The sequence below is a fragment of the Mesoplodon bidens genome (assembly GCF_964165515.1).
Source record: "Mesoplodon bidens genome assembly, chromosome: 17".
NCBI classification, from domain to species: domain Eukaryota; kingdom Metazoa; phylum Chordata; class Mammalia; order Artiodactyla; family Ziphiidae; genus Mesoplodon; species Mesoplodon bidens.
This window is the reverse complement of record NC_138174.1, coordinates 23,546,849-23,835,206: the sequence shown is the minus strand read 5'-3', so window position 1 is coordinate 23,835,206 and position 288,358 is coordinate 23,546,849. Positions and strand designations below refer to the sequence as shown.

Genomic DNA, 288,358 nt, shown 5'->3' with positions numbered 1-288,358 from the left:
GTTTTCACCAAAAAAATTATGTAGGCTCATTGTAACCAGTCAAGCAATATAGAAAAATAGAAGGAAGAAAGTTAAAAATTATTCCCCTCCAAAATCACTGTCTACATTTGGTGAACATTATCTATGATATTTACACATATAGTAAGATGATTAGGCATAATTTTCTACAATAAGATCATAATACATAGTAAAAGAAAATATTTCTTCATCATTAGAGCTATTAGTTTATAAAATATTCCTCTGAGTTTATGGAAAGATAATGAAAGACAACTGATATTAGAATAATGGCTAGAGTATGCTTTTAGTTATATGTTTAATTTTAGGCCTTATCAGTTGATTTTCAACTCTAAATATGAGAAAATTAGTCCTCTTATCTTATCCCACCTCTCTTTATCTCAAATTCTCAATGTTCACATATACATTCTGTTCCCTCCTCATAATTCCCTCAGTTCTACAAAATTTGATAAATGAATTTTTTGTTGAATGCAAGTCCTTCACGATAGTTTCTTCATTTCTAATTTTTTCTTTTTAATATTGATTTCTTTTTAGTTGGATAGACACTATTAAGTATTTTTTTCAAGTGAGGCTCATGGTGTATGGTTTTTCTCATGTTTGAGAGTGTCTGATGCTTTTATACTTGACTCAGAGGATAACTCGGCTCGGTATAAGATTCTTGGGTCTCACTTCAAAGATTTGTAATGAAGTTTTATGTGCATCTTTGGGCACTAAATATAATTATGGAGAAGTTTAAAGGCAATATGATTTTTAAAAATAATTTTAGTTTTCCATGGTGATTCCCCTGGGATTTTTTCTTTATCCTTGAAATTCACTAACTTTTCAAAGGTTTAAGACATTCTTTATTTTAAGAATATTTTGGAATAATATATGGAATCTATGTGTCATCTGTGCTATTATCATTTTTAGAAACATCAATTAGGCAATGTTTGAACTCCTTTGTCATCAATATCTATAATAATTTCTAATCACTTTTTCTTAGTTTTTGCATTATTTTGTGTGATTTTCTTTGGTTTTCCAACCATATTGCTAACTGTTTACAGATTTTTTTTTTTTTTTCTTTTTGCGGCATGCGGGCCTCTCACTGTTGTGGCCTCTCCCGTTGTGGAGCACAGGCTCTGGACGTGCAGGCTCAGCGGCCATGGCTCACGGGCCCAGCTGCTCCACGGCATGTGGGATCCTCCCGGACTGGGGCACGAACCCACGTCCCCTGCATCGGCAGGCAGACTCCCAACCACTGCGCCACCAGGGAAGCCCTATCTCTCTTTTTCACCTCTGAGAACAATGTTGGTTGTGGGTTTGTCATATATGGCCTTTATTATGTTGAGGTAAGTCCCGTCTATGCCTACTTTCTGGAGGGTTTTTATCATAAATGGGTGTTGAATTTTGTTGAAAGCTTTTTCTACATCTACTGAGATTATCAATTGGTTTTTACCCTTCAGTTTGTTAATATAATGTATCACATTGGTTGATTTGTATATATTAAAGAATCCTTGCATTCCTGAGATAAACCCCAATTGATCATGGCGTATGATCCTTTTAATGTGCTGTTGGATTCTGTTTACTAGTATTTTGTTGAAGATTTTTGCATCTATGTTCATTAGTGATATTGGTCTGTAGGGTTTTTTTGTGACATTTTTGTCCAGTTCTGGCATCAGGGTGATGGTGGCCTTATAGAATGAGTTTGGGAATGTTCCTCCCTCTGTTATATTTTGGAAGAGTTTGAGAATGGTGTATAACTTTGTACTCACGTTATTTCTTGATAATGATTTAAATACTTATTTAAATAATCTATTAAATTCTGCTCTTTGTTAAACCTATAATCCTTGTTTCTATCTGGGGTGCATGCAACAGTATAACTTACCTTCCACTTATTCTCCTTTAGGATTTAGCAAATAGTCTAAAAACTGTATAACTGGATTAAGTACAGGGATGTTTTAACAAAATCTGTCCAAAACTGAACTCCAAATATTGTCTCTAAAGTTCATTTTTTCAGTTGCTCCAATCTAAAATTTTGGTGTATTTTTTTTTAACTTGTCTTCCTATGACTACACTCATAGATCCGTTAGCAATTCCTGGTAGCTCTGTCTTCATGGGTATTTTATCTTCCTAGAGCTGCCATAAGAAAGAATCACAAATCAGGTGGTGTAAAACAACAGAAGTTTATTCTCTCACAATATTGGAGGCCAGAAGTCTGAAATCAAGATGCTGGCAGGGCCATGCTCTTTGAAGGCTCTAGGAAAGAAACCTTCCTTGCCTCATCCTAGCTTCTGATGGTCGCCAGCAATATTTAGTGTTTCTTGGCTTGTAGATGCATCACTCCAATTTCTGCCTTTGTCTTCACATGGCTTCTCCCTGTGCATCTCTCTGTCTTCGCATGCTTTTATAAAGGCAACAGTCATTGGTTTTATTACCCACCCTAATCCAGTATGGCCTTATTTAACTTAACTAATTACATCTGCAAAGACCCTATTTCCAAATAATGTCTTATTCTGAGGCCGCAGGTAGAAATTTTAGGGGACACTGTTCAACCCAGAACAATGCTGTATTCAGGATTTAAACACTTTTCACCATCCCAACTGCCACTACCCTATAAGAGCTTCGTGATAATTAAAGGATCCTTCAGATCATGTTACATATTTGCTCACAACTCTCATGCTTTTCCAATTCTTTCATAGCAAAAGCCACAATTTTTAATATGCCTTGCTTGCACAAGGCTGTAACACGATTTGGCATCCAGTTACCTCTCTGACTTCATTCCTTACTATTTGCCCCTTCATTCAGTCCATTCCAGTCACACTAACTTTCTTGCTTCTACTTGAAATGCCAGGTGTGCTCCTGCTTCATGACTTTTGCATTTTCTGTTTGCTCTGCTTCAAATGCTCATCCCTAGATATCTCCAAGTTATCCAGGTCTCTAACTGAAGTGGAATCTTCTCAATGAGACTATTCCAGCCACTATCCAGGATTATGATTCTCTGCCCAGATACTTCTAATCATTCTTTTCTACTTTATTTTTCTTCAGAATACTAGTTACTAAGTCATACACTATATACAGATATAAGCAATATACATATATATAAGTTAGATAGCTATATAAGTTGTATATAGTATATACAACTTATTTTATATACAAATTGCATATATAATGTATAACTTATATGTTACACAGATATAACTTATTTATTTCTTTATATATTTAAATATATATAGTACTTATTATCTTCTTTATTTCCTGTCTACACCACTGGAATGTAAACTCCTTTAGGCGAGGAATTATTGTCTATTTGTTCACTGCTGTACCGCTAATGTCTAGAAGAGTGCCTGGTAAATAGTAGGTGCTGAATGGATACATTCTAATCCAGAATGAATTAGTGACTATGTCACGTATATAAATGTTATCAAGCATATGTGTGACAATAGAAGAGTGACTGAAAACCGCTCCTCCATCACATTTCATGAGGAGAGGGACGGATAATGGTTTATTTTCAAGACCCCTTTGAAACTGCCACTCCTCTGCCGTGCTTGCTCATGGTTACCCGTCACTCCTCCCTTGAGATGAAGCTTCCCTATGGGGGCTCTGTGGGGAACATGAAAGTGGATTAAGGGGTAAGTCACTTTTTGCCCATAATAGTAAAAGGCCTTTTATTAAAAAAAAAAAAAAAAGAGAAGTGAATGTAACAGAGGAATTCTTTTTTTCCTCCATGATAGCCAAATACATTTTAAGAAGGGATTCTCATCCACAAGGCAGCTTGGAGCTGTCCTCCCAATATAAATATGGTCACCCCCATAATACAGTTCAGCATCTTCGGGTATCAAGAGAACCTGTGATAGCAGTAGATACAGTTTGACAATACCTGGTAAGTAAAGAGAAAGAAGTTTCTAGTGGTTACATGTCATTTACTTCTGATATCTTAAGGGCAGGGTGAAGGAGGAGAAAACAAGATCAATTGGATAAGTAGAGCGTGAATTAGCCATTTAATCAAGTACCTAAGCCATGAAGCACACAAGTTCTTCTAAAAGGCACCATTATCTTTAATGGAGTTCTTTAGAGCATCTTCAATTTTTCTAATGAAGACAGAAAGTCCCATCTTTAGTAAAGTGCTTCTCCTTGCTTGCTTGGCCACAGGATTATTGATTCCATTCAATCCCCTGGGGAGCTGATGCTCTCCCCCTTTGTCCCTCACAGAATTACATTGAGAGGGAATCTGTCCAAATTATTTAATCAAATTATTCTTCTCTGGACAATACAAGTGCTTAAATATCCATGCTTAATACTTCTCTTAATGATATTCACTTATCTAAAATTACCCCTTAATTGATAAGATATATGAGCAAAAACATTATCAGGCAAAATGTTAAATGAACTCAAACCGTTTAGAATGTTTTCATGTCAACCCCTGAATTTACTTAATCTCCAGTGAGCAGTCTAAAAATATAGGATTTAAATCTTCACTACAACTGGCCTGAAACAGCAAAAGGAAAAAGGCTGAAGAAAAGGTGGCAAACAAAGAAATGAAAACATTTTTGATCTTTGAAGTCTTCACTACACAAAATCCTGTGAATTTTATTTGGTTCCTGCATTTCTCAGTTTTGATGAAGAGAAACATCTCAATACATTTGGAAATAGTGGTAGTATGCATTTCATACAAGTTGGCTATAACGGTGCTGAAGACATTGACTAATTAGAATCACAATTTATTTAAAGCCAGGTTTATGAGGAGTCATTTATATACTGTAAATATTACTCTTTATTGTGTACATTTTTACAAATTTTGACATATTTAAACACCATGTAATCACCACCACAGTAAAGATATAGAACATTTTCCATCACTCTCCAAAATTCCCTCTTGTGTCTTTGGAGTCAATCTCCTTCCAATGCTCCCAGGTCCTGGTAACTAACCACTGATCTCTTTCTTCTCCCTATAACTACACCTTTTTCAGAATGTCCTATAAATATCACCATATATTAGGTAGCTTTATGAAGTCTGACTTCTTTCACTTACCATAACACATTTAAAATTCATCCATGTTATTGCATGTATCTATTTCATTCTATGTGTATACCAAAGTTTGTTTGATCATGGGCATTTGGTTGTTCATGGCATTTACCAGATGATGGGCATTTAGTTTGTTTGCATTTTTTGGAGATTATGGGTAAAGCCACTATAAATGACTGTGTACAGGTTTTTTGTATGCATATGTTTTATTTTTCTTACCTAGAAGTGGGATCGCTAGGTTGTATGGTAAGTGTTTAACTTTGTAAGAAACAAACTGTTTTCCAAAATGACTGTACCATCTTACATTCCCATCAGCAATGTACAAGAGTTCCAATTGCTTTGCATCCCCACTAGCACTTGGAATTGTCATTTAAAATCTTTTTAGGCATTTAATAGATGTGTAGTGATATCTTATATGGTTTATTTACATTTTCCTATTGACTTATGATACTGAGCATCTTCTCATGTGTGTGCAGTATCTGTATCTTATTTTCTGAAGTGATTGTTTAACTCCTTTGTCCACTTTTTATTGGCTTTAACAAGCCAATGGGTAAGAGTTCTTTGTATCTTCCAGATACCAGTTACATATTCCTGATACTTTTTTGCAGAGTGAGACAGACCTTCCACCCCAAATTCGCTTCAAGATGTCAAGACTAATGATACCACACATGCACCAAGAAGGTAGGAAAAGGTTTATCACTCACATACTCAGGCTTTCTAGGGACAGCAGCACAGGCTTAAAAGCAGGTCCGAAAATTGCCTGAGAGAGCATGGAAATAAGACTGGCTTGGGGCTTACGGTGTTAGAGAATGGGCTGTGATGCGGGTTCCCATGCCCATAGACTGGGGCCTGTGTGGTTTGACATTCCACCTGTGCCAAAGGAGGGAGTATCTGGGCTTCCTTATCAGCTTACACAGAGTGCAGAAGGCAGGGGAGAGTGGTGGGGCTTGAAAGCTGTCAGCAGTCAGACACCAGAAATAGAGTCAGACTCTATTACACATGATCTTTAACAGATATGAAAATCACATTTTTAATATCAAAAGAAACAACTCGATAACATTTAATGTAGAAAATATATCAAGTGTGTCAATTATGCCTGGCTCTTAAATGTATTTCAAAATCTTACAAAAAGGTTAGCATCTGGAAATATATTACTTGGGCCTTTTCTGAGGGAAATGTCTGTTCTAAATGGACCAGATTCAAGTGCTATGAAAGAAGGGCTGTGAATACAGGCAACAAAACATGGATAACTATGAGAATCATGAAATCTCTTCCGCTTATTGTGAGAGAGAACAGAATTCTATCCAACTGACCATTCACTCAGATCACAAGATCACCCAGTTTTCTGTTAATGTGTACTGCATGGGTGGCTCTAGCCCAGGTTCTGTATCTTACTGAAGATTTGAGGTCTGATTGGCTGAATGACTGACTGTAAAGCAGTGGGTCACATGGGCAGAATCCCTGCCGTATGATTATAATTCAATTACAAAAGTATTATGCAAATTTGCATCATTTGTCAGAAACAAAGTGAACACCTATTGTGTGCCTGGCACTTGCTAGGATCTGCAGATTAAAAGTTAAGTAAAATAAAGTTGTGGCTGTCAAGCAATTCAATGTTTATTGAAAATGAAATGCTTGAGCCAAACCACTGTAATGGCTTGAGGTAGATTTTAAAAAGAATATAAATAAAAGAGTAGACTGGCCAATCATCTCTACAACTTTACTCTAAAATGAACAGTTTTTATTGGGAAATGTAATGGAATATTTTTGGACCTTCTCAGAAATACGAAAGCTGGCATGGCATTTGGGAATCTTATTTTCAATAGTGATCACTAACCAGTATAATGAAGCATTTTCTACAGACTAATGAAATTCAATCTTTGAAACAGATAAAATGTGTTTTTATATCTCACAACACTGTTACATTAGAAAAGTAATATTTTGTCAAATATGTTCTTATATTTGTGCCTGAATCCCTTTCTCTTCCTGCGTGATAGGAAAGAAGCCATTTTATGACCAACACCACAGGGAAAATACAGGTGAGAGGGTGAAGACAAGGAAGCAGTGGCTTTGTTATTTATTAGTTTGTAGTCATGGCTGGATCAAGGCATGCAAGTGCTCTGTGCAAGTTAATCATTAGGGACACCAAACATGCTAATAACATGATATACTTCAAACTGACTGTCTTTAATTTTTTCCCAATATTTATTTTTAGATGGGAGAAGGAGTAGGAAAGTAGGACTACGGTGCCAGTGATTAGTGTCTTGTCTCTGGTTTAGGGCAATGGTTTTCAAAGTGTGGTCCCCAAGATCAGCGGCATCAGTCTCACCTGAGAACTTGTTAGAAATTCAGATTCTTGGACCTCACTCCAGACCCACTGAGCCAAAAATTCTGAGTGAGGCCCAGCAATATGTTTTAATGCGTCTTTGGAGAATTCTGATATATGCTAAAGTTTGAGAACCACTAGTCTTAGGCAATTCAGCTCTGATCACAAACTCCCATTTTTTATTCAGAAAAACCAAAGTCTTACAATTAAGCTACCTACAAATCTCCGAAGATGACCGAGCAACCCTCAAGTGTTATTCAAGCATGTGCTTTGGGGGCCCATCCCTTAACCCCTACCCATGTTACTACCACCACCATTCTATCTGAACACATACTGCGAACGCTTCCTTGAGAGGAGTTTTGCTAAGTACAAAAGCTTTTTATTTTGTTACATTTCCAGTGACATTTTAATGCTCCCATTGCATTGGTATCCTGACCCTTCTGGCCTTTTGGGTTTGATGTGACAAAGTGGTAGCTCTACTGGGTTATTCAGAAATCTCCTGGGGTGGTGGTGGGGAGGATAGGGAGAACAGTTTTCTACTAATACAACTGTTGATCTGTTTTTCTATCATTTCTCCTCTAAAAATACTTATAATTGTGAATTCTGTAGTGGAGTTACTGCTGTTGGCTTTAAGGACAAAACTGGAGACTTTGATCACAGAGGTAATAAGATTAAGGGTTGAAGTTTCTTGCAGATAATAATTTTTCATTTTAGTTTGTGCCAAAACAAAGATACTGTGTTGATAGATTACATAATTTATACATCTGGAAGAAGAAAAAGAAGGAGGAAGAGGAGCAAGAAGGAAGAAAAAAATGTTATGTATATAATGTTAATTTCAGACAGAGCAGACTTTAAATCAAGGTAAGTTATCAGGGATAAAGAGGACATTACATAATGTTAAAAGAGGTCAATTCTTCAAAAACACATAACAATCCTTAACATGTATATACCTAGCAACAGAGCATCAAAGTATGTGAGGTAAAAGCTAATAGAATTGAAAAGAGAAATAGAAGAACCTACTACCATACTTGCAGACTTCAACATCCCTCTATCAGAAATGGACAGATCCAGGAGGCAGAAAATCAGTAAGGACATAGTTGAATTCAATAGCAACATGAATCAACTGGATATAATTGACATCTATAGACTGCTTCATCCAACAATGGCAGAATATATTCTTCTCAAGTGCACGTGAAACATTCACCAAGACAGACAACATTCTGAGCCATAAAACACACCTTTACAATTTTAAAGAACAGAAAACATATAATGTCTACCCTCAGAAAACAATGGGATTAAACTAGAAATCAATAATAAAAGATAACTGGAAAATCCCAAAATACGTGGAGATTAAGCAACACACATCTAATTAACACAGGGGAATTCTGAAGAGAAATTAAGTAATATTTTGAACTAAATGAAAATGAAAGCATAATACATTAAAATTGTACAGTGGTTGAGAGTCCGCCTGCCGATGCAGGGGATACGGGTTCGTGCCCCGGTCTGGGAGGATCCCATATGCCGCGGAGCGGCTGGGCCCGTGAGCCATGGCCGCTGGGCCTGCACATCCGGAGCCTGTGCTCCGCAACGGGAGAGGCCACAACAGTGAGAGGCCCGCGTACCGCAAAAAGAAAAAAGAAAAAATAAAAAATAAAAAAAAAATAAAATTGTGTCTTCTTCCATTTATTTCACCAGTGTCTTGTAATAGTTTTCAGTGTACAGGTCTTTCACCACCTTAGTTAAATTTATTCTGTGTTTATGGTTTGGAAGAATTAATACTGTTAAAATGCCTATACTATCCAAAGCAATCTTTAGAGTCAATGCAATACCTATCAAAATTCCAATGGCACATTTTACAGAACTAGAACAGATAATTCTAAAAATTGTATGGAATGACCAAAAAAATCCCAAATGGACAAAAAAAACTTGAGAAAGCAAAACAAAGCTGGAGGTATCGTGTTCCCTGATTCCAAACTATGCTGCAAATGTATAGTTGTCAAAGCAGATTGATATTGGCACAAAAACAGACACACAGATGAATAGAACAGAATTGAGAGCCCAGAAATAAGCCCACACATAAGTGGATAATTAATTTATGACAAAGGAGCAAAGAACATACACTGGGGAGGGACAGTCTCTTCAATAAATGGTGTTGGGAAAACTGGACAGCCAAATGCAAAGGAATGAAACTAGACCACTATCTGACATCATACACAAATATTAATTCAAAATGGAATAAATATTTGAATACATGAGACTTGAAACCATAAAATTCCTAGAAGAAAACATAAGACATAGAAGAAATCATTATCACTGGAACAGGATAGAAAGCCCAGAGATAAACCCATGCACCTATGGTCAACTAATCTATGACAAAGGAGGCAAGAATATACAATGGAGAAAAGACAGCCTCTTCAACAAGTGGTGCTGGGAAAACTGGACAGCTACATGCAAAAGAATGAAATTAGAACACTTCCTAACACCATACACAAAAATAAACTCAAAATGGATTAGAGACCTAAATGTGAGGCCAGACACTATAAAAGTCTTAGAGGAAAACAGGCAGAGTACTCTTTGACATAAATCGCAGCAAGATATTTTTTGATCCACCTCCTAGAGTAATGAAAACAAAAACAAAAATAAACTAATGGGACCTAATTAAACTTAAAAGCTTTTGCACAGTAAAGAATATCATAAACAAAACGAAAAGACAACCCTCAGAATGGGAGAAAATATTTGCAAATGAAGCAACTGACAAAGGATTAATCTTCAAAATATATTGTACAAACAGCTCATGCAGCTGAATATCAAAAAAACCCCAACCCAATCGAAAAATGAGCAGAAAACCTACACAGACATTTCTCAAAGAAGACATACACGGCCAAGAGGCACGTGAAAAGATGCTCAACATCACTAATTATGGCAATGCTGGGTTCATGGAACCTAAGTGAGCAGATATTTACGACACTGATGTCCAGGCATGCATCTGCAATCAAAGAATCCCTGCTTAGTCCCTGTAAATATCTGGAAGTCCTTATTCTACCTATATTGTTACTCGTCATCAGCAAGTTGCTGGGCAAAGTAATAATGTAGAACTACAAATTAGTAATTATTAACATATTAGTCCTAATCTAGTTAACAGATCACTAATTTAAAGCAATTTGGTAGTAAGAAGCCTGAATTATGCAATATTTTAAATTCAATTCTAGCCTATAGTGCAGTGACAAAATCTGTGCTGAATGAAGGTTTAAGTGAGACTCACTGAAGCTGCTTTGGTGGAAAAGAGAACAGGAAATCTCTTTGCTTTTGTAAATAGACACTACTAAAAGACGTAAGGAATCGTTAGATGTAGATTAACTAGCCTCTTTGCAATCTTGTTTACAGTTTTTCTATACTTAGGAAATCCTTTTCCAAGGATAGTTCAAAGACTTTAGCCTCATTTGAAAAACTATATTTTTTATTGTTTATTATTTATCCCAAATTGATGAGATTTTATTACCTGTGAAATTTTCTACTTCATTGTGTCTGTTTATTTTTTCCTCCTCCTTCCTTTTTTGACCCCCCTTTCATCTCCTAATTCCTTCTTGCCACCTTCTCAGATTTTGACAGACCATCTCTTCAATTCTGATGGCAACATTTCCCATTAAATAACTACACACTCAAGCATTGCCCCTCACATGTCTGGGTGATTGGCAGATACTTGTTTAGAGAATTGGAAACAGCTGAAAGTGACATTCAAGATTCAAAAGCAACTTGGCAGGGAAATAAATCTTTGGCTGGGGAAAAATGACTCTCTCTGTGCCAGGCAATAGCCTTATAATTTATTCATTTATTGGAAAAGAAGAATGTATTTTGAGAATATCATCAGACTAAAACTGATTACAGATAATAGGCAATGTCTCTATGAGCCATAACTCATGCTGTATGTACAAGCTGAGTGCCTCTGGAAGGCAGGAGCTGATAAGCATGCTGTGTTGCCTTGTTGTAATTGTTAGTATCACAAACGATGGTATATGACAGGGTTAGAGCAGATTAGAGAGAATGAAGTGTTTTGTGTAGTCTCCTCTTGAAAGAAGAAACAAGACATTATTTCACAGTGATGTTAACTACTGATCTGGGTTTTTGTTTGCTTATGGTTCCTAATGGTTATGATAGCTCTAGAGAAATATTTATGGCTTATTCATTTCAAAAGCCACCATAAGTGATAGCTTAAGCTGTTCTAACTACATGTTGTTGCATCTGAAATAAAAATAAGGTGTTTTTTTTCAGTATTATTAAAAGAGAAGTGATTCAAGAGAGCTGAACCAAGTACTAGGTAACCAGGACCCCAAAGACCTTAGGCACTGGATAAAAAATATCATAAGAACCAAGGGGGACAGGGTAACTCTCAGCAGTGAACTCACAGAGCACTTATCCATATTCCCATTTGACATTTGTCACTTTCTATCTATGTCATATTTACTTCAAATAACATTTTCGTTACTATATGGGGCAATAAATATCTCAAAACAGGGACTGTAGCTTATAAATCTTTGCTATCTCCTTAGAACCTAGCTCAGTAACTTGTTAGACACTAAAGAAAAACATTAATTTCCTGATATATGAATGACATGAATCACTCTATTTATTACAACTCGTCTCCATTTCCTCAATTATTTAAAAAAACGTAAAATCTAGATTAGGCAATACTGCGTAACAGAAAACTACAATGGTTTTTAGAATGGGTACAGGTCATTGTTTATATTTCTTTCCACCAGTCTTTAATTTTTAGTTAAAACAATACTGGTACTTAGTAATCTGTATACATTATGTGGGAAGAGTTTTACTTTTGATGAAAAAGGTATATCCTCTGGAGAAAACATTTTAATGTCATGTCTTTTAGGTTCCCACAACTTGCTGTTCAGAATATGAGGTAGTAATTAGCACTACACAATCTCCTCTAGGCAGCTTATGAAATGTAGATATTTACTAAGAACAAAAAAGAGTCTGTGAGTATAAACCCTGCAAATGCAAATCAGAAAAGTCATACTAGTGCATTCTGTTAGCAAACCTTTCTGCAAGCAGCAGGGCTAACCCTCAAAAGACACTGTGGAATAGAACAGAGAACATTTTGAGCATCCTCTATCGTCTTGTTTCTGGACACATCCCTTCACCCCACAGAGCATACTTATATCAGAAAAGAAAAAAAAACAGAAAATAAATGAGCTAAGTGTTCATATCCAGAAGTTACATTAAAAAAGAATAAAACCAAAGAAAATAGGATGAAACGTATTTTTTAAATAGGAGCAGGGATTGATTTAAAAATATAGAAAATCAACAAAGCAAAATATTTCTCTGGAAAGATTAAAATAATAGACAATTTACAGTAAGACTGATAAAGAAAAAAATCAGAAACATCACAAATAAAAAGTATGACTATTAGGAATGGGAAAGGTAATATATACTATACTGATGAAAGTTAAAGGAATGAATCTACAACAATGGAATCTGAAGAATTAATGATAGACCACTTGGACCCTATGGGTAAGATTTCTTTCTCACTGGAATTTCTGGTCTTGTCTCACTTCAGAGTCAATGAATGGGTACTTACAAACTAAATGTCATTACATTACAATGACTAAAGCTGAGGAGTAGGTAGGGTTAACTCTCCAAAAAAAGTTATAAAGTGAGCTGGATGTTGATAAATAATTAGCAAACATGAAACAACTAAATATGAAACACCAGGCCATAAAAAGATTTTGCTCCTATGGTCTTTCAAAATCCTAGCTATGGTTCAAAGTCCTTTTCAAAGGCCACCTACTTCATCCCACTTCCTATGATACTCTTCTATTAGATATGACCTTTTCTCCTGTGAACACTCAAGTATTTTGTTTGTTATATGAGTCATAAGCAACATTTTCACTTTCCTGCTTACGGTAGCATAAGATTCTTGAGAGGATGGACTGGATCTTATTCACCTAGGTAATTCTAGTGGTAGCAAACACTGTCAACAGTCAACAGTGGTCAAAACTTTAAGTTTAGTGGAATTATATCACTAAAACTAAACATCACAAGTTCTTTTCCAGGAATTCTAGGATCTGGGAAGTGACAATATCTTAAGGCAGGAAGAGTCCCTAGAGCATACTTTGCTCCACCATCTAAACAATGCAGAGAATTACATCAATACTATCTCTGGTGTCAGGACCCTCTTAGGACACTTCCAATGATGGGTACATACCACCTCATAGAGTTTACTTAAAAGTTGATCAGCATATCCCATCTGTAGGATGTTCCTACTGTAACTGGAAGTGGAGTCTGCTCGCTGCTCAAAAGCCAATAAAGAGGCAAGTTTGGTGGAAAGGAAAGTTTGCTTTATTTTGGATGCTGGCAGCTGGGGTGGGGTGGGGTGGGGAGGGCGGACTCCTTTCCAAAGGCCAATCCCCCCTGACCCCGTGAAAATCAGTAGGCAGGAGCTTTTATAGGTGGAGGGAGGGAGCTACAGGTATAAAAAGCACAGTCAGCTCTGACAGTCATCTTGAAATTGGTCATTCAGTGATCTGATCAGCAACATCTTGATTATTTTAAGTACAGTTAGTTAATCTTCAGTTCCAGGGTTGGTTTGTTCCCATTTCCTTGAGGCCAGTTCTTGGAACTGTGGCAGCTTATGTCATGACTACAGTCTGGTCATCATGTAGTTAACTTCTTCCACCTGGTAGGAGTTTCAATATCTACAAGCTAGCTCACAGGATATGGCTCAGAACATTATCTAGAGCCTGTGAGAAGGAACTAAAGGTCCTTAAATATGCTTAATGACTAAACTATTATTATTTAGTCTTGTTGGACTGTTTTCCTTTGTTTCTGCATTTTCTCTCTTTTCTGATTAACCTTATTCTTTGGCTAAGGTTGTTCCACAGACAAAAGTCAGGCTGAGGATGTTGGGGGCAAGGACCATAGGGTGCTGCTTTGTTTCACTACCGGTGTGGGAATATCATTATCTATCCTTCGGTCATAATCCTGCTTTCAGAAAGCACACCACCATGAAGAATAAAATGCAAAACTTTTCAGCATAGTAGACCTCCAAATTCATTCATTCCATTAATCAAAGAACCTTTACTGAGTGGTCACTTTGTCCCAGGGATAGTCCTGAGTGTTGGAAATATAAAGCTAGTGATATAGAATGTAGCCCCATCCTCAGGAGGTGTAGTCTAGTGATAGAGGCAGACAAGTCAATCATAATGCAATTACAATGTGATATGGTAAGCAATTAGAAATTCTTATATAAGCAAATGGCAGGACACTGAAGCCAGGTTTGTGTATAGAAGTCTTTTCAGAAGAAGTGGCACTTGAGTAGAGTTTTGAAGGAAAGGTAGGGGATAGTCAAAGAAGTTAGGGAGGGATAGTCTGAGGACAGGGTGCAAGATGTGCGGAGACCGTGGAACGTTTAGTTTTGAAGTAGTCGTCCTGTTTCCTTTAAGCTTTCCATTTCCAAGCTCTGAATGTCCTGCTTCTTCAACTAGGTGACTTAAAACAACAGAAATGTGTTCTTTTTTTAAAATTATTTATTTAAAAGCCATTTTAGGTGTGTTCTTTCACAGTTCTGGAGGCTAGAAGTCAGAAGTCAAGGCAGCCACAGAGCCGCCCGTGCTCTGGATGCTCTAGAGGAGAATCCTTTTTTGCCTCTTCCAGCCTCTGGCGACTGCATTTCTGGGCTTGTGGCTGCATCACTCCAATCTACACCTGTGTCTTCACTGTTCTCTCTGTATCTCTAATCTGTGCGACTCTTACAAGGACACTTGTCATTGGACATAGGGCCCACTCCAATGATCTAGGATGATCTGCTCTTCTCTAGATCCTTAATCACATCTGCAAAGATATTTTTTTTCCAAAAAAAAGGTCACATTTACAGGTTCAGGGGATTAGAATCTTTGCAGAGGCCACCATTCAACCTACTACAGTTGGCAACTGTAGGTTTGATTTCCAAGTAGCATCCATTTCTGTCAGCCTGGCAATGAAGAAGTGCTCAGTAGTGCTGAGGTTCATGATTTAAACAGCATTTGTCTAAATTTCATCTTCCTAGTATCTTCCAGTGCTCTTTAAAATTTTATTTTTGGTCATGAACTTAAAAATATAATTTGGTTTTAAATTCCTGGGGAAAGTAATAACAAATGTTTGGGGATATAAGTAATATTTATGTCTTAAAACAACTTTTTTAGAGTTCTGACGTTCAGTATAATATTTCTAATAGCATTGACACAAAAACCTACAAATACAGAGTGAGGTGATTTCCTTTTGAAAAGTCAGTATATTATGTTCTGAGCACTTTGAGAAATCACCCTATTTTGATGAAATAATTCAATTCTGAATGCTGTCACCAGAAATGAAGAATTTTCTTCATCTTTTTTATAAGGAAATCAGTGCCTTGGACATGATGTTTTACTTCCCAGGAGGGAACAATACCTCTTGTTAGGCAGAAATGTGTTTTGTTTTGTTTTGTTTCAGCAAAGAAACTGCTACTACAAATTTTTAAAAACCAGGTTAATATTTTATTTCAACTTCAATGTTAAAGGCCTGTGAAGGAAAAACTTTTAGTGTCATGGGTAATCTATGGATCAATGACTATGATAGATTAAATGTGGATTCTGTAAGATGTGACCTTTATTTTAAAAAATAAATACATTTTCCTCATTTAGAAGCAAAAGATGAGTTTGCAGGAGAATTTTTGAAATGATGAAAAGCTGCACAACTCAATGTAACATATGAGATTAGACTATACCGATTAGTAAATGTCCCATATCATATGTGTGCACTTTTGGTAAACCAATTTTTATTAATAAACCCATTTTTATTGAAACTGTCTGGTGTCCTTAGTATGTGTGAGTGTAGGTACAAACAAATGCTCAGAAGCATGTGTCTGAGATGAATTCACGCCTTGGCGTTAGTGGTGCATTTTTGAGAGTTTATGGACCTACTCTGTGCCTGTATCATGCCATCTTAATGGGTACTGCAGCTTGCTGACAATCTGATTAATTGCCAGTTGAATTGAGTACATGAATACTGAGGTCATCCCACTGCACATGGAAACAAGTAACAAAAACTCCATTTGCGTTTTTTCCTGGAGTGCCCACTTCTTTACTGCAGGGAGCCAATGTCCATGAGCTCTTTCCTTCTTCAGTGTCTAGTTCATGTTTTGGTAAAATGTCCAATCCAAGTATCTGAAGTATCATGTCAAATTGGCTTAGCCTCATCTCTGTCTTCATCAAAATTTTGAAGTCATAGGTTTTGGGATTGAAGAATTTTTTTTTTTTTTTTTTTTGCAGTACGCGGCCTCTCACTGTTGTGGCCTCTCCCATTGCGGAGCACAGGCTCCGGACACGCAGGCTCAGCAGCCATGGCTCACGGGCCCAGCCACTCTGCGGCATGTGGGATCCTCCTGGACCGGGGCATGAACCCATGTCCCCTGCATCGGCAGGTGGACTCTCAACCACTGCGCCACCAGGGAAGCCCCTGGGATTGAAGAATTTTTAAGAAGACATTCTATACCTACAGATCTCACTGACCTCTTCTGAGATATCCAAGTGCTGAACCCACTCCATTCTCTCTTCTGAATGTTTCCCTTCATATAGGTCACCATTTTGGTATTGTATGTTGTTGTTACTCTGGCCACAGTAGACTGGACCAAGGATAGGTCTCGGTCATCTGTGAGCTGGCCGGGAGTCCTCAAGGTACCTAGCACAAGAGTGTTCCACAAAAAGGACCTGCTATAAGGACAAGGACTAGCAGCCTTGGATAGATTCTCTTTTGGGGAGTTTGAATGAGAGATCTACCAAGTCAGTAGAGTACAGAGTGCTCCAGGCATGCAGAGACAGACCATGAAGGCAGTGAGCAGGAGCTGTGAAGCACCAAAGCCAACAGCAAGCGGAAGACGTGAATAAGTAGAGCACATGAAGAGCAGGAGAGGGAAGAAATAAGTTGATATCAAATAGCAAAAAGAAGCAGTTGAAGGGAAAAGCAGATGCAGGGACTAAAACAGAAACTTGGCCCAGAAATAAGATTTCCATTCTTGCCCTCAAGCTACTGTCAGACAATTAGAGCTGGTGTTGTACGCTGCAGGCATTGAATGGCTTCCCATGTCTCTGTGACCTCTGGCTGTGTTTTTGAGACAACACCCAGTTTTTCATACTTCTCCATGTATCTCATTAAAGAAGATAACCTGAGTCTATTTCTGTTCTTTGCATTTGCAAGAACCTAAACAAACACAAGTTCCTCAAAATGAGGCAAAGGACAGAGTTAGATCGGCAAAATTAAAATGTGAATTCATAATTTTGACAGTAAATTATCATCATTTAACAATATTTTCATTTAAGCACTGTATGCCGGGAAATGTACTTTGATGCTTCATATATGGGCAAAGGACATACTCTGAAAAAGGCAATTCTGAAAGTCAGAAAGCTGTTGATTCTGGGTTTGAGACAGAAGTAACTACTCCTGAGACTGGACTCCCCAGAAGGTAATTAGATTGTTTGTCCAGGGACCTTTCAGATAAATAGAATTTTCATCTTTAGAAGTGAAAACAATGGGAGAGGGTTGCCCCAGCAACCTTACTCTGTATCCTAATAGAGGTCTTTCCATCCTGCATCGTAAAATTTCATCACTTCGCCCCTGCTGAGCAGTCAAGAGCAATTTGTGAATGATTGTCAGTCTGATGTCTGATGGTAAGCATTTCTTATAAACTCAAATGTGATGGAGAAAATAGTTGTGTTGGTTTCCTAATATGCTAAGGTTTCCTCTCTTCTGAATCCAACATATGACATTTCTATTATCTGAACAATGTAAGTGCACATTTTTTGTTCCACTTTATATCTTTGTTGTCTTTGAATCAGGCTTATTTCTTCACAGACCAAAAAAAGCCTTGCTTCACTGTGTTTCTTATATGAGTCCCCTTTAAGAGCTGAAGGACGTCTATTTGCATTTATTAATTAAATTTGGAACAAATTTCATTCTTCTGTGCAGAAGGTGTTCTTTATCAGGATTCATTCCATTTTTGTGAGCCTCATTAAGTTTGGGGTTCCAACAACTATATTGTTTTCAAAGGAGAGCACAGGGTTAGAAAGTATTGATCCCTGGAAATTATCATAAAAACCAAAGCTAGAGAATGCTGTTAACAATCATAAATACTTATTTGTAATTTAACTATTTCAATGACACTTTCTAGTAATAGAGACTGTAGTTTTTTTTTTTAAAAAAAAAGGAGCATAGGGTGTGGACTAAGAATGGGCCAGAACTTCTGGCTCCACTATTTCTCAGAAGTGTGGCCTCTACAGTCCCTGAACAGCTCGGTTTCTGCCTTGACAGGGAATTAGCAGTACCTGCCTTATCTCCCAGGCAGGGCAGTGGTGAAGCTCAAAGGAGAGTCTCTTGTGGAAAGCGCTAGGCCAACAAAAATCTCTCTTCAAAAGCAAGGTAATAGGATGGTGAATGCTGTGACACAAAGGCAGGCTTCAAGTCTTTGTGGCTTTTAATGATTATTATGTAGGGGGTGGGCTGGGGGTGTGCAGACAAAATGAGAAGTGTTCAGAATAAAACATTCCAGACGCCCAAGAAGCACAATGACAGGTATCAGCTCCTTCGGAACTCTACATTTACATAAATATTTTTCTTTATGAAATTTCCAGGTTGAATTGGAAAGTGACAATAAAGCTTTTTTCCATTCCATACACATCTCTACAGTATTGACAGAAATGAGCTGAACTTAATGAAATGAAATAATAGCTATTTAGCCTAAGAACTGAAGACAAAGACAAGATGGCAAATAAGATTCATTTCTTTCCCTGCTTCCTTTCTGGTTTTTCTCTCATTAATGTGAATAATTCATATACGTTACATTTTGAAAGGAATAATTACAGTAATCAGAATCTGACTTTTATGAGCTATAAATTTGAAGAAGCTGTTTATTCCTACTGGCATCAATGTAATAACTAATAAGTATCTTTAATCTACCAATTCGATAGCATGTAGCTAATGACACAGAGCAACACTACCCTGTGTTGTTAATGTTGTCAATGTTATCAATGTTAAATGTGTAGGAATTGATAATATAGACTCTACCCCTGGTCTAAATGAGTTAGTTATATATTAAAAGCCCTAGAAAAGGATGACTTTTTAAAGTATACACTTTGAAATTAACAAAACAAAACAGAAATGAAAATGGGATATTTTGTTTGGGGGGGGGATGCTTTGTTCTTTCCAAGCATGTAACAGTTTGGGGGGATTAGTGGCTCTGTTTAGGGTACAGAGGATGTTAGCTAGTCTGCCGACCCAGCAAAGATATTCCAATGAGTGAGGACCAGAGTGGAGAGTGGGGACCCCATCATCCTCTAGTTCTATGAGGTACAGAGGTTTTCAACTCTTCTGGTCAAAGAAGTAGCTTGACATTTGGATCCTATTTCCCACCTATGAAGCTATTGTCCTGTATTATCCTATATCATTTATTTGAAATAACATTTACTTTATTTTTTAAAATTAATGAGTTAATTATTATTATTATTATTATTTGGCTGCGTTGGGTCTTTCTTTGTTGCTGTGCGCGGGCTTTCTCTAGTTGAGGCGAGCGGGGGCTACTCTTCGTTGCGGTGCGCGGGCTTCTTATTGCGGCGGCTTCTCTTGTTGTGGAGCAAGGGCTCTAGGTACGTGGGCTCAGTAGTTGTGGCTCACGGGCTCTAGAGCGCAGGCTCAGTAGTTGTGGCGCACGGGCTTAGTTGCTCCACGGCATGCGGGATCTTCCCGGACCAGGGCTTGAACCCGTGTCCCCTGCATTGGCAGGCGGATTCTTAATCACTGCACCACCAGGGAAGCCCAGAAATAACATTTACTTTAAATCACATTTTAAATGCCCCATCCCTCCAGTAGAAAACTATTTTAGAACATGTATTAATGATAAAAAAAGAAATATTACCCTGATATACAATTTTTTCTGTGTATTTTAATTCTGATTATTCCCAAATACAAAGGGAAATATCTCAGGGGTAGCACAGGGTGTGATGGAGGGAGAAGGGAATGTAGAAAGGAGATTCTTTACACCAAGGAAGAGAGGTATTTCCAGAGACAGACTCCACAGGAGCAAAGTGGTTTAACATTTCTTACACTCTTATTTTCTTTAAAATGAAAGTCTTGGGTCATACGCAAAGTCCCTTCTAGTTCTTAATTTCCAGGATTCTAATGTTCCTGAATTTTGGCCTTGGCTTTATTTAGCCCTTGCTTGTGTGAATTTGAATGATCCACTTGATTTCTCTCCAGCTACCCTACCTTTTCTCTTCCTTTGAAACAGAAATATAACCAGTTGACTTTAGCTGACTGTCAGAAAAAAAATGGTCAAATTCTTAAAAGTGGGCAAAAAAGATGGCTGGGTGTTCACCCTGGGTGTGTGGGACATCGTCTGGCTGACCTCCAGGGATTACTGGATTCTACAGAAGTTTCACCTTTGGATTGTTTCTATTGACTGGGCTATTTTGCAACTCTGTAGTAGTAGAATGAAGATGTAGAAAATTGAGAGTAATGCACACGATTCTTATCCATAGCAATGTAAATAAATTTTATTTGCTAGGTATACAAATGATTTTGGACCTACAGAAAAGGTTACCCCAAAGATTACATTTTATTGCCTCAACCCTCTTTGCATCTATTAGCAAATTCATTTCCACATCCCTGATTGCCTGATCTTCGAATTCTCCAGTAACATCTTATTGATTCCCCCTTTAAGTATAGAGACAAAGAAAATATTTGATTTCTGTTCAATTTATGTAAGAGTTATGATTTTATCATTTTGAAGATTATACTTGAGCAGCAATTTAGCTAGTGAAATGTGTGTGTGTGTGTGTGTGTGTGTGTGTGAAAGAGAGAGAATTACTAAAACCCTCCTTGCTCATTCTGTTAACATTTATAACCATAAGTAATCAGCTGCCCCCACTGGGCTTTAGCTGTATCCACATTAAATCAGTATATTGAGTCTAATTTAGAAAGTTCATCATCACCTAGGTGAATTGCTTTGCAGTTTTACAGAGTTCAAGAAAGATCACAGAAGCTGGCATTTAATGTAATTATAGAATAATTATTACCATTTGTAAAAAAAAATTCCAAGCATAAAGCAGCTAGAACAAAACACTCTTCAGACTAGAGGGAGGTTGTGAAATGGCTTGTTGGTTCAATTGTCATTTCCTCCCACTCAAGGTGTTCGGTCCTTGAATCTTTCCCTTGCTTAGATGAGGAGCTGATTTCACAGGAGTCCTCTCAGTGGAAGAAGAAATGGTGAGAGATACTGATATTAAATAGTTCATGTAATGTGAATTTGAGAACGCTGAAAAAATTGTCATCCCATGTGGAAATCTTGTGCTCATAAGAAAGCGCTGTAGTAAACAATGTAATTCCAATTCAATCCTAGTCTTTTGTAAAAAGGCATTAACCTCTGTTTTTGCTGCAGGCTTTCAAATAAATAGGTATGAGATAATTACCACTCATATTTTGGAATCAAAGACATTGCTGCTTCAGCTAATCTAACAGGAATCTAGTGAGAGAGTTTCTACTCAATCTCGACTGAAGACAGGCATACCTGAACCCTTTTTAATTCAATCCAATCTACATTTCTCCTTAAAATGTATTAATATTGCATGTACCCTGTATAATCTTTATTCATACATTCCTGAATTATCTGGGGATAGGCACAGATTACAAATTAACCTCCCACCACTATTCTCTTTCTGCTAATAGGTTTTTCATTCACATATTAGATATTAAAAGTCAATTCTCACTGAAATCAAAACCTCATAAAACTATTTTCCCATGTGGAAAGTGTGATAAAGTAAGAAGGTAGGCAAGAGATAAGCCTATTTTTCTTTGCTGTAATTACAGTAGGATATATAAATTGTTGTTTGCAAAATCCATAATAAATGGAATTTGTGGAATCAAATTTTTTTATTAAGTAGAGATACTTTTTCTTTTACATCTTATTTTAAAAATCTTAGAATATGATATTTATTTGTGTTTGTCCATTTTCTACCTGAATAAAATAGAAAATAGAGCTTACTCTTTTTGATTACTGAGATCTTGCAACGTTATCCTGAATATGCTTGATCATTGAACAGTGATCACTAGGAAGGCAAAAGGATAGGAGACTGAGCAGAATCCAGGGCCATCATAAAACCACGGGTCCTTTAGAGCTGTGTAGTACATAACTTATGCAACTGTATCTTCCAGTCCTGGATACTGCTGGTCCTAACAGTGAGGACTGGACTTCAGGCAAAATGAAAGTGTGAGCCTGCTTGGGATGATCAGATGTCAGAAATTCCTGGATTGGTCTGCAATACAATCTTCAATACAATCTTTAATACAATCTCCATCCCTCACTCAGCAATGTGCAAAACTGGCTCATACTAGCTCCTAGCCTGAAGAGAAAGGGATGGAAATATCCCTAGGGCAAAATGTATTCCTACCCTGATACAGTTGAATAATAATTTGCTGTTGATACAACTGAATAATAATTGGCTCTGGACAGCATTGCTACTTTCCTCTCTCACAGCTGTCAAGAAATGCCACAGAGGAATAAAGACACTCCCACCTCCAACCCCATCAACTTGGGAAGGCCCACCATACAGTCTGGAAGGGCCTGAGCAAATCATCAGCCCTATGTGGTGATGTCCTTGGTTGTGTGGCCTGGTATAGGAAATACAGGGGATGGGGGGTGTGGTGGGGAAGTGGGTAAGGAAGCTGCATGTACCACGAGTTCACTGCAGGATCTCCTGCTCTGTGCAGCAAGTTTCTTACAGCTAAATTCTTGCTTGTATCATTTAAGGAAAGGAATTTATATTGCTTGCCTGTGTCTGTGGACAACATAATGTCAGTCACTATCCCCCTGAGACAACCACCCACCAGCACGTCCTTGGAATACAAATCAACATCAACAACATCACCTACATCCCTGATAGGAAGTTTTGTTGTCATTTGTTCCTTTGTTTTAAAATACAGAGTAGAAAATGAGGGCGGGGAAAGCAGAGGAAAGGAGCCTTGTTATTTGACTGCTACAATTAGTTAGATTCCTCTTAATGGAGGTTTTACATATTCTTTTTTCTTTCTTTCTTTCTTCTTCTGCAAGATTGACTCTGGCTGTCACAGCTCATAATTATGGGCCTGTCCTCGGTGACATAAGATATTGATTTGCCTCCTTTAAGCAGTAAATTCTTAATGACAGAAATTATATCTCATCGATTTCTTTTGTATGATGCCCAGCATATGGCTGAGACACAAAGAAGAATTTTGTGTATGTTTTGATTATGTGAGGTGATTTAGAACAAGTCATTTAACTTTTCAGTTTTGCTATATACGATAAAGAAATTAAAAATAATTGTGGGGCTTCCCTGGTGGTGCAGTGGCTAAGAATCCGCCTGCCAATGCAGGGAACATGGGTTTGAGCCCTGGTCTGGGAAGATCCCACATGCCGTGGAGCAACTAAGTCCGTGCACCACAACTACTGAGCCTGTGCTCTGGAGCCCGCAAGCCACAACTAATGAGCCTGCATGCTACAACTAATGAAGTGTGCCTGGAACCTGTGCTCTGCAACAAGAGAGGCCACCACAATGAGAAGGCCGCACACTGCAACGAAGAGTAGCCCCTGCTCGCCGCAACTAGAGAAAGCTCGTGCGCAGCAACAAAAGACCCAATGCATCCAAAAATAAATAAAAATTAAAAAGAAAATTGTGAATAAAATGTTTTAAGAACTGTACCCATAATTATAGGTTATTGGTTGTGTTAATTTATGCAGCTGCTAGCAAAAGGCCTGGTAGAGAGCAGATGACCAAGAAAGGGTCATTGTAATTATTAATATTATTATTAATATAAATTAGAAATGCAAAGATTAGCCTTGAGAGCTTATAACTAGGTCTGATGCCATGTACCAATCTAAGGATGAGGAGACCCTCATAGGGGGAAGGTCTTACTCACCTCCAGATCTGGACCTACCCTAGAGGAGAAAAGAGCAGCTTAGAGTTGGAATAATAATCAAAACTAATGGCTTCAACTTCTTAGGTATCTAATATATGTCCTTTATCTTCATCCCATTTAATGTTTTTAATAATACTGCAAAGTAGTTATTTCCCCCATTCTTCAGACAATTATTTTTAGACCAGTTTTAGACTTACAACAAAACTGAGAGGTAGGTACACAGATTTCCCATATACCCTCTGCCCCGACACGTGCATAGCCTCCCGCAATATTTCCCATGTTTTAGTAAGTAGGCTGAAGACCAACAACTTGTCCACATTCCATAGCTAATAGGCAGTGAAGTTGGTCAAAGAAATCTAGACTTGTTCACTCTGGGCCCTAGATTTTTTCTTTTCAACTTGAATGAAAAGAGGCCATCCAAAATGTCTATATGCAGGACCCCAAAGTAAAATACAAAATGACAACAGGCCTCCCTACTTATTCATATCTATTTGTAATCTCCAACTTGAATTCCTACTCTCAAACAGTATTGTTTGCGCTCACCGATGGAAGACTAGAACCTCAGCCATGCTTAACCCAGAGGAAAAGAGGCATCTAACCATGCAAAGAGGAAAAAAATCTGCAATAGAAAGTCCTCTAGGTAAGCCAATTCCCACCCAGCATCCATAACCAGCCTTCCCCACTGGAATAGGATTTCTCCTATGATTCCAGTCTTCACAGTTTCCCTTTTGCCAAAATTCTACTGCACCAAGACCTCATACTCCAGCAGTCTTAAAACTATATGGTCTTTTATTACTTGTTAATTAGAATTAAAAGATAGAGGTGGCCATAGATCACATACATAAATTGATTTACAGATAGAGAAATAGTGCTTCTTGTGTGCTGGACTCATCTTCCTAAACAGATTATAGGTTCATTAAGGGCAGGGACTATGTCTTACTCAACTTTATGGCCCATCCCCTCTGCACCGCCACCCACTGGCTCTAACATAGTACTTAGTACATGGTGGGTACACAAAATATACTACTAGGTGACTAGATCACCTAGCATATTTCACCTGGCTTCCCTTACCAGATTGTAGCTCCAGAGAGCAGGAATCTTGCCTGCCTTAGTCACTGTTGGCACATAGTACACACTAAATAAAGATTCGTAAAATGGTTGTTTTATTGAGCCCTTACTAGATGTCAGACATTGGCCTAAGTGCTTTAATCCTTAAAATAGCCATGTGAAATACAGAAAGACTTTTCCTCTAAATCCACTTCTTCTCTCAGCTAGAGATGTGTAACTGCATCATGGAAGCCAAGAAGGCTTAGCTGCCATCAATTCTCCAGTAATCATTGGACCACTCAATAGGAAAAGTCATGACTGGCTTAACCTGTTGCCCCTTAATGTTCACTAGACATTACCTGGGATTACTTTCAACAGTCCTTCAGAGTCCAGAGATCTAAAGATGGAAACCAACAACCAAAACAGAGCAATGTAATGTCAATATGAAACATGAAATATTTATATTTTTATACATGTGAATTTTCTCATGTAGAAATGTACATGCAATCTACACAATACTTTATAAATAATAACTATATTTTGAATACATAAATATATATATAATTTAATTTATAGTTTTAATTTTCAATAAATTATATTTGGCCAATAAACAGTCCTTGTTTGTGTTTCTGTGTAACCTACAACCAATCAGAGATTTAGAAGATACTAAAGTAGTTACCAAGTTCCTTAGGATTTAAGTCCAAGCTTCAGTTCACTGAAATTCACAGATATGACATGGTCATTAAAGAGGCAGGAACCCAGAATACAAAAGTCAGTTCTATCTGGAGGAACAAAGCAGTTCAAAGGTAAAAAGAGTGGGAAGGGCTTTATGGTTAGCATTAAGAAATCTGGTCAGTTCTTTCCTATGTGCTTCATGCAGTCAAGACATAAAGGGCAAACCAAAGAAACCATGGTGATTAAGGACTGTTTTTCCTCAGTTACTACTAGAAGGCTGACATGTAAATGATACATAATCCAGTGTAATTGACTTTAATTTACTTAATATTAAAAGGAGACATAACATAGCTATGACATCTTAGTGTAATCAATTTCTGGTTTCTGAAGATACAACAAACAAAAAATGACTTTTTGTTTGGTCTGTAACACCCAAAGAAGAGCCCATGGAGATGCAGACACTTCTGTTCCCAGGAGCCTCTTGAATCAATTTTTTGTCTTTGTTGGTTCTCCTTCCTTCATTCTTCCTCAAACAATGAATGCATTTGAACTCCAGGTCTTTCCTGTGCTTGTGTGTGTGTGGTGGTAGGGATGCGTGACAAAAGGAAAAGTCAGTCCTTTCTGGATTTCATCTAAATGAAAAAAAAAATCTGCTGCTTATTTAGGTACTTGGCTGAAGGGAGAGGCAGGAAGAAAGTACAATTCCAGCTCACATTTAATGAATATCTGTGTTGTGCCAAGCACCTTCCTCAATTTGCATATAATGAAGTAAAGCTCAGAGAGGGTGTGAACTTGCCCTTGCTCCCACAGTCTGTGTAAGTGTATGTGCAAGAATCTGAACCCCAGGTCCCTGAATTCCAAGTCCATGCTCTTGTAGCACGTGGACTTGCCAACTTTCTTCTCTTCAGAAGTATTGGTATTCTGTTCCCTTTGAGTAAATGTGTTGACTGTTAAAGAATCATTCCACTTTCTCATTTCTCCAAGGGAAAAAATAATAGACAAATCACCCTCTCTGCAACCTTCCTGTATTAGCTTCCTATTGCTGCTGTAACAAATTGCCACAAAATCTTAGTGACTTAATACAACACAAATGTATTCTCTTGAAGTTCTGGAGACCAGAAGTCCAAGGTAAGTCTGATGGAGCTAAATAAAATCAAGGTGATGTCAAGGTTGGTTCCTTCTGAAGGCTCCAGGGGAGAATCCGTTCCTAGGCTCTTCCAGCTTCTAGTGTCTGCCGGCATTCCTTGGCATGTACCACATCGCTCCAATCTCTACTTCTGTGGTCACATTGCTTTCTCCTCTTCTGTGGTCAAATCATCACGGGCTTGTTCTCATAAGGACATTTGTGACGGCATTTAGGGCCCATCCTAATAATCCAAGATAATCTCCCTGCCTCAATATCTTTAATCACATCTGCAAAGTCCCTTTTTCCGTATAAGGTAACATTCACAGTTTTGGGGGATAGGGACATGGATATCTTTGGAGGCCATCATTCACTCCCCCATACCATTCTTTTATTCTGACCACTCCAAGAATATAAATTCAGTGGTATGAAATGGCAACTGTCTATCTCTACAGAAAGTATAAGTTTTGAACCTCCACGTCCACTGAGGGTGGAAAACCAAATCTTGCTTTGTTGCTCTCTAGGTAGTTTGGGTCTTTCTCAGCTGCATTTTGCATTTGGTACCCTCACCATGAGTTTATTACTTAATGCATTAAAGAAGAACACCAACTTGACTGAGCCTGGTAGTGAATCAGATAAATAATCATAAAAACAGTTTAAAAAAAAAACTCCTTTTAAAATTGCTCATTTTATGTAAATCCTTGCATAAGTCTGATTGCATGTTTCATCATTTAAATGTAGCAGCAGTCAGCCTATTCCCTTCTTAAAATATCTTCGATCTCTCACCATTACCTGCAGGACAGAGTGTGAATTTTCAGATCAACAATCAGGGCCTTGGATAGTTTGTCCTGTCCTCCTGGTAAGCTGGCTCTTCTCTAGCCTTACACCACTGTGGAAGGTTGCAGGAGGATCTCAGCACGTCACATGCATGGGGTGAGACCTCAGCCTTTCTGTCCCTGTTGGTCTCCACCCACACTATAAATGGCCTAAGACGCCAGACAGGGGAATGTGACACTTAGAGCTGCTCATCTGCCTCCCCTGAGAGAGCATCAGCACCAGCCTCATCATGCTGCATGTCCTATCCGTGTTCATTGCAGTCACTCCCCTGAAACCTGAAACCCGCACACCATGATCACCCAGACTCCCATCCATGCGGGACCCTGCTTGTCACCTAATCTGACTCAAGCTCTCACTGCTTTTCAACAACTCAAGCCTTCAGTATGCCCATGAAAGGCACTGTCTGCAATCAGCAAACTATTCCATAGCCTCAACCCTCAACCTTGCCTTTGAAAAGAAGGGCGTTGCTGGATCTAGAGTACCTTCATTTTTATCTTTACTAGATATGGTAAACTGTTCTCCAAAAAAAAAAAAAAAAAGGTACCAATCTCTTTTGAACCCACTTCAATCAAACATTTGTCTTCACTCCATTCAAATGACTCTTGACTTGTCACTGTCCATCTTCACATTGATTGCCAGATCCAGAATTCAGTTCTAGTGCTCTTTTCTGATCATTAGAGTGCCCCCCAAGTTTCAGCCTTTCTCTCCCTTCACTGTATACTCATTCTCCAGATGATTTCATTCAACCTTATAGCTTGAAATACCATTTACATACGACTCCAAAATTTTTATCTACAGCACCAACCTGTCTCTGAAATCTATACTTAGATAACCAGTCTTCTCCTGATTATCACTAATCGGTTGATTCTCTCTCAGTGTTCCCATCTCAAAATTACCAATTATCCAGTTGGCACAGTCAAAATGTTTGGAATTACCCTTGATCTTTCTCTTACCCCCTATATCTAACCCATCAGCAAATCCTATCGGCTTTACCTTCAAAATATATCCAAAATTCAACCTTTCCTCATACCTCCACTGACACACCTAGTACAAGCCTAGATGAAAACTGGAGAGGCAATTTAGGGAAGTGGGTGGAGCATGAACTCAAATCCCAGCTTTGCCATGTATGTTCCACCTCTACATGCTTCAATTTCCTCATCCATAAGGTGGGGATTATAATAGTAAATTCCTCATAGAGTTTTGTTGGGGTTAAATAAGTTAATACATGTGAAGCACTTAAAACAGTAAGTAGTACTCCACCTGTTATCATCATCATCGCTATCATCATCATCACAATGGCCTAATAATTATTATCCCTGCTTCTGTTTAAGACTTCCTTACTCTCTAATAGAATTATCTATCCTTTTCGTAGAGATTATCAATAAAATCAAAAGTTGGCTCTTAGAAAAGATCAACAAAGTTTACAAACTTTTAACTAGAATTATTAAGAAAAAAAAAAGATAGAAGACTTAACTAAAATCAGAAATGGAAGTAGGAACATTAAGACTGACCTTAGGTGAATAAGAAAGATTGTAAGAGAATACTGTGAACACCTGCATGCCAAAAATAGGATAACCTAGACGAAATGGACAAACTCCTAGAAACATACAAATTACCAAAAGTGGCTTAATAAGAAATAGAAAATCTCAGCAGACCATCAACAAGTAAAAAGATTGCATCAGTAATTTTAAAAAATTCCCAATAAAGTCCAGAACAAGATGGTTTCAATACTGAATTCTATGAAACTTTAAAGAAGAATTAATACCAATTCTTCTCAAACTCTTCCAACAAACAGAAGAGGAGGAAACACTTCCTCACTCATTCCATAGAGCCAGTATTATCTTGATGCCAAATCCAGACAAAGACATCACAGGAAAGAAAACTATAGACCAGTATATAAATACAGATATAAAAATTCTCAACAAAATACTAGCAAACTGAATTCACAGCATCTGTAATAAGGACTATACACCACGACCAAGTGGGGGACGACTTTTTTTCACTCAGAATTCTTTGGAGATTCATCCAAATTGTCACATCAATAACTCTTTCCTTTTTATCGCTGAGTAACATTCTGTACCATCGATGTTCCACAGTTTGTTTAACCAGTTATCCACTGAATGACAGTTGAGTTGTTTCTAGTTTTTTTTTGTCATTATGAACAAAGTTGTTATGAATACTCATGTTCAGTTTCTGTATAAATATGTTTTCAAGTCTCTTGGATAAGTGCCCAAGATTGCAAAAAAAAGAAAAAAAAAAGACTTCCTTACTCTCTGTACTTCATATATCAGTCAAAGGGATCCTTTTAAAGCATAATCATGTCATGAACACCCCAAGCCCCCAAATGGCCTCCAAGCACAGTTGGAATAAAATCTAAAGTCTTTATCCAGTAGAGCTATGCCCTGCCTACCTCTCTGATACCATATTCTAGTACTCTCCCTTTGCACATTATGCATTGTTCATTTCAAATTCAGCAATCATGCTGATACTTCAGAGCTTCAGCACATAATGTTTCCTCCACTTCAGTGACTTTCCCCAAATATCTGTGTGGCTCTTTCTATCACTTCATCCAGGTCTGTGCTTAAATGGCGCATCATTAATGAAGACTTCCTCGATCTCATTCCCCAAAATAGTAGTTCTTATTAGGGCAGCCCAGAAATTTCTCTCTTTCCCCTTTTCTTACTTTATTTTTCTTCATGGCACTCACCACTTCCTGGTATTACTATTACTATTCATTGTTGCTGTTTTTTATTAACTATCTTGCTCACTAGAAAATAAGTTCCTTTTAATCATGACTCATCTTGTCTATTATTATACTCTCCATGCCCAGAACAGTGCCTGGCACGTAATAAGAATTCAGTAAGTATTTGTTGAATAAATGGATGAATCTTCCCTCTTGCAGTTCCTCAGTGCAAGTCTTCTGCTAATAGGTAGATGGGTTACTTGCTGTCTCCTGCATCTACTTTGTCCATACTGCCTCTGTTCTTGTCCTTCTGGTCTACCACTGTTGGAAAACCCTTCCCAACCACTTCCAAATATTACCTATCCTTCCAAATATTACCTATCTTTAAAGGCTCATTCAAGCCTCACCTCTTTCATGAAACTTTTCTCAGTGAAAGACAACAAAATCCACACCTTCTGAAAGCCTGTTTTATTCATTATATATGTCCTTTACATATATTCTTAACTTTTTCATTTACTAGTTATGTGTAGGGTTAACTACACATTAGTTAACTATTCTAGTTACCTTCAGGGTTAACTATTTCATGTGTCTTTGACTTTACACGCTTCCAGAGAGAGTTCTGAGTCCTTCCTCTCCCCAAAATTTCCCAAACATCCCACATATACGTTTATGATAAATACTTTTGAATCAATGAATGAAAAAATAAAATTAAAAGGTACCCTAGTAATGTGAGTGATAAACTTTCAACAAACTAGTTCCCAGTTTTAGATATATTTCAAACTTTAAAGGGGAAACTACTAAAATTAAGGTATTTTCTCTACCTGATAATTTCTTTCATTTTTCATGACCCAAGTCATGCGTCACATCCTCAATCCACTCATTTATATAGTAATGTTATTTGAGAACTTCTGTACTCTCCTCACAATGTTCCATTTCATAGATGAAGAAACTGGGTCTCAGAGGGGTAGTTCATATTCTAAAGGGGTAATAGAAATATAAACAGATAATTACAAAACAATGTGATGTATAGAGAAATTTATGGGCTGCCCTAAGGACAGTGAGGATAATGCACTCAACTCTGCCTATCATACAGGAGGGTGGTATGGTCAGAGAGGATTCACAGATAAAGGTGATCTCAACTGCAGTCTGATTAATAAATGGAAATTACCTAGACAGGTGAAGAAGCCAAGGAAATAACACATGCAGAAGTTCAGTGGCATGGTAATAGAGAGAAAAATTTCAGTGTAGTGATGGGAGCTAATCCTTCTCACCGCTGCCACTACTCTTTGCAAATGCTTCTATCACAAACATCATACAGTATTCTAACTGTGAGTTCAGCAGTCGGTTTCCATTACTAGATACTGTTCTTTTCCCTTGTATAACTCCCTTTGTGCCCAGCCCTGTGCCTGACACTGAGTTCACATTCCTTAATTTCGAGCTGCTTACGTGGCTAATGAGACTGCTGGCTGGATAGTTACATGGAGATGCCATTTCCAGCTTGGCCCCTTTTATGGAATTTCCCTGTAAACAGACATCTCTCAGTGGCAGTCACAGGGTGATCTGGACAGGAAGGAAGACATTACCAGACATGTGGTAGAACTGAGCAAGTTCTGAGCCCTTGGAAAGAGCACAGCCATTTACCAGGTCCTGGAGGATGTTCTGCCCTTGAAGTGCTTCATCTACAGTAGACCCTTATCCAAGCCTCTGTGTATTGCAACATAATAATAATAAAAATAATAATAATATTAGATTGAGAAATAACAAGATGTGATTAGAAAATCACTTTGAAATACCTGAACTGGAAGATGTCATGCAGGATAAAATATACCTATTCTATGAAAAAAAGAATCCAAAATGCCCTGCTTCATGAATTAAAGTATCTATTTTCTAATTCCTTTCCTTTTAACTGCAGGGGTGACTGCTGGCAGGCTCTGCCCTCCACTGCCAGCTTCCGAACAAAGCCAAGAAATCAACATCATAATCACGCATTGTTTCCATAGCAAGCAATCCTGTAGCTCCGAGCAAAACAACACTTTCTAGATCCTGCCAGAGTGTATGTGGCAAAGAAAGATTAATTAGCCTCTCACTAATTGACAGTATTTCCCTTCACATCTGCTTGGGCTTGATGTGAGTTTAAATGTCTCTATTTATGTGCCTGAGGCTGACTGAACACGTACAAAATTTAAAGCCCCTTCCCAAGTATCAGAGATGCCTAGGACCTGGGTTCCCTTTCTTTAAACGGTAGAGATTCAGAAGAAGGCTTAAGGTGGTGGTGAGTCCTTGGGGGCAGGCAGAAGTAGCCTAAGAGACCTGAGGTAGAGTTCTAGTTCTTTAAGAACCAGTCACATGGCTGGCAAACTATGCCTCACTTCTTTGGACTTCTCTTCTTGCTCAGGTGTTAGCTTAGATCGGTGGATTTCTATCTTGTTTCCCAGAGTCCTAGAAGTTCCAGAGTTCCTTTAGGGATCTCCTAGATTCTCAAGCAGTGTTATTCAATAGAGGTTTCTGCTATAATTGAAGTGTTCTATATCCACGCTGTCCAGTAAGTTTGCCACTAGAGGCTGTTGGGTGCTTGACATGTGGCTAGTGAGACTGAGAAACTGAATTTTACATTTTATTTCATTTAAATTAATTTAAATTTAAATAGCCCCATGTGGCGCACAGCTTCCATACTGGATCATGTAACTCTGGAGGGTTTGAGTTGGGGTCTAAATGGACAGGGTCCAGGATTTGCCCCACTCCTGCCAACCAGAACACATCTGCCTTTCTCTGTTTCCAGTAATATGCTTCCATGACGGCTTCCCTGAATAAAGCGTTCATAGCTAAAGAGCATTTGAAAACCGCTAAAGGCCCTTAAATCTTGAAAGTTTCTAATTCCATGGTTCTAATCTCCCTTTGTATGCAACAAGGACCACACTCTCTCTAGCATGGAGTGGAGATAAGACAGCCTACCCTATTGTCACACCTCATTTTGCCCGGCTTGGGGGAAGATGCTAATGCAGCTTGATGTGGTCTCTGAACTGAAGAGCATCCTGGCTCTTTTGACGGATGTTCCCAGCTGCTCCATCCAAATTGCTCCCCAGGGGCTGCTCATGCATGGCTCTTTGTGGCTTTTGCTGGTCCTAGAGACTCAGACCACAGAGAAAAAAAGGATCCAGAGGCCAGAAAAAAAATCCAAATGAAGTTAATTTTCTCAGCCTGTTAAGTCTCTATTCTCACACAGCTGGGAAGGAGAGGTCGAGGGTTTCCCAAGTGAAAGATGCCCAGAGCTCTGTCAAAGCCATCCCAGGATGCCCACCTCCAGAAACAAGGCCTAAGGTGACTGTTGCTCCCAGGGTTGGAGCTGGGTGGTGGCGAGTGCTGTGTGCACCTGCTGGGGGGGGGGTGGTCAAAGCTGAGATCGTGAGTTGCACGTGGTGAGGTCTGGGGTGACCCTGTCAAGCTGTGAGCCCTGAGATGGGAGCCCAAGGAGGTCACCGTGCATGAATCTCACCTCAGTATTTTTGTAAGATGACCAAGAAATGAGGTTTACAGCATTTCACATCCCAGAACTGCCTACAACATCTGTAAACCACACAAAATAAAGCTTGTCTCATAAAAGGTGCCAATATCTCTGGCTGTGACTCTTGAAGGGAAGCGAGGGAAGGATTACACAGTTCCTGGAGTGGTCGCGTGGTGAGGAGTTGTAAGAAAGGAATGTGGAGGCTTTCCTCACGGAGGCGAAAGCTCACACAGCTCCTTCAATTTCACATCCCCAGACTCCCTTCGAAGCTTCCCCCCAGACAAAGGTAAGTGACTACCAGTAACCCTCCAGAAGCCTTTTGTAAGAGGAAATGGCTGTCATTTTCCATCTTTCTCAACCACACGAAAACAAACGGTGGTGCCTGATAAAGTTCAAGTCAATATTTTAACCGAAGAATACAATTGAGAGAACTACATCATCGAACATTTTTCCAACCCACATTCTCACTTAGAGCAGAAATGGTTGACAGCAGTCTTGTCTTCTGCCGGGTGTTTGGGTGAGGACTTTGTGGAAATACAGAGTGTGGCATTTTGAGGAGGACTTGCTGCTAGAGTTCACTTCTTGGCTTTATCACATTTCTAGTTGTCTCTTCTTATCAGTACGTTAAATCGCTCTCACCAATAAAATAGGCATATTTTGTCTATGGTGGCCCATCCCTGCATTCAGCAGCCCCATGCTTATTCTTTTTTTTTGTTTGTTTGTTTTTGCGATATGCGGCCCTCTCACCGTTGTGGCCTCTCCCGTTGCGGAGCACAGGCTCTGGACGCGCAGGCTCAGCGGCCATGGCTCACAGGCCCAGCCGCTCCGCGGCATGTGGGATCTTCCCGGACTGGGGCACGAACCCGTGTCCCCTGCATCGGCAGGCGGACTCTCAACCACTGCACCACAGGGAAGCCTCCCCGCCACCCCATGCTTATTCTTGAAGGGCTGGATAATGCTGTTTTCTGTCAGTAAGGAGGTGACTGGGAAGACCAGAGTCTCTCCACAGTGAGAACACACTTAGGATCCTTTGCTCAGTAGCTGTGCTGGCTGCTTTGGGGGTGTTCCTGCTGGTGGCTCAGTTTCTAGGGGCCTGGTTTCTGAAGGAGATATGAAAAGTTAGGCTGTTGATGTCTATCAGCTACTAGCTATGCTGCCCTGTGGAAGCTGGACTTCTGCACGTCCAGCTCAGCCCTGTTTGAAATCCCACATGCCAAATGAAGGACAGTGCATTCTGCCTTGCTTCTGAGTTCACTATTCCTAAAAGATGCAGGACAATTGCACAGCCTACCAAGAAAAGATTCTAGACTTGATTACAAGTCAAAATCTCTAACAGAACTTTGAAACACCTTGTGTTATACGTACATGTCAAGTCTGGGGTTACCTTCTAGAGACTTTCTTTTGTAGTGTGAGTATCTCTTTATTATGGGTTGTAGCCAAAGGGTCACAATTAGGGAAAGGCAATTTAGAACTAAAGGGTCCACATGGCTCATTACCTTCCTCTGAGCCATAGACCTCTGGTTTAATAAATCCAACCCACAGGGTAGGAATTATTTCTGAGAAAAGTCTGTGCCAGTGTTGGACTGGGAACACCTCTTTATGTCCCTTACACACTGAAGCACTTACTCTCTTACAACTGCACAAATAAGCTCCTTGGAATCATTTCCCAGGATTTACTGAAATGATAAAAGTGGAAGCTACGGAGATTTTACAATAAAAGGAGAAATCTCAGGTTTGAAAAATGGAAAACTTTTTTTTTTCCAGTTCCATTAAATTACCTATATCCTCACAGAACACCACAGAGGATCTTGCTTGATACCTGCCTGGAGTCACATGAAATTTATTCTCCCGATTGTTCCCAAGGACGTGATTAATGATGAGTCAGAAAGTCTCTGTGCAGGAAATCTATTCTTTATGACTTTGACCTACTTTTCTGAAAATGGACTCAGAGAAGGGAGTGTCATTCAAAATGCCTGGAAAAGAGAGCAACTTAACCTGATTATTACAACCCCAAGGACTTGGGAGAGGGAGACTTCATGACCAAAAGCAGAAGTAGGAGTTTGGATTAATGTGAAGAAAAAGTAGTTAAGCAGTGGAATATACAATTAAGAACACAAAACAAAACAAAACTCAACAAGCAAGTGGAAGGAGAGCCAGTTAGCGAGACACTATGGCGGTGTCTGGGTAATGATGTAAATACAGGCTGAACAGCCTCCTTACTACAAGCCTGTGAGACAGTCAGGATAGAGGCTCACTCAAGAAAGCAAAAGAGCCAGAGCAACTTGTAATTACGAAAAACCAAGCTGCTTGGGAGGCAGCACTGGGCTATGGTTTGTTATCTTAACACTCACCACTGTTATAGCATTTGTTTCTCTATTTTGTAGAATGCCATCCTGTCAGTAAGATGTACACTTTATTTTCAAAGGGGTCTATGTTTGCCTTTTCCATGGATGCAGTACTTCCTCTCACGATTATTTAGCTGCTCGGGACATGTGCAAATGTGAACAAAACTACCACAGCACTGCCAAGGGCTTGGCTGCCTCACTGGGCACCCCACTTGGTCCAGGATGTTCCTTCAACCATCCTTCTCATGTAGATTTTTCCCTCAGTGAACTCCTGCTCCTTTTTTCCCACTCTTCCATGCCATGGTGGGGTTATAAGCAACTATAAAGAGTGCCTGATGCGGACCAACCTCAGCCCAGTGTGGGGAGGCACAGAGATGGCAGCCATCACTCTCCTGCTGCACAAGGACAACTGGGGAGACAAGGAGAATCTTCATGGAGCCCAAACAAGTTAGCACAGAACATAATAAAATCTGGAGTTCAGTGTCACAAGCCAGAAGGAACTATATAGCAATGTGGAGGAAGAGGGTGTCAGTGAGAGTGAAAATGACCAAGCATGCTTCCTGGATAAGTAGCGGCAGCAGGACACAGAGAGATGAAGTGTGTGGCTTTGGAGCCAGCCAGATGGCACTGAAGGAGCCACTCAGAGTCTCCAAGCTTTACTGCCCTTACCTTTAAAAAAAAATAAATAAATAAGGAAAGTGATACCCGCCCCGCCATGCACTAAGGATGAAATTAAATAATGTATGTAATATGCTCAGCACAATGTTTGGTTCTTGGTAATTACACAATAAAGAAGACAATTATTATGGAACTTTAGCTGGACCTAGAAATTTAAGTAAGATTAAGATAGATGGATAGGGAAAAGGATCATGTTCCAAGCACAGAGCATACAGGAAATATAGGACACAGTTCTCACACATATGTATGTTCAGTGTTTACCCCTGTATATGCTCAAGAAAGACCTTTTTAAAATTTGTAATAATTTTATACTTATTAGAAAGTTGCAAAGATATTACATGCTCTTTAGCTAAAGGTATGATGGCAATCATGTTGCAATATATAAAAGTATCAAATCAATATACTGTACACTGTAAACTTACACAGTGTTATATGTCAAATATATTTCAAGATGGAAGGAAGGAAGGAAGGAAGGGAGAAAGAAAGAAAGAAAGAAAGAAAGAAAGAAAGAAAGAAAGAGAAAGGAAGGAAGGAAGAAAGAGAAAGAAGGAAAGAAAGAAACGAAGGAAGGAAGAAAGGGAGGGAGGGAGGGAGGAAGGAAGGAAGAAAACATCAGGTAAATAGAACTTGAGGGGCATTCTATAGACTGCCTGACCAGTGCTTCTGAAAACAAAGTAATGATAATGAAACTTGTTTTTAATGATCAAATGACTGAAGGCAGAAAGCAGAGTTTGTTCCTGTAATGCTGGAAGGATCCCTGCATAAATTTGTGGTGAGGGCTGATGAGTAGGCCAAGGGTAGGAGGTGTTAGGGAAGAATAAGCTAATTAAACACATTTCTTGTATTACCCTACACTATGTCCACCCTATATCAGCATGATAACCTACGAAGTTGACATAAAAGGATAAAGACTCTGAGTACCTTCTCCCTATTCATGGAACCCCATGGCTTCATTGATCCCGTTGCCCAAAGTTCCCCAATGTTACAGAACCAGGAACATTCACACACAGAGGGGATGTGTCTGTTTCTGAGGAAAAATCTTAGGGTTTCTTGAGAAAGCTAGATGGTCTTATTAAATCATTTTAATAAGTAAGTTACTGATTATCTACTATATAGAATGTGTGCTAGAAATATAATAGTGAGTAAGAAAACCATAGTCTCTTCCTTCACATATTTTAGAGTCTAATGGACTACAGATGTAAATTAAGTAAGTATGCAAATACAAATTTATGAATTTTGAAAAAGCCTATGAAGGACAAATTACATGGAGAAGTAAGAACATGTATGGGATCTGATCTGGTCAGGGAAGTGGGGAAGGACATCTATGAGGAAGTAACTCTTTGGGGGAGATCTGAAGGATTCAGGGGAATTCAGTGGGGAATGGGAAAGGTGGTCCAGATTGAAGGAAACACAAATGCAGCGGCCCCAATGCAGAAGGGAACAGAGATGGTCTGAGAAACTGAAAGATGACATGGCCAGGTGGCAGATGGCCAGGTGGCAGACACCCAGAGAATAAGGGTGAAAGATGCAGCTAAAGATGGCCATGTTAAAGATTGTGACTTTCCTAAAAGCAACATGGGAAGCCATTGAAGTATTTCAAGGTCTCCCAGGCTTGGTGGGGAGAACATATTGAAGTGGAACAAGACTGAAAATGCGGAGACCAAAAGTCTCAAGAGTCCTGGAGAGCAAGGATGCTAGCTTGACAGAAGGTGGCAGTGCTGGTGATGATCAGAGGCGAGCAGACTTGAGAGAGATTTGGGAGGTAGACTCAGAAAGATGTGGGGATAAATTACCTATTGGAGGTGAACAAGGAAGCAAGACAAATGTGACAAGCAAGGCCAATGACCTGAGAGGCTGGATAGTCAGGGGAAACCTTGGGTAAACAAGGGACCCAAGATTTTCCTGGGGGACAATGGAGAAAAGCAAGGTAGGGGGAATCTACAATCTAAAGGGAATCCTCTGGCCTCCTCTGCTAAGAAAGTGCTGGAGTGTCCTGGGAGACTGAGAAAGAAGGCTGGCAGTGAGAATATCGGGGCCTGCCCACCAGTGGGGCAGAGAGGACAGGCTTGGAAGAGGTCTTAGAGGTGGTGGGGCACACGGTGGGGCAGTTCTTTGAGGGTCTGACAAGTGGCCACTAGAAGCGCTCAGTGTGGCCAACACATGTCAGAGGAAGGTCACAGGCTGGTTTGTGGCTCTCAGAGCAGGAAAGTCTGTTTTCCACCAGGGACTGTACCTGCCCTAGCTTTATACTTGTTGTCCTTCAAGATGGGGTGAGCTACTAGAAGATCCTTGGTACTTGCTAACAATTACATTAAAAAAAAATTAATGTTGCACTTACAAGATTTCCAAAGCACTGAGCTGGAAACATTCGCAAGTGAGTGGGGATTTCCCCAGGTCACTAAGAGCATCTTCAGGACAAGACCATACCTTGTGTACCTCTGCATCCATAGTGTCAAGCACGACTGAGTCAATAAATGAGTCCTGGTTTTAGGTTGGGGTAACAAGTACACTGCAGAAGACCTCAGGCGAGAAATAAATCAGTAGATGAACTTGGCAAAATTGAAAATAACTTCCAGTACTGTTTGTGTGTGGGTGTGTATGACAACCTAGAAGCCTGGTGAAATAGGACCATGAAGGCTGAATTCATGTTGCTTACTTTTTTTCCTCCAAGCTGGAATAAAGCCATGAAGAAGAGCCAAGGACTAACTCCCAGATGAAGCTAATGCTCCTTAATGCACAGAGGTTGGTTTGCCCTTTCTCACTGGCAGCTTTCAGAGGAACTGCATCATCAACTGATGACAGTCTTGTCCTGCTCCTCCTCCAACCCATGACTATGACATCGGGAAGCAGAGGGCACCAGACGCAGAGGCATGATCCTCCCATCACGCAAGGAACAGGGTTCAGTGGTGTTTGGAGGTGTGTTGCACACCAGCCTGTGAAGAGCAGTTTCATCTTTCTTCTCCGTCCTCCACATGAGACTTCGTTTCCAAGCATTGGATTTGGGTTGCCTCAATCCCCAGACAACCCAATGTAAAGTGCTGCCTACATATCTGAGATCAGGTCTCTGGAGGCACAGTTAATATGCTTATGACGTGTTATTCCTCCAAGTCCTGTCTGTCCCCATTACCTACATACTTTATAACTTTTGCCATCCTTTATTAGGAGGATTTCTGTTCACTCCTCCATTTTCTCTTTCCTCAGACAGTGGTATCACGTGACTCGCATAGGTAAACATTTATTTAAAAATCTACATGATCAGAAATGCAAATTAAAACAACACATATATTTTCTTGCCAATCAAGTCTGCAAAGTTCTTTTTATGTTAATACCTAATGATGCCAAGTTTCCAAGGAAATGGGTACTGTTGGCAAGGATATAAATAGCTCAACCTTTCTGGAAGGTAATAGACTAATTTTATCCTATGCCTTGAAAGTATGCATATCATCTGACCCGGCAGTTACACATTGAGGGTCTATGCTAAGTCTCTCAATTTAATCTCAGAATCATTTTGTGAGGTAGTTATTACTACTGTTATCCTCATTTACCAAGGAGAAAACTGAAACTCAAAAAAGGGTGAGTTACTTATTCAAGGTTACACAGTAAATATGTGGCCGGAAAGGGACAAAATACAGATCTCAAATGTGATCCTTAAATCTCAAATGATGTGAAAGGCTGTGATCTTACAGTTAACACAAGAATTTTCATCTAAGCTTTACTTATATAATAGGAAAAACTGACAGCAACCTGGATATGCAACAATAGAGAATCGATTTTTTAAATTATAGTGTAACCATACAGTGAAAAACGCATATATTCTTTAAAACATTGTAGAAGAATATTTAATGATGTAGAAATGTTCATAATACACAATTTAGTCTACAAAGTAATGCACAATATAATCTCAACTTTTTAAAAATAACTGTATACACATGCATAGAAAAAAGATCCAAAGAATAGATATCAAAATGTTAATAGTGTTAATCCTTTATTGCTAGAATTTCAAGGCTATCTTCTTTCTTACTGCCTTTTTTTGTAATGTCATGCATTTTTTCATCATGCATTTTTTTTAGCAAGAAAACAATTACTAAAAAGGATTAAAAAGCCCATGTTTCCCTTCCTTTAGCCTGGATGAACTCTAGATCTATAATAATAAGTAACAGCCTCCATTTATTAAAGCATCTGCTACCTGTCTGGCAAGTCGGCTTTTTAAGGGACAGTTCACTTGTCACTATTAACCCTAATACACCCATGTTACGCATAAGAAAACTGAGGTACAGAGAGTTAACTTGCCAAAGATCACACAGCCAAGAGGTAGAGCTGGGACTCTAAACTTTCATGTCATTGCAGAGTGTGTGGTGCCCTGGTTGGCGGTGAGAATGAGGATCTGAAACCAGTGGGTTTGGATTCAGATTCCTGAGCTACTGTAAGTAGCTTCTGGCAGGAAAGAGGTCTCTGCAGAAGGCACCCCTGTGCCTTGACACTAACCTTAAACCAGGCACCCCAATGCTCTACTCGTCTCCAGCCCAAGCACACCTTTCAAATCTTCTGATCACACAATACTTTGCCTGACTTGTTGGTTCTTTCCATAGATCAAAGAAATAGAAATGAAGAATACGTAATTAACTGATGACCAGATCTCTTTCCTAGCTTCCCCTTCAGTAATCTCCTGAACAAACTTGAACAAGATAGCCTCTAAAGAAAAATCACAAGTCGACAAGCCTGCACACAGAGGGGGACGGCGATGACTCTGACCCCCTATCTCAATGATCAACTGAGGTTACTCCCGTTTCCCTTTAAAAGCTTTCATGACTGAGCAAAACCTTCAGAGGTGGCTTTTGGGGACACTTGAGTCCACCATCTCCCCAGACTGCCGGCATTAAGCACCTTCCCTTTCTGCCAGCGTTTGTCTCTCTCTCTGAGCATTGATTTTCAAGTGGCAAGCAGCCGGACCTGATTCAGTAACACTACTTGCTAGCTGTGTACGAGGAGTGATTTGCCCTGTATCTCAATTGCCTCTTATGTAAATTTGTATAATAATGGTATCTACTACGTAATGATGAGGATTAAATGAGTGAATTATGAAGGTGCTTGGAACAATACATGACAGGTAGCACCCTAAGTGCCAGCCTTAGGAAATGGGCCCTACTGGTTGGTGCTGGCAGGTATATCATGGAGCCAAATACATCTCCAAATGCAATCAATTTTGGCCACTTAACTGGGTGACCTTGAGCGAGTCACTTATCTCTCTGTTCCTCTATTTCATTATCTCTTGTGTCAAGTGCCCTGAACGTGGTACCTGCTAATGATGACAATTGTCCCAACCATGCTACAAGCCCTCCCTGTGTTTCTCCCTGACACTGTGACACAGTCACTGGTTAGGAACCCACCCCTTTGCTCAGGCTGAGTTGCACCCTGAACTCTGCCAAAGGGCAATTTCCAAGCTCCATGTGAAGAAGCTTGAAAACAATGAAACCTGTACTCTGTTTCTGATCTTTTCCAGGAGACAGATTCCGTTCAGATTCTGAAGCAGGAGAGGAAGCTCATCTATTTAACTCCTTTCTGCTTTACTTCAATAACGACAACAACAACAACAATAAAATCCTCAGCTTTGCCAGAAACAAGAAGCCTGGAAATGTTTTGCTTCTTTTGATAGTACTAAAGAAAAGCCCCATCTGCTTGCCATTTACCTCCGAAGCCTGGAAGCACTGCAATTCTCAGAGCAGGGGCAGAGATGGAGGAAGCTGTTTAATGGCTGCAAGGGTTTGTGCCTGTGTATAGCATGGGAAAATAAACACCAGCCACCACTAAGGTGTCTGTGCCTTCCGCTCCCCAGGGAGGGGAAGGGAAGGGAAGAGAGGAACGGTGTGGGCGTTCCAGAGAGAAGCAGGGCTCTGTGTCATTTTTTTTTTTCTTTCAAAATTAGAAGACTCTAATACTTGCTATCTTCTCAGCCCACAGTTCCCTGGGCTCTCTCTCTCCCAACTCTGCCAAAAACATATATTTCTCCTTCTCTGGACCAACCTGAAGGTGTGAGATTTGGGAATGGCACTAAACAAACAACCCTGATTCCGGCCCCCTGGGAAGTACCCAGTCCCAGAAAAGGCTCCAGAGGGGAGTGGCTGAAAGGATGTGGCCTGGCCCAAGAGCATCCCTGCTTAGGAGGACTCTGGAGAGGCCATCTCTACTCCACACTTCTGGCTTATTTGGGGCTTGTGGTGGGGCGGGGGCGGGGTGGGATGGGTGTGCTCACTGCAGACTAGACGGTCAGTCGTGGAGTGGAGGGCTTGAATCCACTCCCATCAAGGCTGACCTGAGGCTGGGTCCGTTCTCCTGATGGTGAAGGAAGGCCCTGGCTGAAAGACCACATACAGACCTCTTCTTAGTGAAACCTCATGCCCCAAATCATTTCCTCAAGACATGGCCTCAGGGAAGGTCAATGCCCTGGAGAGCGTGGGAGACCATGCAGGGTCTGCAGAAAGAAAAGACTGCTGAATTGAAGATGGATGCTTTAACAAATGTGTCCTAAGTAAGAGCAAACCAGAGATGGCCTAAGGCAGGAGTTTACAAACTAAAGCTTGTGGACCATACTCAGCCCACTGCCTGCTTTTGTGCAGCCCTCAAGCTAAGAATAATTTTTATGTTCTTAAATGGGTGAAAAAAAATCAAAGGATAACAGTATTTTGTAATGCACGAAATTATATGAAATTCAAATATTAGTACCCATCAGTAACGTTTTATTAAAACTCAGCTGCACTCATTCATTCACATATTGACTGTGGCTGCTTTCATACTACAATAGTGGAGTTGAGTAGTTACAACAGAGGCCATCTGGCTCCCAAAGCCTAAAATATTTCTTACCTGGCCCTCGATGGAAATAGTTTGCCAACCTGTATTCCATGGTGGTGGTTTTCAAACTTTAGTGTACATTAGAAATCACCTGGAGGGCTTGTTAAGACAGATCGCAAGCCCCATCTCCAGAGTTTCTGCTCCAGTAGGGCTGAAGTGGAGGCAGAAATCTGCATTTCTAATATATTCACAGGTGATGCTGTTGCTGCTGGCCCAGGGTCCACACTTTGAGAACCAGTGTACTCCCAGGGACACAGACGGTACAAAGAAAATGAGAGGAGACGCTGAGGAGAGTAGGTTCCATGGGAGTATTAAAGCTGGAGAGACAGGGAAAGGAATTTTCTAGGGAATGAATGTGGGTTTGAGTATACTTCTCAGCAAGCACACACAGGAAAAGTGCAGACGGAGAGAAAATTTAAAGATCTACAACTCTGATGGAAAGGGACACTGCTTTGATTAAAATGTGTGGACTGAAGGCAACAAATTTCCTTCAAGCTCATTGCTTCACTTGGCTTTTAACAGTCTCAGTGTCTCTACCTGTGATAAGAAAGGGTTGATTATAAAAGGGCTAATTGGACATATGAAGACGTTAGGTCTTAACCTTTTGAGGTAAGGTTATTTAAATTCCTTTGGGATTTCTTACACCTCTCTCTCAGGAGAAAGAACCAGTTACCACTTTTGGTTCTCTATTGCTGCATAGCAAGCCATCCCCAAATGTTGTGGTTTAAAACACAGTAACCCGGTTTTGCCCAGGATTCGGTAACTGGGCTGGGTTCAGCGGGGTAGCCAGATTTCTCACACAGTGGTTTAGGGCTCCCGAGATCACAAAAGCAGACGCTGCCAGGCCATCTTAAGGACTAGGCACAGAATGGGCACAGCATCACTTCCATGGCAGCCACGTTGTACTGGTGATGGAGAAGGACAGGCCAGTCCAGGTTCCAGGGGGCGACACCAATATCGCGGGTTAGGGCAGCATTTGGGAAAGATTTCCATAAAACCAAAGGAAAATAGGTAAATAGGAAAGCTCCCCTGCTAATAGACGGCTCTACAGGGACAAAACTAAGATTTATGGTAATTTTGGGGGGTGGAATCCTAGGACTGAAAGCACTGGAAATTCTTCAAGAGCATTCACAGATGTTTTCCTTTTTTATTTTTTAATTGTGCCCACACAAATTCTAGAACAGCCTACTTCCACTTTGACTAAATTCACATAGTTACTGACAATTATCTTAATTACACATTCATGGAGAACTCACAAAGAGGTGGAATAAGATTACCTTTAAGTTGTGCTATTGGTGAGGCTTTTTTTGACTGTTTTTTTTTTAAATACAAGCACACCGGTATATCCCCTTTTGAATGTTCTAAAGGCATCTACCTACTGGAGCTTGTATAGGGGGAGAAGGAAAGACTTGAAACAATTATTTTCTTCCCAGTATTCCTTAATTCTTTGTTTTCATATTTATCAATGTATTTGCTTTAATTACAAAAAAGTGTTTACTCAATACACATTGTACTGTACCTTGTATTTTCATTTAATGCTTCTGTCCATGTGAGCATATATAACTGTATCATTCTTTTTGATGGTTATGTAGTATTTTGTTATATTATCTAGCTAATCCCCAATTGTTAGACCCAAGAGAATTAAAAACATGTTCACACAAAAACTCATACATGAATACTCATAGCAGCATTGTTCATAATAGCCAAAAAGTGGAAACAACACTAATGACCGTCAACTGACAAATGGATAAACAAAATGTGTAATATCCATAGAAGAGAAAATTATTCTGCCATGAAATTAAAAAAGAACAAAGCACCAATAACACCCTACAACACAGATGAACCTTGAAAACGTTATGCTAAGTGAAAGAAGCCAGACACAAAAGACCACATATTTTAATGATTCCATTTACACAAAAGGCAAATCCAGTGACAGAAAAAAGATTAGCATGCCTTCATTCTTGGAATGCTCTCCTTTCTTGGCTTTCACAATACCGTTCTCTTCTGGAGTCCCTTGCTACCTCTCTGACTGATTTGGTTTCAAGTAGGTCACCCATCACCCCTCCTTACACACTGTGGTCCTTGGTGACCCTCGTATTCTCTCACCCATATGCTCTTTCTTGCACACAGCTCAGAACTGCTGTGACAAGTGTGCTGACTCTATGACTTCCAGATTTATCCCTCCAGCCTTTTCCTCCTCATGAACTCTAGACCCTCTTGCCGTTCTTGAGTATTTCTTCTTAGACATCCCTCGGGTTCAAAACAGAATTCATCATTTCCTAAACCATGTCTTTATGCTTTTGTATATGTTGCCTCCTCTACCAGAATGCCCTTCCCACTTCTCTGCCCTGAGAACTCCTACTCATTTTTCAAGATTTAGCTTAAATTTTACTTCCTCCCTAAAGCCTTCATGGGCTACTTGGTTTCGATAATTAGCTGCCTTCTGTGTTGCCAAGCACTTTACATATGTCTTTTGAACATTCGCCACATTGTGTTTAATTATTTTGTCTGACTGATGGCCTCAAAGGCTGCCATTTTGTCTTACTTTTTTTGTATCCAGCAGTTAGCACAGTTGCATGGGAGATAACAACAGTGATTACAGCTAACACTTCTATCGTGCTTACTGGATACCAGGCACCATTTTGAGTAATTTTCTAGCCTTTTTTTTTTTTTTTTTTTTTTTTTGCGGTACGCGGGCCTCTCACTGCTGTGGGCTCTCCCGTTGCGGAGCACAGGCTCCGGACACGCAGGCTCAGCGGCCATGGCTCACGGGCCCGGCCGCTCCGCGGCATGTGGGATCCTCCCGGACCGGGGCACGAGCCCGTGTCCCCTGCATCGGCAGGCGGACTCTCAACCACTGCGCCACCAGGGAAGCCCTTGAGTAATTTTACTCATATTAATTCACTTAACCTCGCCATTCACCCTTTGAGGCAGGCACATTTTTATGCCAATTTCTCATATGGATAAACTGAGATTAAGAAAGTTTAAGGAATTTTCCCAAGGTCACACAGATGCCAAACGGCAGAGCTGGGATTAGACCCCAGACATTCTTGCAACAAAGTCTATGTTTGTTTGTTTTTTTCTAGCTGCGTTGGGTCTTCATAGCTGCATGCAGGCTTTGTCTAGTTGTGGCAAGCAGGGGCTACTCTTTGTTGTGATGCGCAGACTTCTCATTGCTTTCCTTAAAGTCTACTGATTGTAAATGTTAATCACTTCTGAAAAATACTCTCATACCAACATCTAGACTAGTGTTTGATCAAACCATGGGTCACCGGAGCTCAGCCAAGTTAAAAATTAACCATCACACTGTCCATAGCCATAGCTAACCATGGTTGAGAAGGGAAAGTCTCAGAGGCAGTGAATATATAAACTACCTCCAGTTGAGGAAAACTTTCATTACCTTAGGGGCTATTTTGTATGCCATGGTCTAAATTTATGAAGAACATGCTTAAAGCTGCCTTATATTCTTTTTCCTTGTCTTAGACATCCCACACCACCTCTCTCCATTGTCCCCAAGTACTCCTTCCTCCCATCAGACAGTTGTTTCTGCCACTGAACTTCCCAGGACACCCTTCCTATTCATTGTCACAAACAACATGTCTTCCAGATGTAAAGCAGTCATTGAGAACACTTGTCCTACACCATGTTTTTGCAACTCTTCCCATTTAAGTTTCAGCCTTCTCAGATGCTCCACAACTCATAGAATTATGGAACTTTAGAACTTGAGGGGCAACTTAGTCAAATTTTCTCATTTTACTGATGAGGAAACTGGATGCGGTGACATCTCTGAATTTGAGGTGGAAGCAGGAATAGAATTCAGGTCTGTTCTGCCAGCCTCGGTGTTCTTTATGCTTGATAGACAAGAAAGAACCAATGCATACTGGAAGGGAAATTAGCCTGGGAGGAGATAGGAGAGGATGCTCTTGATATAACAAGCAGATTTTTTTCAAGCTTTTTAATCTACCTGAGCCTCAATTTCTTTATTTGTTAAGTGGCTTAAATTGGTGCTTCTCAAACTTTAATACACATACGAATCTCCCAGGGATCTTTTTAAAACACAGACTCTGATTCAGTAGGTCTGGAGTACAGCCTGAGAGTCTGCATTTCTAACCAGCTTCCAGATGCTGCTGATGCTGCTGGTCTTTTAACTAGAAGGGCATAGATGATCTGTAAGCCCAATCTGAGCCTTAAATTTCTATGATTTGGTGATTCCATGGTTAAGGACAGCAGCATCTAAGGTATGTAAAATAGGCAGTCTGGGGAAAATATTAAATTTTACCTGTACTTCTCTGTACACTTTTTTTCACAATACTTTTCTTCCATAGAGGGTCACCATATATTCTGATTTACCTGAGAATGTATTGGTTTGTGCCTGTTTTCCCAGTGTGATGATTCAGAGAAACCTTTTCACTCTTAAGAGTTTCCCAGTTGGGACAACAAATTATACAGTCACCCATTTTCTAAAGTTTCTTTTGCTCATTATCTATGTTCATAGAATATAGAATGCATTTGATTTCCACAGTTTGTATATTTCGAACCACAGAAAAAAAGTTGTGTCCCAGAAGGTTTCCTGCACTGTACGTCAGAATTTCATGGTTTGTGAATTCCTGTTTTCTTTCCTTATGAAAAGCACACTCACTGAAGGCACTTGGCAAGGGCCTTTTGCATTAGCCCTCCTAAAATGTGGGACCCTGGGAAAAACTGCTCACTGTTTGTTTTGTGGTGACTGGCAGCAAAGCTCACTTGGATGATTAAAAGCTAAATGGAAAAATACCTCATGGGTGATTTTCCCACTTCCTACTCACACAGAATCAGTGTCTGAATGTAGAGTTCCCAAGTTCAGGGGCAGCTACTGGAGTGAACTTCTGTGCCTACCTAACCAAAGGTGTTTCTGAAGGCAGAGCATAGGAAGGGCACCAGCCGCAAACTATAGATCCTCCACCTGCTGTTCCTCCAGGCTGCTTGCAATCCCACTCAAGAGACTATATTCCTGGAGGCTTCAAAATCAGTTATTAATTACCACCTTCTATTATGAGTTAGTGGCCTTTGTTACTGATTCCTTTAATAAATATTTGTTAAGTGCCTACTATGTGGCAAGACAGGATTACTTGACAGCTGAAATTAAGAACTGGACACAGTTTTAGTCTGTAGATCTTAGTCCCTGATTCTCTAAAAGAAAAAGGGGAGGTGTTAATGGAAATTGGAGGGGTAAAATGTGACACTCTTTTTTCTATAATTGATTCAGAACATAAGAACCTATGTCTAAAAAAGGAGAGAAGAGACATGGAATTAATATGAACCACAAAAGGTTAGCACACTACTCACCTGTTTCAAGTCTTTGCTCAAAGGATATTGGTTCACTGAGTTTTCCTGGCCACTCTATTTAAAACTGCAACTCACACCCTAACCCAGAACTCTAAATCTCTGCTCTCCTTTATTTTTTCCACTACACTTATCTTATATGATATAACTCACCTGGTTATGCTATTTATTGTCTTTCTTCCTCAGCAACTTTTGAATATGCAATACAGTATTACTAACTATAGTTAACCATGCTGTACATTACATCGCATGGCTTATTTATTTTATAACTAGAAGTTTGTACCTTTTGACCCCCTTCGCCCATCTTCTTTTCTAAGATGCTCATGAGCTGATTGTTTGCCATGAAAGTCTAGATTTTTGCTAAGAATATCACATGCATAAGAATGTCAGATGGTGCAAACATTTGGAAGTACCAAATATAAAAGATAATATAATCCATAATCAAAATGATTTTGACAGGGTTGAAAGCAAGTGTAAAATTAATAAGAAAATTCAGCAGGGTTAAAAGTAGCAAAATATCTATTTTACCATTACAGAAAGAAGGTGATCATCCTTGGGAATTATCTTTGATGGTTTAGTTGACTGTGAATTTAGTATGATTCAACATGGTTAATCCATACGTGGCTTCCAAGGGAGCCAACACTCTCTAGGAAGGTATAAAAAGGAGTATAACATCTGAGTCACTGGAAGTAACTGGGCTTGTCAGAATCTGCTCTGGTCATTCACGTGGAATCTTGTACAGGAGGAAATGTTTTGAAGGCTCCTGATAAACCAAGGTAGTCCAGAAGAGCACAATGAGAGTTTGGAGGAATTTAGAAACCAAATGGAGCCTTCCTTTAATTAGCCATAACCTAGAAAGGTGTCAGTCTATGCTTTGTCAGGTGCTAAAGCTAAATTAGAGGCATGGAGTGACAAAGGAAGCTCCTAGTGAGGAGCAGGGCAGAGGGAAGAGGTTTGAAATTTATCTTCTGCACAGGAAAGGAGAAAGGGGAGCACACGGTGGTGGTAAAAGAAAGCAGGAAGAATGACTTCATGTACAAACAGGAACCTCAGTCTTTTTTCAGGTTCCGGTCTCCCAGTGTTATGCAGGTATGGGCAGTAACACCCATAGTCAGAGCTACCCATGAAGAGTCAGCATAGCATAGCAGCCAACGGGGCAAACTCTGGAGTCAGCCAGGCTGGGTTTAAATCCTGGGACTACTACTTAATAACTACATAACTCTGAGCCATTAAATCTTTGTGCCTCAGATTTCTAATCTGTTCAATGGGACTAACAGCACTTAGCTCATGAAGTTGATGTAAGGATTAAACAGGATGATATATGTAAAGTTCTTAGGCTCATGCGTGACAGGTAAGCACTATGCAAGTTGATCATGGATTGGACACTTGCTGTATCTCAAGCTTCTTTATCTCATTTAATGCTCAGAACAACCCTAGTATATAGAATCTATTGAAATAACCTTTTAACAAATAAGGGAGCTAAAACTTTGAAAGGTTAGGGAACCTGCCCAAAGTTACACAGATAGAATATTGTGGAACCATTCTGCAAACACACGTTTTTCTGATTCAAGATTCAGAGATTTTAATCTCTGGACTTGACTGTTTTTAACCTGATCTCAAAGTAACTAGAGAGCCCAAATCACAACTGTGGACAAACCAGCAAAACAGAGAAGGTAATATCACCTGTGGGTTTTGGAAGGGCTGAGGATTACGCCCAGTAGGTGTAACCTCCAGCATTAGATGGAGTGAGAGGCCACAGTTTTGATGATTGTGCTGATAGTTAAGGATCAGAGTGCTGGGAAAAAGACAGAGGGACAACTATAGAAGGCAACATCATAAACAGTTGCTAAGTCAGCTTCACCAAGCTGAGCTGTTCAGAGGGAACTGGATCACTAGATCCACATGCAGCAATATGAGGGAGGTAAACAAGGAGGGAAATCTCTTTATCATTACCTTCAAAAAATAATACTAATAATGCTGTATTTCATTAAGTTACTCTACTTTGGGTTACATATTGCATAACTGATAAAGGGTTAAAAGATCAAAACAAAGGATAGAAAAGCAGAAGACCCTGTTAGAGTGAGAAAGAAGGAAAATAAGCAACAGACCTGAGTGGACATTTAACCATAAAATAGGTTTCAGTCTATTACATCTGCGATTTGGGCTGCAAGGGACTTTCCTTAGGTCTTTGTTAGCAATTCCAGGAAACATATTTTAATGGAAGTTCTCTGAACCAATTTTATTTTTGTGGAATCTCCTGGTTAACTAATGATGCTCTCAGGTCTACTGCATAATTCCGAAACCCGTTGATGGTACTGCATGTGTTAATTGCAATTGTATGCTTTTATTAAATATTACATAGACTGATTACGAGAGTAGTTTCTACAAAAACTAAGTTGAATGCTTAGAAAGCAATAAAAAAAAGAGTAATGAAAAGAATGTGCTGCCCAGTTAGATATGAGTAAGACAGTTGCAAAAGGTAAGAGGAAAAAAATAATTAAAAGCTAGGAGGGGGACTTCCCTGATGGCGCAGTGGTTAAGAATCCGCCTGCCAATGCAGGAGACACGGGTTCGAGCCCTGGTCTGGGAAGATTCCACATGCTGCAGAGCCCGTGTGCCACAACTACTGAGCCTGTGCTCTAGAGCCCACAAGCCACAACTACTGAGCCTGTGTGCCACAACTATTGAAGCCCACGTGCCTAGAGCCCGCACTCCGCAGCAAGAGAAGCCACTGCAATGAGAAGCCTACATACCACAACGAAGAGTCGCCCCCACTCACCGCAACTAGAAAAAGCCTGCGCGCAGCAACGAAGACCCAATGCAACCAAAAATAATATAAAATAATAAATAAATTAAAAAGAAAAAGCTAGGAGGATTCTGTATCCCATTTGCTTCACAAGTGTCTTCCAAGAGGTCCCTCAATTTTAAATAAACAAGATTGGAAATCATAGATAATTTACTAGGAGCTTGTTTTATTTGAGTTAACATGAAATTCCATCAGCTAAATGACCCAAATCTTCTCAATAAGAGTCTTACTGACATCTTAGGTGAGCTTTTTTCTTTTGCAGGACTGAGCAGCATTGAGACATTCAGTATCTCTGGTCCACACCCACTAAATGCTATGGTGGCCCCCAGTCATTGTGACAATTGAAGAGTCTTCTTTGCACAGTTCCAAGTACTCCTTAAAATAAACATAAGAGTTTTAGTGCCCCCGCCAAGAATTTCTGCTTGTATTAAAATAAAAGGCTTTGCCCTACCACAAAAAGTTAGAAAATGGACTTATATATTTTAAATTTAAGAATATATATGTTTAAGACATGTAAGTATCATTTTTAGATGATTTTTTCATTTCGATTGTCTTTATGTGATTAGTCAGCCAGCCATGAGTCATGATTGTTTTGGTTAAGAGTTTTTCTTCTACATCTGACTGCCTAGGGACCTTGTGAAAAATGGGACCATTACAGGGCTTACACATATAATAAGAGGAATTATTGAAGGAACTATTTTTTAACCTGGAGAGGCAATGACTTAGAGACAGAATTATTGATTTCACACATATAAAGAATTATCTTGTTTGAGGATAATTCAGTTTCCTCTATGAGAATCCACATAGAATATTCTAGAAATAGCTCTAAACAAATTGAACAAAATGTAGAAAAGAAAACATGGTATAATAGAAAGGTTTTATAGCCCTAGTGCCAGACAAACCTGGGCATAAATCCTGGCTCTACCTTGGATGATATATATAAACTGTCAAGTTCTCAGAGCCTCATTTTTTTCTTCCATAAACTAGTTTAATAATATTTATCTCAAAGCATTATGAAGAATAAATAAAATAGTCTATCTTAAATTCCTAGCACTGTTTTTGGCATATATAAGACACAAACTAAATGAGTTTCCTTCCTTATCTTCTTTCCTGTCCCTGAAGGTGTGAAGCAGAAAAAGTCAGTTATCTGTTTAAACACACTACCTCTGAATATTTTGATAGTTTAAGGTGTGGATAGAACTATAAAAATTCCCTCGGGATCAAACCCTTGCTTTGTGGCAGACACAGTTGACACTGTTCCTAACCTATCTAAAAGCCATTTACATTTTTTTTCTTTCTGGATAGCAGCCCTCCGTGTTTATTTAAGATTGGATAAATATCCTTTGGCTTCCAGGGAGGTCAACCCAGCCCCTGGTCTAGGAGCTGGCCTAAATCCAGATTTTTTGTGGCAGATTACATTACCTTTCAGCAAATATTCACTCCTTCCCCATGACCTCCTTGAGAAAGTATCCTTTCCTGACGCATTGATTTTGGACTTAGAATATGGCAGAAGGAAGAATGTGCCAATTCCAGGCCAAGGCTTGCCCATCAGGAGCTTCTACCATAAGGAGATATGCCCTGGGTAGTCCAGGTCTCGTAAGAAGGAGAGACCCATAGAACAGCTGCCCTGGCTGATGAGAGAGAAGTAAAAGTGTGTTATTGTGTGTCCCTGAGATGATGCTGTGGTTGTTTGTTCAGCAGTAATCAAAACAACTGACTGATAACACCTGCCTTAGTGGTATTAGGCAAGATTAGCAGAGAAGCTTCTGAGAAATGGCTTTTGTCTCTGATAAGAGAAAGTTGTGGGAAGATAAACTTTCTCCACAGTGCCACATCTGGACTTCGATTGATTGCCACATATTGACATAGCCAGGTTATGACCACGAAGAGAAGACCAAGAGAATTGGAGACACCAGCCCAGAATTCCTGAACCAATACCACCAACCATCTTGCTTCACTTCTTGCACAGTGACAAGAATAAATCCCTGCTTGTTTATACCAAGATTTGCTGGGCATCTCTGTTATCTACAGCTGAAATGTATCCTAAGTGATACTTAACACTAAGATTTCTAGTTTTCATAACATAAGCTAACATATTTGACAATTCACAGAATTATTTCTGGTTTGTGAATAGATGCCATGTATTACATTGCTGTTTGCGAGTTCAGTGGCTCATACAGTCAGCATTACCAGCTAATTCATCGGATACCCGAGCATTTAGGATGTCCCCTAGGGAACTATATTCCCTGTAACCACACAGATGGATACAAAGCTTCATTTCTCTCAGAGAATCTTCCTTCACTTTCAGTGTGCACCTACTGTCCACAGTGAAATATTCCATGTGTAGTAGAAGTTAATTTTTGATTTGGCCATCTTCCAGAGTCTCTCATGTTCCTCTCTGTCTCCTTAACAGCCACTATGGAAAACAGTATGGGGGATCCTCAAAAATTAAAAATAGAGCTACCATATAATACAGCAATTCCACTCCTAGGTATTTATCCAAAGAAAAAGAAAACACTAACTTGAAAAGCTATCTGCACCCCACGTTCACTGCAGCATTATGTACAACAGTCAAGACACGAAAACAACCTAAGTGTCCACTGACAGATGAATGGATAAAGAAGTTGTGGTACGTATATGTATGCAAAGGAATATTATTCAGCCATAAAAAAACAAACAAGGAAATCTTGCCATTTGAGACAACATGAATGGACCTCGAGGATACTATGTTTAATGAAATAAGTCAGACAGAGAAAGACAAATACTGTACGACCTCACTTATCTGTGGACTCTGACAACAAACCAAAACAAAAACACAGTTACCAAAAAATCCCAACCAAACGCATAGAAAAAGAGATCAGATTTGTGGTTACAGAGGCTGGGGGCAGGGATAGGGGGATTAGAGAAAGGTGGTTCAAATGTACAAACTTCCCGTTACAAGATAAAGAAGTATTAGGGATGTAATGTACAGCATGATGACTACTGTTAACACTGCTATTTGCCATATATGAAAGTTGCTAAGAGAGTGAATCCTGAAAGATCTCATCACAAGAAAAAACATTTTCTTGCTTTCTTTTTTTATTGTATTTATGTGAGATGATGGATGCTAACTAAACTTACTGCAGAACCATTTCACAATACATGTAAGTCAAACCATTATGCTGTAAACCTTACTTTTTTTTTTTTTTTTTTGTGGTATGCGGGCCTCTCACCGCTGTGGCCTCTTCCGTTGCGGAGCACAGGCTCCGGAGGCGCAGGTTCAGTGGCCACGGCTCACGGGCCTAGCCGCTCCGTGGCATGTTGGATCCTCCCGGACCGGGGCACGAACCCATGTCCCCTGCATCGGCAGGCGGACTCTCAACCACTGCGCCACCAGGGAAGCCCTTACATTTTTACAGTGATGTATGTCAACTGTATCTCAATAAAACCAGAAAATATTTTAACACCTTTATTGGAGTATAATTGCTTTACAATGGTGTGTTAGTTGCTGCTGTATAACAAAGTGAATCAGCTATATATATATATACATATATCCCTATATCTCCTCCCTCTTACGTCTCCCTCCCACCCTCCCTATCCTACCCCTTTAGGTGGACACAATGCACCGAGCTGATCTCCCTGTGCTATACGGCTGCTTCCTACTAGCTATTTATTTTCCATTTGGTAGTGTATGTATGTCCACGCCACTATCTCACATCGTCCCAGCTTACCCTTCGCCCTCTCTGTGTCCTCAAGTCCATTCTGTACGTCTGCATCTTTATTCCTGCCCTGCCCCTATGTTCTTTAGGACCATTTTTTTTTTTAGATTACATATATATATGTTAGCATACGGTATTTGTTTTTCTCTTTCTGACTTACTTCACTCTGTATGACAGACTCCAGGTCCATCCACCTCACTACAAATAACTCAATTTCATTTCATTTTATGGCTGAGTAATATTCCATTGTATATATGGGCCACATCTTCTTTATCCATTCATCTGCTAATGGACACTTAGGTTGCTTCCATATCCTGGCTATTGTAAATAGTGCCGCAATGAACATTGTGGTACATGACTCTTTTTGAATTATGGTTTTTGCAGGGTACATGCCAAGCAGTGGGACTGCTGGGTCATATGGTAGTGATATTTTGAGTTTTTTAAGGAACCTCGCATTCTGTTTGCTAGTATTTTGTTGAGTATTTTTACATCTATGTTCATCAGTGATACTGGCCTGTAGTTTTCTTTCTTTGTGACATCTTTTTCTGCTTTTGGTATCAGAGTGATGGTGTCTCGTAGAATGAGCTCAGGAGTGTTCCTCCCTCTGCATATTTTGCAAGAGTTTGAGAAAGATAGATGTTAGCTCTTCTCTAAATGTTTCATAGAATTCACCTGTGAAGACACCTGGTCCTGGGCTTTTGTTTCTTGGAAGATTTTTAATCACAGTTTCAATTTCAGTGCTTGTGACTGCTCTGTTTATATTTTCTATTTCTTCCTGGTTCAGTCTCAGAAGGTTGTGCTTTTCTAAGAATTTGTAGATTTCTTCCAGGTTGTCCATTTTATTGGCATAGAGTTGTTTGTAGTAATCTCTCATGATCCTTTGTATTTCTGCAGTGTCAGTTGTTACTTCTCCTTTTCATTTCTAATTCTATTGATTTGAGTCTTCTCCCTTTTTTTCTTGATGAGTCTGGCTAATGGTTTATCAATTTTGTTTATCTTCTCAAAGAACCAGCTTTTAGTTTTATTGATCTTTGCTATTGTTTCCTTCATTTCTGATCTGATCTTTATGATTTCTTTCCTTCTACTAATTTTGGGGTTTTCTTTTGTTTTTCTTTCTCTAATTGCTTTAGGTGTAAGGTTAGGTTGTTTATCTGAGATGTTTCTTATTTCTTGAGGTAGGACTGTATTGCTAAAAACTTCCCTCTTAGAACTGCTTTTGCTGCATCCCATAGGTTTTGGGTCATCATGTTTTCATTGTCATTTGTTTCTACTTATTTTTTGATTTCCTCTTTGATTTATTCAGTGACCTCTTGGTTATTTAGTAATGTATTGCTTAGCCTCCATGTGTTTGTATTTTTTACAGACTTTTTCCTGTAATTGATATCTAGTTTCATAGTGTTGTGGTCCAAAAAGATACTTGATATGATTTCAATCTTCTTAAATTTACCAAGGCTTGATCTGTGACCTAAGATATGATCTATCTTGGAGAATGTTCCATGAGCACCTGAGAAGAAAGTGTATTCTGTTGTTTTGGTATGGAATGTCCTATAAATATCAATTAAGTCCATCTTGTTTAATGTATCATTTAAAGCTTGTGTTTTCTTATTTATTTTCATTTTGGATGATCTGTCCATTGGTGAAAGTGGGGTGTTAAAATCCCCTACTATGATTGTGTTACTGTCAATTTCCCCTTCTATGGCTGTTAGCATTTGCCTTATGTATTGACGTGCTCCTATGTTGGGTGCATAAATATTTACAATTGTTATATCTTCTTCTTGGATTGATCCCTTGATCATTATATAGAGTCCTTCTTTGTCTCTTGTAATAGTCTTTATTTTAAAGTCTATTTTCTCTGATATGAGAATTGCTACTCCAGCTTTCTTTTGATTTCCATTTGCATGGAATATCTTTTTCCATCCCCTCACTTTCAGTCTCTATGTGTCCCTAGGTCTGAAATGGGTCTCTTGTAGACAGCATATATACAGGTCTTGTTTTTGTATCCATTCAGTGTATGTCTTTTGGTTGGAGCATTTAATCCATTTACATTTAAGGCAGTTATCGATATGTATATTCCTATTACCATTTTCTTAATTGTTTTGGGTTTGTTATTGTACGTCTTTTCCTTCTCTTGTGCTTCCTGCCTAGAGAAGTTCCTTTAGCATTTGTTGTAAAACTGGTTTGGTGGTACTGAATTCCCTTAGCTTTTGCTTGTCTGTAAAGGTTTTGATTTCTCCGTCGAATCTGAATGAGATCCTTGCTGGGTAGAGTAATCTTGGTTGCAGGTTTTTCCCTCTCATCACTTTAAATACGTCCTGCCACTCCTTTCTGGCTTGCAGAGTTTCTGCTGAAAGATCAGCTGTTAACCCTATGGAGATTCCCTCATACGTTATTTGCTGTTTTTCCCTTGCTGCTTTTAATATTCTTTCTTTGTATTTAATTTTTGATAGTTTGATTAATATGTGTCTTGGCATGATTCTCCTTAGATTTATCCTGTATGGGACTCTCTGTGCTTCCGGGAGTTGATTATTTCCTTTCCCATATTAGGGAAATTTTCAACTATAATCTCTGAAAATATTTTCTCAGTCCCTTTCTTTTTCTCTTCTTTTTCTGGGACCCCTATAATTCGAATGTTGGTGCGTTTAATGTTGTCCCAGAGGTCTCTGAGACTGTCCCCAATTCTTTTCATTCTTCTTTCTTTATTCTGCTCTGCGGTAGTTATTTCCACTATTTTATCTTCCAGGTCACTTATACGTTCTTCTGCCTCAGTTATTCTGCTCTTGATTCCTTCTAGACAAGTTTTAATTTCATTTATTGTGTTGTTCATCATTGTTTGTTTGCTCTTTAGTTCTTCTAGGTCCTTGTTAAACGTTTCTTGTATTTTCTCCATTCTATTTCCAAGATTTTGGATCATCTTTACTATCATAACTCTGAATTCTTTTTCAGGTAGACTGCCTATTTCCTCTTCATTTGTTTGGTCTGGTGGGTTTTTACCTTGCTCCTTCATCTGCTGTGTGTTTCTCTGTCTTCTCATTTTGCTTAACTTACTGTGTTTGGGGTCTCCTTTTCGCAGGCTGCAGCATCATAGTTTCCTTTGTTTTTGGTGTCTGCCCCCAGTGGCTATGGTTGGTTCAGTGGGTTGTGTAGGCTTCCTGGTGGAAAGAACTGGTGCCTGTGTTTTGGTGGATAAGGCTGGATCTTGTCTTTCTGGTGGGCAGGACCATGTCCGGTGGTGTGTTTTGGGGTTTCTGTGACCTTATTATTTTAGGAAGCCTCTCTGCTAATGGGTGGGGTTGTGTTCCTGTCTTGCTAGTTGTTTGGCTTAGGTTGTCCAGCACTGTAGCTTGCTGGTCATTGAGTGGAGCTGGGTTTTAGCGTTGAGATGGAGATCTCTGTGAGAGCTTTCACCATTTTATATTACGTGGGGCTGGAAAGTCTCTGGTGGACCAACGTCCTGAACTCGGCTCTCCCACCTCAGAGGCTCAGGCCTGACACTTGGACGGAATACCAAGACCTTGTCAGCCACACGGCTCAGAAGAAAAGGGAGGAAAATAAGAAAGAAAAAAAAATACAGTTATTAAAATAAAAAATTTAAAAATTATTAAATATTAAAAAGTAATTAAAAAAAGAAAGAAAGAAGAGAGCAACCAAACCAAAAAACAAATCCACCAATGAGAACAAGCGCTAAAAAGTATACTAAAAACAGACAGACAGAACCCTAGGACAAATAGTAAAAGCAAAGCTATACAGACAAAATCACACAAAGAAGCATATGCTTACACACTCACAGAAAGAGAAGGAAAACTATATACATATATATTTTTTAAAAAAGCAAAAGAGCAACCAAATCAATAAACAAATCTACTAATGATGATAAGCTCTAAATACTAAACTAAGATAAACAGAAAACCAAAAACAAATTAGATGCAGAAAGCAAACCCCAAATTGCTCTCAAAGTCCACCACCTCAATTTTGGGATGATTCATTTTCTGTTCAGGTATTCCAGAGATGCAGGGTACATCAAGTCGATTGTAGAGATTTAACCCGCTGCTCCTGAGAGAGATTTCCCTTTCTCTTCTTTGTTTGCACAGCTCCTGGGGTTCAGCTTTGGGTTTGGCCCCGCCTCTGCATGTAGGTCGCCTGAGGTCATCTATTCCCCACCCGGACAGAACAGGGTTAAAGTAGCAGCTGATTAGGGGGTTCTGGCTCACTCACACCAAGGGGAGGGAGGGGTACAGAATGCAGGGCAAGCCTGCGGCGGCAGAGGCCAAAGTGACATTGCAACAGCCTGAGGCACGCTGTGTGTTCTCCCCGGGAAGTTGTCCCTGGATCACGGGACCCTGGCAGTGGCAGGCTGCAAAGGCTCCCAGGAGGGGAGGTGTGGACAGTGACCTGTGCTTGCACACAGGCTTCTTGGTGGCTGCAGCAGTAGCCTTAGCGTCTCATGCCCGTCTCTGGTGTCTGCGCTGATAGCCACAGCTGGCACCCTTCTCTGGAGCTCGTTTAGGCAGTGCTGTGAATCCCCTCTCCTCGCGCACCCTGAAACAATGGTCTCTTGCCTCCTAGGCAGGTCCAGACTTTTTCCCAGACTCCCTCCCGGCTAGCTGTGGCGCACTGGCCCCCCCGCCCCGGGCTGTGTTGATGCCGCCAACCCCAGTCCTCTCCCTGGGATCCAACCTCCGAAGCCCGAGCCTCAGCTCCCAGCCCCCACCCGTCCTGGCGGGTGAGCAGACAAGCCTCTCGGGCCGGTGAGTGCTGGTCGGCACCAATCCTCTGTGCGGGAATCTCTCTGCTTTGCCCTCTGCACCCCTCTTGCTGTGTTCTCCTCCATGGCTCTGAAGCTTCCCTCCTGCCCACCCCGTCACAGCCAGTGAAGGGGCTTCCTAGTGTGTGGAAACCTTTCCTCCTTCACAGCTCCCTCCCAGAGGTGGAGGTCCTGTCCCTATTCTTTTGTCTCTGTTTTTTCTTTTTTCTTTTGCCCTACCCAAGTACGTGGGGAGTTTCTTGACTTTTGGGAAGTCTGAGGTCTTCTGCCAGAGTTCAGTAGGTGTTCTGCAGGAATTGTTCCTCACGTAGATGTATTTTTGATGTGTTTGTGGGGAGGACGGTGATCTCTATGTCTTACTCTTCCACCATCTTGAAGGTCCCTCCCTTCTCTTTAACTTTTAATCTGCTAGTGTTGGAGGGTCTCCTGCAAAGGCGGGGGATGGCTGTCCAGAAATTGTTTTTAACACATGAGCCCTTCAAATATTTTGTGAGGCTTTATTGCCCACCCCACCCCCTTCTGCCATATATCTTTTCCAGATTCGATAGCTCTTATGCATGTGCCAGCTCATCCTATGACACAGCACCTCTGTTTTAGCCACACACTCCACCTTGCCTATATCCCTTGTTGAACATGACACTGCAGCACAAAGCGCACCAGGGCAATCCCAACTTCTCCCTTATTTTAGAAACTATACTTCTGTTGATGTAGCCTACACACTCATGAATCCCTCTAGCAGCCTCATTCTGCATTTACTTCCCTATGCCTAAACTGCTACTAAACTCCAAATTCTATTTCTGTGTTTTTCCAACTAGAAATCAAACTCTGATGCAGAATATAATTTTTGTTGTTATTGTTATTACATTTTATCCTGTTAGATTCAATCCATCACTTTAACTTGTCAAGATCTTTCTGTGTCCTGATTCTGCCATCCACTATGTTTTCTATCCCACCTGTTGAATAGATTTCTGTCATTTGGAAACTAGATCTTTGTCATCTGAAAACTTAATAAGGTTGCCTAGTATGTCTTCATTCAAGACCTTGGTAAAACTGTGGAATAGATCAGGGCATGTCACCAAAACCCTATCTAGGTTGTCACTGACCCTTTAATTGGCCCCTCTAGTATTACTTTTTAACAAGTTTCAAATTGTACTTATCTGTCCATGACGATTTCACAAGGCACCTTGTTAATTGCAGAAATACCAAGTCTACAACATCTAAAAGTCTCAGAATCCTATCCTTAGGAAATGACTGTTCAAAACATAGCTGTCAGTATTCATCTTCTAAATGTTTATAAAGATGGATATTAACTAGACTTATTGTAGTGATTGTTTTGCAATACATACAAATATAGAATCATTATGTTGTACACTGAAACTAATATTATATGTTAATTATATCTCAATGAAAGTTGCTCTACTAATTCACTGTCAAGTGATAGATGGTATTTTTATTCAGTCCACTTTTTAAAAAATCAGAATACATGCAGAGAGTGTTTTCCTGGGTAAGGACATAAGCTTTACACCCACATCTTCTGTGAACTGGGAAATGACTGGGCAGCTTTGAGGGCTGATGGGACTGGCCAGCTAGACACCTATTTCCATGAAGCCTTTCCAGGAGCCTTATTAGAAGGTCAATGATGCGGTATAATAAGACTAATATCCTGCTCCAGAATTATGACCATAAGTCTTTGTGAAACTAAAGCCTTCCCTTGTTCAACCAAGTAGTATTCAAGATGGAAATGAAATATACCCCAAGGACAGAAAGAATCAAGATGCATTAATTTTGCTGTGGGTAATGGCTGGATAAGAGGAATAATTTTCTATTACAGCAACATATATGTTGCTTGAATTCCCTTTTAGTTCCGGAGTCCAAGGGGAGAAATCATAAACTTCAGGTAACCATGGGTTTGAGTCCTGGCTCTACTATTTAATAGCTATGCCATAGGATCTGTTTTCAGAGGACCAGCCCTAATCCCCAGTGAAAAAGACATTTTTGTAAATTCTTAGAATTTTTAAAAATAACATGCCCTTGAGTCTAGAATTGTCTACAAGTACCCAGGGCACCTACTCTAGTTCCTTTTGACCTCTTATCTTTTTATTCCATAGAGTTATTTGGGATTATAGAGTCAAAGTTAAATCTCTGGGTATTTCCTTGAGTTCTATCCCATTTTAGATTATTTTCTGAACTTTATGAATCTGTTTTCCCAAAGTCCTTGGCACATATATGACCATACCCAGCTTTTCCTTTGCTGCTAATCACTGCTTTTAAGTGTCCAAAGTAGTTTTCACTCACTGAAAGTGGCTCTTACAGCTCAAACCGGGATTCTTAGTTTTCTTGCTTTTGAGACCAGTGACCCTAAAGTGGTCAGTATGTGTAAGAGCTTTGGTTTGGGGATCTTGGAGAAACAGGAGCTTTCTGTGAAGAGATGGCAAGAAAAAAACAAAAGATAACAGAGAAATAATCAGCCTCCATGAAAAACCCCACCAAACAGGATTGTGCCCAATGGACTACACAGCTCTTTGTGAAAGAAAGTCCAACAAAGACTGTGAAAGCTCTAAATGGAAACACTCCGGAGTCCAAGTGATAAACAGCAGCACCGAGTGGGGGGAAGGATACTTCTTTCACTTAATTATGGTTCACTGATGCCCTCTGAGGGCTTGGGGTAGCCAAGGGAGGACATCTGTGCCTGGCAGACTTACCCCCTGGCAGAATTAGCCCTGCAGCTAAAAGGATCCTGAAGAAGCAGCAGGAGCAGGATATGAGCATGGGTTCATTGCTTTCCTGGGAAGTACTTATCTCTGTAATATACAGTGATACTCTGCCTCTTGTTCTAGCAGACTGGATTCTTTGAATTAGGGTTTAATCTCATCTTGGATTCCAATCATGGGTCCCTTTTTCTCACTTGGTAATGCCCATGAGGTCATATCTACCCTACTATTCTATAAAAACACTTTATGACCCATGTTCTAAGCACTGGAATGTAGACAACATACCAATGTCTTAAGCATTGTGTCCCATTGCTGTACCAATGTTTCATCTATGAAATAGTATGCACCTTCATCATTAGTCAAAATTATATTTTCTATAGTAATCATATGATGGGTGTTTCTACTTTTTTTTTGTAGTCAGTTTTAATTCTCTTTAAAAAGTCTAGCTAGTCATTGGGAAGACAATTTCTTTGTCCAAAATTTATGATATACATTTTTCCTCATTCCTAAGTCTTAAGTTATTGTCCCAAAATTTATACCTCATTCTTTGATACCATCTATAGAACTAGTTAATTATCTTTTATTTTGTCTTTTCTTATAAAATTCCAAACTTTAGTGGTATTAGGCAAACACTGACTGTATGTGGTGTCCATTATCACTCAGCTTCATGCTTACCCTTCTATATCCTTCTCTTTACCACAGTAGTGGGAAGACTGCAAAATGCATTTTGCAGAATTCCTCACGAGGTGGCATCCAATGGGATGCAGGATATGGAAGGCTGGGGGAAAGGAGAAGGAGAATGGTTTCTGCTTGCATCTGTAACAGTGGCGGCATCAGCAATAGTAGCAGCCAGGCAGTAACAGTGGTGATAGCAACAGTAATATTTAAAGTTTTGGAAAGAACACAGAAGCAAGAATAGCAGGTGTGTACCAGGTCCTGGGGTGCTACTCAGACAGCAGTGTCCCAAAAGAAGCAGCCTTGATGGCACAGTGTTCATGGACTCTGGGTGAAATCATTTTCGCTTTTGTCCCCCAGCTCTTGGTGTGGTAGTAGTTTAGTGCAATTGCCAATCTTTGGATAAGCTAACCTTTCTTGTTTTGCTCCTGTACAGCCCATTCCACAACTTTTATATTCCTTATGTTCAATTCCCTCTCTGTCAAACAGCTAGATCTGTTTCTATTTTCCTGACTGAGCAGGAAGTAATGCATGCTATTGTGAATCAGCATGTGTGTGTAACAATCAGCAGATGTGGTTTGCTCTAGAAGGCATTTCATCATATCCTGGAAAAACATTCAAGGGAGACTCAACTGACAATGCCAACTCTGCAGACAACTGTTCTTTATCTCACAGGAGAGAATCACCAACCTCTGAGATCCAGATCTGAGAGGTTTTGTGGTATTCACTGGCATTTACAGACACTTACTTGTGCCACTTTTATTCCCCAGAAGGTCTGCATTTAAATTATTGGAAAAAAATGCAAACTTTTTTGTGTGTTGAGTCCTTTCTTTTTTAAGCTATACAGTTCATTGCTTTTATCTCCCTATATTTTTCTTTCCTTAGTCTACTAAGAATTTTGAATTTGTGGTTTTCTTTTGGTATTTCTTCTCCATTTTCCCTAGGAACTCTTCATTTTTGCAGATAATGTAGCATTCAGAGAGAGGATTCTCAAGAAAGAAAGAAGTCTGTAATAATAACTCTAGCCCAGAGGAAGGGATAAGATTGCTCTCATGAGTCAGGTTAAAATGAGGCTTATGCTGATGACATCAGTGTGGTGAGCAAGAATCTTGTGCCATAAGTTCATTATCATGTGGCCTCTATTCAAGATCAAATATGGAGAATATCATACTCCTCCAAAAATTAAGAAAGGAACAATATCTTAATATATGGGACAACTCCATAGATTACCACAGTCAAATGTATGCCTGTACCTCTATATTTAGGAATTATTCCTTCATCATTCTGAGCAATGGGGATGGCGGTTACTGACTCCAAATCTGAGAAGAACACATGTAATGGCCTGTTGCCCTGATGGATTTCTTGACCTTTAATATTCATCCTCTCTGTCTCCATGCACTTTTCTCCCCCATGTCTGCATATAATGCAGATATGGTAGATTTAAAAGTTGACACTTGATTAGATACGAAGTTTGGAAGAAAAACGATTAAACTGTGCAGTTGCATGCTGTCCAGAAGCAGGGAAAGGCACGCAGCCAAACTTCCCCAGCTCTTTGCTTCATCACATGACATTGTTTGGATATCAGCTTATCAACAAACTGAATTTTACCACCACCACTGCATGAAGAAAGGGACCTTGCAAGAAAACTACATTGAATATGAATACCAGCTTTTAAAAAAGGGGAGATTACAATACAGGCTAAGTTTCTTTTAAGAAAATCTGTCTTCTTGCTTCAGGTATAAGTTTTTTTTGTAGATTTTTCCTCCCTGAATTCTGCAAGCATTTTAATCAAACTTTATCAAGTACAGACCACTTGAATAGGTAAGATGGATTTCCTCAGCAACAGTCCAAGAAAATCACACATGAATTGTTGCCCCAGGAAAGATCATTTCCTTATGCTATTTGAGGAGAGAAGAAATCTTCCCAGCTTTGAAGAATATTTATGTTCTGCTCTACAGATCTGGAAAATGGTAAGAGGGATACTGAGATGATTTGATTACAGGATAGAGTGTAGGCTTCTATCATTGACAATATTAAAAGAGTATATCTTGGTTGGTATGGTTTCTGGAGTGCACGTTGAAGGAAAGCAGTATTTATAGTTTAATTTATAAGTTTATATCGTGGAAACAAGACACACAAAGATGTTGACTGTTGTTTTCCTAATAAATTTCTCTTCTGGAAGATCTGAGCAATTAGCTCTGTGAACTCAGAACCAGAGTTTTCTCATGCATTAAAATCCTTCTTAAGTGCATTCAATAGGGTAGCGGAGAGAAGAGGAACTGGCCTAATGAGAGCATTCTGTATTCAAATCTCAGTTAATAATATTATATAGAGAATGGATAAACAACAAGGTCCTACTGTATAGCACAGGGAACTATATTTAATACCTTGGGATAAACCATAATGGAAAAGAATAGGAAAAAGAATGTATATATGTGTATAACTGAATCACTTTGCTGCACTGCAAAAATTAACAGAACACTGTAAATCAACTATACTTCAATAAAATAAATTTTTAAAAACCTCTCAGGTAATCAACCCGATGAAGTAGGCGTTGTTGACAAGGGCAAAGGAGTGAGCAGAGAAAATGTTAGGGGTTTCCACTCTGCCTTAGCAACCCTATTCCAATATGTCCATTCTTCCTTGATTGTTAATTTTTTAATTATGCTCTACACCTTAGATTCTAAACTCTAAATTACATGGAAAGGAAACAAGACTTACTCATAGCAGATGTGGCTCCTTCATTCTGTATCTTTGTCAGGTTAGAAGCATGGCTAGATTTAATAGCTTCTTTTATAGTACAAGGCTCGAAAATTGCAAATCTGAATGTGCAAGAAATGGAGAGTCATGTAAAGATATACTATACTATCAAGATAAATCATATTTTCAAAGGATATTTAATGTTCTGGGAAGGTGCGTAACACATAGAGAATGATCTCCCTGTTCTAAAATCACAATGTACACGGGGAAAAATTATAAAATAGAATCAATCAAATGCCAACAATAGCTATGCACTGTTAAATTATGGATGATCTTATTTCCTCTTCAATTTTTAAATTTTTCCAAATTTTCAAAAATGACATATATTACTTTTAGAATCGGATGAAGCAATTATTCTTTAAAATTATCAAGAAATAACTGTTATGATCTGGTGTGGTTCTACAACCCACCTGTTCCAAAGGCAGAGTGAAGCAGAAAGACAAAGGGCTCTGAATTATTCCTTTGATAAGTAAAGGGTGAGAAATGGGAAAAGTGGAGAACTAAGAAGTCTGGTGAGGTCTAATTCCATGCAAACATTTGAGAAAATGTCTTATCCCTTGAAATAAATAATATTTATCCATTTGTTTATTTATTTACTTATTTGCCTGCTTATTTACTTAGGTACATCCCCAAAATTGGTTGAACAAAATGAAATTTTATGTTATGCTTTGTTGTTCCTTGGAGGTACAGGATGAAGATGGGAGGAAAACAGAAAAGACAACAAATCTATGGAATGTTCCACAGATTCCTTGCATTCGAGTCCCTCACTCTGTCTCTGATATTTCACTGTTGAAGGTACAAGCATATTATTCACAGATGGAGGGACCTTCTCTGTCTCTTCTTCAAGGGCTGAGGACTTCTTGGCTCTCTGTTTATCCCACATTAGGGAAAACATTGGGCCCAAAAGAGGCCCTCGGTGCATGTCGACCATGTGTGTGAGAGAATGAATGAGCGCTTGGATGATCTAATTCTGCACCTATCCCACTTCAGGAGCTCTTCCTTCTCCTCAAGGAAGGCTAAGCAACAGAGTAAGAATATTAAAAATGTTATGTGTTACTACTCATTTAGGAAGTTGAGTTCTGCTAAAGAAGAGAACTAGGCATTTTTTTTCCCTTGTAAAAAAGAAACCATAAATTTTAAAGCTTTATTTTATATAATGGAAACTCCCATTGCACTTTGGAGCTTTGCCCTTGAAATGGCTTGCAATTTTCCTGTTATATTGTTCTCAATTATTTGAAAAGTCTTACTTAGGGATCTATTCTCTTCTTCAAATATATTATCTTTTAAAACATCTAATTCAGAAACTGTAAAGCTGAAATGATGTCTCAAAGTGTGAAGTACTTGGCTCAGCTACTTTCCCTCTGAACATATTTTTAATATCAAGTTTAAGGTGTCTAGACGCCAAAAAAATCTGACTCACAGATGTCAACTTCACACAAAATTTCTAGCAGATAAAATTCACTTAGCTTATATATATTTATCTTCAGTTTAGTTTGTATTACATGGTTATCAACTAGTTTTGAAATTCTGTCATTGTTTTGAATTTTTTAGCCTAAGGGGAACTTATTTTATCTTGATTTTTCTAAAATGTTGATGCCACTATCTCTGTTTCCCCATCTCAATATAGTGAGCACTTATGGTATATCGGGTATATAAAAGTAATTGTAGTCCAGCCCTTCTTGTTCCTCCCTAGCACTAGATGGTAGCTTCCTAAATGGTCTCCCTACCAGTGGTTTGTCTTCCCTTGAGGCCATTGTCCACAGCAGGGCCAGAGCAATCTTTGTAAAATGCAGATATGGTCAGCTTAAAGAATGGCATTTGTATATATGTCCATGCCACTCTCTCACTTTGTCACAGCTTACCCTTCCCCCTCCCCATATCCTCAAGTCCATTCTCTAGTAGGTCTGTGTCTTTATTCCTGTCTTACCCCTAGGTTCTTCATGACTTTTTTTTTTCTTAGATTCCATATATATGTGTTAGCATACGGTATTTGTCTTTCTCTTTCTGACTTACTTCACTCTGTATGACAGACTCTAGGTCCATCCACTACCAAACGTAAAATAGATAGCTAGTGGGAAGCAGCCGCACAGCACAGGGAGATCAGCTCGGTGCTTTGTGACCACCTAGAGGGGTGGGATAGGGAGGGTGGGAGGGAGGGAGACACAAGAGGGAAGAGATATGGGAACATATGTATAGGTATAACTGATTCACTTTGTTATAAAGTAGAAACTAACACACCATTGTAAAGCAATTATACTCCAATTAAAAAAAAAAAAAGAATGGCATTTGGGGCTAAGTAATTCTGGGTTGCAGGGGACTGGGAGGCTGTCTCATGCTCCGTAGTCTATTCAGCAGCCTCCCTGGCCCCTCCCCAACTGAATGCCAGTGGCATCCATCCTCCCTCCCACCATTTGTGACAACCAAAAATTTCTCCAGACATTGCCAAACATCCTTTCAGGGTCAAAATCACTCGTGTTGATAACCACTGCTTTAAATAAGGACCAATGTTCCTCATATAAAAGGTAATCTTTAAACCCTTAGTATAGCAGAAAAGGCTTCCATGATCTTCCCCTGCCTTACTTACTCTAGAGGCTTTTCCAGCTCAGACTTTATATGATGATTAAAGTAAAAAAATGCCGAAAGTCTAGTTCCCAATATATTCAGATATTTTGTGTCCCATAAGAAAATCTGTACCACTTTCTCCCTCTAATCAGCATTTCTTTTCCTTCTGGTCCAGTGGTTCCCAAATTTTACTGTGCGTGTATCAAAAGCACCTGGAGGGCACCAGAGGGCTGGGCCTCATCCCCAAGAGTTTCTGATTCTGTAGGTCTGGGGTGAGACCTGAGAATCTGCATTTCTAACAGATTCCTAGGTGATGCTGATGCCCTTTGAGAACCAGTATTCGAGTCCCTTTAGGGAATCCCTCCTCACCTGGAAGACTCAGATGTGTTGGTCATCTCTTTCAGGAAGCTTCCTTGACTGCTAACACAGAGCTTGTTTTCCTTCTGTTTTCATAGCACCTTTTCACTAATGACCTTGCACCCTTATCACATTACCCATCTACTTATCTACCTAGCTCTCTCCCCCACCACTGCTCACTGAGAACTCTCAGTGCAAAGTTCCCTTTTACCCTCCAGAGCCTGGCACACTTCAGGCCCTGTATATATTCTCATAGCCTACCTTCCTCAACAAGGATTATAATAGATCAGTACAGTTATCAGATATTGAAAATCCTTGGATCTCCCTCAGCCCAATACTTTGACTTACTTACCTAGAATCTTTTTTTAATTCATTTTCACCACTACACATGTCAGTGGAAGACTGTTTAAGTAAACTAAGGGAGGTGAGAGAGACAGAGAGAGAGAAGCATCTTATTTCTGTGGAAGTCAGCTTTGAATCCATCACACTCTAATCCTATCGAATTCCACCGACTCATCAAAATCACCTGCTCTGCTCTGACAGGACCTAACCCAAGGGCAGCAGCGCTACTTTTACAGCATCATGAGGATTTACGAAGCCAGGGCCCAGTGGGTGGCCCTGCAGACCTGCTATGTTCATGGGCTTCAGCAACAGCAGCTGCTTGGTGAGTTTAACTACCTGACCTGAACCAGGCATCTAAGGAAGGGACTTGTATGTTGCAGCTGGAAGTCAAGTTTCCAGATAAATAATTCAAGTAGAATGGCCTCTGTCAGCCTGATATTTTATCAGCATGGTTGGCAAGTCAATTTAAAAATGATTATCTCTGACAGTAAAAAGCAAGGTTTTATGGGGAAATTAAGAGGACTTAAAGAAATTGGAGTATGGTTTGTTATAAAATGTCAACAACTCTCTGAGATTTGCAAGAACTTGATCTAGTAGAACTGGCAATGGGCTTAGGCAGATGGTCCAGGCTCAAACCACAGCTCAGCCCATTGCTGGTTGTGCAGATTCAAAGGCTTGCTTGACTCACAGCAATAATATTTATATTTATTGAGTATTTACCATGTTTCCAACATTGTGCTATGAGCTCTAAATAGAATATTTCATTTTCTCCTCCACTTTACTGTTGTGGGAAACTGCAGCTCAGACAGGTTATGTAACTTGAGGAAGATCATACAGATAGTAAATGTCAGTTAGGACCATCACCCCCAAAGACCATGCACCTTCACCCCATTCCCTGCCATCTCTCTTCTTCCACCAACCTCATGGGATTTTATGAACCACAAATGAAAGAATGGTTGTGAAAAACTTTCACAGACCATAAGCAACAACCTACAGAAAGGTGTAGTTATTATTAAATCTCTTTTCTTCCAGGAGATGTGTTCAGTCTCCGGTTCCCCCTTATTACACTCTTCTAACTCCAACAGGTCCTTTCTTCTGTAAACACACACTTGGCATTAGCACATCTACCTTATTAGTATTGTTGCTGTATTTGCACAAAAGGAAAACATGGTTTTTGCAAACGATTTAATATCAAGAACAATAACAACAATAGCTACCTTTTATTAGGGCTTCCTACGTGCCAGGAATACCTCAAAGTTCTCTACATGTATTGTCTTATTTAAAACTCAAATACCTCTACATGGTGCCTTTATAACCCACATTTTACAGAAATGGAGATTGAGACATAAGTAAGTTAAATAACTTGACCAGGGTCATGCAACTAGTAAATGGCAGAGCCAGGGTTTAGCCTGGTCCCCATGCTTGTCCTGAAGGGTTACAGAGGCACCATCTGCTAGCTTTGTTTGTAGAGTAAAATTGCATAGAGGCCAATGAAACCAGAAACAGAGATATGCAACATTTAGAGCACGTAAAACCCACCTGTCTATGTTATTAAAATAAAGACTTCCAGGCCTCACTCTCTGTTTCTGACTCAGAAGTTCTTTGGAACAGAGTCAGAAATCTGCATTTTTAAAAAGCATTATTAATGTGGCCTCAGCCAAATGATTCTGTAGTGCGTGGTCTGCAGACTACACTTTAAAAACAGAGAGAGACTGAATATATCTGTTTCTATTTGAAGAAAGTTTTGATATTGAAGATAAGCAATTCATGTGAAGATTCCACATGGCTCAAGTCTCTCTCCAAATAATCTGTTGTGTTAATCAATGACTATTTATTAACTTATTAAATGAGAAATGCAGTAGAAGAAAAATATACTTCATATCCTGAAAAAGTATACAATCTGAGTGTGCTGAACATAATTGTTTCTACCCTACAAAGTAGAAGGAATTTGGGGCAGATGTGGATATTTGCAGAATTGTTTGTTTTGTAAAACTGTTGACTTTGAGGTTTATCTCATTTCTTCCCTCCAGGCTATATTACTCAACAGGAGGCCTTGCCTTGTGCTGCCTTACTTAGAGATTCAACCAAAAGAGCCTCAGCCAAGGCAGGTTGTCATAGAACCATCTCCCAGAGAGCCTCAGTCAGGACAAGAACACGGCCCTCAGCACTACCTGTGTTTCTGGTTCCACTCAGGGCCCAAAGCACAGGGCTCTGATCCCTCAGGACCAAGGCTTTGCACAAGCTCTGAACAGGTGGTTCACCCATATACCCCTGGCATCTAGTGAGTATTTAGTGCATATTTGTTGAATAGGAATGAATAAAAGAATAACATCTAATACAAACACCATACCTAGAAATAATCTCTCCAATTCACATACATTTTACTAGCAAGAACAAGTTCAGTGGCTTAAGAGCAATGGGAGCTAAGAGTCAGCAAGCCTCTCATTCTATATATAATCTGTAGAGTAAAATGACTTTTGAAGCTTTCAAAGTAAAAGCTTCCTTTGAATTAGAACATCCCAGAGAAATCCCAAGAACAGTGGAAGGGGACAAGTGACCAGAGGATTCAGGTCCTCTGTCACTGGGTGAACATATTTTGCAAGCCCCCTACTGTGCATATTGAAAATACACAAACCAACACAGACGGGACACTGGGCACACAGGGCTTCTGGACCATAACATCTCAGCAGCTACTGGACTGTACCTTTCCATGGCCTCCTTGCTCTCAACTTCCCCATCAAACAACAGCATTAAACTTGGCCCCAAATCTTCTGGTTCTTGCCTAACTCAGTCACTTTGTGTCCTCTTCAAACTTGGACTTACCAACCTGCTACAGCTGGGTTCATTCTACACAGCTGTAATTGACCTTGACACGGGTAAGAGGATTCATGCACACATCTTCCCCCTGGCAGGTGAAGATACATTCTCAGCAGAAGAAGAAATAGCCCCAAAGAATGGATCTCAAGTCCAACCTTTCTATGGCCTTAATGGTTTTAAGACTACACAAAAATGCAGAAAATGAGATTAATAGTGAGTCAGATCATCATACAAATTACGTTAGTTACATTTAATAGTTACATCACTAGTGATTTTTTTGTGTTAAAAATAAGTCACCAGAGCTCACAGAAAGTCAAAATTTAAAAATACCTTTATCTAATTTCTAAATGTTAACCTCTTCTCTCATTCAAATCATACAATGACTTTGTCAACACTTTAAAAAGGAGTTGGTTGAGATGGAGTATTAACTTGCTTGACAAGGAATATGCTAACACTGATCTGAAAGGAAGATGCTGCAATATTACGAGAAGAAAAAAAACCTCATTGATGATTATTATCATCTTCTCTCTGCAACTATTAACATAGAAGATGTAAAAGTTCTTATGAGATTCTGAAAACTCCCAGTACTGGCTGTGATATCTGATCTACTTTTCTTTGGGAGGGACAAGGGTGCATGGTTGGCAGGAAGACTTGGGTAAGCCAATGCTGATGTTGCTGGGTTCATTCACTTAATCATAAAGAAGCTTCTTGACCTCTGTAAATCCAGGCCCCAATTCATGTGCTCTAAGCAGCCCTATGGTTCTAAGTTAAGAATGGTTAGGTAGGCTTAAAAGAAGAAAAAAATCAAATGAAACTAGGGTGGGCGATAGCATAGCCCTCTTAAGGCACAGAGGTTTGTGGTCGACCTAACTTGGCCTGTATTAACCTTCCCATTGTTTCCAATGGAGCTTTTATCCTTTTGAACTTCTTGCATCGCTTTTATGTTAGACCTTTTTCTTGATGGGCACAGATATTTGCTGTGTAAACCTTAGCTACTGATGCAGAATATCAAGGAGGCCACTTATAATTCTGAGCTGCATCCCTACATCAAAAATTTCAGAAGTACCTTGTTTCCAATAGAGGATTTTGAAAGCTAACTGTCAGGTGAATGTTACAAGGCACAAAAGAACAAATAAATCTAAGTTGGTTCAGAAGGTCCCACTTGTTGGATCTCCCTTCTGAGAAGATAATGTCCTACCTTTTGAGCCCCACACCCAAAGCTTATGAGGAATATGGTTGGTTGTGGTGCTGGAAGAAAGGTGCTCACCTGGGAGGATGCTAAGAAAGATGATCAAAGGGAAACAAAGGACAAACTGTAACTCTTAGGAAACTCTACTACTTTGACCTGTTGGAGACTCTACTGCTTGCCTTCACAATGTCAGTGGACATTAGTATTTAAAGTCCTTGAGATCACTATTTTCAGTGTAATTACTAGTACCTAGAACAGCACCTGGTCTGTGGTAGGTAATCAATAATACTTGTTGAATAATTATAAAATGTTGAAAGATTTTGCAAATCAGACTGGCCTGTGAATTTGTGCTATTATTCTAGGGTCCCAAGCTGCCACAACTACTAGTGAGGAGTACAAGCAGTTTATTAAGTGCACAGGAGCAGCTCATCCAGGTGCCAGCAATAGGGGTGAATTGTCTTGAAAGGATTTTAAAACAATAATAAAGCTCATTAAAAATTGGTCTGCTTTCTATTATCACCACAAGCCAGCAATTCTAAACAATATGAGTGATGAAATATTCCTCTACCAAAAATCTTTTGTTGGCCTAGGGTCTAAATAATTGCTGAAGTTACCGTTGAATTTTAATAATATATATGTAAGCTTCAAAGTAACACATTCTTATTGCTTTTCCTTCAATAATCATTTTATTCTGCATGGAAAGTAATTCAGAGAACTTCAAAACCATATCAGCTCACATATCTCCAACCACTGTGGTACTACGTATTCTTGAATGAACAATGATTACACCATCACCGTAAAGACAAGAAAAAGAACTTGAATTACTTCATTCTTTACTCTGTGTGGCCACTTAGCATTTTTCTTCTTTTAAACAATTTTATTGAGGAACAAATTATATGCAGTAAATGCAGTCAATTAAAGTTCAGTGAGTCTTGACAAATGCATACAGTCATGAAACCACCACCACAATCATGATATAGTACATTTCCATTACCCTAAAAGTTTCCTTGTGTCCTTTTGTAGACAGTCTCCTCCCTCAAACTCTGGCCCATGGTAATCACTGATCTGCTTTCTATCACTGTAGTTGCCTTTTCTAGAATTTTCATAATTGGAATCAGAGTAGACAGTCTTTTGTATACAACTTCTCTCACTTAGCATTATGCTCTTGAGGTTCATTGTGTTGCATATGTAGCATTCCGTTGTATAGACACATCACACTTTGCTTATCCATTCACTAGTTTATGAACATTTGGATTGTTTCTAGCTTTGGACTATTACAAATAAAGCTGCTATAAACAGTTTAATGTAAGCTTTTATGTGAACATAAGTTTTTATTTCTCTTGAGTAGATACTTAAAAAATATGATTTCTGGGTCTTATGGTAGATTTAGGTTTCACTCTATAAGATGGTGCCATGGTGTTTTCCAAAGTGGTGGCACAATTTTGCATTCCCACTAGCAACGTATGAGTTCTAATTGCTCTATACCCTTGCAATGTCAGACATTTTAATTTTTGTATTTTAGTGACTGTAGCTGCTGGGCAGAAGAGAACTTGGATAAGTGGGACATAACATCACTATCAGTTATAGTCACAATCTTACTGGGAATCATGGCAAATTTCAGGGAAAGAAGTCATGATAGACATGAGGGTGGTGATGGCAATAATCATGAAGATTTAATAGCAGAAATTTCAAAGTTTAAGAATCAATCTCTCAGGCTTCCCTAGTGGCGCAGTGGTTGAGAGTCCACCTGCCGATGCAGGGGACACAGGTTCGTGCCCCAGTCTGGGAAGATGCCACATGTGGAGCGGCTAGGCCCATGAGCCATGGCCGCTGAGCCTGCACGTCTGGAGCCTGTGCTCCACAACGGGAGAGGCCACAACAGTGAGAGGCCCACGTACCGCGCAAAAAAAAAAAAAAAAAAAAAAGAATCAATCTCTCCAGCTTATTTTAAGGGAGGAAGGGTTTGGAGGAGATGAGGAAGAAGAAAAAGAAGCAACCCCTGCAGAAAGGACCACCCCCGGTCAAAACCATGATATGGTTCAGTGTGTCCTTAGTACCTTTTCATTTTCCTTGTTTGCACTGTTCTTCAGGTTCAGCAACCAGCACCCCACCCCCACCACCAAAATCTTTAAGCACTGTATTAGTTACCTATTCCTGCAGAAAACATTACTCCAAAACTTAGTGAATTAAAACAATAATATTTACTATCTCACAGTTTCTGTAGTCAGGAATCTGGGAATGGCTTAGCTGGGGCTTCTGACTCAGGGTCTCTAATAGATTGCAATCAAGGTGTCAGTTGAGGCTCTGGTTTCATCTGAAGGTTCAACCAGGGAAGGATCTACTTCCAAGCTCACGCTTGTGTGTGTTGGCAGAACTTAAGTTTCTTGGGTGCTGTTGGACTCAGTGCTTCAATTACTTACTGGGGGTTGTCTGGAGGCCACCCTCAGTTTCCTGCCATAAAGGTCCCTCAATAGGGTAGAAATATCAATACATCTCAATAAGTCACAAACAGCAACTTGTTCCATCTGAGTTAAAAAACAAAAGAGAGCAAGAGTGAGTGGTGTGTAGGGTGGAAGTCACAGTCATCTATAACCTGATCTTGGAAGTGCCATGCCAACACCTTTGCTATGTTCTACTACTTAGAAACAGGTCACTAGGTCCAGCCCACACACAAGGATAGGGGATTACACAATGGCAGGCATACTACAATTGGGGTGGGGGGGGAATCACTGGGAACCATTTAAGAAGCTATACACCAAAGCAAAGACTAGGGTAAGTTGAGTGAGGTGCCTGGGGTGCAAAACTGAAAGAAACACTTGTTCTTGCATGATCCTGAGTGTGAATCCCATGTAGTCCCTACCTAGACACCTCATTGCTGTACTTTAGTCTTGGCTCTGCTGTCTGCCACACGCATCCAATACCTTTATGTTGACTTCTGAACACCCAGTCAGGGCTCCTTGCCTAGACATCTTGTCTGAGCCTATCTTCTCAGACAACTGTCCTGTGCTGTAGAAAATCCTTAGCCTCCTGTATGCTACCCACAAGCATGTAGACTCCAGACTAGTCAGAACCAGAAGATTGATGATGCTGACTCCCAGTTACCGTATCACCAACCAACCAGAAGAATGTCTACCCCACAACCCCCCTCCCTCACCCTGTCTTTCCCTGAAAGCCATCAGGGAGTTCAGGTCTTCTGAGCACTCCTTGCTTGGCACCCTGCAATAAATGCTGCACTTTCCATCACCACAACCCGGTGGCAGTAGATGGACTTTAGTGCACATGGGTGAGTGGACCTAAGTTTGGTTTGGTAACAAAACTTGGCTGTTTTGTGTCCAAATCCTCCAACATGCTGTTGAGGAAAAAATAATTTCAGATAAGCCTAAGAGATTTAATAATTAATATGTAATTCAGATATAATCTATACATTTGGAGCAGTATTAATCAAAATACAATCCATGTACCAGACTCACTGAGGATGCTTAAGGAAAATGCAAATTCTTGGGTCCCATCCTAGACCCAGTGAATCAGAATCTGAACAATAGCATCCCAGGTGATATTTATAATTACTAAAGTGTAATAACCCTTTGCACTTATGGAGTGACCTCAGTAGACATAATGCTTTAACCTTAATAAACCGAATTTTTGTTTGGCAAATTCAGTAAAAATTTAGGGGCAAGACTCCATGATGAGAGAGATTTTTGGAGTTAGGGAAGTATTCCCTTAGTAACCTTTAGTAACTCATGTAAATAAACTGCTTATTATTTTTACTCAAAGCTAGGTCAAACCAACGGTATAACAGTACTTGAATCAACAAAAATGATTTAGTTTTCCTATACTTGGTATTACTATATATGCCTTACAATTCCACCAAAATGAATCCTGACTTGATTTTCTCTCCCATTTCCTATTTTGTGACGAAGGCTATAGGAACCTGTCTGAGAGTTTTTGCACCTTCTCAATTAAAATGAGTTGTTAATTGCATCAGTGCTTGTAGAAGAAACCATTATATCAGCATTCAGACCCTTACAGTCCATTGTCTGAAATGTAATCAATCCCTATGTTAGAAATCAATCCCTTGTCTGCCTCCAGAGAATTGTCCTTCATTTTTCTCCATATTAGGGCTTTCATACTGTGCCAGTTACACAATGGATTCCATCAGGTCAGAAGGAGAGGAAATCCCTGTTGCTTTGAAAATCAAAGCTTAGGTGCAGTGTCAGAGGCAATTACCCAACTGTAACCAAGCCAAACAATGAGATGCTACATGGTATGAATTCCCAAGCACCCCTCTGGCTCATGGAACAGCACAGACCTGAGGGGAAATGAGGACCTGTTTATAAACAGAAGATTCTAGAGAAAGAAATTTCCTACTTAAAAAAAAACCTAATGACTCCAGAAGAATGATCAAAATGACTTGATAAGGTATCATAGAAAGTCAGTGATGTTTCAGAAGCCCAGCTCTGTATAAGGAAAAATATCACACCATTGTAAAGATATTCCTTATTTAAACTCAATAAGCTATTACAGTATGTGTTGCATTGTGTATTTATGTAAATAAGGAAAGATCAGAGGGTAAAGTCCCATAAGTCAGGGGGTCTGTTTGAAGCACATCTAAGATTGGGTTAGGGGGAGGTAGGGAGGAGGGGGAGGCTGCTGATGGGCCAGATTGTGTGTAAAAGTCAGGGACTAGATGTAAAATGTGGCTCCATTTCCTAACTGAAGGGTGTGAGAGCTGAAAAAGCTGAGAAGTGTATGATCTATGTAAGTGAAATGACATTTCATTTTGGGAGAGAAAGTCAGGTGTTAATGTTCAAGCTCTCAGGCACTTTTCCAAAAGAAGGAGAGGGTATTTTCATTCAGCTCCCAGTTCCAATGTGTGGGATTTTCCCCCAAACCAAGCAATTCTCAGACACCAGCTGGAATTTGTCCCACAAATTCAACTCAATTCTGACACTATCTATCTGGAGTTATCATCAGATTCCACAGGTAGAGGACTCAGTCCTACAAGACTGTCCCCACTTCAGATGCCAATCCCAAGGCATCCAGATTGTTACTTTTTTTTTTTTTTTTTGCGTTACGCAGGCCACTCACTGTTGTGGCCTCTCCCGTTGCGGAGCACAGGCTCGGGATGTGCAGGCTCAGCGGCCATGACTCACAGGCCCAGCCGCTCCGTGGGATGTGGGATCTTCCCAGACCGGGGCACAAACCCGTGTCCCCTGCATCGGCAGGCGGACTCTCAACCACTGCGCCACCAGGGAAGCCCTGTTACCTGCCCTTTTGACTGACTGGTTATAAATCAGAGGTTCCCATGAACCCCTCCCTAGGTTCAATTAATTTGCTACAGCAGCTCATAGAACTCAGGAAAATATTTACTTACTAGATCACTGGTTTATTTTAAAAGGATATAATCCAGGAACAGCCAGATGGAAGAGATGCATAGAGCCAGGTATACAGGAAGGGGCTCAGAGCTCCCATGTCCTCTCCAGGTACTTCTGTCCCTGCATCTCCACATGTTCACCAACGTGGAAGCTCTCTGAACCCTGTCCTTTGGGGTTTTTATAGAGGTTTCATTAAGTAGGCATGATTGATTAAATCATTGGCCATTGGTGATTGAACTCAATCCCCAGCCACTGTCTCCCTTCCTGGAGGACGGGCAGGTGGAATTGAAAGCTCCAACCCTCTAATCACAAGATTGACTCCAAAGCCTCCTTGGGTACTTTCCAAAAATCACCTCATTAACATAACCAAAGATATCTTTATTGCTCTCACCCCAGGAAATTCCAAGGGCTTTAGGAGCTCTGTGCCAGAAACAGGATGAAGACCAAATGTACATTTCTTATTATAAATCACAATATCACAGGCATACACAAAAAGAGAAAGTCATTTTAGAATTGACCATAATTCTTAAGATAACCTACATAACTAGAACAAGTAAAGATTTTTTTAAAAAAAACTTTACATATTATTTCAAAATTATAATTTTATGATTAATATCTCATGGTGAGATGGGCTATATTAGGCAGTTCTTATGCTATTTAGTCATTTATATGTTGACATATTTGCAGTACCTGAGAGCTAGTGGGAATAGTATTTATTAATGATTATGTTTACCAGCAATTAATGATTATGTTTACAAGCAGAACGCTCTGGCTGAAGTGCAGAGCATATATAAACACAAGTAGTGGGAAATAAGTCTAGGAAGAAATTATAGCCCAGTTGTAGATAAATTTTAATAAACTTTAATTAGCATACAACAGGGAATCACTGGAGTTGTTTTTAGTAGGAGCTTGGCCTGAGTACATGTTAGGAGGACTGATTTCCAATACTGAGCAGGTTGGATCAGAGAAGAAGAGGAAGGAATCAGAGAAACAATTCAGGAATCTGTCCCAATATTCCAGGAGCAGAAATGAGGAGGACTAAACTAAGGAGTGAAATACAGGGAACAAAAGCAAAAGATGTGGTGACTGAAGAATCAATGACTTGGTCTGGCGTAACAGAAGAGAATGAGGGCATCACAGGGGAAACCCAAATTTCTTCTGAGGGCAAATGGCCCTCAGAAGAAGAGCTGATTTGAGGGACAGTGAAATATTGTCTGGCTTTGGGCAAGTTGAGTTTGAGGTCTCTGCATTTCAAGGGCATTGCCATGGAGTGAGAAGTCAATCCTGGGGGCGGAGAAGAGGTGAAAACAGGGGAGATGCCCAGGGATGGAGGGCAGATGTGCAAGAACAGAGCCAGGGACAGACCCTGGCAATGGAGCAGGAGTGTGCAGTGTGTTACCCTAGAGGACAAAAGCATGCTTGAAAGGGATCCTTCAGAAAGTAGCCAAGAGAAGAGGGAAACAGGAAAAAGAAGAGCTAATGCCTGCATGAGGAAGATAAAGATTGAGATATGACCATTGGGGTGTCCACTTAAGAGCCTGCTGGTGACCTTAGCAAGGCAGTGTCATTCAGGCACGAGGCGGGCAGCTGGACTGGTGTTAGGAGAGTACAGGGAGTTATGGAATGAATTCAGATTTTTAAGCAATGTCAAAAAATGCTTGGTCAGCATCCATTCAAGTCTCTGTAGTTTTCCATTCTACTCAGCCTTCCTAGAAATTCCTATTTGAATCCCATTTTCTCCATTCATTTACATAGAGTATCTCTCTTCCACCGAAATGGAAGGCATTTTCAAAAGCTGATACCAGCTGAATGTGTTAATGGAGTCTCATGATGAAATTCTATCAGGCAGAGCACATTGTTATTGCAATATATTTTATTACTCTATTAGTACATGTTATAAAATATGTACTTATGAACAATTACCACCACAATGTGATATACTCAATCCATTGAGGTAGGAATTTGGAGCAACAGTGTCATTTTTAGTAAAGAAACTGACATGAGTAAAGGTGAAATTCAATATTCTATAGATGTGTGAAATGCAATGATCCGTTTTAAAGACTGGATATAACTATGCTACCATAGATATACTTCCATTTAGGACAAACCATTCCATTTATAACTGTTAAGAATACACTAAAGCTAGAGAATTGAAGTCAGACAAAAATCTCTTAACAAAATGTCAACTGTTTCATCCACAAAGAACAGCAGAAAGCTTTAAAAAAAAAAGCTCCTTCTTTTTTTGACTAATGGTTTAAAACCCATGCTAATTTCAGTAAATGTAAGGGATGATTATAGTCAGCACTTTGAAAATGAGAAAATGACTGATTTAGGATGCAGACTGTATAAAATATCTAGTCCCTAGAGCCAACACAGATATGGGCAGGGGAGGGGGTGAAAAGGACAATAAAAGTTGGTGCAGAACAGAGATACAGGGGAAATTTTATATGGAGAAAAAATAAATCAATTAAAGCAGGAACCGTGCTGTTCATTGTGATAAATCATATTAATAGAATTCTTCTGAAAAGATATTCAATGGAAGGAAATTATATTTATTTATATAAATAAATCAGGGTTTTAACTGACTGCCTTCACTTTTGGATGCAAAAAGACAATGCCACACTTTCATGGCTGTGTCTGTACCACCACAAACAAATGCGCTGGCAGAGAACCCCGTGTGCAGCCCTGTTTATGAGCATGCCCACAGCAGGTTCCAAAGAATAAAATGTTTCCGAAGAGGAGGGAAGCATGGAAATCAGAGCTTTGCTCAGAATGACGTTCTGATTATTCTCATTAACAGCAAAAGAATCCAGTTTCATAAAAACCAGTGAAAGCAGCTTCATATTTTTTATTCTAGCTTATCCACCACCAAACATTTCTTGAGTGTCGGTGAGGAAGCAGGTCCTAGGGAAGGCACTGAAAATTGTGTATGGAATGAAATACTTCTGCTTAGCTTGTCTTTGCTGTTTACCTTGCAGCTTTGTGGCCCCCACTCTCAGACCATGGGCTGTGACCAAGCCCAAGGTGACCTTCTCCACAGGTGCTGGGGAGTGGCAGCTGTAGACTGCAAATTCCACTCATGTGAGGGCTCAGTGAGGTCATCTTCTGTAGCCACTCTACCTGTGAAGGACTAAGTCCAGCGGGAGAACAAAGGGAAGAATCCAAACAAGCTGCAGAGGCGCCTACCTACAAATCCTTCTGCCCTGACACAGGTTATTGTGGCTGTATAGACAGGGCTGTTTTTGATCACAACTAAGTATCATATGATCTTGCAAACATAAACTGGTCAGAAGTATGTTTTACTTTTCTCCCCACGTTTGTTTTTAGTTAAGGTACTTAATACAATAGTGAAGAGCACAACTATGGAGTCTGATCATCTGGGTTGAATTCTAGTTACATCAGTTACCAGCTGTGTGACTGCAGGTGAAGGATTCCACCTCTGTGCCTCAGTCTTCTCCTCTGTAAAATGGTGGAAGTAACAGTCCCTACTTTGTAGAGTTTTGGGCCGATTAACACAAAATCCTCGACATTATATGTGTTCATTCATGTTAGCTAACTAATTACCTTGGTTTAAAAAGTATAATTGTGGCAGCAGAACAACTAATACTCAATATTTTTAATGTTTCACCATTTACTTGGCACATTTATATGTATCACACTTACTTAAAAGGTAAGTTTGGGTAAATGAGTTTATTGAATATATTGTAATTTTCCAGAAAAAGTTTGTAATGTCTCTCTGTAGGTAAATTCTCATCATCTCCTCTTTCAAATACTATTATATTTTGGAAAATACATTACAAAGGAAAAGCAATAGAAGTGACTTGAGAAATTGTGTGTGGGGAAGATCCAAACTGGAAACAACCCAGCTGTCCATCAATTACAGAATAGATAAGTAATGGGGGTTTATTCAGACAGTAGAATATTACACAGCAATGAAAATGAATGAATTACAGCACACAAAACCATGATGAATTGTAAAAACATAACATTGGGTCAAAGAAATCAGACACAAAAAATGATATGACATATATATGGCATATAGATATGATATGACATATATATGATATATATATGATATGATATCACATATATATGATATGATATGACATATTAGGTTGGCCAAAGAGTTCGTTTGGGTTTTTCCATAATGTCCCACAAGGGACCAGCCCTTGTGGTTCTTATTATAATTGTAAAACCTCAGCCAAAAAACGATCAGGGAACTTTGAAGAACAAGATTTATTACTCATAGCTCCTAAAGGGTATACAGCATGCCCAAGGGCCACAGTGAGATTGTGGATTGAGAGAGAAGGAGGGAGTGAGGACCCGGAGCTCTGCCGTATTAGGATCCAAGTGTGGGATACTTATGGTTTCACTGGTTCACTCTTCATTGGCAAATTTAAAGCATAGGAGGGGCAGTTAGGGCACAGGATAGGAAAGGTGAAGTCACTCAAGTGGTCAGTTATCTACGTTACCCTGGGCTTTCTAAAAGGGGACTCCATGAGTAAGGCAGCCTGGCTCTACATCTAGTTGTGTAGCTGGCAGTATGTTTATTTGAGATGGATGTCTTTGAAAAGGATGCCTTGGTAATCAAAAGCTTAATGCCAGGCACTTATACTCCATGACTACCGCAGGATGAAGGAGCTGGTGATGGGAAGGGGCATGTGCGTGTGTAGAGGTTGTTTCTGGAATTCTGTCAATACCTTATTTCTTGGTCCGTGGGCTGGTTACTACTTAACTATTTGCTCATAACAATTTGTAATACTATGTATTTATGTTTTGATCATTTTTCTTTCTATGCACCATAGTTTACAAAAAATACTTTAAAATCCCAGATGTAAGTTTGGAATTTTTTAATAAATGGAAATAAAAATGTTATGAGGAAAGACATTAGGAACCTAAGCTGGATGTGAGCAAAGTAAGTCTCTTTGTTATATGCATATACTCCACCCTGAGCATCATTTTCTGCACTAACTTCTCCAAATCTTTTGTCTCCTTCACCAATTCAATTCCCAGCACCTACAACCATAAAAGATTGAAGGATAATTATAAATAAATCCAGCTTACTGAAATGCCTAAGGATATTCTCACAGCATGCATAAGGGATCTGATTCTTAGATGTAATGAAAGAAAATACATATTTTATGGCAAGATGAGAAAAATTTAAACATAAAATTGTCTGCCCGTTTGGGCCTCCTCCCTCCCCCTTTGTATGTATTGTACATCTCCTTCTTAATCTCATCAAGGGTCACAACTCCTTAAGAGATAACCTTCCTTCTTAATCTCGTAAGGGGCGGTGATAACCCATGACCCACTACTCCCTTTGTTCATGTAGATCTGGATTGTGTAAACTGCCAATAATACATCATTTAATGCACAGCCCTCTGTCACAAAAACTTATAAACCTATAAGGGAAAAGAGTCTGGAAAAGAACAGATAGGTAGATAGATAGACTTATAACTGAATCACTTTGCTGTACACCTGAAACTAATGCAATATTGTAAATCAACTATACTTCAATAAGAACAAACAACATATAACTGTGCTTTGACCTCTAACGGGCAGAACAATTTTTGGAGCTGTCTGATAAGCTATTCCCAGGTTATAATCCTCAATTTGGCTCTAATAGAATTTAGATCAACTAATTAATTTTTTAATTTCCTTCTTAGATCAACTAATTAATTTTTTCATTGACAGATATAAAGAATAAAATCTGGATCATCAAGATGATGAAACATACTCTTGAGAGATGCTCTTTTTGAGAAGAAAACTGACAAATGTATGTTCTAATTTGGATAATCTGCTCCGCTTCTATTTCAGACTTTAAGTGTACTTAGCTCACCTTTTTACAGAGACAGGAAAAAGTCCTGGATAATAAAGGTTCAGGACAAGTTCATTCCCATATTCCAGATAATGGCTAAGAGCAACAGTATTCTGCTGATCTATTTGTAACATTTTGAACAAGAAAGGCTTTTTCTGGCCTAAACCTAGTGACATTGAAAATACCTGCACTATAATGTTGACCTAACTCAGAAATCTCTTAAACGTATACATCTAAAAGAATGAAGTTAACAAAGTCCATAAAATAAGAGAGGAAAATTGTCTTTTTAAGACGTCAGTAAGGCCATTGTTTACTTGATGTTGCCCACTCTAGGAACCAGAAGGACATATAGGTTCTACCTAGTTCAGAATTTCTCTGTCGCAGCCAGAGAAGGGTTACTGACCTAGGGACTTTATGAAGATGACAGATGAGTTGAGAATGACTGACCCATATAAAACTGCTCTGGTAGGGTTTCCCTGGTGGCACAGTGGTTGAGAGTCCGCCTGCCAATGCAGGGGACACGGGTTCGTGCCCCGGTCTGGGAAGATCCCACATGCCGCGGAGAGGCTGGGCCCGTGAGCCACAACTACTGAGCCTGCGTGTCTGGAGCCTGTGCTCTGCAACAAGAGAGGCCACGACAGTGAGAGGCCCGTGTACCGCAAAAAAAAAAAAAACTGCTCTGGTACAGCTTTGCTTTAGTACGACCCTTTCGAGCGCCAAAGAAGAAACAGCTCAATGAAAGTCATTTTATTTGTTATGGGGATATCGTTGGAGAAATTGCTCACCACATAACATGGGAAACTCAAATTTCAGTACCAAGACCAACTGGCTTCCCGTAAATAATTGATTGTGTATTCTATAGACTCAAGCTACTGCCTCATTCTTTGTACTGGTCGTAAGGAATTTCAGTGCAACATTTGAAGTCTACTGTTAGTATAGGCAGTTTTGGGTTTGATTTTATATCTCAGATCCATATTTTGAATTTCCCCTGATTTCTGTATTTGCCTGTTTTGGTCTTGTAACCTGGCTTTTCAGGATGTAACAGAGTGTAAGTATCTCCCCCAAACTGAAGCATCTTATCGAATAGGTCTGTAGTTCTAGTCCAGATTCTCTCCCAAGCAACAGACGTAAACATCCATCTGCACTGTGGACTTCACCTAGATTTCCTGTAGGTGTATCAAACTCCCCAAACCTAGTCCTTCTGTATTCCATACTCTGCCTTGATAAGTGCCCCTACGTGCTTGGAAACCCAAGTCAGAATCCTGGGTACCATACTGGATTCTTCTTTCTCCCCACACAATTTGCTTCCAATTAACCTCTAATTCTTGTCATACTGACTCCCCAAAGTCTCCTGAGCCTATTCCTTTCTTTGCCTTCCCAATGCTGGTAACTAATTTCAGGCCCTCCTTCTCCCTTGCCTAAACATATAATAATCCTTACCAGCTTCCCTGTTCTTGTCTCACTCCCCTCCAGTCAATGGCACACGCTCCTGCAGGAGGGATCTCTCTAACACTCAAATCTGGAAATGTCACTGCCTGGTTCCTTTTTTTTTTAAAGATGTTTTTGGATGTGGACCATTTTTAAAGTCTTTATTGAATTTGTTACAATATTGCTTCTATTTTATGTTTTGGTTTTTTGGCTGTGAGGCAGGGATCGAACCCGCACCCCCTGCATTGGAAGGTGAAGTCTTAACCACTGGACCACCAGGGAAGTCCCCCTGGCTCCATTTTTCCTCAATGGCTCCCCCGTTGAGATAAAACAAAATTCTTTAGAATGACTTGTAAATGGCGTTTTACAATTTGACCTTCTAAGCCTTTACCTCTCTGTTCCTTAAACACTTGTGTGCTCCAAACATGCCAAATTCTCTTATTTCCCATTTTTATGCACACAGTGTCCTTAAATTCCCTTGGATTGCCTTCTCTTTAATACCCTTCCCTCTTTGGTGAGCCAGGGATTCTTCTGTTAATCCTCAGGCCCCAGCATAAGCCTTGCCTTTGAGAAACCTTCTCTTTCGTACTCTTTCCCTTGTGCTCCTATAGAATCTGACCAATATACCTATTATAGAAATTATCATGGTATTTTGAAATTACTTCCTTATATATCTCCTTGGACGATAACTTCCCTATATGTTCAGTCACTATGGCTGACTTTCCTTTGTATCCCAGAACCTAGCATAGAACACACTCTGTTAAATAAATTTATTAGTGAAGGGTAGATAGAATTGTTATGATTAATGGGGTCAGATGCTAACTTCAGAAGACTGTACTTTTAAAACAACAGACTAGAGCAGGCATCAGCAAACTATAGCCAAGGTCAAATCTGGCCCACAGCCTGTTTTTACAAATAATGTTTCATTGGGAAACACCTGTTTGCTTACATATTGTTTAGGCTGCTTTCATGCTCCAACATCAGAGTTGAGTAGATCTGGCAGAGATCATGTCGCCCACAAAGGCTAAAGTATTTACTATCTGTCCCTTTCCAGAAAATGTTTGCAGATCCCTGAGCTACAGACATACTTATGGGCCAGATTCAGGGACCTTAGAATGTGTCCTGCTGTCCTACAATGTCCATCATACTCAATATACAGATTAACCCTCCAAGCTTTCCTTTTCTATTCCAACATACCCCACTTCTATACTCTGAATTCAGATTAGCCCTCAAATTCTGCATAACCTATTCAAGCTCACTTATTTAAGATCTTCTGCCTATCTAACTATGGTATCTAACTAAGAGTGCAGAGACCGACTATTCCTCAGTTTACAGGCTTCTCTTCTTCCTTTTAGTAACATACTCCCCTGAGTTTGGGCTGGGCACAGGACTGCCTACTTAGAGACAATATTGCCCAACCTCTCTTGCAGCCAGTGTGGCCAACTGATGATGTTCTGACAAATGGAATGTAAGCAGAGTGATATGTGCAATTCAGAGTTCCTGTTCTTGGAATAAAACTCAGTGCTCCCACTTCATCCATCCTCCCTCCACTGGGCTGGAATATGGATGTAGAAGGGAGGGGCCAACTTTGATCCCACAGACAAGGACAATGTATGTGGGAGCAAATATACAGAAGGAACCTGGGCCACCTTTCAACCTCACAGAGTACCCTTCTCCTCCCGGACTGCTTTCAACTCAGACTTTTTGTGAGAGAAATAAAACCTTGCATCTTTTGTACACTACTATTACTTGGGTCACTGTTAAAGCAGTCAGTCCAACAGCACAACAACTTCATTCAGCTTCTCTCCATGTCTTGTTTTTCCTGAATACTCAGCTTACATTTCCTCTCCCAGAATCTGCCCTCAGCCCATCTCTATTCACTTTCAACTACCTTCCCTAAACTCTAAGTCTTACTCTGAAACCTCACCCTTTCTTAAGACCCTCATCTTTCCACTCCCTTCCCCTTTCTTTCCATCTCTGTTTTTTCTTCTTTTCCCACAAAAGAAAAACACTTTTCCAGCCTTTCTGATACATTCCTTGTTCTCCATTTTCTACTTTTCTTTCCTTGTTGCCCCAACAAGGAAACTAAGCTGTTGAGGACACAGTATTTCTTAGGGGACAGAAGAAGGGGGAAGCAGAGTTTAAAAAGACTTATTTCTCTTTAGTGGTAAACTGGATAAGGTCATAAACACAGCTATTAATTTCTAGCAGTTTCCCAATGGCAGAAGTGAAGAATCTGGAATATGATGAATCTAATAATATAAAAGTGCTATTAGTTCACTCTGAGGGCCACTGAGCATCGAGTAAGTAGTGAGTTAGGATGCAGGGAATCGATTGAATTGCATGGTTTTGACTCAAGGGCAAGAGACTACTTAGGAGGTGAGAAATCCCCAGTCTAGGGTGATGCAGTGAAAACAGAAAGTAAGGGAGCATATCCACCAGTTGTTTTTTTTTTTAATACATATTTTTTAATTTTTAAATTTAAAAAAATTTTAAAGGTTACTTTCCATTTACCGTTATTACAAAATATTGGCTAGACTCCCCATGTTGTACAATACATCCTTAAGCCTCTACTAGATGTTTAAAGGAAGAAAAGTTTTGATGACAGGTTGGATATAGAAGCTCCATAGTCGTCTCCCTAACAAGAATGTTTTCCTCAGTATTTGGTCTGCTACATTACCAAAGTACTGTAGAGGGTATATGGAATTTAAAGGAGGGAACAGAAATAAGTAAATATATTTCCAGAGTGCAGCACAGTAAAATACATGCAAATGAAATCACAAGTATGCAAATAAGTGAACCTGGATGAAATGTCACGTCTTACATCAAATGGAGGTTAAGTTTAGCCTGCTTTTAGCTTCTCTCTACAATCCCCTCTAAGTTCTTCTCCATGATATCAGGCCCTCAATGATTATTAAACCAATCTAATGAAATAAAAGCCTTTCCTCATCTAACTAATATTGTGTGAATCATCCCTAACCTTTTGTCTCTCTGGAAGCTTTGTTCGTGATTCAGTGTGGCTGAAATTAGAATCCTCACAATTTAAAAAGAAAATAAATTTTTTTTACTCTGCTTCTACAAACTGAGAGTCTTACTTACAAACAAAAGCAATGGGGATTGGTGGATAGGATGCTGGCTCCACATCAGAAGACCTGGGCTTAAGTCTGGTGCCGCCATCTGCCAGCCATATATAATCCAAATATTACCATGTCCCATGTGCTCAGGGCTGCAGAAAAGCCAAAACACTGCGAACAATTCCAGTTTTCACTTAATGTCTTAAGAAAATGTTAAAAGTCTTAGTGTATCCTTAATGTAAATTTAAACATTACCATCCTTTTCAGACATCTCTCTTGTGGCTGTGTGGGAAGTAGCAAAAAGCCTCTGTTCCGTCTCATTCACTTCCTCCCTCCCATGAATTCTCCCCTACATGGAGCTCACCCCTTCCACGACTAGCCCATCATCACTATTCTAGAGAATCAGCCCACGACCACCACTCTGCACACCAGCTGGGGTGAGGAGGGAGTCTCTTAATCTTTCCACAGTGACAATCGTTGAATTTATTTCTAATCTCTCCTGAGTCCTCATTTCAATATCTATAAATTGGGGATTCTACCTGTCTGATCTACTCCACAGGATTGTTCTGAAGCCTCCATGTCACACTGGATGCAAAACACTGTTTTTGAATGTGTTCCACTACTGTACAAGTGGAAAGTCATCATTATTTTTAGGCCTAGTATTTTCTTTCACTTTCCATGGACTTCCTTTGTCAAGGGAAAAATGTTCCCACATTGCAGGATGTTTGTGGGGTGAGAAGAATACTCTTCCTGACTTCTGTGTCTCCCTTAAGCAACATCCCTCCCTTTCCTTCCCTACAGAGCAAAGCTTTGGGGAAGCATTGTCCACATTCATTACCTCTCCTTCTACACCATCATTTAATGCTCCCCCTTCCCCACCTACTCCACTAAACCTACTGCTTCTGATAAGGACATCAATGGCGGACAAATCAACCAAACACTGGTGGGCCCAACCCCTTCCTCCCTTTGATTCCATTTCTCCTGACTCTGTTTTTACCTCTCCATCATACTCGCCTCCCAGCCTCCTCTACACTAAGGTCTTTTCAATGTCTGCATGACCCTGGGGTATTCCTAATGATTGCAACACTTACCAGTTCATACTGAGCACCTACTATGCATCACACACCTGACATTTCCCATCTCATCTTCCCATCAGTCCTAAGAGGCAGCCTTTGCTATCCCCATTTTACAGATGAGGAAACAGAGACTCCAGAAGGATAAGTGTGGCCAAGCTCACATAGCCCTCGAAGCTGGAATTCAAACTCTGGCCCTTGCTCTCCAAAGCCAAGTTGCCTCCCTCTTCTCTTCAGACTTTCTGATTTTAAATCTTGGCTTTGCCATTTACTTGCTGATCTCAAATCACCCCTATTTTAAGCTCTCTAACATCCATTTCCTCATCAGTGAAATGAGGATAACAGCATAGAACTTTCAGAGCTGTTGTGAGGATGTGATTATATAATGCTTGTAAACAACTCAGCAGAGTGGCTAGCACTTAGTAAGCCTCAATAAATGTTACTATTGCTTTTGATTATTATGTTCAGTACCACTGTCTGTCTCGTCTGTCTATATACCTGCTCCCTGGGCAGGCTCATCTATACATTCTGCTTCCAGTAGCATCTACATGTGAAAAAGCCCCTCTCTCTACAGCCAGTCTAGACTTCTCTGCCAAATGCTAGACCATACTTCCAGTCATTGGTTGGATTTCCTCCATTTGATAACCCATGAACTCCTCACATGTGACAAACTCACAGCACAACTCATCATCCTCCTCCCCCATACCTACTTCTTCTCTGAATCCCCTAGGTTGGAGACTGACAATGCTACATGGGTCATAAACTTGGGCTTTGTCCTTGACTCCCCTACTGCCTCTGTCGGCTCATTACACCAGTCACCTAATCCTTCCTCCTATCATCTCTCTGTTTCATCCAGCCTCTCCTGGATGTTTTTAATGTTACGGCTAATTCTGTCTTTATTCAAAAGTTTGATATCTTGTTCATCATGGATTTTTGGCACTAAGTTTGATTTTTTAAAATACTCCGTTAAAATATTATTTATCTTGCTTATTGAAGGTTTTGGTGCCCCTTAAATTTTGGATCCAAGGTTAAGTGCCTAACTTGCCTTACTCTGCTACCAAGTCTTCTCCCAACGCAACTTCCTAAATGGCCTTGCCAGAATGATATTGCTAAAACATAGGTCTACTCATGGCACACACTTGCTTAAATGCCTTCAGTGGCTCCCCAAGCCTTCCAGTTCCACACTACCTCCATCCTTCCCCCATGAACCTTATGATTTAGCAACAGGAATCCATTTCCTTTCCCTACTTTCACATTTCTGTGCCTTTGGAAGTGTGGCAAGTGACCTTTTGGGCAATGCTTTAGTTAACCTAGGATAGTTAGGAACTTGTTATACTTGCAAATAGCTGGATGTTTATGCATTCACTGATAAAACTTAAATTTCAACTATATTTTATTAAAATCCTTCTAAAATTTATTATATGTCTCTGCAGTCTTCCATATAATATATTCATAATTTAAAATATTCTCAGTGGCTCAGCCTCATCATTCTAAGCACCAGTTATGGTACTGTGCTATAATCCAGTGATGCCAGCCTCAGGAGTCATTGAAATTTATGTCATCTTGCCCCTAAACTCAATGCTCATATATAATCCATTCTTTTCCTTATTTTGTTGCAATTTTCAGCTTGGAGTGGCTTCTTGCTCCTCCTGTACTCTGCTCTGTGCTGGTACTGGTTCTGCTTCTTATGATTCATTCCTAATTACTTGGCCTCATTCCATTTCCCTTGTCCACGTCACTCTCACCTGAACCTTGCTCTCTGCCATTGTCTTCCACTAATTCTGCTTTCCCAGTACTTCTTGGAATTGGCACTCACGGAGCTTGATAATTATAACCTTGGCCAGCCTATGACTGTACTCTTCTCTTCTGCTCTGCTAACTGACTCATCCATTTTATTATTCAATCTTTTTATCTTTATCTCTTCTTATGTCTTTTTACTCCTGAGTTTGCCATTGTTCTGGTTGGTTGAGAGGTGCTGAATATTTATATAATTGTGGCTATGTAATCCATGGGTTAACTCTCAAGCTATTTCTACTGTGGCATTTCCCCACAGAAGGGATCGTGGGCAGAGGTTAAGAAAGAATTCTAACCTCAAGCTTCTGAAGGACTTGACAACCTCTGTCCCTCTATTCTGTGCTCTTCAGAGAACTCCAATCCTACAGTTTTTAGGTGGGGCAGGATAAAGAGACATGGAAAACTAACATGTGCAACCAAAGTGTGTGATTACTGAAGGGAATATTGAGTCAATGGATCTTACCCACGTTTGAATAAATTCACTCTAAGTTCTTTTGTTTCCTTGTTAAAATAGGAGAAGGCAGGGGATTACTCAGAATGCCAATTGCCCCCTATTTTGGGGTGCATTAAAGGGCTCCAGTAGATGATAAGGTAATTTTTATTACTAAGAGTTTACTTGTAATGATGAAATTATAAAATATAGAAAACAGCCATACTAATGAACAAAGTGTAGAAACACTGAGAATCCGGAAAGCTCCTGAACAATCTGTAACTGAGACAGAAACTAGTCAGAACAAGATTTTTAAATAGATCCTTTCCTAATGATTGAGATTTTGAAGAAAAATAGGCATGGAGTAGAACCTGAAAGGTTTTCTTTTATATAAATTTATTTATTTTATTTATTTATTTTTGCCTGCATTGGGTCTTCGTTGCTGTGCACGGGCTTTCTCTAGTTGTGGCGAGCTGGGGCTACTGTTCGTTGCAGTATGCGGGCTTCTCATCACGGTGGCTTCTCTTGTTGCGGAGCATGGGCTCTAGGGCCTCAGGCTTCAGTAGTTGTAGCACGCGGGCTCAGTAGTTGTGGCTCGCAGGCTGTAGAGCACAGGCTCAGTATTTGTGACACATGGGCTTAGCTGTTTCATGGCATGTGGGATCTTCCCAGACCAGGGCTCGAACCCGTGTCCCCTGAACTGGCAGGTGGATTCTTAACCACTGCACCACCAGGGAAGCCCCAAACCTGAAAGGTTTTGATTGCTCATTTTTCTGGTCATTATCCTCTTTAAAAAATACATAAATAAAGCCAGGGCCAGAGAAGAAGGTATAGTACTTCTTGGATACTGAACACAAATAAGTCTTTTTGTTTGTTTCCACAGTATTCCCCACCCCTACTCTCTATGTCCTTGAAAACAAATGTGACATAATGGAAATAACAAGGGCTTAGGAGCCAGAAAGATCCAGTGTGACCTTAGCCCTGCCATTTATTTTCTGGGTGGCCTTAGGCATGTCACCTTAACACAGCAAGCCCAACAAAGGGCTCCTAAAGTGCACATCAAAGGAAGCCTTTGAGGATTGAAGAAGAGAAAGTGCACAGGACCTTTAGTTCAATGCCTAGTACATGGTGGGAACCCAGAAAACATAGGTTCCCCTCACATATTCCTCCTCTTCACTTTCACATCATCTATGCCAGGGGCCAGAACCTGGTGTCAAGGTCTTTACCTCCATCCTGTACCAACATTTGTTCTCAAGAATGGAACTAAGGAAACGCTTCTTCACAACGTGAAAATAATGGCCCAGTGAAAGAAGCAAATTCTAAGAGCTCAATTTGGGGATGACTATTAGGCCCAGATTCTTGGGGTGGCTTCTTTTGAAAACTTCATTGTTAACAGGTTCTTTCCCTTGCTGTTAGTTTCAGAAGAAAGTAGCACTGTGCTGATTTGGGGGAGCAGTGAGGCACTTAGTTAGGATAGACTGCAGGGTACCCATGGGGACATAAAGAGATGTCAGATTGAGATGCAGATGGAGGTCATTCTGAGGAGGATTTGAAACACTAAGCAGAGAAATTTGTTATAATTCGGTAGATGAGGATAAGGCACCCACATGTGTAAGAGAGAGAGAGGGTGAGTTTGGAGCTGTACTGCAGGGCAGTTTCTTTCACTGTGATGTGTATATAATGGGGAGCTTTTGCGAACCCTGGCCTAAATGTTTCTGAAAGCTAGGAGCAGGAACAAACCAACAGGAGTTGGTGGCTGCCTGGATGCAGAGGAACAAATACATCAAGGGCAGTTTACACATAAAAACAAAAAACACCTGGGGCTTTGAAACCTTCTAGTGCTCCTGGTCACCCTCTTCAACCAAGCAATGGACTCAGCATTGTGAAGAGCTGAGCTCTCTCCTTCTTGGTGCAAAGTCTGAGATCCAGTGTGTCTGGGAGGGTGCACGTTGCCCAGGGGCAGTCGCGGCATTCATTGGGTTGGGATCTAGATCCAGAGACTTCCCTCCTCTTATAATTGTTTGAGGGAAAAACTGGAAGGAAGGAGCAGGAGTCCACGGCAAACACGCAGTTAAACCCTCTTTGAAGAAACCACATAGCAAGGCTCTGTGCTCTGAACACGCCCTGCACTGCTCTTCTTCAAAGGCAGGCCAGCCTGGCGATGAATACTGGTCTAAGCCATTTCCCATGGCTGGGATGGAGGAGGTCTCAGCGCCCCATGTGGTGGCTTCCTCAGCAAGGAAGGGCCCATTCGACAGTGCTGTTGTCTTACGTGACTGGCCCACTTCTGTAAGGCAGCCCCATAAGTGTTTTATTATCATTCTTTGAACCTCTTCCAATACTTCGATGTCCTTGAAGTTAAAAAGCTAAAAACTGCACACAGTACAGCATGCCACACAAAATACCTTTTAAATTTTCTAGTTCGGAGGAATGTGGGCAAAGCCAAATCTCTCCATTTGATTCTGATTGTGTTCCTCTCTTAGGATTTGTCTTGGGCATGTTACTATACAAATAACTACTATCATCATCATCATCATCATCTCCTCAGTTTTAAGAATTATAATAGCTGTAAAGTTAACTTATCATTTTTTGAGACAAGAAGTTTTGTTATCTAAAATAAATTGTTAAAAGAAATCAGATTATCAAAAAGTATAATCAAAGCTAATAATACTAAACCAACTGCTCAACAGGTGTTTTTTTTTTCAGTTTTTTTTTTTGAGCCACAGTCCTTTTTGAGCATCTACTGATTCTACAGGGCATACTTGACAAGCAGACCATGTGGTCCCTCACCTGGACTGCTACAACTGGCCTCTACATGCTGTGCTACTCAGTGGTTGTGGGCAGCTGAAAAATTGGACAGGGTGGCTGAGTCTTTGAAAGGTGCATGGGCCAACCTTTTTAATTTAGTAAGTCAATGCAATTTAGGTCCCCTCTGAGTACAGCTAGTTCTATAATGGGGAAAAAGCTCTGGAATTTCTTGCCTCAGCTCTGCCACTAATTTGGGGGTAGCTACAAATATTAGTGAGATAAACCAAAATCAGATCTTACAAATTGGGACATAAAGAATGTGCTGGAGAATGTCACAGACATTCCCTTGGGGGCAGGGTTCATATCTACAGTAGTCCTGAATTTAATTTTTAAAATGACTTTCTTAAAAATATGTCAAAAGGATACCAAAACAACAAGGATGCATTACTGATTGAAATATGCAATGCATTTAGAGGTAAATTTATATATATACACTCACACACATATATGTTTTCATAATCGCACTCACATCAGCCCTGCTCTCACTGATGGTAAAACATTTCAGGGGAGAACATCTGGCAGCCTCACCCTAGTCATCTTTTTCACCACAAAACTCTTCCCACACCTTTGTTCCAGCTATGATTAATTTTTCATTTACCAAAGAGGTCATGCTCTCTTTCCATCCCAAACTTGGCTCAAATTGCTTCCACTACCTGGAATGTCTGTCCTGCCCTGACTCCTTCTTAACCTAGCTAACTCTCCCCATGTGTTGAGGGCTCTAGTGACCTCTTCCAGGAAGGCTTCTCCCTCCCCCAACCTCTCTCTCTCTCTCTCTCTCTCACACACACACACACACACACACAAACACACACACAAAATCTACATACTTGACTAGTACCTCATGCTTACTTCTCCCACAGCATTTAATACCCATTATTGAACGATCTGGTTACTTATCTGTCCCCCACCAGAGTAAATGACCAGGACCCTATAGGCCTTCTCAGGACGGACCTCACCCCCCCTCCCCCTCACCACCCTGTCCTCCGCCTGCCTCTTGTCTATAGAAAAACTTTAGCCTCCTTGGCCTTCCCAGAGTTCCAAAGAATAAATTTAATCAGAGAAGTGAGAAAATGCAGAAACAAAGGAAAACAGTCAAGTAAGACAAAATAATAATAGTTTAGCCATTAAACAAAGTCAAGGATTTTTAGTTCCTCCTCAAGGGCTACAGACAATAATATTCTGAGCCATGTCCTTTGAACCGTTTTGCAGATACTGAAACCCCAACCAGGTGGAAGAAGTTAACTATATGCTGACCCAGGCACATAGACCCAGACTGGTTGGGACCAGAAGGTTGATGATGTTGACTCCCGGTTACCTCATCACCAACCAATCAGAAGAATGTCCATGAGGTGATCAAGCACCCCACAACCCTCTCCTTCACCCTGTCTTTAAAAGCCATCAGGGAGTTCAGATCTTTTGAGCACTAGCTGCCTAGACTCCTTGCTTGGCACCAGCAATAAATGCTGCACTTTCCTTCACCACAACCCAGTGTCACTACATTGGCTTTACTGCACACGGTCAAGCAGACCCAAGTTTGGTTCAGTAACATCACTCCCACCTTAGAGTATCAGCTCGACCAGGACAGAGCTGGTGTCTTTTTCACTGTGTGTTCCCATTCTTCACACAGTGCCTGGAAAATAGGTAAATAAATACTGAATGAACGAGTGAATGAATGGAATGAATGAGTGAATGAATTCTTACTCTGACCATTTGGTGAATAGTTACTTTATACGCTACCTCCAATCCCACTTCCACCCTGAAGTCTGGAATTGAATTGAAGGCTGGTGGGTGGAGAATTTGGTCTCCATGTTCCCTAGACAACATGAAGCTGTTTGACTTAACCATCCATCCACAGTCCACCTGGATGAGAAAAAACACCTTGCTGGGTAGTTTTTCTTTTCCTGGAGGTTTTCAGCACAGTTTGTGGCACATTTTATCAAGTCTAGACACATTTTTTTTTCTCCATGTGCTGTGGAGTCTCAGTCCCTGTAACATAAACCTCTTTAATCTTTCTGGTGGAATTTGATAGCAGTCATATAAAATCCCTCTCCTCATCTGCTAATAGCAATTTATGGACACTTACTATGAGCAATATACATTGCAAAAGACTAGAAAACTCACCCTCTGGTTATGATTCAGCACTATAACATGATAGCTGGGAAACTAGACTGATAGTTTAATCAGTGGTATGTGATCCTTATTTGTGGTTGGCTGCCTCATCAATTTTCATTTGGGAATTGAAATGGACTCTGAGGCAGATATGGCATTAATTATGGGGGAAACTGGTTGCAATATGCCTTGAAGTAAAGGGAATCTGAGATTGAAAGAAAGCCAAATTATAAAAGGATGATTTACTGGAAAAGGCAAATGTATGCATTACCGTCACTGCTTAGCAAAGAAAAAGGAACTGATAAACAAGAAAGACTGTGGATTGGCTGAAAAGTGAAAAAAATCCCTGGGTCTAACTCACTTAAAAAAGATTTATTCTTGGGCCTCCCTGGTGGCGCAGTGGTTGAGAGTCCGCCTGCCGATGCAGGGGATACGGGTTCGTGCCCCGGTCTGGGAGGATCCCATATGCCGCGGAGCGGCTGGGCCCGTGAGCCATGGCCTCTGGGCCTGCGCGTCTGGAGCCTGTGCTCCGCAACGGGAGAGGCCACAACAGTGAGAGGCCCGCATGCCGCAAAAAGAAAAAAAAAAAAAAAAAAAAGATTTATTCGTATGCTGAATGCATTATATTTCCCCAGATACATATGACATTTTCCAAGAGTGCACTTCAATTAAAAGACAAGCAAGTATTAATAACAGTTGGCAGGGTCCCTATTTTCTTCTAGATTGAAATATATTTTACTTAGAACTGAATAGGGACCAACTAGGGACACCAAAGTTAAAATTCATTTTACCACTTATGGTATCTGCTGTGTATCAATTTTCTTCTTATAATATCACATGTTTTTTTTTCCCTGAAAATTTCAAACACCTTCTTAGATAATATCTTCTTTCTCCTATCACCAAATATTGATGAAGTAACATATAGAGGCAAAATCATAGTTGAATGACTATCCCCAATTTAATATGAGAAAACTAAGATATGGGGACCTTAAGTCAGTACAGTTTTCAAAGCAATATATTCTTTTTTACTAGGTATATAACAGAGTGAGTTATTAAAAAACTTTTTGAGAATTAATACCTCTTCCTTCATTGTACCCAGGAAAAGGAGAGCAGCACTGTATTTTTAAAAGCTGGGACATGTTCACTCATACCCAGTGTTGAGCAGAAGTGAGAAGCCTCTGTGTTGCAGGCAAAGAGCAACACAATACAGTGGTTAGGGACAGTGACTGAAGTCAGGCCATCCACACACAAATTCTGCCTCTGCTACTTACCAGCTGAGTGACTTGAGCCCTGGCCTCTATGCCTGTGTTTCCTCATCTGTATGACTGCTATAGCATAAAAGAGTTCCTTATTATCCTAAGAATTAAGTTGGGTCCCTTCTTTAAAGGGAGGAGTTGCAGGAACAATTTGAATTGGACAACGTAGAAGTTTCTGGACCCCAAAGAAGGGTAAGAGTTCTGAGACCAAGTGCAGGTTTCCACTGGAGAGGGGAGACCAGGTAGTGCCCAGATGGGAGACTGAAGTACACTGAACCTGGGACTCTGCCCCTTGGTCAGGAGACCAGGGACCAAGAATTCCGTGGGCAAGTCCATGGACATGGCAGGTATCTCTAAGTCAGCCTGGAACTGAGGGCTCACCAACATATTTGTAGTTAAGGTATTTTTACTGTGTGTTCCCTTTCTTCATACAGTGCCTGGAAAATAGGTAAAGAAGTATTGAGTTAAATGGGCTGCTCCTCTAACTAGGGTGCTTGAAGACAGAACTGAAGATTTTTTTTTTTTAAGAATGTAGCATAGCAAGAAAAGGAGACAGAAATAGGGAGGAGAGAGTGGATCAGAGGCATGGAGGGCAAATTGAAAAAACGTCTACGTTCAAAAGAACCAAAAATAATTTGAAATAGGCAATAGGTGAAGAAATAATGGATGAGAACTTTCTAGAATTAATGAAAGATATAGATTCTTAAATTCAGGAAATATTACTAACCCTATACAGGACAGAAAAAAAGAAATCTACACCTTGACTTATCAGAGTTAACTGCAGATTACCAAAGACAAAGGGAAAAATTTTTTAAGTAGCCAAAGAGAAGACAAATCATCTTCATAAGAGCAACAATTAATCTGACAGCTGACTTCTCAACAGCAAGAATGGAAACCAGAAGACAAAACAATAATACCATCAAAGTACCAAGAAAAAAAATCTGTCAGACAAATATGGTACCTAGCTAAGCAAACTTTTTTTTTAAATCAAAATAAGTAATTTCCAGGCCCCCCAAAAAATTGAGAGAGAGAGAGAACTTACTGTTACCAAGCCCTCAATAAAGGAGGGTTATACTGAAGATTATACTTAGGAAGAAGGAACATGTTCCTAGATGAAAGGTCTACTATGCAAAAGAAATGTTGACAAAATATCAGTAAGCGTATGAATGAATCTAAACAATCATTAATTGTGTAAAATGATAAGGAAATGGCTAACAAAGGATTAAAAATTTAAATTAAATATTGGACAGCAACAACTTTTAAGTAGAGAAACACCAGCTTGACTATCTCTGATGATTCCCTATTTTATTTCACTGGGCTTGCACTATACATATAGTGTAACTTGGCAACTACTAACTTCTTTATGATACATCATTTTCCTCTCTAAGAATATTGCATACCTTTTCAGTTGTTCAAGTCACCATTTTTATGTCCCTCAAGTGTCTTATAAAGTTTTCTTTGTATAGAAATTGTACATTTCTTCTTGAGTTCATTCTTGGAAATTTATCTTGTTATTGCTTTATAAATGAGATCTTCCATGATTATCTAATTGGTTTTTGTCTGTATATATCAAAGTTAATTATTTATGTATAATAATTTTGTAGTAGTCATCTTCCTGAATTATCTTATTGCTTATAGTAACTTTTCCATGGATCATTGGTTTCACAAGTTTAAAAATCACATTGTATGCAAAGATTTTTTAAATTAATTAATTAATTTATTTATTTATTTATTTATTTTTTGGCTGTGTTGGGTCTTCGTTTCTGTGCGAGGGCTTTCTCTAGTTGCGGCGAGCGGGGGCTACTCTTCATCGCGGTGCACATGCCTCTCAGGGTCATGGCCTCTCTTGTTGCGGAGCACAGGCTACAGACGCGCAGGCTCAGTAGTTGTGGCTCACGGGCCTAGTTGCTCCGTGGCATGTGGGATCTTCCCAGACCAGGGCCCGAACCTGTGTCCCCTGCATTGGCAGGCAGATTTTCAACTACTGCACCACCAGGGAAGCCCTCGTATGCAAAGATTTTACTTCCTCTTTTTCCATGTGATTTCCCTTGCCTATTTGCATTACCTAAGTACATCAGTCTAAACAGTGTTAAATAATAGTGGTGTTTGTGGTCATTCTCTTGTTTCTAACTTTAATGGAAATGTTATTTCTGGTGTTTGTGCACTAAGTGTGATGCTGTTTTGTGGACTGAGAAAGGAATTTTTGACCATGTTAAAGAAGAATCTATATATTCCTATTTAATTAATTTTAATAGATGTCAAACTTTATCAAATGCCTTTTTAGTACCCATAAGAATTATCACAGCATTTTTCCAATGTACAACTATTAATATGATGAAATACATTATGATGTATTTCTATAACAAATCAACTATATATCACCCAAATACAGTCACATGGTCATGGCATATTATCTTCTAAGGTGCTACTGGATTCTGTTTAATTTTCATTTTATTTAGGATAATTGTCTCACTATTAAAATGAAAATTTGTGACTTTGTTTTTGTGCAATCTTTTTCAGTATTTGGTGACAATGTTATATTCGCTTCATAAAAAAATCCTTTGGAGAATTTCTTTATTTTTCTATGTTCTACAAAGTTGAAATTGCATAGGAATTATCTTCAACACCAGATAACATCTTTTTCTATGAAGGAAGAACTGTCCTATCCCTTACTTCTTTTTTCTGCCCCCAACTTCAATTCTGGAGGAGACTAAATGGGATAGAATGAAGGGGATGTGTGAAGATTAAGCACAAAGTGGAAAATATAGAAGTTGATATGTTCTCCTCTCCTCTCCTTAGCTTCCTATTCCAGTATTAAGTTGGGGGAGAGGAAAATCTCAAACTTCAAATGAAGTTCGGAGTTTTTATTATTAAACTGGGCTGTACCTTTAAATTGCTGAAATGAGGTTATTCTTATGACTTGAAGTGACTGAGGACTTTTGATAATCTAAGTGCTACTAGAAAAATCTATGAGACTTACGAAAGCACAGTGAGTTGGTCTGAAGGGCCACAGGAGGAAACAAAGTTATTTTATGACTGCACCCTATTAAGCCCATCTTTTGCTATGTGGCAGTTACACCTGCCTAGGACACTATAAAGAAGGATGAATAAAAGCATCCCAGGCTGTTTAAAGAGTACAAAAATGAAAAAAAAAATCTTAACTTCCTCCCAGTGGCTATCCAACACAGAGCTCTTTCCTCCACCTTCATTTAAAAATTTTAAATCCTACCTAAAAGAGACTCTTCTATTTCAGAAAGATTTTTGGTCAACATCATCTCTGCCAAAACAGATAACTATCCAGGCTCCCAAGAGTCAGAAAGAAATGGTTGGTGGAGAGAACATATTTGTCAAAGTGGTGTCACCATATGACCTAGGAGTGAAGACATCCCTCCCAGAGGGGCTTGATGTAAAAGCAAAACAACTTGGCTCCTTCTTCTATTGCTCTCTGATATTTATAATTCAGCTACATCTCCTGAGGAGTAACCAGAACCACAAAGCAATAATTCTCTGCTCTCTGCAATTACTAAGGAGGAGACATTTGATAATTCAATATCTACAAGTATCTAGGAGAGTTAGCTGTGCAATAGCCTTCTCCCAGATATTGACAAAGCTGGTGCTTCTGCCTCCTTCAGGGGTTTGCTCCATTGTTACTTTCTCAAAAAGGCCTCATCTGAACACTGTATCTAAAATTCTCAACCCCCAACAGGTCCTATCTCTTTTCACTGCTATCTTTTTTATTTATCTGTAATATTACATACTTTACTTATTTATCTTGTCTGTCTTCACCAGTAGACTCCATAAGGGCAGGAATTTTTGACTAGTTTGCTCACTGTTGAATCCTCAGTACCTAGAACAGTGTGTGGTAGATGGTAGGCATACTTGCTCAATAAATAAATGAATGAATTGAAGAACTGAAAACATAGTAAGAGTCCATTAATGGTGACGTAAAAAAAAAATTATAGTAGATCCATAGGAGGGCAGTATAGAATAAGAACTCTAAAGTCAGATTACCTGGAATAAAATTTTGTCTCTGACACTTGCTATCTTTGTGTTATTGGGAAACTTACCTAATCTCTTAGTGCCTCAGTTTTCTCACCACCAAAATGGGGATTCTAAAAGTACCCATTCCTTAGGATTGGCATAAGTATTAATGAGATAATCGTATTAAATGCTTAGCACAGTTCTTGCCATACAGCAAATAGAGAAATAATGTTAACTCTTATTATTACAACGGAATACCATGCAACCATTAAAAGCATGAGGCTGATTTACATATATGGACATGGCAAGATCATAGATGTTAAAGAAAAAAAGGTACCCCAAAACAAATATGTATAGTGTGATCTCACTTATGTGTTTTTAAAAAATCCCTGTGTTATATGTGCATAGATTAAAATATATGAAAGAAATCAAACCAGACTTCTATCAGTGGTTGCCTATAATGAAAATGATACGGATGTCTGTGAAGGGGACTTTAACTTTCTGCTCTCCGGGGCAAACATCTCTGCACTGTTTGAATTGTGTGATTGAATTATTTACAATGGTCACAAATTTATTCCGAGTTTCTGGTATATAAGACTTTAAAAATGGGATGAAGGATTCCTTCTTTGCCTGCCTGCTGAGGCTGCCTTCTGAGACAATTGTCCAGATCTGTAAGGTATGGTTTTAAGGGTGTTAGAAAAGATCTCTGGTTAGACTTTTTATCAAAGTATACTAATCTTTTAAAATTCATTCCCCTGTTGATAAGCAAATATTTAAGTCCCTTTCTACGATGTGTATTTTTCCCAAGAATAAAATCAGATTTGTGTGAGAGTAAAGAATAGGTTTTTTCAAACTATACTCACTGTCTCCCTCCTCTCCAAGAAGATTCTGAATCCCTCTCTTAGATGCCATGCCCCTTTGTTTCTCTTCCTAAAATGTAACCTAGAAACGTAAATCAGTCTTAAATGTCTCATTTTCACCTCAACGTCACAAATGCCTGATCAATGAGAGCAGAACATCTTCTCGAAGTAGCAGGTCTGCTGTGACTACCTTCTTTCCTGTTGATAATGAATAACCCTCCCTTGTTCAAAGAACTCGAGACTTTTCTGACTCTTCTTTTCTCTCATTTCTCACATTCAATCCATTTTTAATCATCAGAAAGTCAACAAATGTTTTTTGAGAACTTACTGTGTGCCAGGCACATTTCTTGGGGTTGTAGAGACACAAGAGTAAATGGCCTTTGTCTTTGAGGTGCTCACAGTCTAGTGGGGAAATAGACATGTAAGCAAACAACACATTCTACAAAGTGTTATGGAAACACAAAAGAACAGCCACTTTCCCCGATAATATCTCTTGTATTCATTCCTTCTGCTGCCTCGCTTGTCAAAGTCTTTCACCTGCAATGGTTCCCTAACTCATCTCTCTATTTTCAGTATCTCCCATTCTAATCCATTCTATACAAGGTAGCTCAATGAATCTTCTCAGATCATCATTTTTAGTTTACTCCATGATTTTACATGATTTTACTTTTCTCCAATGCTCAAAAATCTTCTTAGTTTCTCATTACCAATACGGCAACATACAAAATACATTACTTCGGGGTCAAGGCTAGTACACAGTATACTCTCAATAAGTAGCTTGATGAATGAATAAATGTATGTTGGATGAGTGAATCTGGACTGAACCTCCCTATTAAGACTTTTATTTTACAATCATATGGCTCTAATCACACTACTTTATCCACATGGATACAAATCTTGTCCTAAAGGCACATTAGCACATTCCTGCCTCTGTCCCACACTAGTTCCACTCTTTCTGTGTCCCTGGGAAGCCCCTTCCAAGTTCCTCCTAACTGCCAACATGCGCAAGCTCAGCTCTGGACCCACCTCTTCGGTGGAGTCTTCCCCAAACACCAGCCTCTTCCAAAACTCCTTGTTTGAGCCACTCATTTGCTGCTTTGGAATATGCTACTGGGAATTGGTATCTTTTGATAAATATGCCCTGTCTCTCCAAATAGGATCCCCATAATTTATCAGCTTCTCTAAAACTGGAACTATAATTGTTAGCTCTCATATAATAATTACTTAGAGGGCTGAAACAATTTGGGAGAAAACAACATTTCTTCCCAATAGATGAGAATGACACGTTCCCAGGTCTACCTCCACTGCAGACTGAACAAGGGATCTGACAGGAAATGATGAGTCAGCAGCCCTCGTGAACATGGTGATGAACTGGGGACAGACTGATCAACATCCTCTTTCCCGTCAACACGACAGAATTACAAACCTATTTCCAGGGACAGCTCCATCAATCCCACCAGCTGTCACTGGGTATTTCATCATTTATTTGGTTGGATTATTAAAGATTCAGTCATGCTTAAATTGGGAAGTGGGAGAAAAGGACTAAGAGCCCTCCTGGGCTCTGTGCTACATTGAAAAGCATCTCCCTGATACAACTCTCTGTGACCTGCAAGCTCTGGAGAAGAATCAAGCGGTGAAATCCATGTTTTTATTCACATTTTTGTTCTCATTCCACAGCATCATCATCTACTCCACTCCAAAATTCAGGAGCCACAGGGCATAGAAATGACCTGTTTAGCTTGTAACTACGAAGAAACTGAGAAGGGCCCGATCCACAGGCAAATTGAGTTTTCCCAACGTCACCACCCATGCAGATGCGAAGCCCTCCCTGGCCAACTCCACGGCCACTCTGTATCACAGCGCTCTCGGTTCATCCTAGCAGGACACCTAATGCAGTGGATTCACACTGCCTATGCCTGTGCACCCCAAAGAGAATAGATCAGGAATGGAATTCCTCAAGATCCGGGCTTTATCCTTGTAATTTCAGTCCTCAGAAGAGTGTCCAGCAAAGAGTAGGCCTGTAATGTTTGACCTGAACAAAAACTAATGACATGATTTTCCACTTCTGACTATCCTAATCCCATTTCAGAAAACAGAGGCTGCATGTTGCATCTTGCCACAGGACAGCAGGGTGCACACTGCAGCTACACTGGTCTAAATGGAATTTTGAAGATCTTTCTTACTACCTATTGTATAACACATTGAATTAATCCTCACAGTAACCTGTGAATTTGGTACTATTATTCCCATTTTACAAGTGAAATAATGGACTAAGAGAAGTCCGGAATAGTAGGCAGAATAATAACCTTCCAAAGATATTAATTACTAATCCCTGGAATCTATAAACGTTACCTTATAAGGAAAAAGGATCTTTGCAGATACCACTAAATTAAGGATTTTGAGATGAAGAGATTATCCAGTGGCCCCTAAATGTAATCACAAGGGTCCTCATGGGAAGCAGAGGGAGATTTCACACACACACACACACATACACACACACATGAGGAAGCAATGTGACTACAGAGGCAGAAATTGGAGTGATGTAGCCACAAACCAAGAAATACCAGCAGCCGCCGGAGGCAGAAGAGGCAAGGAACAGAATTCCCTAGAGCTCCCAGGGGAGTGCAGCCCTGGTGACACCTTGATTTGGAGCCAGTGGAACTGATTTTGGACTTCTAGCTCACAGAACTGTAGAAGAATAAACCTCTGTTGTTTTGAGCCACAGAGCTTATGGTAATTTATTATAGCACAGGAAACGAACACATTGCATAATTGGCTTAGAGTCAAATAAGAGGTTCAGCCAGGATTCAAATCGAGGTTCTCTGACTTTAAAGCCCAAACCTGTTTCCCTGTATCTCATGCCAGGGATGCTCGGAATGTGACCCAATCCCAGACTATGACTAGGAGTTTTGGGACGTGATAGTGGCTTTCCAGCCTTCCAAAGTAGAAAGGGTGGCTGACTCCTTCACAGGGAACATATCTTTATGTGACATGCCCAGTACTATACTGAAGTATATATGCATATACTTTTAATACTGACAACCTTAGGAATTAGGTGCAATTGTTATACCCATTATAAATGGAAACATGAAGGTACAGAGAGGAGGGTAAATTATTTACCCAAGGTCACACACACTTTAGGAGGTTATCTGCATATCTAATAATAAATATGGCAGGATATTTTTAAAGTTTTAACTGTGTTCAATCCCCTTCCCACATCAACTCTCCCCCTCCCCAGAATTTCTTCAAACGTTCCACAGGGTGTCTCTCCTGACTCAAGCAAGGCATTATGAATCACCTTAGGAGTATTAAAGCGAAGAATGGAGTCAAATATTTTTCTCCTGTTTGACAAGTTGAAATGCAGGTACCAGATGGTACAAATTAGGAAAAATAGAGGATCTTTGGTCCGCTATGTCATTCAGTCCAGAAAACAATTTCATGGCTGGGAAGGAGTGAGGTGAGATCTCATGGGTGGGAATGGAGGGCCACTGAGAGGCTGCCCAGCTTTGCCCCCCGGAGCTTCAAGACGGCAGCGACAGCACTCAGGCCACAGCAGTCTGGGTGCTCCCCACTGGCTGACAAGCAGGAGTTAAACTCGCTTCTCCATTCCCTTAAACCCATTTCATGTGGACAGTCACCTCCCCTCCCCTTCGATGGCTTGGGTCACCCACACAAGTAACCATAAACACCTGGAAAGGAAGATAGGGCCCTGACACCTGGAGGGAGAGGGCAGTGGGGTAGGGAGAGCCCCGAGGACTGAACCGAAGTATTTTTGTGGTCTCCCCTGATACTCCCTGACTCCTCTCACCTCCACTCCCTCCATTATGGCAATCAGCAACCAACCCATTAAACTAAGAATACGTCCAGTGGACTCACTGCACACCATAAACTGTGGAAGAACCTGACTCAGTGGGAGTCCTCTGTGGGGAATCTGTCACAGAATGTGATACTGACTTGTGGTCAATGCCTTCTATTTCTCTAAAGTACTCAGAGATTGTGATACTCGTTCCGTTGTTTAATCATACAGCATATTGTGGGGCTTCTCGGGTCATTTTGCAGCTATTTCTCTTCCCCCTCATTCCTCTCTGACAAATGATTCATTAGCAAACCAATCGCAGGCATGGAGCAATGCACACCTTTAGCCTCCCTTCCGTTTACTCCACCAACGACCAGGGTCCCTTCCATTTAACCCAGTGCCAGGCCTAGCAACAATCTAAGAGCTGGAAAGGGCAAAGCACCAATTACAGTACGTAAGGCTGGGTCTGCTGGGGGAGGACGAAATAGCAAGTTTGACTTTTAGACTTATGTTAACATGGAGGTCACCAGCATTCACTTAGTCAAAGCCCTTTTCTGAACCATCTCAAAGAATTAACATCTCCTGCCACAAGCAAACTCGGATCCTTTTTTCAATCTACAAAACCAGACTCAAAGCATTTATATATTTACTTCTAAAATGTTTTTTAAAAATTGTATTTAATGGAGATATTTGAGGGACTCCAAAAAAAAGGTAAATGGCATAATATTCCATGGGAGGAAAACACTGAGCAACCAAGATATCTATGATCGATTGATAGAGATTTATTTATATTTATATTTTTACATATACATATATATATATATATATATATACATATATATATATATATAAAAAACTGAAACCTCAATTTGGTTAGTGTGGAATGGTGTTTACAATATATTCTTCTATTTACCACCATCCCACAAATATCTTGACCAATTTTCTATTGTATATTATACGTGCAGCCCCAGACCAGGTACCAGGGAGAATAAAATTTGAGTCACTGACTTTCTAGAGGCAACTAGTTCTCATTCTAATGCCCACCCAAGGGGAATCTGCCCTGCCATAGTCACTCACATCTTCTCCTTAGATATCCTTTGCACATTTGATCATTCCTGCTCACAGGCAAGGCCCCTAAAATGACCATCTCTGTCCTTTGGGACAACACAGCTTACAGCGCATGGGAGTCACTAAAGTCTGAGTTAATCTGTAGGAATGTCCTTGAGAAGAAACCACAAGCAGCAAATAGCAGTGTCGGTCTCTCCCACTCTCACCATGAGAACATTCTTGCTCCTCTTTAAAACCCTCCCAGCTAGCTTTTTTTTTTTTTTTTTTTTTTTTCTTTTTGCGGTATGCGGGCCTCTCACTGTTGTGGCCTCTCCCGTTGCGGAGCACAGGCTCCGGATGCGCAGGCCCATCGGCCATGGCTCACGGGCCCAGCCGCTCCGCGGCATATGGGATCCTCCCAGACCGGGGCACGAACCCGTATCCCCTGCATCGGCAGGCGGACTCTCAACCACTGCGCCACCAGGGAGGCCCCCAGCTAGCTTTTTAAAAGTCTCTTCTACAGTGCTTTGGATGAGTCACTCTTGTAATTCTTATTACCATTATTTAATATTTACTAAGTGTCCATATCATATGAGATCATGAAGTTGCTTGACATGTATATATTTGGCAGAAATAGTCCTAGTGTATTTAGTCATTGCCAATGATCTTCCAGTGTTGGAAACACCACAGAGGAAATGTGTACTTGACGTGAACTCGAGTGTCAATTCTTTTAAGTGTAAACGGAACAGAAACCCTCCATCAGAGAAGCATTTGCAAACAGGATATCAAGTAAGAACACAAGCGGCAGATGGGGCTTGAGAGCCATGAATGAAAAACCCAGGATGCATCCAAACTCTGTAAATCATTATTGACTGAGCTCCATGCTGTCTTAATGACTTTTACTACCTCTTGGTTCCAATTCGAAGTGCATATTAAAGCAAGCAACTTTGCAAAGACCAGAGGGGCTAGAATAGTAAACTACCCGTAGCTTAGTAATCATTATGCATTAATTATTCAGGAGCTGGAGCTACTCTTTGCAAACATTAAAACCAGTGACAGCAAAGAAATATGCTTCCATGTGGAAAATGGAAAAGAATACTAGTGCTATTTGGGGTTGATGCTGGCATGATATTTAGCAGAGCAAAGCATGACAAGTTTAGTAGATAAATAACGTGATGTAGTATCATGCAAACTATTAGCAATGTATTGGAAGGCTCAAGTATTCCCTACAGGGCATTTACATTTGGATTTGTTATGATTGCAGTATCTGCACAGTGATGTATTATGTGTTTTATTCTCTTTATTTTATGTTTTCATTACTTTGTGTATTAGAATGCAATACAGAAAGCTGAAGCAATAAAGAATGACTGATAATAATAATTCTGCAAAGATTCAACTTCCTTTCTAAAGCAGTTCCAGAGTCAGAAGAACCAATAGCATCCAATCATCTGTTCCTTTGTTAAGATTTTATCCTCCTTTCTGGTAAAGGAATTGTAATTGGTTTGGAAACAGTTTTCGGTGACAGCTGGCCCTGTGTGGTAAAGGAGGAGGAAAGTAGGGGAGACTGTGTTTCATTTAGATGCTGAATCCCGCATGCAGCTCCATTCTCTGCTTCTCTCTTTTCTTTCATATTCTGCAACTTAAATTTATCAGACGTCCTCTTTGAAACAAAAAATAAATAATTCTCCAGTATCTGTACCGTTGCATTCTCTCACTCTGACAGCTTATTCTATGTTCTAAAATTTGTTTCAACCTCTTCTCAAGGGTCTCTCTGTAGTAGCTCTAAAACTGGGATCATTGGAGTCAGGAACTTAACAGATGTTAAGATGTGTGTTGGGTAGGGGAGGAGTCCCCACCTAAGTTTAAAATGAGCTTCAGAGAATTAGATATGGCTGAGCATTTGCGAAGAACTGGTGACAGGTCTATAAGGAGTAGATTTTTCACAGTGGTTTTCTTTGGGGAACACAGTTTATTTGTGGGCATCCAAGGAAGTGATCAGACTGGAAATATAGACTAGTGTTTGGGGTGTTGGAGAGAGGAGCTGCACACGGAAATTGAATGAGAAGGACTTTGGAGACCCAGGAGAGTAATAGTGTTGCTTGGGTGGAAAAAATACAACACTGAGTCAGAGCAAACAGTATCCTCTCACTTCTATACCAAGCACAGACTGGCTCCAACCCAGTCAGGATGCCTGGCAACACAGCATCACCCCCGGCTCCTCAAGGGTTTGCAGCTCTGAAAGTACAGAGAGAGAGCATCTAGTCCTGGTCATGGAGATCAACACCTGCAGGGAGGCCACCAGCCTTGGATTCATGGAGAGGCATAGCCTAATGACGCCAAAAGTGACACACATCAACCAGTAGCACGGCGCAAAGAAGCAGCGTTGAGGACACCTGGGAGGCCCATCTCAAAACCTCCCAGAAACACTGAGGGAAAGTTCTGCAGGAAATTAAGGTCTTGTATTATGTCTGTATGGGCATGAGTCAGTGAAATTTGGGTTATAAACATGAAGTGGCTTTATTTGTACCCATAAACAGATGAGTCTTTGGGGAAATTTAGGTTATGTATGAAGTAAAGGGAAAATTACATTTGTGATTGCAAAGTGCAGGCAGTCACTCTAAGGATAGGATTTTCTAAAAGGTCCAAGCAATATAAACAACCCACAGTTAACCACACTCATGGCACAGAGTCAGGTCAGGCCAGGGAGCCCTCACATATAGGGGAGTCATTGCAGAGGATGACAGAAAGGATAGGGATGCCTAGGGATCACATCAAACCTAGAACAGTACCTATAAAACACTGGTCACAAAAGAAATCACAGAGAAAGCTTGTTAAAGTTCAGATTACAGGGCCCCACTCCCCAGAGGTCCTGATTCAGTCAACTCAGATATTTCACAAGCTTCCCTCCCAATATAATCTTTTTTTTTTTTTTTTTTTTTTTTTTTTTGTGGTACGCGGGCCTCTCACTGTTGTGGCCTCTCCCGTTGCAGAGCACAGGCTCCGGATGCGCAGGCTCAGCAGCCATGGCTCACGGGCCCAGACGCTCTGAGGCATGTGGGATCTTCCCAGACTGGGACACAAACCCGTGTCCCCTGCATCGGCAGGCGGACTCTCAACCACTGCGCCACCAGGGAGGCCCCCAATATAATCTTGACAGAAGTGGTCTTCAAACTACTCCTGGATAAACATCATGACAGGAGTATCTGTTAAGGCCATAGTCTGCATTGTGAACCTAGAGGTAGGCCAATGTCAATGGAATCACCAAGACTGTACCCACCCAGAAGGAATAGAACCCTGTGTAAGGCAGAGAGTAAAGTGAAGAAGACAGCATGGAATGCTGTGACCAGACACAGGGTCAGAAAACAGGAAGCCAAGAGAAGCAGAGAGAAGACTGAAGTGTGGAACAGGGCCATGGACAGACAGGGTTGTAGGTCACAACCTTTACATGGTGCCCCTGGCCCAATGTCAGAGGGCCTCATGTTGGGCTAGACAGTGGTGGAAAACCTTCAAGAGATAACTATATCTGATCAGTTATTTTGAGTGTTTTTGTAGTCATTGTGTAGCATGTGGTAGGCATGTTTTTAGGGACACCAAATTGATTTCTTAAATACATTTCTCTTAACTAGTAGACTCATTTGCTGTTGAGTTGTAGGTATTAGTTTGCAGATCTGATTTTTGAGAAGCTCTTTATTTCTTCATAGATGTTCGTCCTCAGAAGTTACTTTGTCAGGCAACCTGAAAGAGGATGTGCTTTGGAGGCAGAAAGACTGGAATTCTAATTCAGACTCTCTCCACATACTGGGTGACACTGAGCAAGTTATCTGACCTCTTGGGGCATCAGTTGTCTGTTCTAAAAAATGGGGGTGCTTGTACCTAGCTTTGCATGGATTAAATAAAATAAAATATATAAAATAAAATAAGTTATGAGGCATTCCTCACAGTGTTTGGGATTTAATAGGCACTGAATAAATGGCAACCGTTACTATTATTACCAGACTAGTCTATAGCCTTGAATAGCTCATCTTTCTAAAACTGTGGTTAGCAGATTATTACACTTTTCCAAATTTTAAGTAAAAACTGAACTATTTTTTACATTACTTCAGCATAAACATTTACTCATGTTTCTGTTACATTAAAATAGGATATATGATTAACGTGAGTTTTACAGAAACGTTAACACTTGTAGAAGGTTATTCTTTTTTTCAAATGTTTAATCTAATCCTGTTTTTTCTTAGACTTAAGCAGAATATGCTTTTTATACAGGTAATCTTACATTCACATACGCCTGTTTTCTGTGCATCCCCTAGATACAGATGGCTACTTGAGAACAGCAGGCCCATATAGACCACCTTAGGGTCACAGAATCTCCCTGTCTCCTTGCTGTCATTTCTTACTACTAGTCCTCTTTATCTTCTCCATTACTTACTTAAGTCTAAGTCCCACCAGCAGCAATTTTATTCTTTTTCCACCCCAGAACTAATTAGGAGCAAGGTGGGAAATGACAAAAGCATGGTAGTAAACTAGAAAAGGAAAGTTAATCTTTATGCAGCTACTCTTTGCGGCTTTCACTGTACTGCAACATCTTATAGTTTATGGCGTACTAGAATATGATTGGTAAATTCCATAAAATGATGAATTTATAATGTGCTTTGAAAGCACAGAGAAAGAAACAACTATAGGAAGTAGGTTCTGTATGGCTTCAAAGAGGAAGTGATATTTAATTAGGGTCTTGAGATTATAGAGGTATTCATACTGCATTTTAGGCAGTATGAATAGCATGTGCAAAGAAAGTAAGAACAAATACCAAGTGGTTAGAACTCCATGTGTGTGTGTGTGTGTGGAGGTGGTGATGGCGGATTGAAGTTGAGAACAGAATGCAGGTTGGGATTGGACTGGACTGGGAATAGCTTTTAGTCCAAGCTATAGAGTGAGCACTTTATCCATAAGATTCAACCGGCTTAAAAAAAATTATTCCAATGGCAATATGTGTGTAAAATTGTACAGAACAAGAATAAAAGAGAGGAGACAGTTAAAAGCCTACTGCAGTATCTTTTAACTATTGATACATCTCACAGACTCTTCCCATACTAATACAAAGTAGAGGTGATCCTACAATAGAAGAAAAGGAACATCAACAATCAGCATCCTGTTTTGGTAATGTAGATTATCAGTGAATCAGAGTGACACTCAGCCTTTGTTTATGCCCAAATTTCATTTAAGATCTAGAACTGCAATATACACACTACTATATATAAAATAAATAACCAGTGAGGACCTATTGTATAGCACAGGGAACTATACTCAATATTTTATAACCTATAAGGGAAAAGAATCTGAAAAAATAGATATATATGTACGTATAACTGAATCACTTTGTTGTATACCTGAAACTAACACAACATTGTAAATCAACTAGACTTCAATTAAATAAATAATAAAAAATTTTAAAAAAGATCTACAACTGCAGATTCTGCTCACTTAAGAGGTATTTTATGTTTAAAATAAGTACATTTCATTTGAAAATGGATTTTTCAGCTTACTTTATCAAAGATGTTAGTCACCTAGACCTACAAAACTAGGGTTCTGAAGCCAGCTTCAATGTGGTTCTCACTGGATGTTCAAGCTACTTAGAGCTCTTATCAGAAGCTCCACATCACCATAAAGGGGTTACAGTTTAGACAAGGAGACATAGCACTAGATCTACAAAGCTGCTGCTGTGACCTAAGGCAGAAGAAATGATTACCTTGAAATTTCATAGAATCCATAAACAAAATCAGACTGTTTACATTTATAGTCTTCAGTCCCCCCAAAATAGTTGCAGTTGCCTCCCTACCCCTTAATCACACAATCTCTATACTTTTAGACAATTAATGATCAAATTTTCATTCAACCAAATCACTGTTTGCCTTCAAATCCTAAACTTATTACCAAAACTAGCTTCAGTGACCCTGAGAGAAATTCTCAAGAAATTCTTGCCAAGTGAATTTTTAAACAATAAAACAGAATACTTTAAACAGAGAGAAATTTTACTTTGATCTCCTTTGTGAATCACTGAAATGAACATAGGCTTAGGTCTTCTCATTGTCAGGCTTGTTCAATAATATTCTTCATATCTCTCTACTTATCAAGAAAACTGACAAAATCAACATCCATTTCTGTTCCAAATTATGGTTTTATGAAACCTTCATTTCATCATGGGTGAAATACCATGACTAATAAAAAAATGACTATGTGTTTAAATGCTGCTTATACTGTGTAGCAAACATCATCATTTTCTGATGAGTAAATTCCATCAAAGAAACAAGGACAAAGCAAAAAGTTGTTTACTTTCAAAACTCTAATCAATCTTTTTTTAAAGACAATAAAATTTCTGACCTCAGCACTCTTTACTGGCTTTTCCTGAAGTCCTCTTCTTCCTTTGATCTTCTTTCTTATCTTCGGTTCCACCGGAGATGACTCTATCCTGAAGACAAGATGGAAGCATGAAAAGATTAGGGACTTGGACTCCAATTCCAGAAGATCTTGGTTCAAATCTAATCTTTGCCACACAAATGCTTTGTGACCTAGAGCCAGGTAATTAACCATTCTGGCTCAGTTTCCTTGGATGTAAAATGAAGGTAAAAATAACCTACTTCCTAGAGGGGTATGTATCTGTGTATGTGTATTAAACTGTGCTCAATAAACACCTTGATAATTTCGTTACCTTAGGAGGGAAAGCTCAACCTACTTACTGCACAAAAGGAGTCTGGTCAAACAAAATTTAAAAGGAAGGTGGAAGAAGATCCAAATATATGTAAATAGACTCAACTGTCCAACTAAGACAAAGAATGTCAAACCATATATTTTTTAAATAGTCACATAAAAAAACAAAATTTACAAAAGGAACATCTAAAGCAAAAAAACACAGAGGATTAAAAGTATAGAAAAATTACATATTAAGCATGTACTAACCAAAAGAAATATGGTATAATTAAAATAATATCAGACAAAAAATAAGCTTTAAGGGTAAAAATCATTGTTAATAAAGAGGGCTTTTATGTATTAATAAAAGTTAATTTTCCAGAAAGATATAAAAATTCTAAACCTGTATGCACACAATAAAATACCTTCAAATATGTACAACAAAAAGTTACAGAGTGAAAAGGATAAACTGACATATCAACCATCATAGTAAAAGATTTTAACACACCTCTCAGCAATTTAGAGACCAAGAAAGCAAAGAAAGAGTAATAGAATATTTGAAGAACAAATAATCCCTATATTAATACATATTTATGGAACATAGACAATAAACATTCTATTGAAGTATGCATGGACTATCTATAAAAACTGACCATATAAGGAAAATCTCAATAAATTTCGAAGAATCCAATCATAATCTGCATTCTCTGCATTAAATTCTAATTTAATCTATAATGTTAAATTAGAAATCAATGATAGATTTTTTTAAAGCCCATGTATTTAGAAAGTTAAAAATATGCTTCTAGGGCTTCCCTGGTGGCGCAGTGGTTGAGAGTCCGCCTGCCGATGCAGGGGATGCGGGTTCGTGCCCCGGCCCGGGAGGATCCCGCATGCCGCGGAGCGGCTGGGCCCGTGGGCCATGGCCGCTGAGCCTGCGCGTCCGCAGCCTGTGCTCCGCAACGGGAGAGGCCACAACAGTGAGAGGCCCGCGTAACGAAAAAAAAAAAAAAATATGCTTCTAAATAATTCATGGATGAATGGAGAAATCATTCTAAACATTTAGAACAATAATAAAAATACTACATAGCAAAATTTGAGGAATGCAGTTAGGTTTTTATAGCAGCTTTATTCATAGTTGCTAAAACTTGGAAGCAACCAAGATATTCTTCAGTAGGTAAACTGGTAAATAAACTGTGGTACATCCAGACAGTAGAATATTTTTTGGTGCTAAACAGAAATGAGCTATCAAGTCATTAAAATGCATGGAGGGGTCTTAAATGTATATTACTAAGTGGATGTAGCCAATCTGAAAAGGCTATATACCATGTGATTCCAACTATATGGCATTCTGACAAAGGCAAAACTATGGAGACAGTAAAAAGATCAGTCATTGCCAGGGGTTGCAGGAAGGGCAGTGTGGAGAGTTGAATAGGCAGATTACAGAAGATTTTTAGGGCAGTGAAAATGCTATATATGATACCATAATAATGGACACATATTATTATACATTTGTCCAAACCCATAGAATGTACAACACCAAGAGTGAACCCTACTGTAAACTATGGACTTTGAGTGATAATGATGTGTCAATGTAGGTTTACTGACTTTAACAAATATACTAATCTGGACAGGGATGTTGACAACGGGTGGGGGTCAGGGAGGCAGGTAATATATGGGCAACCTCTGTACCCTTTTCTCAATTTTTCTGTGAATTTAAAAGCAATCTAGAAAAATAAAGTCTTTTTTTTAAAAAAATCATAGACTCACTAATGAGAGCAGGAGACTGTATTTTTGTCACAGAAAGGAAAGTTGTCTCTCTTATCACAATGAAGACATGTGGTGAGAAGAACCAGTTGTATGAACTTGGATAAGCCACTTATTCTCTCTAATCCTCTGTTTCCTACAATTTAAAGTGAGGGTAGGGCTTCTCTGGTGGCGCAGTGGTTGAGAATCCGGGCTGCCAATGCAGGGGACACGGGCTTGAGCCCCGGTCTGGGAAGATCCCACATGCCACGGAGGAACTAAGCCCGTGCACGAAAACTACTGAGCCTGCGCTCTAGAGCCTGTGTGCTACAACTACTGAAGCCCGCGCACCTAGAGCCTGTGCTCTGCAACAAGAGAAGCCACCGCAATGAGCAGCCCGCGCACTGCAACGAAGAGTAGTCCCCACTAGCCGCAACTAGAGAAAGCCCGCGTGCAGCAACGAAAACCCAACGCAGCCATAAATAAATAAATAAATAGGTAAATTTTTTAAAATAAATAAATAAAAACATAAAGTGAGGGTAGTAAGTCACAAGAATTAGTTACGTTCAAATCTCATGCATTTTTCTTAGTAGGAGCCTAATAAAGTGAGCTGTATTCAATTAGATGAAGGTGAAGTTGTCTCCAGCATATAGAAGACCAGAGTCATCCTAGCTGTCATGTTAGGTTAGCCCTATAGGAACAGGGTCATGATGTACCTTGTACTTTGGGACATGCTGTACACAGACACCTCTGGCTAGATTCCCTCTATGTCAAGATCAGCCACTATCACACGCCTCTGCATGCTCGGAAAAGCTAGTTCTAAATACAGAATGTTCCAGAGCCTTGTAACCCAGTCAGTGAAATCTACCCACTCCCAGAGCACAGTGCAAAGGCTCCATCTCCACCACCACCTCCGCTGGGCCAGCTCACATCTGGAGCACCCAGACCAAATAAAAATCTAGCCTATTGTTAGACATTTCCAACACAGAGTCTTAGTGACTATATATAAACAAACAACAACAACAAAAAGGGGAAAAACAGAATCGAAAAGAAGATACATGAGAAACTGGTTTGCACACATACAGAAAAACTCTTCAAGCCTCGGAGATTTGATCACCTTCTCGGCTACAAAGTCTATTTCTGAACTGAACACTTTCTCCAACGTTGACTAGAGGTAGATAGCATGTCCCTTATTCTGCATATGCCAAGGGCAATTTCAGTACTCAAACATAAGAAAGAAAAATGATGATGAAAACGTGAGGCTAAAATCCCATGCAACCCTTTGCCAGCTCCTGCTTTTGAAATTCTAAATCCTGAACCACATGGTTCCACGTACCTGGCTCACTTAGTGGCTTCTCTCTTGGGAAATGACTCAATCATGCATTTGTCTTTCTGGGGACGCCTGAGTTTTCTAAAAGCTGTCTGTCCTCACAAGCCTACACACTTTTTGTTGAGAGAAAATCTCGTGAAAAGCAGAACATACAAGTCATTAACAGTCATACTCATAAGCTTTCACACTTACCCACAACCTTGCAAGCAGGCCTCCTTGTGGTTACTAAATTTTTCCTCTTGCTGAGATTTCCCAGCATGCTCTGGGATTATCAAGTAAAGCCAAATATTAGGAGGAAAATCTTCAAAATTCTTCAGTGCCTGGGGTGGAATCAAATCAGACGTGCCCTCCACTCTGGCACCAGCCAGCTGAGCTACAAACACTGACCCAGCCCACGCTGAGAAGACTCATCATGAGTAGAAACCCATAATGTTGCTGAAATACACTGTAGACTCAAAAGTGGGGGAAATGAAGTATATAAAACAGAGGGAAAGTTGGCAGAAATAACAGTTAATATTTATTTCAGGCATTCATCTAGACAGGGCAACATTGAAATGTTTTTCCCTCAGCATTTCTTTCTGCCCTCAAGGCCTTATATTGGATAAGATTCTGAATTCCTTAATCATAGCAGCTATGCACCGTGTCTCAATTTGCAACTAAATGTAGTTTTTGCCAAAGTGAGCGCTGGACTCAGAGAACAGTTGACATTAAAAATGAAAAACAAAAAAAACCTGAGCTGGAGACAAAAACATGGAAGCCCGTATTTCTGGTCAAATGAATTTTATTAGGCCACATTTTAGTGTCTTCTTTATGCATTCTACTTGGTTGCTCAGACTGTGAAAATTACAAAATAAAAATTAAGTGCCTGTGTAATATCTGACTTGTCAGTTTTTCCACCTGGCATTTCTTTCTCTTGCAGCATTAATTCTGTCTCAAGGAGAGGATGAATGAAATATGAAAAGCCACTTGTCTCATTTAGTGAAATGGGAAGAGTAGCAGGCTGGAAGTAAGGGGGCCTGATTTCTAAGCCCATGTCTGCTACTTTATGGTATGTGTCCTTCAGCAAATCCCTGTAACTCCCTGAGCTTTACCTGTGTTTAAGATTTTACAGGAAATATCATCCTCCGTCAAGGAAACACAATCTCTTAAGATTGCTGTCTCCAAAGGAAAATCTCTGAGCATAGAGGGGCATGTCTGCTAAGTACCCAAGTCTGAATAATTTGAATAACCAGAGTCTGTCAAATAAAAATGGTGTTCATGAAAAAAGCTGCTAGTTCAGTTCAAAACTCAACCACACAAGTGCTTTTTTTTTTTTTGGACTTTTCTATGTAACAGAAAGACATTATTTGTACTCCCCACATCATCACACAGGCTGTTACAAAGACACGTACACCCAAGGATAAAGATTTAATAAAATTAATAATACTGCTGCTTCATCAAGGTGATTCCTAAGTGAAACTCTTTTTCTTTTGCCAGTACATGCAGATGAAGAATAAAATGTCTACTAGTGCAGTTGGTGGTACTATCTTGATTTGTGCTAAGATGTCAGCAGTTTTATCTACCATTGCTTTTGTACTGTCACTGCAAATGTCAACAGTGAACATATCAAAACTGAGAAGAGTTTTGACCTCACAGACTCCCTGGAAGTGTCTCAGGGATCATCAAGCATCCACAGACAATTCTTTGATAATCACTGTGTTCATATTAATATAAAGACATGGTGATAACACATGTGGCTGCTGGAGAGAGGAGAGAAACAAGGACAGAACAAAGGGGGATTCACTTTATAAAATACAAAGTTTCATCAGACATGAAATAATCAGACATCTGGTTCTATAATACAGATATCATGTATATTTCCTTTGGTATTATAATCAACTTTGTTTAAAATTAGAGTAGACTAGCTAATAAAAGCATGTTGCTATATGTATTAGTTTCCAAGGGCTGATGTAGCAAATTATCACTTCTGGTAATTTCAAAACAACAAAAATGTATTCTCTCACAGTTCTATAGGTTAGAAGTCTGAAATCAAGGTGTCAGCAGGGCCATGTACCCTCTGAAAGCTCTAGAGAAGAATCCTTCCTTGCCTCTTCCCAGCTTCTAGCAGCTTCTAGTAGCTCTCAACAATCCTTTGTGTTACTGGGATTAGAATAGCTATATCACTCCAGTCTCTGCCTCTATCTACACATGGCGTTATTCTCTCTGTGTGTCTCTCCATGCATCCTCTCCTCTTAGGGGATACCAAGCATTAGATTCAAGGCCCACCCTGATCCAGTATGACCTCATCTTGATTGTGCTTGAAAAGACCCTGTTTCCAAATAAGATCACATTCCTAGGTAGTGGGGGCTAGAACTTGAGTATATTTTAGGGGGAAATACAATAATGTGTCCCTTAAACCCATTATTACTACCTAATGATAATGAATTAACAACTCATGTTCCTCATTTGCTTGTCATCTTCAAAGAGTTGGAAATATTGAGCAACAAATTTTATTTTTTGAGACAGCTTGATTGAGGTAAAATTAATATGGAGCAAACTGCATGTACTTACAGTGTACAACTTGATACGTTTGGACATATGCATTCAGTTGTCCCTCTGTATCTGCAGGAGATTGGTTCCAGGACCTCTGTGGATACCAAACTCCGAAGATGCTCAATTCCCTTATATAAAATGATGTAGTATTTGTGTATAACCTATGCACATTCTCTAGAATACTTCATTTATTTTTCTTTGTTTGTTTTGGAAAGTTTACTTAGTTTTCATTAACAAAAATTTGTTTAAACGTAATTAACTTATTTTTAAATGAATTAATGTTTTAAATTTTTCTCAGTTTTAATTTCTTTTTTTTAAACATCTTTATTGGAGTATAATCACTTTACAATGGTGTGCTAATTTCTGCTTTATAACAAAGTAAATCAGCTAAACATATACATATATCCCCATATCTCCTCCCTCTTGAATCTCCCTCCCATCCTCCCTATCCCACCCCTCTAGGTGGACACAAAACACTGAGCTGATCTCCCTCTGCTATGTGCTGCTTCCCACTAGCTATCTATTGTGCATCTGGTAGTGTATGTATGTCCATGCCACTCTCTCACTTTGTCCCAGCTTATGCTTCCCACTACCAATGCCCTCAAGTCCATTCTCTATGTCTGCATCTTCATTCCTGCCCTGCCCCTAGGTTCTTCAGAACACTTTTTTTTTTTAGATTCCATATATATGCGTTAGCATACAGTATTACTTTTTCTCTTTCTGACTTACTTCACTCTGTATGACAGACTCTGCGCCCATCCACATCACTAGAAATAACTCAATTTTGTTTCTTTTTAAGGCTGAGTAATGTTCCGTTGTATATATGTGCCACATCTTATTTATCCATTCGTCTGTTGATGGACACTTAGGTTGCTTCCACATGCTGGCTATTGTAAATAGAACTGAAATGAACATTGTGCTACATGACTCTTTTTGATTTGTGGTTTTCTCAGGGTATATGCCCAGTAGAGGGATTGCTGGGTCGTATGGTAGTTCTATTTTTAGTTTTTAAGGAACTTCCATACTGTTCTCCATAGTGGCTGTATCAATTTACATTCCCACCAACAGTGCAAGAGGGCTCACTTTTCTCCACAGCCTCTCCAGAATTTATTGTTTGTAAATTTTTTTTTCCCAGTACGTGGGCCTCTCACTGCTGTGGCCTCTCCCGTTGTGGAGCACAGACTCTGGATGCGCAGGCTCAGCGGCCATGGCTCACGGGCCCAGCCGCCCCACAGCATGTGGGATCCTCCCAGACCGGGGCACGAACCCATGTCCCCTGCATCGGCAGGAGGACTCTCAACTACTGCGCCACCAGGAAAGCCCTGTAAGTTTTTTTTGATGATGGCCATAATGGCTGGTGTGAGGTGATACCTCATTGTAATTTTGATTTGCATTTCTTTAATCATTAGTGATGTTGAGCATCCTTTCATATGTTTGTTAGCAATCTGTATATCTTCTTTGGAGAAATGTCCATTTAGGTCTTCTGCCCATTTTTGGATTCGGTTGTTTGTTTTTTTGATATTGAGCTGCATGAGATTCTTGTAAATTTTGGAGATTAATCATTGGTCAGTTGCTTCATTTGCAAATATTTTCTCCCATTCTGAGGGTTGTATTTTTGTCTTGTTTATGGTTTCCTTTGCTGTGCAAAAGCTTTTAAGTTTCATTAGGTCCCATTTGTTCATTTTTGTTTTTATTTCTATTTCTCTAGGAGGTGGGTCAAGAAGGATCTTGCTGTGATTTAGGTCATAGAGTGTTTTGCCTACATTTTCCTCTAAGAGTTTTATAGTGTCTGGCCTCACATTTAGATCTTTAATCCGTTTGGAGTTTATTTTTGTGTATTGTGTTAGGAAGTGTTCTAATTTCATTCTTTTACATGTAGCTGTCCAGTTTTCCCAGAACCACTTATTGAAGAGGCTGTCTTTTCTCCATTGTATATTCTTGCTTCCTTTATCAAAAATAAGGTGACCATATGTGCATGGGTTTATCTCTGGGCTTCCTATCCTGTTCCATTGATCTATATATCTGTTTTTGTGCCGGTACCATACTGACTTGATTACTGTAGCTTTGTAGCATAGTCTGAAGTCAGGGAGCCTGATTCCTCCAGCTCCATTTTTCTCAACATTGCTTTGGCTATTCAGGGTCTTTTGTGTTTCCATACAAATTGGGAAATTTTTTGTTCTACTTCTGTGAAAAATACCATTTGTAGTTTGATAGGGATTGCATTGAATCTGTAGATTGCTTTGGGTAGTATAGTCATTTTCACAGTGTTGATCCTTCCAATCCAAGAACAATGGTATATCTCTCCATCTGTTTGTATCATCTTTAATTTCTTTCATCAGTGTTTTATAGTTTTCTGCATACAGGTCTTTTGTCTCCTTGGGTCAGTTTATCCCTAGGTATTTTATTCTTTTTGTTGCAGTGGTAAATGGGAGTGTTTCCATAGGTTTTGGGTCATCATGTTTTCATTGTCAAACAATTTTTTCTAGTTATTTCTTGATTTCCTCTTTGATTTATTCAGTGATCTCTTGGTTACTTAGTAGTGTATTGTTTAGCCTCCATGTGTTTGTATTTTTTACAGATTTTTTCTGGTAATTGATATCTAGTTTCATGGCATTGTGGTCAGAAAAGATACTTGATATGATTTCAATTTTCTTAAATTTAACAAGGCTTGATTTGTGACCCAAGATATGATCTATCCTGGAGAATGTCCCATGAGCACTTGAGTAGAAAGTGTATTCTGTTGTTTGGGGATGGAATGTCCTATAAATATCAATTAAGTCCATCTTGTTTAATGTATCATTTAAAGCTTGTATTTCCTTACTTTCGTTTTGGATGATCTGTCCATTGGTGAAAGTGGGGTGTTAAAGTCCCCTACTGTGATTGTGTTACTGTTGATTTCCCTTTCTATGGCTGTTAGCATTTGCCTTATGTATTGAGGTGCTCCTATGTTGGCTGCCTAAATATTTACAATTGTTATATCTTCTTCTTAGATTGATCCCTTGATCATTATGTAGTGTCCTTCTTTGGCTCTTGTAATAGTCTTTATTTTCAAGTCTATTTTGTCTGATATGAGAAATGCTACTCCAGCTTTCTTTTGATTTCCATTTGCATGGAGTATCTTTTTCTATCCCCTCACTTTCAATCTTATGTGTCCCTAGGTCTGAAGTGGGCCTCTTGTAGACAGCATATATATGGGTCTTGTTTTTTTATCCATTCAGCCAGTCTATGTCCTTTGGTTGAAGCATTTAATGCATTTACATTTAAGGTCGTTATCGATATGTATGTTCCTATTACCATTTTCTTAATTGTTTTGGGTTTGTTATTGTAGGTCTTTTCCTTCTCTTGTGTTTCCTGCCTAGAGAAGTTCCTTTAGCATTTATTGTAAAGCTGGTTTGGTGGTGCTGAATTCTCTTAGCTTTTGCTTGTCTGTAAAGGTTTTAATTTCTGTCAAATCTGAATGAGATCCTTGCTGGGTAGAGTAATCTTGGTTGTAGATTTTACCCCTTCATCACTTTAAATATGTCTTGCCAGTCCCTTCTGGATTGCAGAGTTTCTGCTGAAAGATCAGCTGTTAACCTTCTAGGGATTCCCTTGTATATTATTTGTTGGTTTTCCCTTGCTGCTTTTAATATTTTTTGTATTTAATTTTTGATAGTTTTTTTAGTATGTGTCTTGGTGTGTTTCTCCTTGGATTTATTCTGTATGGGACTCTGTGCTTCCTGGACTTGATTGACTACTTCCTTTCCCATATTAGGGATGTTTTCAACTATACTCTCCAAGTATTTTCTCAGTCGCTTTCTTTTTCTCTTCTTCTTCTGGGACCCCTATAATTTGAAAGTTGGTGTGTTTAATGTTGTCCCATAGATCTCTGCGACTGTCCTCAATTCTTTTCATTCTTTATTCTGCTCTGTGTTAGTTATTTCCACTATTTTATCTTCCCGGTCACTTATCCGTTCTTCTGCCTCAGTTATTCTATTGATTCTTTCTAGAGAATTTTTAATTTCATTTATTGTGTTGTTCCTCATTGCTTGATTGCTCTTTAGTTCTTCTAGGTCATTGTTAAAAGTTTCTTATATTTTCTCCATTCTATTTCTAAGATTTTGGATATCTTTACTATCATTACTCTGAATTATTTTTCAGGTAGACTTCCTATTTCCTCTTCATTTGTTTGGTCTGGTGGGTTTTTACCTTGCTCCTTCATCTGCTGTGTGTTTCTCTGTCTTCTCATTTTGCTTAACTTACTGTGTTTGGGGACTCCTTTTCACAGGCTGCAGGTTCATAGTTTCCTTTGTTTTTGGTGTCTGCCCCCAGTGGTTATGGTTGGTTCAGTGGATTGTGTAGGCTTCCTGGTGGAGGGGACTGGTGCCTGTATTCTAGTGGATGAGGCTCAATCTTGTCTTGCTGGTGGGCAGGACCACATCCAGTGGTGTGGTTTGGGGTGTCTGTGACCTTATGATTTTAGGCGGCCTCTCTGCTAATGGGTGGGGTTGTGTTCCTGTCTTGCTAGTTGTTTGGCATAGTGTGTCCAGCACTGTAGCTTGCTGGTTGTTGAGTGGACCTGGGTCTTAGCGTTGAGTTGGAGATCTCTGGGAGAGCTTTCACCATTTGGTATTACATAGGGCCAGGAGGTCTCTGGTGGACCAATGTCCTGAATTCAGCTCTCCCACCTCAGAGGCACAGGCCTGACACCCGGCCAGAGAACAAAGACCCTGTCAGCCACACAGCTCAGAAGAATTGGGAGAAAAAAAGAAAAGAAAGGAAGGAAGGGAGGGAGGGAGGAAGGAAGGAAGGAAGGAAAGTTATTAAAATTTTTTTAATTATTAAAAATAAAAAAAATTAAAGTAATTAAAAAAAGAAAGAGAGCAATGAAGCCAAAAAACAAATCCACCAATTATAACAAGCTCTAAAAACTACACTAAAAACAAACAAACAAAATGGACACACAGAACCCTAGGACAAATGTAAAAGCAAAGCTGTACAGGCAAAATCACACAAAGAAGCATACACACACACACTCACAAAAAGAGAAAAAGGAAAAACATATAAATATATATATATATATATATATATATTAAAGAAAAAGACAGCAACCAAATCAATAAATAAATCTACCAATAATAATAATCTCTAAATACTAAACTAAGATAAACGTAAAACCAGAAACAAATGAGATGCAGAAACCGAACCCCAAGTCTACAGTTGCTCCATAGTCCACCACCTCAATTTTGGGGTGATTCATATTCTATTCAGGTATTCCAGAGATGCAGGGTACTTCAAGTTGATTGTGGACATTTAATCGGCTGGTCCTGAGGCTGATGGGAGAAATTTCCCTTTCTCTTTGTTCAGACAGCTCCTGGGGTTCAGCTTTGGATTTGGCCCTGCCTCTGTGTGTAGGTCACCTGAGGGCATCTGTTCCCCATTCAGACAGGACAGGATTAAAGTAGCAGCTGATTAGGGGGCTCTGGCTCACTCAGGCCAGGGAGAAGGTAGGGGTATGGAATGCAGGGTGAGCATGCGGAGGCAGAGGCCACCATGACGTTGCAACAGCCTGAGGCTCACCGTGTGTTATCCCGGGGAAGTTGTCCCTGGAATATGGGACCCTGGCAGTGGCGGGCTGCACAGGGTCCCAGGAGGGGAGGTGTGGATAGTGACCTGTGCTTGCACACAGGCTTCTTGGTGGCTACAGCAGCAGCTTTAGTGTTTCATGCCCGTCTCTGGGGTCCACGCTGATAGCCGCAGCTCATGCCTTTCTCTGGAGCTGCCTTAGGCAGTGCTCTGAATCCCTCTCCTCACGCACCCCAAAACAATGGTCTCTTGCCTCTTTGGCAGTTCCAGACTTTTCCCCTGACTCCCTCCCGGGTAGCTGTGGTGCACTAGCCCCCTTCAGTCTGTGTTCACGCATCCAACCCCAGTTCTCTCCCTGGGATCTGACCTCTGAAGCCTGAGCCTCAGCTCCCAGCCCCCACCCACTCCGGTGGGTGAGCAGACAAGTCTCTCAGGCTGGTTAGTACTGATCAGCACTGATCCTCTGTGCGGGAATCTCTCCGCTTTGCCCTCTGCACCCGTTGCTGCACTCTCCTCTGTGGCTCCAAAGTTTCCCCCCACCCACCACCCGTCTCCACCAGCGAAGGGGCTTCTGAGTGTGTGGAAACTTTTCCTGCTTCACAGCTCCCTCCCAGCGGTGCAGGTCCCGTCCCTATCCTTTTGTCTCTGTTTTTCCTTTTCTCTTTTTCCTTACCCAGGTACATGGGGAATGTCTTGCCTTTTGGGAAGTCTGAGGTCTTCTGCCAGCGTTCAGTAGGTGTTCTGTAGGAGTTGTTCCACGTGTAGAGGTATTTCTGATGTATGTGTGGGGAGGAAGGTGATCTCCATGTCTTACTCATCCACCATCTTGAGGTCTCCCCTCTCGTATACTTTAAATCATCTCTAGCTTATTTATAATACCTAATACAATGTAAATGCTATATAAATAATTGTAAATACAATGTAAATGCTATGTAAATAGGTGTTAAAGCATCGCAAATTCAAGTTTGGGTGTTTGGTAGTTTCTGGAATTTTCTTCTTTTTCCCAACATTTTTGATCCTCTGTTGGTTGAATCTGCTGATACAGAACCTGCAGATATGAAGGACCAACTGTATGCTCATGAAACTATCATCACAATCACGTACAGTAAGTCCCCTACATACAAACCTTCAAGTTGCGAACTTTCAAAGATGCGAACGTGGGTTAGCATGTCCAATCACATAAAAGTTAGTTGACATATCTGGAGTACACTGTCACATGTGTGCATCCTCTACAAGTGGTTGTGCTTTTGTGTATTTTACTGTACAGTACTGTATAGAGTACAGTAGTGAAGTATCTTTATTTCAAGCCCAGGATGTCCAGAAGCAAGCATAAAAGCAGCAGTATATAGCCAATTGTGTTAGTTGGGTACCTAGGCTAACTTTGTTGGACTTATGAACACGCTCTTGGAACAAACTCGTTCATATGTAGGGGACTTAATGTAAACATATCCATCAACCTCCAAATTTTCCATGTGCTCCTTTGTAATCTGTCCTTCTTGCCCCTCTCCACCCCCGCCTCAGTGTCCCCAGGCAATCACTTATCTGCTTTCTATCACTATGATTAGTTTCCATTTTTTAAAGATAGTACAATGGAATCATACATTATGTACTCTTTTTTGTCTGGCTTCTTTCACTGAGCATAATTATTTTTTAATTCATCCATGTTGCCACATGTATCAATGATTCCTTCCTTTTAATTGCTAAACAGTATTCCATTGTATGGATGTAGAACAATTTAGATGCCTATTGATCTATTAGTGGAAATTTGGATTGTTCCCAGATTTGGATATTACAAATAAAGGAAGAACTTTTATATCTTCCATATGCAAAGAATTTACTTTTACAATATGTTGTACATTTTATTTGTTCATGAACCTAACAAAGTGTGTGTTGCTATAAGTAAAACTAAGCTTTTTTGGTTTCCAAGAAGACTGGATTCCACTTGCATAAATTATGGAAAGCCATTTGGAAAGAAGATGTATGATAAATCCAGAGCCAAAAAAAAGATAATTTTCTATTCAGTAATCCCACTCTTAAGAATTTAGCCTAAAGAATTTTTTTTAAAAAGGAAAGGTAAGCTGATGAAGATATTTTCTACAGAACTCTCTAGAATAGTAAAACTTCGGAAGCAATCTAAATTTATAATAAAGAAATATTGAAACAACATGAAAGAGTCTTTAGATACAATGTTCAGTTCAAAAAAGCATCATATGAAATTATGTCTAGATTATGATTACAACCATATATAATTCAGGTATGTCTGTGGATGAGTGAACTCAAGTATTATTATTGTGTTACAGTTATGGAATTGTGAATTTTGTTTTACTGTCTTTATTCTTGTCATAAAATTTATATAATAATAAACATCAGAAGGCAACAGTTGACTGCTCTCTAAAGTCAGTAAATTCATAGGCTTCTTCTCCTTGATGGTATTCAAAAGCTGTTTGTATCCATCTGGCCCATCCTTAATCATCAATGAGATAAATTATGGTGTTGTCAGAGACCCAGCCTAAACTACCCCATAACTATTGCTACACTTCAGACAGAAGCTGGAGGTTGGTATTAGAAAGTCTTCTCTATTCTGGGAATCTTCTTTCCACTCAGAAGTATATATATATATATAAAGGTTTCTCAGAAAACTAAAAGTAGAGCTACCATATGACCCAACAATTCCACTCCTGGGTATATACCTGAAAAAAATAAAAACACTAATTTGAAAACATACATGCGCCCCAATGTTCATAGCAGCATTATTTGCAATTGCCATGGTATGGAAGCAACCTGAGTGTCCATCAACAGATCAATGGATAAAGAAAGCGTGGCAAATATATATATATATATATATATAATGGAATATTATTCAGCCATAAAAAAGAATGAAATTTTGCCATTTGCAGCAACATGAATAGACATGGAGGGCACTATGCTAAGTGAAATAAGTCAGAGAGGGAAAGACAAATACTGTGTGATACCACTTATGGGTGGAATCTAAAAAATACAAAAAACTAGTGAACAAAAAAGAAGCAGACTCACAGATACAGAGAATAAACCAGTGGTTACAGTGGGGAGGGGCAATATAGGAGTAGGGGGAAAAAAGGAGTTATTATGGGATCATATGAAATCATGTGTGAGAAAACTTTGAAAATTGTAAAGCACTGTAGAATTTAAAGAGTCCTCCATTCAACAAAAAATAAAATTTTAAAAAGGAAAAAAACATATAAATGAAAAAGATGGAAAATACCAAGTCTCAGTGAGGTCTCACACACTGCTGATGGGTGTTTGATTTGGTTCAACCACTTTGGAAAACTATTTGGCATTATCTAATAAAGCAGAACATACTGCATACACTGTGACCATAACTTTCCCTTCTAGGTGTAGATCCAACAGAAATGCACATGTATGTTCAGCAAAGGCATGTACTAGAATGCTGACAGCAACATTATTTTAATAGCCCCAAGTTGGAAACTACCCAAAAGCTCATAAACAGAAGATGGATACATGAATTGTAGTAGAGACACACAACAGAATCCCATATGACAGTTAAAATGAACGATCTACAATTACACATATTCATATGGTTGAATCTTACAAATGTTTAGAGAAATAAGCCAGATGCAAAAGAGTATATACTATACTATTCCATTTATATAAGTACAAAGCCAGGAAAAAGTAATCTATGTTTTTAGGGATCAGGATGATAGCTGTCCTTGGAAGTAGAAGGGGAGATAACTGAAAGGAACGTAACAAGGCTTTGGGGGTGCTTATAATGAACTATTTATTGATCCAAATGCTGATTATATAAGGGTGTTCAGTTTGAAGAAATTTATCAAGCTGTACTTTATGTGTAATTTTCTGTAATGTATATTATACTACCATAAAGTTTTTTTGTGTAGTCAATCAGTATTATCAAAAGCTTTATTATCAGAAGAGTGTTACCAATACCTTTCTTTTTTATGTTGATACTGAAAAGAAGGCCAGTTGGCAGAGTTAGTATAGTGTTGTGATTTTACAATGAACTAGAAAGTCAGGGTTATATACCATGGTACATCTGGGGAACTTTGTAACCAGCCAGGAATGGTTATTGCTAGTCACAGAGCCTAAAGCTCTCAATAAATTTTGTTTCCTCCACTGCACACTGTCTGATGATTGGCAAAGAAATAAAACATAGAATCAAAAAAGCCATAATGTCCTCTGCAAGAATAAAATGTACTGCCAATATGGCACACAGCTGCACCTCCATCCAAAGTTGTATGGGGCTGATGAGGGGTCCAAGCTGCTTCGTGACTTGGAGAGCTAGTGTGCATCCCTTTTCCAGAAGCACAGTTAGAAAAAGCAAACAGAAAATATGTTTCCACTAAGATCCCTGAGGGAAGGAAGGAAAATTCTTCTCCAAAAGAGGAAAGGAGAAAAGAGTATCAGCTTCTCATCTTGTTAAAGATCAGCTCCAGGAAGTAGAGAAATTCTTTATCTACTTGAAGAAGTGTTATTTTCCTTTAGTCCTCACATAATGCCCAAGAACTCTTTGGTTACCAGATTTCTATTAAGAATTTCAACTCTCCTAGCATTGGTTTTCAATTTTTCAATTTCTGTTAATGATACAAGGACCATAGCAAGTTTCTTAAACAGTTTTCTTGTATCTTCTATGCGGCTTTGCAATTGAATGGCAGAATCTAACAAAACTGGGGGAAAGGTGAATACCAGCAATGGAGAATGGTTAATATATCACGGTATGTCATGGAGTATCACAGACCCATTAAAAAGATAATAAATTTACTTCTAGAACCAAGATTGTGGTCTCTAAATATCATTTTCCACTAAAAGGGAACATTCCTCCCTGGAGAAATGACTCAATCTAGATCCGGTGTAGAAAATGTACTAAGCCTAGTATACTTTATTGTGCCAGAAAGCATGGAAAACATCATGAATTACTGGGGTTTTATTAAAAGAAGACAAAAGGAGAAAATCTGTGGGCTTTCCATTGGCCAAGGATGGAACCATTTGGACATCAAATAAAATAATAGCTTCAAATAAAACATAGAGATATGAAAATCTGCAAGTGCAAAAATGTAACTGACTATCACTGGGGGTTGTTAAAGCACCAACTCATTTTTTCATAAAATTGACAAATAAAAGGAAAGGATCAAGCCTTTATTCCGCCTTTCCTATACAACTGCTTTTTGGGATTACCAATGATTGACAAGGGAGAGGTCTTCATAGAAGAATTCCAGAGAATAAATGCAGAAAAATATTAACAGATTTAGAAAATCATTTTTCAACTCTGAGTGAAATAATGGATGTAACTAATGTTCAATTCTGAATGCTAAAATCATTAGGAAAGGTTAATGAGGAAGTTTATATGGGAGAGGAAGCTGACCACACTTGAACTCACTGATGAATTTCAATGTCACTTAAAGTGGGCCAGCCAATGTTCTATTCTTCCCAATGCTGATTCAAGAGGAAGTGCACAGACAGCACCAGCATTAAGTGTTCTTGCTAAAAGAACTGAACTTGGACTTCCCTGGTGGTGCAGTGGTTAAGAATATGCCTGCCAATGCAGGAAACATGGGTTCGAGCCCTGGTCCAGGAAGACCCCACATGCTGCAGAGCAACTAAGCCCGTGCGCCACAACTACTGAGTCTGCGCTCTAGAGCCCGCAAGCCACAACTACTGAGCCCATGTGCCACAACTGCTGGAGCCTGAATGCCTAGAGCCCGTGCTCTGAAACAAGAGAAGCAACCACAATGAGAAGCCCCTGCACCGCAACAAAGAGTAGCCCCTGCTCACCGCAACTAGAGAAAGCCCGCGCGCAGCAACAAAGACCCAAAAGAGCCAAAAATAAAAATAAATTAATTAATAAAAAAAAAAGAACTGAACCTGAATCTAGTCAATCCTCTATATTCAAGTAAGTACGTAAAGGAAAAACGTGGTAGAAGAATGTGTTATTGACACCATAAGGATACAATAAGCCAAATCTAGAAGGTGGGAAGTTCTACAAAGAAAATAACCTGGTTTCTTCAATAACTGGGGCATTGAAGGGGGAGGGGAAGGGAAAGTTGTCATAAATTTAAAAGCGATTCATAAGACTTATCAGGAAAATGCAATGTTTGGCATTTGAATCCTCAAACAAACCGACTATAGAAAAAAGACATTTTTGAGGCAATTGGGGGGATTTGAACATGAACTGGATAATAGATGATTTTAAAGAACCATTATAAATTTTAACTGATAATGGTATATGGTTATGTTTTTTTAAAGATCTCTGTTAGTGAAAAATACAGAAGTGTTTACTGCATAAAAATAACAAAGTCTAGGTTTGCTTAAAAAAATATTCCAGCAAAAAAAAATGAAAAAAAAATTAAGTCAGGCAGAATAGATGAAATAAGATTAACAAAATGCCAATAGTTGTTGAAGCCAGCTGATGGGCAATGGGGATTCAACATATTATTTTCTCTATCTTTGTATATGTCTTAAATTTTCCAGTTTGAATTTAAAAATAATGAAAGAATAACGAGTTCTGAGAGTTGACCTGGAGCATTTTCCATGATCTCATGTTGAAAGAAAAAAGCAAGATGATGTAAAGTGCATGTAAGAATAATAATATGAACCCATTTTTGTAGAATAATGACCTGTTTTTGTAAAACACACACATATATAAACATGTGACTTTACATGTGACTTTACAAGCTGAGCACTGAGAATTATTTGGAAGGGCACATGCTAGATTAAACACATGGACTAACTGGGGGTGGAGGCTGACATGGGTCAGGAAAGTAGGTAAGGGCAAATAAAGAAAAAATATTTCACTTAAAAAAAGGTATTATGATATGACCCAATGTATAGATTTTATGAAACGATTCAAATGCATATATTTCTACATATATAAAGAGGATTATTTTAACCTTAAAAATCAGCAAAACCTGCTCCCATTTCTGAAACTCGGCTGTTTTCCTAGTACTGGAGCTGCGGTAAAACTCTGCAAGTCTGCATGTAAACTGAGCGAGAGTAAACCAGGAACTCTTAGTAACAATATATGGTGAGTTCAAGTGAGGCAAATAGAAATGGGTGTATGGTAGGGTCTTTGAGATGGGGGCCAGCTGAAAATCAGTACTTCAAAAATGTACTGAAACACTGAACACTGTGGTGTAGTCATGGATGGCAAGGAAGAAAAATGAAATGTCAGCTGAGCATACGAGAGAATAAATACCTTTTTCAGAGCCCAGGTGTCAGGCAAAATGTACTCCAGCACCAGGCAGCCATGGGGCAGACGAAAAGTGCTGACCCAGAATCAGAAGTCTGTGGCTTGTACCTTACCTTGGCTTGGCCATGTACCAACTGCATGCAAGACCTTGAAAAGGAAAGAAACTTGATATCTTAGCTTCGATTTCTACACATGTAAAAATGACAATAAAAATAACACCTCACTTGTGATGATCAGGTGAGATAAAACACATTTACTTTACCAAGTGCTTTAAAAAGCACTTTAAAAAGTGCTGCAGGGGCTTCACTGGTGGCGCAGTGGTTGAGAGTCCGCCTGCCGATGCAGGGGACACGGGTTCGTGCCCTGGTCTGGGAGGATCCCACATGCCGTGGAGCGGCTGGGCCTGTGAGCCATGGCTGCTGGGCCTGTGCGTCCGGAGCCTGTGCTCCGCAGTGGGAGAGGCCACAACAGTGAGAGGCCCACGTACCGCAAAAAAAAAAAAAAAAAAAGTGCTGCACACATGAGGACTTCCCTGGTTGCGCAGGGGTTAGGAATCCACCTGCCAATGCAGGGGACATGGGTTCGAGCCCTGGTCCGGGAAGATCCCACATGCAGTGGAGCAACTAAGCCCTTGCACCACAACTACTGAGCCTGCACTCTAGAGCCCGCAAGCCACAACTACTGAGCCCACGTGCCACAACTACTGAAGCCCACATGCCTAGAGCCCATGCTCTGCAACAAGAGAAAGCACCGCAATGAGAAGCCCGCGCACCGCAACAAAGCATAGCCTCCACTCACCACAACTAGAGAAAGCCTGCGTGTAGCAACGAAGACCCAACACAGCCAAAAGTAAATAAATGAATAAATAAATTTATTTTTTAAAAAGTGCTTCACATATGAAAATACCAAAAAAGTCACTGACTGCCCCACACACATACATGCACACTTTACCATTCACATATATATTCATATATGGAAATATATACCATTAACATATAAAAATGCTGTACATATGTAAATATACAACTCTCCTCCCAAATTATAGATGAAAAAAACCAAGGCTTAAAGGCCTTAAAAAGCTAATCCACATAGTAACCCATTATAATTCTTTTGGGATCTAGCAAAGATAGATATTTTTTAAATAGTCTTATTCATAGCTGTTAAACATTATTTCTCATCTGGAGAGGGGTCTGTAATCCTTGACCTGGAAAACTTCTAAAACCGTTCGCTATGGCTGAATTATGTCCCCCCAAAATCCATGTGTTGAAGCCCTAACCTCCAATGTGATAGTATCTGAAGCTGGAGCCTTTGGGAGGTAATTAGGTTTAGTTGAGGTTATGAGGAGGGGGTCCTCAGGATGGGATTAGTGCCCTTAAAAGAAGAGTATTGGAAAGCTTGCTCTCTTTCTCCTACATGAGGACACAAGAAGAAGGTAGCCATCTACAAGCCAGAGAAGAAAGCCCTTATCAGAAACTGAACCCTGCCAAAGCTTGATCTTGGACTTTCCAGCTTCCAGAACTGTGAGAAAATAAATCTCTGTTGTTTCACACCCACACCCAACCTATGGTATTTTGTTATGGCAGCCTGAGCAGACTAAGACACCAGGTCAGGAGCCTCTATATCAGATCTTCACAATACCCTTAACATCCTATATCTCATTACCTTGTATCATTAGTGCCACTTCTAGCCATGTGACCTTGGGTAAGTTACTTAAAACTTCCCTGCCGCTGTGTTTCCTTTTCCATAAAATAAGGATAAAAATGGAACCTATCTCATAGGACTTTCCCACATCTTAGAGTAATGATTATGTGATGTAATACATGACCTCACCTAGAATACTATCTGGAAAATAGTAAATATTTAATAAGTATAACAAGCTGTTTCTGTCACTGTTGTTTTGTTGTCATGTGACTACTTGGCTAAATTATAAGCTCCATAAGGGCCTAGGAACTTTGATTATCCCTAAGAATGAACACAGTAACACAGGACATAAATATTTGCTAAATGAACAACCAGACGATGATAAAGGAGAGAATGATTCGGAGAGAGGGAAAACATTTTCAGGAAGTATATACCGCACCTATAAATAGAAACAAAAGCTATTTTCTCAGAGATTTTAAGCAGAAATTTATAAGTGGCAATTTAGTTGATTCAACACACAGCCAAAAAGATGAGGAAAGAATAGTATAATATTCTCAGAATAACTGTCTTGTGCATAATAAAATATCCGCTGTAGAATCATAGGGGGTGTGCTCCATCCTAAAACCCATTAAAGCTGCTGGAACAACCATTGTGCAGCTTTTGGTTTTTCATTTAATTTTAATAAAATATTTTACTGGAGGAAATTTGGAGTGTAATAGCAATGAAGTGTGTCTACTGCTTTAAGTGACATTTCATTCCATTTCTGGACACCTGTGGAGATGAATATACTAACCCCAATGCCTGGGAATTTTGGTTGCTGGTTATCCAAAAATTAAATGTCATGTACAAAAAGTTATTTTTTATTGTTTAATATTCAACTGTCTGCCCAACAGATCAGAATGACAAAAACAATAGCTATTTCAGGATGGGCCACCACATGCATTATAGAAAATGCATCTCATTTGGAACTTCAGTCCTATTCTTGACAAAAGATCTATGAAAACATGAACTTTAAAATATTCCTCATTACTTCCTGAACACGGGTGATTATGATTCTTTAATTTTGTTTTGACTGAAAAGCAAAGGCATGGATATACTGCAAGTTGCAGCCACACCATATGCATAAACAATCCATATCTCCAGGCAAACCTTTTATAGGCTAAATAAGTCTAGAAGACAATGAGAGCAGTAAGTAAGTTAGATTTAAAGCAAGATTTGATCTGTAGCTCAAGGAATTCAGAGCAGGAAGAGAGCCTGTTCATTCTATTACCAGGACCACAGTCGACAATTTTTCAACCTTATCACATATCTCAAAACAACAGAGCATAATTCCCACCTTGAACTAAATTGTCTGAAGAAATTTAGTACTACTCTGTTCCTCTGAAGTCCAAATAACTTGCTTAACTGTATAATTTAGTCTCCCCAAAATAAGGAGAGAAGAAAATTCTCTTCTGATCCATTCTCTAGCCTTCAGGGGTACTGCCAAGATAAAGCTTCCCAGAGATTTCTAACATAACTGTTTGTGTTGGACAAAAACCATGTGTCATCTCTGTCAGAATACCCCACACCGATTCCTATGGAAAAGAAGGAACGAATCAATATTCATGAAATCCTTGTTACATTTGGTCAAGTTCTGTCGGAGACAGAGTCAAGAAAGTTTATTTCTCGGGCTTCCCTGGTGGCGCAGTGGTTGAGAGTCCGCCTGCCGATGCAGGGTTCGTGCCCCAGTCCGGGAGGATCCCACAAGCCGCGGAGCAGCTGGGCCCATGAGTCATGGCCGCTGAGCCTGCGCATCCGGAGCCTGTGCTCCGCAACGGGACGGGCCATGGCAGTGAGAGGCCCGTGTACCGCAAAAAAAAAAAAAAAAAGGTCATGAAAGAAAGTTTATTTCTCCTCCTTTGGAAATCTGCAGTGACCATCACTGGAGTTTCCATGCACCAAACTTCCCACTGACAAGAGTAAGAGGTAAGCTAATTAAATAAAGTTTGGAACATGCTGCTTCAATTCTTCATCAAAAGGCCCTCCCTTGTTGTGTGCATATTTGTTCAATGGACTTACCTTGCAGCTCTAACTATGCCACATTGGTGATTGCTTTAAAACATGTATTACCTTCTCTTTTCCAATGACTCTTCACTCTTTCCCTGGGTACTACTGTCATGTGATTTTAAATATTATCTGTATCCTGATGATGCCCAAGCTTTTATCTCCATCCTGATTTTCACTTGACTTCCAGACTTTTATATGCAACTTCCCACTTGATGTATCCATTAGGATGAAGAATAGAAATCTCAAACATGAGCCTTTTAAAAACAACTCTTAATTTCCATTCCATACCTGTTTCTCTCATAGGCATCTGCTCACTTGCTCAAGCCACAGATCTAGGATTCATCCTTGATTATTTCTTTGCTTCTCCATTAGCAACCACTGTCCAACTGGCCTCCAAAATGAATAATGAACAAGTAAAAACTTAAATTAATATTAATTAGCATAGTGATAAGTGTCATGAAGACTATGAATCGGCGTGATATTAGAGGAAGGAGTGGAGTCGTACTTTTGGTAGGGTAGTCAGGGAAAGCCTTTTTTAAAATATTTATTTATTTTTGGCTGCATTGGGTCTTAGTTGTGGCACATGGGATCTTCATCGCAGTGCGTTGGCTCTTTGTTGTGGTGCACAGGCTTCTCTCTAGTTGTAGTGTGTGGGCTCCAGAGCACATGGGCTCTGTAGTTGTGCTGCGTGGGCTGCAGAGTGTGTGGGCTCTGTAGTTGTGGTGCGCGGGCTCTCTAGTTGTGGCTCACAGGCTCAGTAGTTGCGGCACACAGGCTTAGCTGCCCCGTGGTATGTGGGATCTTAGTTCCCCAACCAGGGATTGAACCCACGTCCCTTGCACTGGAGGGCAGATTCTTAACCACTGGACCACCAGGGAAGTCCCAGGGAAAGCCTCTTTAGGAAGGTGAAAATTCTGTCGTCTGGACATCTGGATGGAGACGTCCATTCCAGGCAGAAGCAACAATTCTAAGGAAATAAAGAAGGCTGCTTTGAATGAGGGGGGAGGTACCATAACCTCTGGTTGCAAAGGGAGATAGGAGTCAACTCATATGGGTCACTTTAAGCCAAAATAAGGACTTGGACTTTATCTATCCAAGTGCAATAGCAAGTCATCAGCAGGATTTAACCTGGGGATGACAAGATATATTTTATTTTTAGAAGATCACTCAAGATCCTCAGACAACATGAGCTGAATTCAGTTGCTTCCTTCCATTACCATCACTTCCACACACAGATACTATTGATCCAACTGGAAATACACAGAAATGCTGTGTAAAAGCACAGAGCAATAATAGAGAATACATAATCAACTCAGAAGAAGGAAGGAAAGAAGAGGAGAGCAAGGAAGAGAAAAGCCTTAAGAAACCAAGATGAAAAAAGAACTCAAACACTGAGTGGTAATTCTAATAACTGTTGAGAGAGAAGCCCAAGGTGGCATGGGTATGGATATCAGCCCTGGATGCTAGGGCTGGGAACAGAGTCAGGTGGCGATGGGAGTGGGGGCGTAGGAGGGGTGTGTTCTACCTTGAAGGTAGGAAAAGGAGACATGGCCCAGGGGCAGTGTGAGGTAGGAAAAAAATCCTGCACAGAGCAAAGTTCCTGAAAGAATTTCCCTGTCTGGATAAAGAGGAATAGAAGAGCTCTACCCATCAGCTCAGGGAAGAGAAAAGGAAGCTTACAAATTGCTGGGAATTTAAATGGAAAACAAATAAAATCTTTCATGAAATTGAAACCCCATAAGAGAAATAGCATCAATGCCTAGGGAGTGTAATAAACTCAAGCCAAGAGGATATTATAAAAATTTCTCTACTACTGCTGAACCCCTGAAGCCCAAGCAAAAGTGAATGCAAAATTGAGTCACAAGGGAGTGCTTGACTTACATGAGGAAAACAACCCCAGATTAACAAGTGTTCACAATAGAAAATTACAAACCACACAAGAAATAAAACCATTTGAAGGAGAAGAGCGGACACAACCATTAATAGATTTAATACCACACATTGTAGAGTAGTTGACAAAATCTGAAAGAGATTATAAAATAAGAATGGAAACTAAAATCAAAGAGCTGGCACTAGGAAAAAGAAGAGACAAGTTGAAAACAAAAACCAAACACATACTGCTTTAAACATTAAAAAAAATACTTATTCTGTAACAATCTTAAGAAAGAAGCACAAAGCTGGAGGTCTCACATTTCCTGACTTCAAAATATATTACAGTGCTCGCTATGGCAGCACATACACTAAAACTGGAATGATACAGAGAAGATTAGCATGACCCCTGTGCAATGATGACACACAAATTTGTGAAGTGTTCCATGTTATTCCAGGCCTTGGCGAGAAGATGGCGGCACCCTAGAGGGCCCACGACAATGAGCAGTTGCCAGAGCCTCCACTGCCAGTGTCCCTGACCCCACAGTGAGCCACAGCAGCACCCCCTGCCTTTGCAGGTGACCCTGCAACACTAACAGGTCCAGTCACCCACAGCCCACCACCTTCTGCATTTCCTCTGTGACATCCTGCTTCAACTCTTACTCTTCTCTCATCTTCCTCACCGCAACCAGCCAGACTGATCTTCATTAAATCAGAGACTAATCTCAACATTCACAGAAAGATAGACAAGATGAAAAGGTAGAGGGCTATGTACCAGGTGAAGGAACAAGATAAAACCCCAGAAAAACAACTACATGAAGTGGAGATGAGCAAGCTTTCAGAAAAAGAATTCAGAATAATGATAGTGAAGATGATCCAGGACCTCAGGAAAAGAATGGAGGCAAAGATCGAGAAGATGCAAGAAATGTTTAACAAAGACACAGAAGAATTAAAGAACAAACACCTAGAAGAATTAAAGAACAAACAAACAGAAAAGAACAATACAATAACTGAAATGAAAAATACACTTGAAGCAATCAACAGCAGAATAAGTGAGGCAGAAGAATGGATAATTGACCTGGAAGATGGAATGGTGGAATTCACCACCACAGAACAGAGTAAAGAAAAAAGAATGAAAAGAAATGAAGACAGCCTAAGAGACCTCTGGGACAACATTAAACGTGACAACATTCACATTATAGGGGTGCCAGAAGGAGAACAGAGAGAGAAAGGACCTGCAAAAATATTTGAAGAGATTATAGTTGAAAACTTCCCTAACATGGGAAAGGAAATAGGCACCCAACTCCAGGAAGTGCAGAGAGTCACAGGTAGGATAAACCCAAGGAGAAACATGCCGAGACACATAGTAAATCAAATTGACAAAAATTAACGACAAAGAAACATTATTGAAAGCAACAAGGGAAAAATGACAAATAACATACAAGGGAACTCCCATAAGGTTAACAGCTGATTTCTCAGCAGAAACTCTACAAGCCAGAAGGGAGTGGCATTATATATTTAAAGTGATGAAAGGGAAGAATCTACAACAAAGATTACCCAGCAAGGAACGCCTTCAGATTCGATGGAGAAATCAAAAGCTTTACAGACAAGCAAAAGCTAAGAGAATTGAGCACTACCAAACCAGCTCTACAACAAATGCTAAAGGAACTTCTCTAAGTGGGAAACACAAAAGAAAAGGACCTACAAAAGCAAACCCAAGACAATTAAGAAAATGGTAATAGGAACATACATATCGATAATTACCTTAAATGTGAGTGGATTAAATGCTCCAACCAAAAGACACAGGCTCCCTGAATGGATACAAAAACAAGACTCATATATATGCTATCTACAACAGACCCACTTGAGACCTAGTGACACATACAGACTGAAAGTGAAGTGGGGAGACGGAAAAAGATATTCCATGCAAATGGAAATCAAAAGAAAGCTGGAGTAGCAACACTCATATGAGATAAAAAAGACTTTAAAATAAAGAATGTTAAAGAGACAAGGAAGGACACTACATAATGATCAAGGGATCAATCCAAGAAAAAGATACAATTATGAATATATATGCACCCAACATAGGAGCACCTCAGTACTCAAGGCAACTGCTAACAGCTATAAAAGAAGAAATTCACAGTAACACAATAGTGGGGAATTTTAACACCTCACACTAACGGACAAATCATCCAAACAGACAATTTACAAGGAAACACAAGCTTTAAATGACACAATAGACCAGACAGATTTAATTGATATTTATAGGACATTCCATCCAAAAACAGCAGACTACACTTTCTTCTCAAGTGCTCATGGAAAATTTTCCAGGATAGATCATATCTTCGGTCACAAATCAAGCCTTGGGAAATTTAAGAAAACTGAAATTGTATCAAGTATCTTTTCTGACCACAATGCTATGAGACTAGATATCAATTACAGGAAAAAAATCTGTAAAAAAATACAAACACATGGAGGCTAAACAATACGTCACTAAATAACCAAGAGAACACTGACAAAATCAAAGAGGAAATCAAAAAATACCTAGAGATAAATGACAATGAAAAAACGATGATCCAAAACCTATGGGATGCAGCAAAAGCAGTTCTAACAGGGAAGTTTATAGCAATACAAGCCTACCTCAAGAAACAAGAAAAATTTCAAATAAACAATCTAACCTTACACCTAAAGGAACTAGAGAAAGAAGAACAAAGAAAACCCAAAGTTAGTAGAAGGAAAGAAATCATAAAGATCAGAGCACAAAAAAATGAAATACAAACAAAGAAAACAATAGCAAAGATCAATAAAACTAAAAGCTGGTTCTTTGAAAAGATAAACAAAATTGATAAACCATTAGCCAGACTCATCAAGAAAAAGAGGGAGAGGACTCAAATCATTAGAATTAGAAATGAAAAAGGAAAAGTTACATCAGACAGCGCAGAAATACAAAGCATCCTAAGAGACTACTACAAGAAACTCTATGCCAATAAAATGGACAACCTGGAAGAAATGCACAAGTTCTTAGAAAGGTATAACCTTTCAAGACTGAACCAGGAAGAAATAGAAAACATGAACAGACCAATCACAAGTAATGAAATTGAAATTGTGACTAAAAATCTTCCAACAAACAAAAGTCCTGGACCAGATGGCTTCACAGGTGAATTCTATCAAACATTTAGAGAAAAGTTAACACTCATCCTTGTCAAACTCTTCCAAAACAATGCAGAGGAAGGAACACTCCCAAACTCATTCTATGAGGGCACCATCATCCTGATACCCAAACCAGACCAAGATACTACCAAAAAAGAAAATTACAGACCAATATAACTGATGAATATACATGCAAAAATCTTCAACAAAATATTAGCAAACAGAATCCAACAACACATTAAAAGGATTATACACCATGTTCCAGTGGGATTTATCAAGGGATACAAGGATTCTTCAATATACGCAAATCAATCAATGTGATACACCATATTAAGAAGTTGAAGAGTAAAAACCAAATGATCATCTTAATAGATGCAGAAAAAGCTTTTGACAAAATTCAAAGCCTATTTATGATAAAAATTCTCCAGAAAGTGGGCATAGAGGGATGGTACCTCAACATAATAAAGGCCATATATGACAAACCCAGAGCAAACATCATTTTCAATGGTGAAAAACTGAAATCATTTCCTCTAAGATCAGGAAAAAGACAAGGATGTTCACTCTCGCCACTATTATTCAACATAGTTTTGGAAGTCCTAGCCATGGCAATCAGAGAAGAAAAAGAAATAAACGGAATACAAATTGGAAAAGACGAAGTAAATCTGTCACTGTTTGCTGATGACATGATACTACACATAGAGAATCTTAAAGATGCCACCAGAAAACTACTAGAGCTAATCAATGAATCTGATAAAGTTGCAAGATACAAAATTAATGCACAGAAATCTCTTTCATCCTATACACTAATGATGAAAAATCTGAAAGAGAAATTAAGGAAACACTCCCATTATCACTGCAACAAAAAGAATAAAATACCTAGGAATAAACCTACCTAGGGAGACAAAAGACCTCTATGCAGAAAACTATAAGACACTGATGAAAGAAATTAAAGATGATACTAACAGATGGAGAGATATACCATGTGCTTGGATTGGAAGAATCAATATTGTGAAAATGACTATACAACCCAAAACAACCTACAGATTCAATGCAATCCCTATCAAATAACCAATGGCATTTTCCACAGAACTAGAACAAAAAATTTCACAATTTATATGGAAACACACAAAGACCCCAAATAACCAAAGCAGTCTTGAGGGAAAAAAATGGAGCTGGAGGAATCAGGTTCCCAGACTTCAGACTATACTACAAAGCTACAGTAATCAAGACAGTATGGTACTGGCACAAAAACAGAAATATAGATCAATGGAACAGGATAGAAAGCCCAGAGATAAACCCACGCACCTATGGTCAACTAATGTATGACAAAGGAGGCAAGGATATACAATGGAGAAAAGACAGTCTCTTCAATAAGTGGTGCTGGGAAAACTGGACAGTTACACATAAAAGAATGAAATTAGAACACTCCTTAACACCATACACAAAAATAAACTCAAAATAGATTAGAGACCTAAATGTAACACTGGATACTATAAAACTCTTAGAGGGAAACATAAGAAGAACACTCTTTGACATAAATCACAGCAAGATCTTTTTTGATCCACCTCCTAGTGTCATGGAAATAAAAACAAAAATAAACAAATGGGACCTAATGAAACTTAAAAGCTTTTGCAAAGCAAAGGAAACTACAATCAAGACAAAAAGACAACCCTCAGAATGGGAGAAAATATTTGCAAACATATCAGCAGACAATGGATTAATCTCCAAAATATATAAACAGCTCATTCATCTCAATATCAAAAAAACAAACAACCCAATCCAAAAATGGACAGAAGGGACTTCCCTGGTGGTGCAGTGCTTAAGAATCTGCCTGCCAATGCAGGGGACAGAGGTTCGAGCCCTGGTCCAAGAAGATCCCACATGCCGCAGAGCAGCTAAGCCCATGCACCACAACTACTGAGCCTACGCTCTAGAGCCCGCGAGCCACAATTTCTGAAGCCCACACACCTAGAGCCTGTGTTCCATAACAAGAGATGCCACCACAACGAAAAGCCCGCATGCCACAACGAAGACCCAACGAAGCCAAAAATAAATAAATAAAATAAATAAATTTATTAAAAAACAAAAATGGGCAGAAGACCTAAATAGACATTTCTCCAAAGAAGACATACAGATGGCCAAGAAGCACATGAAAAGCTGCCCAACATCACTAATTATTAGAGAAATGCAAATCAAAACTACACTGAGGTATCACCTCACACCAGTTAGAATGGGCATTATCAGAAAATCTACAAACAACAAATGCTGGAGAGGGTGTGGAGAAAAGGGAATCCTCTTGCACTGCTGGTGGGAATATAAATTGATACATCCACTATGGTGAACAGTATGGAGGTTCCTTAAAAAACTAAAAATTGAATTACCATATGATCCAGCTATCCCACTACTGGGCATATACCCAGAGAAAACCATAATTCAAAAAGACACATGCACCCCAATATTCATTGCAGAACTATTTACAATAGCCAGGTCATGGAAGCAACCTAAATGCCCATCGACAGACAAATGGATAAAGAAGTTGTGGTACATATATACAATGGTATATCACTCAGCCATAAAAGAGAACGAAATTGGGTCATTTGTAGAGACGTGGATGGATCTAGGGACTGTCATACAGAGTGAAGTAAGTCAGAAAGAGCAAAACAAATATCGTATATTAACGTATATATGTGGAACCTAGAAAAATGGTACAGATGAACCAGTTTGCAGGGCAGAAATAGAGACCCAGATGTAGAGAACAAACGTATGGACACCAAGGGGGGTAAGTGGCCAGGGGAGGGGGGTGGTGGTGTGATGAATTGGGAGATTGGGATTGACATACATACACTAATACGTATAAAATGGATAACTAATAAGAACCTGCTGTATAAAAAAATTAAAAATAAAGAAATTTAAAAAAACATATTACAAAGCTGCAGTAATTAAATCAGTATGGTTCAGGCATAAACACAGACATATAAACCAATGGAACAAAACAGCTTAGAAGTAGACCCACACATATATGGTCAAATGATCTTTGATAAGGATGCCAAGACTATGCAATGGGGAAAGGATAGCCTCTTCAAAAAGTATGCCTGGAAAACTGTATATCCACAGACAAAAGAATGATATTGGATCTGTATTCTACACCATACACAAAAATAAATTCAAAATACATGAAATATTTAAATGCAAGAGATGAAACTACAAAACTCCTAGAATAAAACACAGGGAAAGCTTCATAACATTGGGGTCAGCAATGGTTTCTTGGACATGATAACAAAAGGAAAAACAGACAAGTGGGACTACATAACTAAAAAGCTTTTGTGCAGCAAAGGAAACTATCAACAGAGTAAAAAAACAATCCACAGAATGAGAGAAAATATTTGTAAACTATATATCTGATAAGGAGTTAATATCCAAAATATATAAGAACTCCTACAACTCAAGAGCAAAAAAAAAAATTTTTTTTTTGTTTAATGGGCAAAGGACTTGAATAGACATTTCTCCAAAGAAGACATACATGTACCCAATAGGTACATGAAAAGATTCTCATCATTAATCATCAGGGAAATGCAAATCAAAAGAACAATGCAATATCACCTCACACCTGTTTGGATGGCCATTCTCAAAAAACAAAACAAAACAAAACAACAAAAAGTAACAAGCATTGGTGAGGATGTGGAGAAACTGGAAACTTGTGCACTGTTGGAGGGAATGTAAATTGGTGCAGCCACTATGGAAAACAGAGTGGAAGTTCCTCAAAAAATTACAAACAGAACTATCATATGGTCAAGCAATCGCAGTTCAGGATATTCATCCAAAAAAAAAAATGAAATCAGGATCTCAAAGAAGCATCTGTACTCCCATGTTCACAGCAGCATTATTCACAATAGCCAAGAGGTGGAAACAACCTAAGTGTCCATGGACACATGAAAGAATAAAGAAAATATGGTACATACATGCAGTGGAGTGCTATTCGGCCTTTAAAAAGAAAGAAGTCCTATCATCATGTGCTACAACATGGATGAACTTTGAGGACATAATGCTAAGTGCAATAAGCAAGTAAACAAGAAGGGCAAATACTGCATGATTCCAATCATATGAGGTATCTAAAGTAGTCAAACTCATGGAAGCAGAAAGTAGAATGGTGGTTGCCAGTGGTTGGGGGCAGGGGAAGAAATGAGGAGTTATTGTTCAATGGGTATACAGTTTCAGTCTATGAAAAAGTTGATAAAAGATGAAAAAGTTCTAGAGATCTACTGTATAACATTGCACGTAAAACTACAAGTACTGTGCTGTACACTTAAAAATTTGCTAAGAGGGTAGATTTCATGTTATGTGTTTTTTTAGCATATTAAAAAATTTTAGGGACACATCTACATCTTAATAAATGATTTTATAACCAAGAAGTTATTCATTAAAAATTTTAAATTCACTGAATAGGTTATAGAAGAACCAGCTCAAGACAAAATTAGTTAACTCCAAATACATTTGAGGAAATTACACAAAATACAGCACAAATAGAAAGGAATATACAATCTGAAGGAGGGAGTAAGAAACAAACACTAGAATAAAAGGTTTAACATATGTCTAGTAGTATAATAAGAAAAGAGAATGGTGAAAAAGCAATATTTAGGTCTGACTACTCACAGGACTCTATTCTCCTGGACACAAAGTTTGGCCCGAGGGAGAGGATATGTTGAAACATGTCCAAATAGAGTATCTCCTTAGGGTAGATATATGATGTTGGGAGATTTAAGAACTCTTCAATGGATTGCAAGGTACAATGTCAGAAGCAGGGTATTGTGCTTCAGGTGGTGGGGGGTAGAGACACGTGCAGCATGAGATGGAAAACTTTTATAATTCCTTAACTTTGTTCCATACCTATTTTATTCTTTCTTTCCACAAGTTACATCCGGGGGGAACCCAAAAAACAAAAGCACACACTTCTGAGCATGCCCTGTGAACCCAACACTTTTCTAGGCAACGGCAATAAGATGAGTTAAGACCTGGTCCACGGAGAACCATAACATCAGGGGCTGAAAGGGACCGAAGGCAGCCTCCTGGTGTCACATCCAGAGCGCCTCTGCTCTGTCTTCCTCCCTCACAATTCTAGAGCACCGTGTGCCAGGCATGACAATGATTGAGAGCTAAGTAAAGGTATTTTAACCTCCTCTAGACCCTGGTTTGAGTTCATAATGAAATGAAATGCACCAGCCTCCCTCTGGTAGCCAGGGTCACTCTCCCCGTGCTCTTTTGGCAGAAGCATCTCATTTGAAACAGCTTGGGCTCCCTGGGCTCTTTGTAAGGATTGGTGGGGATGAGTTTCGATGTTTTACGATTATTGTGAAAAATCCTCTGCTCATAGCCTAAGAGAGAGCAAGGCCATGCATAGAGTGGGGGCCAAATCATCAGGCACTGGGCACGCTGGAACCTGTAGCCAGATGACCCTGGATGGCAGTGGGGTCTGCTGAGTGATCAGGACGGGGGGCAGCAGACACAACGATTAAGTAGGGACTGCTGAAAATGAAAGAAGACACTGCAAAATAAAAAAGCACTGCTGTACTACACTCTAAGCAAAATGGATTAAAGAGCCAACTTAAATCCTTTTGCACTTGAGTGAAAACTCAAGTAAGTCAGCTCAAAAGATTTCTGGATCAGCAGCTTACCTTCAAGGCGGTTAAATGTAAGTTGTTCTTTCTTCCTAGAAATCATTCCTTTAACTTCATTAGACATAGGGTGACTTTTTTTTTTTAATTTGCTTAGAGGCAGTCTTAGTTTATATCTGTGTGTCAGGTTTATCTTTTTCAGCATCGGTTCCGGATTTTTTAAACAAAGTATTATTATTATTATTACTAGCACTATTATTATTATTTGCATTAAAGTTAGCCAGGATGGGCTCAGTAGACTTCCAGTGCGGTGATGTGACTCTCAGAGCTCCCATCAGAACTGAAAGACTATTCCCTAACTGCCAGGAGGGGCTTCTGGCAGAAAGCCCCATGAGGCCACACCCCCTTCCCAGGGTACCCACGGCCAATGACTGGTTTATGTGAAAGTATAAATGTCCAGCCCCCTCACCCAACTTCAGAGCTCCCTATGGGGTTGGCCCATGTTGAGGCTGCCTCATAAGTCAGCTTCTCCTTCTGCCCAATCCTCCTGCCTTTTCTGAGCCTGTGGTCCCAAGAGCACTCCCTAACAAACTCCTGCACCCCAGTGTCCATCTCAGCAGGCCACAGCCTCTGGCAATCACCATTTGGTGGTTTTACTTCCTACCATGGACTTGTCTAGTAGTATATGAGACACAGATAGTGTGTTCTCACTCTGGTTAAATCCAAGGGTGCTGAGATAACCTATCTCACTTTTCCCAGTCTTATTCAGCCACAACACGTGATGGACAAAGTGATGCCCAGATGGCTCTTCAAAGAAGGATGTGCTGCCTAGCTGTGGGCAGTGCAGTGAGCAAGACAGCTTCTAGCTGTCAGCTTCTTCAGGGTGTGCCTCAGCTGCAGAGAGTGGCCCCACCAAATGTCATGCCCCTTCCAGGACAGCCCATACTTGGTGACCAGGTGAGGTGTGCGTATAAAGATCCAGCCACTTGGGCCCTATATGGGACACCTCTGATGGGCCACACTCATTCCAGAACTCCCAGCCAGGTTAGCCAAGGCTTCGTCAAGCCTGCATTGAAGTTGGACAGCTCCCTCTGCCCAGTCTTGCTTTTCCCTCTTCCTTTCGTGGGTGTTGTTCCCAAATAAACATCTTGAACCCCAAACTTCCTCTCAGCAGCTGCTTCTGGATAATTCAATCTGCAACACAACACCTCTCTTTTCAGGACAGCTTATGGGGTGTTCACTTAACAAAGAAAGTATGTTAGGAAACTAGCAGCTAGGAACAGCTCCTTCCCATCTGGGAAAGGGAGAAAGAAGATTTGGTGTTGCTGCCTCCGCTGGCCCCTTGGGATACTAGCCAGTTGTGGGGAGACCGCTGTCTTAATTTGAGAGATGCCTGCTATCAGCAGGCCACCATTCGTGCAGTCAGTGGAAAACAAGTCTAGGTGTATGTGAAATATTTATGGAAAATAAAGACTATTTTCCCATAGAAAATAGAAAGTATATTACTTTCTACTGCTCTTGCTACAGTGGTATGCTGCATAAATCTACAACTATTCTGTATTTATTTGGTAACACTTTTAAAATTGGCAACAAATATTTTCACATTAATGGGCTCAAAAAAATGAAAGGGACTGTTTAATCAACAAATACTCCATTCACGAGAAAGTTGATGACAAACCTATAAATTTCAAAATGTTTATCAACACTGACCACCTACCATGGGGACGGTAAAATACCACTGATTCCACAAAATTCAGAAGACACAAAAATGCTGAAGCATCAACATCAGCTTCCAAAGATTGTGCCTGAAGACAATGACCTAACACATACAGTTTTGGAAAGCGTGTGGCAAAGCAAGACTTTGCATTTAGATCAAATAACTGTTCCTCTAAATTCATTTTATTCTAAATATTAACTAATTTATAACATTAACTTTATTCCATTTTTCTTGTGCACATACAAAAAGTGTAGCTGTTAATGCACTGGCTCCAATGCAGAAAAACATTTCAAACAATTAAATGATGCCACTTTTACATCAGTGTAATCAGACACGGCATATTAGAAAACGATTACTTTTCAATAATGATTCAATTTTTTAAATGTCATGGTACTAAAGTAAAGTATTTAGAATTTCATCCTGTTGAAAGTAAAACATTTGACATTCCTAGAGCGACATGCCATTATAAACTCAGTTAAATGAATAAGTGCTACTGTAAATTCAGTGTTTAAAAATTTCAAACTAAAGTTATCCTTGCATAACAATATAAATACAAATTTTGATGGAGCACAGTGCCATGGTAAAACTATGTTCTTTCTAAAGAAATTTATGGAGTAGAAATGTGCTTGGCATTGGGTGTGCTGCAACATAATTTATCTTTGCACTCAAGTTGTCAAATAGTAGCAGTAGCTATAAAAGTTTATAAATATCATAACATATACATAGTTAGAATAAATGAACTACACATTTTTTGTTTAAAAACCTGATTTTGAATACAAAGCAGTACGTGTCTTTCTCCTTGCTGGCTGCCATAAGTAGGATTAGAGATATTTGAGCCTTTGAAGAAATAATTTGTAAATGAATCTAAGTGCCCTATAATGGTATTGAAGTCTTTATAAATGAGCCTTCTAAATTTGTGCTATATTTTTCCAAAATAGTTTTGGAAAATTTCTTATCCACATTTTCAATGAATGAAAGACCAAAAAGCTCCAGTTTTCCAGACATTCAGAAAATGGGGATTATTGGTAAGAGGTATTTAAAAACAGCAAGACACTAAAATTTGTCCCCATAAAGAAAGGAACTGAACAAATTAAATGGTGACAGCTCGGTAGAGGAACCAAGATGGTGGAGTAGAAGGACGTGCTCTCACTCCCTCTTGTGAGAACACCAGAATCACAACTAGCTGCTGGACAATCAATGACAGGAAGACACTGGAACTCACCAAAAAAATACCCCACATCAAAAGACAAAGGAGAAGCCACAATGAGACGGTAGGAGGGGTGTAATCACAGGAATACCAAATCCCATAACTGCTGGGTGGGTGACTCACAGACTGGAGAACACTTATAACACAGAAGTCCACCCACTGGAGTGAAGGTTCTGAGCCCCATGCCAGGCTTCCCAAGCTGGGGGTCCGACAACGAGAGGAGGAATTCCTAGAGAATCAGACTTTGAAGCCTAGTGGGATTTCATTGCAGCACTTCGACAGGACTGGGGAAAACAGAGACTACACACTTAGAGGGCACACACAAAGTAGTGTGCGCATCGGGACCCAGGGGAAGGAGCAGTGACCCCAGGGGAGACTGAACCAGACCTATCTGCTAGTGTTGGAGGGTCTCCTGCAGAGGCAGGGGGTGGCTGTGGCTCACCGTGGGGACAAGGACACTGGCAGCAGAAGTTCTGGGAAGTACTCCTTGGCGTGAGCCCTCCCAGAGTCCGCCATTAGCCCCACCAAAGAGCCCAGGTAGGCTCCAGTGTTGGGTTGCCTCAGGCCAAACAAACAATAGGGAGGGAACCCAGCCCCACCCATCAACAGTCAACTGGATTAAAGTTTTACTGAGCTCTGCCCACCAGAGCAACAGTCAGCTCTACCCACCACCAGTCCCTCCCATCAGGAAACTTACACAAGCCTTTTAGATAGCCTTATCCACCAGAGGGCAGACAGCAGAAGCAAGAAGAATGACAATCCAGGAGCCTGTGGAACAAAAAACCACATTCACAGAAAGACAGACAAAATGAAAAGGCAGAGAGCTATGTACCAGATGAAGGAACAAGATAAAACCCCAGAAAAACAACTACATGAAGGGAGATAGGCAACCTTCCAGAAAAAGAATTAAGAATAATGATACTGAAGATGATCCAGGACCTCAGATAAAGAATGGAGGCAAGATCGAGAAGATGCAAGAAATGTTTAACAAAGATCTAGAAGAATTAAAGAACAAACAAACAGAGATGAACAATACAATAACTGAAATGAAAACTACACTAGAAGGAATCAATAGCAGAATAACTGAGGCAGAAGAACGGATAAGTGACCTGGAAGACAGAATGGTGGAATTCACTGCTGAAGAATAGAATAAAGAAAAAACAATGAAAAGAAATGTAGACAGCCTAAGAGACCTCTGGGACAACATTAAACACAACAACATTTGCATTATAGGGGTCCCAGAAGGAGAAGAGAGAGAGAAAGGACCAGTGAAAATATTTGAAGAGATTATAGTAGACATGGGAAAGGAAATAGCCACCGAAGTCCAGGAAGCGCAGAGAGTCCCATACAGGATAAACACAAGGAGAAACATGCCGAGACACATAGTAACTTCCCTAACATGGGAAAGGAAATAGCCACCCAAGTCCAGGAAGCACAGAGTCCCATACAGGATAAACCCAAGGAGAAACATGCCGAGACACATAGTAATCGAACTGGCAAAAATTAAAGACAAAGAAAAATTTTTGAAAGCAGCAAGGGAAAAACGACAAATAACATACAAGGGAACTCCCATAAGGTTAACAGCTGATTTCTCAGCAGAAACTCTACAAGCCAGAAGGGAGTGGCATGATATACTTAAAGTGATGAAAGGGAAGAACCTACAACCAAGATTACTCTATCCTGCAAGGATCTCATTCAGATTCGATGGAGAAATCAAAAGCTTTACAGACAAGCAAAAGATAAGAGAATTCAGCACTACCAAACCAGCTCTACAACAAATGCTAAACGAGCTTCTCTAAGTGGGAAACACAAGAGAAGAAAAGGACCTACAAAAACAAACCCCAAACGATTAAGAAAATGGTCACAGGAACATACATATCAATAATTACCTTAAACATGATTGGATTAAATGCTCCAACCAAAAGACACAGTCTTGCTGAATGGATACAAAAACAAGACCCATATATATTCTGTCTACAAGAGACCACTTCAGACCTAGGGACACGTACAGACTGAAAGTGAGGGGATGAAAAAAGATATTCCATGCAAATGGAAATCAAAAGAAAGCAATACTCATATCAGATAAAATACACTTTAAAATACACGAGACAAGGAAGGACACTACATAATGATCAAGGTATCAATCCAAGAAGAAGATATACCAATTATAAATATATATGCACCCAACATAGGAGCACCTCAATACATAAGGCACCTGCTAAAAGCTATAAAACAGGAAATCGACAGTAACACAATAATAGTGGGGGACGTTAACACCTCACACCAATGGACAGCTCATATAAAATGAAAATAAATAAGGAAACAGAAGCTTTAAATGACACAATAGACCAGACAGATTTAATTGATAATTATAGGACATTCCATCCAAAAAGAGCAGATTACACTTTCTTCTCAAGTGCACACGGAACACTCTCTAGGATAGATCACATCTTGGGCCACAAATCAAGCCTCAGTTAATTTAAGAAAACTGAAATCATATGAAGTACCTTTTCTGACCACAACACTATGAGATTAGAAATGAATTACAGGGAAAAAAACGTAAAAAACACAAACACATGGAGGCTAAACAATGCGTTACTAAATAACTAAGAGATCACTGAAGAAATCAAAGAGGAAATCAAAAAATAATTAGAGACAAATGACAATGAAAACACGACAATCGAAAACCTATGGGATGCAGCAAAAGCAGTTCTAAGAGGTAAGTATATACCTATACAAGCCTACCTCAAGAAACAAAGAAAAATCTCAAATAAAACAATCTAACCTTACACCTAAAGGAACTAGAGAAAGAAGAACAAACAAAACCCAAAGTTAGCAGAAGGAAAGAAATCATAAAGATCAGAGCAGAAATAAATGAAATAGAAACAAAGAAAACAATAGCTAAGATCAACAAAACTAAAAGCTGGTTCTTTGAGAACATAAACAAAATTGATAAACCAATATCCAGACTCATCAAGAAAAGGAGGGAGAGGATTCAAAACAATAAAATTAGAAATGAAAAAGGAAAAGTTACAACAGACACCACAGAAATACAAAGCATCCTAAGAGACTACTACAAGAAACTCTATGCCAATAAAATGGACAACCTGGAAGAAATGAACAAATTCTAAGAAAGGTATAACCTTCCAAGACTGAACCAGAAAGAAATAGAAAATATGAACAGACCAATCACAAGTAACGAAATTGAAACTGTGATAAAAATCTTACAACAAACAAAAGTCCTGGACCAGATGGCTTCACAGGTGAATTCTATCAAACATTTAGAGAAGAGTTAACACTCATCCTTCTCAAACTCTTCCAAAAAAATTGCAGAGGAAGGAACACTCCCGAACTCACTCTATGAGGCTACCATCACCCTGATACCAAAACCAGACCAAGATAGTACAAAAAAAGAAAATTACAGACCACTATCACTGATGAATGTAGATGCAAAAATCCTCAAGAAAATACTACCAAACAGAATCCAAAAACACATTAAAAGGATCATACACCATGATCAAGTGGGATTTAACCAAGGGATTCAAGGATTCTTCAATATATGCAAATCAATCAATGTGATACACCACATTAACAAACTGAAGAATAAAAACCATATGATCAACCCAATAGATGCAGAAAAAGCTTCTGACAAAATTCAACACCCATTTATGATAAAAACTCTCCAGAAAGTGGACATAGAGGGAACCAACCTCAATATAATAAAGGCCATATACAACAAGCCCACAGCAAACATCATTCTCAATGGTGAAAAAGTGAAAGCATTTCCTCTAAGATCAGGAAAAAGACAAGGATGTCCACTCTCACCACTTCTATTCAACATAGTTTTGGAAGTCCTAGCCACAGCAATCAGAGAAGAAAAAGAAATAAAAAGGAATACAAATTGGAAGAGAAGAAGTAAAACTGTCACTGTTTGCAGATGACATGATACTATACATAGAGAATCCTAAAGATGCCACCAGAAAACTACTAGAGCTAATCAATGAATCTGATAAAGTTGCAGGATACAAAATTAATGCACAGAAATCTCTGGCATTCCTATACACTAATGATGAAAAATCTGAAAGAGAAATTAAGGAAACACTCCCATTTACCACTGCAACAAAAAGAATAAAATACCTAGGAATAAACCTACCTAGGGAGACAAAAGACCTGTATGCAGAAAACTATAAGACACTGATGAAAGAAATTAAATATGATACCAGCAGATGGAGAGATATACCATGTGCTTGGATTGGAAGAATCAATATTGTGAAAATGACTACACTACCCAAAGCAATCTACAGATTCAATGCAATCCCTATCAAATTACCAATGGCATTTTTTACGTAACTAGAACAAAAAATCTTAAAATTTGTATGGAGACACAAAAGACCCTGAATAGCCAAAGTAGTCTTGAGGGGAAAAAACAGAGCTGGAGGAATCAGGCTCCCTGACTTCAGACTATACTACAAAGCTGCAGTAATCAAGACAGTATGGCACTGGCACAAAAACAGAAACATAGATCAATGGAACAAGACAGAAAGCCCAGAGATAAATCCACGCACCTATGGTCAACTAATCTATGACAAAGAAGGCAAGGATATACAATGGAGAAAAGACAGTCTCTTCAATAAGTGGTGCTGGGAAAACTTGACAGCTACATGTAAAAGAATGAAATTAGAACACTCCCTAACACCATACACAAAAATAAACTCAAAATGGATTTGAGACCTAAATGTAAGACCAGACACTATAAAACCCTTAGAGGAAAACATAGGAAGAACACTCTTTGACATAAATCACAGAAGGATCTTTTTTGATCCACCTCCTAGAGTAACGGAAATAAAAACAAAAATAAACAAATGGGACCTAATGAAACTTAAAAGCTTTTTCACAGCAAAGGAAACCATAAACAACATGAAAAGACAACCCTCAGATAGAGAGAAAATATTTGCAAATTAATCAACAGACAAAGGATTAATCTCCAATATATATAAACAGCTAATACAGCTCAATATTAAAAAAACAAACAGGGCTTCCCTGGTGGTGCAGTGGTTGAGAGTCTGCCTGCTAATGCAGGGGACACGAGTTCGAGCCCTGGTCTGGGAGGATCCCACATGCCGCGGAGCTACTAGGCCCATAAGCCACAACTGCTGAGCCTGCACGTCTGGAGCCTGTGCTCCGCAACAAGAGAGGCCCCGATAGTGAGAGGCCCATGCACCACAAGAGTCCTCGCACAGAAACGAAGACCCAACACAGCAAAAATAAATTAATTAAAAAACTCCAACCCCCAACATCTAAAAAAAAAAAAACAAAACAAAAACAACCCAATACAAGAATGGGCAGAAGACCTAAATAGACATTTCTCCAAAGAAGACATACAGATGGCCAAGAAGCACATGAAAAGCTGCCCAACATCACTAATTATTAGAGAAATGCAAATCAAAACTACACTGAGGTATCACCTCACACCAGTTAGAATGGGCATTATCAGAAAATCTACAAACAACAAATGCTGGAGAGGGTGTGGAGAAAAGGGAATCCTCTTGCACTGCTGGTGGGAATATAAATTGATACATCCACTATGGTGAACAGTATGGAGGTTCCTTAAAAAACTAAAAATTGAATTACCATATGATCCAGCTATCCCACTACTGGGCATATACCCAGAGAAAACCATAATTCAAAAAGACACATGCACCCCAATATTCATTGCAGAACTATTTACAATAGCCAGGTCATGGAAGCAACCTAAATGCCCATCGACAGACAAATGGATAAAGAAGTTGTGGTACATATATATACAATGGAATATTACTCAGTCATAAAAAGGAATGAAATTGAGTCATTTGTTGAGACGTGGATGGATCTAGAGACTGTCATACGGAGTGAAGTAAGTCAGAGAGAGAAAAACAAATATCGTATATTAAAGCATGTATGTGGAACCTAGAAAAATGGTACAGATGAACCAGTTTGCAGGGCAGAAGTTGAGACCCAGATGTAGAGAACAAACGTATGGACACCAAGGGGGGGAAGGCCACGGGGGGGGTGGGAATGGGGCGGTGATGAATTGGGCGATTGGGATTGACATGTATACACTGATGTGTATAAAATGGATGACTAATAAGAACCTGCTGTATAAAAAAATAAATAAAATATAGTTCAAAAATTAAAAAAAAACCTAATACTAAACTTTCTTTGCGTTATTTGTATGGAAATATGTTAATATAAATGTTTCAGGCATTATATGACATTCCTAAGAATCTTATATATTCTGGTATAATGTTATAAGCCATAATTCTAGTTATTACTTTAAAATGTGTATCTCAGAAATAACTAAATTTCCTTGTCAACTTCATTATTATGAACTTTCCATCAAATATTTAACTGTGGTCATTTTTAAGTCTTTTGTCATTTACAGACAGTTCTAGGTGTATTCTGATGCTTTTGCAAAAATGTTCCTATAAAAGGGTTTCATCTTCAAGGAATTAATGGAAAAGACTGTGACAAGTACAGGTTTCTGGTACGGCTGAACTGAATGAATAAGCATTTTCACAACTCTAATGGAAAACTGATGAATTCATAAAAGTGTTAACAGGGTTTCCCTGGTGGCGCAGTGGTTGAGAGTCCGCCTGCTGATGCAGGGGACACGGGTTCATGCCCCGGTCCGGGAAGATCCCACATGCCACAGAGAGGCTGGGCCCGTGAGCTATGGCTGCTGAGCCTGCGCGTCTGGAGCCTGTGCTCCGCAACAGGAGAGGCCACAACAATGAGAGGCCCGTGCACCGCAAAAAGAAAAACAAGTGTTAAGAAAAGATCAAGATGAAAAAAAAATTAATTACATGGTACTGAGTGAACTGATGAGGATGATTGTAATTTTTGTGACTTTCTGTTTGAATGAAAAAAAAATGTGATGTAAATTTATGTAAAAAGAACTTAATGTAAAACAATGCCACTCTTATCACATATTTTCTCTTGTTTTGGAAAATATAGATATTTTCTGTTAAAAACGTGATTTATGCTGACACGTAATAGGTTGATTCTTGTTATTTTAAATGAATTAATAAATATTTTTAAGTTTCCAAAAATAAAAAAAAATGGTGACAGCTCAAATGATGTGCAAGATTTAATTCTGAAATTCTATAACTGCACTTTGGAATATCTCACATTGTACAAAAAAAATTTTTTTTTTTTTTTTTTTTTAAAGACAGCTCCTATCTTTCCTGTACCAGACTAGGGGAAAATTGAGAACTAAATTTTGTAAAATATAAACTTGACAAAATAGAACTCATTTGACAAGCTTTGCCTTGCAAAAAAATACTTTCTGAAGAAAGGTATTCTGAATGGAGGCAAAAACTACCCTTGAAAATACATTAGAATTGAGACTATCATCCACTTAGAATTTGTTCTGATCCTATGAAGTAGACTAGAGAGAGTATATTCTCCAACATAATATGGTCTACAGTGGTCCATTGAGGGTTCGTTTCAAATTTCTTAGCCACAAAATGCAACTTCAAAGAAAATTTCAGGTAATTTTCTCTAAAAATTTAACACAGCAAGACCACATGGGGGAAAGAAAAACACATTCTTCAGAAAAATAAAGTAGCATGGTATTTGAGATACGTGTGTTTTAAGAAACTCATTAAAGGGGGTGGATAACTATTCTGATTCCTTTTTAATATTTACTTTTCACTATGAAAAAAAAAAGTAGTTTTAAAAGTTTACTTTGAGGTCGATCGATGGATGTGGTGACGTCCCGCTCACCGGGGCCGGGCCTAGGCCGCGCCAGACGATAGACGGACGTTCATGGCGAACTGGGCCGCCCTTCTCGTTCTGCCCGGGGCCTCTCGCCTCTCCTCCACGCCGGTCGGTGGTGTCGGAAGGCAGGGGTGCGGTGCCCGGCTTGACTCCCGGTCTCCCGACCCCAGCCTCAGAGCCTGGGCGGGCCGGCGTCCTCTCCCACTCTCGCTTCGCCGCCTCAGCGCGTCTCGCGAGAAGCACTCGCCAAGGTGGGGTTTGGCTGGGGCGCGGCGGCGGGGTGCGTCCCTCGGTGCCGGCGTGCGTCCCGCCTGGCCCTTGGCGGTGCTCCTGGAGCGCTCCAGGTCGGCGTTCAGGTGCCGGAGACCGAGCGGTGGCGTCGTCTCCTGTTCCCTGTGAGTCCCTCGGATCCCCACTCCGGCGGTGCTTCCGGTGAGCAGCTCTCCTGGGGGGTTGAGACGGTAAGGGAGGCACGGCCGTCCCCCTCGTGGGGCTGGGTGCCGCCTCGTCGCGGTCGTCCTCACTGCGTGCCAGGGGGCGGGGCGGGGGGGGAGACTGACTGTCAAAAGGTCTCCCTGCTTAGGGGAGTTAGGTGAGTCAACAAATGCGCACGTTGCTCAGAGCCCTGCACTGTAATCCATTCAGAACCGGAGGCGTCCGCGCACTTAAAGCCTCTGCTGGGCTAGCAGAGATCCTAAAATGCCACGGTCGCTTCCTTACAAGATTCCCACCACTTCCATAATACCGTGGAAGTGAGGTGCGGGAGGCAGGAGGACCAGGTAGTTCTTTCTGACAGTGGTCTCTTTAAAACATACCGAGGGACCAAGTCTAGTGGACGGCAGCAAATTGAAAGAAGGGGGACAACTGCTAGAGTTATTGTGGAAGTCGAACTGATAAGCCTTGGCAGTAAGTTTTGCATGGATGAGAGGGGGAAAAAGACGGCTGAGTCCTGTAGTCAGAGGTGTTCTGTAGGATGGTGATAAAGTAGGGAGGAAGAAGAGAGAACACTTTTATTTTTTTTTTTGCGGTACGCAGGCCTCTCACTGCTGTGGCCTCTCCCGTTGCGGAGCACAGGCTCCGGATGCGCAGGCTCGGCGGCCATGGCTCACGGGCCCAGCCACTCCGCGGCATGTGGGATCTTCCCAGACCGGGGCACGAACCCGTGTCCCCTGCATCGGCAGGCGGACTCTCAACCACTGCGCCACCAGGGAAGCCCAAGAGCAAACAATTTTAATATTGAAGAGCAAGGGTTGAGAGGGCCTCTTTCTATTTAATGCTAATTTAGCATTTGCCATTCCCTTACCTTGTACACTTCTTTACCTTTTAAGAGCACTTAGCCCATCCAGGTTGTCTAAAAACTATCCTGTGAAGTAGACATGGAGGTAAGAGAGTAGTCCAGGGTTTCCACATTAGTGGCTGACAGTGCTAGACTCTCACGTCTCCTGAGTGGTGCTCCTTTCTTTTTCCCAGATGCTATGGCTCATGGCGTTGCTAATGATCTGTAGGCATTAAGGGACAGGCATCACCAGCATCCTTTTTGAATTACAAATAGGCAAAGCCAGCACTGGTTTGTGCCAGCAGCTGCCAGTGGCAGGGGCTGAACTGACTAGCTTAGTCTGGTAGCCTCGTCCCAAGAATCTTTCCAACCTTGGCTGCCACACCTGGGGTTGGTCAGTTAGCTATGAGAAATCCCAAAGCATCAAGAGATGCTCTTTCAGAGTGTCTCTCCTCTCCTAATTCTGATCTTCCCACTTCCTTTCACACTGAGCAACAACTGTATTAGTCCCCTAACATAGCTTTCCCCTCTTTCTCTCTTTTTCTCTCTCTCTTGCCCCCCTTCCCCCACTTCTCCTTCTCCCCCTCTCCCTCCTGTCCTCCCCTCCCACACACTTAACCACACCCACTGCCTTGCTGTGGTTTACTTGCCCTAAATGTCCCTGCACCCAATCCTCCGCCAACCACCATCATACTTATTTCTCTTAACCTTTGAAAATCTTAACTCCTCCATCAAACCTATTCACTTACCACATATTCACTGAATCCCTATTATGTGCTAGGCACCATTCAAGGCACTGGGGATACAGCATTGAACAAGACAAAGTCCCTGAGCTCACCAGGTTTAAATCTATAGTCTTTAAAACTCTTCATTGATCACATCAGGGCTCCCTGTCCTCTGAAATACCACAGATTTTGTCTTTGTGGTCACATCACCATCAACACATTCACCCAGGCTAGAAATGTTCATGGGTGGGAGGTGAGCTCCATGTCCTCTTACTCTGCCATCTTGGTCTCTCTCCCCTTAACTAGAGACCCAGGCTAGAAATATGAAACTCATCTCTCACTTGTCACTCTCCATCTATATTCAGTCACTAACAAAGTCCTGGTTTTTTATATCCTAAGAATTCCACATGCCTGTTCTGTTCTCCCCATCTCTACTCAGTGCTCTAGCTTAGGAGTCTCATCATGGGTCATTTGGACTGAAGCAGTCACCTCTAACTAGTTGGTCTGCCTCTGGTCTTGCCTCCCTGAAATCTGCCTTCCATGAGATCTCTCATGATTTATTTAAAACAAAAATCTCATCAGGTCCATTCTCTGCTCATAACCCTTCAAAAGCCCAAGCTACTTGATATGGTACACAAAGCCCTCCGACTTCCATCATGTCTTACACTTCTTGCCTCATTGCTTTACATAGTTCCTATCTCATTTTTTTCCTAAGTTCTCTGTGTGTGTCTGTGTCCCTAACTCAGAGTTTTTTCATGGCTGGTTTGGACATTTTTGTAGTCTTCATGCCTAGCACAGTACCTGGCATATAGTAGCCCCTTAATAAAGTTTTAACTGGACTGGGTTTCTACTGTTGTTTTGCATCTATATGTATGTCTTAAGTTTTCATGGGTGTTTCTTCTTCAACCTTACAGTGCATTTTTGGGGGTAGTCACTAGAACTATTTACAAATGTTCCTGTTCTCTTCTTCCTTCTGGGAACATTGTAGAATTGTATTTCCCACTCCCTTTAAAGTTGGGGATAGCCATGTGATTTGTTCTGGCCAATAAAATATGAACAATAATAGCGTGCACCATTTCCTGGGAAAGCATTTAATTACCCAATACAAGATACTGCTGCTATCTCTTCCCCTTGCTGTAGGGGAAGCACACGGAAATGGAGGCTTTATCAGCTTGGGCCCTTGAGGGACAAAGGTGAGCAGAGCCTCTTGCTCACCTATACTTGAAGTGTAGCATAATCAAAAACAAATACTACCAATCCACTGAGATATGGGGATTTACTGCAGTCGTATAACCTTGTCTATCCTGTCCACTCCATTCCCTCAGGACAGGAACGGTACCATTTATCTTTGTGTCCCCATGGTGCCATATTCAAAACAGACTAAAGGGACTTCCCTGGGGGTCCAGTGTTTAAGACTTCGCCTTCCAGTGCAAGGGTTGCAGGTTCAATCCCTGGTCGGGGAGCTAAGATCCCACATGCCTCGCGGCCAAAGAACCAAAACATAAAACAGAAGCAGTATTATAACAAATTCAATGAAGACTTTAAAAATGGTCCACGTCAAAAAAATATTTTAAAAAAGACTATATTGTATTTAAATTTTGATTTCTGATTTTTCCTAATTCACAATGTCCAATTTCAAATATTTCTCTCTCATCTGTTTCTGCTCTCATTACTAAAGCACACTTTCTGCTCCATTTTGGCACAATTCTGGTTTCTAAAATATAAAAATTAAAATTTCTAACCAGTTCATAGTCCAGGGTTGATCACTCATGTAACATTTTGTGGAGAATGAGATGTCTACCCTCTGATGACTGAGTGAACAGTTCCTCCAGGTCAGCTGTAGCAGTGCTCTTTGGGGAAGTAAGGGAGGCTGGAGCATGGGTATGAAGCTCTGAGTGGTAGGGCAAAGGGATTATAATAATCAGCTTACTAGGGGAAGTGAGTGTTACAGCGCAGGTCTCCCTGTATCGTCTGCCCCAGCAGATGGCACAATAACATGTAATAAGTGTAATAACAATTTTCTGCCATTTGCCTTTATATGCTTTAAAAACCCTCAGTTTTGAGCATATGATTCTGTGAGAAAAAAAGAATCCTCTATGATCCTTTTTAAATGCCACTGTTAAACAATGGACTATTCAAAAAGAAAAGGGGTGCAACACAGAGCCTCTACCTGAAATTCCTAACGTGTACTAATTCTCTGTAATCCTTACAGTAACTTGAAAGGCATATTTTTTCTTCCTCATATATTATTCATCACTCCAATCTTATTTCATGGACATTGGCCCAGAGCTACCTACCATGTACATTGGTTCATAGAATTAAAAACAAAAAGCCCACAGCCTTCTTACTATTTTCTTCTACCTATTAATAGTTCTAACAGAATGTCTGTTTCCTCTTCTGGCAGCCACAGCTCCAAACACGCCCTTTCACAGGAGAAGGTCCAGCTATTCGCAGCCCATCTGTTTCATATTCTGGACGTTAAAATTCAGCCTGCAGGCACTGTCTCTATGATTTATGTTTCCTAAAATCAATTATAAATTTTTAGCTAGAGTTATCAAAACTTTGAATTTTAACTTGCAGTTTTCATTTTTATAAATGCCAAGTGCTTTATTTTGGAGGGAAATATTTCTACATTTACTATAACTACAATGTAATTTCCTAAAGATACTTTCTAAAAGACAAATCTTCAAGTTAAAAATCAGCTTAGAGAATTTTTATAATGTTTAACAAAATCAATCTATGGAAGGAATCTAATTTTTTTCAACCTAAACAGTGTTTAGGGACCACAGGAAATATTTCTCCAGTGTAAACATACATAAAACAAACCTGTGAGCTCAGGTCTATGCTATGAATGGAGTAAGATCTTCTGCCCCGTATCACCCATAACTACACCCAGGAGAAGTCCTTCATTTTCTCATTGGGTGGGTTGCTGCCTTGCTGCACATTTTAAAATCTATCAACATAACACCAAGAAGAAACCACAAAGGAAAAAGATTGATACATCCCCATACACAAATATTTAAAACCCAATACTAAATTAAATACTAAATTAAAAGATTTATAAAAATTAGAATATTTACAAGGTAATATCTCAACAGAGAAATCTTTTACAAATCAACTATACACACACACACACACACACACACACACGCATGCACGCACACAAAAGAAGATAAAAAATGACCAGTAGACCTAAGGAAAAATAAAAGAGGGATTAAGCTCTCCAAATGACATTTTTCACTCAACATATAAGGGAAATTTTTTTTACATCTTTATTGGAGTATAATTGCTTAACAATGGTGTGTTAGTTTCTGCTTTATAACAAAGTGAATCAGCTATACATAAACATATGTATATGTATCTCCTCCCTCTTGCGTCTCCCTCCCACCCTCCCTATCCCACCCCACTAGGTGGTCACAAAGCACTTAGCTGATATCCCTGTGCTATGCAGCTGCTTCCCACTAGCTATTTTACATTTGGTAGTATATATAAGTCCATGCCACTCTCTCACTTCGTCCCAGCTTACCCTTCCCCCTCCCCATGTCCTCAAGTCCATTCTCTACGTCTGTAAGCGAAGATTTTTAAAAAATAGTAATAGGATGAGGGAGGGTATAGAGCATACTTCTGGTGGCAGTCAATACTGATGTCAACTTTTGGGAAAGTAATTTAACTACATATAGTAAAACCCCTATAAATGTGGATTCCCTTAAAACCACCAGTTCTAATTCAAGGTATTTGTCCTCATCCAATCATTAGACAAGTATCTGTAAGGATTTTATTGCAGGGATTTTGATACACATACAGATAAAAATATCTGGAGGGATGCATACCAAAATACTAAGGTGTGAAGATCAACAAATAAACCTGAAAAAAAATCACCAATATTTTTCCTCTTTATTACTCATCTGTATGTCTAAAGTGTCTGTAACAAAAACTTACTACTTTTGTAATAGTTTGTCTCATTTTTATTCTCTTTTTCAGAAAATGTACTTTAAAAGCATAGAAAAGGTGATTGGAACTTTGGGATTCCTATCCAGGGTTACCCAAAAGTCAAACTGTATTCCAATCAAGAGCAGATTAAATATGAAAAGCAAAATGGTAGACTCCCTTACACAGCAATTCTTGCTTCTTTTCTGGTTACTTCTACCTACATAGAGAATTGTTCAAGGAAGATGTTTACCATCCCATATGTAGTCGAGATAATTTTGGCCATAAAGTCACAATTTTCCATACCTGCACAATGATTTTTTTTTATGAGACCAGACACCTGAACAAAATCTTTAGGAATGCAGGATATGGCAGGCAGTAGAAGAGAAATTGACACCAACTTTCCTAAGAGTCCCCAAAGTAAGAAAGCATCTCTCTCCCCTATACTGACTCCTGGTTACACACTGGAAAATAGCAGCAAGTGAGGAATGCCAAGCGTAGACACAAAAACCAGAACATGACCGTGGACTGTGAGGTAGCCAGGCTGGCAGGTGTAGGACTGAAATGGCTGCATGCCACAGCAGTAAAATGCCTGTGACATTCACACACTTACAGTCAGTTTGGCGGTGTTTCCAACCCAGGCTGAGGGATTTCATTTTCCCCATATTAGGCAGTGACAAAGATTTTAGATGGGCCAAGCATTTTATATTACTGTCAACAGCACTAACGTAGGTTCAGCTGGCAGAAGAGAGGGAAACCAAGAGTGTCTGCATTAGTTACTCCAAAGAAACGAGCTGAGCACCATCTGCTGTCAGCCACCACCACCATCACCACCACCCAGTGCAGCTCTTTCTGTACCACACCCTCACCCCACTTCCGTGAGCTCCCCCAATCTTGGCCCAAGAACCTGAAATCCCAGTGTTTCCCTAAATATATGTTTAGCAAGTTACTTTCAACAGAGCAGTTGGTAACACAGAAGATCTCTTAAATGCTGCAAAGTGTCGTCTACTCGTGTCCAGCTGCAAAAATTATCTATTCTTCCAACCTTCCTTCTAAGACTAAATGCAGTGCTACAGTGCTTCGCCTACGTAACGTGGGGGGATGGGGTGGTGGCCAGACCATACAGTGTGGAAAACCTATATTCTCACACTAGTGTCTGTAAACTGGTTCAAGGTCATAAAAGTAGAACAGGAAAGCCTACTGCATTAGTAATAGGAAGTAGATTGCATGAGCAAAGACAAGTTTCCAAAATACCTACAAACCACACGTGGTATCTGTGTCTAGCTGATTTTTTTCATGGCCTTTCAGGATATGAACTGTCCCACTCTGAAAAACCAGAGGAACAGTATTAGTAAGTAACTCAAGACCAAAGCCAAATCCAGTAGTGATTACAGTACTACATTTGATCTCTATGGACTGTAAAGGAGAATATAAAACTGAGACCCCTCAAGAGCTTTTCATTAAAAAACAAACAAGCCAAGCCATTTATACAGAAGCAGTTCAAATTTTATTTATAAATTTGTTTAAAAGCATATAAAAGATTTATTTTTTCTTTTGCTCACATTTGTGCCCTGAATTAAGAAAGTAGAGATTCAAATCTAAAGGTGCCAAAGCTTCCCCAAACCTGATCTGAGAATTAGATAAGAATTAGCTGTTTAGAGAGACAGGCATGTAGCACCCACAGTTCTCACTAACCTGAAAGCATCAAATGATTCCCTCCTTTTCTATCTTACTAACACGTCTATAATTATACTTCCAATAAGAGGTGAAACCAATTAGAAAAATAATGCAGCATTTCACTGGCAGTAGAGATTAAATATGAGTTCAGTAATCAGCTCCTACAAACATGTATAAATAATGACAGGGAGAAACCAGTCATCCCCAGCTGCTCAGCTGAGTGGGTGGGCAGTTGAAGTCAAGGTAAAAACAGTGAGGCTGAACAAAGCTGCAAGAAGGAAAAACATCTCGTGGTTTTTCAAGGTCAGTTGACAAAGGCCAGATGTAAGCAAATATTTCTCATATATCCTGGAAGAAAAAGAAAACAAAAATTAGTACCAGCAACAAAATTCAAAGCTTTCGTAAATCCAAAATGAAGTTCCTCTAAAAAACACTCTACCTGATTATTTTTTTAATGATTTCAAGTCCCAGTGAAATGATTTAATTTTCAAGTTCCATTTTGAGTCACAAAATGGTCTCTGTCAACAATGTAATGGCTTATTGAATGACAGCTCATCAGCTGTGTTCTGAGAGATAGGCTAACACAGGTCACAATTAATAGTGTTCACAAATATTGTCACCCACCTCCATAGTTACAGCAAGGACAGGGCAAATATAGTATGGAACAGAGCAATTTAAACGGAACTGTATGCAGTAGAGGTGCACTGTATTATACAGCAGGAAGGTGACTTCTAAGGGGACGTTGAGGAAAGGAGACAGACTTAACTGAGTCCCCTCCCCCCACTATGTGCAAATAGTCATGACACCTCCATCAAGCCTCCCAGACTGCTGGGCCAAGGTACACCTGGGATTCAGACTATTGATGTTCTAACATTCTGGGAAACTAAAATTTCAGGTTGCCTCATGGGTCATGGCAAATGCTTAACTGCCTTTGAAGACACTGGATTCAGCATTGCTACAGCATGTCAAAGGGTCTTACCTACTGGTATCAGAGAAAGGATCGTTTGAAGTGATTCTTTAAACATCCTACCCTAGATGCATCATGAAAAGTAATAAAGGATGCTAGAAGACCAAAAGCAAATTTTTAGTATAAAAGCAGTTTTAAATTGTCAAAGAATATGGTACTACGGAGAACAGTATAGAGCGTCCTTAAAAAACTAAAAATAGAATTACATATGATCCAGCAATCCCACTCCTGGGCATATATCTGGAGAAAACTATAATTTGAAAAGATACATGCATCCTAGTGTTCACTGCAACACTATTGACAATAGCCAAGACATGGAAGCAACCTAAATGTCCATCGACAGAAGAATGGATAAAGAAGATGTGGTATATATGTACAATGGAATATTACTCAGCCATAAAAAGAATGAAATAATGCCATTTGCAGCAACATGGATGGACCTAGAGATTATCATGCTAAGTGAAGTAAGTCAGACAAAGACAAATATCATATGATATCACTCAGATATGGAATCTAATTTGTTTTAAATGATACAAATGAACTTACTTACAAGACAGAAGCCGACTTACAGATATCTAAAACAAATTTATGGTTACCAGAGGGAGGGGAAGGGATAAATCAGGAGCATGGGATTAACACACACTACTATATATAAGATAGATAACCAACAAGGACCTGCTATATAACGCAGGGAACTCTACTCAATATTCTGTGATAATCTATATAAGAATCTGAATAAGAATGAATACATGTATAGGTATAACTGAATCATTCTGCTGTACATCTGAAACTAACACAACGTTGTAAATCAACTATACTCCAATAAAATTTTTTAAAAATAAAAATTATAAATAAATAAATAATCAAAGAACAAATATGTATTAAGTAACCTGAGAAGAATGTGATTTAAATTAGAAAAAGCTTTAAAAATAAAGATCAGTCTAATTTTTCTACCCAAAATATGCTGATCAAAGGCCTACTATTTAGTGTCTATATGATGTTTCAAGAAACAAGTTTTTCTTTGGCTTTCATCATAGTTTTATCATATTTTCTGCCTTCCTCCTTTCTTTCTCTGTCTTTGGCTTTTTACTGATTCCAACATATCCTCCAAGCCCCATCTGTGAGCTCTCCTCTCTCATTCCTTGTAGGAGATTAATTGTTATCTACCAACTTCTAAACAAATGCCACATTCTAAATATATTCTGTATACTAACCTCTTGTCCACTTTTTATAAAACATATCCACAATAAAAGTTTAGTTTATACCTTTTCTTATTTTTGTATGGTGTCCTTTGATGAACAGATGTTTTATTTTAATGTATATTTATCATTTCTTTTTAGTTTATACCTTGGGTCTTATGAAATCCTCCCTAGCTCAATTTTATAAATAGTGTATTTTCTTCTAGAATTTAAAAAGTCTTCCTTTCTATTTATAAACTTTACTCTACCTGGAATTGATTTTTTTTTATGATTTCATGTGGGTACTCAATTGTCCCAACAGCATTTGTTGAAGAGTCCATTTTCCCCTTATGATGGGCTCTGCCTGTTGTCATACAACAAAACTCTAGAAATAGTTGGGTCGGCCTGTGCCAATTCTATACCATATTAAATATTTTATCAAATCCCATATGTACTTCTATATTTTTAGGAGTGAATTGGCTATTCTTGTTTCTTTGCTCTGATTAGAATTTAACTAAATCAACAGATTACTTGAGAGCTCATTTGTATCCATTAACAAGGTAAAACGCCATTTATTTATTTATTCCTTAATATCTTTCTATAAAATTTTATATGTATTTTAAAGGCAATATACATTTTTGGTTTTACCTTTTTATTAGGTTCTTTTGTTGATTCTCCACGTGTAGAGACAAATTAGTTCTTTATATTGATCCTATATCTACCAACATGGCTAGACCCTTATTTATTCTAATAATTTTAATATAAATTCTTTTGGATTTTCTAGGTAGATAATTGTATCTGTGATTTATAAATTTTCTCCTTTTCAATGCTTATATCTGATTCAAAAAAAAGCTTTTGATGTGTTTTTATTATAGAACTTTGATCCCTGTATTAGCTAAAGAAATTTCCTTTTCTAGTTTGCTAGAAGTTTTTACTGCAAATGAGTATTGAAACTTATCAAATGCTTTCTCTCTATCTATTGAGATGATCATATGGTGTTTCACCTATAATTATCTCCGAGATTTTTGGGTTTTTTTTTTTTGTTTATTTGTGATAAGCCAAGCTTGTATTTCTGGGATGAATATCATTTGATAAGGATATACTATGCTTTTTTTAAGAAATTCATTATTGAATCTGTCAAAATTTTGTTATGATTTTTTAATCTATGTTTATGAGTGAGACTGGCCTATAATTTATTTTCTATATAATCTTTGATTTTGATTCACAGTTACGTTCACCTGCTTAATCCTTTGGAAGAATACTCCCTCCTTTTCATTTATCTGGAAAACATTCTAGACATTTGGAATAATCTGTTTCTTGAACATTTAGTAAAACTTTTCTGTAATATGTGTAGGCCTGGTTTTTATTTTATGGGGAGACAGTAACTAATCTAGATATGGTTTAAATCATTTTGAATTCCCACCAACAAAGTGTGAAAGAAACTGTTTCCCCCATCTTGCCAACACAGTATGTTGTCAGTCTCTTGTGCTTTGCCAAATAATAGATGAAAAATGATATTTTGGTTTAGTTCTTAATTTGTATTCTTTTTGTTATAAATTCATTAGGTGCTTTAATTTCAAAGATTATATTTTTTTATTCCTAGAAGTTCTGTTTTGCTCTCTTTGAAATCTTCCTGGTTGTCTTTATCTCTTGTTTTTGCTCATCATTTCAAATCCAATATTTATTCCATCAAATGTTTTATACATAGTTATTTTAAATTCAGTATCTAATCATTTTAGTAAATCAAATCATTTGGTTCTAAATCTCTGTCATTTTGGTGACCTCAGCCACAACCACATGTTTCCCTGTGCTTGTGGTAAGTTCCAGTCACTGTGTTATGCTTGGGATATATCAGTGAACAAAACAGTCAAAGGGCCCTGCTCTGATGGAAGATGGAACATAAATTACCACAGGGAGAGAATAAGAGTAATTAGTCAACAAAACATCTAAGAAAATGATGTTAGAAAATTAGGTTAGAAGTTGCAGAGTGCTATTGAATAAAGAAATGGAGACTGCAAAGATTATGACAAGAGCCTGAGGTAAGGGCACAGGTGGCAGCATTAAATGAATGGCCAAGGAATTCTTGGAACTCAAGAAAATACTTGAAAGAGAACAAATCATTTGGACAGTTTGGAGAAGAGTACAGAGGGAGCAGCCAGTTCTTAAGTTTTCAAAGAACAGCCAGAAAGCTGGCATGGCTGGGAGGAATGAGGATGAAGGGCAGTAGGAGGAGAAGAGTGGGGTCTAGATCATGGAGCCCCTGTAAGGATTAGTAAGGAGAAATCCTTTGGCTTTTACTCTAAGGACTTTGGCTCTTACTCCAAACATTTGGAGAGTTATCAGAGCCATTGGAGGGCTTTGAGCAGAGGATTGACAGGGCCTGACTTATTTTTCAGTCTCATATTGAGAACAGACTCTAGGTGGGTAAGTGTGGAAGCAAGGAAACCATCGAGGAGACTATTTCAAGAATTGAGATGAGCAGTGATAGAGGTTGGGATCTATTTTGAAGGAAGAGTCAAGAAGATTCGCTGATGGGTCAGCTGTGAGGATGTGAGAGATGGGTTGTACTGTTATGCAAACAGGAAAAAGTGCAGATAGAGCATTGGGGTAAAGAGGATCAAAGGTGAAGTTTTAGACATGTTAAGGTTGAAATGTCTATTAGACATGCAAATAGGGATGTTGGGTAGACAAATGGATCTGCAAGTCTAGAGGAAGAGGTCTAGGCTGGAAATTGAAATTTGGGAGTACAGAGCATATTGGTATTTAATTTCATGAGAATGAATGAGGCCATGAAGGTATTAAATGAATGTAAAGAAGATGGTCCAAGGTGGATCCCTGAGGCACTCCAGTGTTAAGAGGACAGAAGGATACAGGGGATTCAGCAAAGGAGAACAGAAAGGAGTGGCCACTGAAATAGGTGGAAACCCAGGAGAGTACAGTGTCCCAGAAGCCAAGTAAAGAAAGAGGTTCAAAGAGGAGGCAGTGATTCACCATGACAAATGATGCTGATCGGTCAAAAGATGAAAATAGAGAAATAACCATTTGATTTTGTAATGTAGACAATGTCAGTAACCATGAGAAGAACATTGTGGTTAGACAGATATGGTCTAAATTCCGATTAGACTGGGTTTAAGAGAAAAGGGAGGAAAGAAATTGGAGACAGGATAGATACCTCAAAGTTTTTCTCTAAAGGGGAACAAAGAAACAGGACAGTAGCAAGAGGGAAAGGGGCTTCAATATATAATGTATATTTATTTAAGTTTTCTGCTGATGGGAATTTTCTAGTCAAGATGACAGCTGACAGTTCAGGAGAGAGAGAAGAACGTTGTTAGAACAAAGTCCCCCAGTAGGTGGAGGAGATAGAATCTGGTCCATAAGGAAAAGCAGACATGTGTATAGGTAAGTGAGGTGGAGATGGGAGACTGAGCAAGTTCTCACCTTTGTGTCACTGCTTCTTTCACGCAAGGGAGAAGCCAATATACACTTTGGACTTGGATATGCCTATCTTACTAAGGAATCTTCAATCATCCTCACTCACATCACATCATGAGAAAGCAATGTTGCTCTCTTTTTATCTGTGAGGAACCTAAGTGGAGATTCACAGCTCACTTACTTAAGACCTACCAGTAGTCAGTGGTGAGCCAGACTCCCATATCCTCATTCTCCTAACAGCAGCCCATGCAGTCTTCATTTACTCTCTCCCATCATCTTCCCTTCAATCCCAGGTATTTTTCTAGGTATATGTACCTTCTAAATTGGTGGTGGTCGGAGGGGGGGGGAATTATTAAGTAGAGGAGAAAATGTACAGCAAGTTTCCAAGTCCTGTCCAAAATCTGAGTTTCAATCACATTTCACAACTTATAAATTCTATAAACTTGGATAGTCTTAAATTCACAATGCCCTATTTTCCACATGACTCTTACTCATGTATTCTTATAAGTCAGTAATTTGTCAATTTCACACAAGATGCAAAGATACTGTGCTTTGATTCTTTTTTCTCTCTTGTATATTGTCCCTATTCTGAATGCCACAGTGATACACATGAGCATACATTATAAATAGACACATCCACTGTGCATTCTCTACAAATTTGCCTACACTTAATTATCTTCAATATATGTATACATTTTTGAAATCTATCCATAAATTTTAACCACTAGATGCATTCCAAGGAAACATGCATATAAGATTTCTAACAGATTGTCTTCTCAAAAATGATCTTTTGTCCATCAAGTATTTGTTAAGGGGTGATCTCCTCTAGAGTTTCCAGGTCAGCAAGCATTTGATTACTTTGTTGTATTTTACCAGTTTAAAGGTTTCTATCTGTTCTGGGTTTTTTTTTTTTTTGAGTAGGCACATATACACTTGGGCTTCAATTAAATTATAAAACCCACTGTAGTTAGTTTTGATTCTGTACACATTGCAAACCCCACAATCCCATACATTCCAAAGCTTTGGTGCCGTTTCAATAATATATTGTGCACACAAAACACATTACACACATATTACAACACAGTTGCAAGGTTTTCTTCACGGAAATCTGTAAGAACATTTCATTTTCAAAAAGTGCATTTTGCTGTAGGGGTTTTTAAAAATCATTTTTCAGTGAAAAATTACATGCTCGTTTCTTTGACGTGCTAGTTTCGCTGAAAGAATATATTACAAGAGAATGCTTACTATTTTTATAACCATATTTCACTGAAAATCTTCCTGAAAAAAAATGTTCATTTGTTTTTGTTTTAGGTCTGGGCAAAGGGTGATTTTTTAAAAAGCCTTGCAGTCCAGGCAATCACACAGCAAACAAAGGGCAGGTGTCATTTTTTATTGTGATTGGCATTGACTGGAGCTGAAATCAGGACCTTCTCCATCTCTCAGAAGCTATTGTGGAATTTACAGTAATCACCCTGGCTGACTGCCCATCACACAGTTGAATAGCACACCAAAAAGAAAATAGTATCTGGGGAGAAGGCCACAACGTATTTTTAAAACTCTCCTTGTTTTTATTCTTCAACTTTGAAAGGTTTTTTTTTTAGAAAAATATAATAAAACTCACCCAGCTGTTACCATTATTCATATTCCAATAGCCTCCAAAGTGCTGGAGGCCACCTGGTTGACTTTCACCTTGGAGTCGGTCCAGAAAAGCATTATTTACCCTTTAAAACAATGAAAAATGTGTGTAAGTGGAAAGCTTGCTGCAGGGCTGAGAGATTTCTGAGAACCTAATGTGCTGTCTGAACGGACTGTGGGGACTGCTGCCTTCCCCTATTCAGCTCAGAAGATTTCTACAGACACTTCTTTTCACATTAACCATATGACATGCTGTGAACAGTCCTTTGGTGGAGCCGGTGCCAGTCTTGGCTCACACCAAAAGGGGCATAAATTCTTAACTTCAGAGTTTCACTTACCCACCTCTACCAGTTCTACAAGAGCCTTGGTCACCCAAGCAACCATACCCCTCAGGGCCATGCCAGGAGTGAACCCCAGAAGCTGAGGAAAGGTGGAAGCTTCAGCAAGAACTAAAATATAAAGAGAAACCAAACATAGCTCTGTGGTGCTGTTTTTACAAGACAGATGTCCCTCCCATATATCCTGTACCCCATTGCCAGTCTTGCTAAGGTAAATCCCATTAGTGAAAACTGGAAGGAAAATAGGAAGAGAGTGTGGGAAAAGGGAAATATCAGAAGAAGGAAGCCCAAGCTTTCAAAAGAAGGGTGGGGTACATTCTTCCCTGATGTTCGGTCATACTTGCAGCAACCAATTTCAGAAATTAAGTTTAACATATAGGTGGTAAAACAATAAAGGCAAGAAGTGATTATCGTAAGGGTCAGGATAAGGTTACCTATAGGATGATGGTTATATTCTATTCCTGGGGCTGGTTACCTGGATGTCCATTTTATAATTAATCATCCTAAATATTCATTTCATGGACTTTCTGGGTGTTATATCTTACAATTTTTGAATTTAAAAAAGAAAAAGGCCACACCATGCTCTGAGTTGCCCATGTATGGCTGAGTAGAGTCAGGGACATGGTGGCTGGAGAAATAGCATTGTAACAGGTACCCTATGATGTGAACGGATTATTGAGGAACAGTGTCATGAAGACCATAAGCTTCTCAGCAGAAACAGAGTGCCTGGAGCACAGCAACCACTCAATCCATGCTTGTGGAAGGGAGGATAGGCAGGACCCAGTCAAGTTAGCCTCCTTTTTAGTCATGAAGTTTAGCAAATGTGGTCATGGTGGGTGGCTGTAGGTCAGCGACTGTGGGAGATTTGGGAACTTTGAGGATAATGACTGCTGAGTGGCAAAGTCAGAGGCTGGGGGTTTGCCTAGTGGTCTTGCTCAGTGTGCCAGCTAAAATGCCAACTGCATGTTGACCCAGGTTAGTCTCTGGCTTATGGGGTTGCTGTTTTCTCCTCAACTCGAAGCTGCATCTGGCAGTGGTCACATCTTAGTTATTAGAAGGCTTTTTTTATCTCTCACCATAAAATCTACCCAGGTGCCATATTCTGGTCAGCCTGGTTCACTGCAGAGCTGAATGTTTAAGTCACCTTTTCTAGACCTCTCAGCATGCAGATCGAAGTAAGATACTTGAGCTGGAGACTTGAATATTAAGGAAGACAGAACTGACCTTGATCCCCCTAAAACTACACAACCAATGGTATTCTGGATGGTCTATATGCCTGGGGCTGTTTTTATCCAGTCTTTTTGTCAGTAACAAAGATGGGCTTTCCCTCAATATCCCCCATCCCACCCCACATCCAATCCACTAGAATTCTTGTTGGCTCCACCCACTAGACACATCCTAAATCACCCATTTCTTTTGATGACCACCATTCTAGTACAAATCCCTATCATCTCCCATCTTGCTTCTGCTTCCACTCCTGCCCTCTGCAGTCTGTTCTCCATACAACCACCTTACTAAATTATAAAAGGGATCATGCCTTCTGGAATTTTGTTTAAAACCCTCCCATGACTCCTATTATTCTTAGAATAAAATCATTGGCTTACAGAATCTTCTATTTCCTGCCTACCTTTCTTACCTCATGTTGTATTATTCTCTTCCTCACCATCTATAATCAAATCATTTGGGACTCAGAAAGACCAAGCTCATTCCTGACTTAGGGCCTTTGCTTTTGTTCCTATGCTTGATAAGAGGGGGCATTCCAGGGCTTCCCTGGTGGCGCAGTGGTTGAGAGTCTGCCTGCCGATGCAGGGGACGCAGGTTCGTGCCCCGGTCCGGGAAGATCCCACATGCCGCGGAGCGGCTGGGCCCGTGAGCCATGGCCGCTGAGCCTGCGCATCCAGAGCCTGTGCTCCGCAATGGGAGAGGCCACAACAGTGAGAGGCCCGCGTACCGCAAAAAAAAAAAAAAAAAAAGAGGGGGCATTCCATTGTATGATTTGCGCCCCCCCATCTCTATGTGACCAGCTCTTGTTTTTGGATGTCACCTCTTCATTGAGGAACTATCATCTCCAATCTCTCTCTTAACATCACTCTGTGATGTGGTCCTCCTGGTGTGTATCACTGAACTAATCTCGCCGTTAAATTGTTGACTTCTGTTTCTTTCCTCCAGATTGTAAATTCCATGCAGTCAGGGACTTTCTCTGCCTTGTTTACGCCTATTCCCAGTGCCTAGAACAAAGCCTTCACAGAGTGTGCCCTGATATGTAAGAGGTGAATGAATGAATTGTCCAGGTGCATGGTCCCCACCTCGGCCTGCTTCTGTGACCGCAGCTGCATTGTGAAATTACCCATGGTAGTGAATGTAGTTCATTGTCCACTGCACTCAATTCACTCAAACACTTTGAAGATGGATGACTTGTGACGCACACAAGGTGATGTGATTCACTTTTAAGCATGTTACTAAGAGGACAGCAGAGTGGGTCAACTAGAGATCATGGGTGGTAAACAGATCACCTTTTTCAATTTCTATCAAGAATTTGTAATAGGGAAGAATCTTTTGTATTCTACTACAAGTTAATCACTAAAGGGTTGTTGCCTATAAGCTTAAATTATACAGAATGGCCCATTTTTGAGAACCCTTCCTCTCAGATAATGAGGTAAAATACCTTTGTTTAGCTCACAGGGAGCATCCTGGCCAGGCCCACCTGTGAATGACTGCAGGGATGAAGAAATTAACACATCCCCACTGGAGGCTGACGGGTACCAGGAAATGTTTGACTTTACTCCCTCCCCTTTTAGTATAAAAGAAGCCTGAATTCTAACTCAGGCAAGATGGTTCTCTGGGACACGAGTCCACCATCTTCTCAGTTTGCCGGTTTCCGAATAAAGTCGCTATTCCTTGCCCCAGCACCTCGTCTCTGATTTATTGGCCTGTCATGGGACGAGAAGTACGAGCTTGGACTCAGTAACAAATTCAAATAGGGGAAAAAAGTACCAGTTTATATTTTTGTTTACTGGTGTTAGAAAATTCATACATTTCATTGCTGTCAAGCTAGTGCTCTGAATGTTCTTCTAAGGATAAAAACTATTGTTCAAGGATGGTTCAAGTTTCAATAAATCAGTTCAGTTCCTTCCAATTTCCAGCTTGTGGCCCAGATCCTTTAAAGTCCTTGACCCCAGTGCTCTGTCTTTTCCCACTGGAGCTTCAACTTTCCTCTCTTACTCAAAAAGTTACGCTGGGTCAGGTTCAGGTGCAATCAGGTTCAATCATTATGGGATTCATTGTAAAGCTTATTAGGAATCTACAAGCTTTCTATTATAAAACTCAGGGCTGCACTTTCTGCTATGTGAACTTCCAAACAGTAGGAAACACATTGTCTTTTTGTCTCCAATAAAATTATACCCCTGGAGAAAACCTAACTTATGTTCCGTATGCTCAAACTACATAGTTTGTATTGTTGCCCTCAGCAGGAATGGACACCGCTATTTTATTCATTAAGAGACAACTGAACGAGTATTTTCATATGATAACATAGAAAAGCTCACTATAAACTCCAAAGGACAATATAAACATAAGCTTTTATCAAAAGCTGATAGAGAGCATAAAATATGTTTAAAGACTTGATCAGTTGTTTCAAAACTGATTACTGAGTTTATTATCCAGAGAGATTTCCTATTGGATTAAATTTGGATCTACATTTAACTAGAATCAGTAGAAAGAATAGGAGATGTAGGAAATAAATAGTGCCACCAATATTTAGGTATTCAGCAGTAAGGAAATAAAGAATAAGGGTCAAGGTTCCTGTAACAAAAAAGTAATCTTTTCCACCTCTAATCAAATAACGCATTTTTATTGGGTGCCCATTGAAGATTAATTTCTTAGCAATGGGACCTATTAATGTGACATACCACTATCTTTAAAATGCTTAAAGCTTTATAATCCAATTCTCAGAAATTCAGAGAAATAACTGGCTACTACTAACCAGTGTTATAGAAATACACTATCAGGTTTTTTAATAGGAAGACTTTTAAAGAGAAAAAAAAGTAAAAGACTAAACTAATTCATGACCTACTTTATTATAAAATAGGTAGCAGTAAAGGTTCCCCTTTACCCAACAAAACAGTCTAACCAGTGTATCAGAGTTTTTATGTTTCCTTATAAACAGAGAAGAACACATAAATTCACATTTGATATTTTAAAACTGTTCTGACTGGGCTATGGAAGCAGAAAAATCCAGTCAAAATAATATGAGTACACATCCACAGTTGGCAACTGCAGCAGAATTGGGAGCTTCCATTAACACTTTTTAAAGTCTCATTTACAAAATGAAACCACCACAATTTAAAAATACACTTTAGTGATAGTGGGAAGGTTAAACACATAAATGAAGCCAGTCAGTTTCAAAAGAATTTGCTCCTTTAAATCATGAAAGCCTTTACATTAAATTCTTCTCCTGAGACAATCACACTGCAGTAAACTCAAATAACCCAGCTGCTCCCTAGGAAAATCTAGAATAATGGTATCTATGGTAGTTATTAGCACTGGTCCAACATCAACATGATATTCTGGGCACTCTTACTGCCTGACATTAGAAATAAGATAGAGACTATTTCCACTATTAAGAATTACTTACTGGTTCTATTTTAAGATTTTTTCCCTAATATGTTAGTCAACATAAAACAACTTTAATGATAGTTCTTGTCTGAGCTTTTATATTCAAGTATGAGTATCTTACCATCTATACTAGTTCAATCATTCTAAAGTAGTCTACAGATGGTAAAGCATCATATCAAAGGATTAATATGCTTTGTTTCATGGGGGGGAAATTAAGTATGACCTAAATAAACATATAGCTTGAGAGCTGATTTCACTTTCTAGTGTCAATTTATGCCACCAGTTCAGAAAAATTGGATATTGTATGTGTATGTGTGTGTGTGCACACATAGCAGCTGGCATCCTCACACATACCACACCCCAATAATATAAAGGTTAAAAGGTAATATAGAGGGCTTCCCTGGTGGCGCAGTGGTTGAGAGTCCGCCTGCCGATGCAGGGGACACGGGTTCGTGCCCCGGTCCGGGAAGATCCCACATGCCGTGGAGCAGCTGGGCCCATGAGCCATGGCCACTGAGCCTGCGTGTCCGGAGCCTGTGCTCCGCAATGGGAGAGGCCACAACAGCGAGAGGCCCGTGTACCGCAAAAAAAAAAAGGTAATATAGATTCCACTACTGTATTCAATATTACTTTAGTGTTTCCCCAAAACATTGAAAAAACTTTATAGGTAGTGTTTTAACCAAGGATGCTTATTTTATTGCCATTTATACCTCCTGTGTTCAGCCTGGTGGATTTTGGCTCTTTCTTCCTCCTGTTGCTCTCGTTTAAATTCCAGTAATTCACTCTAGGAACAATGAAATTTTAAAATATGGTTTTCAATTAACATGGTTGTACAGAAGACACCCAAATCAATTAAGTATTTGACCTTAGCTGGTACGATATTTCATTTTTTAAACTTTTACTTAAGTACCATTTCCACGTGAAATTATTTTCTTACATAACCAGGTAGCAAAAATAATTGTGCCTTAGTCAAATAATAACTCTGTGAGTGTAAAATTGTGAGATTAAAAAGCCAATGTGGGGCTTCCCTGGTGGCGCAGTGGTTGAGAGTCTGCCTGCCGATGCAGGGGACACGGGTTCGTGCCCCAGTCCGGGAGGATCCCACATGCCGCTGAGCGACTGGGCCCCCGTGAGCCATGGCTGCTGAGTCTGCGCATCTGGAGCCTGTGCTCCGCAACGGGAGAGGCCACAACAGTGAAAGGCCCGCGTACCGAAAAAAAAAAAAAAAAAAAAAAAGCCAATGTGCATGTTCAAGATATTAGACCATTTGGTACAACATAACACAAAGGAAAACACAATGTGAGCCAAACTCACCTGTGTCTTACAAAGAAAAACAAAACAAATTAGTTCCTTAACAAATGTTACACAATACTATTTCTTGGTAATTTCTCTAGCTTCTATTTCCCAACAAATTCATGGCTACTTACAAATATATATTGGACTTGATTCTGTAGAGCAATTCCCAAAACACTTTCCATTCTGGAGAAGAACACCTATCATTGACTGGTTACTTCATATACTAGCAGAACTTTGGATTCCCTGGAGAGGATATTTTGCTTCAAATAGGAGATCATGTTACTAAAACTAAATCTCTAGCTTCTGCCATTCTGATTATATTCTTGGAAGAAGCAACAACTTCCACACTCAGTTACTGTGTTTACAGTATTAAACCAAAGAACTAGGTGCCAGATAATCTCAATACTCAACTGCATACATCTTTAAGCAGACCAAGTTATAAACTCATGTTAACGACAGAAAAAGGCAGAGGGAAGTTATCAGGCCCATGTCATAAGTTAGTGCCTAAGTCAAAGAGGTTTTCTGAGAGAGAAAATATTGTCACCTCTTGATAAACACATACCAACACATGTATTTTTTAACCCCCAAACTTCCATGATGAAAAGTATAAAATAAATTCAAAGTTCAGATTGACATTTTATTCTTTTAACTATATTCAGAGGCCTTCCAACATTCTATAGTCTCCAGAATAAAAAGACTGGTTTCTTATACTGTGACAATCCAAATATGCTACTCATGAATCCCTAAAGCACATTATTTAATTCTAATTTCTACCTAGCACCAATGACACGGGTAAAATTGGAGACTTTTCTAAATAACTGAATAATATTCATTCAGCCACTTCACAAGTACTTATTAAACACCTAGATGCCAATCCTGGTGCTAGAGCCTCATTCTCTACAATGGCATAAAGTCTTTCATTTTAATTTTTGTTGCTATATGAACATAGTTTAAGTCTACCAAGCAACAGTACTACTTATACTAGGCTTATATTAAAATAAAAGAAGCTCCAGTCCTCTCCCTCACCCACACAATCATGTTCAATTTTTGTGTGTGGTTTCCTCTGTCATTTATCTCCTTTAAAGCATGAATATTCTTCTATTTCTTAATTTTTTTTAAATAGTATTTTTTTTTTTTTGGCTTCCTACCATGGAGAAGATTTATATCTCTATTACTACCTCCATCCCAATTCCAACTTCCCTTCCTGGTACACCACCATCCTCATCCCTCATCCTTACAACTGTTTTTTTTTTTTTTTAACTTTCAGTGAGGTGGGGGAAGCGTCCTAGGGGTCTTACCATTCCTGAGTTAGATTTCCAAGTCATCCTTTTTTCAACCCTAGCCCTCAGAGATACCAGGTGCCTCCAATTCCACACTTGTATCGGGACTGCTTCAACTTCAGTTTACCACTTCTTGAAAATGAGTTCTGCCTTTTCCTGCTCTACTTTCCAGCTTGAAATTGTGCTGATATCCTGTTTTTTTTTTGTTTGTTTGTTTGTTTTGGGTTTCTTTTTTTTTCTCCAGCCCCTGGCCTGTTCTTTTGTTCTACATACTGGCTTATTGTGCCTTTTTAAAAAACATTTCGTGTATTGTGTTTTTAGTGGGATTCGGTGAAAGAGGGACTGGAGATAAGCAATGAAATATTTTGAAAGTGCAGTGCTTAACCAGAAGATCTTAACATTTTCAAACAAAAATTACACCAGAATTCTGTTACTTGATCCTCACAACAATTCTCAAAGGTAGGCAGGTAAATAAAGTGTTATTTGATGAATGAATGGATGAGCATTATTATGCTTGTTTCATAGATCAGGAAACAAAGGATCAGAGACTCAGTTTAAGTATTTTATCAAATGCTAAGTGGCTCCTAAGTAGCAAAATAAAGACTAGAGCTTAGACTTCTTTTGTTATCTAATCTTCTGTATAAATGCATCCAAAATAGGCAGTTAAGATTAAGGATAACTTGTCAGTAGTTAATAAACAGCCATATCTAGAACTATAGGGCCCATTTACACTCAAAAGTTCTAGTACATCCTATCTAACCTAAGTTCAAACCTAAATCCTGGGAGGGCGGGCGTTCCCAAAATGGCAGCCCGCAGGCCTCGGCCTTTGAGAGCATGGGCACCACCTGTGCTCCAAACGAGGTGCCCATAGGTGGCCTGCCATCAGAAGCCTTGTCTGGGACATCCCCCATGTATGCACTCAAGCCTTTTAAAGATATTGGCAGATGTGAATAGGAGCTTTCTCAGATAGTATATGAATAACTCATTTAAGGGGCCATCAGGACCTCATGGAGTTTGAGCGTGGACCGTTACCTCACAGAGCAGGGAGCCTCCCAAACAGTGACTGCAGACTGCATGCTGAGTACCAGCAGGTAAAATACTTGTACACTGAAAACTACAAAACATGGATGAAAGAACTGAAGAAGGAACAAATAAAAGGAAAGATATCCTGTGTTTGTAGATTGGAAGAATTAATATTAAAATGTCCATACTACCCAAAACAACCTAGATTCAATGCTATACCCACCAAAATTCCAATGGCATTTTTTACAGAAATAGAAAAAACAATCCTAAATTCATCTGGAATCACAGAAGACCCAGGATAGTCAAAGTGATCTTGAGGAAGAAAAACAAAGCTGGAAGCACCACACTTCTTGATTTCAAAATATTTTGCAAAACTACAGTAATTAAATTAGCAATGTACTGGCATAAAGACAGACATATAGACTAATGGAACAGAATACAGAGCCCAGAAATAAACTCATGCATATACTGTTACTAATCTTTGACAGGGGTGCCAAGAACGCACAATGGGGAAATATTGTCTCTTCAACAACTGGTGTTAGGAAAACTGGATATCCACACACAAAAGAATCAGACTGGACCCCTACCTTAAACCATACACAAAAATCAATGCAAAATGGATTAAAGACCTAAACATAAAATGTGTAACTGTAAAACTCCTAGAAGAAAGCATAACAGAAAAGCTATTTGACATTGGTCTTGGAAATGATTTCCTGGATGTGACACCAAAGCACGGGCAACAAAAGCTAAAATAAACAAGTAGGATTACATCAAACTAAAAAGTTTCCATACAGCAAAGGAAACAATCAACAGAATGGAAAGCCAAGCTATAGAGTGGGAGAAAATATTTGTAAACCATGTTTGATAAGGGGTTAATTTTCAAAATATATAAGGAACTCATACAAATCAATAGCCAAAAATAAATAACCCAGTTTTTTAAATGGGCAAAGGACTTAAATGGACATTTATCCAATGATGACATGCAAATGGCCAACAGGTATATGAAAAGATGCTCAATATCATTAATTATCAGGGAAATACAAATCAAAACTACAATGAGATATCACCTCACATCTGTTAGGATAGCAAATAAAGGGTAAGTGTTGACAATGTTGTGAAGAAACAGGAACCCTCGTTCATTGTTGGTTGGGGAATGACAAACGGTATGGAGGTTCCTTTAAAAATCAAAAATAGAACTACCATATTACCCAGCAATCCCACTTCTGGGTATGTATCCAAAAGAACAGAATTCAGGATATCAAAGAGGTATCTCCAGTTGCATGTTCTTTGTAGCACTATTCATAGTAGCCAAGATATAGAAAAAACCTGAGTGTTCATCAGTAGATGAATTAATTTTTAAAATTTAGTTATGCACATAGGATGGAATATTATTCAGGCTTTAAAAGAAGGAAACCCTGCAATATGCAACAATGTGGATGAACCTTGAGGACATCTGCTAAGAGAAATAATGGTTGTCATGAGCTAGGGGGTGGGGGATATGGGGACTTGTTATTCAGTGGGTATAAAGTTAGTTATGCTATATTAATAAGATATAGAGATTTGCTGTACAACATTAATAAGTTATAGAGATCTGCTGTGTGGCTATAGTTAACAATATAGTATTGTGCACTTCAAAATTTAAGAGGATAGATCTCATGTTAAATGTTGTTATCACAAAAACAAAGGGACACAAGGAAACTCTGGGAGGTGTTGAATATGTCTTTTACCTTAATTGTGGTGATGGTATCATGAGAGTATGCATATGTACAAACTCTTCAAATTATACACATTTAATATGTGTAGTTCTTTGTAATCAATTATACTTCAATAGAGCTGTTTTTAAAAAGAAAAGAAAAAAAAAACCTAAATCCATCTTGGCAGACGATGCTAATTCTTCCCACATGTATTAACCCATTTCTCCAAGGAGCATCTTCTAATATCCAAACCATTCTAAGTTTGATAATATGGATGCTGAACAAACTAAACTCATCAGTTCTAGATACGAGACAAAAGATTTTGTTACCATTGCAACAAAAAGAATAAAATACCTAGGAATAAACCTACCTAAGGAGACAAAAGAACTGTATTCAGAAAATTATTAGACACTGATGAAAGAAATTAAAGATGATACAAATAGAGGGAGAGATATATACCATGTTCTTGGATTGGAAGAATCAACATTGTGAAAATGACTATACTACTCAAAGCAATCTACAGATTCAATGCAATCCCTATCAAACTACCACTGGCATTTTTCACAGAACTAGAAAAAAATTTTCGCAATTTGTATGGAAACACAAAAGACCCCGAATAGCCAAAGCAATCTTGAGAAAGAAAAACGGAGCTGGAGGAATCAGGCTCCCAGACTTCAGACTATACTACAAAGCTACAGTAATCAAGGCAGTATGGTACTGGCACAAAAACAGATATATAGATCAATGGAACAGGATAGAAAGCCCAGAAGTAAACCCAAACACATTTGGTCACCTTATCTTTGATAAAGGAGGCAAGAATACAAAGGAGAAAAGACAGCCTCTTCAGTAAGTGGTGCTGGGAAAACTGGACAACCACATGTAAAACAATGAAATTAGAACACTCCCTAACACCATACACAAAAATAAACTCAAAATGGATTAAAGACCTAAATGTAAGGCCAGACACTATCAAACTCTTAGAGGAAAACATAGGCAGAACACTCTATGACATAAATCACAGCAAGATCCTTCTTGACCCACCTCCTAGAAAATGGAAATAAAAACAAAAATAAACAAATGTGACCTAATGAAACTTCAAAGCTTTTGCACAGCAAAGGAAACCATAAAAAAGACAAAAAGACAATCCTCAGAATGGGAGAAAATATTTGCAAATGAAGCAACTGACAAAGGATTAATCTCCAAAATATACAAGCAGCTCATGTAGCTTTATATCAAGAAAAACAAATGACCCAATCCAAAAATGGGCAGAAGACCTAAACAGACATTTCTCCAAAGGAGATATACAGATTGCCAACTCACTCATGAAAAGATGCTCAACATCAATAATCATTAGATAAATGCAAACCAAAACTACAATGAGGTATCACCTCACACCAGTGAGAATGGCCATCATCAAAAAATCTACAAACTATAAATGCTGGAGAGGGTGTGGAGGAAAGGGAACCCTCTTGCACCTTTGGTGGAAATGTAAATTGATACAGCCACTATAGAGAACAGTATGGAGGTTCCTTAAAAAACTAAAAATAGAACTACCATATGACCCAGCAATCCCACTACATTTTTTTAAAAAAATATGTAGTAATATGCATATATAAAACATGTGTTTTATAGGGGTTTTTTAACTTTTTTTTTTTTTTTTTTTTTTGCGGAATGCGGACCTCTCACTGTTGTGGCTTCTCCCGTTGTGGAGCACAGGCTCCAGACGCGCAGGCTCAGTGGCCATGGCTCACGGGCCCAGCCGCTCCGTGGCATGTGGGATCTTCCCGGACTGGGGCACAAACCCATGTCCCCTGCATCAGCAGGCAGACTCTCAACCACTGTGCCACCAGGGAAGCCCTAAAATAATTTTTAAGATAGTTTTTTCAGCCTTGGCAAAAATGACCCTGAAATTTATATGGAAAAAAATAAATTTGCAATCATAGCAATAAAAAAATCCTATTAAAAAAGAAAAGAAATGAGGGAGAACCAGCTTCCCCAAATATTAAAACATATCATGAAACTACAGTAATTAAAACAATTTGATGGAGTCTAGGTAAAGACTTACTACATGGAAACACAGTTTACCAAAAGTTGTTGTGCTAAACCCTTGCAGGAGAGATAGTTCAATGAATGATGATGGACTAGCCAACTACTGTGAGAAAGTTAGGACAAGATCCTTTATTTTTATATCAAAATAAATTTTATAGAGCCCTAGGATTTAAGTCTAAAAGATGGAACCATAGAAGTTTCCAAAGGAGGCATGGGTAAGTTTATTTATAAACTTGGAATGAGGAAGGTCCAGAAATCATAAAGGAAAAATATTAATAAATTTGGCTGTATGAAAATTCAAAGCTTCAATTGGGGAAAAAAAAACTTAAAAAAATGTTTATGACATACATAGGCTAATTCAATTATCCTTTTATTCAGTCATTCAACAATATCTGAGTGCTTATGATGAGGCAGACTTGGATCTACATGATGGAGAAATGATAATGAACAAGATAGATGAGATCCTTGCTCCTTAAGAGTTTATATTCTAGAAAAAAGGAAGCCCATGAATAAGTGAGAAAAATATCCACCCATAATCCTATGCAGAGGATTAAACACACTGTTGTGAGGCTCAGTGGCTCAGTTCCTATTTTAGATGGAGTCTCAGGGAAGGCCTGAGGAGGTAGCTAAAGACCTTATAAAAACCAACAAGGAAAACACAACCACCAAACAGAAAAAGGCCAAGGATAGGAGGAGGAAGTTGGCAGGTAAACTACAGACTGCCTGTAAATTAAAAATAGTCATCATCTTCACACAAAGTCAAAGAAATATAAATCAAAACAATGAGATAAAATGTTTCTTCTATCACAGGGAGAGAAACTAGAAAAGTTTGATAGAGAATCAGGTACATCCCAGCACTTTGGTGGAGTGTCTAAGTTAATAAAAACTAATTTAGTTTTTGGAGAGCAATAAACAATGCTATGTAAAATGTACACATCCTTTGCAGAAGTGTTCAAAGATATGTATAAAAGGAGAGTCAGGGCTTCCCTGGTGGCGCAGTGGTTGAGAGTCCGCCTGCCGATGCAGGGGAAGCGGGTTCATGCCCCGATCCAGGAAGATCCCACATGCTGCGGAGCGGCTGGGCCCATGAGTCATGGCCACTGGCCTGCGCGTCCGGAGCCTGTGCTCCGCAACGGAAGAGGCCACGGCAGTGAGGGGCCCATGTACCGCAAAAAAAAAAAAGGAGAGGCATACTTGTATTATTGAAACAGTAAAAGTTCAGGAGAAAGTCTTAATGCACATTAACAAGGACCTGGCACAGTAAGGTAGACCATCCACACAACAGAATACTATGCAGCAGTTACAAAGAATTAGATAGACTGAAGGGGCTGCCTATGGTGAGATCTTTAAGACACATTAAATAATAAAAGTTAGGTTTAGAGCAATTTTGTGGGGGACTATTCCATGTAAATAGAAAAGATACACATACATCCATTTTAACTCATATGCTGGTGTACATCATATTTTAGACATTTTTATGGTAAACCACATACTAAAATGCTAACTATAACTATCACTGGAGATAAAAGCATAGCGAGTAGATAGGCAGAGGAAGGAAACTTTAACGTCATAAGTAGTGTTTTTTTAAAATTTTTGAACCACGTGAATATATTACCTCCTCAAACCATCAAGAAGGTTTATCTGTGAGGGAGACCATTTCTGTTTCTTTATGCTTTCCTTTATTTAAAAATCCCAATGGATATACAGTTTTTAATATGTAAAAATATAAAAGAGCAAAATACTACATCATGAAGTCAAGGACTGTCAGGGAAGAAAAAAAGAGGACGGGAAGAGAATAGCACGCAGCATCCTGTTACAGAGGCAAGGACAGGGGAGAGGAGAAAACAGAGCAGGAGGGAAGGGTAAGGGAACTGATGAGGCATCATCATGCAACACCACTGCTCCAGGTGGCAGAAGCGGGGGGCTCTAGCTCCACTGCACTCAGGATTATTATTCTATATAAGCAGCAAACCATATTTACTAGGGAGAGGCTGGTTTTCTTTTGGTGCCACAAAGGATTATTTCAACTAATTAATTTGTTCTGCTGAACTGACAGCCACTGCAGATGCATCTGCATGCTTTATAAGCGTATTCCTGGTTCATTGATGCGATTCTCACACGTAGGTGCAGTACCTCGTTGGATAGATACAAAATAAGTCATTCCTGTTCCAAGGACTGAGCTTTGGACATTAAGAAAATCAAAGCACTCCAAGCCAGAGGGACATGACACACAGCATCTGAGGCACTGTCAAATCTTATCTCACTCAACACAAATTTGTGAAGCACCAACCGTTTTCCAGACACCTGGATTCAGGCTGAAGGTACAGAGATGCAAAGAAGACCCAGCTCCAACCTGAACGAAATCACAGTATAATGAGAGAGACAGACCCAGAAACAACTGTGATACAAAACAAAAAGATGCATTACTGAATACAAGTTCAAGCAGCATGACACAGGAATACGAAGGAAGAGATGCAAATGAGAGACAAGGAATAAATGTTCCTGAATGTTCGACGTTTTAAGTGCATCCACGAAGGCTCCCAGGGGAAAGAGTGTGTGTCTTCTCACTGCTCTGCTCATCTCCCTGCATTCAGACAGAGCTCCATACAGAGAAGGTACTGAAGTACTAGGAAAAACAAAATATCATCTTGGAGATGCCAAGAGCAGAACCTCCTGTAAACACTGGCCAAGTGGTGTTGGGTAAATGAGGACCACACTGCAAACGGTGCCACTTTCTGTGCCCACCCTGCCAGGATTGCTCTCACTGGAGGAAGGGCTGCCAGGGATCAGTGCTGGGGACCCAAGCTAAGAGCAAGAAAGAAAAGGGTCACCATCTCCTCCTAGAGGTTATAGAAATCACTTCTCCGTGTTGCAATTTACCAAAGGCTCAACTATACAACAAACAGGTGTGTTCAAGGCTGGATGCTTGAGAAAGCTGATGAGTTTAAAGGCATGTTCCAAAGCAAGGCTGTAGTAACTGGAGACTAGGATAGGGTCATTTTAAAATCATGTTTGAATTCCAATGGGGCGTGTTCTGACATGGTTCAGCTTGACTGCTTTATGTAAACATTAAAGTGCCATCACACGGGCAGGGCATACTTCTCCCAGGAGAGAGTGTTCTCTCAACTCAACACGAAGAAAAGGATAGTAGAAGCAGGAGAGTTAATGCCATGAAGTTCAAGAACCCCTACTTTGAATGATTTTTAAAACAGGAGAAGAGTTTGGGGCCAGGGACAGCTTAGAGGAGTCTTGGTTCTGTGGCTCCCCACAGTAGTAACTTTGCCCAGAAGGACAAAGATGTCCTTGGCTATGAGAAAAAGTGGAAATGACCTCAAAATATTGAGAGGAGACCAACCAAATCCAAGGAAGTAAATACTCATGGGTAAAGTAGGAGAGTGAAAAAATAGCGTTAATAATGTGTACTCCTTTCTTACTAGTTATTGTTAATTCTATCATTTTAATATAAACTTTCAGTTTTCTGAAAAGTCTACTATTGTAGACTTTCAGCTACAATAGTCATTGAATCACACAGCTCTCTATCTCCCACCCATAAATAGTTCCCATTAAATTTCTTCTAACTTAAAAATTTTTTTAAGAAATTAAATTTCTAACTTAAAAAATTTTTTTCTCATAAAATTTACTTAAACATTGTCGAAAATGTAGAAAGTACAAAAACTATGAAGGAAAACATAATAATCACTCATAAAAACCCTCCACCCAGAGATAAGCTCCTTTAACATGTCAGTATATTTCCTTCATTTCTTGATTTACATACATACAGAAATTATAACTGCTTATCACCACCTCGAGTCACATCTACAGGCTTCCACATGCCAGGCATTAGGATAAACTCTCCATGTGCTCTCTCTCACGTAATCTTAGAAACAATGTCATGAGGTAAATAACATTACTATCATCCATAACAGATGAGGTTTAGAGAGATGAAGTAATCCACACACAAAGTACCATAAGAAGAAGAGGCAGGCTTCTAAACTCACCCAGACTCTATTTTATAATCTTGCCTTTTTTCAGTTTCACGTAGGTGAGCATATTCCTTCGTCATTAAAACACAGTAGTAATTGATGCACTGTATTCCAAACTTCAAAATCTTCAAATCCTCTATGCTGAACAAATTGTTTCAAATTTTCCATTAAGATGATTTTAAAAATAAACACTCTTATATAAACAACTTGTGTGCATCTCTGATTATTTCCTCAGAATAGATGTATACCTTTTAGATCTAATACTTTTATATTTAGGAAACTCTTTAGAATTTGGTATCGTCAGATAGCCCTCCAGTTCCCCTTTTACCAGCAGCAGTACAAGGGAGTCTCTAATGTTTTTTAATAGCTAATAGTGTAAGCCCTGCTTGCTCCAGCAAACACACAAATTATTATCTGTATTTTTATAAAACTTCTTGTTTAATCTTGTGTTTATTCTCCCAGTTGAAGTGTAGATGTAGTTTTTCAAACTACATCAAATTCCATTGAGATATTTATTGGAACTCCATTTAACTCACTAATTAATTTGGATAGAACTGTAGTTATTACAGTATTGATTTTACCACTCAGGGGCATCAGCCATCTCTACTTTATTCAAATTGACTTTAATGGATCACAGGAACGTTCTCAGGTTTTCTGGGGGGGGGTTAGGTTTGGGGGGTTTTGCTGGGTTTTTTTTTTTTAGGGATTGAGCAATTTTTTACATGGTTGCTTTTTAAATCTTTTGTTATTTTATTTAATTTTATTTATTTATTTATTTTACTGTTAGCTGCATTGGGTCTTCGTTGCTGTGCACGGGCTTTCTCTAGTTGCAGCAAGCGGGGGCTACTCTTCGTTGCGGTGCATGGGCTTCTCATTGCAGTGGCTTCCCTTGTTGCGGAGCATGGGCTCTAAGCATGCAGGCTTCAGCAGATGTAGTGCACGGGCTCGGTAGTTGTGGCGCGCGGGCTTAGTTGTTCCATGGCATGTGGGATCTTCCCGAACCAGGGCTCAAACCCGTGTCCCCTGCATTGGCAGGTGGATTCTTAACCTCTGTGCCACCAGGGTAGTCCCCATAGTTGCTTTTTGATGAGATCTTTTTATCCCCTATTTTCTAATTAATTTTTTGCTTATATTTGAGGAAGTTGTTGATTCTTATATAAATGTTTTATAACCAACTCTAACTCCATTTGTTCTAAGCATTTTTCAGTTGATTCTCTTGGGTGGTACGGGCAGATTGCTGTCATCTATAAATTACTTATTTCCAATAATTAGACAAACTCCTTTTTTAATTTTTGTCTTATCAAGTTGACTAAAACAAGTCCCAAACCTTGTTCCATGCAAAACTGAAGGTTTTTTCCCCTTCACTAAAAAGAGTTTTTCGTCAAATAACATTGAGAAGCACTAGGTTAGAATTTGCAGAACAACACTGGTTAGTGGTAGGGGTTGCAAATACCCTTATGTTGTTCACTGTTCTAATATTTTACCACTGACATTAATGTTGGTTATTGCTTTGGAAGACTATATGTATATTAAGAGAAAAATTTTATTTCTAGCTCAGTATGTTTTTTTAATTGATAGATTTTAACTTACCAATGCCCATTTTTTACAACTACAGAGGTAGTCAAATTTTTTTCTCTCACGACCTACCATATTTGCAGTGATATGATAAAAAAAGTTATAATATGTAGCTAGTCATCTTTGCATTCCAAGAAAAAACCTTACTATGTCTTGGTAAATTATTTAAGAGAAAAAAAAATCCCATTAGTTAGAATTTTCTTTCAGATGTTAATCTCTATAAATCTCTGTATGTGTATGTGTGTGTTTGTGTATGTGTGTCTTCTCCCTTTACCAGATTGTGACATCATGGGGATGATAGTTAAATAATATTAATTCTAAATTACTTCATCTTTTTCCTTTCTCTGAAACAATTCGTAGAACATAGAAAGAAAATCTGTTCCTTGAAAATTCTAATGAACTTGCCTGGAAAATTATCCAGGTTTAGCTTGTTAGGGAGAAGTAATTCTCAGAAAATTTTAGAAATCACTCACATTTTCATTTGTCTTTATTTTAACTCTTTGAATCATTTTAGAGTTTTACATTTTCTCATAAAACCATTCACTTAATCCACATATTCAATTCATTAGCATAGTATTATCTATAGTAATATAAACTTAATCTTTTCTAAAACTATGGTTCTAGCCCCTCATTTCTACTGTTGTGTAGAAACAGTAGAAATGCAGTTGTGCATTTTTACTAATCTTTTCTTCATTAGACTTACCAGAGATCTGTTCATTTTGTTGACCTTATCAAAGAACAAGCTGTTGGATTTTTATAACAGCTGTTTCTTGAAATTTTGTTATTAATTTATGTTCTTAATTACTTCCTTCAGTACAGTTTATTGTTCTTGTTCTAAATTCTTAGGCTGGATACTTAATTCATTTCTGTTTTGAGTACTGATTGGATTTAAAGTTATGATTTTTCTTTCTCTAGTAGAGCATCTCAGGGTACAGCTTTGAATGCATTCCCCATAAAGTGCTCTCACCATGATTTCTAGTGTATTCTATGATAATTTTCTCTGTCATTGAATAATTTAAGTATGTTCTCATTTTGGGGTTTGTTTTTATTTTCCAAATGACTATATAAAATCAGCAACCCTGCAAAATCAGTAAGTGCACTCAGCCTATCAGAAAAAAATTTTTGAATTCCTAGAAGGTAGAAAGGAGACAAAATAAGTTATGTGGAGAAACAAGCTGCAGGATAAACTAGGGCTGAGTTAGCTGTGTTTCTGAAAGAGCTCTGGGAGGCAGTCATGAAGATGACCAGTTGGAGAACTACACTGAGATGAGCCTGGCAGTGGGCTCTTCCCCTCCCACGCTTGCGTACATAGCAGCAAGCACTGACACGGCCCCTTGGGTAACAGTGAATGGAGGAAGGGTGTCTGAGCTCAGAGAAATGGGACAATGTCCCAGTACCTGCTGACTTTAGGAGAACAAGAGGCTGCCACATGCAGAAGACAGGCTCCTGTATGTCTCACTTGGCCGTGTGCCCAAAGAAACTTGAGGAGATAACCAAGAATCACTAAACATTCGAAAAAGAAAACTACACGAGATAAAACTTAAAATGGAAAGGAAAAAAAGTACTGCTAAAATAGTAAATAGAAAATTTTAATGGTTGTATAATTACCATCAATGAAGAGATCAGAAAGACTACTGCACTTACAAAACAGAACATGGTTATGAAAAAGTAAGTCAGCAACCTTGGTAAATAAACAAATTTGATGGATGTGCCAAATAAGCAGAATGGACACTCATGAAATAATGTAGTGAGCAGGATGATCTAGCTCAAGGTTTCTTCCAGAATACAACAGAAAAGGCCAAAGAGACAGGAAGTATAAGAAAAACGATTAAGAGAGATAGAGAACACATCTAGAATTTCCGAAAGCCACTTGATACATAACCCAGAAATGGAAAGAAGAGACAATACAGGGGAAGAAGTGTGAAAGGAAAATAGAAATTTCCCTGAACTGGAGTGAGACTTATATTTTGAGCTTAAATAGGCCAACCAAAGGTCATACAAAATTTAAAACAAAAACACTGTGAAATTTCTTATGATGGGGAGGAAAGGAGAGGAAAGAGGAAAAATAAATAAATGGAACAGAAAATTCAGAGTCAAGAAAATAAAAAACAGAAAGCATGAAAGAAAATGTAGTTAAAAGTACATTATGTAGGAGGGGCAGAGTCAAGACGGCGTACTAGGAGGACACAGTATTCGCATCTCCTCACAACTAGGGCACCTACCAGGCACCGGTGGGGGACCACGGACATCTAAGGGGACAGGAGGAACCCTCAGCAACCGGGTAGGACGTGGGGCATGGGGGGAGTGAAGGGGGAGGAGAAGTGGAGGTGGGACGAGACTGGTGCCCCTGAGGGGCGGCTGTGGGAGGGAAAGGCATCCCACGCCCAAAGGGGTAAATTGGGGAACCATTGGGAGGGCAGAGGATCAAAAGGGAGCTTGGCCAGGTTTCCACTGCCCTTTGGGCCCCCAGGAACCTGCTGAGATCCTGGGCCTGATCCTCTCCCCACCTATGCCTCCTCCATGGATCCTGAGGGAGTGGGAGGGAAGGAAGGAGGAGCAAAAGTAAAGGCCAGACCTCCAGGACCGACACCCCTGAGGGGTGGTTGGGGGAGGGGAGGAGTTCCTGCATCCAGCGGGACCCACCCACGGTTAGGGGTCCAGTGGTGACGGGGGAGACCCTGGGGGACATGGTAGGGGAGGGGCGTGAAAGAAAGGAAGGGAACGGGGGCAGTGCTTTCCCTGTCCATTAGTCACCGGGAAGCCTGTTGGGCTCCCAGGCCTAATCCTCTGCCCTCAGAGCCTCCCTCCTGCCATGCAGAGCCCAAGCCCCACCCCTACACCCCCACCCAGGGCCCCACCTCTACAATTGGAGACCTCCTCTGAGACCCCCTCCAATGCACTGGGGCTAAACCCCACCCACACAACCTCACTCAGGGCCCTACCTCCAAACTCGGGAACTCCAAACTCCAGAGGCCCTGCTTTCGACATCTGGCCTTTCCCCTTACGTGCAGGTCCTAAGCAGAGGCCCTGCCCCATGCTTCAAGGTCACCCCTCTACCCATCTAGGTCCCACCCCACCCTAAACCCCACCCTTGCCTAACTTCAACCCCCCCCAAACTCCACCTCCATAGCCAAGGCTTTTTTTTTTTTCCTCTTTTAGATTAGGGTTCTGTTTTACCTTGTTGATTCATTGTTGATTCTTTTATATTTTTATTTTTCCTAATAAATCTTTTACTTTTCCAATTTTATTTAATTCTTTATACTTTGTGATTGTACTCTCCTTTTGGCATGTTTTTCCTCCCGTGGTTTTTTTTTTTTTCTTTTTTCCGTTGTGTTTTTTTTTGTTTGTTTTGTTTTTTGTGGTATGTGGGCCTTTCACTGTTGTGGCCTCTCCCATTGCAGAGCACAGGTTCCAGACGCACAGGCTCAGCAGCCATGGCTCATGGGCCCAGCCGCGCTGCGGCATGTGGGATCTTCCCGAACCAGGGCACGAACCCATGTCCCCTGCGTCAGCAGGCGGACACTCAACCACTGCACCACCAGGGAAGCACTGTTGTGGTTTTATTTTACCTTGTTGCAGTTGTTTCAATTATAGTTTTTTTTCATAATACATTTTTTATCTTTCTAATTTTACTTTCTATTTTAATTCTTTGATATTTTACTGCTCCTTTTTTCTTTCTTTCTTCTTCTTCTTCTTTTTTTTTTTTTTTTACCATGCCATGAAGCTTGCAGGATCTTGGTTCCCAGGCTGGAGGTCATGCCCAAGATCCTGTGGTGGGAGCTCAAAGTCCAAATTGCTGGACTAACAGAGAACCTCAGAAACCAGGGAATATCAACCAGGAGGTCCTCATCTCAGCACCAAGATCCAGCTCTATCCAACTGCCTGCAAACTCCAATGCTGGACGTCTCAGGCCAAACAACCAGAAAGACAGGAATATAGCATCACCCATCAAAAGAAAAAAAAATGAAATGACAAAAACATACGTTACAGAAAAAGAAGCAAGGTAGAAACCTACAAGACCAAATAAATGAAGATGAATAGGCAACCTACCTGAAAAATAATTCAGAGTAATGATAGTAAAGATGATCCAAATCTCGGAAACATAATGGAGAAAATACAAGAAACATCTAACGAAAATCTAGAAGGAATAAAGAGCAAACAAACAGTGATGAACAACACAATAACTGAAATAAAAAATACTCTAGAAGGAATCAATAACAGAATAACTGAGGCAGAAGAATGGATAAGTGACCTGGAAGATAAAAGGGTGGAAATAAATTCCAGGGAGCAAAAAAAAAAAAAAAAGAATGAAAAGAATTGAGGACAGTCTCAGAGACCTCTGGGACAACATTAAACACACCAACATTCAAATTATAGGGGTCCCAGAAGAAGAAGGCAAAAAGAAAGTGTCTGAGAATACAGTTGAAGACTTGTAGTCGAAAACTTCCCTAACATGGAAAAGGAAATAGTCAAGTCCAGGAAGCACAGAAAGTCCCATAAGGATAAACCCAAAGACACACAACCAGACACACATTAATCAAACCATCAAAAATTAAATACAAAGAAAAAATGTTAAAAACAGCAAGGGAAAACCAACAAATAACATACACGGGAATCCCCATAAGGTTAACAGCTGATCTTTCAGCAGAAACTCTGCAAGCCAGAGGGGACTGGCAGGACATATTTAAAGTGATGAAAGGGAAGAACCAACAACCAAGATTACCCTACCCAGCAAGGATCTCATTCAGATTTGAAGGAGATATTAAAACCTTTACACACAAGCAAAAGCTAAGAGAATTCATCACCACCAAACCAGCTTTACAACAAATGCTAAAGGAACTTCTCTAGGCAGGAAATACAAGAGAAGGAAAAGACCTACAAAAACAAACCCAAAGCAATTAAGAAAATGGTAATAGGAACATACATATGGATAATTACCTTAAATGTAAATGGCTTAAAAGCTCCAACCAAAAGACATAGACTGGCTGAATGGATACATAAACAAGACCCATACATATGCTGTCTACCCACTTCAGACCTAGGGACCCATACAGACTGAAAGTGAGGGGATGGAAAAAGATATTCCATGCAAATAGAAATCAAAAGAAAGCTGGAGTAGCAATTCCATATTGGACAAAATAGACTTTAAAATAAAGACTATTACAAGAGACAAGGAAGGACACTATATAATGATCAAGGGATCAATCCAAGAAGAAGATAGAACAACTGTAAATATTTATGCACCCACCGCAGAACCACCTCAATACATACGGCAGATGCTAACAGCCATAGAAGAGGAAATCGATAGTAACACAATCGTAGTAGGGGACTTTAACACCCAACTTTCACCAATGGACAGATCATCCAAAATGAAAATAAATAAGGAAACACAAGCTTTAAATGACACATTAAACAAGATGCACTTAATTGATATTTACAGGACATTCCATCCAAAAACAACAGAATACACTTTCTTCTCAAGCGCTCATGGAACATTCTCCAGGATAGACCATATCTTGGGTCACAAATCAAGCCCTGTTAAATTTAAGAAAATTGAAATCATATCAAATATCTTTTCCAACCACAACTCTATGAGACTAGATATCAATTACAGGAAAAAAACTGCAAAAAGTACAAACACATGGAGGCTAAGCAATACACTACTGAATAACCAAGAGAACACTAAAGAAATCAAAGAAGAAATAAAAAATACCTAGAAACAAATGACAATGAAAACACAATGACCCAAACCCTATGGGATGCAGTAAAAGGCGTTCTAAGAGGGTAGCTTATAGCAATACAATCCTACCTCAAGAAACAAGAAACATCTCAAACAACCTAACCTTAAACCTAAAGCAATTAGAGAAAGAACAACAACAACAAAAAAAACCCCAAAGTTAGCAGAAGGAAAGAAATCATAAAGATCAGATCAGAAATAAATGAAAAAGAAATGAAGGAAACGATAGCAAAGATCAATAAAACTAAAAGCAGATTCTTTGAGAAGATAAACAAAATTGATAAACCATTAGCCAGACTCATCAAGAAAAAAGGGAGAAGGCTCAAATCAGTAGAATTAGAAATGAAAAAGGAGAAGTAACAACTGACACTGCAGAAATACAAAGGATCATGAGAGATTACTACAAGCAACTATATGCCAATAAAGTGGACAACCTGGAAGGAATGAACAAATTTTTAGAAAAGCACAGCCTTCCAACACTGAACCAGGAAGAAAAAGAAAATATGAACAGACCAATCACAAGCACTGAAATTGAGACTGTGATTAAAAATCTTCCAACAAAGAAAAACCCAGGACCAGATGGCTTCACAGGCTAATTCTATCAAACATTTAGAGAAGAGCTAACACCAATCCTCCTCAAACTCTTGCAAAATATAGCAGAGGGAGGAACACTCCCAAACTCATTCTACGAGGCCAGCATCACCCTGATACAAAAACAGACAAAGATGTCACAAAGAAAGAAAACTACAAGCCAATATCACTGATGAACATAGATGCAACAATCCTCAACAAAATACTAGCAAACAGAATCCAACAGCACATTAAAAGGATCATATACTATGATCAAGTGGGGTTTACCCCAGGAATGCAAGGATTCTTCAGTATATGCAAATCAATCAATGTGATACACCATATTAACAAATTGAAAGAGAAAAACCATATGATCATCTCAATAGATGCAGAAAAAGGTTGTGACAAAATGCAACACCGATTTATGATAAAAACCCTCCAGAAACTAGGCATAGAGAGGACTTACCTCAACATAATTAAAGCCATATATGACAAACCCACAGCCAACATCATTCTCAATGGTGAAAAACTGAAACCATTTCCTCTAAGATCAGGAACAAGACAAGGTTTCCCACTCTCACCACTATTATACAACATAGTTTGGGAAGTTTTCGCCACAGCAATCAGAGAAGAAAAAGAAATAAAAGGAATCCAAATAGGAAAAGAAGAAGTAAAACTGTCACTATTTGCAGATGACATGATACTATACATAGAGAATCCTAAAGATGCTACCAGAAGACTACTAGAGCTAATCAATGAATTTGGTAAAGTAGCAGGATACAAAATCAATGCACAGAAATCTCTTGCATTCCTGTACACTAATGATGAAAAATCTGAAAGAGACATTAAGGAAACACTCCCATTTACCACTGCAGCAAAAAGAATAAAATACCTAGGAATAAATCTACCTAAGGAGACAAAAGACTTGTATGCAGAAAACTATAAGACACTGATGAAAGAAATTAAAGATGACACAAACAGATGGAGAGATATACTATGTTCTTGGATTGGAAGAATCAACACTGTGAAAATGACTATACTACCCAAAGCAATCTACAAATTCAATGCAACCCCTATCGAAATACCAATGGCATTTTTCACAGAATTAGAACAAAAAACTTCACAATTTGCATGGAAACACTGAAGACCCCGAATAGCCAAAGCAATCTTGAGAAAGAAAAGTGGAGGTGGAGGAATCAGGCTCCCAGACCCCAGACTATACTACAAGGCTACAGTAATCAAGATAGTATAGTTCTAGCACAAAAACAGAAATATAGATCAATGGAACAGGATAGAAAGCCCAGAGATAAACCCACGAACATATGGTCACCTTATATTTGACAAAGGAAGCAAGAGTATACAATGAAGAAAAGACAGCCTCTTCAATAAGTGGCTGGGAAAACTGGACAGCCACATGTAAAAGAATGAAATTAGAACACCACCTAATACCATACAGAAAAATAAACTCAAAATGGATTAAAGACCTAAATGTAAGGCCAGACACTATAAAATTCCTAGAGGAAAACACAGGCAAAACACTCTATGACATAAATGACAGCAAGATCGTTTTTGACCCCCCTCCTAGAGAAACAGAAATAAAAACAAAAATAAACAAATGGGACCTAATGAAACGTCAAAGCTTTTGCACAGCAAAGGAAACCATAAAAAAGACAAAAAGACAATGCTCAGAATGGGAGAAAATATTTTCAAACGAAACAACTGACAGAGGATTAATCTCCAAAATATACAAGCAGCTCATGCAGCTCAATATCAAAAAAACCAAACAACCCAATCCAAAAATGGGCAGAAGACCTAAACAGACATTTCTCCAAAGAAGATATACAGATTGCCAACTGACTCATGAAAAGATGCTCAACATCAATAATCATTAGAGAAATGCAAACCAAAACTACAATGAGATATCACTTCACACCAGTGAGAATGGCCATCATCAAAAAATCTACAAACTATAAATCCTGGAGAGGGTGTGGAGGAAAGGGAACCCTCTTTCACCTTTGGTGGAAACGTAAATTGATACAGCCACTATGGAGAACAGTATGGAGGTTTCTTAAAAAACTAAAAATAGAACTACCATGTGACCCAGCAGTCCCACTACTGGGCATATAACCTGAGAAAACCATAATTCAAAAAGAGTCATGTACCACAATATTCACTGCATCACTATTTACAATAGCCAGGACATGGAAGCAACCTAAGAGTCCATCGAGAGATGAATGGATAAAGAAGTGTGGCACACATATATATAATGCAATGTTACTCAGCCATAAAAAGAAATGAAATTGTGTTATTTGTAGTGAGGTGGATGGACCTAGCGTCTGTCATACAGAGTGAAGTCAGCAAGGGAAAAACAAATACCATATGCTAACACATATATATGGAATCTAAAAAAAAAAAAATGGTTCTGATGAACCTAGGGGCAGGACAGGAATAAAGACCCAGATGTAGAGAATGGATTTGAGGACATGGGGAGGGGGAAGGGTAAGCTGAGACAAAGTGAGAGAGTGGCATGGACATATATACACTACCAAATGTAAAATAGCTAGTGGGAAGCAGCTGCATAGCACAGGGAGATCAGCTCAGTGCTTTGCGACCACCTAGAGGGGTGGGATAGGGAGGGTGGGAGGGAGACGCAAGAGGGAGGGGATATGGGGATATACGTATGCATACAGCTGATTCACTTTGTTATACAGCAGAAACACACAATACTGTAAAATAATTATACTCCGATAAAGATATTAGGGAAAAAAAGTAAATTATGTAGCAAGAATATGTGCAAATACACTAGCAATCACAATAAATGAGAATATATTAAAAGAGACTACGAAATTGGGTAAAAGGAAAATCAGCTATTTTTGTCACTAGAAATCTAATTTAAGCCAAGTGACACACAGGGGTTAAATTTTTAAGTGATGGAAAAAGAAATTGCCACATAAGTTCTAACAAGAAGGATGGCAGAAAAATATATTAGAATCAGACAAAATTAAAAGATCAAAAACATAAAGCCAAAAATCACTAAATGGGAAGAGTAGTATATTACATATTAATAAAAATCTGTACTGAAAGGCAGGCTTCTCATAAGTCTTATTGGTTGGAACTACTTCCCATATCAGTGGCTGAACCAATCATAGTTAAGGAGAATAGAATTTCCATGATCAGTTAGACCATTTGCAAATGGATCCCTGGACTCATTTCTTCTGACTTCTCAGAAACACAGGCTATGCTAAGTAGGATGAATACATGAAGGAAAAAAACAGGGTTTTAGGAGAGAATTAGGCAATCGACAATATTTGATACACCACTCTGAAGTTATCACAACACACAATTTTTTCTTGTGTAGCATTAATTACTACCAACTGATTAATCACTATAAAATAAAAGTGCAATGTTTTTATTTGTCTCCTTTTGTCCATCTTCTCCATGAAAAAGTAAAATTCAGGAGAGCAGGGACCTTGTCTATCCTGTTTCTAATTGGAGCTCCAGCATCTTGCAGAAGGTTCAGTGCATAATAGGAGCTCAATACATGTTTGTTGACAGGATGGATGGATGGATGGATGAATACTGGGATGGATTACTCTGAGATAGATCAACCAAAATAATAAAGTAAAAAAAATGCCAGAAAAGGAAAGCTTTATATGGTGTTAAATAATGTCAGAGTTACAGGGATAGAGGGATTGCAAAAAGACCACTGAATTGAATGTTCAGAAGGGATTTTACCTTTAGAGAGCAGTTTCAGTAAGAACATTTATGAATATAAACCAGAACATAAAGCATTAAGGACAAAGTGGGCAATAAAGGTATGATTACGTAATATTACCTTTGTCCCCCCCCCTTTTTTTTTTGGTAGAAGCAGAAAAGGTGTTAGCTCTGAGGATAGCACAATCAAGGAAGGAGTTGGTTGGCTTCTTTATTTAGAATGGCAAGAGTAAGCATGTTTGTTGACAAAAAACGTAGTAGTCCGTGGAGAAGAATATACTGAAGGTATAGGTTGGAAAAGGAAGTGTAAGTAAATTTCTAGAAGAGGGAATTGAATCCAATGTAAAATACTGAGAAGTTAAACTTAAGGAAGAACCTACTGTCCCCAGAGACCAGAGTAATGTAAGAATGTGAAAGGCAGGGACATACAGGACAGGATCCATGTGCTGTCACCCCAACTTAACCGAGAGAATCTACTCTCCAGTTACTCCACAGCAGGTGTTCAGTAAATACTTGTTGAATGAATGGAATGAACAGACACATGAATAGATGCAATGATGCAAATGTGTTATTTTCTGTATCTTCCAACCATAAACGTGATTCTTTTTTTTGAATTTTATTTATTTTTTATACAGCAGGTTCTTATTAGTCATCCATTTTATACACATCAGTGTATACATGTCAATCCCAATCGCCCAATTCATCACACCACCACGCCCACCCCTCACCCCCGCAGCTTTCCTCACTTGGTGTCCATACGTTTGTTCTCTACATCTGGGTCTCAATTTCTGCCCTGTAAACTGGTTCATCTGTAACATTTTTCTAGGTTCCACATATATGCGTTAATATACGATATTTGCTTTTCTCTATCTGACTTACTTCACTCTGTAGGACAGTCTCTAGATCCATCCACGTCTCAACAAATGACCCAATTTCGTTCCTTTTTATGGCTGTGTAATATTCCATTATATATATGTACCATTTCTTCTTTATCCATTCGTCTGTCGATGGGCATTTAGGTTGCTTCCATGACCTGGCTGTTGTAAATAGTGCTGCAATGAACATTGGGGTGCATGTGTCTTTTTGAATTATGGTTTACTCTGGGTATATGCCCAGTAGTGGGATTGCTGGATCATATGGTAATTCTATTTTTACTTTTTTAAGGAAACTCCCTACTATTCTCCATAGTGGCTGTATCAATTTACATGCCCACCAACAGTGCAAGAGGGTTCCCTTTCCTCCACACCCTCTCCAGCATTTGTTGTTTGTAGATTTTCTGATGATGCCCATTCTAACTGCTGTGAGGTGATACCTCATTGTAGTTTTGATTTGCATTTCTCTAATAATTAGCAATGTTGAGAAGTTTTTCATGTGCTTCTCGGCCATCTGTATTTCTTCTTTGGAGAAATGTCTATTTAGGTCTTCTGCCCATTTTTGGATTGGGTTGGTTTTTTTTAATATTGAGCTGCATGAGCTGTTTATATATTTTGGAAATTAATCCTTTGTCCATTGATTTGTTTGCAAATATTTTCTCCCATTCTGAGGATTGTCTTTTCGTCTTGTGTATGGTTTCCTTTGCTGTGCAAAAGCTTTGAAGTTTCATTAGGTCCCATTTGTTTATTTTTGCTTTTATTTCCATTACTCTAGGAGGTGGATCAGAAAAGATCTTGCTGTGATTTATGTCAAAGAGGCTTCTTCTTATGTTTTCCTCTGAGAGTTTTATAGTGTCCAGTCTTACATTTAGGTCTCGAATCCATTTTGAGTTTATTTTTGTGTATGGTGTTAGGGAGTGTTCTAATTTCATTCTTTTACATGTAGCTGTCCAGTTTTCCCAGCACCACTTATTGAAGAGACTGTCTTTTCTCCACTGTATATCCTTGCCTCCTTTGTCATAGATTAGTTGACCACAGGTGCGTGGGTTTATCTCTGGGCTTTCTATCTTGTTCCATTGATCTATATTTCTGTTTTTGTGCCAGTACCACATTGTCTTGATTACTGTAGCTTTGTAGTATAGTCTGATGTCAGGGAGTCTGATTCCTGCAGCTCTACTTTTTTCCCCTCAAGACTGCTTTGGCTATTCGGGGTCTTTTGTGTCTCCATACAAATCTTAACATTTTTTTGTTCTACTTCTGTGAAAAATACCATTTGTAGTTTGATAGGGATTGTATTGAATCTGTAAGATTGCTTTGGGTAGTATAGTCATTTTCACAATATTGATTCTTCCAATCCAAGAACATGGTATATCTCTCTATCTGCTGGTATCATCTTTAATTTCTTTCATCAGTGTCTTATAGTTTTCTGCATACAGGTCGTTTGTCTCCCTAGGTAGGTTTATTCAAATGTGTTATTTTCTGTATCTTCCTACCATAAACATGATTCTTCTTGTTTTCTTAAGGTAAACCATTGAAGTGAAAGGAGTAACAGACTCTACCAGCCAGGAAATGCCTCCAGGGGACATTTTCTAACAACAACAGACTGAGCAAAAAGGGAGAGAAGCAAAAACAAGGTAAATATCCTTATGTATTCTACCCTTATTGAAGTCCCTAGTGATGGAATTATCTATACGCTCGTGATTCATTTTACTGAAAGCTTCAGTAAGTAAAGGGAAATAATTTATGTAAAAAAATATGTTTAATCAATAACCAGAAAATATGTATGTATCAATATTTGTCTAACTCCAGAAGAAAAACAAGATTAAGAAATAAAAAACTTAATTTTCACTGCTTAAAGTAACTGCTCAACCTGAAAATTAAATCCCAGATCTGATTTTCTAATCTGTTGAGCATTCTCTTTGTAAAATGTTCTACTTTTAATGGTTTTCACATTCTAAATATATACACCAAACTTTATAAAACACTATTTAAAATTCACTAAAAGTTATTTTAAAGTAAATCGTATCTACACTGATTTCACAACACCTTCCTTGGTATCTAAGTACCTCAGGACGTAGGAATAAGTTAAAAGATCACAGAAACACTTCATGTGATTTAACAGACATTACTGAAAATACAACATGAGTGTATACCAAATTTAGTTTCCACATGCTAATTACTAGAATCTTACTGTAACATTGCTTCTTTAATTGTGGATTTCAATATGAGGCCTTTGTCAGAAGAAAAAAAATGTGTTAAACACCAAGGGATAAAAATGCTTCCTGGTTTCTTTATTGCTTATATAGTAGCTTAATAACTAAATTGGCAACTTACATTATTTCTTTCAACAATTTAATTACTATGTACTATGCACAAAACAGCTCAGCGACACAGTCATTTATATCGTATGCTGGATGAAATTATGAAAGAGTAAGAAGTTGACCACTTTTGGGAGGAGGGTAGCACTCAAAAGGGTCAAATTACAGCAACAACAATTAGTACATATTTCATAATATGATTTCCACACACAATTGCTATAATAAGTTACCTTGTGCAACAAAGACATAAGGGAAAAAAACCAAATTAAATGAAATCGAGGAACTCAGAATGGGAGTTAGAATTCAGTTAACTGTATAATTAAAGAAACAGATTTAAGAGATAATTCTGGAAGAGGGCTTCCCTGGTGCCACAGTGGTTAAGAATCCACCTGCCAATGCAGGGGACACGGGTTCAAGCCCTGGCCTGGGAAGATCCCACATGCCATGGAGCAGCTAAGCTCGTGCGCCACAACTACTGAGCCTGTGCTCTGGAGCCCGCGAGCCACAACTACTGAGCCCATGTGCAACAACTACTGAAGCCCGCGTGCCTAAAGCCTGTGCTCCACAACAAGAGAATGCACCACAATGAGAAGCCCGCGCATTGCAACGAAGAGTAGCCCCCGCTCACCACAACTAGAGAAAGCCCGTGCACAGCAACAAAGACCCAACACAGCCAAAAATAAAAAAATTAATTTATTTTTTTTAAAAAGATATTCTGGAAGAAATGACAGGCTATCACCACAAACACAGCAAGAAAAAAGTTGGAAAATAAAAATGATGGGGAATATAATGGTCTTCAACTAGCTGAATAATTTATTTTGCTTTTTTAAAGGACCTGGAATGAAGTGGCCCCTTGGAGCTGACTCCCATCTTCCCCATCACTCCCAGCCCTTGTTGAGGAGCCTCTGGCACCACTGAGCCTACATATCAAAGGCAGGTATGACCATTAAGTCACAACACTGTTTTTAGTTACATGCCAGAAATTTCATATTCTAATAAGGATTACCCTTTAAGTACTTTTATTAGGAGGTTCTGTATTCATTTCACTGACTTCTGTTGCTCGCTTTATTTGGAATTTTATGTTTTGTTTGGAATGCCTCACATATTTGTATATGTGTAGAGTATCCTTACTTTTCATTCTATGTATATTTTTAGATGAACATTTAAGCCAGTTTCATGATTTTGTATGCCTGCTTTGTTTGTTATGCATTATAGTAGTCTCTGGACACTATCTGCAATATCATGTATCTTTGGTTTAAAAAATGGCATGGCATTGGTTATGTTTTGTAGATCACAAGTTCCCAAATTTTCTATCATCTTCTCCATGAGATGCTGGCACCAACTACAGCAGACACACTGTAGCCCCATGAGGCTAAGTATCATGAGAGTTTTCACCAGAAGGAGCCACCACACCACCATACTCTTAAAACACATTCACATCTCACCATTTTTAACACCTGTGGGGTTTTTTTTCGGGATTTTCATGTATGTAAGGATTTCTGTTCCAAAACCCTTCAAAATTATCTAGTACCCCAGGCAAATAATTAGCAGTGGCTAATTGGGTCTTTGAATACCTTCTGGCGGTGTTCGTCCTTCATCTTTTGCAATTTTTTAGTTTCTTCCCTTTTAGAATCCGTATAAGCCTGTCTTCTGGCCTATAATGGTATAGGAAAAAAATATCATGGGAAAAAAGCATCACAACAATGTACCGGTCTGCCTATCATGGGTCTGGTTCTAAAAAGTTAACCTCATACTAAGCATATAGTAAGCTCTCCATATACATTTGCTTACTGAGTGATTTATGCATATGTCTGCAGACGCCCCTTGGGATACACAAAAAGAAGGTGAGTATAAGCACAATCATCCAGCACATTTTAAAGGGTGATCTAAATGTTTCATTAAGCTTTAAAAATATCCCCTCAGAGATAATCAACATAGTTTATTCTTTCTAATGAGAAGGATTTGAATCAGAGGGAAGTTAAATATATTTTTCAAGAATATTCCAACTCGCTGATAAATATCAGAGGCAAGCAATGGTGACACTGACTACAGAAGCACTGACATGTCTACTGCTCATTAATGCTATCCTATTAAACAGCGTGTCAGCTGATCGATACCATGTAATCCCAGAGATGCCTTTCTCTCTAGGTCTTTGCGTCCCTAATCTGTACCTGAAGTTCACTTCTGTTCCTGAGAGGGAAAGCAAAGCCTGTCCAGGAGCACAGGAGCCATCATTTCTGGCTGAATTAGGACCTCAAGGGGGAACCTCAGAAGAGCCAGCACACACGGTAAGATGTCCTTCAGTCCCCGTGACCCTCCACGTCAGGGTTCCCCCCATGGGCGCAGAGACCATGTGTGCTGGAATTTATGAGATTTCAAGTATCCTATCTGTTCATGTCACTTTCTCTCCCTCACATTGATTTGTAGCCCACCCTCTGTAAGGCAGAGAGGCCAGCCTGATAAGCTAATGCGTAGGAAATCCATTGTTCTCATAAAACTACCAGCAGCATCATGGCAGCAGGTGACATATTTCAGGCCTAGTTCTTTGGACTAATTAATAATCCATAAAGTTTATGTAGCCTGATCCCCCCTTTTCTCTTACCGTAATTTTTCTCAAGCACTTCTTAATTCATTCCCCCATTTCTATCACTATAAAACCTATATTCCATCAAATAATAAGAAGCACTTGCCAGAAAGCAAGAGAGGCTCTCAGAATTGTATCAGCTATAGCACTACCAATTAGAAAGGTGGAGCTCCAGATGTGTTCAGAAAGCCCACATATATCCAAACCCTGCTACATAAGACAGGCACACATATCCTAGGACTTTGTTGTCTCCATATCCTGAAAACAAGGGGACTGTGATAAGATATAAAGGAGGGGGAGTCATTTTCCAATGACTCCTTCTTTTTATATTAGAGAAGGCTAGTTTTTATCACAAATATTCCATACAAGATCTGAAATGGGGGAAGGGGGCCGGGGGCACATCTTATATTCAAGGGACTAAAAGGAGGAGTAAGATAGTTAAAGCAGATATGATGACTTTATTGAGGAACCTATTTGTATACCTTTCTTTTAAACTTAACCACTTTGCTGTTCTTTTATCAAAATATGGGTCCTAGTTTCTGAGTCAGGAAAGAAAATGGTTAGACACATAAAGTGTCAATGAAAAGGCCACAGAAACTAGGAAGTCACATGGCATCTCAACTACAAGAGTTCAAAGTTACTTGCAGTCCTAATGCTTGCTGTGATCCCTGGGCAGGACAGGAAGTTTCTGTTAAAAAATAGGGGGAAAAAAACTTTTGATCACTATTTTTCTTAGTTCTAAGTCCCAGAAATTTCTATGTCATATTCACATTATTTTTCTATCATAAACTATTGATTTAACATATTAATAATAAATTTTTTGTTATTCAAATAAAATATAAACTTTTAGTCATCCTCCCCCACAAGCTATGCTTATAGTATATTCATTCAATAAGCAGTATTTCAGCCTCCTATGCACAAGCACTGTGGTCAGACATGACCCCAGACCTCAAGTGCTTATAGCCTAGTGTGGAAGCCAGACAAAAAGATTAATGAGACTAATGATTACAGGTATTGTGACATCATGAGAGGTATTGTGACAAAGGATGCTAAAAAGAAGGACATTTAATTAAACTGGATCAAGGACACCTTCTCAAACTGGGTGACACTAGGTTGTGTCTTAAAGAGTAGGAATCAGACTAAGCGGGGTGGGGCACTGTGTGAATAAATGAAAAATGGCATTGTATTAGTTGGCTCAAGCTGCCATAACAAATTACCACAGACTGGGTGGCTTAAACAACAGATATTCATTGCCTCACATGGAAGTTAGAAGTCCAAAATCAAGGTGTCTGCAAGGTTGGTTCCTTCTGAGGGCTGTGAGGGAAGGAGCTAGGCCTCTCTCCTTGCTTACAGATGACCGTCTTCTCCCCGTGTCTCACATCAACGTCCCTCTATACATGTCTGTTCCTATGTCCAAATTTCCCGTTTTTATAAGGATACCTTTCCTATTGGATTAGATCTCATTTTAACTTGACCTCTGTAAAGACCCAATCTACAAATAAGATCACATTCTGAAGCACGGGAGGTTAGGTCTTCGATATATAAATTTTGAGGGGACACAATTCAATCCATGACAAGCACTAAGTCCCCATTTCAAGATGGTGAAGTGAATATGTTTCTGCTCCATTCTCCTCTCAGAAATTACCCTAAACAGAGGAGGAAATGAAACAAACACAAACCCTGCTTCAAAACCCAAGAGAAACCTGTATTCCCAGACAAAAATCTATGAAGACAAAGTAGATGAAGAAATGGTAAGTGGCTGGGAGAGGAAAGAGCAAACCTAAAGACTTGCTGGGTGGGGAGAGAGGACTCACAAGAAGCCAGCGTTTTCCACAGAACAATGTGGGGGCCCCAGAAATTGATGCACCAGCTACTGGGGAAGACAGTTGGATGAAAGGATGGTGCCTATGTCTGCTTCCACCCTGAAAATTCAGGTGCTAATTCTCCCAGCCTTGAGAGGAAATCAAAAGTGTATCCTCTGGATCAACTAAACCAGACAGGCCTAGTACAGAAGGCAGCTGTGGTCATATCCCAGGGCAAGAATGAAAGGATTGTGTAAGCTCCTACATACTAAGCGGTGAGCCTCTGGGCCCCCTTCTTTGAAGTTTTCTACTGCTCCCTGTACTGTTTCCTCTAAGATATAGAGGGTGATCTTATCCATGAAACAAGAACAGGTTGTTATTTTTTAAAAGCAGCAAAGAAGAGAGGAGCTCTTAGAAATTAAAAATATCTCCTCTTTCCCCACAAAAAGACAAACCAGTAAAATATTTAGAAGATAAAGTCAATAAAATGTGTGAGATAACAAAAAAGTATGTATATTTTTATACACATTTTGTATATAGTATCATATATGTGTGTGTGTATGTGTGTGTGTATATATATACATATATCTGCCCCAAGTTCCTAGCATAGAAGTCCTAAAACCTTTGTAATTTCCTAAATGGTAAGAGCTTTAGGAGCATCTCTTGTTCTAATATTTCGTCTCTGACCCCATCCCTGACTCAGGTCTCCTTAAAATCCTCATAATTTCCTAAGTGGTTAAAGCATAATGAGCATCTTTTTTTTTTTGCGGTACGCGGGCCTCTCACTGCTGTGGCCTCCCCCACTGCGGAGCACAGGCTCCAGACGCACAGGCTCAGCGGCCATGGCTCACGGGCCCAGCCGCTCCGTGGCATGTGGGATCCTCCCGGACTGGGGCACGAACCCGTGTCCCCTGCATCGGCAGGCAGACTCTCAACCACTGTGCCACCAGGGAAGCCCATAATGAGCATCTTTTGTTCTACTGAGTCAACTCCATATGGGCTCCTGGATGACTCCTGCACGGGGGCTGGTCACCAGAAAGACTGATCCATGATTAGAAGTATGTAATTTTCAGTCTCAAACCCCCATCCTCCAGAGAGGAAAAAGGAGCTGGAAATGGAATTAATAATTGATCATGCCTACATGAGGAAGCCTCCATAAAAGTCCCAGAGGCATGGGGGTTCAGGGTACTGTCAGGTAGGTGAACATATCCATATACCAGCAGGGTGACCACACCCCAACTCCATAGGGACAGAAGCTCCTGCACTCGGGACCCTCCCTGACCTCACCCTATGTATCTCTTCATCTGGCTGTTCATCTGTATCCATCCTTTAATAAACTGGTAAACATAAGTAAGTATATAGTAGTATGAGTTCTGTGAGTGGCTCTAGTAAATTAAGTAAACCCCAGGTGCAGGTTGTGGGAACTTGTGATTTGTGGCCAAGTTGGACAGAAGTTGTAGGTACCCTGGGGACCTACCACTTGTGACTGGCAACTGAAGTGGGGAGCAGTCTCGTGGGACTGAGTCCTTACCCTGTGGAATCTGACGCTATCAGCAGGCAGAGAGTGTCAGAACTGAGTTGAATGGTAGGACACCCAGCTGGTGTTGTAGGACTGCTTGGTGGGGAAAACACCACACACACCTGGCCTCAGAAGTGGTGTGTGTGTGTCAGTGGGGCAGGAGTAAAGGAGACACTCAGGAGAGAAAGGACTGGGTTTTTTTTTGCTCAATATGCCAGGAAGTAAGGGGAAAAAAGTAGTCAAAGGTAAATTAGAGAAAAAATTTTTACAAAAAAGAAGATAAATCAAGGAAGCCTAAGATTTGAATAATAAGAATTCCATAAAGAGAAAATGAAGAGAAAGAAATCAAAGAAATAACACAAGAAAATCATCTAAAACTAGAGATAAGTTTCCAGACTTAAAATGAATAAAAATGACCCTCCCACTAAGGCACAATATGAAATTACAGAATATCAGAAAAAAGGAGGTATTAAATTATTTCCAGGAGAAGCACAGAAAAGACCTCATATAAGAACTGAAATTCAGATGGCCTTGGATTTCTCAGGAACAAATAACTCAAAGTTAGAACAGCAATGCCTTCAAAACGCTAAAGGAAAATTATTTGCAGTTTGGAATACTTAACAGAAAATTGCAAGCTAAGTGTGAGGGCTGAATAAAGACAGTTTCAGACATGCAGGGCTTGAACATACATCTTCTCTTGGCAAGCTACTAAATAATATGCTCCACCAAAAAAAAAGAAATAAATTAAAAAATAGAGAACCAGAAATCAGGGAACCCAACACAGAAAAGCAACAAAAGCAACTCCCCAGATGATGTTACAGCAGTGATTCTCATCCTTGGCTGCAGAGTAGAATTACCTGGGGAGCTTTAAAAGCCTAAAGCCCAGGCCACAATACAGCAGGAGCTCAGGGGTTCTGACCCAAGCATCAGGGAACATCAAAGCCCCCCAGGTGATTCCAATGTACAGATGAGGTTGGGAGTCATTCCATGAAAGGACAGTCCCAGAACCATAGCTGTGTAGGAGGCTTAAAGAACAACCAGCACAGGTTAAGTCAGGGGGGAGGAGGAAGAGAGGAGGGACATTTCCGGAAGGGAAAGAAACCCAAAATTGACAAGTTATCTGACAGGCACAAAGTGGAAAATTGTGTGGAAATTTTCATCAAGAGGCACTTTGTAGAACAGTCACAAAAGCTAAAGGAAGGCCATCAAATGTTCAAAGGAAACTAAGAAAATGCAAAAATAAAATGAAATTTTTTCAAAGTTTTGAAAGGAAAAAAATGTAGAGTATAACTGGCTTGGCAGTGAGAAAATATTTTCAGAGTCATAATAAAAGAAAGCCTGAAATACTGAATGATTATATTGGGAGAATGGGGGAAATAAATTAATAAGATCTAACATTGATTAGTCAAGAGATAGCAATATACACATTAACAGATATTCAGAGCCAAATAACAAAAGACACAGCTAAGGGAATGTGGTGGGATGAATAATGGCCCCCCAAAGATGTCCACGTCCTAATCCCTGGAAGTTGTCCATGTTATACTTTATATGGCAAAAGGGACTTTGCAGAAATTGCGGATCTGGAGACCGGGATATGGGCCTATGTTATACTTTATATGGCAAAAGGGACTTTGCAGAAATTGAGGATCTGGAGACCAGGATAGGGGCCTGTGTGATCCAGGTGGAACCAATATAATCACAAAGGTCATTATAAGAGGAAGGCGAGAAGGTCAAAGTGTGGAGAGAAGGTGAGGTGAGGATGAAAAGTCAAGATTAAAGTGATCCACGTGCCAAGGAGCCAAAGCATGGTGGCAGCCAAGAGACGCTGGAAGAGGCAAGGAACTGATTTCCCCTCGAGCCTCCAGAAGGAACCAGCCCTACTGACACCCTGACTTCAGTCCCTTCATCCTCATGTCTGACTTCTGACCTCCAGAACTACGAGAGAATACATTTGTGTTGTTTTAAGCCACTAAATGGGCAAAAAATCATTACAGCAGCAATGGAAAAGTAATACAAGGAGTTTAAAGAATTTAAATGGAGGTAGGATTGAAGGGATGCAAGGGACGTATGCCTTTCAGTGTTGACTTTTTAAAGGTCACGTGACACATGGGTAAAAAATTAAAGCAAACTGCACTGAGTGTTCAGAGTAGTGGAAGTGAGAGGATATGGCCAGACAGGCGGGAATTAGAGAGCAGTGCTCCTCGAACATTAAGGTGCACACAAATCACCTGTGGACCGTGTTAAAATGCAGGCTGATTCAGGTCTGGAGCTCCCAGGTGATGCTTATACTGCTGGTCCCTGGAGCACACTTGGAGCAGCAGAGACCTAGACCACAGGACCGCAGAGAGGTGAATTGTGGGAGGCAGGGGAGAATGGAGGCACAGGAGGACAGAGGGCAGAGAGGGCTTTGTGCTTAAGCTAAGGCACTTTGACGTGATCCCTGAAGATACAGGGAGCCACTGGGCAGTGGAACAACAGGATGAGGTTTTTTTAACATTACTAGTCCCTGTAGAAGAGGCAGGGGGAAGCAAACCAGAGACGGGTTGTACATTAATTGTACAACTGGAAACATTCAGTGATCAGGACTGGGGAGGGTATGATGATGCTAGTACTTCTGCTTCCACACCCACCCCCAGTACAGAGAACTATATCCATCCATGTGTGAGTGGACACTGTAAGTTCTTCCTGTCTGAAGTTCTCTTGTGTGACACCCACAGGAATTTTCTTGTCTTTTTCACTGACATCGTCATATGGCATTTATTAAATTTCCATCTGCCATGACAGCCCCACATTTAAGTAAGTGTAAGAAGAACAATTTTCTCAGGAAAGTTGCCTTATATAGTAAAATTTAAATTGTGTTTTAAAACACTTGAGACAGTGTGGCTCCTCACGCCCCACCTAGATGGAGACCATGCAGTGCTCACCTTCTGTGCACTGACCACAGTTAAGGCAAACTGCAGGTGTCTCCTTTTAACCTCACAGAAGTGTCATGTACATATTTGATTTTCCTAAAGCATTAAAAAATGGTTCTGCAGTGCATTCTCTGAGGACTTCTATGCATATGGATTAGACAGTATGAGAAGAATACAATGTGGGTAAAAAGTCAGTTAAATATATTGAACACCCACAAATTATTGATAGTTTGGTGTCAAAACGGGAGCAGCTATTGAATGCTGTTGGTAAGGAGCCAGTACTGCTCCATATTTCCTATTAATAGCTCTGAGGATCTTATGACTAAGGCACTAATCAATCCACAGAACATGCAGCCCTGGGAGAGATTACTAATGCCTTGGAAGACACTATTAAAATTCCAGGATGATCTTGTTAAATTGAAGGAACGAGCCAAAATCAATAGAGCAAGCACACAGGTGTTTCAACCACAGAATTCAAGAAGCCCTCAAACAGCAATCAAGACCATCCTGCCAGCCAAACACCCAGGTGGTAAAGCTAGCCAACTCCTGTTTTCCCTCCCCTCCCCCATCATGAAAAGGCTATCCAGACAGATGTCATGGAGTGTCTGTACACGGGGTTTAATGCTACTACCTACAGCTTCTCAGCTCCTTCCTCCAGCACCCTGCAATGAGGGGAGGGGGATGATGGATTTGATGTGACTTGTGGAGCCCACACTAGTAAATTTGGACTTTGGAACACCGCCTTAGAAGCACGGAAAAAAGAAGAAGCATTTAGAGGTTTGTAGGTAAGAGGAGAATGACTTTCTCCCAAGAAGTGTCCTAATGTCTTCCTGACATTTTAAAATGTGGTCACTAAAGAGAAAAGGCGCTGGGTGGAGAGGAAGATCAGATGTCTCTAAAAACCTCTCATTTACCTGCCCAAACCCTGAAAAGCTAAGACTTTTTAAAACTTAAACCAATCTCTTCTTTCAACTACAACCCTTTCCCATGGTCATCCTTAATGACACTACTTCCTTGCCCCCAGTTGGTCAGTCAGTAACCAAGCCCTGCCTTGTTCACCTCCTAAGTGGTTCTCTGACCTGCACTCTCATCTCCATCCTCTCACCCACCACCTTACTTCAAGTCTTCATCATTGCTTGCCTAGGCTAATAGAGAAGCCTCAGAGACCTCTCTGTTACTTCAGACCCATCCTTCACCTGGTTACCAGTGATCCAGCTAAAATGCAAATCTGACCTTGAGGCTTTCCTGTTTAAAACCTTTCAGGACCTTCAGTACTGACAGAATGAGGTTCAAGTTTTCCAATGTGGCATGTACATGTCGGCAGTGGTGTTCTACCAGAAGCATCATGAGCTTCCTGTGTGGGGCATCTCTGGAACCTCAATGTCCGGGAGTTGCTGATAGCATCTTGTACCCGGGGTCAGGGATGCTACAAATCCTGCACTACCCAAGACAGCCCACACAGTGAACCATCCCAGAGTGCCACAAATGGGAAACTCTCCTCATGGCTACTGATTTCTTCTCCAGCCTTCTAGCTTGCCCTTCTAGACTGTGGCTATACAAAACTCATCCCTAACACAGCCATGCTTTTTCTTGCCATTATACCTTAATTCTTGCTTCTAATTTCTGACACCTGGAATGACTCTCTTCTGACTCATCTTTTAAGCTTCAGCTTTCCAACTGCTACATGCTCTACACTCACCACTCTGCTTTATACCTGGTTCTCTCCTTCACTTGACTAAGGTCCTTCCAGGCAGAAATTGTATGTGCTTGGTAGACCTTATATAAACATAAAAATTTGAGGGATGGATAGATGGACGGATGACTGGGTGAGATCAAAGGTTTTTCAGAGGCTGATGTTCAGTCCATAATGTTGGCAACAAGTACAAGCATTGTTTTACAGCTGAGACAATAGTTGAGGTCAAAGTTTCAGCTCAGATCGCCTGCCTTTACTTCCAAAATTCTATGCTGTACAGGTCACTCTCTGCCCTTAATCTTCATCCACTTTAAAAAGTGCCAGATGGCACCCTGAATGACGTTCCACTTACCCAAGCTGAAGATTGTGGGTCACAAACAGCCACTGGACAGGTACCTCTGTGTGGCGACTGTGTGTCGAGTCTTCTCAAGAACTCAGCAGTTTTGCTAGCACAACCCAAATAGGTGTTAGTGCCTTCGTAAAAGTAGAACTATCATTATTTATTGTGCCTTTGGGTACTAGCCTAGACTTTTATTGGGGGATGACTAAAAGTGTCCTAGGTAGAACAAAAGGTGAGTTTGCGGACACGGTAGAGTAGAAAACCAAAACAAAATGCTATTGCAAGACTGCATTCATAGTTTGAAAAATGTAAAACTAGGTTTGTGGAATATGAACCTATGATTTCATTTTTTTCTGCTTCGTGTACTTTGACATGGAGATAAATGTCCTCTCAGGTTCCACAGTATGGGGCCCTAATTTCCTATCTGAACATTTAAAGCGTGACACTCAGACTTCACTGTAGGGCTGTGGAATATCCCTCCCCTACAACAGCTCACTCCACACTGGTGTCATATTAGGCCCTTCATCCTCCAGGGGTCTCTCTCCTAGTCACCTCACTTTGACTACTCATGCTTTGACTACTCTCAGCATACACAGAGCTGCTAATCCATAACTCTTAACCATTTATGCGTTATGGACCCCTTTGGAATTCTGAAAGCAGAAGCAGACCCTCTCCCTACACACACACACGCACACACGCACACACGCACACACGCACACATACCCCTTTATACTTGATTTGTGCCTTCCTGATTTGTGCCTTCCACGGAAGGTAAGAACCGCCAGTTCTGGTCTGTATTTCTGGCATCTCTTTTTAGCTCTGAGAGACTGTGATAGATGGACCTAGAGGAATCCTCTGTTTTAATAAGTTGATTTTTCCTTAAAAATCCACACCATCATCCCAGTTCCTCCCCTCATGTATGTCAAGCATGAATATTGGAATTGTTTCCCAGTCCTTACTGCAACAACTGCCCCATTCTGCTTACCAGTGGTGAATTTCTGTTCCTTTGTCCTTTCCCCATGTAATTTGTGGGATTTTGATTCCCTTAATCCATATTCACAATCAAATAGCTCAGCAAGGCCAGACTTACACTGCACCAGACCCTTGCAGCCTGCTCCCCTTCTGCTTCCTTCCTTGTCATCCCTCTGCTTCCCCCTAATACTTTAGGCTGATGCTAAGGTCCAATTTATCAAGCATTTAGGGCATGGGCATCAAAGGAGACACAAATGGTCTGGGTAAAAATAAATGGTATCCAGTGGGGGGGGAATCAAAAAAGGAATTAGAAGTTAAAGAGATGCCAACATCACTTCAAATAATTACTTAGGTAGAACATGGCATTTGAACAAGGTCAGAAGCTTGAGCTGGGAAAGGAAGAGCTGAAAGTTAAGCGACAAACATAACCCTGAGAAACACAAGGCTTCAGCAGCCGAGACAAGCAGGCTTCCCATTTGTCTAGGATTGCTTATCTTGCCCAGAATAGACAAGGAGACTAATGAAGTCGCAGAGGCTGGAAGCTGCCCCGTTGTCTGGGGCTTTATGAAGCCATCAGTCAAAAGTGCAAAAAGAAGAGTATTGCCAGAAGTTTGGTTGAGATTTCTGAATATCCTTAGCTGAGAGCAGACAACAGGAGAAAGCAGTGAAAAAGAAGCACCATGATAATAAGCAAATAAGGACCTTCAGACCAAGCAGGCTGGCAGCCCTGCATTGTGTTCCAACAGTTGCTTCTTACCTGCCAACGCCAAGCACTAAGCTGGCTGGGTTGCTAACCACGAGGCATGGCCTTTGTGCCAACGATCACTGCCCCACTCATGCCACAAGATCAAATCATAATGACAGGGCCCCAGGACTGTCCGAGGCATACAAGTAGGGGCCTGTGAAGAATGGTGGATAACTCCCAAGTGATTAACTATACAGACAAGACAAGTTCCAAGTTACCAGGCTAAATGGCATTTTTCTACTATCAATACTGTAAATTCCACACATTGGCTGAACTGGATTGGAATTCCTGTAGGTAATTATGGTCGTATTTAATAAAAACAAAATATATGAACCTCCTTGAGGGGCAAAAGGAGGAAGATCTACTGGAGGGGAAATCCAACAAAACTAAGAACCCTGGACTCTAGCACTGAGTCACCTTTTCATTGGGGTTCTTTCTTTGTCACCACTGTGACTCTGCCACCTATTGAGGAGGGTGATCCTCTCCCACTTTATCACTTTGACCCAGGCATAAATGGATCCCTTCCTTTATTCTCCATAGAACAACTGAGGATGGACCACCAGTAACAGACTGGCTTTGAAGATTTACTTAACTCATCTCCAACTTATGACACTTGTTCTTAGGGTGATGCCTATGGCTTATCCTAAAATGTCTCTTCAGGGTAGCATCACCTGGACATAATTCCATTGTAGCAGAGACTGCTAAATATCCATCAAAATGGAAGTTCTCCTCTTCTGGTCATACAACCTGACTACATTTCCTAGCCTCCCTTACTGCTAAGGCTGGCCATGTGGTTGAGTTTTGACCAATGGAATGAGGAAGGAAGTGACACACACCACTTCCAGGATGAACTAATAATAAGTTTCCTACACATGCCCCTCCATACATTTTCCTCCTCCTTCTGGCTGTCTGGAATAGAGGCAAACCCCAGCACAAAGTTGGAAGTCATCTGTGTATTGAAGGTGGTAGCACTGCTAACAGTTTTTGGTGCCTGAATATCTGAGTGGAGGGGGTCTCCTCTCAAACCTGTTCGCCCATGTCTTACATGAGAAAAAAAAAATAATGCTCAAGAAACTATTTATTTTGAGGTCTGTTGATCACAGCAATTAGCCAACCCTAGTAATACAACATAAATTTATATATACAAGAGAATTATCTCTCAATTTAGGTCATCAGTTCCACAAGTAGTACATAAGAAGAGGCCAAGAAGAGCTGAGCAAGAGTAGAGGAATAGAATCCTCAAGGATTAAGCTAGGCATCTTAGTTATTTCAGAACCTTAGTCAGGGGAGGAGAATGTGGGAAAGGGGAGGAACCCACCCATCCTTAAGCTGTCTTGGTATCAGGTCTAGGAGCTGCCTAGGCCCAGAGTATAAAAACGTGTACTCATTTATCCCAGTAGTTTGAGGACAGGTAGGGGTTTGGAAGGAGAAACTGAGGGTGAGAAAGTCAGGGAAGGAAAGGGATATGGCTGGTTATATTTCAATATGATGGAATATTAATGTTAATAGAGATTCATCAATCAAAAAGTTTTTGACCTTTTTGAAAGGGTAAAATATACGGGAAAGGCCACAGAGAGTGAAATGTGTGTCTGTTGGCTCATTTAAACAGGACAGAAATGCAAAGATAATTCCTATAAGGCTTTTTAAAAAAATAGTTAGAAAAGGCAACTAGGGTTTCTAACGTTCATGGAAGAATCAGTTTACATGAAAAACAAACTTTTGGTTACCAAAGGGGAAGGGGGGAGAGGGATAAATTGAGAGTATGGGATTAACAGATGCACAGTACCATATATAAACTAGATAAACAGCAAGGATTTTAAAAAAAGAATACGCTTAAAAACATTCACTTAGATCTGTAGGAGCTTGTGAATCAGGCTCCTGCCACTAATCACACCCCAGGGCTACAAGGTGCTACGCACCTTCCTCTACCTGGTTACCCACCAGGTAACCGCCAACTTTGCACCATGACAAGACACATAAGAACATGCTAGTAAGGACTTCCCTGGCGGTCCAGTGGTTAAGACTTTGCCTTCCAATGCAGGGGGTATGGGTTCAATCCCTAGTCAGGGAGCTAAGATCCCACATGCCTTGCGGCCAAAAAAACCAAAACATAAAACAGAAGCAATATTGTAACAAATTCAATAAAGATTTTTTTTTAAATAGTCCACATCAAAAAAAAACCATACTAATAAAAATGTTAAACTACCGATTTTAAAGCTAAATAGTCATAATTTAAAAGGTACCCTCACTGAAAAAATACCAGTGACAAATCTCTCCCTGGTTCTTTTTATCTTCCTGGGAGTGAATGGGGCAGTTTTTCCTTCTCTCACCTCCTGTCAGCTGACACACAAGTGCCAATGACTGCAGGGTGCAGACGGTGATATAAATGAGTGAAGTGAACTGGGCCTAGATAGAGGGAGGGCAACGGGAGCGCGACTCAGTGGTATTCACAGTACATACCAAGAACTTACTAACCTAGTGTATACTAACCTAGTATAGTGCTTGACACATACCAGGTGCATATTGTTGAATAAATGAAAGCACATTTCCTAATGTGAGATATTATCAATACATTTATATTTTTACCAGTGTAACAAATAAAAAATTTGTGTTTTTCTGATTAGTGAAGCTGAATATTTCATTTATTTATATTTCTTCTCTTTTAACTATTTGTTTCAAGCCCTTTGCCAATTTTTCTAGAGTTGCCTTTTTCTTATTAATTTGTAAGGCTTCTTTGTGAAATTAAGCCTTTGCCCATTATTTTTGAGTCAAATAGTTTCTCCTAGACTATCACTTACTTGTAACGTAGTTCATTAAGTCATCATAGGTTTTTTCTGTAGTCAAATCTGTATTTTTTTTCTCATGGCTTCCAAGTTGTGTATATAGCATAGAAAGGAGTTTTACCACAAAATTATAAAAGCATTCTTCATTACATTCTAATTGTGCCGAATTAGTACAATTTGTCAAATTATCTGTCCTTTTGACACTGATTGAACAAATACCTTTATCAATAACTAAAGTCCTAAATACTAAATTCCCATATATCCATGGGTCTATTTGTAGACTCTCTCCCATTCACTAAATTTATTTATTACAATGCCAATAACACTTTGTTATTACTGCCATACGTATATTGTAAACAATACCTGGTACAAGCTTCTCCCTGTCCCTTCAGTTTTTCAGGTTTGTCTATTTTTTTTTAATATTTTCTCTTTAAAAATGTTTTATCAAATTTCACAAAAGGTCCTGTTTAATTTATATATAAATATGAGTGGAATTATCTTTACAATGTTGATTTTTTTCCCTTCTATAGTAAATAGATGATCTACATTTAATATTTTCATTTTATTTTAGGTATTTTATTTTATGTATAGGTCTATTAGACTTATACTCACCTGTTTTACAGTGTGGATGATTATTGTAAATTAAATTTTTCTTTCAATTATATTTTATAATGAGCTTTTGATGGTGTGTCTGATGGTGCAAAGACAGAAGTGTTTGCATATTGATTTTAGATTCATTCATGATAGTCAAACTATTTGTACTAGTTCTAATAATTTTTTAGTTGATTTCCTTGAGAGGTTTTAGGTGAGCAATCAAAGGCACTTATACCTCTTCCTTTCCAATATTTAAATTCTTTCTTTGTTAGAAATAGAAACTCTCTCTAATTTTCTATCTAAAAATCAGTATCAGTGATAAATAGGAAATGCCCTTCTTATCCTGTTCTGGACTTTACTGAGAAAGTTACCTTCTTCTTCTGTTTTCACACCAACTGGGCCTATTGTCTTTTCTAGGTGAGATCAAACTACATTTTCCCTTCCATTTAGAGTTTTTGTTCTATTCAGGTTTCAAGTCTAATAGCACATATTTTCCTAGGAAATAAATTAGGAAATCTGGGTTAAAAAAATTAACAGAAGTAGGACATAGTATTTCTCTTCTCGAATTTTGGTTATACTTCCTTTCTTATCCTTGGAGTATCTTCCTTATTCCTTACTCAGACAAGTCAAAAGTTTATCTGTTTTACCAGAATTTTCAAAAAAACCTAGTTTTTGGTTTAATTTAGTAATGATAAATTTTTCTATTCAACTTCATCACTTTTTCCCCTTTATTTATTCCTCCCTCCCATTTGTATTTATTTTATGGCTATAATCTTATCTTAGTAAAATGCTTAGTTATTTTATTTCCATTTTTTCTAAAAGCTTTTAAACTTCTGCATCTTCTAAATAATTTTATAGTCACATCCCATGGATTTTAATGTGGAATACTTTAAAATTTATATTCTCTTATCCCAAAGTAATTTGTAATTTCAGTTTTGGTTTCAAAATTATTTATCCTAATAGTCTCCCCCCATCCTCCCAGGGAACCTGAATCTTTAATTTTTTTATTTTTTAATTGAATAATTAACACACAATATTATATTAGTTTCAGGTATAAAACACAGTGACCTGATATTTTTATACATTATGAAATGATCACTGCAATAAGTCTGGTGTGGTGACAGATGGTAACCTAACAATCCTTTAAAAAGGTAATTAGAAAAAAATTTTTAAGTGGATAGACTTTAAAATTTCTTATTGCTTAATTTCTAATTTTATTACATTTTTCATAGGAATAGTGGCTTTATAGGATTTGGGGGTATTTTTGGAACTTACTGAGAGTCTTTGAGGCCTTAGTCATGGCCAATGGTAGTTAAATCATATTTGTAAAGAATAGGTATTTTCATAAACTAGGTACAACACTTTGTAACTATGTCTATGTTATCATGCCAAGTCATTGTTATTCATATCCTCTATTCCTTATGAAGTTTTTTGGTTCACATGATGACCTATTAATTTCTACAGAGAATAAAAGGAAAATTTGACAAATCCATAATCTATATTACAGACTTCAGCAGTTTTTGTTTCATATATTTCAAATCTATATTGATATTTACAGTTCACATTATCTTTGGGATTACATATTTTATGTGCATAAAATATTCTTTATCCTGTTGAATGCTTTTCATCTTGCATTCAATTTTGTCTCATATTAATATTGCTACATCTGCCTTCTTTTATTAGCATTTATGGATATATGTTCCATGCCTTTGTTTTCCAACTCTTTTGTTTTACAGATACCTCTTAGAGTAGCATATAGCTAGATTTTTGCTTTTTTTTTTTTTTTTTGCAATCCAGGAACTTTTTTTAAATAAGGAAATTTAGCCTATATACCTTTTTTATGATTGCTGTCTTGTTGCTTATAAAACTTCCACCCTCTTTTCTGCCTTTTGTTGTAATTATCAATTCTTCATTTGATTTTTTTCTTCCTACATTTTTGTTATATATCCTATTTGTACATACAATACAATTAAACATATAATAAACACATAATTACTTATTTTTTTCTATCAATATCTGGAATTCACTAGCATTCACTCGTGCAAAAAAAAAAATAATTGTTTTACTTCCTATCCTTCTCTCTCCCTTGTGCCTCCTTCCATAGCACTGAAATCCTCCATGATTTTAATTTCATCATGTTGATTCTTAAAAATTAAAAAGAAAAAGAAAAAAGCTAATCATATATTTGGCTATAAATGTCATTGTCTTCTTTATTCATAATTGTTCTGGTATCTTACATCTTCCTCTTTCTTGGATTCCTTATTTGTTTGACCAGAGTTTATTTTGTGGCAGTTTTTTTCAGTAAAGATCTTAGAACTCACACAAAAGTGATAAAGGTGGCTGACTGTGCAGGTAGTTTGTCTCCAGGATGGCGGGGGGGGGCACATATTCCCCCAGTTATAGTACATTTACCAGGAGCACTTTCCAGGCCCTAGGGTCTTCTCGTGTGTCCAAAAGTTCTTAGGCTCTACCCTTGGAGATAAAGGCCGGAGTCAGCTGGTCCCTCTCTCTTACTTCTTCCTCTGCTATCCTTGTTTGGAGTTCCTTTATACTCTACCTTCTCCCTCCAAGCACTATGCTAGATTTCTTACATGGGTTATATTCATTAATCTTCAAGTTAGCAAATATTAGCCCCACCCCATGCTATATATGAGGAAACCTAGGCTCAATGTTAGGAGAGAGGTTAAAGTTTGAGACCAGGCAGGCAGTCTGATCCTAGATCTAGCCTCCCAAGAGGAGCACTGATGGTACCAGGTTCCAATGATGAGATACTTAAGTGAAACTATTTTGTAAATAAGGCACCAATCAACTTTTATCTTTAACCAACTATTAACTACATCCTGAAAAAGACAGAAGCTGTTCCTGACATCCAGGAGCTGCCCTGGCATTCACAGCTAAGCCTTGGTGTTCTCCTATTGAAAGTAATTTCGCACAATATCAATATCAGAGGAGGTCACTTTATGATGGTGATGAATCATGAAAAAAAAGACCACTCCATGATATGTCTGAAAGAAGAAAGATATATGAACCCTGTCTAAACCACAAAAGTGACCGAACACCCCAACATTTTGGCTAATAGGAGTGACTACTGCTTATTTATCAATTACAGTATTAATTAATTAATTAAAAGTATCTTCCCTCCTTTTAAATAAGATTAAGATACCTGATACCTACTTTGCTGTACATCTGAAACTAACACAACATTGTTAATCAACTGTACTCCAATATTAAAAAAAGTTAAAAAAAAGATACCTGATACCTAATCACTATTACCCCTGCTTCCTGATAACAGCCAACCCAGAACAAAACCCTGCTTCCTCAAACCCTCTCCCGAAATCAACCTGACAGAGGCCCAAACCCAATCAGTCCTTTCTGACATCTTACTAAGGCGGCTCACAATTCCCCCATCGTGCGGCTAGAGAATTTGGAATTTATTTCATAAGCAATGGGAAGTAATCAAGGCTTTTGGAATAAGATAGTGACATGACAAAAGCTGTGCTGTAGAAAATGAAATCTGACAAACATATAAGACAATCGAGAAAAGAGACTGTTGGCAAAGAGAGTAAGAAAGCCATTCCAGTAACTCAGAGGATGACAAGGAGACAGAAGCCATAATGCAAGTGGCATGTGACAAATACCTATATGAAGGTAGTGGCAGTGGGAATGAAAATGAGTTAACATTCACTAGGATATCTGCAGGAAGAATTGATAGTGGCTAGAAATTTTAACCATCAACATGATTTAACAGTCAGTAGATAGGGATTCTCTCAGATTTCTCATAAACTGTTCAGTCTCATTCTGAACAAAACAGGATTTTTGTACCTGTAAGTTCACTTCATTAGCATAAGATAGAAGGTTATGAATAGGATGACTTTCAGTTCACCTTACTAGGATTATAAAATGCGAGGTTGGATTTAAGCCTACCATATGGATAAGGGATCAATTTAGCCCTTAAGTGTCTTTTGGAAGCTCCCACGAAGGGCATTAGAAGTTTAGGGAGCATATTAGAAGACAAACTTGGAACCTAAGCGTGCATATTCAGCAGACCTGCCTGGATCCTCAGCTCTAGGAAACTAAAACAGATGAAGATGTGCCTCCTAGGAACTCATCACACTATCATTCAAATGGAAATTAAAGAGATGTGTGGTTCCAACGGCGGAAATGAAGAAAACTTCCCAACATTACCATCGGCAGGCTGAGCTCATGGTGGTGCTTGGCAATTTAGAAATAAGAAGGTCCTACTTTGGAATGAGCTTGGTTCCAAGGGCTTTTTCAACCAAGGTTTGAAGAACTGAGCTCCTTCTCCCCTGGAAATATTGGTAGCTAGGAGTACAGTCCAGCCAGGAGAGCTCACAAAAGCCCATGTACCCTACAGGAAGCTTAACTGTGGAATTAATCCAGTGTTGGACCTGGAAAAGGATGTCCTTCGGGTCTGAGGAAAATCAGAGAAAGCAGACATACTCCTTCAGTTTTTCTTTTGCTTCTTGCAGGCAAAATTTAGATCTTCCTTGGAAGAATCAGAAGTCAGTTTTGCCCAAGTCCTTATCTCTGAACTGACCTATTCTATAGTCTTCTCCACAGGACTATTCTATAGTCTTCTCCACAGGCCCCCCCGCCCCCCGTGTAGCTACAGGGCTTATCACCCCCACCCTAGCCTGATAATCCTGACCTTGTGAGTACAGCACACCTGTGAATTACTCATTATCCCTGGTCCTCCAAATCTCAAGACCAAGGTTTGGCTGCATTGCTCACTATGTCTGTGACTTTGAATTACTCAACCCTCCACCTGTAAAATGAAGATGATATATCCCTAATAGGGTTGATCTAAACATTAAATGAATATAATATGCCTAACACTGCTGACACTCCATAGGTTCTCAATAATACAGCAGCTTATTACTTTGAAATAACATTTAAAAGAGCCAAGAACTTTGTATATTTTTAAAACTATACAAATGTACAATCTATTAGCTTAAATGATTATTAGATATGAGTTAAAATTGTACATGCTTAAAATATACCCAATTCTCACCTCTCCAGCAAATCCTTAAGAGAACATTGTTTTTCCTAACACCTGCACCCAAAATGCATCTGATTGCCCCATTCACATCTTACCCTAACACCCATAACTCATTACATGGGCTCAAAGGTCAAATCTGTCTTGACATCCATCCAAAAACCACATTGTGAGAAAGATGACTATGACTCAAAATAAATTACCATTTAAATTTCAAATGCTGAAATTTAAATAATCTAAATCACAACATCCTTTCTTTGATTATAACACACACACACACACAAAGGTTAATAATTAACTGTTACTTCAAATCCTCAAATCTACCAGTAATATTGACTAATTAAAAAGGCCATCCTGAAAAACCACATTTGTCTTTTTATAAGTAGTAAAGAATGACAGAGTAAAATAATGGTGAAAACTATGCCAAGGTTAGAAGTCTATTTCTACCCTTCACCTTCATGCTCAATAATCCTAGAACTAACTCTACACTGTGAAATTCAAGTCTGTCCCCAGCCAGAGTAGCAGACTTAATGCACCATTAATCTGGTCTGTTCTCAGCTGCCAATTGAAATAGTCACAGTCATTTGATTTTTAAGGAAAAGACAGTACTGGAGAAGTACATTCCAGAGGTCTTTTCATAAAAACCATCCCGTGTGCTCCATCTGCACATGCAATCTGCTTGTGTATTTTCCACCAGCTTGCTTGGGCAGATTAATGCGTACAATTAGAAAGCAACCCCACAGGCATTCAATAAACTGCTTTCACTATTACACTCAAGAGAGTCTGGATGTCAATAAAAGCCTAGTTTTCTGCCTGTTAGCTAAATAACTGACAACACTAAAAATAATCAGAAGCAAATGAACGAAGTCAGGAACAAGGTGGTAAGAAAGAATACATTAAGATTCTCATGGTGGTGCCCCAGGATGATATCATGAGCTTTTTCTCCAGCAACTTGGATTTACAGTCTGTTCAAGTCCATGGTTGCCCTTCTCTACAGAAAACAAAACAAAATAAAGAACACCCCTCCTAGTCTGCTATTTGAAACACACATATCACAGCATTGAAAGAATTCCTTATTTGCGTTTCTATTCTGTGATCCTTAGTTTGACAGCTTCAGGAGAATCTAATTTTTTGGTGAAGGGGATGGAATAGGGAACAGCCTGGTTGGTCTAGTGAAAACTTTGTGCTGTTAAAATTCTAAGAGCTCTCAGACTTCTCTGGTGGCGCAGTGGTTAAGAATCTGCCTGCCAATGCAGGGGACACGGGTTTGAGCCCTGATCCAGGAAGATCCCACATGCCACAGAGCAGCTAAGCCCATGAGCCACAACTACTGAGCCTGCACTCTAAAGCCTGTGAGCCACAACTACTGAGCCTGCGAGCCCAGAGCCCGTGCTCCACAACAAGAGAAGCCACCGCAATGAGAAGACCACGCACCGCAATGAAGAGTAGCTCCTGCTCGCTGCAACTAGGGAAAGCCTGCGCGCAGCAACAGAGACCCAACGCAGCCAAAAATAAATAAATAAATAAAAATTAAATGTTATACAGCAGAAACTAACACACCATTGTAAAGCAATTATACTCCAATAAAGATGTTAAAAAATTTTCTAATAGCTCTCCTATACAATTCTTCCACCATAAACTGATTCTAAGAAAATATGATAAAGGCTTGTTATACAGAGGATCCATCTTACACAAGAAGTTTCTTTCATATTTCTAGCTATATAATGGTCATTCATTTCATTAGCTATTGGTCTTTTAATTTCAAAAGTACTTCAAAACAAAATACATTTAAAACACACACACATATACTTCTTCTTGTGTTTCTCAATAGGCTTTAACAATCAATTTGAGATACTTCTCATTTTTAGCCAACTTCTCTTTTTCTTGGTTAACTGGGACTTTTATGATAAGCAGAAGAAAGATCAAGAGTGAAACGTGCGTGTAATTGAATTCAGCTCCACTGATAGTGTGTGAGGTGCCTGAGGGTAGAACTCTTCTTTCTTTACAGAAAAACGATGATCTCTAGTATTCAGTAAAACACAAACTCAAGAAGCTGGAGGACTAGAAAAAAAAGGTTTGATGACACAATCTCCCACATCCTTTAAAACTCCAGGAATCTCTCATCCTTCACTTTATCATGTTTAAAACTCCCCAGAGGATGGACTTGTTCAACCTCCCAGTGCTGTACCTAAGACCCCTCATTGGTAAGCAGGTCTTCCCTTTTCCAGTGTAAACAAGGATGCCACAAGATAAATACATTTGTTCTTATTGTGTCTCCAGGCTACAAATGCCCCCATGGCATTTGGGGGCATTCAACTCCTCTGACTGGCCAAGAAATCAACTCTCATCCATTCTCTACCAAAGAAGGGGGAGGCAATAATACCTTAACCCTTAATCTATTGCCTGCCACCCTCTATCTCTCTCTAAGACAGCCAACTTCTCCTGGTGTTTAGCTTCACACCAGCTTCCTTGCCCCCATGTCTGCCTTAGAACAAAAGTGGGGAAAGATAACATCATTCATTAACACTTCCACCCAACCCTATTCTATCTCCACTCTTTTCCTGGTCTGGGTAGCGGAGGCCAGGTACCCAACTTGCTAATGGGCAAAGTGAAGTGCTGAGAAACTTCTTTTACATTCCAACCTCTGAGTCTTAAAGCAAAGAGCTGTTGCTTACAGTAGAGGCAGGAGAATCTCAGCGGAATGAGAAAACCAGAAGATGCTGTACTTGGAGGAGGGACACACTTTAGGGTGTTACATATGCTCACCCCAACATCAGAATGATCTTAAATTCTACAAATGAGGTATAACGACGGGAATAGATAAGAGGAGGCAGTCAGTACAGTCCATCAGAAAGTGGAAGGCTGATAACTAGTTCTGGTGGAACCAGAAATCTCTAAACAGTCTCTAGAAAATAAGCTGTCTGATCCCATTCAACAAGAACCTCTGTAAGAAGTTACATATCAAGTCCCCATGAAATTCAGTCACTTATATACCATTTATTTTTTTTAAACTTTTATAAGATTTTTTAAATAAATTTATTTATTTATATTTATTTTTGGCTGCATTGGATCTTTGTTGCGATGCATGGGCTTCTCATGGTGGTGGCTTCTCTTGTTGCAGAGCACGGGCTCTAGGGCCACAGGCTTCAGTAGTTGTGGCATGCGGGCTCAGTAATCGTGGCTCGCGGGCTCTACAGCACAGGCTCAGTAGTTGTGGCGCACGGGCTTAGTTGCTCCATGGCATGTGGTATCTTCCCAGACCAGGGCTCAAACCCATGTCCCCTGCATTGGCAGGCGGATTCTTAACCACTGCACCACCAGGGAAGCCCTATATAAGATAATTTATTTAATCCTTACAAATGGCCAATGGGAGAGATATTACCAACCCTAATTTTTTTTTAGAAAAACTAAGCTTTAAAGAGGTTTAGTAGTTTGTCCAAGGTCACAGCTGGAGAATGGAGCTAGGATTTTGAACCCAAATCTGCTTGGTTTTAATTCTACCATATTTGGAATTAACCTAGGGACAGAAATATGGTTCTTTGGTTTTGTCTGTTCTTTTAAGCAGTGTGCAAGTAACCTAGCTACTTACAACTGGAACACAAACTTATCTTTAAAGCTTGTGTAAGAGAGTAGATTATCTACATTATAAAGCACATAGTAGTTGCCTTATACATGTTAGCTGCTGTAATTCACAAGTCATACTGGAAAAAGTACCTTGATGTATGACCACCAATTGGGAGCTTTGCTGATAATTGTGAAATTACTTCTCAATTCTTGTTTACAAAAATATAAGTCCTCAGTCCATTAGGTAAATCCCTAGTTAGTTTAGATTCTGCTTGGGTACTTCTTTCAAACAACATCTTCCTTATATTGGTGTTTTGGAAGTCTTCATAATCAAAAGTAACCTGAATCACCAAAGAGCAAGCCCTCCAAGTTATTTAGAATGGAGAATTTCTCAAATTTGGCAGTATTCTTTCTAATCTGTTGACTACTAAAGAATACTTTAATGAGTATAGTTATCTCCAAACTTAGAACCTCACTTCTAGAGTTCAATTACATAATTAATAGTCAACAATCCAACACCAGATGTTTTGAATAGTTACTATCGCCTAGAACTTAAAAGCACAATGAACAATATGTCTATAAAAGGTACAAAGTTCTGAAAATATAAATTTACCATTGCTGATGTTCTCTAAAAGCTTCTCTTCTGAGGTTTTCTTGAAGTCTCTTTTTCTCCTCTAGTTTATTGCTCTGAAATTTCAAGTATCAAAGTGTAATCTATTAGGAAAGCTTTAAGCAGAATCATGATGTTAAAGTTACCCAAGGTTCAAAATCTTTACGCTCAAGTGGCCTCAGTAGTCCAATATAGTACCTACCAGGGCTTCCAAGGTGATAACCCTCTCACAACCCATGTGCCCTACACTGAAAGCCAGGAGCTCCAAGTTATTTCCGTGGCTCCCCTCTCCCAACTTGATTGGTATAATCACAGAATCAGTATTTCACATTTTTACCTTAGTTCAGATGATAGCAACATTTATATCTTAAGCAGTGTTTTCAAAATGTCCTAAGGAAAACATGAAATTTCCACACCAATCATGTTAAATTAAAATTATAATAAATGATTAAATAGATGATACAAAATATGTATATATATATATATAAATGGTTAAATAGTTGATACTACATATATATCTCCACATTACAATAAAGCATTCAGGAAAAGATTTTCAATAAGCCAATTCAATTCCCTTCTGACTTAGAATCAGATACTTAAAGCTGTTGAGAGAGTGAACAGCAAATGTCCAAAAAAAACCATCCACTTGCATAGAAGAATCCTCTCATTTTTTAAATTAGTTGTTTGGAGAGTCTAGAGATAAAGAACTTCACATTTGATATTACTGTCACCATGGCTCTGGCATATTTTAATCCAACTTAATAACCCAGAAACACTTGTGTTTTTTTTACTATGATACAACTGTCATTTTTTTAATTTGCCTGTGAAAAACAGGTAGACTTCCTAGACAACAAATTTAATGGGCAGTTGAAACAAGTTCTACAACACAGGAGAGACTTGAAGTTTTAATTGAATCCAAGGGAGAAGTCAAGCAGCTGGATTTGCTTTAAAAAAAAAAAAAAATGGACTTGTCCCTCAGGAAGACCTGTGAAAAGGGAATAATGGAAATCATCACTTCCAAACTCTAACATAAGTTTAGCTCCATCTTCCAAAGAGAAGAAAAAACTGTTCATATTGTTCATTTCCATGAAAGTCTTCATTCACACAGAACTATTTACTCATCCCATTTTGAAAGGTAAAATGGATGATTTCAGTTGCAGAAAAAATATAAAGGAAATTTACTACAATCCAAGAGAATTGTAATACAATTCAGTTGTAATTCAGTTATAATACAAGGCAATTGGATTATTAATGAATCACAGTTCTAGGAAGCAAACTAACAGAAAATTGTACAACTGAATAAACATGATCTCAATCTAGAAAAAAATCCTGACTCATGAGACCAAAAGTAGTCAATTGTGATGAGTTCCCCACATCTCTGGGGGAACAAAAGAGGGCCGGGAGGTAAAAGACAGCAAGCAAGCAAGCAGTAGGTATTGATTAAACCAGGATTAGGAATGCTACTTAGAGAAGAGTGAGAAAATCACACAAGCATTTAGAGACCAGGGCTGGGTTCCCTTAGTAAGGTCAGAAATTGGAACATGGATTTTCATCTCTTCACTAACAGATTATCATTGGACTCAACTTACAAAAACAGTTACTCAGTAGCTAAATTCTATCCAACAAAGGTCTGTTTATCCCTCAAGAGTTGACGGAGAAGTATTCTGCAAAATACTGGAGTATTTAAGTATTCAATACCTACCACTGTGATAGCTGTTTAGTACACTAATCCAAATACTTAGATTTAGTCAGACTACTTATTTCTTTCCATTTAACAGTGAGTTAAGGAATCACCCAACCATACTTATACATAAACAAATACATAATATAAAAGATCTAAGAACATGAGGTCCAGAAGAAAAAATATGGCATGAGTTCTAGGTCCACCATCACTGAGTGACCTTAAACAAATCATTTAATATCACTGAATCTCATGTATTCAACAAACATTTATGAAATGCCTATTATATGCTCAGTACTATGTTCTGTTAGATGCTGGGAATAAAAACAGAGCAGTGCCTACTCTGGAAAATTTCAGAAGCTAGCTGGGAACACAGACAAGAAAGCCATGATGGCAGTGTGTAAAATATATTAGGGAATAGAGGTTTGCAAATATGTAATATGAATACAAAGAAAAACCACAGAAGTGGGCAATTGGGAAATGCTTTCAACAGTTCCACAGACATTCATTCAGTGCCTTCTATGTGGGCAGACCCCATCCTGGGTAAGGGTAAGGGTTAGGGTTAGGGTTAGGGTTAGGGTTAAGGTTAGCCAAAATTTGAATAACATTTGGAGTATAGTTTCTAACCTCGGGTTCATGAATAAGCTGTCTGATAGGAGTATGCTCATTTTTATGGAGCGTGAGTCCATAGCTTTCTTCAGATTTCCCTAGGGGCTGATGACCAAATAAAAGGATAAGAACCATGGGTCTAATGAGAGGTAGAACTTCTAGATAGAGACCGATCTTAAGCAAGAACTTTCCAGGAGGAAAAGGAGGTGATGGAAGCAAGGCTACTGCACTCCACTGTATGGTTTCTTACTGCCCAGGGGCCTAGCAGAGAGGTTAAAAAGGCTGAAACAGAGGCAGCATTCAGCTTACCAAGGCTTGCATCCCAGCATGGGGTGTTCCAGCACAACAGAGGTGTCTTTTTCTATATCTCACAAAAGTGCCATCTGTCACCAATCTGAGCAGCCACATAACTGACTGCCTGGATGAAGAATCTGTTTCTAATTTGCACGAAGACAATGATGGGACAGTAGTGGCCCTGAATAGGAAAAGGGCCTTCCTACAACATACAATATTTTCAATATAGAAAGGCACAGGAGAATATGCCCGTTCAGGAAACCCCAAGAAGCTTGTGGATAAATTCAAAGGGGTGTGTGGTGAGATGCGTGGAGGACAAGGTGGAGAAAGTAGGAAGAGGCAATTATAAAGAAATTTATGTCTTTATTCCCATTTTACCCCTAGGTTCTTCATGACATTTTTTTTAAATTCCATATATATGTGTTACCATACGGTATTTGTCTTTCTCTTTCTGACTTACTTCACGCTGTATGACAGACTCTAGGTCTATCCACCTCATTACAAATAGCTCAGTTTCATTTCTTTTTATGACACAGACCTACTTGAGAATGGACTTGAGGATATGGGGAGGGGGAAGGGTAAGCTGTGACAAAGCGAAAGAGAGGCATGGACATATATACACTACCAAACGTAAGGTAGATAGATAGTGGGAAGCAGCCGCAGAGCAGAGGGAGATCAGCTCGGTGCTTTGTGACCGCCTGGAGGGATGGGATGGGGAGGGTGGGAGGGAGGGAGATGCATGAGGGAAGGGATGTGGGAACAGATGTATATGTATGACTGATTCACTTTGTTATAAAGCAGAAACTAATAAAAAAAAATTTATATGCCAAGTAAAGGAGTTTGGAATTCATTAAAGGCAATGATGAGCCATTATGTTATTTTAAGCAGGACAGTAAGCAGCTCACCCTGAAAGCAACACGAAGGATAAGCCGCAGAAAGGACCACAAATATAAAAACCAATGGTGTGGTTCTCACAGTGATCCATAAATTATGAGTCCCAAATTAAGACAACAGTGACAGAAAAGGACAAATTCTACAAAAATGTCGGGGACAGAAATAAGAGGAGAGTAAAAAGAAACAGTAGGAGGTAGGCTATATTAATAGAGAATGAGTCAAAAAAGGGGGGAAGATTACTGGTGACTATCACTTAAGAGCATCAGAATGAATATGAGGTCAGTTTTGAACCTACTGGATTTGAGATACACCGTGGCACATCTAGAAAGATATATCAAGCATACAGTAAAATATATGGTTCTGGGATTCAGGAATATGGTCTGGAGATGTGGATTTCAGAAATCATCAGCACAAGCAAAATCCACAGACGTGGAAATGTGGGGGCTTTCACCTAAGAATATGGTGACATAGGCATGGGGAAATGAGAGAAGATGAATGGATGGGACCTGGATAGAACACCAATAACAGAAAAACAAGCAGAGGAAAAGGATCCGGATGAAATCCAGAGGTGTAGGACAAAGTACTATTTAATAGTTACAATATTACAAACAGTTTAGATAAGTTAGGAACTGAAGAGTCTCCACTGGGTTTTTCAACTAAGAGCTCATTAGTCATTCTTGGCTAGATAAATACCAGTGAATTACTAGAGACAGAAGTCAAACTCAGCCCACCAAGCAACAGGTGAAGGTGAGGACTCAAAGAAGGTAAGTTTCTAAGCTAGCTGAGCTCAGGATCACCTGGGGAACTTTGTTTAAAACAGAGATTTTTGTTGTTGTTGTTGTTCAGGTGATTTATAAGGAGTCAGTCTACATACTGGCAGGTAGGAACCCAATGTGGTAGAAAAGGCTTTCAAGAAGCTGAGTTGTGATGCTTGGGGGGGAGGAGTTGAAAGCAAACCAGAACAGAGACACTTTGTTTTTAAGATGAGAGATTTCAGTATGATTATGCCCCAAGAGAGAAAAACAGCAACAACAAGAAAGCTACAGGAGAGGGCTTCCCTGGTGGCGCAGTGGTTGAGAGTCCGCCTGCCGATGCAGGGGACACAGGTTCATGCCCCGGTCCGGGAAGATCCCACATGCCGCGGAGCGGCTGGGCCCGTGAGCCATGGCCGCTGAGCCTGCGCGTCCGGAGCCTGTGCTCCACAACGGGAGAGGCCACAACAGTGAGAGGCCCGCGTACCGCAAAAAAAAAAAAAAAAAAAAAGGAAAGAAAGCTACCGGAGAAAAGGAGGGTTAACGGATGGAGCAGCAATGTTCCTGGGGAGATGGAGGAAAGATGGGATGGGAAGCACGGGTGGGAGAGTCCATCATAGCAACAAGGAAGAGCACTTTCTTATTCCTGCTGAGACGAGACGGGGGCAGAAACAGCAAAGGAAGAGTAAGGAAACAGAAAAATATAGGTGCTTCCAGCCTTGTGGTCTTTATTCACTAGAAGGTGGGAAATGAGGTCATGTGCTGAAAACGAGAGGTGAGGATAAGAAGAATGTGAAAGGAGGAAGATGTCGGTAATTAGAGATGAGCCTAGCCTGCAAAGGAAAGTGCTGTGCACTAGGAATTGTTAAAGACCCAGCTGGGAGGGAAGCCCAGCAATCTCGTGTGACAGGAAGAGCCAGTGTGTTTTTTCTCCAGCAACCCAGTTCATGTGGGTTTATTTAACTTAGAAATAAATTAAACCAATCCAATTCATGTGTAAAATAAAAATCCTCTCTGCCTTCCACACAAGAGGTTGAAATAATACTAGAGTCAAATGAATTAGGGCACTTCTTTACATGTATAATTAGGTCAGGGCACCCTTTTTCACTGCTTACTTAGTGCTACCCATTGTACAAAGAGATTTGCACCTATTGTAACCTTTAATCCCACCAGTCCCATTATTATATTATTATACCCATTTTACAGCTAAGGAAAGTGAAACATAAAGAAGCTTACAGCTTACCCTTTTAGTACTACATCTGCATTTCAGAGATATAATTAACATCCCAACATTACAGGATTAATTAATGGGGTCAATTAATGGGACCCTACTGCATTCCAACAACCAGAGGCTTAATGCCCACACCAGCTCATCCACAAAGAAATGCATGATGTAGGAACCATATTTCTGGGAAATACTTGAAAGTTTTGTTTTGTTCCTTGAAAGTTTTAAGAAATGGAAACTTTTCCCAGTTTATAAAAACAATATTGAAATAATTTCCTTGATGTTGAGTTTTATTCCTAAAACTGTTTTTAAACTGTTAGCCCTCGCTAGTACTTGTTTCCTAGAAATAATAATAATAATAATAATAATAATAATAATAATACCCTAAGAGGTTGAGAGAATCAAATGAAAGAATTTGTAAACTATATAGCCCTATATAATATGATTTCAAACATATGAAGATCAAAGGCAGAATAAGGTAAATCCAGGAGTTAGGGAGGGTCTTTGACATGGAATTGGAGATTTTTATTTTTTAAGTTTGTGGGCATTATGAAAGTCTGGAAAAAAATCAAATTATTACTCTGCCATACAGATCTCCAGGAAGAAAAATTAATACACATTAAAACCACATGAGTTGTATTAGTTTTCTATTGCTGCTATAACAACCATGAACTTAATAGCTTAAAACAACATAAATTTGTTAATAATCTTACAGTTCTGGAGGTCAGAAGTCCAAAACGGGTCTAACAGGGCTAAAATAATATATTGATGTTGAGGGAAATTGGCAGACTCCAGTACCAGTAGCAGCTGTTATGTCCACAAGGCTTTTAGGTAGCTAGCAATATGAGTCCCGTCCAAAGACTACAGCAGGGACTTTACTTCTTTCTACCCCTACAATATGCACTCTATTTCCAGAATCACATCTTCTGTTTGCATGCTCTGCTATCCTAAGATGTCAGTCATCTATCTGTTCAGTGTAGGAGTTAGGGGTACCACAGTTATGGTTTTGTAGCTCCTACCCATATGTTTAGTCTCTTTTATCCAATGGCCTTTCTCTACTTCAAGCCAACAATGGCAGGCTCAGTCTTTCTACTGCTCCATCTCTTCATGCTCTCAATCTTCTCTCTCCCTCTTCCAAGTTAAGGACCCTTATGGTAACACTGGACCCACCTGAAAAATGCAGGATACACTCTCTCTACTTGAAAGTAAGTTGATGAGCAACCTTAATTCCACCTGCAAACTTAGCTCCCCTTTGCCATGTAACAGAACATCTCCCTAGGTTCCAGGGATTAGAATGTGGAAGAGGAGGGGAGGGGGCATTTTTCTGCCTACCACATGGGTTGTAATCTACTTTTAAATCAGTAAGTATCAGACACATAATGTGCCAGATAATTCATAAAATCCTTGCCCTCGCTGCCAAGCCCTCTGAAGCTTGGTTTGGGAATGTGGTGGGGCGGGGGGCGGAGGCAGTGAAAGGAGGACCTCTTTCCTTTCGGGCAAAGCAGTGGTGTGCTGATAAGCTTAACAACCAGCTCTAGCAGGGAGGAGGAGGGGAGGTTGATTTGTAGCATTTACTGATTTCTGTGGTGAAAATACTCCTCATGGTCAGTTTCAGTCTACCAACATGAAGTCCGCTAGCCCACAAAATAGAACAATCCACTCTCATGAGCCAGGACAAGGAGGCCCCAGTACACCACTGGAAGAATACATAACATCAACATACTCTAATGTAGGGAATACAAGTTTAACTGAAGCATCCCAGTGGCCTCTCCAAAGTTCCCCTTAACCCACAGGATTAACTCTTCCTGGATCCCATTGACATGATCAGAGGCTAAAGAGCTGGCTGCCTTTCATACCTTTGTGCGTATTAAGGATCCATATGTGCTGGCAGGGAGTACAATTTACTCTCCCCTCACTCACACACAGGTGGTGACCAATCAGAAAGAGACCCAGTGTTCCCTGGTGACCCCTCCTGGGAGAGGACAAACTGAAGGTCAAGGGGGATTAAGACCAAGAGGCCAAGTTAGAGGTTCTAGGGTGGCAATAGGCTCTTGGATTCGACTTGGCTCATAGCTCCTGGACAGCAGCCATGTGCCTAAGGGGGACGGTGGTATTTTGTAAGCTGGTGTCCATGTGTGTGTTTGCTGTGCATTTTAAGGAATAAATGCTCCATAAGCACAGCCATTATCGCTTCCCTTGGCCATTTTCACACTGGCAATGTGAAGTATGCCATTTCTAGGTGGCTAATGTCCATTTCTCTTTTATATGACACAAGCTATTAAATGGGCTCACATCTGGTATGAAAAGCAACAGATTTATATACAACAGGGAGAGCTAGGTCAGGGTGGCAGTCCGGGCCAATTAGCCAGAGAAATCAAGTCTGTGGAAGGACCAGAGTGGGCTGCTCCTTCTCTTGTAAGGCAATTTAGATTAATGCTCCTCAAACCGGTATGTGTACAAGAATCACCTGGGGATCTTGTTAAAATGCAGGTTCTGTTTCAGAAGGTCTGGGGTGGGATTTGAGATTCTGTATGTCTAATAAGTGATATCAAGGCTGCTGGTTCAAGGACCACATTTTGAATGGGATGGATCTATACATAGCAACTCCCTCTCCCCCATCTCTCACTTTTGGACAAATTTATACCAATAATCATTACATTTGTCATGTTAGAAAAGCCAACCCAGTTAAGACTTCTGTAGTTAATGATTGCTGTACATCTGGTGTTACAGTATAACTTGGAAAAGGAGGGAATGCTGCTTTTACTCAATGTTAAAGAAAACTGTTTCAGCCATTAACATTTCTGAATAGTATACATAATTTGACCAAAGAAAAAATGAGCTATAAATGACCCACAAGCCAGCCATTTATGGGTATTAAATGACAACTAATAAATCACTTTTAGGATAAGAGTTTACAACACAATTCTTTAGGATCTGCAAGCCCCTTAAATAGATTTGATGATTTTCTTAGTTGCACCTGAAATACAGAATGATTATGCTATATAAAGGGAATACCTTCTCTACAATCACAAGACTGAAGTGTGAACCTTCCTTTGAAAGAAAAAATGGGGCGGGGGTGGGGTTGAATGGAAAAGAGTGAGGAACAAAGAGGTAGAAAGAGAGAGAAAGGTTTTAAAAAGTTATTATGAGAACTTTTTCAATGAAGGTATAATAGATGATGACTTGGAAGTGAGCTGCTGAATCAAATTTAGTAAACAAAGTACCTATACTCTTTTTTTTATACCTCCAGCATTTCAATTCCTCATGTGTAAGTCCAATCTTATCTCTACCCCAGAGCCTACATCTTTACAGATGTAGCATCTCTACAGATGTAGCATCTCTACATCTACACATGTTCCCAGCCTTGAGAGACAAGGAGGTGGGGCTTACAGACTCATTTTATAGGAATAGTTCAGAGAGGGGTAGGGGCCTGTCCAAGGTCACACAGCACAACAGGACACCTGGCAAGAAAGACTTAGTTTGCTCCCCAGCCAGGTAGAGAGCTCCTCGGGGAAAGAAAAGACTAACACTCTTGCACATTCCACAAGCCACCAGCTTTGGGCTTCATTAATTCTAGTAAAAGTATCTATTGCTTGGTAACCAGGTTTAAATTTTGACCAACACTCAATCTTTAAGAGGAAAAAAAGAGAAGGATGAAGAGAGATACAGACAGCAAGAAAAATAATTGTGTTTTCATGACATAAACCTGCAGCAGATGTCATACTTGGTCATCGGTGATTCAACCTCTTGCCCCCAGACCTCCAACACTTAAAACCTACTACAGCTTAGGACTTTGTGGGGAATGGGAGCAGGAGTGGGGGGGGGGAATGGGGAAAGAAGAACAGTACATTCTTCCTTCTCTAGCAGATGATCATTTTTAAGAGATTCTTCTCCCCAAGCCCCAGAAAGAGTATCAAAACTAAAAACATCAGTTTGAGGTTTGAAATAGATCATATCACTAATACTGAAATGTAAATGCATGCTTTTTCTTTATCAGTGAGAGAGGTATGTTCACCTATTTAACACTCACCCTGGAAAATTCAATATTTGGATATAAATATGATAGTGTACCACTGGTGGCCATTGTTACCAACTGCTGTGCCTTCCGGCCAAATACACAGCTACTCCTTTGATCACTTACCTGGGAGGCGAGAGAGTGTGATGACAAAGAACTCTAGCTCTGAGATCAGTCAGACTGGATTCAAACCCTACTTCTGTTTACTGGCTATGAGTCCTTGGTCAAGTTACCTAATCCTCTGTCAGTTTCATTTGCAAACTTGGGTAATAAGAATATTATACACTTCATAGGCTCTTGTGAGGATTAAACACTTTGTATATGAACAGTGTCTAGAGAGAACCTGGCCCATCAGAAGCCCTCAGTAAATGCTGACTCACCATTCTCTCCAATGTCTTACCTTTTCTCTCTGAACTGCCTTCATTTTTTGGATTTCGGCTTCTTCAGCTTCCCTCTTGATTCTTATATATTCTTCTCTTTTTAGCTAAATTGTATTGAGATTACAGAAGACAAAAAGCAGTTACTATTTTTCAGTCTGAACCAATGGAACACAAAATTATGATGAAAGGAAGAGCTTCAAGATGGCGGAAGAGTAAGACATGGAGATCACCTTCCTCCCCACAAATACATCAGAAATATATCTACATGTGGAACAACTCCTACTGAACGCTGGCAGAAGACCTCAGACCTCCCAAAAGGCAAGAAACTCCCCACATACCTGGGTTGGGCAAAAGAAAAAAGAATAAACAGAGACAAAAGGATAGGGACGGGACCTGCACCAGTGGGATGGAGCTGTGAAGGAGGAAAGGTTTCCACACACTAGAAGCCCCTTCGCGGGCGGAGACTGTGGGGGCAGAGGGGGGAAGCTTCGGAGCCGCGGAGGAGAGCACAGCAACAGGGGTGCGGAGGGCAAAGCACAGAGATTCCCACACAGAGGATGGGTGCCGAACAGCACACACCAGCCCGAGAGGCTTGTCTGCTCACCCGCCGGGGCGGGCGGGGCTGGGAGCTGAGGCTCGGGCTTCGGAGGTCGAATCCCAGGGACAGGAAAGGGGTTGGCGGTGTGAACACAGCCTGAAGGGGCTAGTGCACCATGGCTAGCCGGGAGGGAGCCCGGGAAAAAGTCTGGAGCTGCCGAAGAGGCAAGAGACATTTTCTTGCCTCTTTGTTTCCTGGTGCGCGAGGGGATTAAGAGCGCTGCTTAAAGGAGCTCCAGAGACGGGCGTGAGCCACGGCTAACACCACGGACCCCAGAGACGGGCGTGGGACGCTGGGGCTGCTGCCACCGCCACGAGGCCTGTGTGCGAGCACAGGTCACTGTCCACACCTCACCTCCCAGGAGCCTGTGCAGCCCTCCACTGCCAGGGTCCCATGATCCAGGGACAGCTTCCCCGAGAGAACACATGGCGCGCCTCAGGCTGGTGCAACGTCACGCCAGCCTCTGCCGCCACAGGCTCACCCCGCATCCGTACCGCTCCCTCCCCGCGGCCTGAGTGAGCCAGAGCCCCCAAATGAACTGCTCCTTTAACCCCGTCCTGTCTGAGCAAAGAACAGACGCCCTCAGGCGACCTACACGCAGAGGCGGGGCCAAATGCAAAGCTGATGGAGGAGCTGTGCGAACACAGAAGAGAAATGGAAATCTCTACCAGCAGCCTCAGGAGCAGCGAATTAAATCTCCACAATCAACTTGATGTACCCTGCATCTGTGGAATACCTGAATAGACAACAAATCATCCCAAATTGAGGTGGACTTTGGGAGCAACGATATATTTTTTTTCCCTTTTTCTCTTTTTGAGAGTGTGTATGTGTATGCTTCTGTGTGTGATTTTGTCTGTACAGCTTTGCTTTTATACCATTTGTCCTAGGGTTCGGTCTCTCTGTCTTTTTTTTTTTTTTATAGCAGTGTTTTTAGCACTTATTATCATTGGTGGATTTGTGTTTTGGTTAGGTTGCTCTCTTCTTTCTTTTTATTACTTTAAAAAATATTTTTTAATTATTATTTTTATTTTTTATTTTAATTTAATTCTATTTTTTTCTTTCTCCCTTCCTTCCTTCCTTCATTCCTCCCTCCATCCCTCCCTCCCTCTCTCTCTCTTTCTTTCTTTCCTTCTCTCCCTTTTTTTCTGAGCCGTGTGGATGACATACTCTTGGTGCTCCAGCCAGGTGTCAGTGCTGTGCCTCTGAGGTGAGAGAGCCAACTCCAGGTCACTGGTCCACAAGAGACCTCCCAGCTCCACATAATATCAAACGGCGAAAATCTCCCAGAGATCTCCATCTCAACGCCAAGACCCAGCTTCACTCAACGACTAGCAAGCTACAGTGTTGGACACCCTATGCCAAACAACTAGCAAGACAGGAACACAAACCCACCCATTAGCAGAGAGGCTGCCTAAAATCATAATAAGGTTACAGACAACCCAAAACACACCACCAGACGTGGTCCTGCCCACCAGAAAGACAAGATCCAGCCTCATGCACCAGAACACAGGCACTAGTCCCCTCCACCAGGAAGCCTACACAACCCACTGAACCAACCTTAGCCACTGGGGACAGACACCAAAAACAATGGGAACTACGAACCTGCAGCCTGTGAAAAGGAGACCCCACACACAGTAAGTTACGCAAAATGAAAAGAAAGAGAAACACACAACAGACGAAGGAGCAAGGTAAAAAACCCATCAGACATAACAAATGAAGAAGAAATAGGCAGTCTACCTGAAAAAGAATTCAGGAGAATGATAGTAAAGATGATCCAAAACCTTGGAAATAGAATGGAGAAAATACAAGAAACGTTTAACAAGGACCTAGAAGAACTAAAGAGCAAACAAACAGTGATGAACAACACAGTAAATGAAATTAAAATTCTCTAGAAGGGATCAATAGCAGAATAACTGAGGCAGAAAAACGGATCAGTGACCTGGAAGATAAAATAGTAGAAATAACTACTGCAGAGCAGAATAAAGAAAACAAATGAAAAGAACTGAGGACAGTCTCAGAGACCTCTTGGACAACATTAAATGCACCAACATTCGAATTATAGGGGTCCCAGAAGAAGAAGAGAAAAAGAAAGGGACTGAGAAAATATTTCAAGAGATTATAGTTGAAAACTTCCCTAATATGGGAAAGGAAATAGTTAATCAAGTCCAGGAAGCACAGAGAGTCCCATACAGGATAAATCCAAGGAGAAAGACACCAAGACACATATTAATCAAACTATCAAAAATTAAATACAAAGAAAAAATATTAAAAGCAGCAAGGGAAAAACAACAAATAACATACAAGGGAATCCCCATAAGGTTAACAGCTGATCTCTCAGAAGAAACTCTGCAAGCCAGAAGGGACTGGCAGGATGTATTTAAAGTGATGAAGGGGAAAAACCTACAACCAAGATTACTATACCCAGCAAGAATCTCATTCAGATTTGACAGAGAAATTAAAACCTTTACAGACAAGCAAAAGCTAAGAGAATTCAGCACCACCAAACCAGCTTTACAACAAATGCTAAAGGAACTTCTCTAGGCAGGAAACACAAGAGAAGGAAAAGACCTATAATAACAAACCCAAAACAATTAAGAAAATGGTTAACAGGAACATACATATTGATAACGACCTTAAATGTAAATGCATTAACTGCTCCAACCAAAAGACATAGACTGGCTGAATGGATACGAAAACAAGACCCGTATATATGCTGTCTACAAGAGACCCACTTCAGACCTAGGGATACATAAGACTGAAAGTGAGGGGATGGAAAGAGATATTCCATGCTAATGGAAATCAAAAGAAAGCTGGAGAAGCAATTCTCATATCAGACAAAATAGACTTTAAAACAATGACTATTACAAGAGACAAAGAAGGACACTACATGATGATGAAGGGATCAATCCAAGAATAAGATATAACAATTGTAAATATTTATGTACCCAACGTAGGAGCACCTCAATACTTAAGGCAAATGTTAACAGCCATAAAGGGGAAATCGACAGTAACACAATCATAGTAGGGGACTTTAACACACCACTTTCACCAATGGACAGATCATCCAAAATGAAAATAAATAAGGAAACACAAGCTTTAAATGATACATTAAACAATATGGACTTAGTTGATATTTATAGGACATTCCATCCAAAAACAACAGAATACATTTTCTTCTCAAGTGCTCATGGAACATTCTCCAGGATAGATCATATCTTGGGTCACAAATCAAGCTTTGGTAAATTTAAGAAAATTGAAATCGTATCAATTATCTTTTCCAACCACAATGCTATGTGACTAGATATCAATTACAGAAAAAATCTGTAAAAAATACAAACACATGGAAGCTAAACAACACACTACGTAATAACCAAGAGATCACTGAAGAAATCAAAGAGGAAATCAAAAAATACCTAGAAACAAATGACAATGAAAACACGACATCCCAAAACCTATGAGATGCAGCAAAAGCAGTTCTAAGAGGGAAGTTTATAGCATTACAAGCCTAGCTTAAGAAAGAAGAAACATCTCAAACAATCTAACCATACACCTAAAGCATTTACAGAAAGAGAAACAAAAACATCCCAAAGTTAGCAGAAGGAAAGAAATCATAAAGATCTGATCAGAAATAAATGTAAAAGAAATGAAGGAAACGATAGCAAAGATCAATAAAACTAAAAACTGGTTCTTCGAGAAGATAAAATTGATAAACCATTAGCCAGACTCATCAAGAAAAAAAGGGAGAAGACTCAAATCAATAGAATTAGAAATGAAAAAGGAGAAGTAATAACTGACACTGCAGAAATACAAAGGATCATGAGAGATTACTACAAGCAACTCTATGCCAATAAAATGGACAACCTGGAAGAAATGGACAAATTCTTAGAAATGCACAACCTTCTGAGCCTGAACCAGGAAGAAATAGAAAATATGAACCGGCCAATCACAAGCACTGAAATTAAAACTGTGATTAAAAATCTTCCAAGAAATAAAAGCCCAAGACCAGATGGCTTCACAGGCAAATTCTATCAAACATTTAGAGAAGAGCTAACACCTGTCCTTCTCAAACTCTTCCAAAATATAGCAGACGGACGAACACTCCCAAACTCATTCTACGAGGCCACCATCACCCTGATACCAAAACCAAAGATGTCACAAAGAAAGAAAACTACAGGCCAGTATCACTGATGAACATAGATGCAAAAATCCTCAACAAAATACTAGCAAACAGACTCCAACAGCACACTAAAAGGACCATACACCATGATCAACTGGGGTTTATCCCAGGAATGCAAGGATTCTTCAATATACGCCAAGTCAATCAATGTGATACACCATATTAACAAACTGAGGAGAAAAACCATATGATCATCTCAATAGATGCAGAGAAAGCTTTCAACAAAATTCAACACCCATTTATGAAAAAAACCCTCCAGAAAGCAGGCATAGAGGCAACTTACCTCAACATAATAAAGGCCATATATGACAAACCCACAGCCAACATCGTTCTCGATCATGAAGAACTGAAACCATTTCCTCTAAAATCAGAAACAAGACAAGGTTGCCCACTCTCACCACTCTTATTCAACATACTTTTGGAAGTTTTAGCCACAGCAATCAGAGAAGAAAAAGAAATAAAAGGAATCCAAATTGGAAAAGAAGTAAAGCTGTCACTGTTTGCAGATGACATGATACTATACAGAGAATCCTAAACATGCTACCAGAAAACTACTAGAGCTAATCAATGAATTTGGTAAAGTAGCAGGATACAAAAGTAATGCAGAGAAATCTCTTGCATTCCTATACACTGATGATTAAAAATCTGAAAGTGAAATTAAGAAAACACTTTACCACTGCAACAAAAAGAATAAAATATCTAGGAATAAACCTACCTAAGGAGACAAAAGACCTGTATGCAGAAAATTATAAGACACTGATGAAAGAAATTAAAGATGATACAAATAGATGGAGAGATATACCATGTTCTTGGATTGGAAGAATCAACATTGTGAAAATGACTATACTACCCAAAGCAATCTACAGATTCAATGCAATCCCTACCAAACTACCACTGGCATTTTTCACAGAACTACAACAAAAAATTGCACAATTTGTATGGAAACACAAAAAAAACCTGAATAGCCAAATTAATCTTGAGAAAGAAAAATGAAGCTGGAGGAATCAGGCTCCCGGACTTCAGACTATACTACAAAGCTACAGTAATCAAGACAGTATGGTACTAACACAAAAACAGAAATATAGATCAATGGAACAGGATAGAAAGCCCAGAGATAAACCCACGCACATATGGTCACCTTATCCTTGATAAATGAGGCAAGAATACACAATGGAGAAAAGACACCCTCTTCAGTAAGTGATGCTGGGAAAACTGCACAGCTACAAGTAAAAGAATGAAATTAGAACACTCCCTAACACCATACACAAAAATAAACTCAAAATGGACTAAAGACCTAAATGTAAGGCCAGACACTATCAAACTCTTACAGGAAAACATAGGCAGAAGACTCTATGACAGAAATCACAGCAAGATCCTTTTTGACCTACCTCCTAGAGAAGTGGAAATAAAAGCAAAAATAAACAAATGGGACCTAATGAAACTTAATAGCTTTTGCACAGCAAAGGAAATCATAAACAAGATGAAAAGACAACCCTCAGAAGGGGAGAAAATATTTGCAAATGAAGCAACTGACAAAGGATTAATCTCCAAAATTTACAAGCAGCTCATGCAGCTCAATATCAATAAAACAAACAACCCAATCCAAAAATGGGCAGAAGACCTAAATAGACATTTCTCCAAAGAAGATATACAGATTGCCAATAAACACATGAAAGAATGTTCAACATCATTAATCATTAGAGAAATGCAAATCAAAACTACAATGAGATATCATCTCACACCAGTCAGAATGGCCATCATCAAAAAAATCTACAAACAATAAATGCTGGAGAGGGTGTGGAGAAAAGGTCCAACCGTCTTACACTGTTGGTGGGAATGTAAATTGATACAGCCACGATGGAGAACAGTATGGAGGTTCCTTAAAAAGCTAAAAATAGAACTACCATGTGACCCAGCAATCCCACTACTGGGCATATACCCTGAGAAAACCATAATTCAAAAAGAGTCATGTACCACAATATTCACTGCAGCTCTATTTACAATAGCCAGGACATGGAAGCAACCTAAGTGTCCACCAGCAGATGAATGGATAAAGAAGATGTGGCACATATATACAATGGAATATTACTCAGCCATAAAAATTGAGTAATTTGTAGTGAGGTGGATGGACCTAGAGTCTGTCATACAGAGTGAAGTAAGTCAGAAAGAGAAAAACAAATACCATATGCCAACACATATATATGGAATCTAAAAAAAAAAAAAGGCCATGAAGAACCTAGGGGCAAGATGGGAATAAAGACACAGACCTACTGGAGAATGGACTTGAGGATATGGGGAGGGGGAAGGGTAAGATGGGACAAAGTGAGAGAGTGGCATGGACATATATACACTACCAAATGTAAAACAGATAGCTAGTGGGAAGCAGCCGCATAGCACAGGGAGATCAGCTCGGTGCTTTGTGACCACCTAGATGTTGGGATAGGGAGGGTGGGAGGGAGGGAGAGGCAAGAGGGAAGAGATATGGGGATATATGTACATGTATAACTGATTCACTTTGTTATAAAGCAGAAACTAACACACCATTGTAAAGCAGTTATACTGCAATAAAGATGTTAAAAAAATTATGATGAAAGGCAAATTACAGTATTTTTTGTGCTGTAGCACGCCATGATTATAGGTTGGTTCTTTGAGCTACTTAGGTCACAGATGATGGTCAGGCCACATCTGCTGCCCATGAAATTTCTTTTGTGTTTCTTCCTTGGTATCTGTCTTTCTGTCTCCACTGTACCCAACCCATCTCCACCAGGTTGGAGAGAAGAAAGGGCAGGTAATTTTTCCTGATTATAAAACTCAGAGTTCACTATTAAAAAAAAAAATTGCTGAAATCTTAAAAAAATTTGTAGTACTTTCAGGACTGGATTGGAGTAAACAGATCCGTGTTCTTGGAACCTGAATATTCTAAATATAGTAGAGACTTAAACTAGTGGGGAAAAACCCCTTTACCAAAGGTCTCACTGACTGATAGACAGCTTGGGTGAGAATTTGCAGTATTTATCCCTTCACTTCTCACATCCTGACTTCTTCGATTTTTGAGACTTTCTTTTGCAGTTTGCTTGAAGGTTTTATGCTTTTGATAAAGTTACTGTGTTATTTCATGGTTACTTTGAAAGTGCCGGTACTCTAATTTCTTGCCAAATTTAAGCTAAAAGAAATGGATTCTGACCTTTTTCTGGTATTTAGATTGTATCAGTTGAAGTTGTTGTCTCTGCCTGACTTCAACCTCTGACTGGTTTCCACCTAAGGAAAAAAAAAAGTCATGAAGGTAAAACATGAATGTTAAGCTGAATTGTCAGCCATCAAAGACTAATTAAGTACATGATACGTCTACACCATGAGTTTAACATTTTCATACCCCTGGAAATAAGGACATAACTGAAACCGAGTCCCCCTAAAACCGAGTTCCTCTGCTGAGTTTATGATTAACCTCTCCACCCAAAACGTTACTCCCTTTCTTGTCCAACACCTGTTCTCCTCAAGATTAAAGAGTATCAAAGAAAAGGAGGAACTGTAACTGAGCAAGGCCCTATGGGTTCTTCCCGGGACAGACCCCTCCCCTGTATCCTCTGCTTTAGCTCCTCCGTGAAGTACCTAGAGAACAGTACCTGATGCACATTTCCTGAGTTGTTTTACAGATGCTAAAACCAACATCAAATGGAAGATGTAAGCACATGATGACCATGAGCACACAGCCCCCAAGCCTTCTGGAGCCTAAGGACTGACCATGTTAACCCCTGTGACACAGCCAGCCCTGTTACCTCACCGTCAACCAATCAGAATTGTGCACAAGCTGATCACTCCCCTTCCTCACCTGGCCTTTCAAAATGCTTTCCTGAGACCCATCAGGGAGTTCAGGTTTTTTGAGCACTAGCTGTCCCCACCTCCTTGGCTGATGATGCCTTACTGCACTGCACTTCCCTTCATCACAACCCAGCGTCAGTAGCTTGGCTTTACTGCGCATGGGTGAGCAGGCCCAAATATGGTTCAGTAACATAACCAGTTGTTTAAATAAGACATTAAACAATCATAATTGCATAAAAGAGAAAGAGCTGGACAGAAAGATAAGGCCATATTCCCCCAAGAAGAGGACAATACTACTAAGGTTTTCCAATCACGTAGGTATTCAAAATCACACCTGAAGGTCCATGCTAAATAATAAGAAATAGTGCTCTGGACATTCCAGAACATTCTTTCTGCTAGAGTATGACCATTCCTTAACCTAATAAAGATGATGATCAGTGATGCTCCCAATGTTTTTCTTCTTCTGACTCTATTGCCCTGTATTCAAGTAGTGAAAGCTCAGGAAAGCCTCAGAGGTCTTGCCATGAGACGAGTATACAGTCTTTATAACACAGTTTTTAAAAGTACAATGGGAATATTCTAATTAAAATTGATTGTCAATCCATACTATTTATTGTTCTTTAGGTATTCAAGAGAAAAATATGGATGTTAGGTCATTCGTCTGCTCTCTCTTAAACTTATAATAACTGGGGGCCAGAAATCCTTGCAGTTTGACAATCATCTAAGAATTACTGTTTTGGGATTTCTCAGTGTTTATGCAAGCTTGGCGTGCATATTTTAAAGATTCCTTTGAAATAATTCTCCAGTGATTTGGTCACTAAAAGTATCAGTTCTTTGAAAGATTCACTTGCACAGAAGATGCAGTAAAGCAATTTGCATTCATCATAGTTGTTATAATTGAACAGATAAAGACACCACAGAGACTTCTGAGTCCCAAAAGCTCTATAATACCTGTTTGGTCTTGGCCCTAAGGAAAGAAACAGTGAGGGCTATTGAGGCTTTTATCTAATGTTACAGCCACTTTCAGTATCTCCTAGAACCATTCCAATATTTTACAGGGTAGAGGAATAGAGGAGGAGTTGAGAATTTAAAAATGGAGAAAGTTGGACGTTCCTGGCAGTCCAGTGGTTAAGACTCCATGATTCCACTGCAGGGGGCACGGGTTCAATCCCTCATCAGGGAACTAAGATCCCACATGCCGCGTGGCGTGGCCAAAAATTAAAAAATTAAAATAAAAATGGAGAAAGATGTATAAGCATTTGCAGGTTTTCTTTAAAACTCATCTCAAAGTTTAAAACATTCTAGAATTCTTTTCTACTCGCTACCCTCTTCCCCCTTGACCATTCCTAGGTACACCATATAGCAGAACTCCTGCTCTTTTTTGGTTAAGGCCCCAAGACAGTAGGCACCAACAACTCCAAATCCCCAAGGCAAGTGCTTGGCTCCCTAGGCAGGATCTGCAAGGGTGTAACTGAAAACCAGTTTGGGGAACCTTAATTGGCAACTACCTTCAGTCTATAAAAGAGGTTAGCTAGGTCAAAGGAAGGTAGAAATCAGAGAAAAGATGTCTTTGTGAATTTCATCTTCTCTGTGTATGTGTTTGGGGAAGGAGGAATCTTCACATCAATGTAAGTAAGAGAGGTTTAATGAAAATCACTTGAAGGGCTCAATCTGTGTCCCCAAGAGACCGAGGGACCTCGTGGACCCATGCTTAGGAAGGTCAGAACCAAAAGGCACATGGCTGTTCTCATGTGGCTACTCAGACTGGTCATAAAGAAGAGATGGCTGCAGGGCAAATGGCCTGTATCCCCAGAGTTTGTGGGAAGAATGCACAAGTGTTTCCTGCACTCCCAATCTGGTTGTCACGAAAGAGAATGCCAATCTAAAGTCATCTTAAAGGGACTTGCCCTGGATTTCCCTGGCAGTCCAGTGGTTAAGACTCTGCACTTCCACTGCAAGGGCCACGGGTTCGATCCCTGGTTGGGGAACTAAGATCCTGCATGCCACATGGCATGGCCAAATAAATTAAAAAGGGCCTTGCCCATGTGGGCCACCCAGAGGTACAATGGAGCTCTACAAAGACAGTCCAGCTACCAAGAGCCAGCGGTGAAGCCAAGCACTGCCAGCAGGAAAAAGTATGATATCTATCAAGGAAGTCCAGGTGAGACATGGCCGGCAGGCAAGGAGGGACCCTGAAGAACTCCAAGAACCCCAGGGGTGAGATGCACAGTAAACACACACCAAAACTTGAAGAAACTGGGATCGGTGCACTATAGACCCTAACCTCTCCTTCTCCCTTTGACCCATGAGGAGTCAGAATCTGGGAACAGTGGAGTCAGTAGTGAAAAATTCAGCCACACCCCATTTCCTTTGCCAACTTTCTATCCAAAATAGACCTGGGCTGGAGCAGGGAAGAAGCTTTCATCTCTATCAGTAACAGAGTTTTGACCAGTATTTAGGACTAAACTTAATTACTGAAATGACACTGATTTTATGCCTAGAATTAGCTGGACAACTTTATTATTTGAGAAATACCAAAAAAATCTAACTTCATCCAAAGAACATAAGAAAAAGTAGACCCACATAGCTGGTGTGAGGGGGCCAGTTAGGAAGGACAAAGCTGTCTCCAGGTTCCACCCCTCAAATGCAGCTTATTCAGCAAAAAGGTGACACAAGATTAACCCCTCTCATGAAATACAGTGGGAGGATGATGATACTATTACTTGCACTCACTAAATGATTACCAAATTAGGTTATTTTTACCTACATCTTGGAAAAAATACTTCTTGACAACTACTATGAGGGACTTCCCTGGCGGTCCAGTGGTTAAGACTCTGCACTTCCACTGCAGGGGGCGTGGGTTCGATTCCTGGTAGGGAAACTAAGATCCCGCATGCCACACAGTGCAGCCAGAATAATAAATAAATAGATAAAAAACACTGTGAGAGTAAGTGGCCTCTGACTCGTAACACATTTGTGTGAACTAAATCTGTGGGAACTGTGTGTCCAGCCCTTTAAGCTCTCAGCTGCTTCTGGAAGAGAAAAGAGAAGATGTGAATGATTCCCATTAGAGAGGTTCCCTGTTGAATGATTCAAACACCAGGCAAAGGCAGCACAGACAATTCATCACACTGCCACGTGTTCCAGAGGCCCAAAAGTCTCTATTTGTGAATGAAAACACAGGCGATGTTCTCTTTATACCCACCCTGTGTCCCCAGCCCACTCGCATCTTAGTGTTGGAATTGACTCTCCATTCATTCTTTTTCCCATAACCAGTTAACTGCCATGATTAATATGCTTGTGATAGCACTAATCTGGATGGGAGCAAAAGCTATGACAGGGCATATGCAGCGCCCAGGTAAGCTTTCTTCAGAGCTGATCAACTAAGAGGCTCTAAATTACTTGGCAATTAAGCCATCCTTTTATTCCCACATAACTGTGGCATCATCCATTTGCTACTTGCAGAAAATCAGAAACAGCGGTATACCTGCATACTTTTGACTTTAAGTGCATGTTTTGACATTAAATGCATTCCATTTCAAGCAGCACAATGGTCCAATGACCTATAACGTACATTGAAAGACAGATGTGGGCAAGGTGCTAACAGGATCCTTGGGTGGCCCTGTCCTTCCGCATTCAAGCACCTGGCTTGCTGGCTTACCTAGCTGCGTGGGTGCCAGGTTAATGGGCTTCATCCTCTGTTGTTCCTTCCACCTCTCCAGGTCCTCCAGCTCTTTTGCAGCCACTAAGCCAGGTGAGAAATATCAAATCATCAATTATTAGAGCGTGAAAAGGGAACTGCTCCCTTGAAAGCATAACAGACCACCATCAGATGGACAATTAACTACATGCAAGCATGAGTGGACGAGATATCCAGGAAAGGAAGACACCACCCACCCACTCCTAACCCCTTGGGCTCACCCTAAGGCACTTTCTCTCCAAGAGTCTTCACAGAAGGTTCAAATTTGAAAACTGGGGCTTCCCTGGTGGTGCAGGGGTTAAGAATCCACCTACCAATGAAGGGGACACGGGTTCGAGCCCTGGTCCGGGAAGATCCCACGTGCCACGGAGCAACTAAGCCCGTGCACCACAACTACTGAAGCCCACGCACCTAGAGCCCATGCTCCGCAACAAGAGAAGCCACTGCAATGAGAAGCCCGCACACCACAATGAAGAGTAGCCCCCGCTCACTGCAACTAAAGTATGTCCACGCGCAGCAACAAAGACCCAACGTAGCCAAAAATAAATAATTTTTTTAAAAAAATTGAAAACAACCTGAACTCCTACTAAATAAAGAAGTTCAGTTTTTCCTCCCACTCTGGCATTTTTCAAACCCTATATCATTTAATGTTAAAAGTTTCCTATAGAGAATGTGTGTGCAAAACATTCATGTGTCAATAAGAACTTTTCACACACAGTAAACACAAATCCCCATAAAATTCTAATGCCCGTATTCGCTTGATTTTAAATATTCCCCAAGCTTAATGTAACCATGAGGAACGAGGCCTCTCAGATTCCTGGCACTTGGAACCACTAGGCTGAGCCTACTCCCTGTAGAGCAGTGCTCATTCCCCAAATATACACTGACTGGCAGCAGGGGGCGCCAGAGATACTAGTTCTGTTCTTCCAATGTATGCCCGAATCTCATTAGAAGTGATTATTTCAAACGTCCATTTATAATATTTTTTAACTATTAGAGGGAAAAAAAACTTTCTGAAACATCTCAAAAATGCAGACTTCACTGAGGCTTAAAGTCCTGTTAACTATTTAAATCAAAAACTTGTAAAATGCCAGAATCTTTGGGATTCCATTGGTCACCTGCAGGCAGTGCCCACAGTCACTGTGTTAGCATAGCTGTGACTGTCATATTCTGCACAGACTCAGGTGTACCACCCAGGGGCCTACCTGTCCAGTGGAGACCTTTATAGAGCTGCTTTCCTGCTGTGCCCTTATGTCCATTGGTCATTACAAAATTAAATTTCCTATTGAGATCAAGATAGGAGAGCACAGAATCTCAGTGCTAGCCCCACAGTTGACTTGAACAAGCCTCAGAACTTCTTTGTGAATTAAATGAACTTTAGTTCTCCTTCCAACTCTAAGGTATAATACTGTAACTTTAAAGGGCAGCATTTATTTTACTGTACAACTTCAGTTAAGCATGTTATATGCCCACTAGGTACAAGGAGCACAAAAACAAGTAAGATGTAGCCCCTGCCCTCAAAGAGCTTATAATCTAAAGAAGGAAAGTGAAGTCACGAATAAAAACAGCAGAGGGTAGACTCTGATAGTTACAAAATTATGGGAACACACAGAATGAAAAAAAATTCCATTAAGAAGGAATGGGACAGGGACTTCCCTGGTGGCACAGTGGTTAAGAATCCACCTGCCAGTGCAGGGGACATGGGTTCGAGCCCTGGTCCGGGAAGATCCCATATGCCGTGGAGCAACTAAGCCCGTGCGCCACAACTACTGAGCCTGCACTCTAGAGACTGTGAGCCACAACTACTGAGCCCATGTGCCACAACTACTGAAGCCCGCACCTAGAGCCTGTGCTCTGCAACAAGAGAAGCCACCCAATGAGAAGCCCGGGAACTGCAACAAAGAGTGGACCCAGCTCACCGCAAGTAGAGAAAGCCCACGCACAGCAACAAAGACCCAACGCAGCCAAAAATAAAAATTTATAAAAAAGGAATGGGACAGGTCTAGAAAGAGACAGATTATTTTATAATCTATTTCATATATGACTTGTCTCTTTCAAAAGTGTTCTAAGTCCTGTAAGGACATCTGCAGTGAGCCCAATTTTACAGGAACTTGATAGGTGTGAAATTGTTTAAGCCCAACAGAAACCTCAGATTTATAACCATGCAATGAGCTCTGCTATTAACACAGAGAAACAAATTTAGAAGCACTAAAATAGAATAATTTTAAAAGGTATAATTAAAACTGCCAAAGTTGGGTTTCCCTGGTGGCACAGCGGTTAAGAATCTGCCTGCCAATGCAGGGGACACGGGTTTGAGCCCTGGTCTAGGAAGATCCCACATGCTGGGGAGCAACTAAGCCCGTGTGCCACAACTACTGAGCCTGCACTCTAAAGCCCGCGAGCCACAACTACTGAAGCCCACGTGCCTAAAGCCCGTGCTCCATGACAAGAGAAGCCACTGCAGTGAGAAGCCCGCGCACCACAACGAAGCGTAACCCTCGCTCGCCACAACTAGAGAGAGCCCGCGTGCAGCAACGAAGACCCAACGCAGCCAAAAATAAATATAAAAAAAATTATGTATAAAGTAACAAAAACTGTAGTTTAAAAACAAAAAAAATGAGGAGTATTTTGAATGGTAAATAAAATACATACTCCGTTGCATCTCATTTCTTCGTTTTTCATTTGGTACCATCAAGGTATATGCACCTGTGCTAGAATGAAGAGAAAAAAATCGATTATCATGAGAAATTATTAATGCATATAAAGCACCATAAATTCTTTCTGATAATATACTGTATTTATGATCATCACCATCAAATAGGTACTAGGAAAGATAATATTCCTCTTAAGACCCAGGTGTGTTCTCCAGGAGCTTACAATCTATCTGGTAAAGTAAAACAAGTGCACACGGCCACATATGGAAATATAAAGCAGTTGATGAAGAATGACAAGTGACTTCTTCAGGGTCAGCTCTTGGTAAACTGTCTTTGTAGGGATCCACTGTGCCTCCAGGTGGCGCTCATGGGCACATCCCTTTGAGATGACTGGCATTCTCTTCCATGTCACTCACTACAGGAGTACAGGAAACACACATTTTTGGCTCCCACAAACTGGGCGTAGGGGCCATTTGCAATGCAGCCACCTCCTCCTGATGACCCATCTGAGTGGCCAGATGGCCACAGTCTTGTGTTTTGGGGCTTTGACTTCTAGGCAGGGGTCCGTTGGGCCCCTCATTCTCCTGGGGACACAGGTCGGGCACAAACAGGAATTCAGAGAAGTCACTTCAATTCTCTGGGGTGCGGGGGTGGGGAGCGGGGACCAGGGAAGACTTCATTTAAGCAAAAATATTCACCACTAAGGTGCAAGAAGTTGTTACAATATTGTGAGCTTTTGAGGGCAGAAACTGTGCTTGAGGGATCCATATAGGCCCAGCCCCTGGCACAAAGCAGCTGCTTGATGAATGTGGGCTGAATTGAAATGAAATGATGCCAGAGACCCAGTCCGTGAGTCTGTGCTGGGGGGTGGCTCTTTGTGATGATACATGTAGTCCCACAGAAGTATGAATACTTCATAGAGCAAAAATACAGCACAGCAAGACTGCAGCGTACATGTAGGTACAGTGTGAGGGGAAATGTTACGGATAAATACAATCAGCTTATAAATGTAGGTCTTTTTAAAAAAATCCCAGATACTCTTAGAAGTCTTTGTCCAACACGGAACGTACAATTTCAAAGGATAAATTAGCAAAGATTGAACAGTAGAGGCCAAAAGCGCTGATTAACAGAAGCCATTTCTTCCTTATCTCATTTTCCTAGCAGTAAGCCTTCAGCCAGCTTCAAACTGGGCTTCAGTTTTCAAGTTGTACATGGGAGGTGTGCAACCACCTCTGCATGCAAACAGGGCTGCTGGATGCCCAATTACCTAACGTATATCAGCAGACGTTGCATGTGTAGCCTAGCATGCGTACAATGGGATGAATACAAAAATAGGAGGCTGCCGCTGGAAATTAATCCCCTGTCCATTGCATATTCTTTGTTCACCCTCAGAAAGATTTGTCGCTCCTCAATTGTCCACACTTTATAGAAGCTAAGGAGCTGCAGTTCTGTGGGTAGTACCTGAAAGCTTGAGTATGACGCAATACTGAGCCATTCTTCAGAGCCTTAAAGATGAAACGAGATACTGGATTTAAATGCCAACCGTGAAATGACTGCAGAATCATCAATGTCCATTAACATTGTGGTATGGAGCTTCTCACCATACCAGGGATTTGAGTACACTGCAAATCAGTAGTTCTTAAACTTTAGCATGCATCAGAATCACTTGGAGGGCTTGTAAAATGCTGAGTTTCTGATTCAGTAGGTATGGGACGGGGGGCATCTATAACTTGCATTTTTAACAGTTCCCAGATGATGATAATACTCTTGACCTGGGGACCACACTTTGAGAACCAGTGCTGTAGATCAATCAAGCTGTCTTCAAACATTTGGACTAAAAGGGAATTAAGGGATTAATAAATCACTGACAAAGACACAGATGTTAAATCATATGCCAAAGATCATGAGGTTAATTAAGCAATAGTGCTGAGACTCAAACCAAGCACTTTTGACTTAGACCAGGTGGGTGTCTGGAGCTAAGTATTCAGCTCAATGTAGAAAACATAAAATATGACTGTCCTTAACTTCGGCCTCTTGATAGACTTCCAAACAAAGTAAATCTACTTAGCCAAGCACCCATTATGGACTTGTTATGTTAGGGGCTTATGAGGCATGAGGGGAGATACAAAAAAACAGACACCAACCCCTTTAACAGAGCTTACACTTTAATTAGGAACAATTCATGAAACCACCAGAGCAGACCACGAGGATATTCAAACAAGCCTCAAAGTGGGATGATGGAAGTAGTCAGAGATGCAAGGTGGAGGGGAGTCAGTGAGACCCCAGAGGAGTAGAAAATTTCAGAGAAGAATAGCAAGTTGAGGCTTAAAGGATAGGACCTCAAGTGGCAAAAAGGGTTTCTGTGCTAGCACTTTGCTAAGAGAAGCTTCATAGAGAATTTTCCAAGTTCCATGAATCTCTCTTATGAAAATATCAGGAAAGGTTTGAAAAGAAAAAGCAGTTTGTAAAAGATTTTATTCTGCAATATCTAATCTGATTAAGTTTAAGTGTGACAATATCACACTAGAATCTTTCGTCTTAGGAATAGGACTGTGGTCAATCTATGGCCAACATGTGTAGCCAACAAGTACCCAGACAATATAGGGCCATGAAAAAAAGGGGGAGAATTATCTAGCCTTGAAATCAGAGGCTTTTAATTGAAAACATTTAAACATAACCCCAGGCTCAAGGACAGTGGTCCCAGTAATAAATGTTTTATGTTAGAGAATTCCTTAGCAACCTTCTTAGCAATATTTTATTGGCTGAAAATGTCAAATCTGAAATATAATATTCAGAAGAAAGCACTGCCAAATAATGGAGCCTCTATTCCTCTTCCTTCCTATAGGAAGAGGAGCTTAGTCTCAGGATCGGCTTTTTATTTTTTAATATCCTGTAGCAGAGCATAATGCCTGGGTAGATACAAATATTCATCCCTTCTCTCTTAGCTTTTCCTTGACATGAATAACAAGTATAACTTATTCATGTTTTCAGCCAAGTAGTTTCCACCCACAGCAAGGGCCTCTGCTGTTTTAACCTCCAGGTCATCCCTATCAACAGCCTGACTCTCAAAGCTACTGATGGAGACAAGCCCAACCTACCTGTATTTAGTATTCTGGTCATTTCCTGATTAAGCAACATTCAAGCCACTGAAATAAATGTATACCTTTGAAAATGAGTTTCCTTAATTACCTCATTGAAATTTAATGAAATATCTCCATTTGTAAGATTATTTTCACTTTCCAACAGCACATATCCATGAGATATACTAAGGGAGAACGTATAAAGAACAGCGTAAGACAGATCTTAAATATATATATTTAAGAAATCTCTTCCTTGTGAGGTCTCTCCTGAGCTACACAACTGCCTCTCTGTGCACATTCTTGTGCATTTTTATAAGGTCTCATCAATAAGCACTCTATGAAAAAAGTGGTATGTTGGAGTCATGAAAAATATCTTGGCTGGCTAAGAGTATTACATAAATATATCCTGGTGTGTACAAACTGCAGCAGATGTAATTTAAATTTCTAATTAGGAACAACACCGGTTTGAGTAAAAAAGAAATGTACTCAAGAGAAAAAATTCAGAAAGAGATTAAGTGACAAACATAATTTCAAGCAGAATAGTAGACACATAAAGTCTACTGTCCTACAAAAAATTGGTTTGAGGTTTTCATAGTTCAAGAAAATCTTATCCTTGGGTGAAATTGAAACAAAGGAAAATTTCTGGTTAATCAAAGGCACTGGATAGAGATTTAGATTCTAGATATGTTTTTCTATATTGTTTTTTTTAATACGGTCTTCAACATAGGACTCTGAAGCTTACTGTTTTTAACCAACGTGAATCAAACCTTATGAGGCATTCAGGTTTGCAAAACTTCTTTTATAAACAGATCATATTCCTAAGAAGAAAAATACCAAGATCAGACTGAGTAAATCATCCTTGTCCCCTAAGCCCATCACACCAGCCCTGATCCTGCATTCCACATCTCTGGTGTGGAAGGACTAATGAATTCTCTTTGGTCTCAGAGCCTGCAGAACCCGACATAGTCTGCACACCCAAGAGACTGATGTGAAGCTGGTTAGTTCTATAACTCACAGCTTCTGTTAGAGAGCGGAATAGATGCCCAGAGGGCTAAACAGACACCCAGAAGGAAAAGATAAACAAGAGACCACCAGGTCATCAGGGCCTTTGTTCATAGAATACCTTTATGGAAAGTAGAAAGAGGTACGTACACACACACACACACATCCATCCCAGGATCCTCACATAGGCCCATGCCTTAGTGAGAGGTGGTAAATTTATGCAAATTAGAAAAAAGTGCCCTTTCTGCTAGGTGGAGGTAACCCCACACTAAGGCAAATGATTTGGTATGTATTTCAGCTTCAAATGACTATCTTAGCCAGGCAAGTCTGTATAGTTACCAACGGGCACAATCATACAGGATAGACCTGAAAGATGTTGTGCTTCTTCACTTAAGACACATACATGTAAATGATAAAAGCTATGAAAAAAGAGGCAAGAGCGCTTCCCTGGTGGTGCAGTGGTTAAGAATCTGGCTCCCAGTGCAGGGGACATGGGTTCGAGCCCTGGTCCAGGAAGATCCCACATGCGGCAGAGCAACTAAGCCCGTGTGCCACAACTACTGAGCCTGCTCTCTAGAGCCCGAGAGCCAAAACTACTGAGCCCACGTGCCAAAACTAGTGAAGCCCCAGCACCTAAAGCCCATGCTCTGCAACAAGACAAGCCACTGCAAAAAGAAGCCTGTGCACTGCAATGAAGTTGTGCTCACCACAACTAGAGAAAGCCCGTGCGCAGAAACGAAGACCCCACGCAGCCAAAAATAAATTAATTAAATTAATTGAAAATAGTGTATATGTGTCAATCGCAATCTCCCTAAATAAATAAATAAAATGAGTTCATCTATTTAAAAAAAAGCAAGATTCACTCTAAAGATACAAAGAATATATATGAAATATAGTATTGGAGAGACTCACCATCTTTATGAGGGCAAAAACCAGTGATCGAAGTAGAGATGGGGACCAATTGGTAAGTATACTTGCAAAATGTATTAAATTGCTTCCTCAGTAAAAGTAACTACAAGGAATTCATATTTTCAGAACATAGAGATGTCAGGTCTGGGATGTGATTTGAACCTACTTGCAAGCTAAAGTTAGCCTAATAGTTAGGCTGTTACTGTTTCATGGATGCTGGTAAAAGACATGGACTTTATTACTCATGGCATGCCATCAGCATGTTTATGTCTGTCCTCTCTGGCTCCAAGTCAACATGATGGATGCCGCACACATAGTGTGTTTGCATTGCAGCTGAGAACACTGAATTGTGGAATCTACCATTTTTATAGCAGATAGTAAGCAAGCCTGGTCTTTGTTCTGGGGAGAATGTACCTCATCTCTCAAGCTTCCCAGCTACACAACAACCCTAAGAAATAGTCCAGGTTAGAGTAGTCAGGTATGTAATCTTGGCGTACCCAGCAAGACTTCTAAGAGTGCAGGAGGCCCAAGGAGGACTATCTTTTCCAACAAGAGACTATTTAAGAATGGCTTAGTGATAAGAAAATTGGCATTTGCATAAAAACACTTACCAAATTGTTATACATTTTCTATTATTATTATTCCTCTTATTATTATTGTTATCATTAGGCTAAGCTCTGAATATGTCCACGTCTTAAGCACTGCTCCTCAAGGCCATCTGTAACTTAAAGGAGAAAACTAGAAATGCAAGACCTAAGGTATTTATATCTAAATACCTGCATAGAATATATAAAAATGAAATTCATCCTGATTTTGAAATAAACATATGCTCATGTAAGAAAATGCAGAAAATTATCTTTAAAACATTTAAAAGTCACTCATAACCCCACTCCTCAGAGATCTCAATTACAGTGTTATTTGGGTGAATTTCAGTTCAATCTATATTCTGTACATATTACACAGTTGCAATCATATATTAAGTCCAATTTTATATGCTGCTTTCACTTATAAGTGGTTTTCCCAATTATGCATGTAACAAGCTTAATATTAAATGGCTACATAATATTTCACAACATCAATGCACCATTAATATAAACACTCACTTAACCATTTCAGTTGTTTCAATTGTTCACTCTTATAAACAATCCTGCAGGATGTGCAAAGCATAAAACAAAGATTGCACAGAACATTATCCAGAAGAAAACCCTTAATAGTCCTCTAAAATCAATACTCTGAACAGGAATGTGGACTACATGTAAAATTTTCTTCCTTAGCTACCCCATTTGCATTTCCAAAGTTCCAGTGACAATTTGATCATATGATTAATTTCTGCTCTTATGCTTGACTCTCCTCAATTCCTAAACCAGAATAGATGCTGGCCTACCTAATCATTCATTCTCACCACCTCCTTACTAAAAGCACTCCTATATTATTCAGGTTAACAATGTGCTCAATTAAGACTATAGTCCCCAACCTTCTTTATAGCCAAATATGACTGTGTGATTAAGTTTGGCAAATTGAGATATAAGGGGAAGCCATTGAGAAGGATTTCTAGGAAAGCTCCATTAAATGAAGACAGACAGATGGACAGGAAAAGCTTTTTTGCTGCCCTCCCTGCTTCCTGGAAGGTTGAAGTGTAAGCTGGTGCTCAAGCAACCATCTTGGTCAGTGAGGCAACTTGAATATGTAAGACATGCATCAGAAACAGCAGTGCAGAAAGAAGCAATCTGTAAAACTACCACACTAGTGGTAATCTATTGCCAAACTGCCCTGCTTTGAACCCTAATTCTGTTACTTCCTAACTATAACTTTGAGCAAATTAGTTTTTCTATTCTTTCACCTGTAAAATGGGGATAACAAATATCTATCTCTTAGAGTATGAACTGCTTAGAACAAGGCTAGGAAATAACAAATGTTCTATTATGATTGCCTATTATTTGTACTATATCAGCCCCAGACTACCTACCTTCAGACTTATTTTATAGGAGAGAAACAAAGCCATCTATGCTTAAGACACCTATTTGGAGATATCTATTTTATTATAATAATTATATATAACATATTATGTATAAGACACTTATTATTATTGTCACCTTCTATTGGCAGTAGAAGTTGAAGGGCATAATGGCTCTAAGTCTTTCTACTTGGATTAAAAGTCAAAAAGAAAAACTTACACTTTAAAGATAAAGAGGTCCTTATATCAAACAGCTTGAAGTGTTTATTTCTAAGGATCTGAATTGCAGGGGACTTTTCCTTTCTGTATTAGTTTTGTAATGTTTAGTTTTTTGGGTTTTGGGGGGTTTTTGGCCGCGCTGCATGGTTTGTGGGATCTTAGTTCCCCGACCAGGAATTGAACCTGGGCTACGGCAGTGTAAGTGCTCAGTCCTAACCACTGGACCACCAGGGAATTCCCAATGTAATGTTTAGATTTTTATAACAAGCAGATATGACTTTACTTTTATAACCACGAAAAAATATTCCAAGGAGTATTAAATGAGAAAATATTTAAAATAAAGATTTCTTAAATCAGGGGTTCAGATTTTCTTACAGGACTAGGTAGCACAGGATTTCCGCTCTCACTGGTTCCCTAGCAGAACAAACACTGGGCAATACCAGCCCTTGAGTTTTAATGATGGGAAATGTCTCCAGTTTTTCTACAGGACTTTAATAAACTGCCTTTTAAGTGTTCATGGTGGTGGGGAGGGTGAATTACAAACATTACACAACAAAGGAACCATCATTGGCTGATTCTCTGATATAGAAGACCCTTCAAATGCAGTCTTCTCCCTTTGATGATTTTTTTCCTGTTAAGGTTTTGTTTCAGATTCAAATACATTCTGAATAGATGCAATTAATCTTCACAATAGTATAACCTTATAGCACTCTACTGACTTTGAAGTAAGCAACCTTACTGTGTAATTGAACTAAGTGTCTTTTTTCTCATTTCTGCTACGCTTCTAACGATTATTATAGGTATTATGTGTTTTCAAGCTTTGATCATCCTGTTGATTTATTGTTTCACTGTTTCAGCTGTCAGACTTTTTGAGAAATGCCCGCTCATTTTTGTTATTGTATTTGAACAAAAATGATTGCTCCCCAAGACTTAGCAGAATTCAAATGCATACCACGTTAAGGAGTGGAATCTAGTGCAGAAAAGCTGGAAATTCATCCTAAACAGGACCATAATTTCTCCCCTCCTGTATAAACAGGAAAGTAAATTTGACCTAATCAAACCAAAATGTCTTTTCTTTCCATCCACTCCAACGATCTCTTCTGCCATGCAAAGAACAATGCTTTGCTTTTCACATTGTAGGTGGTAACCCACTAATGGGCCATGAAATCAACTTAATGGGTTTATTTTTAATGAATAAGAATAGAAAATGTCAAAGTCCATCACATATAGTAAAGGTGAGAACAGTTTTCTGACATTTTTTTCAGTTATATATAAACTCACATATGACCTAGACCCATACATGTACTAGGTCATGAATGTCAAATGCATTGCTAACTTCAGGCTGTGGTCAGAAGTCTGAAAGATCTCTGGAAGGCAGTATGTGGTTTAGGTTGCTCAGAAACAGTGACAGTGAGAAAACTGTTCTAAATGTAAGCCAACCAAGCTGTCATGAAGAAAAGCAGCAAACAGGATCGCCACAGAAACTTTGCTCCTACAAATTACTTCTCTATCCAAATCATTTTAAAGCTGTAAATAAATGTCACATTGCTGATTCTATAGTACCACTCTCTTTAGTTTATAGAAATTCTATTTTCTTGATGTGAAAATAGGACCACCGATAGGAAATTCACGAGCTGCACTGTCACTCCCCCTCCAGCTCCATCATGTTCAGGATCCAGACTCTGGTAGATAGACTCAGGTTTGAGGGCTGGTTCTGTGACTAAAAAAAGTCATGAGACCTTAGGAAATCATACACTCTCTCAAGACTCAGTTTCTTCAACTATCATGGGGCAAAGTGTTTATTGTGAAGAGAAAAATGAATTATATGATGCGTGTAGCACAGGGTCTAGCATGTGGTTATAAGCTCAAGACATAAAAGTTCGAGGTACTGATTGTTATTTTGGTTTCAGTCCCTCGGAGTACCCAGTTTAATTATTCTAGGTCATTAACTAATTTCCTTTCTGCTACCACAGTATTGCAGTGCTTTGTCACATTTCTCAATTCTAAAAGCAGTCAAACAGAGGCTTCCAAAGAGCACGAGACCTAAAAGCAGTCAAATAGGCAGAGCTCTACTGATTAGTTTGGTAGTAGAATCTGGTCATAGAGACACCTACCCAGCTCATTGAGTCATAAAATTATCATTGAGTTAAATACCGTCTGTTGTTTTACAAACTTGCTGAATGCTTACGAGCCTTGCCTGGAGATTGAGTTAAATAGTTCCCTAATGAATAGCTATCTATATTCAGCCATCAAGAAGATTTCTCATTAGAATCAATCATAGATTTTTCTCTTCCTATGTACCATTATTTCAGAGCACTAAAAGGAACTCAGGCATTATTCAGTTCTCCATCTCCAAGGAGGGGTAATAGCCTGATGCTTTTATGCCATTTAACAACTACAGGCAAAAGCTTATTTTTTCACTGTCGTAAGAGGAGACAGAAGAGAAATCTGGGGCATTTGCAGTGAAGAAAAAATAGTGAAAGCAGTTGCTGTAGGCTCTCATAAGTTTGTAAAAACTTGCACTTCATTTAAGACTATTCTATGTGGCTAGTTCAGATTCAAATGAGCTGAGTCAAGAATGACTTAAGAAGTTTTTGATGGTCTGTCTTGGTTATAAATTATACATCAGGATTAAGAGCATACTCAACAATGATTAAATAGTGATGTTTATAAAAATGGAACTAATGCTATAACTTAATGACTATGTTATCATCTGTCCCAGCTTATATCTCATCTTACATTTACGAAATGTTTAATACTAAAATAACACAGTGTTCTTTAAGAGAGAAAAATCAGGAATTGGCCATTAATAAGTGGGCATACCAAGCCATTCTTTTTAAATACATTTTTTTAAATTTTATTTATTTATTTATGGCTGTGTTGGGTCTTCGTTTCTGTGCGAGGGCTTTCTCTAGTTGCGGCAAGCAGGGGCCACTCTTCATCGCGATGCGTGGGCCTCTCACTATCGCGGCCTCTCTTGTTGCAGAGCACAGGCTCCAGACACGCAGGCTCAGTAGTTGTGGCTCACGGGCCTAGTTGCTCCACGGCATGTGGGATCTTCCCAGACCAGGGCTCGAACCCGTGTCCCCTGCATTGGCAGGCAGATTCTCAACCACTGCACCACCAGGGAAGCCCCCAAGCCATTCTTTATTCTCTCTTCACTCTCCCCTGAGAGTTTGAGGATGAAGGGGAAAATAATGTATCAGTTACCAGGGTTAATTTCTTCTCTGGAGCACAACAAACCGGGCAAAGTATTGAAGTTAGAGGAAAGAAACTAGGGAATGTCCCCTGAGCCCCAAGGGACGAAATAAGGAAAAGGAGTGGGTTTCCCCAGGACATATAGCACTCCCAACAGCCATGGTGTCTAAGCTGCTGTTGTCAGGGGTATGGTGTATCCTAAAGACTGTGTCAGTTTGGGTCCTCCGAGGAGTAGAAATCAAGATGAGATTAGACAAGCAAGAGATTTACTGGGAGGAAGTCTTGTGAAGGATACAAGGTAAGCAAGCAGCAGTGGGCAGGGAAAGCCTTAAGAACGTGAGCAGGTCTGACACATCTGAAGGGAGAGAGGGAGGATTGTGTAGGAAGAGCCTCAGACTGGTAGACGGTTCTGAGAAAATCCTGGATAGGTCAGTGGGGAGTCTTCTGGCAAAAGTTGCCCCATAGGGCTTCCCTGGTGGCACAGTGGTTGAGAATCTGCCTGCTAATGCAGGGGACACGGGTTCAAGCCCTGGTCTGGGAAGATCCCACATGCCGCAGAGCAGCTGGGCCCGTGGGCCACAACTACTGAGCCCGCACTCCACAACAAGAGAGGCCGCGATAGTGAGAGGCCCATGCACCGTGATGAAGAGTGGCCCCCATTTGCCACAACTAGAGAAAGTCCTTGCACAGAATTGCAGACCCAACACAGCCAAAAATAAATTAATAAATTAATTAATTAAGCAAGCAAGCAAGCAAGCAAGCCAAGCATTTGAAGCCCTTAAAAAAAAAAAAAAAAAAAGTTGCCCCATAAAGGAGTCCCACCTGGAATGCTCAGACACCGGTGGGAAGAGTGCAGAATAAGTGTTCTCTCAGAGCAAAGGGTACAATGGATTCAAAAGGATGGCAACTAGAGCTGTCAGTTGACTGTGCTCCCCACAGTAAAGTCTTTTGAAGATCTGAATAGCAAGCTTCCCTGGCTGCCATAGAGGCTATTTAAACTACCGTGGTATAATAAAGTTAAAGTATCCAATCATTGTCCCTGGTTCCTGGCTCAGAGCTCCTTAAAATCCTCGGAATTCTAAGTTATAAGAATGTCAGGACTTCCCCGGTAGTGCAGTGGTTAAGAATCCACCTGCCAATGCAGGGGACACGGGTTTGATCCCTGGTTCCGGGAAGATCCCACATGCCACTGAGCAACTAAGCCCGTGAGCCACAACTACTGAGCCCGCATGTCACAACTACTGAAGCCCCCACGCCTAGAGCCCGTGCTCCACAACAAGAGAAGCCACCGCAATGAGAAGCCCACGCACCACAACGAAGAGTAGCCCCCGCTCACCGCAACTAGAGAAAGCCCGCGCGCAGCAACGAAGACCCAATGCAGCCAAAAATAAATCATAAATAAATAAATAATTTTTTTAAAAAAAAGAGTTAACATATGCAATGCACTTTAACAAACATAAGTTAAATACGTAAGTGCTTGCTGTTATTATTGCTCATCTTTAAGTCTCTTCAGTTTTTGCTATAAAGTTGGCCACAAATATGTTAAGGTAAACTGAGTTTGTATACAAATTATGTTAAAGTTAACTGTATAGTGAAATCCCACATTATGGGTTCATTTTCAGAATATCTTTATATTTCCTTCAAACAGCGTCAAGCTAAAGGACCACCTCTAGGTACAGTTATAGACAAGTATCTGAACAAAGTGAACCTTGCCTGTATTGCTATCATAGGCAAGAGCCTTTTGCCCAGACTTGGGTAAAATGAGGTAAAATTCCCTTCCAGAAAAACCCATGCCTTAGTCTTATATTTATCTAGAGTTTGGGGGAAGGGTAAAGGATTACTTTGGATTAGAAGTTTGTGTGAACTTTTTTTCTCTTTAAATCTGTATAAATAGCTTACAATATTTAAGGACAAGATAAAATCACGAACTGAAAATCATTAGCAAATCCAATATTTATTAGTAAACACTTTACTTAAATCCAAATATAGTTAAGGGCTCAGCCTTGCCTTAGAGTCTGTTAGAGGTCCTCAGGAATCATTCTAACAACTTGCCTTAAAGTCTCTCTATCTTTATATGTAAGTCAGCACTTTAAATCAGTGTGTTTTTACAAAGGCACAAACACTTCAGGATGACAGCATAGTACTTGGTCAATAAACATTTGTTAAGTGAATTCAAGGCTATCAGCACCCGACATTTACTGGATACTTGCTTTCTGCCAGGCATGAGATTGTTTTATGCATACACAGACCCTGAGAAGTTGGTATTTCACTTCACCTAATGAGGACACTGAGACATAAAGTAGCTGAAGTTCAGAGAGTAAGCAATGGCAGAATCAGAACTTGAACCCAAGTCTGCCTGGCATCAAAGCTCCTCCTTTTCCCACGTTGGGGCTTCCCTAATGAATAAGTGGGAGGATGCACACAAAACAAGGTCAAAGTTCAACCCTTTATCATATAAATAAGCTCATATTGAAAGGGAACAAGTGAAGTTTCACTACTAAGCACTTAACTCTATCCTTCCTTTTTCTTAATTTTCTATCAGAAAATGCTTCTAATTTCTCTCCAAGCAAATAAATCTTAACGGCATTTTTTGGTCAATTTTACTGAGATGTTATTTGCCATTTAACAATTTTCCTTGGTTTCCTGCTTCCATTAAAGGAGACAAGCAAGAATAAACAGTAGATATAAGTGACTAATGGAGATGTAAGAAGAATTCAGAGTGGTCCAAACAGGATCTTACTTGTTATATACCTAAAAGGAAATGTATCTTATAATGCTCTGCTTATTGCAACTGGTTCACATGAAAATAATGAGTTCTGTGAAACACAGCTGAACTCACCCATGTATTCTCTAATGGTCTACTGGCAAATTAGAAATCACAAAATGTAGTGAGGTCTTCAGATACTGAGGCCTGGAAAATTAATTAGAAAACTGCCCCTTTCTGAGTAATTTAGTCCAGCAAGATTCTGGGGTAATTTACCATTAATTTACAAATAAGAAACCAGACAGATGCAACTGCTAATGTTTATGAGATGTTATGAGCTTGCAATTAAATGATTATGTCTAAGTAGATCTTTAAAATAGAAAAAAAAGGCACATAGAGGGTATTTATCATCAACGTGAAACCGTACATCCGTGACCTCTGTTACATCAAATGCTACAGCTTACAGAGATGTAGATTACTCAGAATTAAAGGACTTCCATTATGACCAGATATCCCCCCCTTCTTCTTTGGGCCGCACCGCTCGGCTTGCAGGATCTTAGTTCCCCACCAGGGATCAAACTTGAACCCGCCCTAGCAGTGAGCGCGCTGAGTCCTAACCACTGGACCGCTGGGGAATTCCGCTCCGCCCCGCTCCCCCCACCCCCTTTCTGAGTAGGAAAGAAATGCAGCAATCTTTAATTGAAATCACCCGGATCACCCACCCCACCTAAGGGCAACCCAAAGCTGAATAATATTAAAAAGCCTGGTACTTATGAATTCTTTCAAAAGTTAAGGGATGAAAGAAAATCTGTTTATTGGGCATAAGGTTATATACTGTTCCTTAGAAACCAACGTTTATCTTTCATGTAACTAGAAGTTGATGAAAAGCGGGAACTGAAAATGAAACCATCTGGAAAGTTCCAGTTCACAGAAGCAGCACTTCAAAAGCAGTAATGTCTTTACAAACCCTGTTGGATTAAAGCATCTCATTCCATTGGTGGGAAAGGATCACTGACACTTTACATAAATGTTTCCAGGATAGTAACTGTAGTCTCTAAACCAAAGACCAGGAATAAAGGCTACCTACCTGTTCCTGTGTAGAACACTTATCAACACCCGCGGCAAGAAACACTGCACCCACTCACTTCCTCTCCAGCTCAGTCCTCTGGTCCTAAGAGGCTACTTTATCCGGGAGTTTTGCTGGAATGCAGGCTCCTAGAGGCAGCATTTGCATTTCTACCCAATAACACATTCCCTCTTCACCCTTACCCTCCCAGCTGATGTGAAGATAGTATTTAGGGCATCAGTTTTTTTAATATAGGAAGGGAAAAAAATATTTTCATACTATTTAAGAGCATGAGTTCTGGAGATATCTGGAAAATTAGTAAGAAGCCTAGGCAGTTACTACACACCCAGTAGTAGCCTAGTCCTGTAGCCAGTCACAAGAATCAGGAAAGTAGTGTCCTCAAAAGGAACGGGGGCTCGGATGTTCAGTAAGCATCCCGGACCGGCACACTCAATTTAGAAGGTAATTCATGGATGCTGTTGTTTAGACAAATGAGCCTTCATTTTCTTAGAGACCCTGTAATGGGGCCCCTGTGGTTCAAACTTCAGTGAACTGAGAAGAACCTGGGGGCCTGTTTGGGGTCTGGGCTTCCGCCCCGCAGGACAGGTGATTAAATACTTACAACCTCTGGCCCGCGTGCTGCGGGCTCTCCCGCGAAGGGCTCTCGGGAGCCTCCTCCAAACCCCGCCTGGGGCCCTGCGGCGGACCCAGCTCCCTGCGCCACGCAGTGGGGTCCCGGGCCGGGCGGGAAGAGGCGGGGGCTCCGAACCCGGAGCCCTGCACCCCACTGCGGGTGTACATGGTCCAGAGCCCGTGGGGCCGGGGCCGCCGCCGCTGCGGGAAGGATGAGTGCAGAGCTGGGACGCTTCACGGGTCTCGAGATGCGATTCCGAAGAGCGGGAGCGGCGGGTTTAGCAGCTGAGTTTCGATTCTCGCTACCAGCCGCGGGCTGCCCCGCCCCCCAGGACTTCCCCGACCTTGCTCCTCCCCGGCGCCCTCTGACCTGATCGCAGGTGACAGCGCCGGTCGCACCGCCCCGCCTGGGATGTTGAATGGAGCGCGCCTGGCCCGCGCCTGGCCAGCTACAGGTGAGTTGGTTTGAGGTCTCACAACCACCTTAAAGGGTGATAAAGTTATCTATGATCAATCACGGAGACCTCATGCAAGCAGGGAGTAGGGAGTAGCCACCAGGTAACTGAAATCCTGAAAACCACTTAGGACTATTTAACAGGTCACCCTAATTTGAGGTTCCTGCAGGATATGAACTGTGAACAATATATTAACCTTCAGATTCCAGAGATTAGGTCAATAATTAAAATTATCTAAACAAAATTTGGCCTTTTATCAGTTTTGACTGCTGTTTGCTTTTTGCCAAGTATTTTCTTTTTTTAATTTTTTTAAAACTTTATTTATTTTTTATTATTATTATTTTGGCTGCTGTTGGGTCTTTGTTGCTGCGTGCGGGCTTTCTCTAGTTGCAGCAAGCAGGGGCTACTCTTTGTTGCAGTGCTCAGGCTTCTCATTGTGGTGGCTTCTCTTGTTGTGGAGCACGGGCTCTAGACACATGGGCTTCATTAGTTGCAGCACACAGGCGCAGTAGTTGTGGCGCACGGGCTTAGTTGCTCCGTGGCATGTGGGATCTTCCCAGACCAGGGCTGGAACCCGTCTCCCCTGCATTGGCAGGCGGATTCTTAACCACTAGTGCCACCAGGGAAGGCCCTGCCAAGTACTTTCAAGTTAAAGGAAATGGAAAGTGAAATCAAAAGTGAAAGAAAAAGCAGAACTGGAGCAGCAAGCTGAGGGGAAGGCAGAGCTGATTCTCTACGCAGCCCCGCTAAGTGATTGATCAGACATTCAAGAACTTTTGATTAAACACCTGCTCTGTGCAAGACGTTGGGCAGTAACTCAACTATGGTGTGGGAATAGTTTAAAATATGGATTTGCAACATTCTATAGGTCCGGGGGTGAGTCCCCGCATCCAATTTTTTAATAGCTCCTGGATGACTCTGATGTGTGCTGCGATGATCACCACTGTCCTTTGTGTAGCTGGCTACACAAAGAGAAAAGAAGGCTCTTCCCTCACCCAACCACTACTCTAGGAGACGCGTAAACAAACGTTAATGCCACCATGGGATAAGCAAAATAACAAGAAGATGTGTAAGGCTATTGGATGTTCAGGGAAAGTAAGGATTAGCCCTCCGAATATTCAAAGAAAAGGGACATTTGAGAATGAGCCACAAAAGTCAAGGAGTTCACCAAGAAGAAAGAGGCACAATGCCAGAGGCTTGTGGCTTACACTGACAAGGTGTGTACCTACTCCAGGTGGGGCGGGATGGCTGGAACACCCCAGCCTGTATTCATCAAGCCACTTAGGAGTTCGATTGTTTTGCTTATATTACTGGTGCTTAGAAAATAAAGACAAATACATGTTTGATAGCTAATGAAAGATTTAAATGAATGGTGGGCAGTGTGTGTGGAGTAGGACAGGAGAGGAGAAGGTAAAGGCAAGGGACTTGTTAGGGAAGGAAGTCAGGGTTTCTATGCAACCTGCAGCGTTAGAGGTCTGTCAAGTAAACCACGGGTTCTCAAATGTCAGAGCCCATCAGAACCACCTGGAGGGTGTATTGAAACAGACTTCTGGACCCTAACCCTGGTGTTTCTGATTCAGTAGGTCTGGGGTGGGACCCTGTGGGGTATTCTGAGGAGTAAAGAGTTAATCTACATCAGTTGTTCTCAAATGGAGTTGACTTTGCCTCCAGCAGATATTTGGCAACACCTGGAGATCATTTTTATTGTGAAGCCTGGAAGGGGGTGGAAGTGGGGCTATTGGCATCTAGTAGAGGCCAGGGATAATGCTAAACACCTTACAGTGCACAGAACAGCCCCCCACACAGAGAATCATCCTGCCCCAAACGTCAGTAGATCAGGTTAAAAAATCCTGACCTACACAATATGTCTAGTTGAGAACCCCAGTAATTTAATTGTTGCTGTTTTTATGGTGACTTTAAGGTTTTAGCTCTCTAAAATGGGTAGGTGGCACAACCATTCATCATGAATCAGGAGGAAGGTGAGAGTTTGAGAACAGTTGGGTTGGCGGTGACTACAGGGTGAGAATTGCAAACAATGGATCTGGGTGGCCTTTCTGGAGGTGATCTTCAAAATCTCTCCTGCTGGGAAAACACCAAAGAAACTTTTTTTTTCAGAAGAGAAAGTAGTTGTTTTGGTGGTTGGATTAAATTCAAATTTTGAGTAAGGGAAAGCCCATTAGGGGAAAACCAATTCTGTTAAAGGAGCTGGTAATAGTAATACTGACTTCAGGGATGCATTTAGTTGACCATATTTATTTTGTAACACAACCATGTAACACACCCACGTTTCAAACATGAGATAGAAATAGAAGATAATGGGCAAAATCTAAATTGCTTATTCTGTTCACTTCTCGCTTTGCTACATCCTCAAAGTGTTTTTTAAAATGTGAATATGGGGCTTCCCTGATGGCTCAGTGGTTGAGAGTCTGCCTGCTGATGCAGGGGACACGGGTTCGTGCCCTGGTCTGGGAGGATCCCACATGCCGCAGAGTGGCTGGGCCCATGAGCCATGGCCACTGAGCCTGCACATCCGGAGCCTGTGCTCTGCAGTGGGAGAGGCCACAGCAGTGAGAGGCCCGCATACCACACACACACACACACAAAAATGTGAATATGTTTTCCAAAATGTGAATTGCAATAGACATATAAAAGCTTCTTCAGGGTGCTCAACAGTGAGTCATCCATGATACTATACATAGAGAATCCTAACGGTGCTACCAGAAAACTATGAGAACTAATCAATGAATTTGGTAAAGTAGCAGGATACAAAACTAATGCACGGAAATCTCCTGCATTCCTATACACTAAAGATGAAAAATCTGAAAGAAAAATTAAGGAAACACTCCCATTCACCATTGCAACAAAAAGAATAAAATACCTAGGAATAAACCTACCGAAGGAGACAAAAGACCTGTATGCAGAAAACTATGACACTGATAAAAGAAATTAAAGATGATACAAACAGATGGAGAGATATATCATGTTCTTGGATTGGAAGAATCAACATTGTGAAAATGACTATACTACCCAAAGCAATCTACAGATTCAACGCAATCCCTATCAAACTACCACTGGCATTTTTCACAGAACTAGAACAAAAAATTGCACAATTTGTATGGAAACACAAAAGACCCCAAATAGCCAAAACAATCTTGAGAAAGAAAAGCGGAGCTGAAGGAATCAGGCTACAGGACTTCAAACTATACTACAAAGCTACAGTAACCAAGACAGTATGGTACTGGCACAAAAGCAGAAATATAGATCAATGGAAAAGGATAGAAAGCCCAGAGATAAACCCATGCACATACAGTCACCTTATTTTTTAATAAAGGAGGCAAGAATATACAATGGAGAAAAGACAGTCTCTTCAATAAGTGGTGCTGGGAAAACTGGACAGCTACATGTAAAAGAATGAAATTAGAACACTCCCTAACACCATACACAAAAATAAACTCAGAATGGATTAAAGACCTAAATGTGAGACCAGACACTATCAAACTCTTAGAGGAAAACATAGGCAGAACACTCTATGACCTAAATCACAGTAAGATCCTTTTTGACCCACCTCCTAGAGAAATAGAAATAAAAACAAAAATGAACAAATGGGACCTAATGAAACTTAAAAGCTTTTGCACAGCAAAGGAAACCATAAACAACACAAAAAGACAACCCTCAGAATGGGAGAAAATATTTGCAAACGAAGCAACTGACAAAGGATTAATGTCCAAAATTTACAAGCAGCTCATGCAGCTCAGTATCAAAAAACAAACAACCCAATCCAAAAATGGGCAGAAGATCTAAATAGACATTTCTCCGAAGAAGATATACAGATTGCCAACAAACACATGAAAGGATGCTCAACGTCACTAATCATTAGAGAAATGCAAGTCAAAACTACAATGAGGTTATCATCTCACACCAGTCAGAATGGCCATCATCAAAAAATCTACAAACAATAGTTGCTGGAGAGGGTGTGGAGAAAAGGGAACCCTGTTGCACTGTTGGTGGGAATGTAAATTGATACAACCACTATGGAGAACAGTATGGAGGTTCCTTAAAAAACTAAAAATAGAACTACCATACGACCCAGCAATCCCACTACTGGGCATATACCCTGAGAAAACCATAATTCAAAAAGAATTGTGTACCACAATGTTCATTGCAGCTCTATTTACAATAGCCAGGACATGGAAGCAACCTAGGTGTCCATCGACAGATGAATGGATAAAGAAGCTGTGGCACATATATACAATGGAATATTAGTCAGCCATAAAAAGAAATGAAATTGACTTATTTGTAGTGAGGTGGATGGACCTAGAGTCTGTCATACAGAGTGAAGTAAGTCAGAAAGAGAAAAACAAATACTGTATGCTAACACATATATATGGAATCTAAAAAAAAAAAAAAGAAGGGCTCTGAAGAACCTAGGGGCAGGACAGGAATAAAGATGCAGACGTAGAAAATGGATTTGAGGACATGGGGAGGGGGAAGGGTAAGCTGGGACGAAGTGAGAGAGTGGCATGGACATATATACACTACCAAATGTAAAATAGATAGCTAGTGGGAAGCAGCCACATAGCACAGGGAGATCAGCTTGGTGCTTTGTGACCACCTAGAGGGGTGGGATAGGGAGGGTAGGAGGGAGACGCAAGAGGGAGGAGATATGGGGCTATACGTATATGTATAGCTGATTCACTTTGTTATAAAGCAGAAACTAACACACCATTGTATACTCCAATAAAGATGTTAAAAAAAAAAGAGAGTGAGTCATCTACTGGCTTATCACCCATTCTCTCACCTTATGTGTGTGCATTTGTATGAGAAGATGGTCTGGCCTTTACATGGGTTATCCTGAGGTATGTGCCTCTGTAGCAATGCTGGTGGAGAGAAGCAGGGAGAATAAGGAATGTTCTGGATCCCCATCACTGTTTCCACCCTAGTACTTTAGCCCTTATCTCTTCTATACAGTGGACTGCTGCCTGATTTTTGTTTGAAGCAAGAGTTCCATGGCTTAAAAGTTTGTAGAACCACTATACTAGACAATTACCTATATGTTTTAAGGGACCTGGGGAACACGTGAAGTCTAGTGAGATTGTTAAATTGCCTGAAATTTGGCCAATTAGAGATTTGTTTAGGAAATGGTTTTCTTTTAAAATAGAACTGCCTCTGGGAAATACTCATTTATTCTTTCCTTTAGGTAAAGGAGTTTAATGTGAGCAAAAGACATTTTGGTGGGAAAGAGGGAAGCTGAGTGAAAAGAGGAGGATTTCAAAAGCTGTACAAAAGAAAATGCTGTAAAATGAGACATTGTCGGGAAATGGGAATTCAAGGCTCAGTGAGCAATTTTAGCTAGCCCAATGAGCAAAAATTACATCAAAAAGAACCTTCACCTACCTGATCTAATGCTAACATCCAAGTGTGTCTTTATTTTCTGAGGAAATAAATGGGAATATATATCTGATTTTTAAATCAGTTGCCTTAGATTATTCCTTCATTAGAGTGAATAAATATATATAAATAGAGACACATAGACTTGGCTTTTTCTTGTTAAGTGTCCCGTGAAAACAGTCTGAAAATTCTAAAAAGTCTTGCTTCCTTAAATTTGATTCTGCAGTGGAAAGCTAGATTAATCCAATAGATGTAGGACAGCAGTTATTCTAAAGCTTTTTTTTCCTCTTCTAACAAAGGAGCTATGTGAAACACCTAATACTTGGCATCTCCTCATTTTAAGTGTGTGTGTGTGTGTGTGTGTGTGTGTGTGAGTGAGCATATTTCTATCATGACAATTTCATATTCTTTAGAAATTCTTCAAATTTGTAACATAAAATCAGGAATGCTGCAGTAATGTCACCTTAAGTTCATGTAATAAATATTTATTGAATGATAAGTATATGCCATCTACTCTATCAGACCCAGGCACTACAGTGGGGAACAAACAGAACCTTGTATTCTAGCTCCATGTTTAAGATTATCTAACTACCACCTATTTTAGGAAACAGAAATTTAGAGAGGTAAAGTGACTTGTCAGCATTATGTAACAAATCTATGGCAGAACCAGAACTTGAATTTAGGTCTTCTGAGTCCAAGTCTAGCTTTTTACGTTTTGAAAGACGATTGTGACAAAATATGTTTTTTGACAAAATTTGGAATTTGGAACGTTTCTCAATTATTATAGTTTTCCCAAAGAGCAGCTGTATATTATTTTACAAAGCAGTTGTGTCAAAGTTTCTAAACCTATCAGAATCTACATTAATAAAAGCCTTAACACTCCAATATGCAATCCTATAATTACATGATCAAACTACCTATAGGACAGTACTTTATATAACATGTCAAATTTTCATGAATAGCAGACATGCTAATTTTGGTTCAAATTCCTTTTCTTTAACAGTGTTAAAATAGTTAGCTTTATAGTGTATCACAAAGAATTCTACTTAAGAATGGAAAGATGTACATTTGTTCCCTCTATTTTTCTGTTGACTATGTGTCCTGTCACTTGGGAAAATAAGGAATATAGAAATGTGCTTTCCGTAATATTTCTTATCTTCTGGAAGGTGGCTGAATTTCGTTGTTTGTAAATTCAAATCTGAGGAATAGGTAGTTGCTTCCATCTCTGGGTTCTAACACTGTGTAGTAGCCTTCACAAGGCCTCTACTGGCTGCAGGGAGAAAGGAATCTCCCTTAACTTTGGAAAAACTTCTGAAGACTCAAGTCAGTGGCTTGGGAGAGAGATTCCCCTGAACTGGTCCTTTAGCTGTGATGAATGATGAATCAAAGAGAAACTCTCTAGAGCACTATTTTTTATCCAATCACTGTGCCTTTTCCAAAAGTGCCCCCTCTTAGGGAACTCCTAACTGTTCTGATGTTTTAACTCTAAGCCAACTCTGTTGTGAGCATTCACAGTCCTTTGTAAATATCACGAGGTCATTAAGAGAATGTGTGGTGCTGGGAGGCGAGCTGGGGGAAGCAAAAGACCTGCCCTTGAGACCTGGCAGTGCCATTTAAGAGTTTTTTGACCTCAGGCAACCACTAAAACGCTCTGAACTTTGGTTGCTTCATTTGTAAGATGGAAATATTAATCATAATACCACCTGTCCAATCTACTTTTAGGGGTTTGTGAGAGCCAAATGAGATAACATATGTGAAAGTGGTTCATAAATTGCACCTTGATGATGTATAAATGGAAGTTATTTTTTTTGAGCTGTCAACACAAGAGCTTTATATATGTTTTCTAATAATACTTAAATTTGTCAGGGTTCTCAACTTCAGTTCCAGCAGCTCTTGGCTTTCAATTGCTAAAACATTACAGAACTATATCCTTAGTGTGTTTGTTTTATCTTGAAATCTCTTTCAGAATAGAAATAAAGCAGTATATAGTTTTACCTATCAACATATAAATGCCTGGCACAGAAGTACAGTCCCCAGTGAAACTGGAACTCTTTTGGCATAACTGGAAGGCACTCAGCACTTCATAGATATTTTGTGACACTGTTCCATCTCTAATCCCTTCTGGAATCTGATAAGAGTTCCATTTCTATGGATAAAACCTTGGGTTCTCCTATCTGACTTGACTTGGAGAAAGAGTCATATTAGAAATTCCCATGGCCTTTCAGTACTTCCAGGAGTGTGATTTGGGGTTGGGATCCCCATAGGCACACCACACAGGTTGAAGTTCAAGACTCTTCTGAGTGGTCGTCAGCAGCTCACCAACTATGTGGCTCCATTCCTTGAGGTACCAGTAAAATGGTTAAGGTAATGAAGTTACATGCAGCCCGAGGAAAGGGAGTGATTCCTATGTTATCTACCAAGGGTTTGCTGTTCAAACTTTAGTCTGTCAGATGGATCTGTATTTAGATCTTGGCTCCACCACTTACAAATGAGAGGCTTTGGATGAATTACTGAACATCCAGGGCCTCAGTTTCTTCAACTGTAAAATGGGAATAAGAGTCATAAGACCAACTGAATACTGTTGTTGTATACATTAGATAAGTACAAAGTGCTTAGTACCATGTATCCAACCTAGCGTACTCAATAAATAAATGCAGTGATCATTATTATTTAAACTCAAAAACTATTGAAGTTTTTGTGCTTATTCAAGTATATTGCAAGCTGGGCAATATACTTGAATAAGCACTTTACCCGCAAAAAAAAATTAAGATATCCAAATAGCTAATAAATGTATGAAAAGGGGCACCACTTCATTTGTCTTGGGGAAAATGCAAATTGAAATTACAATGAGATACCTCCACGCACTCAACAGAAGGGCTAAAATTAAAAAGAAAAACCTATTGTGGGCAAGGATGTGAAACAACTAAAACTCTCGTGCTCTTCTAATGGGCTTGTAAATTATAGACAACCTGTTTGGAAAACTGTTGGCAGAATCTTCTAAGGCTGAATATTTTCATATCCAGCCATTCCACTGTACATGCGTTCACCAAATCCTGTGCAAGAATGTTCATATGAGCATCTTTCATGGGAGTGGAAAACTAGAAACTGCTCACAAGTCTATCAACAAAAGATTAAGAAATTGTGGTAAATTCCTACAGTGTACTGCCACTAAATAATAGGGACTCCATATTTGTCATTGTCTAAATACTAGTTAGCCATTATCTTACTTCCTCAGGCTATTGCAGGCATCATTGTATTTCTATCTAGTCCCCCCTCACTCATGTAACTTAGATTGATTAAACTTTAGGTTCAGCTGCAATAGTAGAGACTCAAATTAGCTGTGGCTTAAATAGCTTAGAAATTTGCTCTTAGGTACCAGTCCTGGCATATGCAGGCCAGGGCTAGTACAGTGACTCTATGATGTCAAGGGTCCAGGCTTCTATTGTGTTGCTCTGCCTTCTGTAGTGTGTTTCTCTTATCTGTATGTAATGCATAAGTGAGCCAGCCAGTGATGAGGGAGAAAAGGAAACCGGAGGACAAGTCCATTCCTTTTAAGTGTACACCCTAGAGATTGCACTCGTCACTTTTGCTCACATTTTACTGGACAAAATTTAGTTACATGGCCAAACCCAGTTATAAGAGAAGCCAAGATATACCCTAAGAAAACCATAATTCAAACAGAGTCACGTACCACAATGTTCATTGCAGCTCTATTTACAATAGCCAGGACATGGAAGCAACCTAAGTGTCCATCGACTGATGAATGGATAAAGAAGATGTGGCACATATATACAATGGATTATTACTCAGCCATAAAAAGAAATGAAATTGAGTTATTTGTAGTGAGGTGGATGGACCTAGAGTCTGTCATACAGAGTGAAGTAAGTCAGAAAGAGAAAAACAAATACCGTATGCTAACACATATATATGGAATCTAAAAAAAAAAAGAAAGGCTCTGAAGAACCTAGGGACAGGACAGGAATAAAGATGCAGACGTAGAGAATGGACTTGAGGACACGAGGAGGGGAAAGGGTAAGCTGGGACGAAGTGAGAAAGTAACATGGACAGATATACACTACCAAACGTAAAATAGATAGCTAGTGGGAAGCAGCCACATAGCACAGGGAGATCAGCTTGGTGCTTTGTGACCACCTAGAGGAGTGGGATAGGGAGGGTGGGAGGGAGATGCAAGAGAGAGGAGATATGGGGATATATGTATATGTAGTGCTGATTCACTTTGTTATAAAGCAAAACTAACACACCATTGTATACTCCAATAAAGATGTTAAAAAAAATTACAAAGGGAAGAAGACTACGATGGAGGATCTTGGCAGACACCACCTCGTTATCAAAATTAACATCACTAGTAACCATAAAAATAGAAATTGTATGCTCTTTTATAGTAATCAGTGAGAAGAAAACAGTTTCATTTCTCCAATATGCACAACCATCGTGAAGAAAAACCAGACCAATCCAAACAGAGGGACATTCTCCAAAATAATTGGCCTGTGATCTTCAAGTTTCAAGATGATAAAAGCCAAGGAAGAGATGAGAAAATGTCCCAAGTTGAATGAGTCTGAAAAGAGGTGACAGCTAAATGCAATATTTAACCCCAAATTGGATCTTTGACTCTAAAGGATATTATTTGGATACTTTGTAAAAACTGAATGGGATGTGAGAGATGAATTTGATATGAAGATTTTTTTTTTTTTTTTTTTTTTTCTTTTTGCGGTATGCGGGCCTCTCACTGTTGTGGCCTCTCCCGTTGCGGAGCACAGGCTCCGGATGCGCAGGCCCAGCGGCCATGGCTCACGGGCCCAGCCGCTCCGCGGCATATGGGATCCTCCCAGACCGGGGCACGAACCCGTATCCCCTGCATCGGCAGGCGGACTCTCAACCACTGCGCCACCAGGGAGGCCCCTGATATGAAGATTTTGATGGTTGTATAGTAAGTATGTAGGTGAATTCTCTGTTCCGAAAGAGTTCATGTGATTAGCTTAGGCCACTCAGATGATTTCTCTATCTTAAGGTCAAGTTAAGTAACCTTGACTATATCTGCAAAATCCCTTTTGCTGTAAAACAACACAGTCATGGGAGTAACACCAGGGGGCAAAGATAGTGGGGGTCATTTTAGAATTTTGCCCATCACAAGATGGAAGAGAGAAATGTATCTGAGTCTTCTGTCAAACAATATATGTAAAGAAGGGAAGGTGAAAATCTGCTTCTCAGATTCATGAAATAGGCATTGGGAAATTCTGGACTATGACCTTTGAGACATCTTCAGCAGTGAAATTCTTCGATTTGTCTTTATGAGGCTGTAAGAGCATGCACAGTATATTTCTGATTTACTGTTGCATTCCCAGCACTTAGCTTAAGGACTGGCACATAGTAGATGCTCAAAAATGTTGAGGGTATGAAGAAAAAACTATGAGTGAAGAATTAGCTATGGCAACCAAAGATTTATTTCCTTATTTGACTAATCAAAATCTTCAGTGCTGGTCCCTCAGTGAGTCATTCTTCCAAACTAGCCAGGTTAAGGAGAAACCTGATAGTTAATTTCCAGTTCCCTCTTGATTGATGGTATATGTGTATATATAGAATTCCAGAGGTGTTTTTCTTTTGTAAATATAATTTGCCAGGAAGACTTAGAACATATTCATTTATCAATAGAAGCAACTAATACATTCAGACTGAAAGGATCTGGGCTTCCCTGGTGGTGCAGTGGTTGAGAGTCCGCCTGCCGATGCAGGGGACATGGGTTCGTGTCCCAGTCCAGGAAGATCCCACATGCCACGGAGCGGCTGGGCCCGTGAGCCATGGCCGCTGAGCCTGCGCATCCGGAGCCTGTGTTCCGCAACGGGAGAGGCCACAACAGTGGGAGGCCCGTGTACTGCAAAAAAAAAAAAAAAAAAGAATGAAAGGATCTTATGATGCTCTGTTGTTTCAATAACATATATTATAATGAAAGCTTAAACATTACTATATAGGGATATAGAAGGAAATTATATTAAAGATTATTTTGGGGAAAAAAAAAGAGAAGCCAAGAAATGTAGTCTTAATTCAGCATTCAAAACTTATTTGTTGAGTACCTAGTGTGTACCAGGCATTGGGGATATAACAGTGAATCAATCCATCAAAAAGCCCTGCCATAATGAAGCTTTCATTCTAGATGGACAGCTAACAAAAATAAGATATGTAGTGTGTTAAGTATTGGTAAATACTATGGTAGTCAGATTTCAAGATGGCCTGCAGTAATTCTTGCATCCTACCCCAAAACTGAGATAAAATGTAATGTCGCAGTAGGCAATTAGTATAGATTTTAGTACCTGGAAGTGTGGTGCAGTTTAAAAGAAAAAAAAGAAAATATGGGCCTGGTTTTGGAACAGAGAGCAGGAGCTGAAAGGACTTTGCAGAAAAAGATAGTGAAGTTTAGGACCATTGAAGAGACTGTTAGTTGAAGCCTGTTAGCCTATGAGGAGGCTGCCAGTGAAAGATGAGGGAAATGTTATCAGGAACTGAGATCTTTGTTATGCGTGATAGGTAGCTTAGCAACATTGTTACCTACAGTAACGTGGACAGTAGAAAATGTACCTAATAAACTGAGTGAATTAGCTAAGGAGATTTCCAGGCAGAAAGTTGAAGATCCTGCCTAATTTCCTCTTGCTGCTTATAGTAAAATATGAGAAGAGGGAGATTACCCAAATGAAGGATTATTAAACAAAAGGAACCAGGACTTGCTGGTTTTTCAAAGTGCCCTCTCAAATGGCTAAAGAGGAAGCTGAGAGTGGCTGTCAATTCTTTTGTTAAGACATCAGAATGATCTAAGGTGATAAATACCTCAGGGAATTATTCAGTCGAAGAATAAAACTTTCAGGAGCTAAAGAATGTTGTCCTTCAAAGTTTGTCCTTCAAGGCAAAAGACAAGGTGTGTTTTTTGTCCAATGGAATAAATTCAAATGAGATTCATAAAAAATCTCAGACTTTTTAAGAGAATTGTATTTGCAGAAACACCACTAGTTTGGACTAAAAGAGATATACATTGAAAAATGAAAATGGTCTTGTACTGACAGGAATCAGGCTGAGAAAACTACACAACTGCACACCTGGGCTACCTTTCATGGAAGAGGAAATGTGACTCTAAGGACAGAAATTAAAGCCCCAAGGGTGTAACCAAGTGCCATAAAGAGTTATCTCCAGGGCTTCCCTGGTGGCTCAGTGGTTGAGAGTCGGCCTGCTGATGCAGGGGACACAGGTTCGTGCCCCAGCCCCGGAAGATCCTACATGCCGCAGAGCGGCTGGGCCCGTGAGCCATGACTGCTAAGCCTGCACGTCCGGAGCCTGTGCTCCACAACGGGAGAGGCCACAACGTGAGAGGCCCACGTATGGAAAAAAAAGAAGTTATCTCCATTCCTTGAGTCCTTATCAAGGAAGTATTAATCTGTACCTCCCTGGATTTCAAAATTGCTATAGCCCAGTGATACCTACATGCCTTCCATTTTTCCCCTTTGAACAGAGTATCTAGACTAGTTATCCTATGCATATGCCACCATTTTATGTTGGATATATTGGGGATTGATAACTTGTCCCTTTACTTCATAGGTCTTCAGGTCAAGAGAACTGTACTGGAGGAGCTATACCTAAGTAACTACATGTGAGGAGCCTCACCTGCAACAGACATGATTTAGATGACAAGATTCTAGGTTTGAGCTGATGCTCCAGCTAATAAGTCATCATTCTCAGCACCTATAGGAGCAGCTCTTGGTTAGCTTTTTGTCCAGAAAGATTAGAGAGAAGTTACTAGACTGTAATAGAATGATGGCTTACAAGGCTGATAAATAGACAACGTATAGGGAGCAGTCTTGAACATTTATTTTAAATTGCTTCTAATAATTCATTTCTCAGAACATTAGGCTAAAACCACAGGACTGTATGCAAGCAGAATGACAATTTAGGCTTTTTTGTAGCTTGTGATAGAGTAGGTGTTGTAGAGTATAGGAGAAGAACCATCAGCTGGTCTGTGAGGGAAGGATGATGAAATATGTACACAGAATGTACTAAAACAGAGGCTATGGTAGTGAATTTAATACCTGACACTTTTCAGGAGAATGTGGGAAGTGTAAGGATATAAAAATTGTTGATTGATGTAAGAAATGTCTAACTGTTTAGACAGTGCTTTTGGAACTCCTTCCAAACACATATCTGTTGTGTCTGTTTGTCAGAGTATCATTTCTTTGGATCCCATGCAGGTGATCTCAAAAGGTCACGTTGTTCTTTTGGCTAGAGTTCAGGGACATCACATCAATGGGATGGGTTTTGTGGCACCCTGTTGTAAAAAATAAAAGTAATTTGAAGAGCAGACCCACATCACCCTAAGTCCCTTTTGTTTTCAATAAATTATCATGGCTATAATATAGGAAGGACACATAAGATGCTAGAAAAATAGTACAGTTTGTACAATGTCAGTATTCAATAGAGGTTTGGGGGCTTAATTTAGGTTAAAACAATCCAACAGACTTGTCTCAATACATACTCATGCAGAATCTGGCCACAAAAATAAAGTTAAGACCCAACAAAACACGGTATTTTCTATTTCCTGGCTGTGTTTGTCAGCAATGCTTTTTCTAAGGCAAAAGACCTTGGGTCATCATGCTGTTATTCCCTTTCAGAATGTATTTAATCCAAGAAACACATGCTTCTGGCTTATGAAATGCTATGATTAAGTTTTAAATCCCTGGGAAAATAAATGAAGCAATCAATGTATCCTGCTATAAATAGTAATAGGTTAGTTCTGAGTTACTGTCAACAATCTGTGCTTCAGACCAGATGTTTAATTCTGGCCAGAATACTAAATTGTGTTCTAAAGAGATGACTGACACAGGTTATTTGGGGAATTTTAAAGAAGAAAGTTACCCATATTGTGTCTTTTTCTTACAGTACATGACGTTAAGTGAATTACTAGACTCCTCTGAACCTGTTTCCTTTTCTGTAAAACCTCTCCTATCCATTTGCTTTTACATGATTTCAGAGCCAGATGTCATTATTCCACACTGGAAATCATAAAGTGTTTTTTTTATAATTATTATTTAGCAAGTTAACAATGGCGTACTGGATAATCTGGATCTGCATATAGTATTGTAACAGTGACATGGTAACATTTTTACAGATAATATAAATGTGCTCTACAGGAAGGTTGAGAATCTAAAAAGAAATTTTCCATTTATTATCTCATTATTATTTATCCTGACATAATCTGTGAAGAATGTTAGTTTCTTAGTTTTAAAGGTGAAGCAAGCAACTCAGAATGAACACACACACACACACACACACACACACACACACACACACACACACTGGGCTACTACTGTGTGTCAAACACTGTTAGGCACTGTGTTTGTTCCTGTGTTGCGTTAGTTCCAAAATCAGGCTTCAAATCGAATTCCCCTGTCTACTGCTCTCTACACTCTCTAGCTCTGTTTGATCATATTGGGGTATTTTAATATTTATTTATTTATTTATTTAGGCTGTGCTGAGTCAGTTGTAGTTCGTGGGGTCTTTAGTTGCAGCATGTGGTATCTTTTAGTTGTGGCATGAGGACTCTTAGTTGCAGCATGTGAGATCTAGTTCCCTGAACAGGGATCAAACCTGGGCCCCCTGCATTGGGAACGTGGAGTCATACCCACTGGACCACCAGGGAAGTCCCATATTGGGTATTTTAAAGGAGATACTATCCAGCAAGGAAATGAGGATTAAAGATATTGTCTTAGTCCATTCAGGCTGCTATAACAAAATACCACAGACTGGGTGGCTTATAAACAACAGAAATTTACTTAGTTATTTATTTATTATTTTTTGAATTTTATTTTATTTATTTTTTTATACAGCAGGTTCTTATTAGTTATCTATTTTATACATATTAGTGTATGTATGTCAATCCCAATCTTCCAATTCATCCCACCACCACCACTACCCCCTCCACTTTCCCCCCTTGGTGTCCATATGTTGGTTCTCTACATCTGTGTCTCTATTTCTGCCTTGCAGACCAACATCAGAAATTTATTGCTCAAAGTTCTGGAGGATGGAAGTCTGAGATCAGGACACCAGCACGGTTGGGTGAGGGCCTTCATCTGGGTCACAGACTTTTTGTTGTAACCTCACACAGCAGATTGAGCTAAGGTGTTCTGAGGAATCTCTTTTATAAAGGCACTAATCCCATTCATGAGGGCTCCACCCTTGTTACCTAATCAACTCTAAAAGGCCCTACCTCCTAATAACCATCACCTTTGGGGATTAAGATTTAAACATGAATCTGGGGTGGGGGACACAGACATTCAGACCAAAGCAAATACACTGACATCCCTTGCAAGTTTCCTGCAGGTAAGTGACTGAAAGATATGTACATAGGAAAATGACACATTTTTCTTACATGTACATTGCAACACATTCTCATATATCTCTTTCAGTGGCTCTTTTAGAATATTTAAGTCCATAAAATCATGTATATAAGATGCTGATGTTAATAGCAAGCAAACAAAAGGTTTGTATTAGTTTCCTAGGACTGCCATAACAAAATGGCAGAGCAGGTTCCTTCTGGGTGTTCTGAGGGAGAAGCTGTTCCATGTTTGTCATCTAGCTTCTGGTGTTTGTTAGAAATCCTTGGCATCTCTTGGCTTATAGCTGCCAAACTTCAATCTCTGCCTCTGCCATCACTTGGCCTTCATTCTTGTGTGTCCTTATGTCTCCAAATCTCTCTCTCCCTGTAAGGACACTGGTCATTATATTTAAGGCCCACCTTAATCCAATATGACCTCACTTTAACCTGATTACCTCTGCAAAGGTCCCATTTCCAAATAATGTCATATTCACATGTACTGATTTAGGTCTTCAACATATCTCTTTGGGGGACACAATTCAACTAACAACAGGGTTTAAAAATTTTTTTTTGCTAATTGAGGGTAAGTTGTAGACTTATAGCCCCATTACACCTAAATACCTCAGTGTGCATTTCCTAAAAATAAAGACACTCTTCTACATAACCATAGTATATTCATAAAGATCAAGAAATTAACATTGATACATACTACTATCTAAGCCACAAGGTTCCATGCAGATTTTGCTAGTTGTCCCCAAGAATCCTTCATAACAAAACAGACAAAAAGAAGTCTTCTTTCCTCCTTTTCCTTTTTTGTCTTTATTATCCAGGATCCAATCTAGGACCTTTTAGTTGTCCTGTCTCTGATCTTTCTCAAGCTGGAAATGTTCTCAATTTTTCCTTGTCTCTAATGACCTTGACATTTTTGAAGTGTGCAAGCCAGTAACTTTGCTGTGTTCTTTGCAAAGCTTTGTCTGATGTCACCTCAAGAATTAAATAAAACTATGCATTTTGGCAGGAATACCACAGCAGAGATGCTCTGTTTTTCTCAGTGTATCATATTAGGAAACATATGATGGCAGTTCGTCCCATTATTGACAATGCTAACTATCATCACTTGGTTAAGATGGTACATGCTGGGTTTCTCAGCCATATAGTTAATGAATAATTAATAAGTAACTGATATGCAATTTTTGAAGAAATACTTTGAGACTATGTAAATATCCTATTCCTCATCAAGCTTTTACCCAGTGGTCTGATCATCCACTGATGTTTCCTGCCTGAATCATTTATGATTGCAACATAGTTATTTCTAACTCCATCATTCCTTCAACATTTGTTGGGTGACATTCCACCTTAAGGAAGAGCTTTCTCTTTTCCCTTATGTATTCATTTATACAAATATGGACTCATGGATATTTATTTGTTCAATGGGTTATAATCCATTACTTTCATTTATTTCGTCATGTTTGGCCAGTGAGAGCCCCTTCATGCTAGCCCCTCTCTCCGTTTGACATGTCCCATCATTTTTTGAGCACTTCCTTACTTTCTGGTTCAAGATGTTTCAGGCTTATCGCATACTTTTCCTTCTGAGAAATTATCCATTCCTCCAAAGAGATATGTTTCCTTTTCGTGGGGAATGGTATTTAGAAACCAACACTGGGTGCAAGTTGTGCTCATTTTTCCTGAGATATCATTGCTTCTAGGCTCTTTCAGAGGACATAAATAGGAAATATACATATACACATACACATATCTCTATTTTTATATCTATTGATATAGATGTTTATTGACCCATTGATAAATAGATAGTATTGTTGAAATAATTTTCTAGACCCAGACAGAGCTGTCCGGGGTGCCATGTCAGCAAACCAAAACTTAGATAACTTTCATGTCCCTGTAAATGCTCTGCTTGACCAGAAATGCAGTACATCCAGTTGCCAACCCCCAAACTCCAAGCCAACTCTGGGCTCTATACTTACTTCTTTGTTCCTTCTCACCCCAAGCAAGATTGACTCTGTGGCCCCAGCCAGTCAGATATTTTCTATTTTTCTCTTCCTTGCTCTTTATTCTACAGAAGCTTCCTGGCTCCCACCCCATTTTGCAGTTCTCCAAACAGAGACTGTCCACTTCATCAAGTGTTAAATAAAGTTTGTTCATATGACCTAAATTGTCTTCTTTAATAATTTTTTGACAGTATAGTAGACAGAATTCTGGGGTAGCCTCCCTAAGATCCTTATCTCTCGTTTATTCAAACAAACATTAATGTAGGTACTGCTGTGAAGGGATTTTACAGATATAATCATAGTCTTATATCATTTGACCTTATGATTATTCAGGTAAGCCTGGCCTATTCAGGTGAGTCCTTTAAAAGAGGAGATTTTCTCCAGATGGAAGAAGGGAAGTCAGAGATTTGAAGCACAAGAGGTTTGAGCATACTGTTGCTGGCTTGAAGATGGTGGTACAACATGTTGAAGAATGCAAGTGACCTCAAGTAGCTGAGGATGGTTCTGGCTGACAGCCACAAAGAAAACAAGGACCTCAGTCCTACAGCTACAAGCAACTAAATTCTACCAACAACGCGAAGGAAGCAGATCTTTTTCCCAGAGCGTAGATAAGAGCCCAGCC

At 39.7% G+C, this 288,358-nt stretch overlaps 3 protein-coding genes across 6 annotated transcripts; 1 reads left to right on the top strand and 2 right to left on the bottom strand.

Annotated features, from left to right (window-relative positions):
* Nucleotides 1–52,495: 52,495 nt before the first annotated feature.
* LOC308605028 (uncharacterized protein) lies at nt 52,496–161,185 on the bottom strand (the record flags this gene model as incomplete). Its single annotated transcript, XM_081214696.1, has 4 exons — nt 52,496–52,547; nt 115,270–115,357; nt 158,908–159,515; nt 161,123–161,185. 2 exons carry the CDS (start codon nt 161,183–161,185, stop codon nt 158,958–158,960), a joined length of 621 nt encoding a protein of 206 aa, XP_081070822.1. The 3' UTR covers nt 52,496–52,547; nt 115,270–115,357; nt 158,908–158,957.
* On the top strand, nt 67,470–72,254 carry FAM216B (family with sequence similarity 216 member B; the record flags this gene model as incomplete). The annotated part of the gene is given in 4 exon segments (XM_081214874.1): nt 67,470–67,500; nt 67,503–67,573; nt 70,241–70,361; nt 72,070–72,254. Coding segments are annotated over 4 exon segments (408 nt in total).
* A 5,173-nt stretch (nt 161,186–166,358) lies between the features above and the next one.
* On the bottom strand, nt 166,359–269,782 carry EPSTI1 (epithelial stromal interaction 1; the record flags this gene model as incomplete). 4 transcript variants are annotated; one of them, XM_081215079.1, is made up of 11 exons in its annotated part: nt 269,508–269,782; nt 254,752–254,810; nt 252,061–252,144; nt 247,765–247,838; nt 239,826–239,909; nt 229,959–230,032; nt 215,683–215,776; nt 206,395–206,475; nt 179,420–179,493; nt 173,744–173,843; nt 166,359–166,893 (listed from the first exon to the last, which is right to left on the bottom strand). In XM_081215079.1, the coding sequence occupies exons 1-11, from the start codon at nt 269,684–269,686 to the stop codon at nt 166,885–166,887; spliced, it is 912 nt and encodes a 303-aa protein (XP_081071205.1). In that variant the 5' UTR covers nt 269,687–269,782. The 4 variants fall into 4 exon arrangements, with proteins under 4 accessions (XP_081071205.1, XP_081071206.1, XP_081071204.1 ...); XM_081215080.1 differs by lacking the exon at nt 206,395–206,475; XM_081215078.1 differs by lacking the exon at nt 166,359–166,893 and having other exon boundaries at nt 173,720–173,843.
* Nucleotides 269,783–288,358: the final 18,576 nt, after the last annotated feature.